At 46.2% G+C, this 288,358-nt stretch overlaps 1 pseudogene; it reads right to left on the reverse strand.

The window, feature by feature from the left end:
* Positions 1-269,703: 269,703 nt before the first annotated feature.
* On the reverse strand, positions 269,704-270,804 carry LOC146810329 (18S ribosomal RNA; annotated as a pseudogene).
* Positions 270,805-288,358: the final 17,554 nt, after the last annotated feature.

The following is a 288,358-nucleotide window of genomic DNA, read 5'->3' on the forward strand; positions in this document are numbered from 1 at the left end:
TATGGCGACCAAAGCGGTACAAAAGGGGGTGGTGATGGACGGAGCATCAGAACCAATCAAACACTCACACCCAGTCAACAGATCTGGGTTTGATCCATCACCGTTCTTTAGCCCACTCTGCCACCCCAGTTCAGACATGGCCATATGCAAATCAGTCTGACCCTGTGCCTCATGGGAACAGTCCAGCCCGAACTGCCAAGCCATGCCTTCCCTGGACCGGAAACAAGCTTCCTAGGACCGGTTTCTGGCATTTCAGCGTCTTCAGCCAGGCTTGCTTGAATTCAGTGGCAAAGTGACCAAGGGACTCACGTCTGAGCATACCCTGCCAACTTATGGCGAACATAGCGGTACAAAAGGGGGTGGTGATGGACGGAGCATCAGAACCAATCAAACACTCACACCCAGTCAACAGATCTGGGTTTGATCCATCACCGTTCTTTAGCCCACTCTGCCACCCCAGTTCAGACATGGCCATATGCAAATCAGTCTGACCCTGTGCCTCATGGGAACAGTCCAGCCCGAACTGCCAAGCCATGCCTTCCCTGGACCGGAAACAAGCTTCCTAGGACCGGTTTCTGGCATTTCAGCCGTCTTCAGCCAGGCTTGCTTGAATCCAGTGGCAAAGTGAGCAAGGGACTCACGTCTGAGCATACCCTGCCAACTTATGGCGAACAAAGCGGTACAAAAGGGGGTGGTGATTGACGGAGCATCAGAACCAATCAAACACTCACACCCAGTCAACAGATCTGGGTTTGATCCATCACCGTTCTTTAGCCCACTCTGCCACCCCAGTTCAGACATGGCCATATGCAAATCAGTCTGACCCTGTGCCTCATGGGAACAGTCCAGCCCGAACTGCCAAGCCATGCCTTCCCTGGACCGGAAACAAGCTTCCTAGGACCGGTTTCTGGCATTTCAGCCGTCTTCAGCCAGGCTTGCTTGAATCCAGTGGCAAAGTGAGCAAGGGACTCACGTCTGAGCATACCCTGCCAACTTATGGCGAACAAAGCGGTACAAAAGGGGGTGGTGATGGACGGAGCATCAGAACCAATCAAACACTCACACCCAGTCAACAGATCTGGGTTTGATCCATCACCGTTCTTTAGCCCACTCTGCCACCCCAGTTCAGACATGGCCATATGCAAATCAGTCTGACCCTGTGCCTCATTGGAACAGTCCAGCCCGAACTGCCAAGCCATGCCTTCCCTGGACCGGAAACAAGCTTCCTAGGACCGGTTTCTGGCATTTCAGCTGTCTTCAGCCAGGCTGGGGGAGAATGTATGCATTGTCAGCATTCCGTCCATCATTTGTTTGTTGTAACGCTTTTCGCCCTAAGTGGGATGGGTATTCCCAGACGTGGGACCCGTGCTCACTACGCCACTGGAGTCAAGCTATCCTGGCTGATGACGGCTGATAGCCAGAAACCTGTCCTAGGATGCTTGATTCCGGTCCAGGGAAGACATGGCTTGGCAGTTCGGGCTGGACTGTTCCCATGAGGCACAGGGTCAAGACTGATTTGCATATGGCCATGTCTAAACTAGGGTGGTGTAGTGGGCAAAAGAACGATGGATTTAACCCAGATCTCTTGACTGGGGGAGAATGTATGCATTGTCAGCATTCCGTCCATCATTTGTTTGTTGTAACGCTTTTCGCCCTAAGTGGGATGGGTATTCCCAGACGTGGGACCCGTGCTCAATACGCCACTGGAGTCAAGCTATCCTGGCTGATGACGGCTGATAGCCAGAAACCGGTCCTAGGATGCTTGATTCCGGTCCAGGGAAGACATGGCTTGGCAGTTCGGGCTGGACTGTTCCCATGAGGCACAGGGTCAAGACTGATTTGCATATGGCCATGTCTAAACTGGGGTGGTGTAGTGGGCAAAAGAACGATGGATTTAACTCAGATCTCTTGACTGGGGGAGAATGTATGCATTGTCAGCATTCCGTCCATCATTTGTTTGTTGTAACGCTTTTCGCCCTAAGTGGGATGGGTATTCCCAGACGTGGGACCCGTGCTCACTACGCCACTGGAGTCAAGCTATCCTGGCTGACGACGGCTGATAGCCAGAAACCGGTCCTAGGATGCTTGATTCCGGTCCAGGGAAGACATGGCTTGGCAGTTCGGGCTGGACTGTTCCCATGAGGCACAGGGTCAAGACTGATTTGCATATGGCCATGTCTAAACTGGGGTGGTGTAGTGGGCAAAAGAACGATGGATTTAACCCAGATATCTTGACTGGGGAGAATGTATGCATTGTCAGCATTCCGTCCATCATTTGTTTGTTGTAACGCTTTTCGCCCTAAGTGGGATGGGTATTCCCAGACGTGGGACCCGTGCTCACTACGCCACTGGAGTCAAGCTATCCTGGCTGATGACGGCTGATAGCCAGAAACCGGTCCTAGGATGCTTGATTCCGGTCCAGGGAAGACATGGCTTGGCAGTTCGGGCTGGACTGTTCCCATGAGGCACAGGGTCAAGACTGATTTGCATATGGCCATGTCTAAACTGGGGTGGTGTAGTGGGCAAAAGAACGATGGATTTAACCCAGATCTCTTGACTGGGGGAGAATGTATGCATTGTCAGCATTCCGTCCATCATTTGTTTGTTGTAACGCTTTTCGCCCTAAGTGGGATGGGTATTCCCAGACGTGGGACCCGTGCTCACTACGCCACTGGAGTCAAGCTATCCTGGCTGATGACGGCTGATAGCCAGAAACCGGTCCTAGGATGCTTGATTCCGGTCCAGGGAAGACATGGCTTGGCAGTTCGGGCTGGACTGTTCCCATGAGGCACAGGGTCAAGACTGATTTGCATATGGCCATGTCTAAACTGGGGTGGTGTAGTGGGCAAAAGAACGATGGATTTAACCCAGATATCTTGACTGGGGGAGAATGTATGCATTGTCAGCATTCCGTCCATCATTTGTTTGTTGTAACGCTTTTCGCCCTAAGTGGGATGGGTATTCCCAGACGTGTGACCCGTGCTCACTACGCCACTGGAGTCAAGCTATCCTGGCTGATGACGGCTGATAGCCAGAAACCGGTCCTAGGATGCTTGATTCCGGTCCAGAGAAGACATGGCTTGGTAGTTCGGGCTGGACTGTTCCCATGAGGCACAGGGTCAAGACTGATTTGCATATGGCCATGTCTAAACTGGGGTGGTGTAGTGGGCAAAAGAACGATGGATTTAACCCAGATCTCTTGACTGGGGGAGAATGTATGCATTGTCAGCATTCCGTCCATCATTTGTTTGTTGTAACGCTGTTCTTGTTGTGGCTGCACACTTATCTGCTGAGTTTCCGCCTGCGTTGATTGTGTACTACTTTGTGATAATGACATTTCAACATCGCTGCTCGTTAGTAGACTAGCTACCTCTGCGACACTCAAGGGCTTGGGCCTTGGTTGGTGGGGTTTGACCGCTGGTGCTGAGGTGCTGCTCCCAGCTTGGTTCCCGGACAGCGCTGCTGCAGACGTAACCTTTTTGGTGCCAAAAAAAACATTGGCCGGCACACCAGTCGTGGTTAATGTCATTTCCTTTTTCTGTTCCTTGTTCTCACCGGCAACTTTCTTGGTACTGGACCTGGTACCTTTCTTTGGGGCCATCTTCTTCAGATGTCAGGCAGGACGCACATGCACAACAAGTTCTGGTCACACGTGGATGTGATGCGCAGCAGGACTTCTGTCTGGCTGGCAGTACAACGGGTGATGATGATGACACCTCCTCCTCTGGCTTTTTGTGCACCTAAAAGCAAATAACCCAGGAGAAGAACATCAGTGAAATGTTGCATTTGTTGTTGTGGTTCAGTTACTTACTACTGTACTAGTGCAAACAAAAGATATAGTCTAGCCATTTCTGAGACTTTGTCAACAAGGGCTATGTTATACTACTGTGTACACACACTACACTCTCAGGAAGGATAGGAAAGATAATAAGAACCACCAAAATAAAAATGTAATGGAAGTGGGGTGGACCCTATTTGCCATTAAATTATTTGAGCATCTCATCATTCATGGAGCTGCTGCTGGCAAAGGGGGTGGATGGATGGAAGCAGGAAGCCAATAGGAAAACCATGCAGGCCTATATGGCAAAAGCAGGACACTCATGACTCCCAACACAAAAAAAAGCCACCAGCCACATGGACACTTACAAATCACAAACAAGCAGGGGGCCTGGGAAACACCAGGAGCTGACAAAAGGCCTATAAAAGCCAGGCAAAGGATGCATGCTAAAGCACACTGCTCTGCCTTTTTAATGCAACAAAATGCAAATACGAAAATTCACAGGCCCCAAAAAGGTCTGCAGGGTGCATGCATTGCACACCAACACACACCAGGCACACACAACAAAGGCATGTCTTTAAGACAACCAACATCAGAAAGCCCTGCCCAAAAAAACACACTTCCCAACTCAATCCAAAGCCATCCATGCCCTAAATGATGTCTAAATTCAACAGACCACACAGAAACACTTGATTAATACAGCTGTGGCTACCTGCTCTGAGCCTACTGGATGAAAGCAGGCCTGTTGGCAGACAACAAGGCCAGACAACAAGCTTGCAGGCCTAGGCTTCAAAATGGCCACCAGCCACATGGCCAGGCCCAACAACATCAGAAAGCCCACCCCAAAAAAACACACTTCCCAACTCAATCCAATGCCATCCATGCCCTAAATGATGTCTAAATTCAACAGACCACACAGAAACACTTGATTAATAAAGCTGTGGCTACCTGCTCTGATCCTACTGGATGAAAGCAGGCCTGTTGGCAGGCAAGGCCAGACAAGCTTGCAGGCCTAGGCTTCAAAATGGCCACCAGCCACATGGGCAGGCCCAACAACATCAGAAAGCCCACCCCAAAAAAACCCACTTCCCAACTCAATCCAATGCCATCCATGCCCTAAATGATGTCTAAATTCAACAGACCACAAAGAAACACTTGATTAATAAAGCTGTGGCTACCTGCTCTGATCCTACTGGATGAAAGCAGGCCTGTTGGCAGACAAGGCCAGACAAGCTTGCAGGCCTAGGCTTCAAAATGGCCACCAGCCACATAGGCAGGCCCAACAACATCAGAAAGCCCACCCCAAAAAAACACACTTCCCAACTCAATCCAATGCCATCCATGCCCTAAATGATGTCTAAATTCAACAGACCAAACAGAAACACTTGATTAATACAGCTTTGGCTACTTGATCTGAGCCTACTAGTTGAAAGCAGGCCTGTTGGCAGACAACAAGGCCAGACAACAAGCTTGCAGGCATAGGCTTCAAAATGGCCACCAGCCACATGGGCAGGCCCAACAACATCAGAAAGCCCACCCCAAAAAAACACACTTCCCAGCTCAATCCAATGCCATCCATGCCCTAAATGATGTCTAAATTCAACAGACCACACAGAAACACTTGATTAATAAAGCTGTGGCTACCTGCTCTGATCCTACTGGATGGAAGCAGGCCTGTTGGCAGACAAGGCCAGACAAGCTTGCAGGCCTAGGCTTCAAAATGGACACCAGCCACATGGCCAGGGCAAGCAACATCAGAAAGCCCACCCCAAAAAAACACACTTCCCAACTCAATCCAATGCCATCCATGCCCTAAATGATGTCTAAATTCAACAGACCACACAGAAACACTTGATTAATACAGCGGTGGCTACTTGATCTGAGCTTACTAGTTGAAATCAGGCCTGTTGGCAGACAACAAGTCCAGACAACAAGCTTGCAGGCATAGGCTTCTAAATGGCCACCAGCCACAAGGCCAGGCCCAACAACAGAAAGCCCACCCCAAAAAAACATTTCCCAACTCAATCCAATGCCATCCAGGCCCTAAATGATGCTTGAAAATGAAATACATTCAAAAAACACCAAAGGAACAGTTGCTTCATCATGCATACACCCATGAGGCCATGACTAGCTCAGACCTACTACTGACTACTACTACCCACAACATTTTAAAAAAAAGGAATGATAGTTACCAAAAATAAATTGTAGTTACAACAACTGCAATGCCCCCAATCAAACAGACACAACAACCACTTACTTGTAAAGTGTCCAATTAAAAAATCCTCAAATCCAATTGCAATGATGCATCAGACAAAAAGAGTGATCTTTCCAGCTCAAAATCCAAAGGCAGAATGAGCAGGAGATGGACAAAAGCACTGGGAGGAGCCTGCTGGACAGAAACAGAAAGTTGGAGATTCTGTGGCACTTCCTCTCTCTCCCCACCTTTTTTAAAAAGGACTCCTTGCACAAAAAAAGGACAGCCAAATGTCAATCTGAGGAGTTGTTTTCATCCAAATCATCATTTCAGGTTTCATGCTGCTAGAGCTGATATTCTTCTCCAAATTGAAAATTTTACATGTTCGAGTTCTCGAGCTTCACATTACTTCTGCCGTATGTCGATGGCGTGTCCAAAATGACTTGATCGCGTTCTCTCGCTCCCGGTCGTGTTGGATATAACGTGTTCGGGGTCTCTTGCTCCTTTTCTCGTTCGTTTTGATGTGCCCGCGTCCTCATGCTCTCGCTCTCGGTGGAGAATGCCGTGTTCGAGATCTCAATCATCTCATACTCTCGCGGTGCACGATCGTGAGAAGAAAGACATGATCGCGCGACGAATGACGTGATCGCATGATGAATGACGTTAATGCGGGCGCGAACTTTCGCGAGACAGCGCAAATGGCTACCAACAATCCAACATCTTGTGGAGAACGCGACCGGATCGGGAAAACTTGTCGGCGAACGCGGGGATTCAGGTAAGGCGATCGCGCGTACGCGAGAATGTATTTCTTTACAGCGCAAGCAAGAAAAAATTCCGGCAAGATGCGGATTGCGGAAATTTTGACATTTTCGCGCTCTCCGCGGAACGTGAAAATTTCAAATTATCGCAATTTCCGCGAGCGGAACGGAATTTTCGCCCAGGCCTACTTATTAGATTTCAGAATCATGGTAACAATACCTTTTTTCCACCCATATATATCTTATTAAATAAAATTTGTAGGGCAGCAAATTTGTAGGGCAGCAGTTACAATATCTATGATACAGAGGAAAACTTCCACAGGGAGACCATCCAATCCAGCTGCCTTTCCCTTAACCATTTTATTACACTGGGCTCTTATCTCCCCCTCCTTGATCTCTCCTTCTAGGACTTTCAATTGCTCGGAAGATAGCCGAGGGAGTGTTGTTTACCCAAGCCACTCCTTTATATCTACTTGACTAGGTGTTATATCCTCTCTATATAGGTCTTTCATATATCTACAAGCCTCCTTACACATATCTGAATTAACATTCAGGAGGTCGCCTGATTTGCCACTAATCAGTTCCCATATTGTGTTTCTTACCCTTTCCGCCTTTGCTTTCCAGGCTAATAATTCTCCACAAAATTGTTGCAGTTTACTCCCCTTCCACCTATCCAGTGATCTTTTATCTATCTTTGCCCGGAATGCGGCTTGTAGGCCCTCTAACTCCTTACTTAAGACATCCACTCTATTTGGGTCCATCATGGATGCCTTCTGTAGCTCCCCTTCTTTATTCTTAATATCTTGGATCCCACTTTGTCTGGTTTCTCCGCTCAATTTTTCCCTACCGTAATAGATTTTAGGGTTCCCCTTAAATAGGCATTGAAAGCATCCCAAACTATATCCTCTTCTGCTGAGCCTTTATTAAAAATAAATAAACTCTCAGATTTTTCCCTCAAATTTTCAACTACCCTCTCATCTAGGAGGATCGCCCTATCCAGAGTCCACCTTCTACACTCCTGTATTTGGTGATACCTTAAAGCTAGTACCACTGCAGAATGATCAGATACTATTGCTAGGATGTGAGTCACCTCAATCACCTCTCCATATAGCTCCTGATCAACTAAAAAATAATCTATGCGGAAGTGGTGCCTATACTTTATACTATAAAAAGTAAATTCTCTCGTATCCTTCCTCATTATACGCCATATATCTACTAAATTAAATTCTCTCATTGAACTTATTAGTCTAGAGAAAGTTTTCGGCGGACTGGTGTATTTTGCTTTCGAAGTCCTATCTAATCCTTTATTAAGAACCAAGTTAAAATCTCCTCCTAAAACAATAGGGGCTGTTGTCTCCAACAAACAGTACTCGTTTTTCCAAAGAATCTGGGTTATCATTGTTCGGCCCATAATATACGGCGCAGACCAAGGGCCTGCCATAGATTTAAAAAGTTGCCACCAACCACCTACCCAAAGAATCTGACTCATATTTAAGTAATCTTTTTTCATGGTTGGTTTTCTCTAATATAGCAACTCCCCTGGTACTCCCTCTCTGGTCGGAGCATACTACCTCCTGTACCCATCTAAACTTTCCAAAACACTGTTTACACTCTATTCTTTCTAGATGGGTTTCTTGTAGTAGTGTTATTTGAGCCACACTATCCTTTAAAAATTCAGCGACCCTTGACACTTTGTTCCTAGATCTTATTCCGTTTACGTTCCATGTTAATATGTTAATTATTTTTGCTTTGTCTATACTCATCTCACAGGATAGGATGAATCTTGAATCCCCTTTGCGTCTTTAGCCCCAGCTGGTTCCTCCCAGAGGAAAAAATCAAAAGCTACATGTAAGATTTGGGGGTCTCTAGTTGGCACAGGTATGCACTTGTGACAAATAGGGACCCTTGCCTCTAGTCAGGGTAAGGGGGTACGCTCCTAAAATAACCCCTGCTCACTCCCTTGGTAGCTTGGCACGAGCAGACAGGCTTATCTCAGAGGCAGTGTGTAAAGCATTTGTGAACACAGTAATCAAGTGACAACACTACAGATGGACGCCACACAGGTTTTATATAAAAAATAAGTATTCTTTACATAGATTTAACACAAGACCATAAATGACACAAATCCACAATACTGTTACTTAAAATGGTAGTATTAGCTTAGTTCTCTTTAGTTCTTAAATGCAACACTTTTTATTCAATGTACCTTTAGATGCGACACACAGGGCAACGAAAGTGTTGCAACAATGGTGATGCGATGAAAGTTCGGTGCAAAGAAATAAAGACGTGAAGATCTTCCTGATGCGGCACGTTTTCTCCGATGTTGCAAGAAGACTCAACTCGATGCGTCAGCTGCAGCGGCGACACCCTTGTTCTGTGATGCGACGACAGCAGCTCCGACGGTGGCACGCTTCTCCGTGGATGCGAGGCGCTTTTCTTGATGCAGTGCAATGCGACAGGTACAGCGGCGACATCCAAGATGCGACAACAGCGGCTGCGACGGCAACACGCTTCTTCCTCGATGCGAGACACTTCTCTCGATGCGGTGCAATGCGACAGCTCCAGCGGCTGCGACTGCGACACACTTCTCCTGTGTTGCAGGACACTTCTCGTGATGCGGTGCAATGCGTCAGCTACAGCGGCGTCACCCTTGTTCCGGGATGCGATGGCAGCGGCTGCGACAGTTACACGCTTCCTCTCCGTGAGTCACACTTTCAGCTCTTTGCGACACGCAGTCCCTCAGAAGGCCCAAAACAGCAGCAGGCCCTTCCAAAGATTTCTGGGGAGCTGGGGGTTGAAGTCTGTTGTCCCCGTGACTTCAGTAGGATGCAAACTCTTTTCAAAGCCCTTGGAGATCCTTCACAAGTTGATCAAAAGTACACACAAAGTTCCTTTCTCCTCTCTTTGGCAGTCAGGTAGCCACTGCAGGCCAATCCCCCAGTCTCAGGGATAGTTTCTCCTCAGCTTCTTCTGGCTCCTCTCCTCAGTGGAGGTTTCTTCTTGTTTCCCAAAGTGATCTAAAATTCTTGGGTTGGGGTCCGAATATTTATACTAAGTTTTCCTTTGTTCTCTGAAGGCAGAGAGGCCTTTGCCTAGTCCAAACCAGTTCTGGTCAGTCCTGGAGCAATTTGTTTACATGACTCCTTCTTTCCTTTCAGACTGCAGGGCAGAGACATCAGACGCACCACAGGAGGTGGAGCCAGCATTGTGGAGGGAATGCACAGCCCTATTCAGGTCCCAGGTGCAACTCCTCCCTCCCATCTAGATGCAGATCTCTCTATTCACCACTGGGCTGCCTCACTCTGTCTCCTGGAATTCCCCAGCCCTGTCACTCCATCTCCAGACAAGGAATGCACAGCCTAGGAGACGCAGGTTTGAATGGTTAGACAAGAAAATGCCTACTTTCTAAAAGTGGCATTTTCAAACACAGAATGTTAAAACCAACTTCACTAAAATATGCATTTTATCATTCTGAGCTCAGGCATACTAAATTTGAATTTCTACCATGTTCCCTGAGTCAGTTAGGATTATAAGATGTGATAATCAAACTGCCCATTCTGGCCTATGGAGAACAGGTAGCCTTGCAATAGTGAAAAACCAAAATGGCTGTAATTCACTATTAGAACATGCCACACACACCAGGGCATGTTCTACCTTGTACTTACAATAAACCCTGCCCTTGGGCCTACCATAGGGGTGTCTGATATGAGGAAAAGGGAAGGTTTAGGGACTGGCAAGTGGGTGCACTTGCTCAGTCAGCATGACAGTACCAGACTGCACGCAGGATCTGCAATGGCAGACCTTAGACACACTTTTACAGGCTGCTTCTGTGGGTGGCATAACCAGTGCTGCAAGCCCACCAGCAGTATTTGGATTACCAGCCCTGGGCACTCCTGGTGCACTCTACTAGGGTCTGACAGGTAAACCAAACCAACCAATCATGGAATCACTAATTCATACATCAATTTACAAAAGGGAGCACTTGCACTGTGGCACTGGACAGCAGTGGCACAGTGCCCAAAGCATCTAACACCAGCAAAAACACATGAGGCAACAGCAATAAAATGGAAGGGAGACCCACGCCAAGGTGCCAGGTCTAACACTACATCAATGAGAACAAATGTATTTGTTTTTTTCTCCCACTGCACCCCACACCCAGTGACCCTCTTCACCCTTTCCCCCAGGAAACCCCCCTTCTACCTCTTGGGCGATACAATCTTCCCTTCGTGAACCCCCTTCCTGAAAGGACAGAGACAAAGGAGGCAGACTCCAAAAAACAAGAGAGAAAAGAAAAAGAACCAATCTATATACTGCTCCTTATAATGATTACCAAGCGCCAGCGTGCAATAGCTCATGTATCCATCTGTTGTATGAATGCCTCAACTTCCTCAGGGTCACTAATATTGTGCATTTTATTCCGCCACATTATTTTCAGCATGGCTGGAAATTTTAATTGGAGCTGAGCACTGTTAGAAATGGGATTTCTGGTTGGCTAGGGCTTGCGCCAAAGCCAGGCAGAAACCACCACTCTAGTCAGGGCTGGGGAATTACACGCCAAAGATAACCCCTGCTCACCCCCTTGGTAGCTTGGCACGAGCAGTCAGGCTTATCTCGAAGGCAATGTGTGAAGCGTTTGCGCGTGCACCCAGCAACAACACCCAAGGCCCACCACAAAAGAAACTCCACACAAGGTATTATATAAAAATAGCCTTTGTATTATACCAAAACACATTAGATAATAATCACATAATTTACACTGTGCCAACTGGCACTGGGCAGAATTTTACAAGGGATATGTACAAGACAGGGCCGCCTGGACCACTGTCAGGAATCAGCACTTTTAGAACTAGCACTTAGAATATCACTTAGAACATAGAATGCAAATCACTGTAGCACGCAACCAGTAACTACTGGTAAATGTTAAGTACCACCTACGCAACCCATACCACCTTAGGAGAATATTGCGCAGGGAACCAGGACCTCACTAGCACCACCTGTACTAGGAGAAAAACAACCACCTAAGTATCACAATACCTGTAGGGGTATAAGCACATTACACATGATGCATCACAACACATTTAGAGGTGTAAACACAAGGCACATGATGCATAAAAACACATTCAGAGGTGCAGGAAAACACAATTGCGTCAAACTCACATAAGTCACCACCTGTGACTGTCCCTAGGCCACCTGGCCTTGTTGGGGCTAGGACGCCCTGTGTCCCAGTGTCAGGGGCCTAAACGGAGCAGCTGCCCACGAAGTGCCGTGCAGCTGGGAAGATGCTGGGGCCAACGTTGGAGCCTTCCAGGGCTCTGAATACACAACACTCGTGGCCCCCTGAGCCCCACTGGGCTCTGAGCAGAAGGTGGGGCAATTACCACGGGTGAGCCTCTCTGGGCTCTCAATCAACAAATGCCCTGAGCCTCTTCGGCTCTAAACAAGGTGACGCCTCGTCGTTGGAGTCCCCCCTCCTCTGGGGACTCGAGATCGTGGAAATGGCCCCCTGAGCCTCGCAGGCTCTGAAACAACTGTGGGGGCCCTGGCGCTTCTCAGGGCGAGTGCACCGGGGCGCAGAGTAGGCTCCTGCCTGCTCCGGTGCTTAAACCAGCCGCGAGTCTTCGGTGGGAGGCGGGGTAGGCTCCCGCCCTCCTACTTCCGGTTCTGGTTGTCCCGGAGGCCCGCCCCCGGCCTGCCTGACTTCCTGGTCGGGCGCCAGAGGGGCGATTTTGCGCGATTTGCGGGCAAATGCCGGGTGGGCACCGGCTCTTTTAAAATACAATAAATCGAGGTGGGCACTCGATATGGGCGGCAATGTCCCTGGCAGGGTGGGCACCCATTTTTATACACCTTTTCCCTTTGTTCTTGGTTCAGGGTGAGGGGGAAAACCAGTCGCAGCTTGTTGGGGAGCACCGTTGATGTGCTCAGCCCCTCACTCTATTCACTGGCAGGGCTAGGGTCATCAGTCGCACCACAGGGGGCGGAGCCATCAATGTGTAGGGAAAGCCCTGCCCTATTCAGGTCCGAGGTGCACTCCTCCCACCCATCTAGCTGCTGATCTCCCCATTCACCACTGGGTGACTCCTCCTGACTCTGGGGATTCCCTAGCCCGTCACATGACCTCAGCCAGCCAATCACCAGACAAGGCACTCATTTCACACTGCACCCAGAAATGCCCACTTCTAGAAGTGGCACTTCCACACTAGGTACATTGACGCCGCACACATCATCACGTAGCATTCAATCACACGAGTCCGCACATACCAAACTCGAGCCTGCACTCCCCACTCATCAGGAACTAACATGGTCACATACATTCCCCAGCCATTCCTATGGGGGGGCAGGCCACTCTCACACACGCACTCAGATAGCGCACGCCCTTTACACTGCGCCGCAGTGCTAAAGTGCGCCAACACCAGAAATCACTCCTACTTGGTCACATACTAAAAGCAAAAAGTTTAGGGGTGAACCTGCCAGAAGGGCCAAGTCCAACAAGCACCCTTCCCTCGAAGTTCACTCATCCTTTCACCTATCTCCCACTCCCTCTGGGCTGTCCTCTTGCTTAAATCTGATCTTATCTGATACGTAAAATCTTCATGCTTTAGGGAACCCTCTTTTAATGCCATTTCCCAGTATCATCTCTTTCACAGTAAAATTCAAGAAGTTTATTAAAAATTTTCTCGGTGTTTTCCTCTCTGAGTTTAACCTAAAGGGATCCGCATGTGCCCTCTGAATCTCTCTCTCCCATTCAATATCTGGTCTGTCAGGCGTATTCTCTCTCAGTAGGGTACAAATGAAAGCGAAAGCTTTAACATCTCCCTTCTCAGCCCCCTCTAGAATTTTTAAAAACCTCAAATTGTTGCGACGAGATTGTGTTTCCAATCTTTCTAAGTCCTCTTGTGACGCTCTATTCTGTTTCTTTAGCCATCCGATGTCTTTAGAATTTTCCGAGGTAGTTACTGACAATGTTTTAAATTCCCCTTCCAAGGTACAAGAACGTTTCACAATGTCATCGAGTTTTTCCTCTAATACCTCACATTTATCATGAATCCCCCTTTCTCAAAAATATCTTGCCTTAAATTCAAAAACAACTTTTCCATGGATTTTTCGTCACCCGCACCTCTTCGGTCAGTTATGCCCTCCTCACAATTCTCCCCATGTGGGGATTCTGAGCTTATATTCACAGAGATAGAGGGGCTAAAGCTGAAACCCTGATTAAGGCTAGTATTAGGACTAGGGCATGTACTAGTGCCTGGGCTAGGAACGACACTAGAACTAATTAGCACCCTATCATTTTGAAACTGTTGCCCATCACCATTAGGAGGTAATCCAGCTAAAGCGGAAAATCTGTTCTCCACAGGGAAAGGAGCAGGTTTCATTTGCATCAAGGGCTTCTTCCCCTTAGTTTGTGAGCTTGCGACGTGTTCCATCATTTGGAAATATGACTTTAAAGAGGAAGGTGGTTTCACTGGAACTCGCACCTCTTTCTGGCCACACTGCCGGGGTGTTCCAGCACCTTTTAAAACTTTCTTTTTAGGGGAGACTGCAGCAACTACGGTAGCTTCCCTGGGTGTGGTGTTCTCCGGCTCCTGCAATTACGATACGGGAAAGCGACCGCCGGGAAGTCGCGACTAGCGGCCTAGGTTCCGACACATAAAAACCCAGGAGACCAGGTATGGTGTTATAAGGTCCGCCGTCGTAGCCCTAGTGGCGTATGTACGTGCGTGACCGTCTTTTAATAATTATGACCACGTGACTTGACGCGTACGCGCTAGGCGTATCGCGTCACTGTCACGACATTACATTCCTCCCCAACAAACATGAAGAAACAAATTAAACAAAACTGCAACCTTCCTCACGTTGGGCTCCCCGCCCAGCATTCACCATTAGCAGAAAAATGCCACATCTCCAACAAACATAAAATGGAACATTCTTACGTGAGGTAGTCCTTTAAACGACAGGACGGCTCAGGATTGTTCCTCAGGCTGTACTGTGACATACCCCGTCGTTGTGAGGCTCCGGTGTCTCCACCTTGCACCTCAACAGGAGTCAAACTCTCTTGAGACGGTAGCCCCGGAATCATCGCTGTACTGGATGATGCTCTCCGCAGATATGACCTGGGAGTCTCAGATTCTCCCGGGTCTTCCCTGGCTGGTTCCATTTCTCCGCCACCAGTTCTGACGTCTTCCACCCGTCTTGTGTTGAAAGTGTCTTCCCCCTGGTTGGGGAGCACTTCGGCTCGCTGTGGGTAATACTTCTTAAAATGCGACACGCTTCTGGTTATTCTCTCTCTCCCGCGAGTGGCGGTGATGCAGGTTCCCCTGACGGACACCACTGTCCAAGGTTCCTTTTAAAAACTCAGGCGAAACTTGCTTCCCTGAACCCGGCTCTTGAGCAGAACAACGTCCCCTCTGTGGACTTTTGGTACAGCGGCCCTCCTGCGGAGACTAACATGAGCGTGTGCTTTCCGGCGCCGGGCGTCAATGATGCTGTCCTCGGGCGTTTCCGGTTGCCATTCAGGGTGATGAGGGATGGTGTCAGTGACTATTCGTCCCATGAGTAGATGTGCCGGAGCCACACCAGTGGTCGTGTGAGGTGTCTGGCGATAGCTCCAGAGAAAATTGAATATATCCAATTCTAAGGATTGAAATTCGTCATGTGCAATGCGTATTACTTTGTTAAGTGTCCGCATAAATCTTTCAGCTTCTCCATTCGCCTGCGGCCAGCGCGGGGTGATCCGGTGATGATGGATGCCTAGCGCTTGCAGGTATGAGGCAAATTCTTGACTTTGGAAAGGGGACCCATTGTCAGATCTTATCTCTTGCATGAGTCCATGGGCAGCCATGATCTTCTCGAGCTTTGGTATGACTTCAGTGGCGCTGAGGGCTGACAGTATTTCCTCTTCGGGATATTTAGAGTGGTCATCGATAGCTACCAGGGTATGACGCCCATCTGGAAGACTGCCAAAGTTTACTCTCACTCGGGACCATGGGACCCTCGGCCGAGGTTCCACAAGGATAGGGGCAGGTCGGGGCACCTCCCCGGTGACCTGGCATGATGGGCAAGCACGGACCGTGGCCTCTACAAGGTCGTCCATTAGTGGAAACCAGACTTTGGTGCGAAGCCGCGACTTAGTTTTGACCATGCCCTGATGTCCTACATGGACAAGGTCTACTACCCTCTGGGTTAGAGATGTCGGGATTACTAGCCTATGCCCTCTTAACAGGCACCCAGTATCATCCTCGGTGAGTTCGTCCCGGACATGGTGCAAGCTGTCCATTATTCTTTGTGCCGTGGCTATTAAACTCTTCCACTCCTCCTTAGCTCTGTGCCAGCCATTGTTCCGGATAGCTCCCTTGGCGCGCTGCACACAGTCATCTTGGTCCGTGGCCTCCCGTAGGCTTGTCATGGAGATGGGTATCGGGCATGATCGAGCGGTGACACACCTAACGTATTCTTCAGTGTCAGGTGGATTCTCGATTTTCTGGACCGTGGCTTTCCGAGGATGGCGGGACAGGTAATCGGCCGGATTTTTGGACCCTGGTTGATACTCTACTTTACAGTTATAGTTCTGAAGTTGGAGCATCCACTTCTCAATCCGTGGCGGCGGCTTGGTCGAGGTTCCTGAAAGGAGTGCCACCAGCGGCTTGTGATCTGTTGGGACTACGAACGGTTTTCCATACAAGTACAAATGGAAGTGGTGGCACCCCCAGTGGATGGCGATGGCTTCCTTTTCTATTTGTGAGTATCTCTGTTCAGTGGCGGTTAGGGACCGGATGGCGAATGCTACGGGGCCCACTCTTCTTGAGGGTTCCTTCTTTGCAGGAGGACAGCTCCTAGTCCGACCGGACCAGCATTCACTGCGACCAGTGTCAGTTTTGTGGGGTCAAAGAACGCCAGGGTGGTGGCTTCGGAGAGAGCCTCCTTGATTTTCTCGAAGGCCTGGGCTTGTTCATAGCCCCACTTCCAGGTGGTGGATTCTTTGGTCAGCTCCCTCAGCGGTGACGTCAGGTTGGCCAAGTCTTGGATAAATCTCCCGCAGTAATTGACCATCCCAAGGAAGCTGCGGACTTCTGTGGCGTTGGTGGGAGCGGCCGCTTCTTTAATGTCCCGAACTTTCTCAGGGTCCGGGTTAACCCCTTCCGTGGAGAAGGTATAGCCAAAGAATTGCAGTTTTTGGCATAGGAACTCGCATTTCTCTCGGTGAAGGGTGAGGCCTGCATCCCGCACCCTGCGTAGCACTTGAAGAAGTCGCTCATTGTGCTCTTGGATGGTTTTCGCGTGTATCATGATGTCATCGCTGACATTGATAACCCCCGGGACTCCTGCGATTAACTCCTGTATCACATTTTGGAATACTTCTGCGGCACTGGATACTCCAAAGCTTAACCTGGTGTACCTCCGGAGTCCCACATGTGTGGAAAACGTGGTGATGTTGCAGGAGGCTTTGTCCAGCACCAGATCTCAGGTCCAGTTTTGAAAATCAACAGGCTCCTGCCATTTCTCTGATGAGATCATCTATCGTGGGGGTGATGTGCCGTTCCCGCTTGATCGCGACGTTAGGAAGTCTCATGTCAATGCAGATTCTCACCGCGCACGGCTGTTTGGGTTTCTGGGCGACGACGATGGGGGACACCCACGGTGTGGGACCGGACACTTTTTCGATTATTCCTGCTGCCTCTAGCTTCTTGAGCTCCTCCTCCACCAGTGGCCTCAGGTGGAACGCTTTTCGCCGATGTCGTAAGGCAACAGGCTGGATCGTTGGGTCAATGTGGAGGTGAATTTCTTTTCCTCAGAACTTCCCGATCCCCTGGAAGACTTCCTCGAACTCGGTCAGGATGTACTGCAGGGACTCCTGGTGCACGCCAAAGGCAAAAGTTACGACTCCCAGGTCCTCGGCCGCTCGGCACCCTAGCTGCATCCCTTGGTCATCCTCTGTGACGTAGACGTTGGTGGTAACCGACTGCGTGCCATGGGAGATTACCGTCCGGAACCGTCCGCGTATTTTCAAAGGAGCCTCCTGGCCATACGCAAACACCGTTATCGTTGAGGGGTGTAGTGCTGGCTTCGGGTTCATGGTGCTGTGTAGGCATGATGTTAATGGTGGCGCCGGTATCTACAACTGTCACAACATTACACCTGGGTGTCGGCTCCCATGTCACCCCTCCTTTTCCCCCTTTGCCTTTTGTTCTCCCGTCCAGGAGCGCTCTCAGCTGGTAGAGGCTCCTTGCTCGTACCTCCGGTTCAGTTGGGACACTTTCTGTTACATACTCCAATGGCCCTTGCACCGGACGCTGCTCATTTAGAGGGGGTTAATAAAGTGAAATTATGTTCTTTTCCCCCATGCCTGTATCCTCTCTGTCTTCTCCCTTCTACTCCTGATAAACTGCCACCATTGGGAGGTTACTTGCACGCCTTGTGTGCCTTGTAATAAAGAAGTAAACTTAGCTTTGTTACCTCTGCTGCCACTGCTGCTCTCTGCCGTGGTCCATGCGTCTTTTCCCTGGTGCGACTTGCGTTGTAGTCTCGCTGTGCTTCCTCTGTCGACCCGACCCGGAAGCCGACCGCCAAGAACACCGCTCTGGTCTTCCGTAGCAGCCCGGCCACTCGAAGCCAGGCTCCGTATCCCATTTCCACTACTGAACTCATATGTACTGGAGCACGGTACGCGGTGTAAATTCGCTCAAAATTGTACATATGTCTTTTAAATCATCTCGCTCTGTTGCTGTGTACTATCCGCGCTGTTTTATCCGCCTCTTTGTCTCTCTGCCTCCTCTCCTCTCCGTCCGGGGAGCTCCCGCAACCGCCGTGTTTCCGCCGGCCTGTTATTTTGAGATGTCAGAATGTTAACAGAATGCAAATCATTATTTAAATCCCAGTTTCCCAGTTTCGGTATTTGGCGTTTCCTCTATCGATAAATTATACCTAATGTCGAATTGATAGAGCCTGGTGCGAGCCGGTCCTTCTATTTTCCCTTTTCCACTCGCCCAAACTGAGGACCCAGTATAGAGCAAACTGGGATTTATGCACAGGCCTTCCCTTAATGATGTCAGTGAAACAGCATTTTAAAACTTTTGGTTTCAGTTAATGGGCCCAAGTGGGCCATTCTCTGTGAAAGTTTAAATGTGTTTGCAGAAATGACACCTAAACGCTTGGCCTTATCACACCAAAGGCTCACCTAAGTGATTAAGAGTTTGGCTTAAACATTTAGCCTAACATCCTGTGATTTTTATAGCATGCCACCCAACCAGTATTTTGGCGCCTCTCTGTGAGCTTTCTTTTATTACATCCAGATTATAACACAACAGTTGACATATACCCATAAAACAATCCAAAACTATTGAAGTTACCAATGCTTCCTAGCTGTTTGAGATATATAAGCAACAACAATGATTTTGTTGTGAATAATTTGAAATGTAAATGTTGAAATTCTGGAAATTTGAGTCTGTGAATTAAATATTACTAAAGCCAGTGAGGAACTTCGATTTTCGATCACGATCAAATCGACCCGCCATTTTGTGACCCGCCGCCATTTTGTGTTGCCATCACTCAGGCAGCACGGTGAACAAAGTCTATTCTGCTTTTTCTGTAGCTCAGTGTCAAAATACGTCCTCGGCCTTTATTTGCGAAGCTGGTGTTAGAACTAGCCGAGTACACTAATCCTTGTCTGGCTTTCCTAATCCCTGTTTCAACTATCTGTAGGCTCACACTATTCTTTCCTGATCATATCTTATCAACTGGCCTTCACTGTCTCCTGCTAGCATTCTCTCGTGTCACGACTGTCCTCTAACACACACAAACGTATCTCACCACCTGAAAGTTAGTTGTAATCTATTAATAAATTAGTTCGGGGGTGGGGTGACAAACACAGTTGGAGGAGAGGTCTCTTCGAGTCATCTGATATTTCTGTTTTCGAACCTTTCTTATTGGTTCCGCTTTGTTTTTCAACTTTCCCTATTGGCTCTTTCCTTATATGCTTGGGGAGTGTGTCTCGTTAATAATTATGTATTGTATAGTATTTAATCTGATGCGCCACAGAGTGAAGTGGCAGTCTCCTGAGAACCTACTTTGTGTACTTCTAGGATAACTGTACTAGCTGCAGCTAAATAAATCCAATCTTCTAACGCCGACAGAGTGTCCTGTGTCTCTGTGTAGCGAAGCAGGTGAACTCCGGAGACAGAGGGCGTACCCTACGCCGCCAGGTCCAAAAGGTTCTGGGTCTTCAATTGGCGCCCAATGTTGGGCGGCTTCAGTGGTACCGGTTCTGCTCGAAGGTCGTGAGGAACCCTGCAAGAAAATTCCGGAGGGTTCGCGAGCCACACTAAGCGACCCCTGTATGTCGAAAGTGGTCTGAAGGTCTTTTGCAGCGCGGTTACTCCTTCCTGACGGCTACTGACGACTGCTGCCCTGACTGCCGTCCTGCTTTGGCCCATTCCTTTGATGATGTATGGTAAGGCGAGACGATAGACGGGACTCTGTTGGTGGAAGAAGACGTCCTTAGTTAAGTATTTTCGTGGGTCGCGCCCACAATTTGGTTCTTTGTTTGATGTCCTTAGGTTTCTTAGATTTAGCATTTGCAAAGGCTAAAGCCGAGGGTAAGTGCATTTGTGCTGCGTAAACTGAGTTTTACTCCCTTGAAGTTTGTGAACAGTCCGGAGACATCTCGAGATGCCTGGTCTGACTAAGTTTGGAAGAATTTGTTGTCTTGGTTGTAATAGGGACTCCCGACTTGAGGACTCTTGTCCGATTCCTTCGGTTGGAACTCCCACATATGAGCTCTATTCAAAACATGGTATCGGCCCCATTGCCTTTAACGAGACATGGACTCGATACACGAAGAAAGATGGTGTTCTCAAATGGCCAGAAAACGGTAGTTTTGACCCTGATGTGCTAGACAATTTGGAAGCAGTTTTATTCAAAAGAAAAGCCCGGCCGGCAATGTTTGACTCTTTCCGCCTTTGGCGTAAGGAAGCCAAACAGAAAGAAATTAAACAAGCAAAACGAGATAGGAAAGCACAGGGTATGACAATTATACAGGCTGCCCAACAGTTCAAAAATGATGAAATTGATAACGCGACTGAAATTTCAGAAAGACAACATCGTATGGCGATAGATAAATGCTATCCGGTGTTGCCTGTTTCTCCTTCTGATAATAAGAAAGATATAGAAGAAGATCCCTTAATGTCTCATCTCATTTATTAAGGTTGCCTCCACCCTATGCGCAAAATGCCTATGTACCTCAGCCGTTACAGCCTGCTCAGCTGCTGGTGGTACCTCCGCCGGTTCCGGCTCTTCAGCATTTGCCTCCTCCAGTATTACCGCCCTTGCCGGTTTTACCATTAGTCTCAACTTCTTTGCCTTCATCTCCTGATCTTAGCTCTCCTTTGCCTTCTGCTCCTCCTGCAATCTCCAGTTCTTCTCCTGTTAGTTCTCCTAATACTCTGTCTCCAGTTCTAATGTCTAATTCACCGTCCGTGCGTAAGCATCTCACAGATTCTGTCACTAGTATTCTATCTCCTTTCTTTGGAGCTTTTAATGTGTCTCCGGCTTTTGCTCGAAGACAATCTCATGGTCAGTTTCCAGATTTTGAGGAACGAGTGAAGCTAGACTCTCTTGCACGAAGATGGATCAAGAAGGGTCCACAATATAGTGTGCCTGATATTATGCCTACCTTTGTGCAATGGAATGCGCCTACGCAGAGATATGTTGTTAATGTAATGTGCGACATTCTCATTAAAGAATGGGAAGATGTGAGTTCGAGTCCGATCTCACAAGATCTGTTAGATGTTCAAGCTGATTTTTAAAAAGGACTTATTGTTGGTTCCAAAGTTGAGGAAGCTGTAAGGACACTTATCTCTTATAGAACCTTATTGTTTTCTCAGATTTTTCTTTATTCCGATCTGTCGGTTAAACTGACATAGAAAAATTACCCTATGAGAGAGGTTCCTCCAGTTTGGAAGGAAGAGGTTGCGGGAGTAGGTGGTAATGCGCCTATTCCTGCTCATTTTCAACGTATATGGGTACATGTCCCTTGGAAGAGATCTGAAGTTTTGGCCCTTAAACAGACTCTACCAGATCCTCGTAAGAACCCTGCAGGTTATTACAAAGAATTATCGCAGACGATCGATGCTTGCATTATGGACCTAGCAGATATTGACATGCTAATGGGTAATGTAGTCCCACAGACAATATGGGCTAAGATTCGTAGAGAGGATCACGCACAGGAACTAGGTGCTACTTGGGATGTTATAGCTGATACAGATAGAGACCAAGTGGGTGGCGCAAAGCCTGATGCTTTGATCTCAGAACTCCCTGGTAGAATCATCACGTTAATGAAAACTATGATGCCTGCACTGAGAGTTAATTGGGATAAGCTAGCAGCATGCAAACAAAAGAAAGATGAAAGTGTCGCTGACTTCTTCACTCGTTTCGAGGAGACATTTATCGACCACAGTGGTCAGGACATGGCTACCGAGGGTGGACATCGATTATTCGTGGATAAATTTGTATTCAATTTGCTTCCCGAGCTTTCACACAAATTAAAAGATTCAGAAAGTTCTTGGGCTGTTTCTTCTTCTGCTCAGATATTGGCTACTACACAATATTATGAGAATAGGGATAAAGAAGAAAGAGAAAAGCAAGAGAAAAAGACGAAAGATTTAAAAACGAAGGTTCTCTTGCAGCAAGCCTATCCGCCACGTTATGTTCAGCCTCAGACTCAGCAGCCACCGCAGTTTCAGAGGTTGTATCAAAAACCTGAGCCATACATTCCGCGACCTTTGTTAGGTCCTAATCAATGTGCCTATTGTAGAGAGGAAGGTCATTTTAGGAGTAGTTGTCCGGTTTTATTGCAGCGCAATGGAGCGTTATCTGCTCCACGAGGTCGTGCTGGTCTCCAGTCAGCAAACAGAGGTAGAGGTCGAGGTGTGTTAACTCAAGAACAGTGTGCCCTTCCTTCTCCCAATTCCATGAACTACTTTGATCAGCAGAATGTGAGATCTACTCAGTATTATAATGAAGACCATTATGTTGAAGGCGAGAATGAGAGTCTTCATGCTAACTAGGACAGCCATGGACAAAGTAGGGCAGTTGTGCCAATCCCAGTAGATCAAAATGGTCCTTATGTTAACGTCACTACAATGGGTGTATCAGAGCCATTTCTTCTAGATACTGGAGCAATGAGAAGTTCTATCATTCATTCTAAACTCCCTGGGGCACCTTTGTCTGGCTTAACGAATGTTTCTGTAGGATTTTCTGGCGCCCCTGTTCGCAATCCGATTTCTTGCCCTTTGCCTATTTCAGTTGGTCCTTATGATTTGGAAGCTCCACTACTGTTGACGAATGGTTGCGGTGAGAATCTGTTGGGTCTAGACCTATTGAAAAGAATGCATGCTACAATATATTGTTCTCCTTCTGGCGTACATCTCACTCTAGGTCAGAAGTTGATCTCCCCAATGTATCTGTCCAAAGATCAGTTTCCTCCTGAGTTGCTTTCTCTTCCAACAGCACTTTGGGCCACAGGTCCGAACGATGTGGGTTGTCTTGAGATACCGCCTTATGTTGTTATCCTCAAGCCCAATGTTGAATTACCACGTATCCCACAATATAGTATTTCTGCTGAAGGTGAAAAAGCGCTTTTGGAAATCATTCATGACTTAATTCGGAAGGATGTGGTTGAAGAAACGAGAGGTAACACATGCAATAGTCCTATTCTTTCTGTTCTCAAACGTACTGATCCTTCTCAGCCTCCTGTGTACCGGTTTGTAATTGATCTGCAAGAATTAAACAAAATTGTGATTCCACAATTTCCTGTTGTTCCAGATATCACTGATTTGTTGACCATGATACCTTCCACAGCGACTTGGTTTTCTGTTATCGATCTAAAGAATGCTTTCTTCAGTATTCCTATTGCAGAAGAGAGTAGGGACATTTTTGGCTTCTCTCTTGGAGGCCGAAGCTTCCGATTTAAGCGCGCACCCCAAGGCTATTGTGAAAGTCCCTCCATTTATAGCCAAGCTCTAAAATATCATCTTGATACTTTTTACTTGCCGATTGGTGCTGCTCTTATTCAATACATGGACGACTTGTTAGTCGCCGCCGATACAAAAGATATCTGCAAAGATGTCACTGTTGCACTGTTACGCCACTTGTTCAAGTTGAATCACAAGGTTTCACCTTCCAAACTACAGTATGTTTGTCAAGAGGTTACCTACTTGGGTCATCTCCTAACAAAAGAGGGACGATGATTGACACCAGAACGAAATCAGGAGATTGCACGAATGTCTGTACCATCCACACAAAGGGAAATACGTGCCTTTCTGGGTATTACTTCTTATTGTAGACAGTGGATCCCTAACTTCTCTTTGATCGCCAAACCTATGTTAACACTCACTTTAAAAGATACGCCTCAGCCCCTTCCTTGGACTGATGAGTGTCAAAGGAGTTTCACTGATTTACGCACTGCTCTCTGTTCTTCTCCTGTATTAGGCACTCCAGATTACACTAAGCCTTTTACACTGTATGTTCACGAGAGAGAAGGTTGTGCATTGTCAGTCTTGACACAGCAATTTGGAGACAGACAGCGGCCATTTGCCTATTTTTCAGCTACATTAGATCCCGTAGCTAAAGCATTGCCCAGTTGTCTCAAAGCAACAGCAGCAGCAGCAATTTCTATCCGACAGTCTGATGGAATGGTGTTAGATAACACTCTCATTGTCATGGTGCCACATGCAGTGGATACTTTGCTAAATAGAACGAAAACACAGCATCTTACGAGTGCACGTTTAACTGGTTACGAGCTGATGCTTTTGGCTAGTCACGTACACATCAAACGATGTAATACCCTGAATCCAGCTACTTTGTTGCCCCTTCCAAATGAGGAGAGTGTTGAGGATCAGCATGATTGTTTCTTCCGTACTGAGGAAGAGACAAAAGGAAGAATTGACCTGAGAGACACACCGCTAGAGAATCCGGATGGGATTCTATGGGTAGATGGTTCTTGTTTCAAAATGCCTAATGGTGATACGGTTTCAGCCTATGCTGTAACCACCTTACATACGATTGTGGAAACTGCACACATTAGACACAATTCAGCGCAAGCAGCAGAGTTGATAGCACTGACGAGAGCTTGTGTATTATCGAAAGGGAAAAGAGTGAACGTGTACACTGACAGCCAATATGCCTTTGGTGTAGCGTTCGGTTTTGGGCGTCTCTGGAAGGAAAGGGGATTCCTAACCTCACATGGCACCAAAATACAGCATGGTCAGTTAGTGACTGATCTCCTTGAGTCACTTGCTTTACCCATCCAAATAGCGATAGTGAAGTGTAGTGCACACAAGAAGATTACGGATGATGTTGGAAGAGGAAATGGATTTGCTGATGAAATAGCAAAGAAAACAGCGAGAGATTCAACGAGTCGAATGTATGTGGCAGGTCCTGCGAATTGGGTCAGAGAGAGAGGAATGTGTGAAAATACAGTGGAAAGCGTGAAAGCGATTCAGAAAGAGGCTTCAGAAAGAGAGTTGAGCAAGTGGAGAGAAAGTACAGGAATGTTAGATGAAATGGGTTGTTGGATAGAATTATCCGAACATCAACGTTGGTTGTTACCGGATGCTTATGTACTCCCAGTGGTTACTATGGCTCATGGTCCAGCTCACCTAAGTGCAAAAGGCATTTGTAAACTTTTGGCTCCAGTGTGGCAAAATGAAAATATCCCAAAATGTGCAGACAATGTAGTAAAGCATTGTATTGTTTGTCTAATGTACAATCCAGGAAAGGGAACCCCAACTCCATCAGGTCACTTTGCTCCTCCGACATACCCATTTGAAGTATTGCAAATCGATTACATTCATATGGATCGATGCAACAACCTCAAATATGTTCTGGTGGTAGTATGTGCCTTTTCAAGGTGGATAGAAGCATACCCTTTGAAAGATAATACAGCTTTCTCTACAGCTAAAATCCTACTAAAAGAGTTCTTTCCCAGGTTTGGTTTGCCGCACATTGTCTGGAGTGACAATGGGAGCGAATTTGTTGGCCAAGTCATGCAGAAAGTTTGTGCAGGTCTTGGAATCAAGCAAAAGTTCCACGCTGCAAATCATCCACAATCAGCGGGTTTAGTAGAATGTTACAATGGAACTTTGAAGTTGAAGTTAGCAAAAGTTCAAGCAAGTACAGGACTCAATTGGTCTGATGCTTTGCCGTTAGCTCTGCTATCCACCAGAACTGCAGTACACTCTAGTTTGGGACTTAGCCCTTACGAAGTGGTATTTGGCCGTCCGGCCAACGTATGGGGAATACCTCGCCCTAAGAAATTCTCAGACTTGCCCTCTCCAATGTTGATTGACTATCTGCATGACCTTACAACTAAATTGCATGTTCTTCATCAACAGGTTCAGAGTGCTCTGCCGGAGGTCTCCACAGACCCAGGTCATTCCATCCGACCAGGTGACTGGGTCTTTGTGAAGAATTTTCAAAAGTCTAATAATCTGCAGCCCAGGTGGCGGGAGCCTCGAGTGGTGTTACTTACCACAAGAACAGCCGTCAAAGTTGAAGGAAAGAAAAATTGGATTCACGGTGTGCATTGCAAGAAAGTACCTTTGCCTTTTGATCAGTGGGTTCGTAGAAGGGTTGGTGACTGTGAAGGCGAAACAGTTCCACGATTTGTACCCTTAAGCGATGCACACCTGAATGGGACACTGTCTGAGAAAGAGGACGACGACATTTTACAAGAAGCAATTCCATCGCATCGTCGCTTGAATACGACTGAACCAAGAACATTGTTTCAAATTCAGAATGTTCCGGGGAAGGAACACTATAACCTTAGGCCCAGACAAAAGAACATTTGAGACTTTCTTCTCCCTTGTGTAGTGTGTAGTGTTCTGTTTCGGTTGCAGGGTCACGGTAGGAGTCTAGGTCACGACCTGAGTAGTGACAATTGGTCTGCAGGATCCTCAGTGTCATAGGACGGTAGAGCATCGTGAATTCAGTGATTGAGGAAGATTGCGTGAGCATCCACTAGTAAAATGGAAACTACACTAAATAATAAAGAAAGAAGAGATGAAGTGAAGAAAGCACCCTGTGAAATATTGTACAGTCGTTATAGTATAACTCTATGTGTTTTTATATCATTATGTATTGCTTTGGCGATTATTGGTTGGATAATTTATGTTTTGCAGCCAAGAAATACCTCCCCTTCTTCCTCTTTGCCTTCTTTTACTATCTCTCCACACCTCTTTCGTACTTTTCCTTCACATGAACTTGTCAGAAGAACTGAGTATTACAACAGTTCCTTTATCCAACTATTACACCAGCATCAATTAGTGGTTAACACAACTGATTGTTGGGTATGTGGTCTTATGCCACATACCACCGAGAAAGGAATGCCATATCTAGTTCTTCCTTTTTCTTATGAGGGTTCTGCTTGGGCATTCTTCGTCATTTTCTCCAATGCTTATCAAGGCAAATTCAGACGGTCTGTTACTTCACAAATTAATTATCCAGATTTTAGTCATAGTTCCTTGATTAAGGGTATGGTAGTTATGGCTAAAATCATGGAGAACAGCAACATTTCCATTGACGAAAGGAAAGCATACACCAACTGGAACGTCACCCAATATATGTCGAGTCTTAACAGTAAAGTGGGAAAGGGAAAATCCTCGCCAATCTGGACTTTACCGCATCAAGGTAACTTCTGTTTACAGATAAACGATCGCTCTTCTGACACTTCACAAAAGAGTAACTGCTCCTACACGTACATTTATTCCTCTCAAAACTCGCCTCCTCTAGTGCCGTCTCAAGGCACCTATTTCATTTGCTATGATAGAGCTTATACTTGGTTACCAATGGGTTTCTCTGGTACTTGCTATATAGCCTTCCTTCTTCCTCCTACTTACACTGCTTCTGCCAATTATCACTGAGTCCGTTTCAGCAGAGGAATTATTGATTCAAAAGACACAGCAGGACAAGAGGGGGGAGATTTCCTTAAAGGTTTTCTTCCCTTCTGGGGTCCAATGGCCAACAGCAGAAATATAAGGCAACTGGTCCGTGTCGTAGAGACTACAATAAACATCACTGTAGGAGCCTTAAGTAATATCACGGCAGAACTACAGGCGGATCGTCTTATGACCTTACAAAACCGAGTTGCCTTAGACTTTATTCTTGCCGATCGTGGTGGAGTATGTAAATTGATCGGGTCAAGCTGCTGTATTTTCATTCCTAATGACGCTCCAACAGTATAACAATCTATCTCCAAGTTGCACATAATCTCCGAGTCTATTCATCAGGACGAAGGAGATTGGTCTTTAACGGAATGGTTTTGGGGACTACTGTCCAAATGGGGTTGGAAAGCATTGACATTCCTTGGAATAATCTTGACCATTGTATTTTCTTGCTGCCTTTGTATGCACTGTGGTCCCGCTATCTGTGATCTTTGTGCTACTATGTGCATCCCAAAACCCAAGCCACAAGTAACGGAAAACATAAGAATGATGTTACAGCAACAGCTCGATGACCTCATGGCTATTGACGTGGACTCAGATTAACATGAGTCTATCTTGCCTGACTTCTGGCAAAAGGAGGGTCTGAGGAACTTCGATTTTCGATCACGATCGAATCGACCCGCCATTTTGTGACCCACCGCCATTTTGTGTTGCCATCACTCAGGCAGCATGGCGAACAAAGTCTATTCTGCTTTTTCTGTAGCTCAGTGTCAAAATACGTCCTCGGCCTTTATTTGCGAAGCTGGTGTTAGAACTAGCCGAGTACACTAATCCTTGTCTGGCTTTCCTAATCCATGTTTCAACTATCTGTAGGCTCACACTATTCTTTCCCGATCATATCTTATCAACTGGCCTTCACTGTCTCCTGCTAGCATTCTCTCGTGTCACGACTGTCCTCTAACACACACAAACGTATCTCACCACCTGCAAGTTAGTTGTAATCTATTAATGAATTAGTTCGGGGGTGGGGTGACAAACACAGTTGGAGGAGAGGTCTCTTCGAGTCATCTGATATTTCTGTTTTCGAACCTTTCTTATTGGTTCCGCTTTGTTTTTCAACTTTCCCTATTGGCTCTTTCCTTATATGCTTGGGGAGTGTGTCTCGTTAATAATTATGTATTGTATAGTATTTAATCTGATGCGCCACAGAGTGAAGTGGCAGTCTCCTGAGAACCTACTTTGTGTACTTCTAGGATAACTGTACTAGCTGCAGCTAAAAAAATCCAATCTTCTAACGCCGACAGAGTGTCCCGTGTCTCTGTGTAGCGAAGCAGGTGAACTCCGGAGACAGAGGGCGTACCCTGCGCCGCCAGGTCCAAAAGGTTCTGCTTCTTCACCAGTGGAAGGGGTAGTGGTCTTCAGATTATCTTCACAGTACTTAACTATGAAGTCCATATAAGACACTTATTCCATTTTCTCTCCCTATATTTGTGACATCCTCCATCTGAATATCTCACACCTCTTCAATACTCTCTTTTCACTCTCAGCAGCAATTACTTTCTTTGCATCTCCTTCATTTCACTGCTCCCTCTGCACAAAATTCACCCATTCACCTGTAAGGACTGCATTTCTTTTTACTTTACCTTTGCCAATACGTCCTTCACACAAATTTGCAAAGAATCATCAGTGCAACTGGCCACATGACCATTGCTCTGTGTGTTCTGTAGAGATGTCAAGAATGGATGACCATGTATTCTGAGCACCTGTTTGATCCACTGACAGACATGGTGAGAAACGCTCCCTGCCTTGAGCCTCAACTCCAGACATCTAATTTGTGGCTCATTCTACACTCCTGAAGCCGACTTGGGGGCATATTATCAAGACAGGTGATAAAATTATCGCCGCTTTAGCGGCAGAAAACTGCCACTAAAACAGCGATAATGGGCTTGATAATATGCTCTATGGAATTCCAATTGAAGCTCAGGTTAGATGTCCTTCAAATCTAACATGGGCTCCAATTAGAATTCCATAGAGCATATTATCAAGCCCATTATTGCCGTTTTAGCGGTAGTTTTCTGCTGCTAAAGCGGCGATAATTTTATCGCCTGTCTTGATAATATGCACCTTAGTTCAAACTATGCCCTATACTAGAATCGTATGCTGCATGGAAAAAAAACCTAGGGAAACACAACATCCCAGAAAAAGTTATCATGCTTAGATAATGTAATTTTAAGTAAAATATGTGAAATACAAATAGGAATGGTGGGGCCAATTCACAGAACTAATCTGAGACAAAATCCTAAACTTACTACTTTTGGTATTCACAGAAGGCATTTAGTAGTAGTAAAGTTAGGATTTTGTCTTAAGTTAGGATTTTGTCTTAAGTTAGGATTTTGTCTTAAGACCAAAACTTAGAACAAACTTAAGTTTAAGTTAAGTTTAACTTAAAACCAACAACTAACTTAAGACAAAATCCTAACTTAAGACAAAATCCTAATTTAAGACAAAATCCTAATTTTACTGCTACAAAATGCCTTCTGTGAATACCAAAAGTAGTACGTTTAGGATTTTGTCTCAGATTAGTTCTGTGAATCGGCCCCTACATCACTGACAGGGATCACCCTAATGTTTTTCCCAGTTTTTGTTCAGAATTCGATTAGTGTTTTTTCTTGTAAATATAATGTTGGACCTGGCCCTTTCTGCAGGGTCATTCCCAAACAGTTTGCCTTCTCTCCATTTTTCCTGAATGTGCTTTTTTTGGCTTTAGGACTCTGGGCACTTTAACACTGCTAACCAATGCTAACGTGCACGTGCTCTCTGCTTTCAACATGGTAACATTGGTTTATACACAATTGACATATTTAATTTACTTGTAAGTTCCTAGTAAAATGTGCTACATGTGCTCAGTACATGTAAATTAAATACTACTAGTGGGCTTGCAGCACTGATTGTCCTACCAACTCAAGTAACCCTCAAAACATGTCTTAGGCCTGCCATTGCAGAGCCTTGGTGAGCAGTTTTGAACTACAGGTTGAATTGTCAAAATAAACTTTATATGAACCAAGGTGTTAGAATCTTTTTGCAAGGCCCAAAACCTCATTTTTAATACATATAAGTCATCCCTAAGGTAGGCCCTGTACAGCCCAAGAGCAAAGTGGGGTGTATTTAAAATATTGGGCATGTGCCCTTAATTTGTACATGTGGTAGTGAAAACCTCCTTAAATTCGTGTTTTACTACTGCAAGGCCTATCTCGCTCACAGGATGACATTGGGGTTACCATATTACATTGTATAATTTCTGAATGGGAATAGATGACTGGTTCCTAATTGGTGTCTCTGGAATTCTGATTTAAAATCCAAACTAATGATAGATTCAGATTTTAAATTACCATTCCTAAAATGCCACTTTTACACAGGTGGCATTTTCTTGCCTTAGCTTTGGAGACTGCAGCCTGTCTCTGGTCACATGACTGGGTGTAGTTGGCAGGCGTGCTCTGCGTATTCCCCATAGACAGCCACACACAATGGGAACTTAGGTGTAACTGACTGGGCCATAACTGGCAGGATGGGAGGTAGGAGCCTCATTTACAACTGAATAGACTGTGTCCTGTCTCCACACAAAGGGTTGCATCCCCTGTAGTTAGTCTGAGGTGATTGCAGGAAAGGCAGGGCATCTGTGCACTTCAAATGTATGCCTCTGGAAGCTTCTCCCCATTTCAAAGGCACAGCTGTGTATATAAAAAGGACCTCAGACACCACCAATTGACTACACTTCTGGACCTGCAAAGACACTGCCAGGAAGATGGACAGTTGTGCTCTTGAAATAACTGCCACTCTGCTGGACTGCTACTCTGCTGGACTCTTGCTTTGCTGTGCTGACCTGCTGCCTGCTGCCCTCTTGTCTGGGTGAGAAGGACCAGGCCTGAATCTCTTGTCTCCAGAGTGACTCCAAAGGCTGGTTGGCTGTCCTCCTGATCTGAAGCCTAGGGTAAATAACAGGCATCCAACCACACTTCACCTGCACCTGGACTCTGCCATCTGTGAGTCTACCCTGCCAAGTGGTAACACCCCACTACTGGACCCTTGAAAGTGAGCCTAAGGTGCTTGCTAGTAGAACACATGCATCTTCTCTGCTGAGTGGCTCATCCCCGAGCAGAACTGATGCATCTCCTGGGCTGAGCGGCTCATCCTTGAGCAGAACTGATGCATCACTGCAACTGCATGGATTAGACCAGGCACAGAAGGACTGCATCACTCTTGTAGTCCTCTGAACCAATGTGTCACCGAAGGTGTGGTGCATTTACGGCACAGGTCCTCGCATCTCTCGTCAGCAGCAGCCCCATCAATGACACCGGACTCTGCATCGCAGCCTCGCACCTCTTCAGAACTGATGCATCACCAGCTGCGCACTGCACCCGGACGATCTGACTTTTCATCGCAAGCCCCATCGATGGAAACCTTGACGACAGTGCAACAGGACCTTGCACTGTAGCATCACCGCATCTTGGAACCAAGACATTGCCTTGGTTTTCCGGCACTTCTTCGACCCAAATCCACTCAATGCTCTGCAACCAGGATTTAAGGTACTTTTTTAGGAGAGACTAACTGAGTCCCTGTAGCCAGCCAGTGTTCCATAGCCGTTGGGCCGAACTTTTGACTTTGTCTTGGTCTGACGCAACCAGATATCTCTCGTTGGTGATTCATGCTTTTTGGTGCTATTTCAATGTAAAACTTTAAAAGTCAATATTTCCGGTTTTACTGATTGGATGTTTGTCAATTTGGTCTTGTTTTATTTATTAAACATCATTCTATGTTTCTATATCAGGTGTGGGATCTTTTTGTGTGGTGTTTTCACTGTTTTACTGTTTGAAGTGCTGCATAAATACTTTACACATTGCCTTCAAGTTGAGCCTGACTGCTCTGTGCCAAGCTACCAGAGGATAAGCACAGGTTAATTTGGGGTTTGCGTGTGCCTTACCCTGACTAGGATTCTGGTTGCTACTTGACCAGGGCTCACGCCCCAGTCAACCAGTAACCCAATTCTAACTTTGGTGGCAGTGGTTGGATAGGACTTGAGTTTGAGCAGTATCATACAGTAATTTAGTGTACACTACCATCCCATATCTGGCACCAGATTGAGTTTAAATTCTCCATGATTGGCCTTTTTGATTTTTACAATTTCATTCTAACTATACCTGAGTATTTGTATTTGTGAACTTATTTGAAAAGATGGAGTTTGAGCTTGTCAACCTAGAGAGTTATACAGTGGCTCAACTCAAAGAGTTTTGCCAGAAGACGGGGCTGCATGCAAAAAGGGGCTCCGAAAAGCCTTGATGGCATGGGCATTTGCCCACCAGTCATCTACGGATGAGGAAGAGGATGATAAAGGATCAGAGCAGGACCCAGAGGAGGGTTTTGGACTGCAACCGGTTGAGGAAGGTGTAATCTATTCCCAGGATTGGAGGCCTCTTGATGAGCAGGAAGCAGTGTGTCCTCCCGCAACCTGTCCTCAGAGGAGCTGGTGAGAGTGAGCACAGGCTGTAAATGGCTAAACTCAAAATGGAGGAAAGGATACTGACCATGGAGGAGTAAATTACCTTGGAGCGTTTGGCTTATGAGAGAAGCCTCAAGGAGCTGGACATCAAGGCCAGATAGGCAGTGAGGGAGGCAGCATTTCTTCTCCCAACGGTCTGGGGCCTGACTTTGTTGTAGGGGACGATTGTGACAAGTGGTTTGAGGCTTATGAGATTGCCTTACAAATTCACAAGATCCCTGAGGAGGATTGAAGGGCTATTCTGAGAAGGCATATCCCTAGCTGTCATACGGTTCCGATTTTCTCAGCAAGACAACATATACGTCAAAACTGAGCGAGACTGAATCCAAGCACACCATCAGGATATGTTGCCTTGACAAGGAGTGGAGATCGAAGGTGAGAACAAACATTGGAGTTCTATAGCGCACAGCTACCCAAAAGAGTATCCTAGCATTTGGCTAGTGTTGAGAGGCCCAATGCAACAAAGCAGCCATCAGCCCAGGTGCAAAGTATAGAGACGGAGCTCTGAAAAGACTGAGTAAAGCAAGGCCTGGAAAAAGAATAAGTCCCACCATGATAACAATGTGGGCACTGAAACACCTAAAGTGAGAAGATAAGTGGATACTCAAACCAAAAGAAATCAAAGAACAAGACAAATAACAGGAAAAAAGAAGGAGAGGAGCCAAATCCTCACCGGTTTGAAGGAGATTCCTTATGACAGAGCAAGACAGCTGAGGGGGGAAAACTAGCGTGAATAGGCCCACAATACACCTGCCAATGTTACGGGACATAAAGCAGAGGCACCTGAGTAGATTGTAAAACATTAGTTATAGCCTACTACAAATGGAGCCAGTGGTAATATAATAGTGTACATGAAATAAAGGAAACGTGATGCAGTAGAAAAGATGGGAGAATTACTTCTTTCAGGGGGATCCCAAAATACAGGATGGTCCTGAGAGAAATGCATAGAAGATGCAGATCCATCCTTAAAAGCAGATTAAAAAACAGTCAAAGTTATCAGAAATGCCATAGAGCAAAAGATGTGGTAGAAATATACGCTAATCTCCTAAGAACAATCTTAAAGAAAGTCTCAGAACCTGAACATCTGGTGGAGAAACACATCTCGCACCTACTCTAATAAGGAATTAAAGGTGGACATCAGTCATTTCAAGGTCATCAACCACCAACTGCATTCCATCTCGGAGGACGCCAAGGTGTGTGTGTGATGCAATACTATTTACCTCATGGGCGTTCCTGAGAAGGCTAAAGCAACATTTTTAGAATGGTTTGCGGAAGCCCTAATTACAGACATCATTAAGTCAGAGAATGTTTACAGCTTCTTTGCAGTTGAAAGAGCTCATTGAGCCCCAAGCTCCTGCAAAGACCAGGTATGCCACTGATTCCCATAATTAGCTGCATCCTCATTTTTCTGTGTTGGGATACAGTCCTTAAAACAGCCACACATAATGGACCCATTCAATTTGAAAAGACAAACATTATGCTGTTCACAAATTATACTCAAACAGTGCAAGCTAAAAGGATATTATTTGGCAGGATGGGAGCAGAACTTCATCAAAGAGAAATAAAGTTCAGGCTGCTATTTCCTGCAAAACTGTCTCTTATACTAAAAAAGAAATCCTGGATCTTTGTGAACAAAGGAGAAGACTGTAAATAGTGTAAAGGCTCTCTGGAGAACAGTAGCTGTGTAGAAGCAGAGGCCATTCTTCAATTCCAGAAGACTCATAGGCCAACTAAGAGAGAGAGGAACAAAAATGGAAGAACTCTGAAGAGGTCAAGGAAGAGAGGAGTGACATACCAGATATACAATGAGATCATAAAGGACATAAAAGGCAATGAAATGGACTCTAGAACCCTACCAGATTCTGCACAACGATGCAAATCTTTGCGTACTGCAGATCAAGTATGAAGGATAGTCCCATCAGAGAAACCCCTGTGGACCTAGCTGCTCCATTTGGGAGCATCAGCATAAAAATACTAGGAAGAAGATAATTTCTCTCAGACCCACAAGAGACACTTCTTGTCCCCCAGAGGAGGCAAGATGCACCTGGACCTGTGTATTTTATTATTGACTCAAAGCTGTCTTCAGTGTCATGAACACACCACTGGGTCAGTTCAGGTGTCAGCACCCTTCCCAAACAATTGATGACATTATTTGTGCTACAGCTCTGTCAGTGTGGGAGAGAGCACATCTTGCTCCATTAAACCATCCTTGACACTGTGGGATAGGAGTTCTGGGATAGGTTCACTCTTCTTTTCCTCTCTTTCATCAGTAACCATGAGCATGCCCATGTCCGTCCTGTCAAACTGGGGGTTCATATGATTAAAATGGATCACTCTGTAGGGGTGCATGGGGTTACCATGGTTCACCAGGTAGGTGACCTCACCCATCTTGTTCACTACATGTAGGGACCACATTATTTGCCCTAGAGTAGCCTAGGAGCCACAGGCTCCACAATGCACAATGCAATGGCTAGAATTCTACAGAGGTTGCTTTTTGGTCATACCAAAGCAAGTTGTTGTTAGCTCTCTTCATATACTATGCCATACGAGAACGGTGGCCCAGCATATAGCCAACAATGTCTGGATTTGGTTCCTTGAGAGGTTTATCCCACCCTTCTGATGCAAGACTTTAAAGAAAATATGTTTTTGACTGTACCAAATACAAAGACAGAAATAAAGTTGAATACATTCACTCAACAAGCACATTTCCACATGCGTAAATAGGATAGTATATTTCAGTCCAACTGGAGAGCCTCTCGTCTGTCAAAACTGGGGGAGCAGAGGGAATGGGAGGGGAAGAGGAGGGAAGGGAGCCACTCAGCAAGTCAATAGGGAGCATAACAATGTAGAGGTGTTATGTGGATGAAGTTAGAGGAGGTCGTCCATACTATCGCCTAACACCTCCATGTGTACAGGGGTTCAGCGGGTCAAATCATCCAGTAGAAGGTCATCAGATGCAAAAGGTTGCTCATTGCTCCTCTCAGCCTGTGTTCTAAAATATGCTTATAAGGGGTACCAGATGTCTTTGGGTTGGGTACACGCCGGCATTGGGTCCCAATAAGCTGACAGCTGTTCTTGGTAGTAAGCTGCATTGCGTAACCACTCTTCCCTCCTAGGGGTGGGTCGTGGGTCCCAATGTTTGCTTTGTTCCCCCTTAGTTGGCAGGGTATGCCCAGACGTGGGTCCCTTCCTCACATTGTAATTGGATTCAGCTAGCCTGGCTGATGAGGGGTGTTACCCCTAAACCGGTCCCAGGATGCTTGTTTCCAGTCCAGGGACGACCTAGCTTGGTAGTTTGGGCTGGACTGTTCCCATGAGGAACGGGGCCAAGACTGATTTGCATATGGCTGGGTCTGAACTGGGGTGGCAAAGTGAGCTAAAGAAACATGATGGATTCAACACAAATCTGTGACTGGGGATGACTGTCTGAAAAGTTTCAGTACTCCGTCCCTAATCTCCTTGCACTTGCTTTGTTCACCCTAAGTTGGCAAGGTATGCCCAGACGTGGGTCCCTTGCTCACTTTGCCACTGGATTCAAGCTAGCCTGGCTGATGAGGGGTGTTACCCTGAAACCAGTCCCAGGATGCTTGTTTCCGGTCCAGGGAAGACCTGGCTTGGCAGTTCGGATTGGACTGTTCCCATCAGGCACAGGGCAAAGATGGATTTGCATATAGCTGGGCATGAACTAGGGTGGCAAAGTGAGCTAAAGAACGATGATGGATTCAACCCAGATCTGTGGCTGGGTGTGAGTGTCTGAAAAGATTCATTATTCTGTCCATCATCTCCTTGTGTTTGCTTCCCAATGCATTGCATTCTGTTGCTTTGCTAATAGTAGCAGCATCACCATTAGTCTGCGTTCCCCGGGGCGGGACATCCTCGACATTACCCAATAGAGCAACATGAGGAGAGCACTCAATCACACATTCTCCAATTTCTTCAATAGTGTTTAAGATCCCTGACCAGAAGTGCTGTATGTCAGGACGGATAACACTAGGTGGAGGAAGTCTGCTGTGGGCACTGAGCATCACAGGCAGTGCAGGTCATCTAGGAGTCCCATTCTATGTAGTGACATCGAAGTGTGGTATATACGATGTATACATTTTAATTGTATAAGACGCAACCTATAATTTGGGGTAAGGGCTGTAGACTAAGCGCAGCGGTATCTCCACTGTTCATCTGTGAAAGCAGTGTTGAACAGTGTTAAGGTCTGTTTCCCATTCATGTCTAGTGCGGTGGGATGCGCACCGGTGAGATCGACTGCATTTCAGCATAGAATCTAGTTACTAAACTACACAAGTTGGAGGAGGTGAGCATTGCTTCCAGGACTTGGAACGTGGGGGCAGGACCCAGGGAAGGAGTCATACAGTGTTCTAAGTGCAGTGTGTAATTAATAATATGTGAATGTGTCCAACAAAGTAGCATTAGGCCCCAGAAAGGCCTGTTTTGGGGTAATAAAAGTGCCCTCCAGAGAAAGCATTTCGATAGTTGTTACTTGCAGGTTTCGTAGCCTGGAATGGGTACCTGAATATTGCATGAGGGATAGTGCAGGATGCCCAACGATGGGGACTGACAGGGTAAGTAGGACACTGTGGCGAGTTTGCCCCCCAAGATGGTTCCATTCCCACACTTTGCAAGCAACGGTATTGATGTGTACAAGGACCATTAGGTTCTAGATAAAGGACTGTCGAGAGAGGGCAGGGAACAGTACGGTCTTGCTCTAGTGCTGTGTGACCCATAAATCTTGTGGTGTGGAGCTGGTGATGTGCAAACTGTGCCTGTGTACAATAGTAGTATAGATCTATATCTGGCACCCCATCCATCCTGCTCAAAGGGAAGTGTCATATATAAGGAAGTGGTTCTGTCGGGAATGTAACAATTTATTTGTTCAATGTAAATATATCCAGAACATTCAGCACCTCCCAATCGATGCAGGGTTGTTTTACCATCCATACGAGTGTTATGAGATTTGAATGAAGTCTTCAATGTCAACGGGAGCAGCAAATTAATGAACATGTAGAGGAACTTGGGTAGTACTATCATCTTAGTGATGGCAAGCCTATCTGTCAAGGATAGCGGCAGTCTGCGCCAGTTCTCCATCCTCTCATCCAGCCATGTCATGAGGAGACCATAGTTATCCCTCCAAAGATCATGTATATTCCTACTGATGCATATTCCCAGATATTTGGCTCACTCTGGCACATCGGAGTGGGTACTCTGAGGGGAATTCCTCAGTTGCATCCATTAAGGGGAATATGGTGAACTTAATCCAGTTTATATTGATGCTCGAAGGTCTCCTAAATCTCTTGAACTCTCATATTAGCGGATCTAAGTTGCCTCGTGGATATCTGGCATAGAGCATCACATCATCCACATACATGGCTATAGTATTCACTGCTGTGTGAATCCCACCCTTGCTGTGAGTGACATTGCTGCAGTCTCACCACAAGCAGCTCCATAGCAATGGAAAATAAAATTGGAAATAGTAGACTGTCTTGGCCGGTGCCCCTGGACACCAGGAAGGGAGGTTTGTCCAGCACAGTTGATGGTGGAACGAGCAGCAGGGCATGTATATAAAAGACATATTAAGCGGGTGAATTTAGGGCTGAGACATACCCGTGACAACAGCAATAAGAGATAGGGCCACTTCAGGGAGTCAAATGCCTGTGTGGCATCCAGGATGACCGCAGCAGCCCTAAGGTCAGGATTAATGTTGTGTACAAACATAAATGAGCCGCTGAATGACCAGACATGAATCATGCTTGATCTGACCTAACAATGAGTAGCAGAAGGGGTAGCAATGTAGAGGAGATTAGCTTAGCAAGGACCTTATTGTCTAGATTGATCATTGAGAAGGGGTGATAAGACTCACATTTTTGAGGATCCTTTTTCAGCTTAAGTATTGTGACTATCAAGGCTTCTCGCAGGGAGGGAGGCAGGATAACAACCCAGAGAGATTCTTCATACATTACGAGGAGAAGAGGAGCAAGAATCTGGGTGTATTCCTTATAGAAGGCCGACGTTAGGCCATCCAAGCCCAGTGCCTTGTCACCTGACAATGCATGGAGGACCTGTATGACCTCCTCCTTAGTGAACGGTTCATGTTTGAGGTCAGTGGAGGTCTCAGTTTGTGTGGTTGTGTACAGGAAAGAGAAGTAAGCGGTCATCTCATTTTATATTTTGATTCCGTGATAAAGTCGCTGGCCCGGGGCTTGAGCAGTAAGTCAGCTAGAGACCTGACCGCTCTATCACCCTCCCCTTACCTATGAGCACATGCTTCCTTTCCCAGATAGGGAGCCTCCTACTGTGCCACTTCCTTGTAGTCTGCAAAAAAACACAACTGATGGACAGAATGCAGAACAATGTTATACATTCACCCCAGTACAGAGATCTGGGCCTAAATCCATCATTTTTTTGATCCCCATGCCATTCCAGTTTGAACCCAGTCATATGCAAATCAGTCTTGACCCTGGGCTCAATGAGAAAAGTCCAGCCCGAACTGCCAGGCCAGGTTCTCCCTGGACTGGAAACAAGCATTCTAGGGCCAGTTTCGGGGTTTCACCCCTCATCAGCCAAGATAGCTTGACTCTAGTGCCATGGAGAACACGGATTTAACCCAGTTCTCTTGACTGGGGGTGAATGTTTTGATTTGTTCTGCATTCCGTCCACCTTTTGTAGGTCTTTCTCTTACTTGTAGTCTGTCAGCTTGTCCCTGATGTCTCCTAACATGGTGGTCAAACAGTTCTCGAAAAATTGGATCTCAAATGTACGGATCTCCACCTCAAGGTGGCTCAGCTCAGCACGCAGCACCTGCAGTACTCCTGCATGCTTAGAAACGCAGAGCCCACAAAGCACCCCTTTGAAAGCTTCCCAGAGTGTGGTGGGGTAAGACTCTGAGCGCTAATTAAACTAAAAATAGTCCACTATGGCACCTCTGACTTCCACCCTAAATACTTGGTTTAGTAAGGCTCCTGAGGGGCATGGCCAAATGAAGGTGAGCCCAGTGAAGTCCGGCAGGCACTGGCACGTGGTCAGACAGCATCCTAGCTAAATGTTCCACCTTTGTTGTTCAAGCATCAATATCACGCATCACCAGCCAGTATTCAATGTGAGACCAAGTGAAGTGTGTTGACATGATGCATGCTCCCTCAATGTCCCCTGCGTGCCTAGAGCACCAGAGGTCTGAAAGGTGAATGTCATCTATGAAGCGATGCAAGTGTGCCACCGCACCTGGGTGGGGACGCCAGGTATCGATAGAGGGGTCAGCTCCAGGATCAAGGACTACATTAAAGTCTCTGCCCCCACAAAACTGTGCCCGGTCCTATGGTGCCCGCCAGTTTCCAAACTTCAGGAAAAATCAGGGGTCATTAACACTGGGGCCATAGATTGATAGCATTCTCAGTGTCCTGCAGTGTGGCAGCCATCAGAATATAATGACCCAAGGGGTCACAGCAGACCAAGCTTTTGGACCAGGGTAGTACCTTTTGGAGCAGTATCGCCACATCTCTCACGTAGCATGAGTAGTAGGCTACATGCTGTTCACCCACCCATCCCACTCACAAGCGTGCTGTAGTATGTTCAGTAAGGTACAGCTCTTGCAAAATGCCCATGTCTATCTGATGATGCTGCAGGTAGGTCAGCACATCTCACACCTTGTGCCTGTTATTTAGGCCTCATACATTCCAGGTTAAATACTTAAGTGGGTGCATAGTGGGAAAGGATTAGGAAATCTGAACACCTGTTGTAACTAATATGAGCTGAACGTTTGAGATTTTGCCATTTGGTGCTGAGTGGCAGGGGAAGGTGAAAGGAATTAAACTTCACACAGCTGAGCAATTGTGAACAACAAGATTACCCCAAATGTCCACCCACCTCCTACTTTGACCCCCCAAATAGGCCCAACCCCCCCATCTCTTCCATCCAGCATTTCCAAGTTAGGGAACAGAGAAAAAAACCAGGAACTTATTCCATGGGGCAAACTAGAGGTCCAACACACCCACAGCCACAAAGTAGCCATGTGGCCGGAGTAGATACCGGTGTATGGCCGAGACTCACCAGGGCAGACCGCCCCCCTAATCCATAGCTAATGTCACCATTACAATGTTCCAGCAGGAATGCAATACCCTGCAGTGAGACCTGGAGCAGGGATGGAGGTTGCATTGCAGTTTTTGTTTTCACTGTCATGATCACTCTTGGAGTTCTCAGCAGCCAGGGGCGGCCACGGGATGGCTCTTGGGATGGTTTTAACAGATTGTGCTGCTGCCTTTGGGTCGGTGAAGTAGTGGGTCTTGCCCAAAATAAATATTTGAAGTTTGGTGGGGTATATGAACAAATGGTTAACATCTGTCTGCATGAGGGCGCGTTTGAACGGTACAACGTCTCTCCAAGCGGCCAGCACCAAGGCGGTGAAATCCGGAAAAATTGAGACCATGTTGCCCATGTAATGTAAGGTCTGTCACTTCCTGGCCAGACACAGGACCATGTGTGTTTGTCTTAGTAATTAAGAAGGTGAGCGATGATTGGCCTTGCAGGTGTGCCGGGGGGGGGGGGGGGTCGGGGGGGGGGAGCCTCTGTCCAATTGATCGATAGGTGCGCTCTATTATGAGTTCATTGGAAAGATAATTTCCGAACAGCTCAGTCAGCATGGATCAACATAGTTCTCCATTCGGCCCATTGATTCTGGAATCCCTATGATTCACATATTGTTCCATCTGGACTGCCAATCCAAATCTTCATTCTTATTGCGGATCATATCCAGGACTTTTTCCATTTGCAACAATCTCTCGCCAGTCGTCTAGTGGGTATCTTTTAACTCTGAGGTGAGTCATTCTAGCTTGTTGATGCGTTAATCATGTTTGTCCACCTTCTCCTTCAGGGGGTCAAACTTGTCCGTTAATAAGTTGATCTTAGCATCAATAGTCGTTTCATTGTGCTTCAGATCAATGAACATAGAGTGGATTCCGGGACTTGTGTGGAGCTATCTATTTGAAATTGCCCTTCCTGATCGCCATCAGTGTCCAGGTCCGCAGCACCTGCCTTGCGGCACTGACAGAAAGAGATTTGGGGTTGTTCATCATCGGTTTTTCTCATCACAGCTTGATACCCCTTCAGGGCAATCCCGGAGGGAGTCTTCAGCCACTCTTCTTGTTGGTGGTCACTGCCAATCCCGAGAACCCACCTCACCCCAGAATAAGGGGAGGCAGGCCCTGTACCTAAAAGAAGTACAGCACCGTTGATGAGCAGACGAATCCCAGGATCTCGATAGGGGAGGGGCCACTGAAAGGCTATCTCCCTGCATGGGGGGGTCCTCCAGAGAGGGGACCATCAACCAATGTTTCAGTGCCAGGGCTTCCTCTCCACCCCCAGTTGAGGGTGGGTAGTTAGAAGGAAGTACAGATCACACCAAACAGCAGCCAGTGAACAGCCTACCAAACAATACGATCCTGTGTCCAAGGGGGGAGCACAGCCAGCCCACAGCTCATCAAAGGATGTCAAAAGTGACTCTGGCAAGAGCCCGCTGCACACTAGGAGTCCACCACGGGGGCCATGAGCAAGCTGACAGGCACAGAGATAGCAGGTGCTGTAGCTGCACCTCCACGAGGCACAAAAGTCCCTCCAGTAACTCCCCACGATGTAGGCAGCAGGAGTGGCAGTGCCAGCAAGGCTTTGGGGGCCCTGGCCAGGTGACCCTTTGTTTTTCTTTGTTTTTGTTTTGTTCATTTGATGGATTTTTCTTCAGGTCCCCATCAGAGGCAGTTTGAAGCTCCCCAGCCCGGGATCATTTGTCTGATCTTCAGTCCTGTGCTGGAGTGGCAGGCAGACACCACGCCCAGAGGTCCTTAGAGGCCAACAGTGCAGCCAGTGGGCCCTCAGCAGCAGTCAGTGGTTGGTCCTGATGAGGCCTTTTGGTCAGGTTAAGGGGTGGGCATGCCCGATCCTCATCAGCCCTCCCCCACACTGAGCCAGCAGGGCCTGCAAACTCCACAGATATCCTGAAAGCTGATGAAGTAACATGGTGCACTTCATGAACCTGGCTCCTCACCTCACCTCCCGGCCACCCGCAAAGCAGGCCCTGGATTTTCGCAGCTTCATGGGCAGGTTGCAGGAGCTGCTGTTCCGCAGCCAGGTTCATGTGTCCCGCAGCAGTTGGCTCCACTCCAGCATACACTACCAGACCTCTTCTGGGGCTGCAATTCTCTCTCCAGAGGCAACCGGGTCACCCGTACGCACCACGAAAGCTTCAGCATGGCTGCACGGCAGTCATGGGGCCCGGGGTACTAGGGCCACCCTATGCACCTAGCGCTGTATAGGCCTCCAATCTCTCGAGGTTGCAAACAGCCTCGCAGATGCTTTATTTCCAAAGCTGCAGGTATATTTTAAAGCAGCTCGGCAATGTGGCAATCTGCAGTCCCCAGCGAACACCAATGTCACTGTATAAATCAGCTTATTTCCAGACACACGGTTCAGGCTGGCAGAGCCTAGCACAATAGCGGCCATGTTGCGATCGGACTCTCTAGCGCCCCCTTCTCGGACAAGACTTAAGGGATCTCTCTTCTGGTGCCCATACAAAAGTTCAAAGGAGCTGAAGCCCAATCCCTTTTATACTACCTCCCTTTCAGCAAATAAAAAGCATGGTAGTAGGACATCACACTCCCTAAAGAGTTTCTCAGCCAACCCCATATTTATACATTATGGTCTCGTTGAATATATCCACAAGCCCATTGTTTTGGAGGAGATAAGGGGTGGTGAACTCATAAGTCACCCCACACTCATCCCTCATAACCTTCAAGTTCACAGACATTTAGCTTTTGCCTCTGTTGCATATTACCTCTTTGGAGCGCACCACTCTGTTAACGATACCAAGTATAGCCATCGCCATCGCTATCACCAGCACAGTTACCGTCCTCAGAGGTATGGTCCACCACCAGCAATATGAATCTGTTAGCAGAAGGAGTTTTAGTTTCTAGGTGACCAACAATGTAAATCCCCGCCCTCTCATAAAGCATTTCAACCGCAGGCACTGGAATTAAGGGAGCCTTGGATTGCCTTGGATTGCCCTCCTGTCTTGCCACTGGCTTCACTGCCATAGAACTCCTTAACCTTTTCAAACATCTAGGGGTAGTAAAACTAGATGACTAACCTATCACAAGTTTTGGTCTACAAAAATGCCTAGCCAAGGGGATATCATGAGCTACGTTTAAGAGGAAGGCTCTGTAATATTGAGTGACCACCAATCTCCAGGTTGCCCCAGGCTTTGCGTCCCTAGACTGCCTGTAGAGAACACATTCTTCCCAGGAGATCCTGTGGTTTGAGCTGTTATCCCCTGCTCCTAGACTTTAGACTGACACAGAATTCATTCAAGGGCTTTGCATGAACTCTGTGCTTGACCGAGTTCATTCCTTGAGGGTCACACTGCCCCATGCAACACACATAATTCTAGCATGTCCCTTAGGCTAGGTTCTTCCACTTTAGGTTCTAAATCCTCTCCTGGGGGTCAGATTCCTCCTGGTCTGTGGACACTTTGAGGCTGGTTTCCCACACCTCTTGCCCTCCCTCTTGGTTGTGGAAAACTGGGCCATTGTTTCAGAATCCAAGTTCCCTTGATTTCCTTGTCTGGCTGCCACATCCTTGTGACCCACACACCCACCGAGGCAGACCCAACATTTCTGAATGAGTCTCCAATTCCACCTCAGCCCAAGGATATATTGTTAGGTAATTCTCTAACAGACACTCTACTGGCATGCCAGAGCAGAGAGCCACCTTCTTTAGACCAGTAACCCCTCCCCATTCACAGTTGACCATTGCCATGGGATGAAACTTCACCTCATTGACATTGTTGATAACCCTATGAAGAGTGTCAGGGAAAATCTGCTCCGGGAAAACCAGCTGGTCCAACACTGTGGTCACACTGGGCCCTGTCGCCCTCAGATTTTCTACCTTTGTCCCATTGATGATTAGCCATTGCCTGTACTTCATCATGCTCTGAGGTAAGGCAGCCAAAGCTTCACCCATTCACTTAATCCTTGTGGATTCAGTCCAACCCCTGGTTTTCCCTGTGCAAACTTCCACTCCAATTTTTACACTTTAAGTCCCCTGGGACCACCCACTTTTTGGGGAATTCTTGGAATAGGCTGAAACTCTCTTCCTTAGTCCTGGCTTGTGACAGTCAAGCACACCATAGCCTTCATGGAGTCAAATAGTTTATTTCCCTTGTACCTTTTCCATTTGAGTTTGAAAAAGGCACATGACTCCCTCTCTTGAGCAGATTTTGGGGCCATTGTGAGAGGTCCTTCTTATTATTTTTGTTACTCTCCTTTTTCGCCTGAGGGGTGTGAACCCCTTTTCTTTGGATCATCTCATGAGACTTTTAGACACCCTAGTGCGCACCCACATGCCAGCTGCCTTACCAAGCTGCCTGGGGTCAGACAACGTGGATTCTACTAGATGAATGATACTTACTCAAGATATGCTCCTTTCGTGGTCAGATGATATATCCTACCATAAGTAGGGATTGTACTGCCTTTTATCCTGCCCTCTAATGCTTTTAGAGAGACATCTACAAAGTCCTCCCAGGATTGCTGTGCTTCTTTGTGTGTTTCCTTGAACTTTTTCCATTACTATTCAGGTGTGAGACCAAATCTCGGTACAAGGGCATCCTTCATGTTAGTGTAGGAGTTAGTAACCCTGTCTTCTAGAACCAGTAGTGTAACCCTCCCCGGTAATAACTCAAAGAGTAAGACTTCCCTCTGCTGGTGACTCTCCCTGAGCATTATAAATTCTCATTCCTAGGAGGCAAATCATTGGCGATGCTGTCCCCCACCATAAAACAAGGCAAAATACTCTTGGACATGAGAGGGGTGACTGAGCTACCTGGGAAACACCATCATTGCAATCGCTATCTTTATTGGACGTCAAGCCCATCCTGGCCTTTTTTTCCAAGGCCAATTCATTTTCTTCTCCTCTAGGGCAATGGATGACAATTTGGTCTGCAACTCCCTTGCTGATTGCACATCTCCGAGTTTCAAGGGGCAGATGACCATTTTGAAAGGTTTATGCTTGCAGAGCCCACTTCACTTCCAGCCCTTAATGGTGCACCAAAACAACCATGTTGGAACAGGTTGGCTCCTTCTACTTCATCCTGTGCAGTTGCCTCTTCCTCTGGGGGCCTTATCAAATCCACCTTCTTGGCATTGTGGCCCACTTTAATTTTTTTTCCTCTGATTGGGGCCTTCATCTTCACCACTGTGAGAGTTCTCAAATTAGCCAGATCCAACTCCATGTTCCCTAAAATGTTTTATTAGGTGCAAGAATTCGAATTAAAAATTATTTAGAAAAATTAAAAGTAACCCAATCAAAGACCAGATGTCAGCTAAAAATCAAAAATCTATTTTTGCTTTCACTTCAATTTAGGGATTTTTATTTTCAATTTGATAGCTGAGTTGTACTGCTAAACACAAGTTGAAGATCCCACTGCTGCCAGCACAATGGGAGAAAGTAGATTATTAATTGGGGTGGATGATAGTCCAACACAAGTAGTAATGTAACTATTCTTGCTTGGTCTAGTAAAGTACCACATAAAAAATAGGCAACATAGTGTAAAAGTGAATATAAGTGAAAAGTTCCTATCTATCCATCCAATGGTGCACTCCCTGAAGAGGGGAAGAAAATGGTATGTGGCCCGTGATATGCCTGTGAAAAGTCGATGGGCCCTTTACTTTCCTCCTGTGAAAAAAGAGAACAAGAGAAATATGGATTAGAATAGAATATACATATACACTATAAAATACTTATGTACACATATAAAATACATCTTTAGACATCATGGAGAAAAGCACAAGTAGGGAACAGAATTCTGTACATCTAATTACTCTTCAATTAAATGTGTTGCTAATTCTTCATCCTGATTGTGTATCTTTGGGTACATGGTCTCGAGATCAAGGATCCACTTTGATTCTCGTTTTCTAAGATTCAGTTCTCTATTACCTCCTCTCGGACCCATCTGTACTTGTTCTATGGCAAAATAGCGTAGTAGTGAGCTATTGGACAGATGGCAGCCGGCAAAGTGCTGTGCCACCGGGTAGTGGGGGACTTTGTTGGTAATTGCTCTGAGATGTTCAAGGACCCTCTTTTTGGCCATAAGGGTTGTACTTCCTACATGCCTTTTCCTCCATGGACATTCCAAAATATAGATGACATACGTAGTACTTCAGGTGAGAAAATGAGCTATAGTTTTGTTTCTATTGTGGTTTGGTGTACTGAACTCCTGTACAATATAGGTGGTACGGCATGCTGTGCAGTGGCCACAGAGATAAAATCCCTTTAGATTGTGTTTGACACGGTCAGCGGGCTCTGTGATTTCACCATGCATTAGTATGTCTTTCAGACTTCGACCTTTACGGTAAGTGATTTTAGGTCCATCACCAATAGTGGGGCCTATTATGTAGTCACTCTTTAGAATATTCCAGTTTTCGTTCAACATTTTCTGTACCATATGTGAGTCCCTATTGTAAGTGAAAATCACTCTTGTTTCAGGGAATTTGTTAGAATTCTCATTTTCTTTAGGTTTTAGGGTACTCTCTCAAGTGATATTTATCATTTTAGATACTGCCCTGTTGAGAACCCAATCCGGATACCCTCGGTCTTTAAATCTGGAAAGCATGACTTTCTCCTCCACATGGTACGTTTTGTCATTGCTGCAGTTTCCTCTTGCTCTCAGTAGCTCCCCATATGGGATACTCCATTTAAGGGTATCTGGGTGGCCACTGGGAGCGTGGAGAAGACTGTTGCCGCCGTGTCCTTTCTGAACAGTCTTGTTTGTAAGGTGCCTTGTGTTGCTTTGACCTTTTTATCCAGGAATTCTATTTTTTCCTTACTCATAGTGTGGGTGAGAACAAAGTTATACATATTCTCATTCAGTAAAGTTATGAAGTTTCTAGCTTCTTGTTCATTCCGCTTCCATATTACGAAACGGTCGTCTATGTAACGTAGCCATATGACGACCTTTTCGAAATCTGCAGCTTATTTGGCATCTTTTCGTATCTCTTCCTCTGACAAGCCCAGGAACAGGTTCGCAATGCTAGGGGCAAAGCAAGTGCCCTTAGCTGTTCCCAGGACTGGCTTGCACAGATCACCACTAAACATAAACATTTTGTTTTTGAGGCACATGTACATCATATAAGTTAGCATGGTGGTGTGTTCAAGATACATTATATGTTTCTCACTCAAGTAGTGCATACATGCTTGAATCCCTTGGTTTTGATCTATAATGGTGTACAGAGAACATACATTCAAGGTGATGAGCATATATCCTTCTTCCCATGCAATGCTCTCTATTTTACACAGTAACTCGTTCATGTCTTTTACATGGGATGGAATTGTTGACACATAGTCCTGCAAAAAGTGGGTCTACATATTTTGAGATGTTCTCAAAAACACTCCCTATAGACGATACAATGGGCCTACCAGGGGGGGCTAACGGGTTCTTATGTATCTTGGGTAGAATCAAGTATGTTATCTGGAGTTTAGGGTAATCTTTTTTGAGAAACAGATATTCCTCCCAAGAGATAACGCCTTGTTGTTGCCACTCAGATAGTTTACCCCAAGTTGAGGTGATACTGTCATTGTAGGTTTTCGTGTTGCATCTGCAATAAAATCTGTCATTCTCCAATTCTCTATATGCCTCAGCGATATACATTTCTTTACTTTGAAGCATAATATTGCCCCCTTTGTCTGCTGGGCGAATTAATATTTCCTTATAAATGGCCAAAGATGCAATTATGTTTTACTGCTTGATTGTTAGGTGAAAGGTTTTAGAACGTCTTTGGCTTTGTTGATGTTTACACTCCAGCAGAGATTTGGTTACCACATCGTGGAACATGTCTATATTATCATGAGGTAAATTCGGATAGAAGGTTGACTTGGGCTTAAATGGGGTAGAGGCTGCTTTATCAGTAATAATGTCCACAATCTCAGTAGTCGTAATTGCATTCCCACTAGATGTGGTCTCGTTGTTAGATTCAAGTTCCTGCAGGGTTATAAGGATTTTGGCATCCCCCACTGTCAAATTAGGCTGAATGATGGTATTGTTGGTGGTACCTTCCCTCATTCTACTACCCTTCAAGCTATGCCACTTAATTAGTTTGAGCTTTCTGACAAACTTGAGCATGTCAATACGAGTGTCTGAATAATTAGACATTTCGGTGGGGCAGAATGAGAGGCCTAATCAAAGAGTTTTCTTTTCCATGAAAGATAGCGGGCGATGTGTTAGGTTAACAATGGTTTTATTTACCATAGTACTGTCCATCATTGTTGTTGCTGCTTCCTGTAGCCACCACGCCTGGTTGCCATGGGCTCTATTTCCTTTTCTTTTCTTAATCCTTTGCTTGCGTCTTGAGCTTCTTTGTTGGCTACGTCCCTGCCTCTTCTTCAGCCTCTTCCTCTTCCCCGTTGTCCTCTTCCTCTCTGTGGTGGTGCCGGTGGAGTGGTTGTTCTTCCTGTTTGCCGCCCCTTCCTCAGCACCCAGAACTTGTCTAAAAAAGTGGCCGGTCTTGTAATGACCTCCACTTCTGATGATGTACTTTATGTGGTACTTGTGGCTATTAGATCGAATTGGTTTTGTGCCACCTGGCACAAGTATTGAGTTACTGCACTATATATGTCTTAGGCCTTGGAATAGTGAGCTTGGTGACCAGGCACATGTAATCTGGTTTCAGGGTCACATATGAGGTTTCACCACACTGTATATAATGAGCACGTACCTCATGGGATTTTGAACACAGTAGATTGGAGAACCCCCTTCCTGACAGTGAGGAGTCTGATTTTTAGGTCTTAGTACAACAAGAGCCACTTGGCGCAAGTATTGTGGGGATCACTATCCAGGCATATGTATGGCATTATAGAATATAGTCAGCTCTATGTGCAATAAGGGGTGCCGGCATTTCATACTGGGGAGCATGTGCCGCAGCATGGACTTTATTTGAAGCCGAGGTAACTTAACCACTATGACAGAACTTGACTTTGACACCCGGTACCTTCAAGATTGCAGGTTGCTGTTGATGTTTAGACAGAATGAAGCTGGGAAACGGTCATGTAAAAATATCGTAAATTCTGTATTGGATAGTATTACTTTATTTGCGATTGGTGAAAGATTAAGAAACCTTCACTTTGATTTCTGTTTCTTTTCCTTTCTTTCTTTTCCTTATAACTTGGCAATATAAATACATTTATGTGAAAATAATGTATTTTTGAAACAAGCTCCATATACAAGCAGGCATATGTGATATCAACATTGCTGGAATGTATGTGTACAATGTTCCAATATGGCCTCCACAGTTGTGATGCAGTATGTGGTGACCTTTACTTTTAGTTCCTTTTCTATGCCAAGTACCAAGTGTTTGTATAGCACCTCATCACAACGCTCAGTGTGTGATCAAGGAAGTTTGACTTTTGAAACGCATAACATTCTGAGAAAATAAAAAAACACTGCTTTCCAACATAATCTGACAGCCCGCAGTAATTGGCTGATCTGTGGAATACTTTTGCCGGTTTGAGCTCTACCAGCTCAGCGCGTCACCAAACAATGTGCGAATCTCCCAGGAGGAGCTTTGCGCATCAGAAAAAAAAAAAAAAAAAAATATATATATATATATGATTAGCTGGCGGTCGCCAGTAGATAGTTATAGTTAGGACCTAGTTTCCATAGGAAACTAATTTTTTGTTTTCCCAATAACTTTGGCGCCGGTTTGACGAATCTTCGTGATATGTTCAAAACTTATAGCCCGTTCCAGTCAGCTCCTATCCTGAAGGTGTGGGAAAAAAGGGGGGCCCCAAAACGTGTTTTCTCCATGTTATTTCCCATAGGAAACTTTAGACACGGCTACAGCCCGAACTGTGAACGTAATTACACCAAATTTTGCAAAAAGGTAGCTCTTGGTTCAGAAAGAGACCTTTTTTGTAAAATGGTGTAAATCCGTTCAGTAGTTCCAGAGTAGTTAAAAAAATAGAGGTCAAAAAATAAATTTCCCATAGGAAACTTTATACACGGTTACAGCCTAAACTGCTGAAAGGAATTACACCAAATTTGGAAAAAAAGGTAGCCCTTGTTTCAGAAAGAGACCTTTTTTTTAAATGGTGTAAATCCATTCAGTAATTGCTGAGAAAATCAAAAAATAAAAGTTTTGATATATAGAGGCACGGTGGATCCGCGCACCCTCCCGATCACGAGCTGCATTCTAATTGGCAGTCAACACTCCAAACCAGGAAGTGTTGCCAAGCCATCTTGTGCCTCGGTAGAACCGAGGCACAAGAAAACAGTAAAACTAGCACATAAAACAAGAAAAGGGGGCAGGGTAGAAACACCCTGAAACCCTAGGACTGCTCAGGGGGTCCCACAAGGACCCCAGGGCCCAAAAAAGTATCTTTTTTTAAAGAAAATCGACCGAATTTGCACTGGGTGCGCGAATCCGGCCGGAAAAAAACCCCCGAAGCTCGGGCTCCCATGCTTCATTTAATGCCGCCCCGGGGACTGCCACCCCCTGGGGCTTTGATAAAATATTTTTGGGGGCACCCCCGCAGCCCCGGGGACCGCCACCCCCGCATTCTTTAATTAGTTGTGGGGGGCGCACTGCCCCCCGCACCCCTGGGGTTTTAAAAAAAAATATATATACCTGTGTGGGGGGGGGGCTCGAGCGACCCCGCATGCCCCGGGGACCACCACCTCCCCGGAGCACTAATATTTAAATGTGGGGTCCATAACAGACCCCCGAGCCCCGGGGCTTTGCCAATAATGGGAGGGGGGCCATGCGGCCCCCCTCCTAGAGCCAGCGATGGCCCTGGGGACCGCCAGCCCCCAGGGCCGGTTTCTGCAGTGTCCCGGTGTACCCACCCCCGGGACACTGCAGTTTGCTATGGCAGGGTGGGAGCCTCGCGGCTCCCGCCCTGTCATAGCAAACTGTGGTTTGGTTTTTGGAAGAGAGAGCAGGGAACCTACTCTCTCTTCCAAAAACCAAACCAGATTGCTTTTTAACACCGGGAGCTGCATGTCAGCACCTCCCCGTGTGGAAAAGCAATGCCGGCTCCCGCAGGAGGCAGGGAGCCGGCGGGACCGTGGGGGAATTGTGGATCCCCCCATGGTCTCCAACGGAAAGGCCAGGCCCCAAGGGATGGGGTATCCGGGGCCAGGCGTGGCCTGGGAAGGGAGCCGCGCGCCCCCCTCTCCAATAAACTGTAAATAAATGTTTTTTCAAAAACGAGGCAGAGCCCTGGGGGATGGGGTACCCGGGGCTAACAGAGGCCTCGGGAAGGGGGGCCACGCAGCCCCCCTTCCCCATAAGAAAATTATTTTTTTAAAACATAGGCAGGCCCCGGGGTAAGAGGTCCCTGGGCTATAAATGACCTGAGGAGGGGGGCCACGCAGCCCCCCTCCAAAGAAATAATAATTAAAAAAATGGCCCTGCCCTGGGGATGGGGTCACCGGGGCTAAATATGGCCTCAGGAGGGGGGCCACATGGCCAGTTCCATTTTTTAAAAAAATAGGGCTCAGGCCCTGAGGGATGGGGTCCCCAGGGCTCATAAAATAGGTAAGGAAGGGACGCCACTCAGCCCCTCTTCTTAAAAACACAGAAACAAAAATAAGACGTGATCGTGCCTGAGGCCCCGCCCCCTCCCAGCAACACTCTGCAAACTTGCCCCGTGGCGCGTTTTAAGTTGGGGAATTAATTCGTCTTCAATCCTGAGGGTCCCTGTGGGCCAACAACCCCACCAGGTACCTCCAGTAAGTGTCACTGCGCTGCATTGCAGAGAGGTGGGCCAGGCCACGCCCCTTTTTACACCTCTCTGCAACGCAGCTCTGTGGCACTTACTGGAGGTACCTGGTGGGCTATTTGGACCCCAGGGACCCTCAGGATTCAAGGGGACTTAATCTCCTAACATAAAACGGCCAGAGGGCGCGTTTGGACACATGTCACCTCAGGCCCCCACCTCCCTTCACCACTGTGCAAACGCGAACCCGTAGCACGTTTTAAGAGGTAGTTTTAATCCCCCTGCCCTATTATGTACTAGGGCCTGACAGAGGAGGTCATGCTAATCACAGGGGTACCCCAATGCATAGTGTTCCCTAGTGTATGTAGGTGTTTTCACTGTATTCTAAGTGTCTTTTAGCATAGCGCTGGCTCTAGGCCTGGTTAGTCAGAGTCAGTTACCACCAGTACCCGTCTGAAAAAGATGTGGGCACAGGAAGATTTTGCAACAAGGCCTCTTTCTGCTCCTCTGTTGGTTCTTTCTGCACATGTCTTGCTTCTTCCTGCACTTTTCTTTGTCTTTGTGGACGTCTGTTGCTTCTTTCTGCATTTCTTTTGCTTCTTTCTGTGCGTTTTTTCTTCTTTCTTCACATGTCGTAGCTCTGTAGGCATAGTTAGAAACAAGCATTTGAAAAACTTTTGAAATTCACTGAAAAAACCATAGGTTTCAGGCACGTTATAGTTAGAAATTAGCATTCATAAAAAACATTGAAATTCACTGAAAAAAACCTAGGTTTCAGTCACGTTTTAGTTAGAAATTAGCATTTTAAAAACCTTAGAAATTCACTGAAAAAGTTTTAGTTAGTTGGATATTTCAGAGAAAACCAGAGAAATTCCCCCGTAATAGTTAGTTCAGCTAACTATAGCTCGCGCCCCCTGCTGATGACGTCACATAATACATCACCCATGACATGGTCAGTGACATCACTGATGACATCACTGATGACATATCAAATGACATCACTGATGGCATCATCCATGTGATCATTTGATGCATCTTCTCACACCCTAATAGTGTCATTTGAGATGTCATCAGTGATGTCACGAGTGATGTCACTGACCATGTCATGAGTGATGTAATATGTGACGTCATCAGCAGTGGATTGCGGGCGCGCGAGTTATAGTTAGCTGAACTAACTATAACGGGGGAATTTCAATGGTTTTGTACGAGTGAAATGTCCAGCTAACTATAACATGTGTGAAACCTATGGTTTTTTCAGTGAATATATGTATATATATATACATATAAAAACAAAAGGTGATGTTACAGTTAGGTGAATACGTCTGTTAATACATAGCATTTTAAATCTAAAAGAACACTGAAAATCACCAGTTGTAGTTAACTGAAGCAACTATATCGTGTGCCCCGCTCAAGCACAATGTTGTTATCATACATATAATTCCAGATGTCATATTGATGTTATAAATGATGCCATAAAACATGCCATGAGTGATGTACTCGTTAAAGTAATAGGTTGTGAATGGTGAGGGCATGAGTTCTTGGTATTTCAGTTAAACACAACTGGTGAACTTCAGTGTTTTTTTGTTTACAATGTGACTTTTTAACTGATATTTTCACCTAACTATAATGTCACTTTAACCTTTGGATTCTTCAGTGAATGTCTAGGTTTTCTAAAAATAGTAATGTAAGATATTATAACCATACCTAATTATAATGTCACTTTAACTTTTAAGTCTGTCAGTGAAGTGCTAGGGTTTTAAGGTAGAGTAATATTTTATTCCCTTACCTAACCTAACTAGGCCTATACTATGCTGTGCACAGCCTTTGGCTGTGAGCAGCAGGTGGTTGGCTGCAGGACCTGCCCACACCCTGTTACTGATGAACCCCATGGGGTTGCAGCATTCCAAGACCCAGCACTTTTTTTCACAGCACCATGTTAACACAGTACTACAGTGGACTTACATGGAGGCTCGCATAGAGTCCCACAGTAGTACCTCTGCCCTGAAGCTGGAGTCAAATTAAGGGAGCAGGGTTGGGATATTCCGACTTCCCGCCCACCCCCACAAGGGCCAGGTGGTCTGGGTACCGCTACCCTACCTCCTTATTCATTTTTTTATTTGTTTTTTACAACAAGGGGACAGAGTCCCCAAGTCATAAAATGGGAGCTGCAACTTTCTCTTCATGTTGCGGACAGCCAATCAGATTGCGTATTTGGACCTTGAACTACCCTGTTATTACCAAGGAAGCACAACTCCAGCCAATCAGGTCCCATATTTTGAGCTTGTGGTATGGCAGTACTCTGCAAATGTTCTACAAATGTATCACATCACTAATTATATCAATTTCCTATGGAAACCCAGTCCTAACTATAACTACATAGTGGCGACTGCAACTGTGTACGATAGTTTGGATTGACTGCCACAGAAGAGGTATTTTTTGCTTTCTTCATAACTATGGCAACGTTACACAAATCTGCATTCAACTTAACAAAGAAAGTTTGCTGTTTCATGGAAAATGTGCCAATCTAATCTCTCAAATGGGGTCCATGAAAAAGTGAGGATACCAAAAGTGTGATTTCCCATTCTAATTCCCATAGGAAAGTTTGCTCTCTGATACAGAAAAATCAGGAAATTGAATGACACAAAAACTAGCACAAAGTGAGAACTTTATTCATAAGGCATGTCTTTTTCTGATTTGGTGTATATCTGTTCAGTCAGTTTTAAGAAATTTCTGTTTAGAGAGGAGCTCGAAATGGGCATGAAAGTGTTAATCCTTAGAAAAAGTTAAAGATCTCTTGTGTACTGTGGAACTATTACAGAACCAATAATTCAACTTTTGATTGGCTGTGAAAGTTTTTACTCCTTTTGAGATTTCAATACCCCATAAAAGTGCTTAAAAGAGCAATTGTCTAAAAAAGCAACAACCAGCCATTAGTCTAACAGCAATGGTTCTATGTAGACAACAAACCATTGCGATTCTGATAATGTGTTATAAGATGGCACAATTGAATAAACTATAAGATCCAACAGAAACTAGCAGATACTTTTTATCCCGATATTTAATTAGATCTCATGCACGGAAGAAGCAGCTACTGACTTTTTAACAAATTTGGAGTGGATAGGCCAAGCTGACTGTAGAAATTTGGCAACTGAAAACACAATGCATGATCCGGTATTCGACCTACACATTCTCAGGGCCAGCTATAGTGGCATATTCCCAAATATCTACACAGAGGAAGGATACAATGCACATGCTGTCTCTCGTATCTAGGGCAGAAAAAAAAGAGATGGCCACCCGTTTCATCAGCTTCCCTACAGACAGGGCAGATAGCACTGTCCTCTTGCCTGAACCTCCAGTTACTAGTAAAGCATGGTAATGGTAGTGTACTGAACCTACAGTTTATGTACAATGTCCTAGAAAATGGTGGTTCAATTTCATTGAGACATTTTTCAAACTTTGGTTTGTACTTGTGGTTTGAGAGGAACTCTATGACCTTGCCACTGATTGTGGGTAGGATAAGCTTTGACCATTCGCTATCCCTGACCCCTAGTTTTACTATGTGGCAGAAGAAGAGGTAATAGACTCAGTGTGGTGCCACAGGCCAGGCAATCCCAATGCATACTGGGACTCTTTTACATACTTCATCCATGGCAGGATGGTAGTACTCCAAGGTAAGCCAAGGATTTCTTTCAGCCCAGTTCTAACGTAATCAAGCTCATGGGGAACTCTAAGCCAGTAGAAGACTGGTCTCAGCCAGACATGAGCAGTAATTGGTTGGAAATCCAGGTCCACTCTAAACAAGACCAGGAGCATACTCTGGGGGAGTTTTAACACAGCCTTCAAAAACCTGTTTTCGGCCACCCCTAGAGCCTCTTCGTTGGCATGGCCTCAGATTAGAGCCATAGGTGGTGGCAGCCAATGCTTTGCCTCTTCATATTTCCAACTGGAGGAACATTTGGTGGAATGTGGTATTTTTTGAAAAGTTCATCATGGTGGCTGATCTGTGTTTCAAAAGAAGCACACTCTTAGTTACATGGCTACATCATGATCTACAGCTAAATATGCAGATACCCAAGTAGTCACAGTCCTCTACTCTTTCTAATTCTTTTCTCCCACCAGCCTCACCATCCCACAAAATCTACAATGAGAGTGAATTTCCACGAATTTAGCTTTGTTGGTGTGAATGACTACTCCATTTTTGCTGCAGAAAAATTAAATCCTTCGAGCAGGGCCTCCAGACCCTTGGGGTTTTTCAAAACCAGAAGGGTGTTGTACATGAACAGCAGTGCAGGCATCTTTATTCCACCCACGACTTGGGAAATAATTGTCACAGTCCACCAGGAGCTCTACACAGTTGTTTATAAACTGCAAGAAAAGTGTTGGGGTTAAGAGGCATCCTTGCCTGACCCCCTTTTCAATTGGTATGTGATCAGTTGTTTCTCTGTTGGGGCCCCCTCTAATTTAGGCATACTTCCTAGTGTGGAGTTGCACTAAAATTTGGAGTAATCTAGGGAGAAAGCCCAGGTCCCTCAGGACTAACCAAAGTCTGTTTCTGGGGATCCAATCATGTGCTGCTTAATGTCAATGAAGGCAAAGTAAAGGCTGGCTCCGTTGAACTCTACAATTTTCCATCTTAGCATTAGGAATCTGAAGACTTGGTCCTCAGTACTCAAGTTACAGCGAAAACATGCATGGAATTAGGACAAAATGGTATTGTCTTCTATCCAAGAATTCAGATGGGCCAGTATCTGTTTACTAAAAAATTTTTGGGTCGCATCAATCAAGCTTATGGGTTGAAAATTGGATCGGTCAGATTTCAAGCCTTTCATATGGACTGGGACTATTTCTGCACCTCGCCTTGAATGGGGAATTGCTGTGCCAGCCAAAATGGCATTTAAAAATCTAATTAGACATGATGCCCAAATATTTGGCTCAGATTTGGACAGGTCCCCAGGAATCTTGTCTGGGTCCTTGCCAGATTTCATCTTGCAGATGTCATGCCGTGTTTCCTCAAGGGTGAGGGAGAGTACGGAGTTGCACAAAGGCCCCATAGGTTCATCTAATTAAGAGCTTGGGTCTGCAGTCAGCTTCTCCCAAACAGTCGAAACAGGCCTAGCGTTAGTGACACTTGCCTCACAATAGAGCGATTGAATATGAGCAACCTAGTTCTTGGGTAGAATATTAGATTCTGGTAGCATTGAGATGGTTTTACCTCCATGACTGAGTATATGTCAGAAAGATACCTGGTTTTATTTCAAAGTGTGTCTAGCATGTCCCTCCAAATAGTAGAATCCTAGGAGATCTTAGCCTGTTTTATGGTCTCTTTAACTTGCCCTAACTTCTTAGATATCGATTTGAAGATCACTTTTGATGTTTTTTAACAAAGCAGACTTAGGTGCTCTGCATTCTCTGTCATACCAAGAGTGGTTATCTCTGGGCCGAGAATTACATCTGGGGCTAGATTTAGTGAAACAATTTTCCCTCAATATCTCAAAACAATTATCATGTAATCTCATAACAGCTAGCGAAGGGAGAGCGGGATCGCTTACTGCAATTAAGACAGGATTTAAGCCATCGAACAATTGGCCAACATGGCATTATTATTAAATATAGTAACCCATTTTGCATTCCTCCTGTCATTGCTGGTGGTCAGTTCCCTATTGGGCAATCTAGAGACAAAGGCAGTAGTGCCTAGACCACCCTGAAGGGTTAGAAGCAAAAAACAATGGTTGCATTCATACCTGGGCTGAATGTCCATGTCAATGAGTTCTGACTATGAATAGAGATCTTGAAGGAAGTCATCAATATTATTCCTGTACTCTCCCCTCCAGGATGTGGGGGTTCTGGTTATATCTGAAGGAGTTTGGCCATCACAGGCTCTCAGACAACATTACAGGGAGAGGTCAATCATTTGTAGTGGGTTCTTAAAGTTATTTGCTATGCAGGGGCCTAGTTACTGGGGGATACTCCATTGCTGGTCGTACTCACTCGCTATGTCCCTAATTAAAGCTGAGGGCTCAAAGCATGTGTTGAAGTTGCCTCCAACTATAATGGCCTTGGATCTGTTGGCCGTCACTAAATGTTCTCTCCGCTGTGCTAGGACCACTGATTCCACACTTTGTGGAGTTCTCCTACAATAGATATTGTACGGGAAACGCTATCTTACCATTCCAGGAACAAAGTTCAACCCCTAGAATGTCATGGGAGTTAGTGTTTAGTTGTTTTTTCTCGCAACATAGTCAGCAGCTAACCCATGTAGCCAGACCCCCTGAGGGTCTGCCTGCAATCAATCCCAATGCTGGTATATGGAAAACTTTGCAATCATTTGTTAGGCCTGGCACCATTGGTGTGGGTCTCTCTTCCATTTCTTTGCCTTTGCCTCCTGTGTTTTTGCTGTGTGTTGGACTTCATTTTGCTGGTCTAGATGCTTTGGGCACTTTGCCACTGCTATTCAGTGCCAAAGTGCAAGTGCCCCCTTTAGAAATTGTTGTTATGGATTAGTGATTCCATGATTGGCATTTTTGATTTACTTGTCAGACCCTAGTATAGTGCACTGTGTGTGCCCAAGGTACCCCTGAGGGCAGGGTGCACTGTATGTGAAAGGTAGGACAGGCCTGGATGTGTGTGGAATGTCCTGATAGTGAATTACAGCCAATTTCATTTTTCACTATTGAGCTACCTTCCCACAGGACAGGATAGGGAGTTTGTTTATAACATCTTATAAACATAACTGGCCCTGGGAACAAGGTAGAGAAATAAAGTTTAGTATGCCTGAACTCACAATGTTAAAGAGCATCTTTTAGTGTGGGTGATTTTTACATTCTGTGTTTGAAAATACCACTTTTAGAAAGTAGGTATTTTCTTGCCTAATCATCCGGTATGCCTCTGCTAGGTTTGTGTATTGCATGTCTGGCTTTTGGATGACAGGGGCTGGAGAGGGGCTGTGCCTCCAGAAGTCTGATGAGTCAGGGCTGTGCTGAATGGACCTGGGCTGCATTTAGAGTAGGGGGAGGAGATTTCCTTTTCACCTGAATGGGCCTGGTCTGCCTTTATCAATGGTGTCTCCACCTCCTGCCAGGAAGCTGCAGCAGTGAGGAAAGAACTGGGTTTGACCAGGTACAGACACTCTCTGCCTTCAGAGAACAGAGGATGTAAAAAAGAGGAGCCCAGACCCCAGACTTTTAGATCACTTCTGGGAATCAAGAGAAACCTTTTGCCATGGAGAATACCCAGAGAAGCTGAGGAAGAAAACTGCCCTTGTACTGTTTGTTGTCTGGGGTTGGCCTGCAGTGGCTACTTGCTGCCAAGGAAAGGAGAAAAAGGACTTTGCTCTTTGATTTGTCATCTACTTGAGGAAGATGATGTCCATGGGCTTGAAACTGAGCTTGCGTCCTGTTCTGAAGTCTCAGGGACACAAAGACTTCATTTCTTCTGTCTCTGCATCTGGAACTGCTGTTTCAGCTGCCACAGAAGGAAATTGCAACACCGATGCCAGCGAGCGATGCCGTAACCTGCATTGAAGCCGTGTGCACCGCTCGTGAAGAGCACAACACACCGCCCGACTTGCGTCGTAGGCCCGACACCTGCTGACGCTCCGCCACATCGACTCCGACGCCGGTGCCTCATCAACCCGGAGCCAATACTCGACGTGGGTGACTCCCAAATCCATCGACACTGCACCGTCGTAAGGACCAGACGGCTTGCCGCTGTGGTGACGTCACCTCCCCGACACAGTAGGAAGCAGACGTCTCACCTCCCCTGCGCCGCAGTAAGGTACAAAGGGTTCACCTCCCCTGGAGTCGTAAGGAACAGACGCCATTCGAAGCCAACGGAGCCTCCCCTGCCAGATGCCGTGTGACGTCTTTACTTTCTTCATGTCCAAGGTACTGTTCTTTGTGGGTCTGTTTGACTCCGTGTCCCATGCCGCGCACCTCGCGGGTGGCTCCGCGCTTTGCGATTTCTATCTGTCACGACGTCGTGATAACTCCCGGTGGAGTTATTTGTTGCTAGAGACCTAAATTAAGAGAATAACAGATTTCTTTTGAATATTTTGATAACTGTATTGTGGATTTTTGTTGTTTCGTCTTGTTTTTGTTTAGATAAAGATTTCTTATTTTTCTAAACTGGTGTGGTGTCCATTTGTAGTGTTTTCACGGTATTACTGTATGTGTTCAAAAATGTTTTACACACTGCCTCTGAGATAACCCTGTCTGCTCGTGCCAAGCTACCAAGGGGGTGAGCAGGGGTTATTTTAGAAGTGTATCCCCCTTACCCTGACTAGAAGCAAGGGTCCCTATGTGGACAAAGTTGCAAACCATTGACAACTAGAGACCCCCATTTCTAGCACCATTCCTCTCAGATGGCACTAGATCCCAGGTCTCTTGAAACATGATTATATGTAGCTTATTGATGTAGTCTCACCAGTCCTCATGGGCCAATTATCTCCTCAGACCCGCTATGTTCCATGTTATTATTGGTAGGTTAGCAGACCCCAGGGGAATAGCAGCAGCCTAGTCAGCCCTGTCACTATGTGGAAGTGTAGATATTGCTGGTGGAATAGTACGATATCTCCCGAGAAGGGGCAGACATATGAAGGGAAACAACCTTTACAACACAGTCATTACAACACATTACCTTTAAAATGCAGTCATTGCGCAACATCCTTTACATCGCATGCCATTACAACACAGCCATTACATCGCATTTCACTACAACGCATGTCATTACAACGTATGTCACTACAATTTCTGCCATTACATTGCATTTTAAGGTAAGTAATGGGGAATGGTAAATTTTACCCCCACACTATCCAACACTTACCCTACTGTTGCACTCACTGGAGTGGGAATGGTAATTTTTACCCCTTCACTATCCAACACCTACCCTACTGTTGCACTCACTGGAGTGGGAATAGTAATTTTTACCCCTACACTATCCAACACTTACCCTACTGTTGCACTTACTGGAGTGAGAATAGTAATTTTTACCCCTACACTATTCAACACTTACCCTACTGTTGCCCTGAAAGTAATATGCATTGTAATGGTATGCATTGTAATTGTATGCATTGTAAATGTAGTTTCTAGAAATGCATTGTCATGGCATGCGATGTAAAATCATGCCTTGTAATGGATGTTGTGATGTAAAAACTGCGTTGTAAAGGCATGCGTTGTAAATGTTTGTGTTGTAACGTCATACATTCACATATGACTTTTACCATTATCCACGATTAGCCTTAAATCAGGGTTGTGGGAATTCGGTGGGCAGGTGTTGGCTGACTCAACCAACCCTTGGATCACCACCCTACATTGATCTTGTTTGTGAATCCACGCCCTGCAGGGTAGTTGGCTCTGGGATGCCACTGCAGCCTGTAGCAAGAAGCCAATTTACCTCAGCTAAAAAGGATAAAGGTGCAAAGCCATTGAAGGTTGAGAGCTCCAGTGGCAGACTTCCATTTTGTCTAGGTAGCTCAGGCCTTGCTAGCCGGGCAGCTGTGTTATAAAAGCAAGAGTGTGTCAAAAGTTGAATCGCTTTTGGCTGAAACTGGCCTCTGATGGCCTGGGATATAAAGACATCCATTTGTTGACGACACTGAAATTTGGCAACAACACAAAATTCCCACCAAAACATTTATGATGTGGCCTCACCCACCCAACCCTGAGGACCATCAAAATATCAGTAAGAGGACAAAGAGAGTGTGTTAGTATGTTCTATTTAGTGTTCATTCAATGAAAAAACGTATTACTTAGTTCAGAGTTTTTTCGTCAGACTCAGAGGGAAGTGCTGAGACATTGTCAATTTATGTTTGTTAAATGTATTTTAAGACATTATTACCATTTGGACCATTATCCTTAACTTTCATCTGACACTATTGAAATGTCCAGTTGTTGCTCAATTCGTGCACTGTTGCTCTCTATCTTGCACTTGCTCTGTGAGTTTCCGGGAAGTTTGAAATGATGCTGCCTTTGAGGTACTTTCTCTGTGTGAAAAAGATGCAGTGAATATTCTACATGTGTACCTAACCAGCATCTATCACACTAGCTCATTATTTTAAACCAACAGTCCACACCCCATGCCCATTCATACATAGGCCTCCTTGCTGAGTCTGCAAATTATTACAACTATGCTGAGAAGTTCCTTCAAAAATAGAAGGAGAGTTTGGTCAAGAGGGAGATAGCGAGGAAGTGGGGAGTGGCAGACAGGCCTTCACTCTGGATGTGGGTCAGGGAATATGATAAATGCATGATTGCGGAAAAAGAGGTGTTCAAAATAGGAGGGTGCCCGAAGAAATGGGATAAAAAGTGGGGCAAGTGGAATGCCCATCAAGGGGAATGCCCATCAAGGGGATCTCTGTGTGTCCCCAACAACAGAACTTGAACTGCAACGGACAGAAAGGAGTTGTTATAATGCACCCTGATAGCAATGACTGTCTTAAATGGTATGATGAAATGTGCCATTTGTCTCTTGGTCGTATACGTGATTTGTTATTGTTCAATTCAATAAAAATATTTTTTTTTAAAAAGAAGGAGAAGCTCTGGAACTTTCATTTTCAAAGTGGAACAACTATGCTCGGAAGTTCAAGTTTTATCTCATTAAAGGCACAGCAGCCTTTTTAGGTCAAGCCTGAGCCAGCGCGCATGCGCTGCTCTGTGAGACTTATTTTAGACAATTAGTAAATAGAAGCCCCTCCCACACTCCACCTATGTTTGCCACTGGCTTGTGTCATTGTCTCCTAAATGCTGGCTTGTGATTCATCAATAGGCTTGTTAGTCTTTCCTTAGTACCGCTTCCTCTTCATTTGTCACCTCCCATGGAGACTTGCCTCTTTACTTCAAGTGTTACACCGTACGTGTTATTTACACTGTCAGCACTATTTTGTTTAATGAGGTTCTCCTACAGCCTTCTTTTCTCCCCCCTCCCTCCTGTTGTCCGTGCCTTCTCCCTCCCTCCCCCACCTGCACTCCCATTGACCGTGCCTTCTCGCCCCCGCCCGCCTGTTGTCCATGCCTTCTCCCCCCTGACCTCCCTCTCATTGTCCGTGATGACTACCATTTGCAATGCAATAGGTCTTGCGTAAATGCGAGGCCTATTGCATTGGAAATGCTTGTTTTATAGTATTGCGAGATAGTCCCAGCGATCCGCGCCTCATCGAGGTGCCATGTGAAGAGAAGGTGCTGCGTATGCCAGTTAGGTTTGAATTTATCTTCTCACCATAATGCACTTGTTTATGCTATTATTAGATTAGCAATATGTGGCTAAATAGATGCCATTTGTGTTCACGTTATGCAACCCACTGAGTTATCCCTGTAACATGTAAGCTTTCGTTAGCCCGTGTGACTCCGTTTTGTATTATTTAATCCGTATTAGACTGTACTTCGTTATTATTTTCTCTCTCGTTCAAGGCTGCTAACCGACTTGCTAACAAACAATTATTCTGCTTCTGCATATCATTCTCAATGTGTAACTCTGCTCCCATGTTAGGAGACGCTGAGACTCGGCACAGTGGCCTTAGACTACTAATAGAATGTACCCATCTGGCAGGTGTTAGCTCATCTCTGTGCCTCCTTTGTCTATGCCCGGCTCAGGCTGGTAGTTTTCCACTAGTGGCGTGGCCGAAGTCCCCAAAAGGAGTTTATCATGTATTAGCAAACATTGGGGAGTCAGTCCCCTTGGCATACATCTTAGGGTGAAGGTCTGATAGGACTCCTCTGCAGAGTATATGCTGAATAAACGTAAGTTTGTATTCTCTACTGGCGGATCGACTCTTCATTTTTGGGAAGGCATAGCAGGTGGTTGTAAGTAACCCGCGTGGCCCTAGAGGGCCCTGTCCTTCACGCCTTCTTTTCTCCCCTCCTGAAGATGCATTAGGGTTCGAAAAGATGGTTAGCGTGTCAGCGAGCAGACAGAAGGCAGAGTCCTCGGTTGATGGTCCTGCTGATTGAGTGCTCAAGGCGAGTCTGGAGATAGAACGAGATTCTGCCCTGCCTAAGAGGATGGCGTCAGGCTCAGACAGAGTTAAAGATGTCTCTGAGAGATCGAGGGGGAAGACCCAGGCCACTCCGATGTCGCAGCAACCTCAAAGATGCAGCGCTGCCCCCACCTCCTCTCCCTCGCAGTGACCATTCCAATGTCCTCCCAATGTCTTAACTGACTTACTAGCCGGGCGGGTCCCTGAATACAGCAGCCCCACCCCTCTCTTCTGGTGTGCCAGCTTTCCAGTGTGCACGACAGCCTCTCCCCTCCCCGTGGAGCCCTCAACCCACACTGACTTCTTTACAGAACCGAGGAGCGAGCTCCTCCTCCAAACCATGTGATGAAGCTGCACTATTAGCAGGTGCACGGTTGCTGCGTACCCGTACATATGCGCCAGCTCTGTTCTCCGTACCCCAGCACGCAGCAAGTTGGGTGACTGGGAACCGTAGCTAGAGCAAGAGCAGGGAAGATGCACTGGGGAGAAGAGAGGTCATGTATCAGATGCAGCATGGGGCCCTCCACAGGGAGAGAAGGAACCCTGTAGGGAGAAAGGGAACAGCCTGCACAAGGGACAGGGAGAGACTGCATAGAACAAGCATTTGCAATGCAATAGGTCTCGCATTTACGCGAGTTTGAGCTATTGGCATGGTAAATGACAATGTCTTTTATATATGTTTTGGTTTTTAAAACATTAAAAAAAGGCATAGTCATTTACAATGCTAATAGCTTAAACTCTCACAATTGCGAGACCTACTGCATTGTAAATGCTTGTTTTAGAAAGTGCAAAATGCAGCACACATAAAAAGAGGAAAAATAAAGATATTTCTCCTCATTACACCTCCCATGGGAAGGCATATCTTTTTGGCACGTTCCCTTTTTTGCAAGCACTAGTAAATCTGTGAATGCATCAAAATCCATGGAAGTTGCGTGGGAACACCCATGGAAACAGCTCTCTGGCATAGAGCAATGCAATGCAATGGATTGTGCTGCGTTACATTACTCAAGATTTATGAAGCCACGAAGGGTCACACAAGATGGCCTTAAGTAGCTTCATAAATCTCATTTATCATTCGCATAAGAGTGATGCACAGGGGCTCATAAATATGCCCCTCAGAATTTACCTCGATGGGCAGGATAAAAAAGGAAAGGTCTAGATTGATGCTATGGTATTTGATAGGTGATTCATTTTATGTGGTGGGAGGGGATTTTAATTCTCATTTTGAGCCACTTCCTGGTCTTTGGGAGGGGTTCTCATCGGAAGAAGAGGCCAGATGGGCAGTCCCCCCAGTGGAAGCTCCCCCCCCGAAGGCTTGGACCCCACTTGCATTACAAATCACAGCTCTAACCCTAAAGTTCGGAATCAGAGCCTGTAACGGGCGAATGAAATCAGATATACCCAGTAAAACCACCTACAACAGACTGGGAAGAGAGTCCCGCCTGGATTATGTCCTGGCCCAAATAGTGAAGTGGCCGACCATTCAGGATTTTAGGGTTATGGAACGGTCAGATAGCGACCATAATGCGCTCGAGCTCGACCTGGTCACCCCTGGCCCTCATGCTCCTGTGACCAATGTAGAAGGGAACAAACCTGCGCTTCTCCTGGAAAATAGTAGGAGCAGAATCAGGTGGGAGCACTTGGTTACAAGTAAGAACAAACTCCCCATGCTCTATGACGGGATAACTCCCATCTTGGAAACTGTGGGGAGTTTGGACAACGAGGCAAGCAATAATGATTCCCTGGCTAAATTGTACAAGGCTCATGAGGACCTTATAAAGGCTGCGGCCCCTCATCTCTCTAGTAGCTCACGAAAACCTAGACAGGGGCGACAAGGCAAAACAACATGGTATAGTCCGGCATGCAGAAGGGCAAAAGCAAAACTCCTCAGACTTATTAAGGAGGGACTAGGGGGGGATAGCCTGAGACAAAGCAGGCGGGCTTACAAGAAACTAGTTACCCACGCTAAGGCCGAGTGGGAGGAAAATCAGTGGGAAGAACTTAGCAAGGCCCTAGCGACCCAAAACCAACGTCTGTTCTGGAGGATAGTGAATGGGGGGTCGGGGCATCTTCAATCGGCAATAGAGCCCAATATTGCCCCAGGGGTGTGGCAGGCTCACTTTCAGTCTCTTTACAGTTCTGAGCCGGGAGAATCTCCTACTGTCACCGAGGTTGGTTGGCCAGGCTATGAAGGAGAGCTGATAACGCTGGGTGAGGTCACCGCTGCCATCTCAGGTCTTGCTTCTGGAAAGGCGCCAGGACTGGATGGCTTACCTGGGGATATGTTCAAACAGGAGCCCATTGTATGGGCCCCATACCTTACTGCCCTTTTCAATGGAGTTCTAAGCGGCATGGAAATCCCTGGTACTTGGCTGGGGGCAGAGGTGGTCCCTATCTTTAAAAAGGGCTCGCCTCTCCTCCCGGCCAACTACAGACCCATCAGCTTAATCGACGTAGCACAGAAGCTGTTTGGCAGGGTTTTGCTGAATCGCCTCCAGGATTGGATGGAAGAGGTGGGTGCCCTTAGTCCCTATCAGGCGGGATTTAGGAAGGGGGTATCCACAGTGGACCAGGCTTTTAGGTTGAATCTCATCTATTGGAGGGCAGCAATATTCGAGGGCGGCAGTCTGTACACAATTTTTGTGGACTTACGGGCCGCCTTCGATCTGGTGCCCAGGGGAAAACTCTGGAGCGTCTTGGCAGAGATGGGCGTCCCCCCGGACATCCTAGTAATCTTACAGAGGCTTCACCATAATAATTATGCCCGAGTGAGGTGTGGGAGGTCGGGGGAATTGACCGATAGATTCCCCGTTGACCGAGGGGTAAGGCAGGGTTGTGTGTTGGCACCGACCCTGTTCTGCCTCTTCGTCAACGGGATAATCGCCCACCTAAATGCCACCGATTATACTGACGCCCCCAAACTTAATGGCAGCAGGGTGCCCGCAATCATGTTTGCGGACGACACCCTGCTGCTATCTAAAACCCCCATGGGGATACAGAGGATCCTTGATTCATTTGTAGCCTTCTGTACGGACAGAGGGCTAGAAATCAATGCGGCCAAAACTAAATTCATGGTTTTAAATCCGAGCCAAAAATTGCGGCCGAATCCGCAATTGGGAGTAGCACGGCTCGAGAGGGTTGTCACCTTTGAATATCTAGGTGTGACTCTCAATGAAACCATGACTTGGGGATCCCACCAGATTAGGGCGAACCTCAAACTTACACAAATTACTGGGGGTATCGCCCGGATGATGATTGGCTCCTCATACCGCCCGCTGGGGGCCATAATTCAGATATACAAGGCCCAGGCCAGGGGAGCGATCATGTATGGGGCGGAACTGTGGGGACACACACCATGCCATAGCCTGTCATTAACAGAAAACAAGTTTATAAGACAGATAACCGCGCTTCCCCCCAGTACCCCGCTCCTCCCCTTGAGGCTTGACCTCGGTCTACGACCATTATCTGATGAAATAAGCCTGAGACCAATAGCCTTCTGGCGTAGGTTGTGGAGCAGTAATGATCTTGCAGCATACAGGGCGGAACTGGCAGAATTATTGAACCACCCAAAAGCGCTCCGTATCCCCTGGGTCAAAAACATCCAATCCACCTGCATGGAACTAGGGCTCCCCGACTTATGGACTGACCCTGCGAATGCCGCACTGAATATCTCTAAAAGGTCGCTGACTAACGTATACCACGAACGCAAATTAGCTAGGACCCGAGTTACCCAGGCAGAAGGGTCTCTATCCTCTGTGTTTTTCCAAAGCAAGGACCTTTATAGGTTTGAGAGGGTATTGGATCCTATCTTTCCGGTACTTGCTAGGAAGCTGTTTCTCCAATGGAGATACGGCTCACTGCCCTTTCGGTCCTTTACAAGTACTTGGTCATCGCCCCCCACTACGACGCAGTGCCCGGCTTGTGATGCCTTGGAGGAAACCGATTTACACGTGGCCTTCTTCTGCCCAGCCTACAGGGCAGCGCGGAAATACTGGCTTCTTCCCTTGATTAGGAATATGGGCGGCAGGGAATATGCCCCAATGTATAGGATTTTAAAATCTGATCTCTCTGGTCCAACTGTCCTCGCATTATCAAAATTTCTTACTAATGTTTGGCATACGCGCAACCGCATTTTAAAGGTGTTGGGTCCCCCTTAAAATTTTAGATGCACAGTTTTTATTGTATTTTTAACATATGTACTTCCAATGTTTTAATGTTTGGATTTATTGTGATTGTATATGTGCATTGTTTTTCTTTTATGGCCAAATGGCCGAAATAAAGATTGGAAAGAAAGGATAGGTCATATGCAATTGCATGTTTTGAATTGTCTGAATCCACCCATAGTTTGATAGACGAAAGTTAAGGGATATAAATGTACTTCTTTACTATTATTTTCTAATTGTTTTAGGACAGGAAAACCTATTACCCCATAAAAATACTGGAACAGTTCATTAGCCTTTCGGATTCCCACGTTATTTTTCACAGAATGTATGTGAAAATGTGCTGTAAAATACACTTTTCAAACTTTTTTCGGAGATGATGTCTCTGGGCCTCAACACCTGGTCGTGCCCCCTCACTTTGCATGCTCAAATCTGCGTCCCAATATTTTTAAAGGTCAACAGCAGCCACTGGCCAACAGAGAAAATGTAAGGACTCTTGATCTAAAGGTGGTGGTGGTGGTGCTTTGGGCAAATTCGGAAAGGAGTTCCACTGCTATTTCTGCAGGTTTACTTACTGCAGGCATTTTTTCCTTCATGTCCACTTGATTGAGTTATCAGTTGTATCTGTGCTCGTTTTGTTGAAGAGGTCAAGTCACTGACACATTGATTTATGAATGTTTTTGTGATTTCTTAATTAAGTGAACAATGGAATGAAAATAAAGACATTCTGAAAAGATTCACAAACTTAAAATGCCTTTCGAAAGAAGCCAGGTAGGTTTCTAAAACAGAACAGGCAACGTCATAGTAAAACATTGAGAGGAATCTTTGGGTAGAGTAACTTCTTTCTTGTGGTATAGGACTTAATACAACGTGTTACTCTTACACCTCTCTTTAAGTCTGCTTCTGCCGCTCTCCATATGCATTGCTTCCCATGGAAAATAGTCTTGCAGCCATGACTTGTTTACAAAATGCCTCTGACAAAGGACCTCCTCCCTGGGGAAACTCTAAACAAGGTCTTGCATTCACGTGATTGTGCGAGAGCCTCACTGTACTTGTTCGGCACGTCCCTTTGTTATCTAGGGCACAGCCGCAGATGATACTTGTGTCTACGTGATCAGCACCGGCCTGGAAGAAACACGATCGTTTTCCAGACCTTTTTGTTCGCGTGTAACAAGAGCCAAGCGGAGCATTTGTCGCCCTGGACGAGTCTGGCGCGGAGATGCAGCTACTGGGAGTTCATTTTCAGAGAGACGAGTTCTTGCACCTGCTGCTGCTGCAAGTGTGTGTGTTCACAAGCAGGCGGCGTCTGACCACGGAAACGGCACACGCTGAAACATTGAAATGTGCTTGTTTGGTTTGATATGCATTGTTATACAGCCAATACCTGTTATTGTCCTATTTACTGCAACGAATGAATGTCTCGTTTAAACAAACATGCCTCTACTACACCTAGTGGCCCTATTGCGCAAAAGTGTACTGTCACGTGACAGATATAAACTTGTAAGTGGGCAGCAGGTGCCAGCCAGCATACGCTGCTGCTACTATTCGCACACAGCTGTGCGACACGTGTTCCTTATGTGCAATGTCATACTCCGCGCACCAGGTGTGAAGCACGCTCTTCCGTCCACACTCATACACGGCGCCATGGATCTAATTCTAATTAAAGTGCTATGTGGCCTTTGCAGGGGTTTGAAGCTCTAAATAAATGGTGGCATACAATAAACATACATGAGAGGTCTGGCACAAATTGATATTGCAAAAGGAGTACGTGTTCCGCCCACACCCAGGCTCTCTGTACATCTCCTTTCTAGTAAACCGTCAAAGGTCTGACTCCTTCACGCATATCAATGTGTAATTACAAATTACGAAGGTCCCTGTAAAAACCAGAAACTGCTGCATCCACGGAGTAATTCCGAAAGAACCAGGAACATTTTTGATTTTCATGAAGGTATCACTTCTAGTGGTAAAGAGTCGCTGCTTGAGGGGTCAGGACGAGACTGCTCACAACGCCCTCCTGTTCAACTCACATATTTAAGGCCTTATTACAATGCCACCGTTTAGGTGTTGGAACCGACCGATCGTAGGTCGGTGGTTCCGACCACCTAATTATAATGTGACTGCACATTGTGCGGTCGCAAACTCCCATTTCTCTACGGGAGCTTGTAATGGGGGTGGTTTCCAAGCTCCCATAGAGAAATAGGGCGCTTGTGTAAATCTGCCACCATGTGGCAGCCACTTCACAGTGCCTGCCACACAGTGCAGGGATTTACATGGGGCATAGGTGCCCCCTGCGTGTGGGCCCCCAAACTCACCTTCCGACAGGCTTTTCATGTCAGAAAGCCCAACATGAAAAGCCTGTCTAAAACCGGCATCGTAATCCCGATGGTGGAAGTGTCGTCCTGAAGAGATTACGTTGTGGTTCCAACTGGCCGACTGGCTCCTTGAGTCCAACCGAAGCCAGTCAGTCTGACTAGCTGGCTTATGTTCCGACTTCCTAAATTGTAACAAGGTGGTCAGACTGTATACTGACGATGTCCGTCGGTGAGCCTCCGACGAGCAGTCGGAGGCTCACTGACCCACATCGTAATGAGGCCCTTTGTGTGGAGGATTCTGCTTCACATTATGTGAGTAGACTTTGAGCAGTTCCTTCTTTCCTGCATCACTTCCACAAAGAATGTCATCGAGCAATTTCATAATCACATACCAGGTGTATACATATTCAGCAGGATATGGCACCTTCAGTGTTAAGCACCACTGTTCGTGAAGTGGTACTTTACGTATTTATATTTAGGGATTTTGTTTTGCCCCCCACGCCATCTCTAAAACTCTTTCTGCTTCAAAATAACAGCATATGAGTTCAATTTAAAATTGATATTTATTAAGTAAAATGGCTCAGAAAAAGCCCCGATGTTAGCGCAGAAACGACTGCCACAGCGCTTGAAAAACCGCTGATGCATAAATTCTATAATCCCACACCGGATGATACATGAATGCTGCTCAAAAGAATATAACACATGCCACACATGATGTGAGCAGAGTTTGAGCAGCTTAGCCTCCCCTTTGCCACTTCCACACAGACTGTCATTGACCATCTGTGTATTAATGCAGCATCTGTATAAATAATCAGCAGGGCTTGGCACATACATGCATAATTACCAATGTTCGTGGAGGGGCACTGCACATCTTCATATCAATTTATTTTTCATCCATCTGACCATCCCTTTTTTATGCAAATACAGACACACAAAATGTATATTACCAAAAACACGCACAACATTTATATGACTTGTGTGACCCTTTACCTATACCTGCCTATATGTTTAATTAGGTGAAAAGGAGGAGGTTTGATGTAGTGATAGGATGTAATGTCTCAGGTTCTATACTTTGGCCTTTAAATTTGAAAAAATGGCTCTTCAATCAGTGAGAAAAGTTTGCTGAGCTTACCAATTGTGCTTATCGTTGCTTAAGGAAGAAACCTTCTTGTAATTTATTTTAGTCATGTAATAAGTGTTTTAGGTAGTATTTCCTTCCACAAACGAAAAACATAGCACATATTTTCTCCCACTCATTGTTTTTGAAAATTTACAAACTTTGTGAGGTTGACAAACAATTTCAATATTTACCATAAACATAAACCTGAGATGGGGTCTTCTCAACTTTGCTCCTTTTTACACACATTTCACACAGTGAAACATGAGTTTGACACCGTTACTCTTTTACTCCGATCTTGGAAAACATAGAAATATATTTTCTTGCCACCATTAAGCAATAAATGTATGTGGTTCGAACAAACACTGTGCTCAGAATAGCTAGAGGAAAAAAGATCAGTAGAGCATGGATTCTTTACTGCTGGCATCCCTGCCTAATGCACTGATGTGATCAATGTTGATAGTTTTGAATGGATTATCATATCACTTACAGTAGCCTGGGATAATTTTCATTTAACATAAGTAACTCTTATTACAGGAATGGTTGGACACCTCTGGCCCAGGTATTCTGGTGAATCATATTGGTTGCTGCAGGAGAGGCAAAACGTTTGGTTGACATCCACTGAAGCCTTTCTGGATTTACCTTGCTATCCTGGAAATCAAAAAGTTCTAAACCATTCTTCAGGTGATGACTGCAACTTTCTCCTGGACCCTCTTTCAGGGGTAGAAATTTTGCATGTGGAGGCATGTTGGTCTTTTCCAGTGCAGCATTGGTCTGCTATGCCTACAAACTCTGAACTGTAAACTGTAAATAATAATAGCCATAATTCATTACATGTTAAGTTAAGTGATTTGTAAAGTGCAAACAATTGCAACAGTAGGGAAAGTGTTGGATAGTGGAGGGTAATAATTTACTATTCCCACTCCAGCAAAATAATAAACATTAATTAACAAATACTTAAATAATAAAAAATAATTTACCTCCCACCAAATCCCCCTATAAATGACACCACCAATACTGTAAAACATGACACAATTAAGATAATTGCTTAACAATTAATTGATTAACTAATAACAATGAACAATCAAATTAAAAACATTTTGTAATAAATTAATTCACACTATTAAGACTTTAAAATAGCAATGACTAAATATTATATAAAAAATATATTACATTTTGATTACGTCCCACAACCCGCTCCTAAAAAATTACAGGATTTAAATATTTACCAATTAATTACTAATAATTAATAACCAGTTAATAATTAATTAATAATAAAGTATTTAACACAAGTAACAATATAAAATATTAAAAACACAAATATAGATTCATAAACTTATTAATTAATTATAATTAAATTACTTCCCACCCTACTTCCCTATAAACCCACAACCCGCTCCTAAAAAAATGACACAATTAACATAGTAACCAATTAATAATTAATAACCAATTAATAAGTAATTAATAACAAATTAATTAACACAATCAACAATATAAATTATTAAATACATAAATAGTATTTAATAGCATTATTAATTAATTAATTATAATTAAATTACTTCCCACCCTACTCCCCCAAAAACTAACAACCCGCTCCTAAAAAGCTGACACAATTAACATATTTACCAATTAATAATTAATAATTAATAACCAATTAATAACTAATTATTAACAAATTAATTAACACAATTAACAATATAAATTATTAAAGACCAAAATATTAATTAATTATTTATATTTAAATTACTTCCCATCCTATTCTCCTATAAGCCCACAACCCGCTACAGAACTAAAATACTAAAAAATTACTTAACATAAAATGAATTACGTCTAAAAATTTAAAACATACATTAGAAAAATAAACTACACTTTTAACACATATACTAAAATACAAAACACTAACATAAATTTTGATATTATTAACAACGATATTTTGACTAATGATATTACTAACTTCGGTATTAACAAAAACGATATTTCTTACCTGCATGTCATTATTCTGGTTGACGCTTTTCTTGCAGGTCGATGTTGTGTCACATCGATATTTAAACATCAATATTATGGTATATCAATATTTAAAACATCGATATTATGACTGTACCACCCGAGAGATGTTGTGGGCTTTGGCCAGCAAAGCCAGCAGCCAAACGTAACCAATGAACAGGGTCGGACTCAATGCAGAGCCCTGGGGAACACCACAGTGTAGGGAATGCGTGTGACAGTGGAAAGGGGGAGGCGGTGACTTGAAAGGACCTGTTGGTAAGAAACTATGTAAACCACGCAAGGGCTTGATGTTTCTTCCACATATTTTAGTTTAGCCTTGTCAAAAAATTGTAATCGAGATGTAGAAACACTTTGAACTCCACTCTCAAAAGTTATTTTCATAAATAATGTTTTATACTTAGAAATGGAGAAGTAATTTGCACTTTAGTAAGAAAGATGGCTCAAATTATTACAAAAATACGCATTTCAATTTAAAATTGCTTCCAACGCAGTACAACCATTCTATTCCTAGCAAGCTTTTCAATTTTAAACTGGAATATGTATTTTAGTAATACATCGTGTGGACTGTTTTTTTTCAATGATAGCAAATAATATGAGTTAATGGTAAATCTGCTTCGAGACATTTAATAACAATAATTTTACAAAAACATGAATGCTAATCTAATACTAATCTAATAGGGTTATCCACATTTGATCTGTGATCCCTTAAGTGTTACAATAGGTTTGGCGTATCCTTGAAAATTCATGGTTGGAAGAATATCAAGTTTTTCAGTTGCAAGATAGTTAAAAGATTGCAATGGTATGTATGTGAAAACTGGTCAGAATTTGGATGGACCTTTGATATTCTTTTGACTGCTAATCACAGTTGAATACCCAAAGGCTCTAAAGTGAGGGCCTAGAAGTGAGCTTGTCAGTAAATACTTTTGGATTATCCGCTGCTCTACTTTTAGGTTTGTGGACTTGAAGTAATTTAACATGCAACAGCTGTGAAACATTTGTATTCACCTAAATGGGATTTCTCTATTAAAAACTTCACATGACACACATTTTTGAGTCATGAGGTTGACAGGTAAACATTTGCAATTGAAAAGATGCCATCTGTCTGGTTCTATGGGCAACCATTTGTAGTTTAGTAAGATACACTGCACACATTCCTCAGATGGGCACAATAGCGTACAACCCTAGAGTTATATTTCCAACACCAATATGCACAATGCAGAAAACACTTCAGGTAACTTTAAATAGTCACACTCAACATTTAATTCTCTCTGTTGGTTTAACAAGGGATCCCATTGTAATGTCACTGTTCTTATAATCCCTTTGAGATTTGATTTGTTTGCAGTACAACCATGGTCACTGTTGAGTCTTCACCCTGAGTGATATTACTCGCAGGCTCATTTATATGAAGGAAAGTGGCAGTGTTTAGGCCCTGAGCCATGACCCCAAATTTAGGCAATTGGTACCACTTGAGGGAAGGGTGCCAACATTTTTTGTAAGTATGGATGCCTAGAGATAGAAAATTTGTGATCGCAAGTCATCACTCTTTGATTTTTGTCTTGGATTAGCAACCACAGGCAAAAAAAACCAAGTAAAGTTAGGAGTCCTAACTTTACTACTCCTAAACTGAGAAGAATCCTAACTTTAAGACTTTCGGTATTCACAGAAGGTATTTAGGAGTCCTAAAGTTAGGAGTTCTAACTTTACTACTCCTAAACTGAGAAAAATCCTAACTTTAAGACTTTCGGTATTCACAGAAGGCATTTAGGAGTCCTAAAGTTAGGACTCCTAACTTCTGTGAATACCGAAATGAGTAAGTGCCTTCTGTGAATACCAAAATGGTAGTAAGTTTAGGATCTTGTCTTAAGTTAGTTCTGTGAATCGGGCCCATAGACTTTCAGGTTGGGCCAATAATTTTCCTTGGTTGTCCAGGAATAAGTGGAGGCTGTCAATTAACTCGGAGTCCAATTTGCCTCTAATATGCTTCATGGTTGATTCGTTCTTTCTCTCTATTACTCTGCGTATCATGAGAGGTTCCAGCCTTACAGTGAGTTATCACACGCATTATTTCTTTGTTAGGAATATATGGAAATTGTTTATCATATGCTTCATTGCTCATATTTTTGGAGTTATCATCAGTTTTAATGCTAGATGCATGATCTTCCTCCTTTGCTTTAACCCTTGATGCATGATAATGGGCTTCTGCAGCCACTATGTCCCTACCAAAAACTGCCAAGATATTTGAATCACAATTAATGGTTGTACACTCTTGAAGCCTTTTGTCAACTTTAAGCTCCATAGCCTTGATTAATATCTCACACGTTGATGTTCCCTTGTAGCATTTAATCTTTCCTCAAAATAAGCATACACATTTGACTTTAATGATTTTCTTCTCTTTAAGCATTTACTCATGCACTCACTCATTCCACCATCATCACTGATGCTTGCTTCAGCTTTTCTTCATAGTAAACAGGCTCCTGCACTTCCTCTGGTAAAATACTTGGGGAACCGTGCTGCTTTCCATACTTCTTGCAATGTCTAACAGTGAAATGTGATTTCTTACTTGAGCTGCCTCTAACAAAGTTTTCCATGATGAGGAGTCCTGTGGGCTTGTCAGCGTAACTCCATGCTTGACATTTGACCATATATGAATTATACACTGGGGATCAGAGGGACAGGATGTGCTTGTTTCAGTCTTCTTCATGATGCTGCACAGTCATTCACCACCAGCTCTGGAAAATGAAACATCTATAAATGTTACTTAGTGTACTTAATATGATAATAATTACTTTTATATTATTATCAATTTATATAATCACATTTACTTGTAATTTCTAATAGTAAAATACACAATCATAAAAATTATGAATACATTTCCATTTACATCAAGGAATATTGGGGGTGGAGGTGTAACTCACAAAAGTTATGACTTTCAATCTCATATTTTCCATCTTTAGGCTTCCACTCTTTGCCAATACATAATATTAGAACATATCCTCCCAAATGGTACGGATAACGTGCTTGGCTCAAGGCCTAATATGGGTAAATGAAACAGCTTGTCAATGGGGGTGTTGGGCTGGTTCTCCTAAAGGAATATTTTCCTGCTACTCTGCGGGTCTGACATTTTGCATAGCAGCCTCGGCAGTGTAACTTAAGACCTTGGAAAGACAGTGACAAAACTCAGTGTATTTGATCGGACCTGTGGCCCATACTCGGCCCATAAGACATCCACATTTTTTGCTGCTTAAAGCACTGGCATTTTCAATTGAAGTAGGGCCTGAATTTGCGGCCCGCTTTTCTTTAGCAGAGTGCTGCATGTTAGCAATTCAAAATCTGTGACAGGTCCAAGTTCCACCAACTTCCCATTATGAACCAGGCAGAGTGGAATCACTGCTTGGTTTCATGCATTAATTCTTCAGAGACTGAATAAAATTGTTCAAACATTTGATAGTAAGATCTGAATATTGAAATGCAATCTGCTACTGTGGATCTGGAGTAAACACCGATAAATTACAAGTGTAGGCATCATCAGTGTGCAGAAAGATTATGGTAAAAATATATGGCAGATAATGAAGCACTTCAGACCAACACCAATTTATCAAAGCACCCCATACATTAAGTTATTAAACCACATGGATGTAAGAGGCTTGAAGATAGGAGGATGGACAGAAATATCATGATTTTACAACATCCCTCAAATAGTTGTAGGTATATGGGCATTAACCAGCACTTAACAAACTGCATAAACCCCACAAAAATGACAATGTTGTAACAAGACATCAGCAGCCAAATATACCACACTCCTGGGATCCACAGCAGTATCCCTAATGGTGGGTCAAGTTTGTCTGTTGGAGTGGCACTGAAGATTCTGACAAATATAACTGCTCATAAGATTTATTTAAGTGAGCACACTAACTCCTTCCCTGGTACTCAGATTATGAACCTCTGCTTTAGCGTGGGACCCCCTAATGGAGTCTCACTTAGTGTAATGCTCAATGCAAAACAGTTTTGAGCTGTAAGCTCCATTGTCTGCTCATTAAAATAAAGTCAGTTTACATGCAGCTTGGGTAATAGGTGCTAAGCAGTTTGATCAAATGAACGTATGCAGGCTGGTATTACTTTATGTACTACAAAATTAAATTCACAAACATCCAACCAGAGATCTCACCACACACAGGTATAGATTTTAGAGGTAAATCTAGGCAGGACAAGGAATAGTAGTGGGGGAATGGAGAATACTTACTAACAAAAAGGTGGAATTTAAGGATATTAAAGGAGGGGTTTAGGGAGAGAAATGCAAATACACAAACATTGAAACAAATGAGTAAGGCAACTTTCATTCACAAAATACAACCCATTTCTTCTGGATTTATCTACTACAGCCAAGCCCTGCAGTAAAAACACCACATATGGCCACGCACTGGAACTGCAACCCACTCCAATATAAATGATAGGAAGCAGGGAGTAACACTAAAACTAACCAAATATTGCAAAAAATGTATAATAAATTAAAATAAATTACATTTTATATTCAATTAATTTTTAAATATGCTCTCCGTTAAAATAATCTTTAAAATAGTGTTTTAAAGTTGAAAACATAATTTTGTAATCATCAAATTACATTTTAGTTTAATTTTATTTAAATGGTAACTTACATTAATAATCAATTTAAGAATAATAATGTAAAACATACCATGCAACCAAGCTTGTAATACATTCAGTACACTTGATAACATAATGATACATTTTACTTTTTAATAAATATCATTTATGATTTTTTTTTTACATATAAAACATGCCCTTAATTTTAGACCTGGTCCACTCTGCAGGGTCACACCCAAACATTCTGCTTTCACCTCTCCTGTTTTCTGAACCATTTTTTGTTGGCATTTAGGACTAACCAGTGCTAAAGGCTTGTGTTCTCTCCTCGAAGCATGATAAAATTGGCTTACATCCAACTGGCCCTATTAAGGTGCCGATTCCGATCCGTTAAAAAATATTTCCGTACGACTCGAATCCGTATTTTTGTCCGTACGAATCGTACAAGTCACGTCCGACCCGTGAAGTACGATTTGTACGGGAAAAAGTACGTACGGATCGGCCAGCTCCGTACGAATCATAGCGGGAAAAGTTGTACGAGACGTACCCGGACACTTTTCCGTACGATTCGTAAAATGACAGTCCGAGCGTGCAAGTACGATCCTGACTGGCTATCCGATTTACGAATCGTACGGAAAATGGCCCGTACACGGGGAATGACTCTACCCGCTAAGAGGCGAAGTTTGTACGACTCGTAGCCCAGGAAAAGTTGTTCCCGGGGTACGAGTCGTACAGGCCCCCCCACCCCGTATGTACGCACCGTACCCCCACCCCCGTATGTACGCACCGTACCCCCACCCCCATATGTACGCACCGTACCCCCACCACCCCCTGTATGTACGCACCGTACCCCCACCCCCGTATGTACGCACCATACCCCCAGCGCGTAGTGCATAGCGCTGGGGGTACGGTGCGTACATACGGGGGGTGGGGGTATGGTGCGTACATATGGGGGGTGGTGGGGGTACGGTGCGTACATATGGGGGTGGGGGTATGGTGTGTACATACGGGGGTGGTGGGGGTACGGTGCATACATACGGGGGGTGGGGGTACGGTGCGTACATACGGGGGTGGTCGTGGTATGGTGCGTACATACGGGGGGTGGGGGTACGGTGCGGACATACGGGGGGTGTGGGTACAGTGCGTACATACGGGGGTGGGGGTATGGTGCGTACATACGGGGGTGGTGGGGGTATGGTGCGTACATACGGGTGGTGGGGGTACGGTGCGTACATACGGGGCTGGGGGTACGATGCGTACATACGGGGGGTGGGGGTACAGTGCGTACATATGGGGGTGGTGGGGGTACAGTGCATACATATGGGGGTGGGGGTACGGTGCGTACATACAGGAGCGTGGGGGTACGGTGCATACATACGGGGGGTGGGGGTGGGGGTACGGTGCGTACATACGGCGGTGGTGGGGGTACGGTGCGTACATATGGGGGTGGGGGTACGGTGCGTACATACGGGGGGTGGGGGTACGGTGCGTACATACGGGGGGTGGGGATGGGGGGGCCTGTACAACTCGTACCCCTGGGGAATCAGCTTTTATGGCTGTTTTTGGCTCAGTAAAAAAAGAGCCGTACGGAGTGCCGTAGGGACGGATCGTACTTGCTGGGCCGTAAAACGCTGCTTACATCCGTTCGGACGGCGCGTACAGGCTGTTCCAGATCTAATTCGTAGTTTTTTTTTACCCGTACGGACTTTTGTACGATTCGTACGGAAATGGGCTTTCTGTACGAATCATACTTCCTAGGTTGTACGGACAGTTTACCGGGTACGAGTCGTACGGAGAAAACACTTCATACGACGATTCGTAGGGCCTTTTTACCGGATCGGAATCGGCACCTAAATTGGTACTACATGTACCCATAGCCTGTAAATTAAAAGCTACCATTAGGCCTGCTGTATAAACAAGCAAGGCTCAGGTCCTGTCACTACCTGGTTTGGACCATAACAATATCATCAAACAAACATGGTGACTAGGTAGGTTGTTATGATTAAATTGAATAGAACCTTAGACAATCAGTTCTAAAGTCTATTAGGCACATGCATCAAAGGAAAAACCAGTCGCAAACGGGCAGATTCTCAGAAATTGCCCCTTTGCGACCGGTATTTTTGCATTTGGGATGCATCATCCCAAATGCAAAAATCGCAAATTAAGGAATCTCTAAATTGCGATTCCTTAAATTGTGATTGCATTTAAGGAATCCCAAATTGAGATTCCTTAAATGCAATGCATTAAAGTTAAAAAATTAGCGATTTCGCTAATAGGGGGATCAAATTACCATGAAGTTGAACTTCATGGTAATTTGCAAAAACTTTGAAAAATGCACTTCTGTGCATTTTTCAAAAGTTTCATGTTGCGCACACACATGCCCTTAGAGCATGTGTGTGTGCAACATATGTGCACAGATAAATTTCAGGGGTGCAATAGGGTGTCATTTTGACACCCTTGCACCCTTGAAATTACATGAGCAATTTGCGAGTACCTACTGGTACTCGCAAATTGCTCATGCAATCTCCAATTCATTCCATTGGGCCTGGAGGCCCATAGGAATGAATGGGACGGCATTCCTTAATTGCGACTCGCAATTTGCGACTCGCAATTAAGGGATTTGTAGGAATCGCTATTTTTATAGCGATTCCTACATGCATAGGCTTTTGCAATTCCTTAATTGCGATTCCTTAAAAATCTCAATTAAGGAATCGCAAAAGTCTTTGTTGATGCATGTGCCAGTATGTGCTTTATTTCACTTTAGCTTGAGACTTTATTTTAGCAAAATTAGCCCAGTCATTTCATGTCATGAGATGGGAAACACATCAGTTGCATACACATTATAAACAACATTTATATAAAAAATACACATGAACACATTAAAACACCAACGAATCAAAACCAAAAATAAACACAAGAGACATTCATGAACAGTACAAATAGCCAGTCCTTATTTGCACACTAGCACTAGGCGGACAACAACAAGTTTGGTACTCAGGTATACACATAGGGGCCGATTCCAATCCGTAAAAAATTTCCCCCATACGAATCGTATTCGGTTTTTTTACCGTACGATTCGTACAAGTTCCGTACTAACTGGCAAGTACGATTCGTATGTGAAAAAATCCATACGAATCGCATTGGGAAAATTCCCCCACACGTCCTCGGGTCGGAAATAGTGTCCGACACGTCCCCGGACAGTTTTACCTACGAATCGGGAAACTGAAGTCCGAGCGCGCAAGTACGATCCGTCCCGTCCGTCTGAATGCACAACCGTATGTAAAAAACACCGTACGGTGCGAACTCCCATAGCAACTATGGAGACATCCAAATATGTGCTCGCATACGCTCCGAACACCCCCCCAGCACACCCCCCACATACGCGCCATACCCCAGCACCCCCCCATGTCCGCGTCGTACCCCCACCCCACCCCGTAGGTACGGAGCGTACCCCCACCCCACCCCGTAGGTACGGAGCGAACCCCACCCCCCCTATGTACGGTACGGACCCCCAGCGTACCGACGGGGGTGGTGGTATGCTCCGTACCTACGGGGGGGGTTCGCTCCGTATCTACGGGGTGGGGTGGGGGTACGCACTGTCCATAGGGGGGGCTGGGGGTACGGCACGTACATACAGGGGGGGGCAGGGTGTACGGCGCGTACATATGGGGGCTGGGGGTACTGCGCATACATACGGGGTGCTGGGGGTATGTTCTGGGGACGGTGCTTACATACGGGGCTGGGGGTACGCACCGTCCATACGGAGGTGGGGGTAGGACGGGGGTGGGGGCACACACCGTACCCCCAGCACCCAGTATGTACGCGCCGTACCCCCAGCCCCCCCATGTACACGTCCTACCCTGGGTTCACGTATGTACGTCATGTACCCCCAGGCCCCACACCCTGCCCGTGCCTGTACACACCCTACCCGAGGCCCCGACACCAGCACCTCACCCAGCCGTGCGCTTGTGCGAGTCGTACCAAGCCATAGCAAATGTGAGCACTGTACAACAACATGGCCGATGTACGCACCGCACAGACGCGAAAAACACATGTACTGAACCAGGACACTGCAAAACACCACAAGGAGAGTCAATTCGAATCGCACAACACCACAAAACACGTCCAACAAGCCCAAAGACACCCAATACACTGACATGCAACAGCCAAACAGGTAAACAGAGGCCCAAAACACAACCACCCCTTATAACACACCCACCCAAAGTTCAAACACAGCCACACCCACAAATGGACCAATAAAAAGGGCCCACACACACAAACCATGAGCCTTTGCAACATACCCACTGCTGCCAGACCCCACAGACAACCCACAGCACCAGACTTGAACCTTTACTACACCTTACACTTGCACACCTTCACACAACCACCTTCACAAACACCCCCTCATCACATTCACACACACACCTTCACAACCACACACACCCACCCACAACCATCCACACCCACACCCCACACCATGCCCACAGACAGGAATCCAAAGTTCACAACAGCGGAGCTGGAGATCCTTGTCAATGAGTCGAGCCACAGCTCTTTGGAACATTGGTCAGACAGACCAGTGTATCAGAAAAATCAGCCATGTGGCAGAGGATCATCGAGAGGGTGAATGCTGTTGCGCCCATCCGAAGGACCAGGCATGAATGCCAAGCCAGGTGGTACGATCTGCAGAGGACGGTCCGCCGCAAAATGACCGACGAACACAACCAGGCCAACATCACTGGAGGTGGGCCGGCCCGCAGACCGGTACACTACCATCCCTGGGAGGAGAAGGTGATGCGCACGCTGCCGCCGGTGGGAGTACACGGACTATAAGGACCCGCCGAGCCTGGTGAGTACACAAAGAAATCACCCCACATGGGGGGAACCGCATCCACAACCCAACTCCCGATAATGCACGCAACTACCCCAGTTTCCATCGCACCTCTGGCCTCCCCTCGGGAGATGGGTTTCAATCAGCCCTCCGGCCTCCCTGAGGGCTGGCTCCACGCCTGCTGGGTGTCTGGGACTCCTCCCGACCCGGCCCTGAAAGGATCAAAGAACAACATGGCAGGAAACTCCAACGAGCGGCCCCCAGGCGCTAAGACCCCTGCCTACACGGACCCCGGACATCAAAGAGGGGTTGACCTATAACAAGGGGTGCTCTGAGACTATCAGGCAGATTCGACTCTGGAACGACGAGAGCCCTGCTGACGTGGTCGCGGCTCCCTTGCAACCTTGGAACCTCTGAGCCCTGCTGAGGGACTCGCGGCTCCCCTGAAGATCGTAAGACCTCCGAACTTGTGCTTGAGCCCTGCTGAGTGACTCGCGGCTCCCCTGAAGATCGTAAGACCTCCGAACTTGTACTTGAGCCCTGCTGAGTGACTCGCGGCTCCCCTGAAGAACGTAAGACCTCCGAACTTGTGCTTGAGCCCTGCTGAGTAACTCGGGGCTCCCCTGAAGATTGTAAGACCTCCGAACTGGTGCTTGAGCCCTGCTGAGTGACTCGCGGCTCCTAACGACTCCCTCGGTCCGGCTGGACCGCAGCGTATCCCCCAGCTCGAGGATTGAGAGCTGTGCGTTGGGTACGCCCCTGCATTGATCCGGATCCCCAAAGAGTGTCCCGCTACCCCCTTTCCCTACCGAGACTCTCTGAGCCCGTGCTCTATTTGTACATATCCACCTTGGTGATCATAAAGATCCGACGAAGTTGAGTAGATCTGTTCCCAAGAACCTACCGTGTGGTGTCTCTTTGTCGTGTGGTGCCGTGTGTGCAATCCTAGATACGAGACTCTTCCCCTGAGGAGTCTCCCGCCAGTGCCCGGCTACGTTACCCCGAGGGTAGGTCTCAGGGTGTTCAGGTAACCTCCCTGTCTCCCCTGGGGTCGCCTTCTAACAGAGGGAGACAGACAGAGGGAGGGAGAGGGAGGGAGACAGAGGGCGACAGAGGGCGACAGAGGGTGACAGACAGACGGAGGGAGAGGGAGAGAGAGGGAGGGAGACAGAGGGAGACAGACAGAGGGAGGCAGATGGAGAGAGAGGGAGGGAGACAGAGGGTGACAGAGGGTGACAGACAGACGGAGGGAGAGGGAGAGAGAGGGAGGGAGACAGAGGGTGACAGAGGGCGACAGACAGAGGGAGGGAGACGGAGGGAGACAGAGGGCGACAGAGGGCGACAGAGGGTGACAGACAGACAGAGGGAGAGGGAGACAGAGGGAGGGAGACAGAGGGCAATAGAGGGTGACAGACAGAGGGAGGGAGAGGGAGAGAGAGGGAGGGAGACAGAGGGCGACAGAGGGCGACAGACAGAGGGAGGGAGAGGGAGAGAGAGGGAGGGAGACAGAGGGAGACAGACAGAGGGAGGGAGAATGAGAGAGAGGGAGTGAGACAGAGGGCGACAGAGGGTGACAGACAGACGGAGGGAGAGGGAGAGAGAGGGAGGGAGACAGAGGGAGACAGAGGGAGGCAGACAGAGGGAGGGAGAGGGAGAGAGAGGGAGGGAGACAGAGGGCAACAGAGGGCGACAGAGGGTGACAGACAGACGGAGGGAGAGGGAGAGAGAGGGAGGGAGACAGAGGGCGACAGACAGAGGGAGGGAGACGGAGGGAGACAGAGGGCGACAGAGGGCAACAGAGGGTGACAGACAGACGGAGGGAGAGGGCGAGAGAGGGAGGGAGACAGAGGGCGACAGAGGGCGACAGACAGAGGGAGGGAGAGGGAGAGAGAGAGAGGGAGGGAGACAGAGGGCGACAGAGGGCGACAGACAGAGGGAGGGAGAGGGAGAGAGAGGGAGGGAGACAGAGGGAGACAGAGGGACACAGACAGAGGGAGGGAGAGAGAGGGAGGGAGACAGAGGGTGACAGAGGGCGACAGAGGGTGACAGACAGATGGAGGGAGAGGGAGAGAGAGGGAGGGAGACAGAGGGAGAGAGACAGAGGGAGGGAGAGGGAAGAGAGGGAGGGAGACAGAGGGCGACAGAGGGCGACAGAGGGTGACAGACAGACGGAGGGAGAGGGAGAGAGAGGGAGGGAGACAGAGGGCGACAGAGGGCAACAGACATAGGGAGGGAGAGAGAGGGCGACAGAGGGCGACAGAGGGCGACAGAGGGCGACAGAGGGCGACAGAGGGTGACAGACAGACAGAGGGAGAGGGAGAGAGAAGGAGGGAGACAGAGGGCGACAGACAGAGGGAGGGAGACGGAGGGAGACAGAGGGCGACAGAGGGCGACAGAGGGTGACAGACAGATGGAGGGAGAGGGAGAGAGAGGGAGGGAGACAGAGGGCGACAGAGGGTGACAGACAGACGGAGGGAGAGGGAGAGAGATGGAGGGAGACAGAGGGCGACAGAGGGCGACAGAGGGTGACAGACAGAGGGAGGGAGAGGGAGAGAGAGTGAGGGAGACAGAGGGCGACAGAGGGTGACAGACAGACGGAGGGAGAGGGAGAGAGAGGGAGGGAGACAGAGGGCGACAGACAGAGGGACGGAGAGGGAGAGAGATGGAGGGAGACAGAGGGCGACAGAGGGCGACAGAGGGTGACAGACAGAGGGAGGGAGAGGGAGAGAGAGTGAGGGAGACAGAGCGCGACAGAGGGTGACAGACAGACGGAGGGAGAGGGAGAGAGAGGGAGGGAGACAGAGGGAGACAGAGGGAGACAGACAGAGGGAGGGAGAGGGAGAGAGAGGGAGGGAGACAGAGGGCGACAGAGGGAGACAGACAGAGGGAGGGAGGAGGGTCACAGTCATGCCAGCAGGCACCGTGAGGGGATAGACACATCACCTAGTAGATCCAATCACAAATCACACCACACCCAACAGCATGCCCGGTCACACACACCACCCCCTGACACAAGTACACACCCCCGGGGCAGCCAACGTGTTGGAAGGGCGATCCCAGGGGGGTTACAGAACACGTTCCTGACCACCCTGTGACCCGCCTCTCCTAGAACCAAGCCAAGCACCGGCGGTGAGGCCCCTTCAGGAAGGGAGGTCTCATACTTGGGCTCGCACGCGCTGAGCTTGCACTACGTGACAAAGAGACACCACACAGTAGGTTTCAGTAGACGGAGATCTTTATCTAAGATTCGTTGGACCTTTATGATCCGCAAGGTAGTCTTTGGTCGGTACAATAAGCTTGGTAATTCTTGCACAGGGGGGTTGAGGTAGCGGGACAGTTCTTGGTTCAGAGTCACTGACGAGTATCCTTCGCACAGCTCTCAATCCTCGAGCCGGGGGACACGGTGCAGTCTCGGGTCCATCCGGCCCACTGTGCTCTTGAGCCGCGACCACGTCCGCAGGGCTCTGGTGGGAAGGAACTGTCGATTTGGTGATCTTCGGGGAGCCGCGATTCACTCGGCAGGCTCAACCGGGCTTGAGTTGGTGGGAACCACGAGTCACTCAGCAGGCTTCGATGGTCTTAGGGTCGGGGGAAGCCACGAGTCTCTCAGCAGGGCTCCAGTGTTCTTGGTGTTCTCGGGAGCCGCGACGGCGTCAGCATCGCTCAGGTGGTTTCCAAGGATCGGGTAGCGTCTTTCCTTCAGGTTCCCTCGAGCCGCCACCAGGTCCGCAGGGCTCTTGTAGTTCCAGGTCTACTCTCCCCCAGTCCCCTCAGCACCCTCTGTTATACGCCTTCTTCCCTTTGAAGTCCAGCGTCCTCACAGAGAGGGGTCTTGGCGTCGGGGGCGGTGTGTTGGGATTTTCTGTCGCTCTGCTCTCTGATCCTTTGAAGTAGGGCCGGGAGGGACTCCAGACACCCAGCATGCAGGGAGCCAGCTCCCTGGGGGCCTGGAGGGCGATCGAAACCCTCCATTGAGAGGAGGTCAGAGGTGTGACAGAGACTACTCCTCCCTGTCTTGCTTGGGGGGGGTTCCCTCTCCCTTGGCCGGGCATGGCGCGTCTAAGGTCTAGGTTTCACTGGGGCCCTGGGTCGGCCATCGGAACATCGGGACATGGTGGCCGGGGGTCTATAACCAGGGATCAGGGGGGGTGGCATGAGTCGGGTTGGAGGGACTAATGGTCAGGAGGGGTCCACGCCACGAGGCCGGTCCCACACAACGCAAATTTGCACTCCCACAATGGATATGTTACACAACAAGACCAATCCATAGCCAACTAAGCATTCCAACACTCATTAGACAGGCCAAATAACCAGGAGTACATTGCAATCAGACCCCCGCAACATACCCATCCACAAGTGCACTGTGAGAGGAATGCTAGACATATCCAACTACCCAGAGCAACTGTGCCAACTTGAATATTTATGAAACATGGATGACGCATGTAACACCATTAACATTGTCTCTCTCTCACACACAGGGCAACGTCGTCGATCTCCCCCAAACACTGGGGGGGAAGACACACAGGACCCGGCTCGGCGTGACGATGATCCCACCGGCAGCGACGACTCTCACCACACCGTGGATGACCCCGACCAACCTGGCCCCTCTGGTGCCCAAGCACCTGCAGCACCTGCGTCAGGTACAACTGTGCCAACCACCACCCCCATTCCTGCCACATCCCAGGATACACACAGGAGCCCTGCTCGCACACAACGCAGCCAGTCTGACCAGGAGGGACGAGGGCTCCCGGGCACCCAGGAGGAGGCAGGCGACCCCGCAAATGCCATCCCTCAGGGGTCCCGGAGACCCGACGTGCCCACAAGGGCAGGCCAGGCTCAAGTGGGCAGGGGTGGTGGGAGTGGAGGACGGCGGAGGCGCAAGCCTGACCAGGCAGCTGAGGACCTGGTATGTCACACGTCTGCAACATCCTGGACACATACCGGTGTGACACCAGAGGCATCGACCAGGTCGTGTCAACACTCTCCGAGATGCAGGGGACCCTCGATGAGGTTAAGAACCTGCAGGTCTAGCATCATGCCAGTCATCAACAACACCAAGGACGGATGGAGGCAAGACTGGCTGAGCTCCTGGCGGTACACAGGGGCGTGAGCCAATCACTCCGTCAGATCGCCCAAAGCCTGGCAAACCCTCCCTGTGACACCAGGCGTAGACCAGCACCAGACAAAGGGAGGGAGGAGGAGGAGGATTCATCTGACGGAGCGTCCCCAGCATCGTCAAGGCCTGCATCTGAGGGTCCCCGGAGGAAGGTGGGTCAACCATGCAAAAGACCGTGAGAGTCAGCGGACCATCACCATCTCCCAGGTCACCTGGCCTGGCACCTGGCCCCCTGGCACAACAGCAGCACCTCATCCTATGACATTCTCTGCCACATGGACTTGCTGGTCACTGTCTGACCAATGTTGACAAAGACTGTGGCATGGACTCTGATGACTTCTAATGGCAAGGATACCATCTCCCCCTGTGAACTTTGGATTCTATACCCCGTTACAGCACCTAATTGCATCCCCCCAAACACGTACCCCACCACCAATAAAAACATTACAAATCACGAGATGATGCCGTCATTTAGCATTATTCCACTACATGTGTGTGTTGGCAAGTCAAACCATGCCTGAGTTTTGAAGTAACTTCAACCATGCATACCCTGGGGTCTGAGTCTGGCACAGGACACACATGGGTCACAATGTATCATCCAATACAGACATGGAGCACCATACTCACCTGTGATGGGCCCAACCAGCTGAGGGGGTGCCTGCACAACTGTGAGGACAGACCTATTTCGAAGAGCAACAGTCATGCGCAGAGGTCAGGGATCATGTGGAGTGTCCTGGGGTGGGAGTCCCAGGTATGTGTAGCCAGGTGGGAGAACTATGTCCTGCAAGCAGGAGTCTGGTGGATGTGGAGAATGGTGGCCAGGCCAAGGTTGGATGCATGGAGATGGCACAATGGGGTCTTGGATGAAAGTGCCACATGGTTGTGTTGGGGGCGTGGTCGTGGGCTGCATCCTGAGTGTGGACGTGGATTGTGAAGGTCCTCCTGCAGATGACAGTGATCCATTGCCGCTATCCCTGTTGGACGGTGATGTGGCTGGGTTGCCGGATGTTGAAGCAGAGCTGTGCAGATGCACCCTGGATGTGGACAAGTGTCATGGGAGTTGTAAGGTATTTCTCCCTAGAGTGCAGGGTAGGATTGGACATGGATGTCGAAGTTGACCTGGGGGATGGTCTGTCTTGCCTTGAGGTGGATCGAACAGTGGACCTTGTGCATAATGCAGAGTGTGCTGAGGCCTGAGGTACAGATGCTGGTCATCAGCATAGCACATATGGGCAAGCTTTCCATGATGCACACCAGCTCTTGTGCGTGGACACTGTGTGCCTGTGCAGGGCCCTTGCGGGTGGGACACAAGCAGTTGACCCAGCTGTAAGGGGACAATCCGCAGATGAACACCTCAGTCGTGTCCAAGTCCAGCATCAGGTGGCCAACGTGCAGCCATCTGCCAATGGATACCATGCATTATTCAATATGGGAACTGGCAAGGACTGTGTCTTTGGGGAGGGTGAGGAGCACCTGCCTGTCAATGGGACACCAGATGATGATGAGATGCAGTGCCCATGTCATGGTGTAGAGGGGTATCCTGGACACATTGTAGACTGACACGCTGAGACATGATACCTGTGCCATGTGTCCCACAACGACAACATACTACATGCAGAGGCCTGGAGTACCACTCCCATGGCCTTGTTGGGGTACAGAGCCGGTGGGGAGTAGGAGGGACATGACCTGGTTGGTGTGACAGGGCCTGGAAGGCGTGCCAGCGCTGTGTAGGCAGTTGGAGTTGCACACTCATTATGCAAAGGTGTTGTGTGGGCGATGAGTGCATGCCTGAGTGCATGCAACAGATGTATTGGATGGACATTGCTTGGTGGTTGGCCTCAACATCATGGTGTAGCATGATGTGGCACATGCAAGGACATGAGGCACATGCAATGTGCATGTAGCATGTGCAGACGGTCCAGCCTTTGCCACCGCAACTGTGTCACACACAAGCAGATTACACCAAAATGAATGGGTGGAGGGAGGAAGGGGGGTGCGTCTTAGAGGCGTGTGTGGGAGGGCAAATCTATAAACTCTGTGTGCCCTTGCTGCAGGGCCTGCAGCAGCAGGTGCCATGTCCGGGAAACCATGCCACAAGTTGCACACTAACGCAAGCATGTCAGAAAGGACTACTGCAAAAGGTGTATGAGAAGGGAGGAGTGTCTGGTTCAACATGGCACACACACAGACAATGGATGCACATGCAGCAAAGTGGCCGTTGTGAGGACTGAGATGGCAAAATACCTACACAGCCATGTACATCGTGCACAATACATATCATAATCCCTGAAAAACAGCTTTCATCTTGCTACTCTACACATAGACTCATATGCACAATCTGTGACAACTATGCCAGACATGCCGCATGCACAGTGGCAAGAGACCTGCATTGACAGAGATGAGGCACCTTGGAGGCTGAGGGACACCTTTATTAGTCATGTTTGCCGGAAGGCAAATGCATCTATATTAACAGATGCACAGGTCATGTGGATGAACATGTGGAACCTACACTGGCACCCCCTTTTGCACCACAGATGCAGGAAACCCATAGAACTGGCACACAAGTGACAGGTTTGAGGCAAACACCCCGTGCTGCTCACGGAGAGGCTGCAATTCACCATTGAACCACTAATGGGGATGTCCCACACTACGTCAAGCCGGTGCATCCCGTATGTGTCCGAGGGCAGTGTTACACACATTGATGCCTTCATCTCAATCCACAATCACATTACAGATGACTGTCACCAAGTGTGACTATCAATTCAGGTGAATCCAGCTCCATGTCATGTGACCCATGGTGATTCTACATGTATGCTAATTAACCAAACATGAACAGGAGCAGTGCACACACATTCCAAACACATAGCACACCCAAAAAGCCGTGGTGCATCCCTTACCCTAAGGTGATTTTTCGACATGTCCGTGCATGTTACGCTGATTCAGCACACGTTGCTGTATTCATGAGGAATAGCAGGAGCACAACAATGCCACCAGCAGACAGCATGCGCAAATACCTGGGAATGAGAGACACACAAGAAGTGAGCCAAAAGAAGCACATCCGCATGCATGGGCATGTACTCGACACGTATAAGGTTGTCAACATGCTAGGTGAAAATAGTGTCTCAGGTAAGACATACAGTCATTACACCATCACTCGAGTGACACATCCAAACACACCTCTGACTCACTTGCCATACATGCAGATGGACCCACACATTGCAACACATGCCACACAAGGCTCAATGCGTGCACACTCAGACACTGCAACTCACCACTTAGCAAAGAAGTTGCGCATGAGCCGACTCCGGATGACCTCTTCCTCTTCCTCCTCAACATCACTTGCCTCGTCACCAAGCCCCTCGTCCTCCACGGGTGGATGTTCCTGCTCATCCGGATCCAGGATGAGTGGCACAGCTTTCTTCACTGCCATGTTGTGCAGCATGCAGCACACGAGGAAGATTTTGCAGACCTTCACCGGTGCATATGGGAGTGCGCCGCCGGTCTTGTCGAGGCACCGGAATCGGCTCTTCAGGAGGCCAAAGGTCCTCTCTATCACTCGCCTGGTCTGCCCATGGGCGTTGTTGTACCGGTGATCGGCAGCCGTTCTGGGGTTGCGGAGAGGTGTGATCAGCCATGGCATGTTGGGATAGCCAGAGTCCCCTACATGGAAACATCATGGACAGAAGTGGGTCTGGAGAAGCAGTAAGACAGAAAGATGACACTAAATACAGGAGTAACAGAGTATACCCACCAACAAGACATGCTCGTTTGTTGCGCAGCTGCAGCATCATTTCAGGCACCCTGCTACGCCTCATGATGTAGGCATCGTGTGCTGATCCTGGAAAACGAGCACAGACATGGGAAATCACCATGTTAGCAAGACACACTACAAGGGCATTAATGGAGTGGTAATGTTTCTTGTTCCTATAGGCTACCTCCTGTGCCTGTGGTGGTACCAAAGCCACATGTGTCCCATCAATAGACCCAATGACATGGGGCATCCCTCCCAGGGCATAGAAGTCACCCTTGACACCTGTCAACTGCTCGGGAGTTGGGAAATGTATAAACTCATCCAGGTGAACAAACATGGCCTCTAAAACATCATGCAGGACACGGCTGAACATGGTTTGGGACAGGCCACCAACATGAGCAATGGAATGTTGGAACGTACCCGTGGCAAAGAAATGTAGGGCTGCCATCACCTTCATCTTGGGTGTCAGTGCAGTAGGATACCTGTGTAGCGGTTGGAGGTGTGGTGCCAGCCTTGCTGTCAAGTTCAGAATCAACCGTTGGGTGAAGCGGTAGCGGCGTATACAGTCACGTTCCCTCAGGGCAGCCAAGTCTGGGATTGGTCGGGGGAGAGGCGGAGCCCTGCAGTAATTTGGAAGGGACAACGAAGAGTGAGTACAGTACAACAACACTGTCAATGTACTGAGCACATGTTGAACAGCCAATACACATATGCTACATGCAGAGTCAGGTCTGTGCAATATATCCTGGACACGTATGCCAGGCAGGTGACACTCCTACCAAGAGCCATCTACAAACGTGGATTCACAAGCTCAACATGACATGGCATGAGACTAGCTGTGGTCCAGTGTAAGTGAACAGGCAGATGCATTACAGGAGTGACAGACATTGACATGTGTGCAGGAGAAGGATGTTTATCATACAGACAGGTTGCGGAACACTAGAGGCACAGGTCACATGTCCCTGAAATAAGGACAGACCACACACCTTGCCATGAAGGGGTACATGTCAAAACTGATCACACATACATTGATACTACGCAGATATGTCCTTGTCTCGCAAGTCCATGTTCGATGCATACATACACACGTTACGTCTGATTCAACATGTGTCCTTGTGTGCATAATAGTGTGCCATGCCCATCCACACACATGCACATATTAGATGCAGCAACTGCAGATGCATTTGACGGAACACCAACAGCAAGCTTATGGGAACACATGACACACACATGACATACTCACATCGTGCAAAGCCGGTAGTCACATGTCAGGTGTCATTATCCGTGTACCTGGCATCAGGGGACAGTTGCGGGTGTTGGCGACTGTGCCATGCCAGTGACGCAGTGCTCAACAAGTCTGTACTACATGCACACATGTCAAAGGTGTGAAGGGGATGTGTGGCACATAGTGCAGCTTGACACGTGACATGTGTACACAGCTCATCACACATCTACTGGGTTCAAACATGAGGAGATTTGTGCCACATCACAGCCTGCCACACCTAGGCCCGAGACATGTAGGACTGCACTGACAATGACTTGATGTCCAGCCTCGGCCAAGTATGACAGCTCAATTCCTTTTCTGTGTGCCGCCTGTCACCAGTGTAAGGTGTGAAACGCACCGTACACACGCTCTGAGGGCGTGTGTAGGGTCCTTATCACTATGATAGTGCAGCCGTATGCGTACGCCATAGGGATACGGTCTGTACACGCGTGTGTAGGGTCCGTACCACTATGGTTGTGTCGCCGTAGGCATACGCCATGGTCATACGGTCTGTACATGCGTGTGTAGGGTCCGTACCACTACGGTTGTGTCGCCGTAGGCGTATGCCATGGTGATACAGTCCGTACACGCGTGTGTAGGGTCCGTACCACTATGGTTGTGTCGCCGTAGGCGTACGCCATGGTGATACGGTCCGTACACGCGTGTGTAGGGTCCGTACCACTATGGTTGTGTCGCCGTAGGCATATGCCATAGTGATACGGTCCGTACACGCATGTGTAGGGTCCGTACCATAATGGTTGTGCTGCCATGGCCCCTCCCACCTTCCCTGTGTGGTCAGCTAGCTGCCCCTGACCCCCTCCCACCTTCCCTCCATGGTCTGTGTGTATGCCATCATAGTCTCATTGTTGCTCTCCATGGTGTGTCTTGTTTCTAGTACCCATCCTGCCTGACCTCCATGGTCATCTTGCTGCTCCTGCCCTGCCCCCTTGCCCCCAGCCCTCTGTTTCCATGTGCAGACCCCTATTCCCTCCCTCCTGGCTTGTCTGTTCCATTGTAATGCCCCTGATCCGTCTCTCCTGCCCTTTATGGTCTGTTATGCTGCAGCTTTCTCTCCTGTCTGTCCATTATGGTCAGCTAGCTACCATTGCCTCTTTCCCCTCTGTTCTCTATTGTCCATGTGCATGGTCCTGTCCCCTCCCTATTGCTTTCTATGGATTGTTGCGCTGCACTCCCGTCCCGCATGCCCTGTGTGGTGTATTGTGCTGCTGCAAACCCTGATGCATGCCCTGTAGGGTCAGTTTGGTGCACGTCTCCATGTCCCTCCTGTCCTCTGTTATCCGAGTCCATGTCCCTACCCCAATTCCTACTGCCTACCATGATCCAATGTACCATACTTGCGAACATTTTGAACTTGGTAAGAGGGAGATTTTGAAAAAAAACTGGGGTATTGATTTTCCCCTTTGAGTTACATTGAAAAATAGGAGATTGTAGACAGGAGACAGATCAAATAAAGCCCATTTGAGCTTAAAAACATTGGACGTTTCCTGGCTGAAACGGGTCTGTTGGCATGTATGGTTGTACTACCACTGCCTCTTCCTTCTGCCCACAATGGTCTATTATATTGCCACAGCCTCTCTTCCCAGTCCTGTATTGTTGGTTTGTTGCCCCTGCCCCCCTTTCCACTGCCCTCCATCGTCTGTTGTGCTGCCATGGCCCTTCCTGCCTGCCCAATGTGGTCAAATTGTTTCCTCTGCACTCTCCTATCTGCCTTCAATTTTCAGAGTCCGTGCCCCTGGCCTCTGCCTCTCAACAGTATCCCAGTGAACAACTAGATTGCTAACATTCTATATATATATTTTTTTTTAAATCTGTTTATTAGATAAAATAAAGTACATTTCACAGTCATCTGTGAGCAGCATACAGAAGAACAAAACGTTATAACAACAGTACAGTTCCGGACAGAGTCATAAATCACAGTGTGCACTTTGGAAACACGGCGCGCGCCCCGCTGCGGGCCCGCCATAATAACAACAGCGCAGCAGTACCCCTATCAATAGACATGACATAACCGCAATCATTCAGCATCAGCCAGCGTTGTCTCAGCAAGGAAATGTCGGAGTGGCCCCCAAATATCTTTCGGTTGGGATGAGGCGGGCAACTCCTCTGCATACAGTTCCAAGTTTTCCCTGCAATATACCATGTCCGACAGCCACTTACTTAATTTTGGTTTGGCCACACTGTCCCACGTAAACAGAGTGCGCCGTTTAGCCAACAGAAGAGCGATCCTCGCAAATCTGCCCACCACACCCTTCAGCTGAGGTACATGAGCCAACAGACACACCGCAGGCACACATGGAAGCAGAGCCCCCGTCATTTTATGAATGTGAGTCAGCACCTCTCCCCAGTACTCAAACACTGGCACACAGCTCCAAGCGAGGTGCAGAAAATCTGCATCTACCTGTCCACGTTGTCTACACTGAGCCGAGTCCCTCAACCCCATTCTGTGCAGTCGGGCCGGGGTATAGTATACTTGATGTAAGAATTTAAAGTGGATACTTCGCAGGTTGCCATTGGGGGTCAGGCGGCCCGTCAGCTGACAAATCCGCTCCCAATCCGCATCCGCGAGCTGGGGATCTAGAATAGCATTCCATTTGGCGAGACTAGCATCGGGGCCGCTAACCGTCTCCTCCTGTACAGCTCTGTACACTTTAGTAAGTAGTTTCTTCTTAGACGGAGCTACCAACAGCAATTGCAGTGCCTTGAGTGTGGGGGGCTCTGCTGGGAAACAGGGGTAGTGAGCTTTCATGGCCTTTTTGAGACGGTGACAAGTATACACAAACAAAGGTGTGGGGTTTTGTATGTAGGCTAGATCATTCTGCTCTAGATAGTGTCCCTGCGGGTACAAGTCTTGCATATGAGTGATACCAGCTTCTTTAAGCAATGTTAGAGGACCCGCCTCCCGTGTGACCGACTCAATGGCAGGGCCGGCGCATACAGCGGCAGCCTCTGCGTCCTACGGCCTATCGCCTGCCAGGCCGCAATTGTCATGTCCAGCATGTTAATTTCAGTGCGTGGCGTGTGTCGGGCAGTGTGCGTGAGCATACCTCGAAGTGGGGTGGGATGGGCGTCCCCATCCTCCACCGCCACATGCGGAATGAAGTTGTGTGGTCCATACCAATAGTACGCATATTGCGCCTGTGCGCAGAGATAATACACGTAGAAGTCTGGCGCCGCAAATCCCCCTCTGTCGTACGACAAGGTCAGTGTTTTCCAGCTAATTCTAGGGTGTCGTCCCCCCCAAATTAGGCGCAGTAGTTGGGCACGCAGCAGTGTGAAAAATTGCTGAGTCAGTTTAATCGGTATATTGCAATATAAGTATAGAAAGCGCGGAAGGACAACCATTTTTATCACAGCGATGCGGTCTGCCAGGGACAAGGGGAGACGCAGCCAGCTGTCCACCTGCCGCACCAGCGTGTCATAAGCCCTACCGTAATTTTCCCTGATCACTACCTCGGGATCACGATGGACCCACACACCGAGATATTTTACTGGGTCTGACGTCCAAATCAAAGGGTATTCCAGGTGGGGCTGGGACGTAATCGTCGTAAGTGGAATGACGACCGACTTGTCCCAGTTTATCGTGAGCCCTGAGTACAGACCAAATTTAATGTATTCCCGGAGGACCGGGGCTAAGTGTGTTTGGGGATGTCTGATGAACAAAACCATATCGTCCACGTACAATGATATTCCAACTGGCCGATGGTTAAAGTTGAGGGCAGACGCCCTGTGACATTGCCGAATCTTTCAAGCCAGTGGTTCAAGAACAAGGGCGAACAATAATGGGGACAGCGGGCACCCCTGCCTCGTACCCCTCGCAATTCGGAACGGCCCAGATGTGTGGTTACCCACGCGCACCACCGCCGATATGTCCGTGTACAAAAGCCGAATCCACTGCAGCATGACCTCCGGGAAACCCATCTTACGTAGTATGTAAAACATATAGTGCCATTCAACGGAGTCAAAGGCTTTAGCCGCGTCCAGCATGACAGCCGGCAACTCAGGATTAAGGATATGGAACATGGAGAAAATAGTCCGCAGATTGTGAGAGGTGGATCGCTCCAGTATAAACCCGGATTGATCGGGGAGCACCAGTCAGGTCATTAGCGGCTGCAGTTTTGTGGCGATAATTTTAGCAAATATTTTTGCGTCCAGATTAATCAGTGATAGGGGATGATAGGAGTCGCAACTGGAGGGCGGCTTATCCTTTTTAAGGAGAGTAATGATCATGGCCTGGCGCAGAGACGGAGGCAAGACGCCAGCCTCATGCGCCTCAGCATAAAGTTCCAGTAGATGTGGGGCAAGTAGGTCGACGTAAGTCTTGTAGAATTCGGCCGACAGGGAAGAGAAATAATAGCTTCTCGGACATCATGTACATCTATTGGCAGTGATAGATATTCCCGATGGGAGTCGCAGAGCCACGCACACGCTATGTCCGACAAGTAGTCCGACAGAGCCGATCCGTCCACCTCCCCCTGCGTCGTGTAAAGTGTCTGATAACAATCCTTAAATTGGTCTACAATGGCCTGCGGCGTGAAATGCTCCATTCCTGCAGCATCCACAATCTTGTCTATTTGTTGATGATGCGCTCGAAATTGTAATTTAGCGGCCAGATTTCTGCCAGGTCGCCCACCCTCTCCATATGCCCTAGCCACATGTCGCTTCCCCTTGTATTTTACTTCTGTGTCCGCCCATTTATCATATTCCACAAGCAGCTCCTGTATACGTGCCAACGTGGCAGTAGACGGCGCCGCGTAATAGTCCCTCTCTAACCCAGCAAGGGCAGTCTCAATTTTAGCAAGTTGCCCCCGTATGTCCTTCAGAATGCCTGCGGTGGTGCCAATGCAGACCCCCCGGATCGTCACTTTGAACGCCTCCCAGAGAGACGCCTGGCTAGCCACGGAGCCCGTGTTTTCAGCAAAATAGTTGACTATGGCCTCCCTAATAGTATCTGCGTATAGCGGTTCCTGCAGTGCCTCCGCGCGAAAGCGCCATGTGAAGGGGCGGTGAGGGCATGCCGGAATCCGCAGGTGCAGATATACAGGGTTGTGATCTGACAGTGTGCGTGGTAGGTTGCGGACATCGAGCATCCATCTGTTAGTCTCCTCTCCCAACAACCAATAATCCAGTCGGGACCAGCTATTGTGGGCCGGTGTGATGTGCGTGCCTATGCATGTCCGTTCATTCCTCAACAGCCAAACATCCACCAATCCCAACTCCCCCATGGCCTCCCGAACACACTGAGCCACTCTAAGCGTGCGAGCACCCGTCGGGTTTGATTTATCAACCTGTGGATTGAGATGTGTGTTGAGGTCTCACTCCCAGAGTATCGCAGCATCCGGCCAGGAGCGCACCGCAGCGAGCATCTGCACAAAGGGGGAGGGATCATCCACCACAGGGCCATACATATTTAGAATCGTAACGTAGGTCATGCCTAGTTTGCCCTGTACCGCCGCCCAGCGCCCTTCTGAGTCAGTAGATGTACGCACAGGTTGGAAAGGGACACCTTTTTTGACCAGTATGACCACCCCTCGCGCATAAGCTGAGTACGAGGAAGCGAGCCGAAACCCCGCCCACCTACACGCCATCGCGGCCTCTGTGTGCTTAGTGAGGTGCGTCTCTTGCAGCAACGCCACCTGGACATTGTGCCTGTCTAAGTAGTGTAGGACCTGTCTGATTTTCTTTGGGGTGTTAAGTCCGCGGACATTCCAGGTTAAGCATCTGTAGTCTTCACCCATTGTCTCCAAATAGTGGTCCCATTGCAACCCCAGCTATCATTCTCCACATCGCATTACCATTCGTACCTCGCCTCATCATCCAAGCCCACGCTCCAGGCTCGTACTCCTCTTGCATCCGGAACTGTATTGAACCCCCGCCCACCACCCACTTCAGCAGCCCAACTTTGCCAAAGATAATCCCTGCCCCTACACAACATAATATAAAAACAAAACCAAAAACAATCCCATTGCACAACAGTGAGAAAGAAAAGTGGGGAGCACCCATTGGGGGAACGTAGCGGCAGCAAACACCTCCCAGTCTTTTGGGGAGGGGGCGGCCGTTCTGTGTCTAATGCTCCCAGTGATTAGCCCACCACCCGGGGCGCCATATGTCCGCCCAGCGTGCGGCTCAGATGCCCCAGCCGCAGTACAACAGCATTGCCACGTGTGTGGCAGTCAACGAGACCCAGTATCGCATCTCGCACCATGATAGCCAAGGGCTGAAAGTACATGCAGGTGACACCTAGCCGGCCCCTGAACCAGCCACGGCCACATGCCTAAGCAACAGTACATAGCAATAGCCGACAGGGAGTCACAGGAGAGATAGCACGAGCGCAGCACAGCAGTGTAGCAAACAGCAGATAGAAGTCAGCAGACATGCGACCCAAGGCAACCACATAGTGTGCAAGCCGAGCAGGCCTCAACGCGGTCCCAGCAGTGGAGAGGTGAAATCTCAGTCAATCATCAATCTCGGAGGTAGGAGCGGAGTGCTGTTGCCTTTTCCTCAGTGATTTAGCATAGTCCATAGCCGACTTTGGGCTAGTGAATATTTTAGCCGCTTCATCAGTGCCTATACGGAGACGCGCCGGATACAGCATCGCATAAGGGACATGATCCTTCATGAGCAGTTTTTTAACCCCTAAGAATTCTTTTCGGGCCGCCTGGACTGCAGCAGTGAAGTCAGGGAAAAAGGAGAGGACATTGCCTTGGTAGTTGATCGTGCCTTTCTGGCGAGTGATACGGAGCAGTGTGTCTCTGTCCCTGAAGTTCAACAGTCTAGCTATGATGGGGCGTGGTGGAGCGCCCGGCGGCGGACGCGCATTCAGGGATCTATGGGCGCGCTCAACGGCAAACATGGCTGAGAGATTCGTGGGCTCACAGACGTCCCGAATCATGGTTTTGATGTAATCCTCAAACCTGCCCACATTTGTAGATTCCGGCAGGCCCAAAATCCGTACGTTGTTGCGCCGAGAACGCGCCTCAATATCCTCGTTCTTGGCCTGTATCACTGCCAGCAGCTTCGCAATGTCCGTGGTCTTGTCGGAAACCTGCCTGAGGCCATCCTCGTTATCCGAGATACGCTGTTCCGCCTCGCCCAAGCGCACCCCCTGCCTGTCCAACTTGGCGAAAATGGAGTCCATGCATCCACTGAGGGCCTCTATCTTGCCATCTATGGATTGCAGGCTGGCCTGAATTGCCGACAGCGTTTTCTCCAAGGCAGTGGGGGCCGGCGTGGTAGACTCCAACTCCGAGTCCGAAGTCAGTGAGTGCGACGACTTGCCTCCCTTGCGCGTCTCAAACGTGAGCCGCGCTTGAGCTTTGTCTGGCTTGCCCATGGTCACCCCCCAGCCCTCACCGGCCCGGGCACGACAGGGGCAGCAGGGCTAACAGGGGAAGGAGGCGCGCCCCCAGGCCAGGACGGAGCAAAACACCAGGCGATGACAGGATCCAATCAGGGGGGAGGGGAGCAGCGTCCGCCGTCCGCGATCGCTCCGGGGGGGGCCCACACGGTATACACCACACAGCGCCAGCAGGCCCCACCAGCTCACACGAGTAGCGCCGCGGGTCCCACCACCGCCAGCAGTGAGCTCGCCACCAGTGGCTCCCCAGAGGTCCCACGACGATCCTGCACCACCTTCCACCACTCAGTCCCCCTGGCAGAGGTCCGCACCACGGTGCGTGTGTTTCCAGCTTCTAGGACAGTCACCCAGGTCTCGGCAGCTAGACACTTGGCAGTTGAATCAGTACCCAGCGGGGGGGGGGGAGGAGGGGATCCGCCGCCGAGCCGACAGCTCGGTGATCCCTCGTTGCAGCACAGTCAGCAATCACGTTCTGCAATCTGCCTCTCTCTCCCCATACCCCCGGAGCCCGCAGTGATCCGCAGTGAGCGTGGGCGTCCAGGCACTTGTAAACCAGCACTGGGCAGTCCGGGTCAGACACGGGGGGGGAGCGCGCCACCGGCCACAGGGCCTACTCACCCGTCCGAAGCCGGCGGCTTGCGTGGGTAACATTCTATATTTATTACAAAAGTGTGGAATGCCTGACGTCATCTTGATGTAATCAAAACTGTAATACCTAGAGCATTTCCTTTAGAAATTACATACATGAGAGGGTCTTATTTGCATCAAAATTATGGTTAGTGCTCTAAAAAACTAAAATGAGGACATATTTTCTGAGTTTTCAAATAGCGACAAAGAACTTTTAAATTATTTGTAATCTATATTTTTTTTTATCTAGTTGACCACTTGATTAAATGTTGCACTTAGAGGAGAGAATGTGGTGTTACTTCTAGAGCTGCAGACTGGGGAACCACGTTGGAGGTTCGGCTTCAGCTCAACAGTCTGTGATTCTGGTCAAATCACTTAATCTCCCCATGTCTACAACCAAAATGAATTTGATCTTGTGTGATGTATCCAATGCTCATGTAAAGCACTCCAATACCTAACAAGCCTGCACTATATAAAACTGCAAATACACAAAAAATAAGTGTTTTGCACACTTCATTCATTGGGCTACATCTGGGTGATATTTGGGCTACATTTGGGCTCTTTTGTCTCTGGTGGCCATCTTGGGAGAGTTATTTGTTATGAAGTTTCCTAATTTCCTCATTTACTACAGTCTCCTCAGTAGGAAATACTTTCAGTTTTTTACTTTGGTTCCATCAAGAAGGCATTCAGATGTGTCACACATTTGCCATACATTCTGAATGTTAGCACTCTAGTTGCTCATTAGATAGATCACTGTAGTAAAGCTACTGCTCACCAGGGAAGTCTGCTGCTGGTATTCAAAGTGCATGTTTCAGTCTGCATGTCAGAATTTTTTTATGAAATAGAAGAGGATTTGAGAAGTCAAAATGTGCCCTAATGTTTCTTTCTGCAGCACTTATCATAATTTCTATGGCAAAATGAACCCCCTCATTTTGTTCCTTTGAAAATTAATTGTTTTAAGTGTTACCACTTTATTCCAATCAAGATGGCTTCAGGTGTGCCATACTTTTGTCATAAGTAAGACTGTTAGCGCTCTAGTTGTTCTTTAGAACACTCTGGGAAGCTGCAGTAGACAAAGGAATCAACTGACAGTCTCTGCCCTTGTTGGATGTACATGTTTTACTGAGAATGTCAGACTTCATTCTCACATGACTGAGAAAGATAATGTGAATTTACAGAAAATATGCTCTCAGTTTAGCTTATAGATCACCTTCCAAACCTCTGTGGGAAAAGCATGAGAAAATAGTTTTCTCTCAAACATGATTCATGATATCACAGCAGAAGGCTTTTTCACATGGTAAAATCACCTTAGAACACAAAACAATTCCTAAAATGAGTATGGTACCATCAACAAATGATTTATAATGTAACTAAAATCTTTAAACCTTCTATTAACTGCAATGCTTTTTAATGAGGTGCTATCATGTATATTGGTCCCAAGATGGCTGCCAACACTTCTTGGATGAAGTACTGACAGCCAATCAGATCTCACAATGAGATGTGTGGTTAGGCTCCGCCCAGATATATCTATCTTTTTAACTCTAATTTTCTCAGGAACTACTGAACAGAATTACACCATTTAAGCAAAAGGCACGAGTCTGAACTGAGGACTACCTCTTTGCCAAATTTGGTGTAATTCCGTTAAGGAGTTCGGGCTGTAGCTGTGTCAACAGGTCCTATTGGAAAATGCATGGGGAAAACGTGTTTTGGGACACCCCTTTTTTCTCGGCCCCCGCTTGACGAATCACCGTGAAATTTTCAGGATAGGAGCGGACCGGAGCTGACCAAAAGTTTAGAAAATTTTGCGAAGATTTGTCAATCGGCGCCAACGTTATTCCAAATAGAATGTTGCGGATTTCCGATGGAAAATAGGTCCTAACTATAACTACCTACTGGCGACTGCCAGTAGGTAATATATTACAACTGTTAAGTTTGTAGTAGCAAATGTGGACTACCGTAAATAGAATTAACTGTCTCCCAGATGTGATATCAGTTGTCATTTTTACTATCCACACATTTGTGTTAACATAATAATCTTGTAATGTTGAATATTGGTTTTTATGGTAATTTAATAATGAATATATGTTGGGTATAAAGTACATTTAAAAACTTTTCTTAATGCTTTCTTGCAATTGTTCAAAAAGCTTTAAAAAAATGAAAATCTTGAACTCAAAAAGTTCTGTAAGAATAAACAAGCTTGTATTTGACAGGCAGCCAAATGTATGTATTTTCAGAAACTATAAAACACTAAAGGGATAATATCAGTGTATTTCCAAATGTTTTTATTTTAGTTATAATCCAAACTGAAGTTTGGGACCTAGCCATTATGATCTGCCTTTGTGACACCAAGGGGCATATCATCAAGGACCGGCGATAATTATCGCTAAGTGCACTTAGCGGTAGGATAATTATCGCCAGCTAACGTGGATTTTTATCTCTGAGATAGCGTGCTTTTAGCAACGCTTATCTCAAAAGCGATAAAAATCCTAGCGCTAACTGCCAAATGTGAGATTATCGCTGGAAACCCAGCGATAATCTCACGAAGTTTGGTGTTAGCTTGATGATAGGGCAAGGCAAACTTAGCCATGATATCCACCTTCCATAGGATATCATGGCTAAGTCAGTCCTGAAGCAGGCATTAGGAAAGTAGCGATAACAGGGGTTATCGCTACTTTTCTTGCCGCTATGCTTCATAGCGTGGGGCTTGATGATAGGAGAAATGTCGCTATGCGACATTTCTCCAATCATGTCAGGGCAGGAACGCCCACTTTGCATCTCATTAGAGATGCAAAGCCGGGCGTTCAGAATTCAGGCACTAATGCAAGGTTTCACGCGATAGCGTGACCTTGCTGATTAGGCGATAAAATTATCGCCGCTTTTCGCTCGAAAACGGACGCAAAAGCGGCGATAACTTTTTTATCGCCTCGTTGCTGATATGCCCCTGAGTAAGTCACATTTACTCACAGAAAAAATCTCTCTAAATCGTGCCCTTTGTGGAATCGATTCAGATAGGCGAGTCACCCAGCGCCAAACACTTAAATCCAGAAAGTAGTCAACCAAGGAGAAAATCTTATACGTATTACTCGTAATCTGGTCAGAAATATAAACATGACGATGTCACCTCTGTGCTTCATGCTAAGCCCTTTAGGAAGAGCAACTTAAATGAAAATTGGGCTTCAAAAACGGATTTGTAAGTTACTGGACTCTTTCTAGAGCGGCGGAATGGGCGAAAAAAGATCGGCTGGAATTTGACAACGAGCAATATCCTGTAGCTGAGAATTTATATAAACATATCACCCATCACCTTTGTATCGTCCTACGAAACCAAACACCTAAATTATCAGACCGGGTTTGTTTTAAAAAACTGAATATTTCGTGTCCAGGAACATCATCAGACTAACGATGGCATCTGTAGCAGCCGAGCACTGACAAATTAATGAACATTACCGTCGCAGGATGCTGTCTTTCCTTCGCTTCCCCATTGCCTTATTGGGTTTTGTAGGACAATCATTTGTGTGCGTGAGTATTTGTAATTGCGACAAACAAAGTAGATTCCCAAGCACAGAGGAGTGCTGGGAGAACAAAGTAGGTGTCTGGGGATAACCTCTGGTGTTTAACTAGCAATTAATGCGCTGTATGTGGTAGTCTCGATGCATGACTGCATCCACAGGTATCTGCAAGGGAAGTAAAAGCGGGATGGCGCATAGATTTTACGCTAGAAATTGCCGAAATGGAACAACCATAGCATTTATCCCAGTGAGTGTTTTTTAATTATTCTAAACCACTTTACATTTTGCCATTCCGTTTATCCTAATAGAGGAAATTATTTGAATTACTTCTAAGTACACCCCTGTTAAACCTTTGTAAGAAACTGGGTTACTGGCTGAGGAGCTTGAATACATACTGAAGCTGCAACCAAAACTCTTGTAAGGGTAAATCACAAGCAAGCCACAAACTAACCTGTTGAGCTCAACCCTCTGGTATCTTGGCACAGAAGCAGTAAGTCTTAACTTAAAGGCAATGTATAATGGAGGTATGCAGCACACAAACAGTAATAAAGACAAGACAAGAAAAAACTCACATCAATTTACAAAAATAGAGCAAAAGTTAATAAAATATTTGATACCAAAACAACAAAAATACACTTAGTAGAACTGGAGTTTTGCAATTTTAAAGGTTTTGTGAAAATCAAGCACTAAGAACCAAAATGCGTCAACTGTGGTTATTTGGTCGTAGTAAACCGGGTCCAAATAACAAGTTCAGGCTAATCGCGATGGAGTGCGGTCCTGATACAGAACTGAGTTCAGTCCACAGAATAAGTATCTTGCGGTTCTAGGCGCTGAGATGCAAAGACCCTGTGTCGAGCTGCACAGGATGGCGTCCAGGCGCCATTGACGAGGAGCTGCAATGCGAGGTTTGGCGTTAAGGTGCGTCATGCAGCAGCAGAGTCAATGACCATCGATGAAGAACTGCTATGCAAGCTCCTGCGTCATCATCGACGAAGCTGGCGGGGCTTGCGGAGACTTGCACTGAGTCAGCGGCAGGCTGCGTTGCACTGTGTTGAGATGCGGGAAGAAGCCTCAAAATCAAAAACACCTGTTATGTCTTTGTGGCTTGAACAGGGGGCCAGCCAACTAACCCTTGTAGAATTCCTGGAGTTCTGGGTCCACACAAGCAGGCTGGAGTCAGCAGGGCAGCTCACAACAGCAGAAGAGTCCTGGTGCATCAACAGCAGACCTTGGGAAGCAAAGCAGTCATTGGTCAGCAAGCAGGTCAGCTGGGCAGTGCTTCTTTGTGGCAGAGTCCACAGGTACAGAAGTGATCTAAACAGTTGTGTCTGGGGGTGCAATATTGATACCTGGGGACACTTTGAAGTGGGAGAAGCTTCCAGAGTCATTCCCTTACAGCAGTGTCTGGAATTTCCCTCCTCCCTTCCCAAGCTCCAGGCTGTCTGTGTGAGTGTTCTGAGGCAGAGCCTTTGTGATGTGCAAGTGTGGTAGGTGACAGCTCCTCCGCCTATCAAATCAGAGATGACCCATCATGCCCACACCTATTCCCCCTTTGTCTCTGTCTGTGTCCAGCTAGATCTAGTCAATTGACCCAGGATACGGGCTACAGGCACCAAGGGGTTAGGACAAGAAAATGCTAACTTTCTAAAAGTGGCATTTTAGAATTGTGAGTTAAAATCCAACTTTACTATTAAACACAGTTTTAACTGAGGGAATGGCCAAGAGCTCAATGGCATAGGACACACTATAGTAGAACCGGGCCAGCGCCACCAGTGCAGTGGTGGCAATGATCAGTTAGTCAAGCACCCGACGCGGAGTTTCTATCCCAGCTTAATCCAGAAGCAGTTAAACAGCTTGGGCCCGATTCACAGAACTAACTTAAGACAAAATCCTAAACTTACTACCATTTTGGTATTCACAGGAGGCACTTACTCATTTTGGTATTCACAGAAGGCACCTACTCATTTCGGTATTCACAGAAGTTAGGAGTCCTAACTTTAGGACTCCTAAATGCTTTCTGTGAATACCGAAAGTTTTAAAATTAGGATTTTTCTCAGTTTAGTAGTAGTATAGTTAGGACTCCTAACTTTAGGACTCCTAAATGCCTTCTGTGAATACCGAAAGTCTTAAAATTAGGATTTTTCTCAATTTAGTAGTAGTAAAGTTAGGACTCCTAACTTTAGGACTCCTAAATGCCTTCTGTGAATACCGAAAGCCTGAAAAGTAGGATTTTTCTCAGTTTAGTAGTAGTATAGTTAGGACTCCTAACTTTAGGACTCCTAAATGCCTTCTGTGAATACCGAAAGTGTTAAAATTAGGATTTTTCTCAATTTAGTAGTAGTGGCGCACAAACAGCTGCCAAGCGCCGACGCAGGCACCCTTGCACCATCGTACAAGGATGACTGCGTCATGGGGATATGGTTTTTGTGCAGGAAAGGGCACCTTCCTGCATGAAAACAATCACTACAGGCATTTTCCTCTTTCAATGCGTGCTGTAGAATGCAGCACACATTGAAAGAGGAAAAAACGAGGAGTAATGAAAACATTTATCCTCGTTGCGCTTCAATACGCCACCCTTAGGGTGGCTTAGCATACTGAGACTGTTGGAAACGGCCCTTTTTGCAGGGTTATCCCCAAACTTTTTGCTTCTTCCTCCTTTATTTTTTCTGACCAGTGGTTGTTGGCAATAGGGCTCTGGGCACTTTACCACTGCTGATCAGTGCTAAAGTGCATATGCTCTCTGTATAAATTGTTATATTGATTGGTTATCCATGATTGGTATATTTGTTTCACCTGTTAGCCCCTAGTAAAGTGCACTGAGTGTGCCAGGGCTGGTGATTCAAATGCTACTAGTGGGCTGCAGCACTGATTGTGCCACCCACAGGAGTAGCGCTAAAATGATGTCTTAGGCCTGCTTGCAGTGCCTATGTGCAGTCCAGGACTGCCATGTCGACCTGGCCAGTGCACCCACTGACCAGGCCTTATCCTTCCCTTTCTGTACATGTCAGGCATCCCTATGGTGGCCCTAGGTACCCCCCTGGGCTGGGTGCAGTGTACCTGAAAGGTAGGGCATGTACTGAGGTGTGTAACATGCCCTGGTAGTGAATTACAGCCATTTTCGTTTTTCACTGCTGAGAGGCTATCTTGCCCATAGGATAGAATAGGGAAGGCTGTTTACATGCCTATCTTCCCATAAGGGCAAGATAGAAAATCCAAGTTTGGTATCTCTGTGTTCAGAATTTAATTATACATCTTTTTAGCAAGATGGTTTTTAAATACACTGTGTTAGAATAGCACTTTTTAGAAAGTAGCTATTCTCCTGTTTAACCTTCCTGTGTGCCTGTGTGCTGGTTGGCTGACTGGTGTCATGTGATGGGCTAGGTGGCTCCAGGAGCCTGGATGAGTCAGCAGCAGGGTGAATAGGGAGATCTGCTTTAGATGGGTGGGAGGAGTAGTCCGTGGGTTTGAATAGGGCTGCCCCTGACAAACACAATGCTGGCTCCACCCCCTGCTGGCCAGGCGGAGGACTCTGCCTCTGCTGGCACAAAGAAGGCTCCACCTCCTGCTGAGCGTCTAACGACCCTGCCCCTCACTCTGAAAGGAACCAGGTGCTCCAGAGCAGAGCACACCCAGGAACCGGTTTGAGCAGGGGAATCCCCCCACTGGAACAAAGAGAGACAAAGGCTTGGAGGGGTATAAGAAGAGGACCCCAGACACCTAAACTTTAGATCACTTTGGAACTAAGAAGAAACCTCTGCCAAGGAGAAAGCTGAAAAGAACTGAAGAGGAGAAGACTGCCTGCTTGCTGTTTTGCTTTGCTGCCAAGGAGAGGGGAAGGACTTTGCTGTGTCCCCTTCTTTTGATTCTGATCGCCAAGGGCCTGAGAAGAGCTGGCTCCCTGTTAAGAAGTCCCAGGAACAAAAGGACTTCACCACCAGCTCCCCTGGAACTCTGCTGAGAGAGTTCTGACCTGCCTTGGAGTGCTTGCCCAGTCTTGGGGCCTCAGGAGGTCGTTTTGCTGTGTTTGGGAGCTGGGAAGCAGAAGCGTGAACAAGAGTGACTGATACCCAACGCATCATCCGATTGCGTGTCGCAAGAACGAGAGTGCGAGGAAAATTTCATCGCGGCACCATCGCAACACGCAGGGTCCCCGCATCGCCGAGTGCGTCGAGCATCGTCCCGAAGCGTGAAGATTCCTGCCATTGCGAGGGTTGTCGCAGAAACAGTTTGCGAGCCGCACCACTGCCGGTGCGTGTAAAGTCTCCAGTCATCGGGTGCGTCGACGCAGAGTCCCGTTCCGTGGCGCATCGAGAGTTGCGGCGCCGGAAGGCAACGCTGCGCCACGCATCGCACCACGTCGAAGAGTGTCGCATCGAACCTGTGCGTGAAGCTTCCCCCTAAGAAACCTACGCAAAGAAGGCCAAAGTCATCGCATCCTCCCCTTACAGATCGGAGCCGGCGCATCCACCTCTGCTGCGTGAAGCAGGGCTGCTGCAAAGCCTCCCCAGGATCTCAGGAGTATCGCATCGCCTTTGCAAGCTTCCTTGTTATAGCTTTTGGGAACCTTATCGCAACTACAGGTACTGTTGGGCACGAAAGTGTCGCATTTTGTGTATTGAGAGTCGCATTGTGCAAGACACTGACTTTTACATCCTGGAGTACTTTCTGCAAACTCTTGAACTATCTTTAAAGTAACCTTTTTGAATTATATGTTGGTTTGTCTGTAGTATTTGGTCTTGTGAAGTTTTTAGTAAAGATACCTTATTTTTCTAAAACTGGTGTGGAGTAAATCTGTGGTGTTTTCACTGTGTTACTGTGAGTGTTGGTACAAATACTTTACACATTGCCTTTGATAGCCTAGACTGCTCAGGCCAAGCTACCTAGAGGGTGAGCAGGGGTTATCTTAACAGTGTATCCCCCTTTCCCTGACTAGAAGCAAGGGTCCCTACTTGGACAGTGGTACCTACCCTGCCAACTAGAGACCCCCAGATCTAACATTGGTGGTCAGCGGTGAGGATTGAACTTGTATTTGTACTTGACCCACAGTAATTGGTGTACATCACTAGTTTAAGTGCAGACCAATAGACAACCACATACTATATTTTTTATTCTATTTTTGAGTAACTCTTCAAGAGCATCATGTCTCAGGTGGCAACAAGTGAGAGGGCAGGATTGGAGTTTTCCATTGAGGATTTGTATTCGTACAAAGTTGAAGAGCTCAAGCAATTCTGCAAAGACCTTGGTTGCCCGGTGAAAAGCGGATCTAGAAAGGGTGCGCTACAAAGATTCTTGAAGGCCTGTTGGGAGGCCCAAGAGGAAGATGATGCAGATGAAGAGAATGGTTTTATTCCCCAAGATCTGCCCGTGGGCAGAACAGTCTCAAGGGCTGGCAGCTCCCATTCCAGTAGGGGGCTCACTCCAGAGGAGTTGGAGGAGAATCAAAGGGTGAGAGACCATGAAATGGAAAAAATGAAAATGGAAATGGCAAAGGAGGAGAGCAAGAAGATGTATGCCTTGGAAGAATTGAAATTGACCTTGGCACATGAATTAAGAATGAGGGAGCTTGATTTGGAGCTCGAGAGGCTTGAGGCCATGAGTGTCTCAGCTGAACAAGAATGGTTAGCTCAAGAAGTGAGCTTTGCTGAGTTGGAGGTGGAGTCCAGCTCAGATGGTGGCAGCAAGATTGTAATATCCAGTGCTGAGGGAGAGGTACAAACACCCAGAGATGTGGCGCCTAACTTGAGGGAGGGGGTTGACATACACCAGGGGGTTCAGGTTTATGATGTAGTTCCAGTGGAGTGCAGTGTCCCTGAAGTGGATTGGGGAACTGGCCCAGGGGACCATATTCCTAGTGGTGGGAGGGACACTCTACTGACCCTAGATGAGAGGTACAGGGAGAGGGGTTCCCCCATGGTAGAAACCTTGGTGTGTGAGTGTGAAGACCGCCCAGAAGAGTGTGAGTTGTGTGACAGAGACAGTCAGGTACTGTCTTGCCAATCTCAGGAGAATGGTGTGGGGTACTTGTGTGAGGCACTGGAGGGTGAGGCAAACGGTAGCTTGGTTAACAACTGTGGGGGGCTGTGTGATTCATTTGTTGGAGAGCATATTTTAAGTCCCTGTTTTCCAGAGCTATGCCAACACCCGGTGGAGTGTGAGTTCTCTGCTTCCAGAGAGCTTGCGTTGGAGGCAGACCTTTGGTTGGATGCCAAAAGGTCTGGAGAGGCATTGGGGAGTGATCCCAAAAGGAGTGGCCCAGATATCTTCCAGACCTGTGAGGTGGAAGAGGTTCAGTGTAGCCCGGTTAGGTCCCAGTGTAGTGGGAGGGGTGTAGGGGCTCACGTCCTGTCTCAGTGGAGAAGGGGTGAGCGTGGGACTGTAGGTCCCAAGGTGCCCGAAACCCAGTCTCAGGGCCTGGAGGGTTCCTTAAGGGAACACCAGGTTGGGGGCCTAGACAGTGCTAGTAGGCCATTTGAGGAGGATCTCCTAGTGTCAGGAGAACCTGGAGCCTCTGTAAACAGAGCTCCAGTGGTTCTGGTGTCTGGCGGTACCGCTCCAGTTGGGAGGGTGCAGAAGTCAGACTGAGGGGTGAGAGGGGGATGTGTTCCCCAGTGGGAGAACCAGTGGGTCAGGGACCAGCCAGAAGGGCTGAGTCCCCATAGGAGTGACCATGGTGACACCACTTCTGTCCTGGGGGATCTTCGCGCACTGTCAGGTGGACAGGGGCCGGGAGATCTGTGCCAGGCAGACTGTCACGAGACACATGAGTCATGTGTCACCCTCGGGGAGATACTGTGTGAGTCCCCAGAAGTCCTGGCATGCCAGGCAGGTGTGCAACCGCAGGGTTTAGTCCCTGGGTTGGGAGGCCAGGTTCAGGATCTGCCTGACCTGGGGGGAAGGACATCTGTAAGCTGTGTCCTGACCGGTTTGGCTTCCAGGGGTACCACTCCAGTGGGGAGGGTGCAGCTCTCTGGAAGGGGGTGCAGAGGGAGAGAGTCCTCGCCTCTGACCCCGGTGCAACCTGAGGGTTTAGACCCTAGGTTGGGAGACCAGTTGCTGGAGAGAGGTCCTGAACTGGAGGGAGGGACATCTGTAAGCAGTGTCTCTACCAGTTTGTCTTTGAGGTGTGCCACTCCGAGTAGGAGGGTGCAGAATTCTGGAAGGGGGTGCAGAGGGAGGGAGTCCTCGCCTCTGACCCCGGTTCACCTGGAGGGTGTAGACCCTAGGTTGGAGGGCCAGGTCCGGGGTGTCCCCCCTGACCTGGGATCCCAGTTGCAGGATAGAACCCCTGAACTGGTGGGCGAATGGTGCGGGACACCTGCCACAGGTGCCCTGACTATTCTAGAAGGGAGTACCGCTCCAGGTGGGAGGGTACAGAGCCCCAAGGAAGAGGAGGACTGGGTATGGAAAAGCCTACCCCAGCCTCCTGTCCAGCCACCGGATACAGGCCCGGGGCTGGTCGGTCAGTGCCAGGTTGTCAGACCCGACCTGACAGGGAAGAGAGTGGACAAAGGGTGCCAAGCACCTGGGGCTACTGCCCCCCACCCTCTGACGCCACAGGGGTTTGAGGGTCCTGAGAGGCATAAGGCCTGGGTCTCATCCCTGACCACTGTCACTGGTCACTGCGGCTTGCTGTCTGTCTGTTGGGACACACCTGTGAGCAAGTTAAGGCTAGGTGCTGCACAGGTGGTGTCCACAGGTGAGGAGAAGGGTTCCACATGGGTTGGCGTGGTGGACCCTGAGAGTATGGCTGGAGAGATCCAACCGGGTTCAGGAAGGCATAGAACAGGAATAGTGCCCTGCTGGTTGGGCCAGTTTCCGTGTTCTATTGCCCTAAGCAGGCAATCCCATCGAGGTATCGCTTGGTCTACCCTGGCTTTAGGCTGGAAGGGGGTTGTGTTGGAAACGCCCCTTTTTGCAGGGTTATCCCCAAACTTTTTGCTTCTTCCTCCTTTATTTTTTCTGACCCGTGGTTGTTGGCAATAGGGCTATGGGCACTTTACCACTGCTGATCAGTGCTAAAGTGCATATGCTCTCTGTATAAATTGTAATATTGATTGGTTATCCATGATTGGTATATTTGTTTCACCTGTTAGCCCCTAGTAAAGTGCACTGAGTGTGCCAGGGCTGGTGATTCAAATGCTACTAGTGGGCTGCAGCACTGATTGTGCCACCCACAGGAGTAGCGCTAAAATGATGTCTTAGGCCTGCTTGCAGTGCCTATGTGCAGTCCAGGACTGCCATGTCGACCTGGCCAGTGCACCCACTGACCAGGCCTTATCCTTCCCTTTCTGTACATGTCAGGCATCCCTATGGTGGCCCTAGGTACCCCCCTGGGCTGGGTGCAGTGTACCTAAAAGGGAGGGCATGTACTGAGGTGTGTAACATGCCCTGGTAGTGAATTACAGCCATTTTCGTTTTTCACTGCTGAGAGGCTATCTTGCCCATAGGATAGAATGGGGAAGGCTGTTTACATGCCTATCTTCCCATAAGGGCAAGATAGAAAATCCAAGTTTGGTATCTCTGTGTTCAGAATTTAATTATACATCTTTTTAGCAAGATGGTTTTTAAATTCACTGTGTGAGAATAGCACTTTTTAGAAAGTAGCTATTCTCCTGTTTAACCTTCCTGTGTGCCTGTGTGCTGGTTGGCTGACTGGTGTCATGTGATGGTCTAGGTGGCTCCAGTAGCCTGGATGAGTCAGCAGCAGGGTGAATAGGGAGATCTGCTTTAGATGAGTGGGAGGAGTAGTCCCTGGGTTTGAATAGGGCTGCCCCTGACAAACACAATGCTGGCTCCACCCCCTGCTGGCCAGGCTGAGAACTCTGCCTCTGCTGGCACAAAGAAGGCTCCACCTCCTGCTGAGCGTCTAACGACCCTGCCCCTCACTCTGAAAGGAACCAGGTGCTCCAGAGCAGAGCACACCCAGGAACCGGTTTGAGCAGGGGAATCCCCCCACTGGAACAAAGAGAGACAAAGGCTTGGAGGGGTATAAGAAGAGGACCCCAGACACCTAAACTTTAGATCACTTTGGAACTAAGAAGAAACCTCTGCCAAGGAGAAAGCTGAAAAGAACTGAAGAGGAGAAGACTGCCTGCTTGCTGTTTTGCTTTGCTGCCAAGGAGAGGGGAAGGACTTTGCTGTGTCCCCTTCTTTTGATTCTGATCTCCAAGGACCTGAGAAGAGCTGGCTCCCTGTTAAGAAGTCCCAGGAACAAAAGGACTTCACCACCAGCTCCCCTGGAACTCTGCTGAGAGAGTTCTGACCTGCCTTGGAGTGCTTGCCCAGTCTTGGGGCCTCAGGAGGTCGTTTTGCTGTGTTTGGGAGCTGGGAAGCAGAAGCGTGAACAAGAGTGACTGGTACCCAACGCATCATCCGATTGCGTGTCGCAAGAACGAGAGTGCGAGGAAAATTTCATCGCGGCACCATCGCAACACGCAGGGTCCCCGCATCGCCGAGTGCGTCGAGCATCGTCCCGAAGCGTGAAGATTCCTGCCATTGCGAGGGTTGTCGCAGAACCAGTTTGCGAGCCGCACCACTGCCGGTGCGTGAAAAGTCTCCAGTCATCGGGTGCGTCGACGCAGAGTCCCGTTCCGTGGCGCATCGAGAGTTGAGGCGCCGGAAGGCAACGCTGCGCCACGCATCGCACCACGTCGAAGAGTGTCGCATCGAACCTGTGCGTGAAGCTTCCCCCTAAGAAACCTACGCAACGAAGGCCAAAGTCATCGCATCCCCCCCTTACAGATCGGAGCCGGCGCATCCACCTCTGCTGCGTGAAGCAGGGCTGCTGCAAAGCCTCCCCAGGATCTCAGGAGTATCGCATCGCCTTTGCAAGCTTCCTTGTTATAGCTTTTGGGAACCTTATCGCAACTACAGGTACTGTTGGGCACGAAAGTGTCGCATTTTGTGCATTGAGAGTCGCATTGTGCAAGACACTGCCTTTTACATCCTGGAGTACTTTCTGCAAACTCTTGAACTATCTTTAAAGTAACCTTTTTGAATTATATGTTGGTTTGTCTGTAGTATTTGGTCTTGTGAAGTTTTTAGTAAAGATACCTTATTTTTCTAAAACTGGTGTGGAGTAAATCTGTGGTGTTTTCACTGTGTTACTGTGAGTGTTGGTACAAATACTTTGCACATTGCCTTTGATAGCCTAGACTGCTCAGGCCAAGCTACCTAGAGGGTGAGCAGAGGTTATCTTAACAGTGTATCCCCCTTTCCCTGACTAGAAGCAAGGGTCCCTACTTGGACAGTGGTACCTACCCTGCCAACTAGAGACCCCCAGATCTAACAGAGACATTTCCAGATTTACGAGTCCTCGTCAAACTGAAAATGTGTCTGGTTCCATGGGTGTTGTGTGGGAACACTCATAGCAACACCCATTGAATGCCCCTTTCACGCAAAGTGCTGCGTGTAAAGGGGCCATATTTCCAAGGACAGGAAAAGCCATGCAGGGTGGATTTTCCTGTCATTGTAAATATGGAGCAGAGAAATGCGCTGCCAGTGCATCACAGTGCATCACAAAAAGTGACGTACTTGCAGCGCAAGGGGCTTGTAAATCTGCCCCATGGTACTTTGTCAGCCCCTCACCTGCCCAGCTGTAAGAGACAAACCAACACTGGAAAGTTCACCCATGCAGTCCAGGAACTTTGTAGATCAGTGAAGTATAGTACTGGGAGGTGGGAGCAAAGAGGAGGTTGTACATTGTGATTCACTCCGTTAATCTTTAAGTTGGAAAGGGGCAGAGCAGTTCAATGGTGGCTCACAATTTGCATCAAAATCATGTCATCTGGCAGGAAGGACAAGAGAAGACAAATCTTTTAACACAATTTTGGCATAATACTGGGAGATGGCCCATTTTCCCTGTTTTTGTCCTTTCAGTTTGTAGTGAAAACGGGTACAAAGCCCATGGTGGATCTTTGGGAGCTTTACATTTATGAAAACTAGATAAAATTCTGAATTCAGCATGGGGTCATTTGTGTAGCTCCTTCGAGGTATAGAAAAAATATATAAATAATTAATAGGAAAAAATGACCATTTGTGACAATGTTTTCATCTATAACTTCTCGTCATGGTGGCCATAAAGGAGTAACTAACCAATTGCTGGCCAGTGATCACGGGGTAATGGTACAGACATTTTGACTAAGGATGCACCTATTTTATGTGCCACTTTGGAGTCAATTGGAAAAGTACTATACAATAAATCACATGAACTTGATGTACAGGTGGAGCTTTTACAAATTCATCCATCAAATTCGTCTTTTTATTCTTTTATAGACAGCAGATTAGTTGAATTTTGCATCGTGTGACTTATTAGGGAGTAATCAAGTTTGGCCGCCCCCACGTGTCTCTGGTCTCCTCTCATTGACTTTTAATGAAGTCAGGAAGTATTAACTTAAACCGGAGGCAAAAAAGAGAGCAAACTTATGTTTTGCACTGAACCACTTTCAAATAATTCTTATGGATATTTCAGGTGATCAGTATGTCTGACAAAAGTTCACAAATAATCTGTTTTGCTTCCTTAAAAATCAATAAAAACTAGCGCCTTCCTTATGAGTGAATACGGATGATGACTATTCAGAACGCATCATGGAGCACCATGTATCACAGACATTGAATGTGAAGGCAAAATAATTTCTCCCAACAGTTAAGTGATTCTTTTTGCAGTGCTTAATTTGTTAAAGGGAAAATGCTGGTGCCCAAAGCTCTACAAAGATTCTGGCGGTCAGTGCAATAAAATGTTGACACACCAAATACCAAGGATGGTAGTCTTTAATCCACTAACAGGCACTCCCATCCCCTTTTTCTCACTCTTCCAGGTTCCTGCTTTTTCCTTTTTGGACGGTCTTCCTCGTCTTTCTGATCTGTATGTTTTTCTCTCTCTTGCACATGGTAAGAATCTGACGTGGGAAATGAGTGTCCGTCTCCAAAAATAAGTGCCAGAGGCCCCCACCTGCAACCACCAGCTCAAATTAGGCACTGCTCATTCAAAGTCCAGACTGCAGTGAAGTGCAAGGTTAGCACGCCCTGCAGATATATGTCCAGCTACATGAATCTGCTCTAAAGTATACTTATCTTAACACCAAAGGTTAAAGGACCACAGGATATTTTCAATAGGGAGAATCTGCTTAAACTATTGGACTCTCACTCAATGCTATGACATGGATTCTGTCGAATTTCTGAAACCTCAGACAATTCTACTTGTGAGGCTACGAAAGTTAGGGATATATGTACAAGAAAATGGCCCAGCACTGTGCTGCAGCAGATTTTGCAGTACCGCACTGCGCCATCTCCAAAACACATGGAGGCACCATATTTCAAAAATACGGCACAACCCCTTTATTTTCCCTAGCGCTGGTGTTAGAAATAGCTGCCTAGAGGCAACACAGCAACCCTTGCGCAGGGTGCCTACGTTTCAAGGATGATTGTTTCTGTGCAGGAAGGTGTCCCTTCCTGCACGTAAACAATAAATAATGGAGATGCTACTTCTATCTGTGCAAATACTGCAGCACCCATAGAAGTAGCAAATAACCATTATTTAATGATTGTTTTTGTGCAGGGACACCTTCCTGCACACAAAAAATCATTAATGTTTTTGGCTCTTTCCATGTGTGCTGCAGAATGCAGCATAAATAGAAAAAGCAACAACGAGGAGAAATAAAAGTATTTCTCCTCATTGCGCCAATGCCTGCTTTTTCATGGCATTCATTTTTGGCGCCGCTTCAGATTTACAGATCTTTGTAAATCTGAGGCAACCTCAAAAAGCAATGGGTGTTGTGGTGGAATGCCCATAGCAACACCCATGACATGGCCCTTTCATGCAGATACCTGCATGAAAGGCTACCATATTTACAAAGCGGCTTTAAGCCACAAAATGCCACTTTGTAAATATGAAGCAGGGAATTGCGACACCGGAAGGTTGGCAAAAGTGATGTTCCAGTGGCTCAATCCCCTCGTACATATGCCCTTTAGTTGGGAAACTAGGGCAGCTGCTGATTATGAGAGGATCACTAGAAATGTATTGCACTCTCAGGAATTACTATGGAGAACGTTCTACAGGTTCATCACTAAAAGCAATGCCTGGTGCAGGAAAGCAGTGCTTAATTTGAGCCAGTGTTTTCTGGTGCTCAGCACCGGCACTTAATTGGTTTCCGGTGCTCAGTACCGGCACCTAAATGTCAACACCATACTTAGAACAGTCCACTACATGGTGGCGCTGCTCATCTAATTAAGAGATAAGCAGAACAACGGTAGTTTAGGACTACAATATATTTTTAAATTGCTAATACCTGCCTCCCCTGCCACCGGCTGCTGCTGATCACTAGCAATCATTTCCAATGAATACAGTGGCACTCATCAGTGATGGTAAATCGGCCCCAGCAGGCCTCTGCCTTGAGAAGCAAAGGGGAAGAAGCACCAGATAGTTTATCCATGTTGAATTTGAGAGTTAACTGTTACAGGTCTGAGGAAAGTAATTTTAATTGTCTAAAACCATCATTTGAAACATCCCGCTCTAATTAGAAGCTGAATTGAAACATTTTATTTCTCCATTAGGGCGATGTCTCCTTTATGGCAGAAAAGATGCCCTCTCAAAAACCTCTAAGGAAATGCACAACGTTTAAAAAAAAAATATTGGTATAAAGCAGGGCTAAAGTGATTTCTAATAAGGGGTGACAATATGTGTGAGCTGCTGCTTGCAAGAAACATGGACTCTCGAGTAATACGTCTCAGTAGCAAAAGAGAGAACATGTGGTAAACCTACAGTGCAGTTACTCTACTTTAAGAGTTCTATCCGAAAAGATGGCCCTCTGCTATTCTTATTTTCACCTGCTATGCCTATTTAGATGGAATGGAAAGGTTTAGAAGGCTTGGATACTGACGTGCAACTAAATGTGCAGATACTATTTGTTAGACCTGGCACCTTGGCGTGAGTTTCCCTTCCACTTTTTGCTGATGTGCCTCCTTGTGTTTTGTTGGTGTTAGCTGCTCAGGGCACTGTGCCACTGCTAATCAGTGCCACAGTGCAAGTGCTCCCTTTGAAAAGTATATACATTGATTGGTGTCCATGATTGGTTCATTTGGTTTACTGTCAGCCCCTAGTAAAGTGCACCAGGAGTGCCAGGGCTTGTAAATACAAATACCACTGGTGGGCTTGCAGCACTGGTTGTGCCACCCACAGAAGCGGCCTAGTAAAATGTGTCTAGGGTCTGCCACTGCAGAACCTGCATGCAGTCTGGTACTGTCGCGCTGACTGCGCAAGTGCACCCACTTGCCAGTCCCTAAACCTTCCCTTAACTACATATTAGTCACCCCTCTGGTAGGCCCAAGGGCAGGGTGCATTGTAGGCATAAGGTAGGACATGCCCTAATGTGTGTGGCATGTCTTAATAGTGAATTACAGCCATTTTCGTTTTTCACTATTGAAGGCTACCTGCTCTCCATAGGCCAGAATGGGCTGCTAGAGTCACTACACGCTGTGACCCCAGTGGACTCATAGAGCATGGTAGAATGTCAAGTTTAGTATGCCTGAACTCAGAATAATAAAATACTTCTTTTAGTAAAGTTTATTTTAATATCCTGCGTTTGTAAATACTACTTTTAGAAAGTTAGTATTTACTGACCTGGCCATTTCAGTCCGCCTCTGCTGTGTGTGTGTGTTCTGCCTAGCAACAGTAAGGAGCAGGGCTGGGGAATTCCAGCAGACAGGCTGGCTGCCAGGTGGTGGGTAGAGAGATTACACAAGGATGGGTGGGAGGAGTACACTTTTGACTCTGAATAGACCTGTGCTCTGCCTCCATAAAGCCGGCTCCGCCCCCTGTGGAGTGGCTGATGTCTCTGCCGGTTCCATGATGGAATATCGTTAACATAAATTTCGTCAGAAATGAATATCGTCACTAAAATATCGCTTACATTAATATCGTCATCCTATACTTAAACAAGAATTCACACAAATATCGTTTTTTTTTTATCGACAACCCTAATATCGTTCACACTAATATCTACAACATAAATATCGACTACTACATTATCGACTTTATTTTAAATATCATTACCTTAGACATTTATATCGACTACACTAACATCGACGACCTATCTGCTTATAGAAATATACAAAAAATATCGTCTTTTTATTACCAACTCGATATGCACGATTCTTTTATTTTACTCACTTGTTTTTACTATTTTACTTTACAAAACTATTCACACATATAATTATTTAGTTTTCCTATTACTTATTGATATAAAAATATATAATATATGTTAAAAAAAATTACATTTACTGATACTATCATACACTCCGATGGCCTAAATGTGAAACACATTTCATTATTTTCTACATATAAACTATTTACATATAAAACAAAAAAGCACATATAAAACTTTTTACAATGTACTTTAACAAACAAATAGTGATGCAACAAACTCTTACGAAAATAACGGTTTTCTAATTCGAAATTACGTTCTCGACCAATGATTTTGAAATTTCACTAATTGAACCAATCAAAAGCTACCATTAATTAACTCACTAATATAAAAACAATTATACACTTAACGTAATTTACCATTTTTGGCACAAACTTGGAGAAAAACGGTTACCTTGCTGAGAGAAGAGAATACAAACCTACGACTACAACTACAAAACGTCATACTACACTTCAAGTAAGTAAAATCCCATTGCTTTTTCATTCGAACTTAGCAAAAAGTAGATAAACTCCCTAATTTAAAAACTGTTCTTCTTTAGAGTGAAAACAAAACATGTTGAACTTATCAACAACGACCAAAAAATTAGACGTAAAAACATTTATAAACTACCTTATCCATGTCTACTTAGATAGCTGATAAAAATTATTTAAACTTGCTAAGTAAATGTACTATTTACTTCATATGTTAACAACTACTATCATCCACCTACTATATGTAACACAATGATTATTTTTTCCACAGACTCTACAAAATTATTTACTTATCTACAACTACACTACCAACATGTTCTACTACATCAAGTAAGTATAGTCACTGTATGTATAACAATTCTGAAAGTAAAATCAAACACCTATAACACTAAATCGTGTCTTTCAATTATTCTTTAACACTACTACAGAACTTAAAAATAAGTCAGGGAAAGTGCTGGATTGTAAACCATAATAATTTACTATTCTAACTCCAATCCAACATAAGTCAGGGAAAGTGCTGGATTGTAAACCATAATAATTTACTATTCTAACTCCAATCCAACATAAGTCAGGGAAAATGCTGGATAGTAAACCATAATAAATTACTATTCTAACTCCAAACATAACATAACTCAGGGAAAGTGCTGGATAGTAAACCATAATAAATTACTATTCTAACTCCAATCCAACATAAGTCAGGGAAAGTGCTGGATAGTAAACCATAATAAATTACTATTCTAACTCCAAACATAACATAAGTCAGGGAGAGTGCTGGATAGTAAACCATAATAAATTACTATTCTAACTCCAATCCAACATAAGTCAGGGAAAGTGCTGGATTGTAAACCATAATAATTTACTATTCTAACTCCAATCCAACATAAATCAGGGAAAGTGCTGGATTGTAAACCATAATAATTTACTATTCAAAGTCCAATCCAACATAAGTCAGGGAAAGTGCTGGATAGTAAACCATAATAAATTACTATTCTAACTCCAAACATAACATAAGTCAGGGAAAGTGCTGGATAGTAAACCATAATAAATTACTATTCTAACTCCAAACATAACATAACTCAGGGAAAGTGCTGGATAGTAAACCATAATAAATTACTATTCAAACTCCAATCCAACATAAGTCAGAGAGAGTGCTGGATAGTAAACCATAATAAATTACTATTCAAACTCCAATCCAACATAAGTCAGGGAAAGTGCTGGATTGTAAACCATAATAATTTACTATTCTAACTCCAATCCAACATAAGTCAGGGAAAATGCTGGATAGTAAACCATAATAAATTACTATTCTAACTCCAATCCAACATAAATCAGGGAAAGTGCTGGATTGTGAACCATAATAATTTACTATTCAAAGTCCAATCCAACATAAGTCAGGGAAAGTGTTGGATAGTAAACCATAATAAATTACTATTGTAACTCCAAACATAACATAAGTCAGGGAAAGTGCTGGATAGTAAACCATAATAAATTACTATTCTAACTCCAAACATAACATAACTCAGGGAAAGTGCTGGATAGTAAACCATAAAAAATTACTATTCTAACTCCAAACATAACATAAGTCAGGGAGAGTGCTGGATAGTAAACCATAATAAATTACTATTCTAACTCCAAACATAACATAAGTCAGGGAGAGTGCTGGATAGTAAACCATAATAAATTACTATTCTAATTCCAATCCAACATAAGTCAGGGAAAGTGCTGGATAGTAAACCATAACAAATTACTATTCTAACTCCAATCCAACATAAGTCAGGAAATGTGCAGGTTAGTAAACAATATACATTTTTCTATCTAAATTATTTTTTATACCCTATTACCCTATAATACCAAAATAACGCTTCTTCAATATTAATTTAATATTTTTTATTAATATTAAAAAATAAATTTCATGTAAAATTTAAAATTTCGAAGTTAAATTTTGATTTCATGATAAATTTCTAATTTATTAATATTTTCTACACTTTTAAAACACGACATTTTTAAATTACTACCCACCCTAATCCCCTATAATACCAAAAACCCGCTCCTAAAATTTTTTTGGGGAAGTTTAAAATTTAATTACAAATTTAATTTGGTGAACAATTCGAAATTTCTAATTAAAATTTCGATTTCTTAATTATTTTCTAATATTTTTATATTTTAGAAATTTTGTAAAAAACAAATTTTAAATTACTACCCACCCTTATCCCCTATAATACCAATAACCCGCTCCTAAAAATTTTTGGGGAATTTTAAAATTTAATTACAAATTTAATTTCATGAACAAATCGAAATTTCTAATTAAAATTTCGATTTCTTAATTATTTTCTAATATTTTTATATTTTAGAAATTTTGTAAAAACCTAATTTTAAATTACTACCCACCCTTATCCCCTATAATACCAATAACCCGCTACTAAAATTTTAACAATTCTTTTGTAGAAAATATTTTTTAACACATATTATTACTAGTAGGAGTTTTGTAAGTTTTTTAAAAACATAATACATATTTTTTTATAAATTTTATAACAACTTATATTTTTCTGTCGATATTATATGAAACGACATTTTGATCAACGATATTCTGTTCATCGATATTTTTTCTTGACGATATTTTTGTCATTCTCAAGAAACGATATTTTTTACAAAGATATTTTCTATTACGATATTTTTCACAGTCGATATTCTTACCACGATATTAATGCTAGTCGATATTTTCCCGTCGATATTCTATCTTTATACCGTCTCTGCCCTGCTGCTGAAAGGAAAGAGCAGAGTCACCACAAGAAAGTGCTCCAAAACTGGACTGAGCCAGGCCCAGGCCCCTGGGCGACAAAGAACAAAGGATTTGTGCTTTAAAAGAGGGAGCCCTGCTCCTAAGAAATCAGATCCTGTTTACGCAACGACGAACCTCTGCCTGAAGGAGAAGGACCTGGAGAAGCTGAAGGAGGAATACTGTCTCTCTGCCTGAGAGACTGGCCTGCAGTGGGTGCCTGTCTGCTGGAAGGAGAGGAAAAGACTACAGAAAAAGACTTTGAATCAACTTGTGCTAAACAATCTCCAAGGGCTTGCTTGTGAACTTGCCCCCTGATCAAGGTGATCAGTATGTCTGACAAAAGTTCACAAATAATCTGTTTTGCTTCCTTAAAAATCAATAAAAACTAGCACCTTCCTTATGAGTGAATACGGATGATGACTATTCAGAACGCATCACGGAGCACCATGTATCACAGACATTGAATGTGAAGGCAAAATAATTTCTCCCAACAGTTAAGTGATTCTTTTTGTAGTGCTTAATTTGTTAAAGGGAAAATGCGGGTGCCCAAAGCTCTACAAAGATACTGGCGGTCAGTGCAATAAAATGTTGACACACCAAATACCAAGGATGGTAGTCTTTAATCCACTAACAGGCACTCCCTCCCTTTTTCTCACTCTTCCAGGCTCCTGCTTTTTCCTTTTTGGACGGTCTTCCTCGTCTTTCTGATCTGTATGTTTTTCTCTCTCTTGCACTTGGCAAGAATCTGACGTGGGAAATGAGTGTCCGTCTCCAAAAATAAGTGCCAGAGGCCCCCACCCGCAACCACCAGCTCAAATTAGGCACTGCTCGTTCAAAGTCCAGACTGCAGTGAAGTGCAAGGTTAGCACGCCCTGCAGATATATGTCCAGCTACATGAATCTGCTCTAAAGTATACTTATCTTAACACCAAAGGTTAAAGGATATTTTCAATAGGGAGAATCTGCTTAAACTATTGGACTCTCACTCAATGCTATGACATGGATTCTGTCGAATTTCTGAAACCTCAGACAATTCTACTTGTGAGGCTACGAAAGTTAGGGATATATGTACAAGAAAATGGCCCAGCACTGTGCTGCAGCAGATTTTGCAGTACCGCACTGCGCCATCTCCAAAACACATGGAGGCACCATATTTCAAAAATACGGCACAACCCCTTTATTTTCCCTAGCGCTGGTGTTAGAAATAGCTGCCTAGAGGCAACACAGCAACCCTTGCGCAGGGTGCCTACGTTTCAAGGATGATTGTTTCTGTGCAGGAAGGTGTCCCTTCCTGCACATAAACAATAAATAATGGAGATGCTACTTCTATCTGTGCAAATACTGCAGCACACATAGAAGTAGCAAATAGCCCAGGAACAGTGGGCGCAACCTATCCGCCAGAAGAGGAGAAGTAGCTGGACGCAATCCCGTGACGCTGATCCCCAGAGAACCTGTGTACCTCTCCCCCTTTCTCTACACCGCGACCTCTGCCACCTGGGACTACCAAGAGCACCGCAAGGACCTGCCTACCTGGTCCAAGTACCGCAAGAACCAGCCCCTCCGAGCCGTAGCTCGCAACGCGGAGAAAGGCACCTGAAGGCCTGCGCACCGAGCCTTGGCGACCCTGTGCTGTCGAGATCACCGCGAGGCCCTGTGCACCCTTGTGATCAACTGAGAAGCCGATCGCGCTGCAACGCGCTGAGAATTGCCCCAGAGCTGCTCTCCCCTCCTCTGCCCTTGGTCGTGTGGCTGAGACCTTCTTCGGGTGCCCCACGAAGCACCGCCGCCCTCTGACTGCGAGGGACGACACCGCGACGTGGGACACCGCTCAGAGGAAACCAGAGGCCGCCGTGACCATCCCCGTGCAGAGCAAAGGTATTTGTGGCTTTGCGTGCTAAAGTACGGCCCGTACTGACCTTCGTACGAGCCGTACCTGCATTGGAAGTATTTGGGGATTGTGGTGCACCTTTTACGAGCCGTACCTGCCTTTGCCATATTTAAGACTGGTGCCCCGTGGTACGAACTGTACCCGCCGTAGCTGGAACCGTACTGCCTCTGAAGCATCCTAGTTTGAGCCGTACCTGCATTTCAACTACTTTAGTCTGGTGCGTAGTTCGACCCGCACTGCCTCTGAAGCATCCTAGTTGGAGCCGTACCTGCCTTTCAAATACTTGTGTCTGGGGCGTAGTTCGAACCGCACTGCCATTGTTCGCACCGTACGGGTGCTGCCGCCTGTGTACAGCGCGTCTCCTTCACTGTACGGACCGTACAGTATTGAAAAGCCTTGCCGGCGCTCACGCGGGAAGCGTGGGACTTGGCAAGCGAAGCTTGTTCGACGCGGACCTACGTAGGTACGGCCCGTCTGGTTCGAGGCCGGTAGACGCGTACCTAACGCGAGAAGCGTGAGAAACGGCACGACGTACTAGAAAAGCGGTACGAAGCGTACCTGAGGCGCTACGAAGCGCACAACCCCCCCAAAGGAGCTGATTTTTAATAGAAAAGTGCCATTTTAAGAACTGTGGACTGCCTTTAAGCCCTTAAAGAGTAACTGGATTAGTATTCACCAAGAGAACTGTATTTGTGCAACCTGCCTGCAAGAAACCTTTTATATAAAGACTTCTATTTTTGATAAATACAGCCTTGTGTCCTTATGTGGTGGGGTGGTGATTATTGTGTGGGACAACTTGAACGCTTCACCTAATGCCCTCTGGAAATCTAGCCTGACTGCTCGCGCCACGTTACCTAGAGGGTGAGCAGGGGTTATTTTTAAAGAGGTAATCCTACGCCCTGACTTAGAGGAAAGGGTCCCTGCTTGTCGCAAGTGCATACCTGCGCCAACCAGAGACCCCGGATTCTAATATTGGTGGCAGCGGTGAGGATTTACGGATTTGCGTTCTTGGTGTCTGCGCAGTGATTACTAACCATTGCACAGTAGACTGTCCAGTAGCTTGAACCACAGAACTTTTTAAACTTTAATTTCGCTTGCCAAAGTTAAGAAGATCCCTTGCGTTTGAAGCCATGCCGGGCTCAAACAGCACAGAAAATACAGCATCTGAAGCCTCTGGAATGGAACTGGAATGGGATGAGTCGAAAGTGGACAAATACACCAAAGACCAACTCATACACTTCTGCAAGAAGTTGAAGGTTCCACGCAGAGGATGCACGAACAAAACAGATTTCAAAATGGCACTGAGAGCCTGGATGGAATCAAGGGGTGGAGCTGAGGATATTGTACCTGAGGAAGTTGACCTAGTGGAGCCAGCGGAGAGCATCCACAGTGCTGGCCGAGATCTGTCACCAAGGGAGCTGGCAGACAGACAGGCCACCAGGGATCATGAAATGAAATTGGCAGAGCTGAAGCTAAAAGGACAATTGGAGTTAGAGAGCAAGAAGATGGCTCTTGAAGAAAGAAAGATCCAAATGGAGCACGACGCCAGAATGAGGGAACTGGCGATAAAAGAGAAAAGTTTGGAGAACACTCTCTCTGGTGGCAGCGCAACGCCGGTGCAGGTAGAGTCAAGGGTGTACATACCAAAAGATGTAGTTAAAGAGTTCTTCAGGAATGATGACAAAGGGCAATGGTTCCGGGCCTATGAGGTAGCCATGTCCTCCCACCGGGTCCCTGAGAGAGATTGGGGAGCGGGGTTGTGGGGACGGTTCCTCAGTGAGGGGCGGGACACACTTTTAGATTTGCCCCTTGACATGCAGACTTCTTACCCCCACATGAAAGAAGCTTTAATGACCAGATATGGGCTAACTCCTGAATTGTATAGACAGAGGTTCAGGGGGTGCACCAAGATTGCGGGGAGTACGTATGTGGAGTATGTGACCTTTTTCTGCAGAGCACTGGATGGCTGGGTGAAGGGTAGCAAAGTTGATGATTACCAAGGTCTCTTTGATTTAATTGCATGGGAGCACTTGTCGATTAATTGTTTTCCTGAGCTACGCCAACACCTGATAGACTGCAAGCTGACTAACCCTAGGAAGCTTGCAGAGGAGGTGGACCGCTGGGTCAGCACCAGGGTCCACAAGGGTCACATGGGAGACTCCGCCAAGGGTGGACAGGGTCCCCAGCAGAAGAGTGGGGGGGACAGGGGAAAACAGAAGGGGTTTCCAAAAGGCCCCCAAAGTAATACCCAAGGGAACCAGCAGAAAGGTTCTCAGCCTCCCCCCCCCCGAAGCAGACAGGGGCCCCGACAGGTAAAACTGTTCCCAAGGGCCCCCCTCAGTGTTATAAATGTGGTGAGCTGGGTCACTTTGCCAGTGATCCCAAGTGTCGCCAGAATGTGAAACCCGCACCCACTGGTGCTCCACCCAGGCAAGTGGCTACAGTAGCCTTTGGGGAGGAGGTAGAAGTCCAAGGTGGGTGGGACCCCGTCCAGATGACCTTAGTCTCACTAGGAGACAGTGAGATGGTCCCCCAAGCCAACTTGCCCTCTAACACTAAGAAATATGGGCAAGTGGTGACCGTCAATGGGAAGAAGGTAGAGGCTCTTAGAGACACAGGAGCCAGCGTGACTGCAGTGCGGCAGCACCTGGTATCTCAAGAGAAGGTCATACCCCATGCTTATTGTCGGGTTGTCAATGCTGACAACACAGAGAGTCATTGTCCAATGGCTCAAGTTCCCTTTGAGTGGGGGGGTGGTCTCTGGTACTCTGCAAGTTGCTGTGAGAACTGCCATGCCTGTAGACTGTCTCCTAGGGAATGACTTGGAGAGCTCCCCTTGGGAAAAGGTGGAGAAGACAGCCCATCTGCGGATGGTGGGTTTACCTGATTGGGCGTGCGTGACCACCCGGTCAATGGCAGCCGGTAGGGGTGTTGAAGGGACCCTGGAGCCTGAGGGAGAGGCCCAGGAACCGGCCTTAAGGAGAGGGCAAGGGAGGCACGGGAAACCGGCTCCGGAAGTTCCCACAGCCCAGGAGGAAGCAGACTTTGAGGGGGATGCCGTGGAGCTTACCGGGGAACAGATAGCCAAACTGGGGGACCTGTCTGAGCTGACTCATTGGCAGCAAGAAGGAGGCCCCTCCAGGGAGGAATTCTGCAGGTAGCAGAAAGAGTGCCCCTCTCTAGAGGGTATGCGGCAGCAGGCTGCAGCCCAGGCCAATGGTGATCAGTCCGGAACTCACTTAATCTACTGGGAGAACGACCTCCTGTACTCAAAGCCTAAGGTTGCTGAACCTGGGTCAGCCCGTGCGCTGGTGGAACCCCAGAAGTTCAGGGCCTTCCTACTGGGGCTGGCTCACGACGTTCCATTAGCAGGACATTTGGGGCAGGACAAGACCTTTGAGAGGCTTGCGCAGGAGTTCTGACACTCACTGCAGGACATGCCAGACTTGCCAGGGAAGTGGCAAGAGTGGAAGGAAGCTGAAAGCTCCACTCCATCCTTTCCCTGTGGTCAGTACCCGATTCCAGCGAGTGGGGATTGACATTGTGGGGCCACTGGACCCCAAGACAGCCATGGGCAACAGGTTTATCCTGATCTTGGTGGACCATGCCACCCGGTACCCTGAAGCCCTCTGAGGACAGTGACGGCCCCCGTGGTGGGACGGGCACTGATGGGAATTTTCTCACGAGTAGGATTCCCTCTAGAGGTGGTGTCTGACAGGGGGACCAATTTCATATTGAAATATATGAAATCCCTTTGGCAAGAGTGTGGTGTGACATACAAGTTCACCACCCCTTACCATCCCCAAGGAAACGGGTTGGTTGAGCGCTTCAACCGAACCCTAAAAGGCATGATTATGGGTCTTGAGGAACCCATGAGGCGTAAGTGGGACGTCCTCTCACCATGCCTTCTCTTTGCGTACCGTGAGGTGCCACAAAAGTCTCTGGGGTTCAGTCCCTTTGAGCTTTTGTATGGCCACCCAGTACGAGGACCTCTTAGTCTGGTCAAGGAAGGCTGGGAGCAATCTCCCAGGAAACCTCCCCAGAATGTATTTAGTTACATGCTGGCCTTCAGGAACCAGACTAGGCTTTTAAGGCAACTTGCTGAGGCAAATCTGGAAGCCAGCCAGGAGGAAATGGAGCGGTGGTACGACCATAATGCCACTCTGGTTGAGCTTCAACCTGGTCAAAAGGTATGGGTCCTGGCCCCTGTGGAGCCTTGTGCACTCCAGGACAAGTGGACAGGACCCTTTGAGATTGTGGAGCGCAAGAGTTCTGTCACCTACTTGGTGAACTTGCAGTCTCCTAGGAACCCCTTAAGGGTCCTACATGTCAATCGCCTCACGCCCCACTTGGAGAGGTCCGAAGTGGGCATGCTCTTGGCCACCGATGATGGGACGGAGGAGGAGTCTGAGCCTCTTCCTGACCTCTTGGTAGCCTCAGAGCAAGACGGGTCAGTGGATGGAGTTAACCTCTCACCCACCCTGACCCCTGAGCAACAGAATGACTGCTGCCAGCTGCTGGGGCAGTTTCCTGACTTGTTCTCCCTTGTTCCTGGTATCACAGATTGGTGCGTCCATGATGTGGATACAGGAGACAGCTTACCGGTGAAGCACAAAGCTTACAGGGTAACTGACAGGGTCAGAGCCTGCATCAAAGAGGAGGTCTCAAAGATGCTTGCTCTTGGGGTGCTTGAGTCCTCCAGCAGTATTTGGGCCAGCCCAGTGGTCTTGGTCCCAAAGGCTGCAGCGCCGGGTGTCACACCTGAACTCCGGTTCTGTGTGGACTACCGAGGACTCAATTCAGTCAAGAAGACTGACGTGCACCCCATCCCCAGAGCTGTTGAGCTCATCGATCGGTTAGGGGCTGCATGGTACCTCAGCACGTTTGATCTAACGTCTGGGTACTGGCAGATCGCCTTAACTGATGGGGCCAAAGAGAGGTCCGCATTCTCCACACCAGAGGGGCATTTCCAGTTCCGGGTTATGCCATTTGGGATGAAGAATGCCCCTGCCACCTTCCAGAGGTTGGTCAACCAGGTGTTGGCTGGACTGACCGAGTTCAGCGCAGTATACCTGGATGACATCGCAGTGTTCAGTGTCACATGGAAAGAACACCTGCAACATCTCTGGGAAGTGTTGATGGCACTGCGCAGGGCAGTCCTCACGATCAAGGCAAGCAAGTTTCAGATCGGGCAGGGGTCCGTGGTGTACTTGGGACACCAGGTGGGGAGCGGCCAGGTGGCGCCCCTACAACCCAAGATAGAAACCATCTTGGCTTGGGAGCCCCCAAAGACCCAGAAGGAGGTGAGGGCCTTTTTAGGACTCACGGGTACTACAGGAGGTTTGTCAAGGGGTATGGCAGCATCGTTGCCCCCTTGACAGAGCTGACTTCAAAGAAGCAGCCCAGAAAAGTGATATGGACTGACACCTGTCAGAAGGCCTTTGACACCCTGAAAACTGCCATGTGCACGGCGCCCGTGCTCTTGGCTCCTGACTTCTCCAAAGAATTCCTAGTGCAGACAGACGTATCAGAGCATGGTGTAGGGGCTGTTCTCTCACAGATTACTGAAGAGAGCTGGGACCAACCTGTAGCCTTCATAAGTAGGAGGTTACTTCCACGGGAACAAAGGTGGAGTGCGATAGAGCGAGAAGCATTTACTGTGGTCTGGGCACTGAAGAAGCTGAGGCCCTACTTGTTTGGGGCTCAATTCCGGGTTCAGACCGACCACATGCCCCTCAGATAGTTGATGCAAATGAGAGGTGAGAACCCAAAACTGTTGAGGTAGTCCATCTCCCTACAGGGTATGGACTTTACGGTGGAGCATCGCCCTGGCACAGATCACGCCAATGCTGACGGTCTGTCCAGGTTTTTCCGCCTTAGTGATGAGGAACTCCCTGGGGTAGGGTAGTTCCCCCCACATTTCAGCTGGAGGGGACACGTGTTAGACCTGGCACCTTGGCGTGAGTTTCCCTTCCACTTTTTGCTGATGTGCCTCCTTGTGTTTTGTTGGTGTTAGCTGCTCAGGGCACTGTGCCACTGCTAATCAGTGCCACAGTGCAAGTGCTCCCTTTGAAAAGTATATACATTGATTGGTGTCCATGATTGGTTCATTTGGTTTACTGTCAGCCCCTAGTAAAGTGCACCAGGAGTGCCAGGGCTTGTAAATACAAATACCGCTGGTGGGCTTGCAGCACTGGTTGTGCCACCCACAGAAGCGGCCTAGTAAAAGGTGTCTAGGGTCTGCCACTGCAGAACCTGCGTGCAGTCTGGTACTGTCATGCTGACTGCGCAAGTGCTCCCACTTGCCGGTCCCTAAACCTTCCCTTAACTACATATTAGTCACCCCTCTGGTAGGCCCAAGGGCAGGGTGCATTGTAGGCATAAGGTAGGACATGCCCTGATGTGTGTGGCATGTCTTAATAGTGAATTACAGCCATTTTCGTTTTTCACTATTGAAGGCTACCTGCTCTCCATAGGCCAGAATGGGCTGCTGGAGTCACTACACGCTGTGACCCCAGTGGACTCATAGAGCATGGTAGAATGTCAAGTTTAGTATGCCTGAACTCAGAATAATAAAATACTTCTTTTAGTAAAGTTTATTTTAATATCCTGCGTTGTAAATACTACTTTTAGAAAATTCGTATTTACTGACCTGGCCATTTCAGTCCGCCTCTGCTGTGTGTGTGTGTTCTGCCTAGCAACAGTAAGGAGCAGGGATGGGGAATTCCAGGAGACAGGCTGGCTGCCAGGTGGTGGGTAGAGAGATTACACCAGGATGGGTGGGAGGAGTACACCTTTGACTCTGAATAGACCTGTGCTCTGCCTCCACAAAGCCGGCTCCACCCCCTGTGGAGCGGCTGATGTCTCTGCCCTGCTGCTGAAAGGAAAGAGCAGAGTCACCACAACAAAGTGCTCTAAAACTGGACTGAGCCATGCCCAGGCCCCCTGGCGATAAAGAACAAAGGATTTGTGCTTTAAAAGAGGGAGCCCTGCTCCTAAGAAATCAGATCCTGTTTACGCAACGACGAACCTCTGCCTGAAGGAGAAGGACCTGGAGAAGCTGAAGAAGGAATACTGTCTCTCTGCCTGAGAGACTGGCCTGCAGTGGGTGCCTGTCTGCTGGAAGGAGAGGAAAAGACTACAGAAAAAGACTTTGAATCAACTGGTGCTAAACAATCTCCAAGGGCTTGCTTGTGAACTTGCCCCCTGATCTGCGCCCCAGGAACAGTGGGGGCAACCTATCCCCCAGAAGAGGAGAAGTAACTGGACGCAATCCCGTGATGCTGAACCCCTGTGTGCCTGGAAATCTAGCCTGACTGCTCGCGCCACGTTACCTACTGGGTGAGCAGGGGTTATTTTTAAAGAGGTAATCCTACGCCCTGACTTAGAGGAAAGGGTCCCTGCTTGTCGCAAGTGCATACCTGCGCCAACCAGAGACCCCGGATTCTAACACTATTTAAGGAAGCCAAATATGTAGCATTTCTTAACTCAGCCATAGAGGTATTCATAAACAATATACAAATTTAAACAGTATTGAATGTAGATCCTGGTCTCACTAATAGCATATTTCGCTGGCTGCAAACTTCTCAATAAGCTGCATGTTGTAAATCCAAGAATGTTTATTTGGGACGCCCCATCAGATGCCCCATACATACATTCCCCTCTTTTGTTGTGATAGTATACCCCCTAAATTTTAAAGCTAGAATCTCCAAATAAAATATTGAAGGCAAAATATAAAATCCAAAATGATATATATTCACATATCTATCTATCTATCTATCTATCTATCTATCTATCTATCTATCTATCTATCTATCTATCTATCTATCTATCTATCTAGTTATATCTATAACATATCTATCTATCTATCTATCTATCAATCTATCTATCTATCTATCTATCTATCTATCTATCTATTGTCTGTCTATCTGTCTGTCTGTCTATCTATCTATCTATCGAACTCTCTCTCTCTCTCTCTCTCTCTCTCTATATATATATATATATATATATATATATATATATATATATATATATATATATATATCCGATAAAGACACACGCTGCGAACAACGCAAGAAACAGTTGCACTCAGGATATATTCAGCAAAAAAATTATTTATTGACTTTGACGCGTTTCGACATACCGTCTTTGTCAAAAAGTCATACAGTAGATCACGGGCAGCCATGTCTTTTTAAAGAAGCATTTCCGGGTTACAAGCATAAACATAGAAGACATATCCAAAACTATGCAAGTGTATCTTGAACATTTGTTGGAAGAAAGACTGAATTATTCAAACGACAAAACTTTATCGCTCATGATTGTCAATTATTTTCTAAATAATATGAGTGAAAATTCATAAATAAATTGATAATTATTGTTAAGTTGACACCAAGAACAAATTAAAATACGTAAATACATAAGATTCACGAAAATGCCAAGTGGCATATGTCCACTAGATCTATAGAGATATAGAACAAATGGGCCAGTGCCCATATATGCGAGTTCAAGATGTGAGATTACAAAAGGAATGCAACTGAATCAAAGATCTACATTCAAAGACATGCCCATGATCAGTTTTGAATTGAAAATATATTCAATCAGTATCGGAATGGCTTAGAAGCATGAGCCGGGGCAATAAAGAACAACACAACTGGGAAAAGGAAATATAAGCCTATATTAGGCAAAATCAGCCCTGGTGTCTTGAATGCATGTGCATAATATTGACGAGTCAGGGTCTCACAAGCGTGAGAGGTTAACGCAGTAACGTCCTAATGTCTCATATAATAACAGGTAGCACTAATTCCAGAAATTCAAAAGAGGAGAGAGGGACAACGGGGATTTTCAACCTAGGTGGACATGGAGATCTTCCTCATGGTTGAGGCCTCCTGGGATCTTGCTTTGTAGCTTTATTATATATTCTAATTCCAGGCGTCGCAAATGACGTTCCCGGTCTCCTCCTCTCGTGGATGGCAACACCCTGTCAATACCAAAAAATGAAATTGTAGTGCTAATATCTTTGACACTAGGATGTAGCTGATCACAATGTTTGGCTATAGCATAAGACATATCGCCATTTTTGATCGCGTGCAAATGTTCTAGAACACGTTTTTTCACTGGGAAGATTGTACTTCCCACATAACGTAGGCCACAAATACATACCAAAACACAGACAACAAAGTCTGTGTTGCAGTTTATAAAACAGCTGATTTTACCTGTATTCCCATTAGCCATAATGAAAGTCTTAACATTTGTACTGCTAGTGCACGCTTTACATCTCCCACATTTGTGGAAACCTGGAAGTTCTTTTAACCAGGTAACACTTGTATATATACATATATTCACCTTTTGGGGTTTCTTTTGGGTTTTAGGATTGGGTTTGTGGTTGGATTTTTGGACGGTTTCTCTCTGGTGTGACATGGCGATCCCAAGTTATTTAGTGATGCATTAGCATGTATAGCGTTTTACATTTCATTTAGTAATTGGGCAGTTGATACATCATATATATTGCACCCTTCTTATGCTGCTAGATTTCTAGATGCTGCGTACTGTGTTTCTCTGATCTATTATATGTTACTATGAATTTGAACATTATCTGTCCCTGGTGTTTGTCTGTTCTATTGGTTAGGAATTTCTACACACATTTTGCACTTATATTATAGATCATGACCCACTAGGGTTTTATTCCAACTGCTGCTTATGAAGATACTGGCCTAAGCACTTGCACTTTGATGCAATTTTGTTCTATTGTGTAGTTCTAATATGATGAAATGACTCTGTTTTTATAATAGCTCTTTTGTTTTTTATGCACTGCTCGTATTAATCTATATATATGTATATATATATGTTATATATTCTGCACTTGCACTTTTATAGCCATTATCAATTGTGGCATTTGCAACAGTGAGGCTAATTAGGCCACATTGAGAGTGTGTGTGTTTTTAACAAAGAGCCATAGCAGATTTCTTTTCTAGATTTGTCTTATCAATTGACTATACTATAGTTACTATGGCCTGTTTCAATAGCATCTTAGTGTGCATTTTAACAATTTCTTTGGCAATAATATTGTACATGAGTGTTGGGAATCAGCTACAGCTTCCTTTTGATATGTTCACATATATTGAATTTGTACCTATTGGCCAAGTATATGAATGGTCGCGAGATTAGAGATTCCTTTTCCGTCTCCGATAATTAAAAAGGTAATTTTACACGCTTTACCCCTTTTTCTATACATATACATTGGTCACACTCTATTAGCACTAGCACTGTGGTTTTTATTCAACCTCCCGTACAGCTATTAACAATTTTAGACGATGATTTTATGAGCAGGACCCTTTTAAGAATGTTCTTTGTTTAATTATCAGATATTATGTATATAGTATACACATTATCAGTCTGTTTTTGGGGGATTTTAACATTTCATTTATGTCTATGAATTTGGGTGCTCCTGGTCATTGTAGTGTGCTGATTAGCTTCATCACGTATTGTTATTGGCTGTTCTAGGAGGAGGGTACTTGGTGAAAGCATTTAAAAAGAAAGACTTGATTATAGCGTGTCATGTGATCAAGGTTGTGTTCAAGCGACCGAAACGCGTCATGTCAGGGTGCATGGAATAAAGTCTGCACTGCTCATTTAATTTCGGCAGTACGTTGTGGTCTGTACCTGTGTATGTTCCTGGAGACTATGGTGAACGGGACGGTGAACTTTTTCATATATATATCAAATAAATATTTTTCGCTGATTTTGGAATCCTGAGAGCGACTTTTTCTTATGCTGCAGGAGCGTAAGGTGATTATGATATATATACATATATATATATAGTCTTCGTTGGAGCAGGATGTGTTTACTCATATATATATCTATATGTTATGTGTATATATATGTATATATATATATATAATTCACTTAAAAAACCATAGGTTTCACACATGTTATAGTTAGCTGAACATTTCACTCGTAAAAAACCAGTGAAATTCCACGTTATAGTTAGATCAGGTAACTATAACTTGCGCGCCCACAATAAACTGCTGATGACGTCACATATTACATCACTCATGACATGGTCAGTGACATCACTCATGACATCAATGATGACATCTGAAATTACACATTGTGGATTGCGGTCGCGCAAGTTATAGTTACCTGATCTAACTATAACGTGGAATTTCATTGGTTTTTTACGAGTGAAATGTACAGCTAACTATAACATGTGTGAAACCTATGGTTTTTTAAGTGAATTTGCAAGGTTTTGTAAATGATAATTCCTAACTATAACGTGTGTGAAACCTATGGTTTTTTCAGTGAATTTGTACGGTTTTTTAAATGCTAAGTTATGTATTTATTTATTTATTTTTTTTCTGGTTTTTCACTGTGCGCACACCCTCCGCGCACGGTGTGCTTCGCGCACTGTGCGCACGCTGTGGGCGCTCGGTGCGCTTCGCGCACCGAGCGCCCACGTTGCGCAGTCCATGCCGTGCGCGCCTCCCCTTTTTTTACACAGTAACATTTGTTTTTTTCTCCCTTGTGGGTCCTTTAATTTATTTAATAAATGTGATTGTTACTTCTTTATTTTTTTTTTTATATTTTTTTCCCGTGCGCGTACGGTAAGCTTACCGTACGCGCACTCCGCGATTTTTTTTAAAAATTATTAAATGTATTTTTCGTACTTTTGGGTCCTTCTTGGGCCCCCTGACAAACACTAGGGGGTCTGCAACTCTCTTCGTTGCCCCCTTTTCACGTTCCCCACCTTTGTTTCTCAGTGCGAGAGACAGAAAATGGCGGCCGACACTTCCTGATTTCGACCGATTCGAATGTTTACAGTCATTTAACCACCAATCAGAATTGAGCTCGCGCACGGCACCGTACGCGTACGGTAAGCTTACGGTAAGCGCACGGAGCACACTTACAGATATATATATTGATTTAAATGCTATTTTCTCAGGACCTACTGAACAGATTTACACCAGACCTACAAAAGGAACATCCTTGACCTGAGGACTACCTCTCTGCCAAGTTTCAAGTAATTCTGTTCAGCCGTTCGGGCTGTAGCTCGGACTAAAGGTCCTATGGGAAAATGCATGGGGAAAACGCGTTTTGGGACGCCCCTTTTTTCTCAGCCCCCGCTTGACGAATCCCCCCGAGACTTTCAGGGTAGGAGCGGAGCGTAGCGCCCCATTAGTTTTGAAAATTTCGCGAGGAATCGTCGACCGGCGCCAAAGTTATTCCAAATAGAATGTTGTGGATTTCCTATGGAAACACGGTCCTAACTATAACTATCTACTGGCGACCGCCAGTAGATAATGTATATATATATATATATATATATATACATATATATATATATATATATATATATATATATATATATATATATATAAATTCACTGGAAAAAAACAAAGGTTACAGAGACATTATAGTTAGGGTCAGATTTCACTCTTACAAAACCAGAGAAATTCAGCAGTTATAGTTAGCTGAGCTAACTATAACTTACGGCCCCACAACGCATTGTTTACACCTCACATATTAAATCACTGATGATATGGTCAGTGACATCACTGATGACATCACTGATGCCATCTCAAATAACATCAGTGATGACATCACTGATGACTTCATCCACAGAACCACGCACACACTCATACCCATACAACCTCTCGTACTTCCACTCACACATCCACACAGCCATTCGCATACTTATTCATAAACCCATTCAACGACTCACACAGACCCACTTCTCACTCATACAGCACCCAACATAGCAAAGTCACCCACCCATAGAACCACTTACACACCCACTCACTCACCCATGAATCCACTCACACATCCACTCATCCATCCATACAGCCACTCAGCATTCACTCATCCATATAGCTATTCACAGAGCAACACACTTCCTAATGCAGCTATACACACAACCATTCATTTACCCACACAACACCTCACACGAGCATTCACTCACCCATACAGCTACTCACATATCCATTCACTAATTCAGTTAACCACTTACATACCCATTCACACATCCATACAAGCAGTCACACATCCACTCACTCACCTATACAGCCAGTCACACTGACACTTACTGTGCAATACAGCTGCTCACACACACTCACTTACCCATATATCCATACAAACAGCCACTAACTTACCCATACAGCTGCTAATACCCACTAACCCACACATAGAGCCACTCACACAGCCACCTAGTCACAAAAACACACTCCCCCACCTATATAGCCACTAAGGCAGACAGTCACTCATGTATACAGCCAATCACACTCAATCAGCAATACAGCCGCTCACACAGTCATTCACACACCCATACAGGTACTTACACTCACCCTTATTGACCTATACATCTACCTATACATCCACTCACATGCCTACTCACACACATACAGCACTCAGACACCCACTCCGACACTGATACAGACAGTCACACAGCCACTCGGATGAAATATATTAGAAACAGTATCACTTAGTAGTAGAGAAAGAACAGTAATTCAACTTATGCACTAGATTAGTATATATCTCTAAGTCCCAGAAATATTTACGAAACACTTACACTCACTAGATGATATTATCGGTGATGTCATCAGTGATGTCACTGACCATGTCATGAGTGATGTAATATGTGACATCATAAGCAGTGCACTGCGGGGGCGTAAGTTATAGTTAGCTCAGCTAACAATAACTGCTGAATTTCCATGAGGCACAGGGTCAGACTGATTTGCATATGGCCATGTCTGAACTGAGGTGGCAGAGTGAGCTAAAGAATGATGATAGACCCAGATCAGTTGACTGGGGGTGTCTGCTTGCAGTGTCCAACACTCTGTCCATCATCCTCTTTGGTTTTGCTTTGTTCGCCCTAAGTTGGCAGGGTATGCCCAGACGTGGGTCCCTTGCTCACTTTGCCACTGGATTCAAGGTGGCCTGGCTGATTATCCAGAAACCGGTCCCAGGATGCTTGTTTCCGGTCCAGGGAAGACATGGCTTGGCAGTTCGGGCTGGACTGTTCCCATGAGGCACAGGGTCAGACTGATTTGCATATGACCATGTCTGAACTGGGGTGGCAGAGTGGGCTAAAGAACGGTGATGGATTAAACCCAGATCAGTTGACTGGGGGTGAGTGCTTGCAATGTTCAACACTCTGTCCATCATTTCCTTTGGTTTTTGCTTTGTCCTCCATAAGTTGGCAGGGTATGCTCAGACGTGAGTCCCTTGCTCACTTTGCCACTGGATTCAAGCAAGCCTGCCTGAAGACGGCTGAAATGCCAGAAACCGGTCCTAGGAAGCTTGTTTCCGGTCCAGGGAAGACATGGCTTGGCAGTTCGGGCTGGACTGTTCCCATGAGGCACAGGGTCAGACTGATTTGCATATGGCCATGTCTGAACTGGGGTGGCAGAGTGGGCTAAAGAACGGTGATGGATTAAACCCAGATCAGTTGACTGGGGGTGAGTGCTTGCAATGTTCAACACTCCGTCCATCACTTCCTTTGGTTTTTGCTTTTTAAAGTTGGATTTTAAATCACAATTTTGAAAATGACACTTTTAGAAAATTGCCATTTTCTTGTCCCAACAAACGGTTGGGACAAGAAAATGAAAATTTTCTAAAAGTGTCATTCAAGTGCCTGCAGCCTATCTGCTTCGTCTCATAACTAGTTGAACTGGAAGCTGTCCTTAGTGTATTGCTCCCAGAGAGTAAATAAAAGGGAAAATAGGTGTTGACAGGATGGGCCATCTCTGACTTGAAAGAGAGCAGAGCTGTCACATTACAGACTCTGCTTCAGCACTCTCACAAATGGTTTCCCACTAGTCTTTTGTGCTCTCAGACAGGATAGAGGCAGGGCAGGGAGGACATTTCAAACACTTCTGGGAGTGGAACCCTCTAGAAAGTTCTCCTACTTCAAATCTGGCACCAAGGATAAATAGTAGCCCCCTCAGACCCAACTCTTCAGTGTACCTTTAGACCTGTGGAAGACTTGGAAGGACTACTGTGCTGCTCTGCTTCAAGAAGGACTGCTACTCTGCTGCCCTACTACTCTGTTGCACTGCTACCTGAATGAGAAGGACTGGACCTGCATCTTGAACCCAGGACCACCAGAGTGCCACTAAGGACTAGTTGGCTGGCTTACTGATCAGAGTCACCATGACGGCAAAGGCTATAACCGCCTTGAACCCTTCACCTAAATTCTACCTGCTGTGAGTCCTATCCCCAAGTGGTGCCACCCCAGTACTGGACCATTGGAAGTGGGCCTGAATGTGATCTGTGAGACCAGCTGTGATCCTTTGCAAAGAATCGTTGCAACACGATGCATCTCCTCTCAGCTTCGCATTGAAACCACAGCTTTGCAATGTATAACCAACACAGGACCCCGCAGTCTAATCCACAATGCAGGACCTTGCATCACAGAGCTGCCACTCCTTGAAACCACTGCTGCTTAATGCATCCATGCCACAGGACCTCACATCGCATCCCAGCAGCTCCTCAGAGTCACAGCACAACGCATCCTCCATGCCGGTCCTTGCATCGCCAACCTATCGCTCAATAGAACCGGCCCTGAGCTACACTTCCTCAAAGCAGGATCTTGCAATGCTCCACAACCAGGATTTAAGTACTTTGTTCAGACTGGCTTCTTGTTCTCTATATGGCCCACACTTGATTGAATAGCAGAGGTGTCTAATGGGCTGATGAACATTCAGGTGGCAAGTCCGCAGTTGTGTAGGGCCTTGTATGCATGGGTCAGGAGGTTGAACTATCATCTTTTTGTGTAGGCAACCACAAGAGTTCCCTGAGGTAGGGGGTGATGTGGGTTCATCTAGGTAGATCCAGGATGAGTCTGGGTGCGGCATTCTGTATGGTCTGTAGTCCTCGGAGGAGGTGAACTATGATCCCTGCTTACAGAGCATTGTCGTTTCCCAGTCAGCTAGAGATAGGGGCCCAGGCGATGGTGTATCTTGAGCTTTGGGGTAGCCATTTGGATATCTTACCAAGCATGCGGATGACAAAGAAGCAGGAGGAGGAGACAGAGCTGAGCTGAGCTGAGTCATCATGGTTAGCTTGTTGTCCAGAATGATGCCTAGGTTCCTAGTGTGGTCAGTGGGGGTAGGAGTAGGTCCGGGGGCCACCATGATGCATCACATGTGGAGCTTTTGTTTCCAAAAATCAGTACCTCTGTCTCTCCCTTTTTGAGCTTCAGGCAGTTGTCCTTCATCCACTTAGCGACATCTGTCATATAGTCATGGAATTGGTCCTGGTGTTGGTGGTGTCTTCGGAGAGGGAGACGATGGGTTGTGTGTCTTCAACATACAATATGATGTTGAGTCCGGGGTATTTGACGATGCTGTCCAGAGATGTCATATAATTGCTTAAGAAGGGTGGGGCTTAGCGAGAATCCTTGGGATACTCCACAGATGATTTCTCTGGGTTCGGAAGTGAAGGTGGACTTTTTGCATTCTTCCAGTTAGGAAAGAGGCGATCTAACTGAGAGCCTATGTTGGGTAGCCTTGTGATGAGTGTGTGGTGGGAAACCGTATCGAAGGCTGCTGAGAGGAGGATCAGAGTTCCGATGGTGTCGGCAGCAACATTGAGGGCTGTCTCAGTGATGTGTTTGCTGTGGAATCTGGATTGGGAGGAGTTGAGTAGGAGATTCTGTTTCAGATGTGAGGAGAGCTGTGTGTTGATGTCTTTTTCTAATACTTTGGCGGGGGTCGGGAGCAGGGAGATCGGACAGTATCTGATGAATTCACTGGGGTCTGTCAATGACTTCTTTAGTAGGCATTCAATTACGCAATCAATAAATCAATCAATCAATCAATAAAATTTTATTCGAATCTTTGTTGGATTCATAAAAGTACACACAGTTTAAAAATTATATTCACATTTATATAAATATACAATGATCTTTGATTAAGAACTTCATCAGGCCACATCATTAAGTAATCCCACTTAATCATGTGGTACATTATACCCAGAGCCATCCTTCATTTAGTTTCATAAACAAGTTGGTCTAAAGATTTTAAGGATTTCCTTCTTTGTATGGCCCGAGTTATAAAACCAACAACAGCACTACAGATTAATTAATTTTCAAGGGTACATATAAATTTCATTGCATCCTTATAGAAAAATGTTTTCTGTAAGATAAAAATTGGACGTAAAAATAGTTTTCTAATATCTTGATAAAACTTACAAAACAGCATAAAATGTATCGTTGTTTGGTTGGCTTTTCCCTCACATAGGCATTTATGTTCTATTTTTTGCCATTTATTCAGTTTTGGGAAAGCCACCAATTCATGGACTATACCCAGCCGCATTCGTATCAAATAAAATCTATCCTGCATGTTTGTGACTTTTACCAAATAGTTTGGGAGGCCAAGTGACTCATTGTTATCTTAATAAGCTAACTTTTTCTTCCTCTCTCCCGGCTCTTACTTGGCTTACTCTCTCCAATACAGTTTATTCACATAATTCTTGCCAAATTGTAGTATGACTGTGGGGTTTTTCAACGATAAGTCTCTGTTAATGCTCTTCAGCAGGCTGTCCATATATGCTAGCCAAGATATCTTGTTTGTGTTGTCTAGAGCTAGACAGTCCGTGATAACATCCCTAGAAAATTTTAAACCTTCCTTGCACCAGGTGTTATGCCATGCACAAAGCGCTCTTACTTGGATTAGATCAGTGACATATAATGCGTTTGATTATTTGTGCATGGTATATGTTGACGTAGACCGTGGGGCAGCCAGCATACGGCATAGGAAGTAGTTTTCACAGGTTTGCAGTCCATTACAATTGGCATTACCCCATACTAAAGAACCGTAGGTAGCTACAGGTAAAGGTTGGCTACCGTGTACTTTTAACAGATCCTGAATGGGTTTACTGCATATCTTATTGCTAAATATAAAAACTGCCTCTATAGTTCTAATCAATTTGAGTCTAGTCTGGTCTAGATGGGGGGTCCAGTTACAATTGAAGGTGAATAGAACACCCAAGTAAGAATTTTTTTTAACTTCAGTTAGCTTATGTTTCCTGACATAATGGTCTTTTTCTTGACCCTACCTTTACCACATGTCATCACAAACGTTTTGGTGAGGTTTAATTTTAAGTCCCTCTGCTCCATGTATGAATCAAACACTTCAATCAGCTTTTGCAGTCTATTTGCAGTTCTCAACATTAGGACTGCAACGTCTGCATACAGGAGCAGAGGGATCTGTCTCGCACCTATTTTCGGGGCATCTGTGTTGAGGTTCTGAAGGGTTTTATTGACTCCATTTATATATTATGAAAGTGGAGCAATGACACACCCTTGACGTATTCCCCTTGATACCTTAAAGTTTGTGGTGCATCCTCCTCCCCTTCCATATCTCACTCTAGATGTCAGCCTTGAGTATAGTTGTGAGAGAAATGATATAATATCGGCAGAGGTGCCCATCTCTGTCATGACTTCCCATAATTTTACATGATTTACACAATCAAATGCAGAAATCAAGCCTGCGAAGCATAGATGGATGTTTTCTTCCTTTGCCATAGTGTATTTATTTATAATTAGGTGTAAATGTAAGATTTGCTCTACCGTCCCCATATCTCCCCTGAAACCATATTGAGTTTCAGTCAAAATGTTATTATCGTTTACCCAATTCTCCAATCTTTCCAATACTATACGCCCCATGATCTTAACAGATGAGTCCAGAAGGGATATGGGGCAGTAGCATCTTGCATCACATCGGTTCCCCTTTTTAAAGATTGGGATGAAAACAATATCTGTCCAGGTCTTAGGAACGTGGCCGTTAGCAGCAGCGTTACAGACCTGGGTTAAAATGGGTGCCCACTGCTCTAGATTGTTTTTATATGCATCAGCTGGGACCCCATCGGGTCCAGGTGCCTTTCCCTGCTTCATCCTATTTATTGCCATGGTGACCTCCTCCAATCTAATTTGTCCAAGAGGTGTCACAGCAATAGGGGAGGGCTGTTCTATATTGTTAATAGATGCATTAAAAAGTTTGGAGCAATCACTGTTTCGACAATAGGATCTTGATCGTCTTACCACAGAGGTGAGTTTATCACCTTCCAAAATAAGGTGGAATCCCTGGTTTCTGCTGCTTTATTTAGATTCGACCAGGCCTCCTCTTGCACCTCACTCTTCATGTTTTTTAATGCTTGTTTAAATAGAAGTCTGAGTCACTTACTTTCATCCCTATCACGCAGTATTTTATTTAGGGTTTTAACCAAGTCCTGTTTTGCCCATGTACAATCATGTTACTTCCTTTCTTAAGTTATTAGATATTACCACTGTGATTTTCTCATAAGCGGTTATAATTTCTTCAGGCAAGGAATCAGCATCAGTGCAAATAGAAAAGCATTCTATATTGTCATTTACAACCCTATTTAACATTATATCCTCGTCAATACCCGCCCATTTGTTGGTAACAGTATTTTTCCTGGCTGCCACTACGTGTGGCAGCATTTACTTATCCACAGGCTCGAATATGGTGACATATAAGTTCAAGGTCAGTGAGGCATGATCACTAAATCTGCTACATTCGGTAGTTAGCAAGACAAAAGAGGCAAGGCCGGCATTGGACACCATCAAGTGATCAATACATGATGCATTTCCACTGCCGTGGAAGGTAGCGTAAACTATTGCTCTATCTTCTCCCCTTGGAGCCGATGACTCCAGGCTGTACATACAGAGGACTTCATTTAGAGCTTCCCCATAGCAATCATGTGGGAAGTTCTGTAAATTGTTCCGAGTAATATTTTGGAAACCACATGCATTTGTTCCAGAGAGAGAGCATTTACTAATATTGAGAACCCCCATCCAAATACATATATATTCAGGATATACCCCCTTTGTAAAAGTGGCCAGTGCTATTTCTAATTCCTTCACTGCTTTATAGCAGGTAGTATTACAAATATTATTATAGAAATCAACCATTACAAATGGGTGGTTCTTCCCCATTATCAATAAGGCTACTTGGAAAAAGGGGGACCAATTATACAGCTTTTTAAATTCTATAGGTGCTGTAGTTGAAATAAAGATTGCCAAGCCCCCCTCTGCTCGTCCAGAGGCTGACGGTATCGATGGTGTTCAGATCAGTAGCGGCAAGTGGAGGGAGTTCCGTGGGTTGGTGAAGTGGGGCCGGGGAGGTGCAGGGTGGGGGGGCAGTATACACCAGAATATGGATGAACGGAGGTAAGTAAACAATTAAATAAATTAAACGAATTTCGTTGCACGCCCTGCATCGCATTTTGCAATGCAGCGCACGCAACGAAATTTTTCTCTGTTAGTTGCCTCTCTGTATGGTTAAGGGTGTTTTCCAATGCCTTACATCTATCTTTAATTTCGGCAAACTCCCCTATAAATCGATGCTCTACTTTCTCCAGTTTAGCATATAGTTTATTGAGAAGACATTCAAGGCTGCCTAAATTGTTTGTTTCTTTTCCTTTAGCCACCCTTTGCTTTTTTGGTATTGGTTTCTTCCCAAGGGCACAAACATATTGTGTGGCTTCCAGGGGATACGGTAATCATGTCCCCTGGTTGTTTACTTTTCTTAGTCGGTGGCGGGCTTATGCTTTGAGAGCTAGATAGCTCTAATAGCTCTAGGGATTTATGAGAGACATATGGTAGTTCCTCACTCTGGGGACATTCCTTCCCTGTCTTAGAGGCATCAGAGCAGGTAACTTCCCTAGGTTGTGTCACTCTACTCACAGACTGTTTAGTGGCTGCTAACCTTTATTCCACATTACTTATTTCAGTTTCAATTAGTCCCACTGCGTTCGTTAAATACTTAGGGATGGCATTTGAAGTTTTTGGTCGCGCTTTTCCCTGTGGAACTTCCTTCTTTTTCCCATTTTTCCATCCAAAAGAACACTTTTACTCAATTTCTAGCTTCACAGATAAAAATGCAGCAGCAAAGCTTTAGAAAAGTCCTTTGTGAGAAGTTGGCCTGGAATATGCTGGTCACTAGTTAAAGTGGCCACCTTGCACCAGTACAATTCGACTCTTATGGTAGATAGGTTAAAGACAACCTTTTAAAGAAAGGTATCTTAGTGGTAGCTGTGGAGAGCAGCCTTCAGGCTAAGGGGCAGATTTATATTCCCTGGCGCATCCCTGCAAATCAGCATGGATGCGCCAGAGAAGATGCGTCACGAAAGTTTACCCTTGCGCCACAATAGATGCGCCGCATTTACAATGCAGCGCATCGTGGCGCAAGGATAAACAGATGCGTGACGCATCTGATGGCGGAGGGTTGGCGCATTGCTGGAGTTGCGTCGCAAGCGCGACGCAACTCCAGCAAGGCTCGGGGGTGCCCTATCGTTACAATGCTGCGTCAGTCCTTACGCCTGCTTCAAGCAGGCGCAGGGTTTTGACGCAGCAAGCCCGGAAAAGTGACTGAGTGAAATCTTGTAGATTTCACTCAGCCACTTTTCTGCGCCGGAACACCCCCCCCCCTGTGCAGGTACGCCCACATGTGGCGCAGGCTTTAGAATGTGACGCATCTCCCTAGATGCGTCACGTTGTAAATGGGGCGTAACATGGCGCAGGGTTTACGCCGCCGCTGCGTCACAAAAGTGACGCAATGGCGGCGTCAAAGTGGCGCAAGTCCGTTATAAATCTGCCCCATAGTCTTTAGAGGAATGTAAAGCTGCTTTTTTACCTTATAATCACTTGAATTACTAAATGAAAGGACACCACACGTATATATATATATATTCACTGAAAAAACCATAGGTTTCACACATGTTATAGTTAGCGGAAATTTTACTGATAAAAAACCAATGAAATGCCCCCGTTATAGTTAGTGCAGGCAACTATAACTCACGCGACCGCAATCCTCTGCTGATGCTAATACTGTATTTAGACACTTATTTGCCCATGTCTTCTTCCATACATTTTTAGCTATACATATATTACAAATATTTTTTTTTCATAAAGACACATATGTCATCAGCAGAAGATTGCGGTCGCGTGAGTTATAGTTGCCTGCACTAACTATAACGGGGGAATTTCATTGGTTTTTTATCAGTAAAATTTCCGCTAACTATAACATGTGTGAAACCTATGGTTTTTTCAGTGAATTTGCAAGGTTTTTTAAATGCTAATTCCTAACTATAACGTGTGTGAAACCTATGGTTTTTTCAGTGAATTTGTACGGTTTTTTAAATGCTAAGTTACTTTACGCCATTCGTGGCGTGCGCGGCCACTTAACGCAGTTTGTTCCGTGCGCGCACGGTGCGCTTCGCGCACCGTGCGCGCACAGTGAGCACACGGTGCGCTTCGCGCACCGCGCGCCCACTTTACGCAGTTAGTGCCGTGCACGCACGGTGGGCACGCGGTGCGCTATGCGCACCGCATGCCCACGTTACGCTAGATGGGCCATGTACGCACGATGCGCTTCGCGCACCGTGCGCACATGGAGGACATATGATGCACTTCGTTTTGAAAGGTAATATTTTAATTTTTCGTATATGTTATAAGCCATGCACAAATGGTGCCCTTCGGGCACCATTTGCACACGGGGTGGAGAGAGTGTGGATAATTTTTTTTTTTATTATTTTTTTTTAAATATTTTAGTTTAACTCATCTTTAATAAGCCATGCACAATTGGTGCCCGTCGGGCAACAATTGCACACGGGGTGGGGAGAGTGTGGATAATTTTATTTTTTTTATAATTTTTTACCGTACGCGTACGGTAAGCGTAATCGGCGAAATTAGCGAAAAAATAACAATTCCGTTTTTGGCCTTGGGGGATCTTTGGGGACTCCCTCAACATTGCTATGTGTGTGGGAGCTGTCTAAACAGCCCCTTTACATGTTTTTGTGCTTTATATTTTAAACATCACTCTCAGTGCGAGAGAGAAAATGGCGGCCACCGCTTCCTGGTTTCGTCCGATTCGAATGTTTACTAAGATCTAAGAGCCAATCAGAATCGCGCTCGCGCACGCCACCGTACGCGTACGGTAAGCGTACCGTAAGCGCACCGTAAGCTGGCTCAGATATATATATTGATTTAAAGGCTATTTTCTCAGAATCTACTGAACAGATTTACACCAAACCTACAAAAGGCACTTCCTTGACCTGAGGACTACCTCTCTGCCAAATTTCTAGTAATTCTGTTCAGCCGTTCGGGCTGTAGCCCTGTCTAAAGGTCCTATGGAAAAATGCATGGGAAAAACGCGTTTTGGGACCCCCCTTTTATCTCAGCCCCCGCTTGACGAATCCCCCCGAGACTTTCAGGGAAGGAGCGGAGCGTAGCGCCCCACCTATTTTGAAAAATTCGCGAGGATTCGTCGACCGGCGCCAAAGTTATTCAAAATAGAATGTTGCGGATTTCCTATGGAAACGTGGTCCTAACTATAACTACCTACTGGCGACCGCCAGTAGGTAATAATATATATGTATTTATTACTAACAACTCTCTGCTAATCTCTTTATGAGATTAGAAGTCAGGAACATATGCACAAATCAACATTTCACAACAAGTTAAGCACAACTATGGCTGGGGCCCTCGGGGCGTACCAGACCATATACTAAATAAGAGACTTAAGAATAACGACTTGAGAAGGGACAAGGCCTAGGGCCTTCAGAAGCGCTGGGGCCTCACTAATCCGCCCAAGGCAGGTAAGTAAAGGGAGACGCATGCAGTGTGAGAACACAGCCGCGGATCCCAATTGACTTCAATGGAGCAAGTCGCGATTGGAACTTTAGAGTTTAAGGATACTTCGGGAGAGTCTACAAGCAAGTCACTTACAGAGTAAGTAGTTCTAGAGCCAACACCCACAGGAGCACTGTAGTGCTGGAGTTACCTCACACAGGGAAGCCGGGTGCATAGGTGTCTTTTGGTGTCGGGACGCGGCGTCGTTTTCAATGGGAGCCAAAGAAGACTTGCTGCTTGTGAAGACAGGAGAAGTGTCCAGTGGAATCCAAGGCTGGATTCAGAAGAAGGAAGACCTGAAAGCATAGGGGACAGTGTTCAAAGTCACTTGGCAGTGACCCGGGGCAAGGAAGATGGATGCCCACAGTCGTTGGGTGATTTCAGGTGATCCACGGGTGTCTTGACTCTTCAGCCACGAGGTCCAGGAGGCGTCAACGACAACCAGGAGCTGGATTCGGCGTGTCCCACAAAGTCTGCAGCTTACTGTGGTGTTGTCAACCAGATTGGAGCCAACAAGCCTTGGCAACAGCAAGTCTTGTGGAAAGTGTAAAAAGTCAGAGGTGCAGACCAGCGAGGTCTGAAGGACTCACCCAGCAAAGGAAAGTCAGGGCAGGACTGGAGCAACCAGGGGAGCTCTTTGGAATTGTAGAATAGTCTTCAGGGGACCCACAAGCCAACCGGCAAGGGATTGCGGAGACGCCTCGGGAGGATTCACTCACCAGGAGCCCACAGTCACTCGGGATGAGGTAGGCCTGTGATCTTCAGAGGAAATCCTGCTGGAGGCTTGGACCATATGTGGCCCAATGCACAAGTTTGTAGAACGTCGTGAAGGGTATGCACTCGAAAATAGTGTAAAGTACCCAGGTATTGCGGTCCCTCGTCACTCGTGGGGTCCACTTGCCTCAGCGTCGCTGGGGACTCAGGATGGCCTTGGAGAAGTCAGGAAATCCACTTCCGGGGCTGCAGGGACTTCGGACTCAGGCGGGAGAGGGAAAGTTTGCGACCGTTGATTGAAAGATTGGGTGCCTGCCAAGCAGGGGAGTCACTCCTTGACTCCAAGGGAGATTCTTCAGTCTTCCAGAGGTAGTGGAACGTCGAAGGTCCAGGATTCTTCTTCAGAGCATCGTCCAGGGATATCTAGTTTGCAATGACAAGGGTTCCCTAACTTATACTGCAAGGAAGGGAGGGACTAGCTCTATGACACAACCTACGGGAGGGTCAAGGGAGTGGGTGGCTACATCCACTTCCTTTTGTCCAGTTTCACGCCAGAGCAGGGGCAGGTAGGCCCTGAGCAGGTTTGTACTGGTGTATGCATAGTGGAGCCTACTGCTCCCCCAGTGCAGGACTTCAAAGCACTCTAGGAGTGCACCCACCCAGCCCAATACACTAAACTCTGTCTGGGAGGTGGTTACACCTCCCTGTGACAGGATGCCTATTGTTGGGCTTCCTCCACTGCGAGTTTCGGTCAGCAGCAGGAGGGCAGCCCAGTGTCTGTGACTGGTGGCATCCATTTTGTGATGCCAGGGCTATTCAGGATTCTACCGTGTTTCCACAGTGGGTACATGTCTATCCCTCTAGGAGGGTGGGATCATACTCCCACACCAGTTACTGGTGTGGGGGTATGATTCCAAAGTGTTTGACACCAAACACGACATGTTTTGATGCAGCCATCCCAGAGTTAGCATTTACCGCGAAGTTATAATGCACTTAAGAGTGTATGGTTTGACCGCATTCACAAACAGCCCCAGAGAATGGACTCTGAGTGCTGCAAAGGGGCCCTGCTCAGGCAGAGGCACCCCCTGACATGGAAACCAAGCACCTGCCCTCAGGATTGATAGGGCCTGCCTTAGGGGTGACTGATAGGTTTATATGTGTGTGCAGGTAGAGATATAGTGAACCTATATCTCAGTGAGGAGTGCTAACACTACCTCACATAGGCTGCAGTAGCAGGCCTGTGGTGTCAGATTTAGTCTGCTTCCCAGGGGTGGCATACTACATGCTTCAGCCCCTGGTAGGCCTGTGAAGTACCTATGCCCTTGGTACCTAAGGTACCATATACTAGGGGCTCATAAGGTACCACAATATCCAATCACTAGTGTATCTAATATGCACTCCATGTTGTTTAGAGAGAACAGAGAGGCTGGGGCCCTGATTAGCAGGGTCCCAGCCAGACTATAGCCAGAAACCAGTGTTAACATCAGAATAAAAGTGTGGGCAACATAAGAGGCAGATCCTACTCTCCTACATCCTTAGACTAATAACTTCTTAGGGCACAACAGCAAAAATGGCATAAAGTTGTTTTTATAAAAGACATCAGCTTCACCACATATAAATTAGAACTTTAGTCTTTACTGGTTGCGGACTATAAGGAAGCAGTCAACAAGTCAGCATGTCTCTCAGGCATAGGTTAGATGTGGTATAGATGGCCAATATAAAGAGGGGTGTGCAGAGCAACTCCTTTTTCCGAGCCACTCACCCCTTTTCCGTTGGAGGCAAGATATTCTAACACCCAAGAGGGGTCGCCCGGCCCGGCCTCATCCGGTTTCGGACAGGTGCACAAGGGCCTGCCCTTGGCCCCGACTTTGCCCGGGGCTCTTACCCGGGCACGCCCACGTGCGGCCCGCGCTGCGGGAGCCCACAAATGAATTTAAAGCACCTCCAGGCGCTTTCCAGTGACGTTGGCGGGACCGCATTGGAGACTGGAGCTGGTCCTAGTGCCCCTCTCCCCATTTGTACTGCAGCAGTAGGTGTTCACTTTTGCATTTTTTCAGTCATCGGGGAAGGTGGCCATGGCAATTGAGATGTTGAACATGGTAGTGAGTACATGGCTGATGCTGGCTTCACCTAGGTTGAAGATGTGGTGACGGCATGGGTCGGTTATGGCCCCTGAGGTGACCTAGTTGATGATGGAAGTGGTGTCCTGTGGGGCAAGCTGGCTCCATTTGGTAAGTCAGACGTCTGTGGTGGTAGCAGGGTTGTTGTGTTGTTTGAAGAAGTCATGGCCTTGGGATGGAATTTGAAATTTCTGTAGGTGTTGGCTATCTTGTTGTGGGAAAGTTTGCAAGATTGTCGCAGAGTTCATGTAAGGGGTATTGTTGTTTGTTGCAGCTGAAGCTTGGAGAAGTCTGTGACAATGTTGAAGAGTTCCTTGCTGTTAATAAAGCTTTATTCTATCCATGAGGCTAAGGCCTTTTTGTTCGATGCTCTCCACTGCCTGTGATAAAGGTTGAGAGCTGTCTTGAAGGCGGTCTTGTTGGTCATGTCCTTGCTGGTGCACCATCTTTTTTCCAGTTATTTACAGTGTCATTTAGCAGTTCTGAGGTTTACAGTGTACCCACTAGCCTGCTTGGTGGACCTTCTGTAAGTGTTGTTGTCTATGGGAGCGACACTGTCGGCACAGTTGCTTATCTAATTATTGAAGTTTCTGATGTTCTGCTTTACGTTGTTGGGGAGATGGGGTGAGTGGAGTTGAGCGCTTTGATCCATGTGTCCTTTGAGACTTTGCTCCAGCTGTGGTGGGAGGTGTTGGCTGGACTGGGGCAGAGATCCATGAGCTGGTGTTGTTTAAGTGGAAGATGGAGAAGCAGGTCCTTGGTGAAACTGTACCTGATGCGGCCGCTGGAGGTCAACTTTAACTCCTAGGTACTTCTGTTCATATTTTAGGTTGAAACGTCTTTGTTGAATCATTTTAGATTTAGCTGACCAAATTAATTTAGCTAGGAAGAAAGTTTCCAGATAAAATGTCATGGTTAATTATTGATTCTATCAGGAGACAGTGGAGTGATTTCGATCTCAATATCATATGGGTTTGTTTCCTGGGGATGATTATTAGGGTGACACCCTGATTTCTTTCTCTATGCAATCTGTCCATGAGCTTCTTTGGAAAGTCAGAGTTTATAATCCACGTTTCATGTAAAAATGGAACTAGTAGTTACCTATTTAAATAGGATCATGTTCAAGTAGAACTATGATGGCGATAAAAACAAGCATTATTGTATGCTACTTTTCATCTTACTTGTGGATGAAGCCATAAATCCAGTTTGTATTGGTTGGCGGCGATCTCATAGGAAGGATTGAATCCATTTCAAGGCAGTGTCTGTTACATCCGTCCTCTTTTAAATATGTTTTACTAGAGTGGGGTTGCCCATCATACCGTATGCTTTTGAGAGATCAAGGAGTATGAAAACAGCTGTTTTCCCTTCATGTAGTTTGATGGATGTCCTTGTCACAGGTTAGCAGGAGATGTTCCATTTTGTGTTTTATAACTGAACCAGCACTGCTAATCAGGATGGATGATGTTTTTGGTCACCGTATTCCTGAAGATGTTTTGTGACAGAGGTCTGGAAAAGTTAGAATTGGATTTGTCGTTTGACAGTTAAAAGCATATTTACTAATGTTTCATTCAACACTGGCCATCAACCAAAGCTGCTGCTTTTAATGAAATAGAGAGAGTAGAAATGCACCATACCTACTAAAATTTGGTGCTTTTCTGCTCCCTCCTAGCGCTGGTACACTGTGTAAATACCGTTTACCACAAACCCAGGCACTCTTGCACCATGCTGCAAGGGGGCCTGTGTTACAGCCAGGATTGTTTTTGTGCAGAAGGCATTCTTTCCTGCACAGACCAATACTAAGGGCCAGATTGCAATGTGTTTAGGAAGGACTCCTGAAGGAATTTGCTCTGTTCCAACCAACCGAGTACGATGTGAGTTGGGCGTTAGAAATATCCTAATCCGAACCCGACGGCATTTGGAATGATCGAGCCATACAGAAATATCCTAATCCTAACCCGACGGCATTTGGAATGATCGAGCCATACAGAGCAGAATCGTACATCTCTATGGGCCGCATTTCCAAACGATCGAGTATGATGCTGGATTTGGACAGCATTTCTGAATAGTGTTGTCCGACTTAAATTGGCAATCGGAATCAGACCTTGGAGACCGATAGCGGGCCCCCGTGCACCTGGAGCCTTCCCAACCAGGCCCGTGGGGGTACCCATGGGTCTCCCCTTACCAGCCATGCACAGTGTGGCAGGCACCAGGTGGTGGCTGCCACAGAGTGCCCAATTTTCCGCAGTCACCTCTTTCTTCAATGGAAGCCCTTTCATTTGGTCGGAACATAGGCTCCAATTGAAGTCAAAGGGAGTCCAAACAAATCGTATCTGGAGGTATCCGGATGCATCATACTTGGTCTATCCAAGTCAGTCGGAAACCATTCACAAACCGATTTGGTGGAAATGCTTTCCTAACCGCATCGTAATCGGGTCAATTCAATCTTTCCATGTGTGCTGCAGATCACAGCAATCATTAAAAGAGGAAACAAACATATTTCTCCATGTTATGCCATGGTCGATGCGGTGTACCATTTTGACACAATCTCATGTTTACTAACTTCAGTAAATTTGGGATTGTGTCCATGGGTGGATGCATGAGAACGACAATGCTCCACTCATGGAATGTCTACCACTATGAAATGCGATGCAGCTCAAACTGCTGAGTTGTGTTACATTTCTTTAAAAAGTCACGCAAGACGGTGCAAATTCCCCCTTGTGTGGATTTGGAAATCTTACTGAATCCTTTGTGTGGAAAAAACAAAGGTTTAGTAATTAATTTCTGAGTCAAAATGTAGGTCTGCCACTGCTTTCTTCAAAAGTACAAATGCACCAAAAGCACCCATGGAATCGTGTCTGTTCAGTGCAATGAGTTAATTATGTTTTTGATATCAGAAGCCAGCTATGAAAGAAATATTTTTAAATAAGATGCCGATCATAATTTCACTAGCGGATGGCTAAAACTGTATTTTATTTTGTGTTTGAGATGAAGGGCATACCCCATATTAATGAGGACTTAGTGGTATTCGATAATTTGTTGGTGGAGTGATGGGGATATGATGAAATCTCTGTCTCTGGTTACTTAAGCAGCGCATACCGCAGTTTCAGTGCTTGGTATAAAAAAGAATGTTGGGAGGAGGGTCATTAGTGAGTTAGTACAAGATAAATAATCTGTTATGAACCATTCTACAAGGTGATGTCGGTAGAGAAGTGACAGGAGTACCAATTGGTTTAGAGCATGAACCACAATGTACTTACTGTAAAGTGTTTTCAGATCCAATGACCCTTCAGAAGAAGTGACCACCCCCACTAGCCACCAGCTTTTAAAGTGCCCACTGTTGCAGAATCCATGCCCATACACTGTTCTTCTGTCCTCCGCGGATCCCAGACCGCGGCGGTCTGTAAGGATCTGCCTGTCTGGAAGTTAGAGCCTATAATCCACTAAGTGTATAATTTTCAGTTGCGACCTTATAAATTAAACTGCAGTTGGTAGCAAATGCGAACCCGATCTGCTCCCAGAGAAGCATCATTAGAAAAAATCAATTATGTTTTCCGTTCGCCCAACCAGTGCCGAGGTTGAATTGAAAGGAAAAAAAAAGACCTCTGTGGCTCTATTGTGCGGGGAAGATAAAACCGCCACTGCAGTATTGAGTAGCCCGCTTAATAGGAGTCTGTTACAGCAGGGAGAAAGGAGATACAAGTAGTTAGTGTTACATTTTGTAAATTAATAAATTGTTTATGAGTGACACCGGGGAACAAGCCAGATGCATGTTTCCTTTGGAGTTAACAGTCTACGAATGCATTATTTTTTAAAGAAAAAAAATGTCTTTTTTTGTTTGAGTTCCTTTTGTGTTGTTTTGTATTTTTTGTTTTTTTCCCCTCAGTATGCAAACCCCAAAGTAATGTTGCGAGGGTGTACCATATGTGGAACACCAAGTATCGTTCTTGCATACATAGGCTTAGATTTGCTAAGTGTTGCATGGGTGTTCGAGTGTCAATTTTTGAATTCACAATTTTTATATTGTAATTTTATTTTATTTCTAGCAAAAACATCTCGCAGAAATACATAATAAAACTCAAAAATTATATTTGGAACAATTTTTCAATACCAGATTCTTGTATCACAAACTTTAACTATCACAACATTTGAATTTCCACATTATGCAGCATACAAATATTTATGGAAAGTTTCTACGCAAATCACAAATTTATTATGAAAATCAGAATTATGATTACACCACATTTTTCATAAAGATTTCCTGTTATCTTTTTTTGCCTCTTACTAGCATTGTTTGACAAACTTGGCACATTTTGCATAGTCAAGCTAATGCAATTCTGACGTTTATGGAATACTATTCAAAGAGTTCATAGTTCAAAAGGCTATTTCCGAATTCCTATTTTATCTCAGGGTCTTAGCATGGGCATAGCATGAGTGAACGAGTGGGTGAAAACAATTATAGTAAAAGGAGGATAGGTTCTAGCAAATTCGAAAAGGAAGGGAGCGGCACAAAGGCATGGCTAGAGAGAGAGTGCATCCCGAGCCATGATAGTGTAAGCAGAAAACCTGGGCCCTGCTTTACCAAACTTTCATGCAACGTAAGGCAGCAAGGCACTTTCCTGCACTGTGCGAAAGGGAGAGGGTAGGAATGCACTATATTTAACATTATAAGGCACATTGCTGCGCTTTCCTTGCACTGAAGCACAATATGCTTCCTTGTGCCAATGCGCGTTGCAGTCAGGATTGCTTTTGTGTAGGAAAGAGTACCTTGCTACATAAAAACAAACCTCTGAGGCATATTCCTTTTTCTACATATGCTGCAGAATACACACCCATAGAAAGAGAGAAAACAAGGAGAAATAAAGATATTTCTCCTCATTACACCTTCGCTGAAATGGCGCAGCATTTTGCCGCATTGCCAGGTCTACCACTTATGGTAGACCTGGGAATGTGCCAAAATCCATGGGTGGCTGCATGGGAACACCCACAGAACGCCTCCTAGGGCAGAGTAACGCAAGGCAGCAACTTGTGCTGCCTCTCCTTACTCCCTGTCTACCAAGCACTGCAGGGCCATGCAAGGCGACCTTGCGTTGCTTGGGAAATCTGACTGTAGTGTTGTGTTGCCCTGGCATTACCCTGCATGACGCAAGGGTAATGCAAGGCTATGATAAATATGGCCCCCGGTATGTGCTGTTCACACCCATGGTAAATAGATCCTCATGCGTAATGTTAGACAACACCGCCCTCATATTATGCATGAATAAATCACTTTCCAGTGCACGTTTGCGTTTTGTAAATTTCAAAGACGAAATAACTCTCAGAAATAAAGCCATGTGCGTGTGTAAATATAAATGTAGAACAATGTGATCCTTGTAACAAGAACTGTGAGCTCAAGCTTTTTCTCAAAATAAACGCATTGGGAGAGGCTTTTAATAACCGGCATCTTCAGAGGTTCCCAATTCCTGCTTTATAGTGCACAGTTCATCTTAGTTCCTCCCGATCACTGGAGAATGTTTTACGTGCTACACAGTAGCGGTCCGTGGAGGGAGTTCCGTGGGGCGGTGAGGCGGGGCGGGGGATGGGCAGGGTGGGGAAATGTAAACACCGGAATATGGATGAACGGAGGAAAGTACACATTTAAATTAATAAAACAAACTCCTTTGCGCGCGCTCCATCGCAAAATGCGATGCAGCGCGCGCAACGAAATTCGTTTTATTTATTTAAATGTGTACTTACCTCCGTTCATCCATATTCCGGTGTTTACATTTCCCCGCCCCGTCTCACCGCCCCACGGACCTCCCTCCACGGACCGCTACTGGTGCTACACCATAATGAAACTATGCCAAATTGTTGCTTTTTGGCTCAGTGAAAAAGAAAAAACACAACTGCACGTATCACACGTTTGTGGGCCCTAATCAACAAAGTGCTGGATCCTAAACCATTTTTAAATACACGACGCCTACTTCCTGTAACAGGTCTAGTACTTGTGACAGTGAGTGCATTCATTGAAATATCCACTCTAAATATGTAACCTGACACCTGTGATGAAGTTGGAGTCTTAATACATGAATAATTTAAACAGTTTTGAAGTGACAAAATTCAACTTTTAAATGAAATACTCTTATAAGTGTGTAGTGAAAAGCCAGGCAGGGGCAGCTTGTTGAACGAAGTTTATTCGTTAAATCTACACAGCGGAGGCAACAGACCAGACAAGAAACATCCACCTCGATAAAACGTCTCCGCAGTATTCAAAACATAGAACACTCTGACAGAGCGTCACCCAGCAACACCATGAACATTCCTCATCAAGCCTTGCTACATAGGCTTACATCGTGAACAGTAACAGTGAGATATAACATATCCCCCTTTCTCATTTTCAAAAAAAAACAAAAAAGGAAAAAAAACACATAGCAGTTGAAAAGAATATAGAAGCTAAACAAAACATAAACACAGGAAAGCATATAAACTGGCACACTAATTCAATCACAAAAACGTTTGGGAGTTCTTCTCGTCCTAGTGCTCCTTCTTAGAGAAGAACGAATATCAGCAGTTTTACGAGAAGAAAAATGAGCATCCGCAGTTTTACGAGAAGAAGACTCAATGCATTTACCACCAATCCCGGTGTCACCAGAAGTTTCTCTAACCTTAACAATCTTACCTACATTCCACCAATTTCCCCCTTCAACTTGAACAGCATTTTTACCAATATGGGTGACACGGACAGGTGGTCCAAACCTACTCTCCCCTTTTTTTACATGAGTAGAAGATTTGATTCTAATAAAATCCCCCACATGCACTTCTACCAACTTAGTAGAATTCTTCTCATCATACCACTGCTTTTGCCTAAATTGAGCATCATGAACATTTTTCTTCCCTATATCCATAAGGCTATTCATGTCATGTATCGATTTGGTCCATTTGTTCATCCATCCTGGTCTAAAGCATGTATTAGCCTTGCGTCCCCTTAAAAGCCCAAAAGGAGAAATCTTAGCCGTGGAGTGGGGAGTCGTTCTATAAAACCAAAGCATACTCTCGATGGAACCTTGTATGTTAACATTTGAACATTTTGCCCATCTAACACATTCTCCCATCCTCGTCGCCAATCAAATTGTAGTGAAAAGCCAGGCAGGGGCAGCTTGTTGAAGTTTATTCGTTAAATCTACACAGCGGAGGCAACAGACCAGACAAGAAACATCCACCTCGATAAAACGTCTCCGCAGTATTCAAAACATAGAACACTCTGACAGAGCGTCACCCAGCAACACCATGAACATTCCTCATCAAGCCTTGCTACATAGGCTTACATCGTGAACAGTAACAGTGAGATATAACATAGTGTAAAGAATGAAGAGATAAAAGCGCAGTGCATACCAAAAAGAAATGGTGTCGTCAAATACAACCTGTAAATTAATTCTTACACTAATGTATGGTAAGCAACTGATATTTTTGAAAACTAAACATTCTACAAAACATGTTCCAAGATAAAAATTCTACAAACGATGTAGTTCAAATGCATGGTTATGCATTCTTGAATAATTATAACAGGTGCACCCTTCTTACAAGAATATTCAAACAGTGAATCAGATGCAAATAGGGACAATAATGTAACCAAATCAACCACGGGAACAACAGTTTGAGAGGAAATAAAGTTAAAATCAAGAATTAGTCAGTCTCTGGAGAGACAAAAATATTGCAATATAGAAGATAACTAAAGGCATTATAAGAAACGATTAAAAGACAAACACTTGATGAGTTACATGTAAAAGTATCTCCACTTACTTGGTTTCCTCACAGAGCCAACAAGATGATCACATTTGACAGCAGCAGTTCATTTATTTTATTTATTTATTATTATTTTATTTTATTAAGGAGTTTTATATAGCGTTGGCTGGACCCAAGGGTATCAGAGTGCTTTACAACAGTTTTAATGCAAGAGTCACACAATAGAGCAGTAGTATACATATTGGTTCGGAAGTCCCAGTGTGCTGTGCAACATTAAGGTAAGGAAGTCCTGAGGTAACCTCGTTGAGTCCCCGCTGTCTTGGGTTGAACCTCTTTCAGGGAGGGAGGAACAAGGCAAGGGTCGGGGAGCGAGGAGGAGTTAGGTCTTAATGATGCAGTGTCAGGGTGCTGCGGAGTGCAGGTTTGTGCGCTTTGGCGGCGGCTATCGGTTCAGGAGGGAGCGGTTGAGGAAGAGGTCTCCTAGGTGTTTTTTTAATTTTGCAAAGGACGGGATAGTCCTGATATCAGCTGGGATGGAGGTACAGATTTTGGGCGCGTTTCCGGAGAAGGACTGTGCAGTGTTTTTTTTGTTTGCGTGTTTTCGTAGAGATGAGTAGTAGGGTATTCAAGCTCTTGAGGTTCCTTGTCTGACCGGCCCTCTTGAGTTTGGGGGCCAGGTAGTCAGATTTCCCTGTGTGCAGGGCTTTGTGTGTGAGGCAGGCAGTTCTGAAGCTGGCACGCACGTCAACTGGGATCCATTTTAGTTCTCTGAGTGCGGGTGAGATGTGATCGTATTTCTTAACTCCGGTGACCATTCTGGCTGCTGCCTTGAGAGTTATTTTGAGGGGAGCTAGGTCGGATTTTGCTGTACCAGTGAGGACTGCATTCCCATAGTCGAGCCTGGATAGCACCAGTGATTGAGTGGCTTGTTTGAGGTCCTTGGGCAGGATGAAGGGTTTTATTGTGTTAAGTAGCTTCAGATTGAGGAAAGGCGCTCTTTGTGGAGTTCTTAATGTGTTTGGCCATGTCAAGTTTTGGGTCTAGGGTGATTCCTAATGATTTTACAGAGTTAGCCAGCATGAGATTGCCATTGAGAGCGTCAATTGCTTTTAGCCATTCTTCGATATGAGGGTTGTTGGAGGTGAGGAGGATTTCTGTTTTGTCTTGGTTGAGTTTCAGGTGGTTTAGTGAAAGCCAGTGTTGACCTTCTCTTAGAGTGTCGTTGAGTCTCTGAATGTCATCAATGGAGGAGGCTTTCAGATAGATCTGGGTGTCATCTGCATATAGGTGGAAGGGGATGTTAGCTTTTTTGAGTATGGTGGTGAGGGGTTCCATGTAAATGTTGAACAGTTGTAAGGAGAACACCGAACCTTGGAGGACACCTTGGAGTGTAGGTTGGACATAAAGTTTTAGATTTTTATCATTTGGGAGCGGTTGTGTAAGAAGGAGGAGAACCAGTGTAGGACCACCTCTTTCTTGAAGAGCCTTGATGAGTAGATGGTGATCAACCGTGTCAAAGGCTGCTGATAGGTCCAGAAGAGTGAGGAGGCAACATTGGTCGGTATCTAGAGATTTGTGGATATCGTCCACGATGTTAAGGATCGCAGGCTTGGTGCTATAGCTTTTTCTGAAGCCCGATTGGTGGGGATCTAGAAGGTTGATGCTGTCCATGTGCTGAGTCAGTTGTAGGAGAACGCACCTTTCGAGGAGTTTGGATAGGAGGGGGAGATTGGAAACGGGTCTGAAGTTGTTCAGATCATTGGTGTCAAGGCCTGGTTTTTTCAGCAATGGCGTGGCTTGGTCGACTTTGAGGCATTCAGGTATGACGCCAGTTCTCAAGGAGCTGTTTATGATCTTGCACCAGAACGGAGCTATGGAGAGTTTCAGCTTTTTGGTCAATTCATTCTTTCCCAGATTATCCTGACATCCTAAACAGCTTTCAGCACCTTCATCCTCATACAGGCATTCAACAGTGTTGCTGAGCTAAGCTGAGAATCACTCTGTCCTTCACCATTTAACAAGGCGCTGTGCTTCTTCTCACAGAAACAATCTTAAAAGGCTCAGAAAGAAAAAAAAGACTGTTCACGACTATTAGAGAATTCTCCACATATGATTTTTTTTTTCATAACCCAATTTTTTTAATTTAATTTAAACAAGGCAGAACAAATCAATCTTTTCCTCTCACCAGACACCTCTCTCTCCCCTCCTCTCTGAGCAGTCCCTTACGGATCTTCCAGTACATGCACAAGAGAATCAGCATTGCTTGTCAGCCCATAGTATTCCCACCACTTCCCCTACACATGGATGTGTTTCCTAGGGTAACCTCTGGCCTTGTGAATCGATTCTTCCTACTTCACGCACCAGTCCATTGCTAATCACCATTCTGCAATCGTAGGTGGGTTTGGGGATTTCCATTTACTCAATGTCTTGTTTGACCAACACATTTGTCATACCCATCTGCATGCCTTGCACTCTTTTTCCCTCCTATATCATCCAAGATCCCCCCGAAGCACAACTCTGGGGTTAAGTCTGCTTGTCTGCCCAACACCTTTGAGAGCATTCTAGCAGCCATGTTCCAGTATGGCGCAATGCTGGGGCATAAACAAGTCATAAGAAAAAGATTTACATTCTGGTGAGCACATCAAAAGCACAGGAGTGCGAGGATCCAAACAGTGTGCCAGAAGCAGCATGGTGTGATGTATGTTGCGTAATAATAACGCAGTTTGATGAGTCATATCCTAAAGGATTTCACAATTTCCCAGGGGGACATGCATGTCTCCTTCCAGTCCGAGTCGTTAAGGGTACCTACCCATTATTCCCTATTGTGCCCCAAACTTATTTGGTGCACTGTTTATAACAGAGTAATATATCTTAGACCAGCTGCGGCTGCTGCAGGTAAGAGCGGTGGGGCCAGGTGAGGGGGGAGTTTGAGAGATGACCATGAGGGAAAATTAAATAAATAATTAATTTCCCCTCATGGTCGTCTCTTGAAATCCCCCCTCACCTGGCCCCACCGCTCTTACCTGCAGCGGTCGCGGCTGTCTTGCACACTCAGCCACAGCCCTGGCTGCCCATCAACAGCTGTGCCTACAGGGTGTTGTCTTCTGGCATATAGTAAAGAGAAGTGTCTGGCCAGTAAATTCCTTATTTGCAGGTACTTGCGGAAATGGGTGTGTCATAACTGAAAGTGAGTTTGTAGTTCAGAGAAAGGTTTTATGTGTGCTCTGCTCCACACATCCCCAAGGGTCATGATCTCTAATCTATTCCAGTGGTCACATCTCTCTAACTGAGACACATGACTCAGCCAGTGGTCATTCCATAGCTGTGTTTGTCGTGTCAACCCCTTTCCCACCCTGTAAATCAAAATGTGGTACGCAAACACAAGTATACCACCTTTGTAATCTTCAGAGTGTGGGCAGGGATGGGACATTGTCCATACCCAGTATGGCCGGCTCTGTGCAATACGCTGCCTCACTCCAGTCATCCAATCATTGACGACCAGGAGCTGTAGGGCCCAGTAATATAACTGCACTTCCGCCAACCTTCGATCATAAGTCAAATATGTGCATTCACCCCAAACCAATGCGAAGGGAATCAACCTCTCAAGACGAAAGTACAAATTAGTGCGTTGATTTAGGTAAACTACACATTGAGGATTGGGAGTTTTGCAGTGTGTATAAGTATCTTGGGAGTACCATCATTTTAAATCCAGCTACCCTTCCCAATATGTTTAGCGGATGTTTGGCCCAGTTCTGTAAATAGTTTTTTCATCTGTAAGCAGGGGAGTGAGGTTAAAGCTAAGAGTGAGTTCCAGCACTGTCGATATAAGGAGCCCCAGGTATTTAAAGCTTAAATGCTATGTAGGGGTAGTATTCTGCCAATTCACTGCTTCTACGTCACCTTTCAGTGTAACAAATAGAGAGTCACAATAATTTGCATGGAGGCCAGAGGTTTCATCGAAGACCTGCAGAATATGAAAGACTCGGAGACCTGACGTTTGCGGGTGAGCTAGAAAAAAGAGTGTCATCAGACTATAAGGCTATCCTGTCCTCAGTTCCCTCCTGCCATTGGCAACCATGCACCTGAGCATCGCAGGAATTCAATCTGGCCAGGGGTTTGATCACCAGCAAGCAGAGGAGGAGGTAGAGTGGGCAGCCCTGTTTTGCTCCCCTTTGGGCTGGAGTTGTGGCTAGAGAGGGCACCTTTGACTAGGACATGGGCAGAGGGCTTCTAATATAAGCGTTGAACATATCAGCGGTAGGTCGGGCCAAATCCCATGCAATGAAGGGCCTGGTCTAGGTAAGATCAATCCACTGTGTCAAACGTTTTCTCAAAGTCATCTAAGGGAAGCGCACAAGGATCAGTCATGTCCCAATGGCGAGGCAATGCCACATTAACACGTCTGATACAATGGTGAGTATAACAGTTGAGCATAAAGCCACATTCGTCGGTGTGAATAAGTGCCTCTAGAACTCACTGAAACCTTTTTGGCAGGTATTTGGCAAAAATCTTCAGCTTTGTGTTAATCGTTGAAATGGACCTGTAGAAGGTGCTGTTATTTGCAACCTGACCCATTTTGGGAAGAACCACTATGATGGCCACATCTAACTCTGTGGGAAAGGAGCCCATTTATGCTGCTTCAAAGTAGAGTTTCAACAGGTGATGTGTAAGCATGCTTTGACAGATGCAATATTGTTCTAGTGGAATCCCATCAGATCCTGGGGTCTCACATTCAGGTCATGTATGGGCTTCCTTTTTGATGAAATTTTCAAGGTCAGTTCTTTGGAGGTTTGTGATCTGGGATAAAAGTATTTCCATGAGTAGGGGGCTGACTCATTCTCATTCTAACCGGGGTGAGAATTGTATAGCTCCTGATAATAAGTGGCAAATGATTCTGATATTTCCTCAGCAGTGGTGACATAGCACCCTGCCAAAATTGTGATGCCAGGTATTATCTGGACCCCATCTTTCTAGCAGTTATCCAGTAGAGGAGCGTCCCATTTTTATCCCCATGCTTGTGTACACATTTTGTGGAAGCTCTCCAACACTGGTGGGCCTCATCTAGTGCCAAGTGTTATAGCGAGGCTCTATCTACCTCAAGTTGTCAAGGCAGGCGCTGAGGAGTCCCTGTAGGGCACTGTTTCTCTAGCCTTGGTATTTGAGTTTCCAGTTTAGTGATCTGACTATACTTGGTCTTCTCTTCCTGTTGAAGGTATGACTTGGCAATTACCCTAATCATGGCCCTGCTAGCTGTCTGAAGTAAGCCTTCTGAAGTGATCGAGCTGGAGGTCATCTCGAAGTGCAATTGGAGTTCTCTATGAATGTGTTCCAGTAATTGTATGTCCATGGCTCACCATGCATTAAGCTGTCATATCTGACACCTAGATAGATTGACTGCCTAAAGATGGAGGACTACCCGGGCATGATCAGAAATACCTCTGGGGAGTCTGCTAGCCACTATCGTATGGTGCATATTGTTAGCTGGCACATTAGATCTATGCATGAGAGGGTCTCGGCTGATGCAGAAATGTGTGTGTATTCCCTGCCCTCCACATGCCTGAACCTCCATGTATCGTACAGGCCCAGGGAGTCCATCAAGGACTCAAGATGCTGTGCTCCCTGCAGCCGGTGTCCTGCAGGCGGGGCTCAAAAGTCCACCTCAGGATGAGGTGATGCATTAATGTTCCTTCCTATGATTGTGGTCACATGAGGGAAGCCCATAAGAATGCCTGTGAGCACCCCAAGAATTTGTGTGAGTAGCTGAGGCAGTAAAGACTAGACACTCAGGAGATTGCGTTGTTTCACCTCCATCATGCCCTTGATCACCACATAGCAGCCCTAGGGATCCAGGCAGCTCTTTGTTACCACTAGGGGGAAATTATTATGGAAGAGGATGGCTACCCCTCTAGATCCTCTGGTGTAGCCCATGTGGAAGGCTGAGTAATAGCCACATCTTCCCAGGAAAGAACATTGGGTTCCCAGTACATCTCTTGCAGTAATAATACAGTCAGGTGGGTTTCCTTGGCATAGTGGAGAATTGCTATTTCCTTGATCCAGTCCAGAAGACCGTTGACATTCCATGTCATTACCTAAAATGTTGCCTTTAGGGTCTGGGTTGGGTGTGTGTCAGAAGCCTCGGTGGGGAGTAGAGGAGCCGCCCAGTGTTGCAGACGTGACTGCAGTGTGACTGTGGAAGAGTGTACAGCCTAATGTGTATAGAGACAGGGACAAAACAAGAACAATAAACCATTTCATTTAGCTCAACTACCCCCTTTCCCATACTTCCACGCCAAAAGCATCTTTTGTGCCCAAATACCCCAGTGAACATAACTGAAACTCTTGATCAGGCATTAAATGTAGATCTCAACCTAGTTAGGATCGTCTGCCAAGATTTCCAAGGGCACCGCCCTCAGAAACACCAGTGAACATCTCCGTTTGCTGGTCGATGGAATCTTATCCACCCAGAAACGTGTTTATGTGAACAGCCATGTCCATTCAGAGTGACACTTAACAGAGACAGCCCTATCTCTCTTTCTGTCCTGGGAGGCCGCCTGGAAGTCCTCCTGATGTCACCACCACTCTGGGGAGCTCCACACTCCATTCCAGATGAGTCAGGAGATTTTCTGTGTCTACCCCTATGTCTATGGAATATCAGCATTTTCTTGGAGGTGGTCGATCAAAGTTGCTTAGGCACCGGGGTTTGCTGATCCTCTCACCTGAAGGTAGGGGTTTGTGACTTTGGAGGACCCTTCTCTCATATGCCCTCTCCCATGCTTTCCGAGGGCTACCAAAGAAGTGGGTCATGGAGTTGTAGTCCACTTTCAGTTTCCCCAGATACAGCAGCATATATGACAGGGAATTTCATGCTGTTTCAGCTTGACTGTGTCAAAAGAATTTTGCTGTTTCTGAACCAGCTTGGTGTAGTCCAAGAATATTATTATAAGGGTCAATTGAAAATGCAGACTTACTTTTTTACGTGCTTCTCTCAGGAAGGTGTTCCAGTTCTGATGATTGAGTATGAAAGCAATCATGGGTCTTGGAGGTGCTCCAGATGGAGGCCGCAGGGCCAAGGCTTTTTGCACACATTCTATTATGAACCATTGCACTCTTGTGACATTCGGGATCCATGACCTGAGCCACATGTCTAAGAACAGTTCTGTGGTTGTAGTTTCAGCCCCTTCTGGGAACCCCACAAAACTTAACATTTTCAGACAAGAATGGTTTTCAGCATCTCCTGCTCTAGCTTTGAGAATGTGGGTAGTTGCAATCAACTTGGCAACCATCTTTTTAAGGTCCGTTACTTCATCCACCAACTGGGAGATTCTACTTTCAGCCTCTGTCATCCTTCCCATGATGTTCCGCAGGTCCTGCCGAAGAAGGGCCACACCCATTCCTACTTCCACTGTATTCATTTCTACAACCTACTTGAGGTCTGGATGGCCTGCAGGATGGTAACGACGTCAGTAGCCTTTTGATGTAATGTTCCCGTGGCCTCACCAGGCAGCCTAAACAGTTCCAGAGTGGGAGTGGTGAGTTTGTCAATGCATGGCTGTGCATGCCGCTGTGCCCCTTTGTCTTTCACCATCCTGTCCAAAGGTCCGGGTCCCGTGTGGCATGAGAAAGGTTGATGAGCCGTCAGGTGGGTTTATAGCCCTGCTCAGTAGCTGATGCTTCTCTATGATCAGTGACAGGTGATTTGTCTGGCATGCTCAAGATTAGCCTCTCAAGTGCTTTCACACTTGCCTTTCAGTGGGTCTCAGCTTTACCATGCCACCAGCCTGTGGAAATTGTCCTCCCAGCCTATTTGCCTCAGTGTCCAACCAGAGGTCTGCTACTTCTGTGTCCATCAAATGGCTGTCTTAACCAGTGTCTGTCCTGGGTTACTTGGCATGCCCACCCTCACACTATTGACAGCATCAGCCCTTTAATGGTTTCTGAAGAGGAGGGTTTACTATAATTCAGGCCCCCTCCCACAAACTCCCTCTCCAGTAACAGCCAACCGAACCAGGGATAGTCATCAGGCAGAGGTACACCAAGCCTGCTTACCCCAATTACTTTCTTTGAGGCAGGATGGGCAACGGGGCAGGACACCCAGCAATTGGCCTGAGCCATTCAAGCAGGCTGCTGCCATCTTGAGTGCTCGCTGAGTCCCGGGACAGCCATCCTACGCCGGTACACTCGTGGGACACTATTCCACTCCCAGTTTTCTCCAGGGGGTCCAAGGGAATATCATAGCATACAGTCACCCCAGATGGTGCTTTTGGGCCGCAGTATGAGTCTGGATGTTGGAGGAGGTCTGGAATGCTTCTAAAAATCACCTGCCATGTTGGGCTCCCTGGGCACACCCCTGTGTGATCTTCTGATCAAATTTACGCTTGTGCTTCATCTGCTAACTCTGCAGCCTAAAGGCAGCCCTTTCACTTTTCTCTCCATCCATTTCTTACAACTATTCAGGTGACAGTTCAGTGGATGCTGGCCTTCTTCTCAAACATTTAAATGGTGATCTACCCAGACAGTGCCTATGAGCCCTGATCAAATCCTTTACTACCTTACATACATTTTCGTTGCACTATTAGCTATCTGCAAACCCCCTTCCAACACCCTGTCCATTCTTTCTAACAACCTGTTTGCATGTGGTAATTAGAACGCAGGCATGTGAGGTGTAACATTCAAACTTCACAGTCAGCTATCAAAGTTTCTGCCACACTTTCATCCAAATAATCCTCTTTCAAAACTGTGTGCTCACTGCACTGACACCTACTCCAAACCCATTTAAAAGTGTAGTTTATCTGATACAAAATATACATTTCATTCACAAGAATATTCACAAAAGGTTCCTATATATCAAATCGCGGTTAAGTCCAATGGATTTCTAGGATACTGACAGCTGATAAAGCTGGTTTTAGACAATCTTTGATTTATCAATGGCAACACGAAGGAGGCAACGCCTCATTACTTTCTCCACCTAGTGATTCAGAGAGGGCCACCATTACATCACCCTAATTCTTCCCTTAGTTAAGCTGCCACCAAAGTGACGCTCATGAGCCTAAGTGGGCAATTTGTCTCCAAACCCACAAATGGGACTATTTTCTCCCCTATCTGCAATTTTAAGCACATTTTTAAATACAATTAAATTCCTCCCTTTCATGCTGAAATCCTTTGACCTCGTCTTCACTACAGCTTCTGCCTGGCCACGATTGGAGTGCATGCCCATAAACTTTACTTGAAACATTGTGAGTGCCTTTAGCAAGATTCAGACCATTCTGGCTACTCGCCTCTTACAGAATCCACATAACAGTAGATTCCAAAAACTGTTCCTTAAAGTCGGAAGACACAAGCGACAAACAGGTGCCTTTTCCCTCAGCTAAAGCCGATGATCAGTTGCTAATTTAAAATCACACATGCCTACTAACCACCTTGAGATATTAGCCAGCACTCGTTCAAAGCCCCTGAAAGAAATAAAAGCCTGTGATCTGTTCTGACCTTTTTATTTTAAAACCTGCATTTATCATTTTTTCCAACAAAGAACAAACAACATTGATCCGTTCTGACCTTAAATGGTATGCTCAATAATTATTGAAGGACATCAGCATCCAACGGCAATATAGGAATTATCTTTCAACACTAAATATTATGTTCCACTTCTCTCAATGCCCTAGAAGTAAAGGCTGTAGACACGTATTCATCATCAACAATTTGAGACAAAACTGCCCCGAACCCTTTGAAACTTGTATCAGCACACCTGCGCTTTTACAGTTGTGTCTATCAAATCAATTTTGAGTTTGATCTTTCTCCAAAAATGATATGACTCAGATAATTCACATTCCCAACTCCGAACTGAAATTCCTCTTTCTTCAGTTTGTTTTAGCTCCCTCCAGAGTGTGAGCCAGATCATCCAGATACTTTATAAGGACCAATATGTAATTTTGGAAGAACATCATAATTTGCATTCACCTGAAAACAGTCCTAATTACTCTACAAAGCACCACCAGAGCCAAAAGTTGCCCAAACAGCCTGCAGACAAATGAAGAAGTCAAACGCCAAGAGCTCATGTAGAGTTCCCTGATGCAAAGCAGGCAAAATATCTGTAACACAGAACACTTTGCAGTGTATTAGAAGGCTAACTCTTCAGCAACACTGGCCATGGGTTCACAGTTTACCCATGTGTACTTAGTCAGGACCCTGTGATCCACACTCATGTGGACACTGATCCTGCTTGCTTTGGGTGCAAATACACTAGGAAAACTACCCAGAAGATTCTATTTGCTTGATAACATCATTCTTAAAAAGAATATCTAGTTCTGTTTATAAAGAGCCCTCATCCTATTTAGGACATGTCTGACTTTGTGCAGCACCAATAGTGCCCCTTTCTAGCTTTCAAGATGTTATCAAATTGTCTGACAATATGAACTTAGCTGATAGATTGTTATACTAGCCTGAGCTGTTCCACAGCGTTGGGTCCAGTCTCCTACCCAATTCTCTCTGGTTTCTCCATGCCAACACATTTTCCTTAACCTTCACTACAATATGTTCCCCATTTCATTTGCATCTTTAAACTGTATTCCATGGGTGCCATGCCAATAAATTAATTCTTTTTTCTTCGTTTAACTAATGGGATTAATGAAAGCCGTCACACGTTCTTGTTTCTCTCCTCACAGAGTTCACTGAAAAAGATCTTCATCAATGAAACTAAAGAGGGAGCCGCAATCAGCTAATAATATTACATTCACACACCCAAAACTGCTCACATTCCCGCTTCTGAATAGTATTGCCATCAGCATCCCCAATCTTTACTTTCAAATGTACTTTTGTTTATGACTCTTCACTCACATCTTTAGCAAGTTCATATTTAGCTTTTCTGTACCTGTGGCCATAACATACTAAGCATCCACAATTCCTACAGTCCGCATAACATTTGATCCTACTGACCACTATTGCTACATTTATAACATCTTAGTATCCTTCCAGTGTGGATTTGTTCTTCTCCTCATCACAGTTTGCACACTTAAAAAAATCATTACTTTTCCTTGAATATACTGCCATCATTATTGCCCACTTACCACCCATGTCTTTGACACAGACAGCAGTGAGCTTTACTATCACTTCATGTTCCATCAGGATGGGGTTCTTCACTGATTTTTCTCAGAAAGTCTGGTTGGTAGTGTTTCTTAGAATTTTTTCTTTATAAGAGATCCTGAAAAACGCAACATAATTCTGAATTTCATTATGCTGTATGAAAAATCACATTTCAAAATAAATTGTCATTTAGGGCCATATGTAGGTAAATTACATTTACCGATTCTTAAATACCGAATTTTACCGATTTGGTATTTATGAATCGGTAAATGTAATGTAGGTAAATTATTACCGATTCGGTAAATGTCGGTATTTTAGAATCGGTATTTACCGAATCGATAATGGCAACTGGCTTCCCATTCATTCCTATGGGCCTGGAGGCCCATAGGAATGAATGGGAAGCCAGTTGCCATTACCAATTCGGTAAATACCGAATCGGTAATGGGGGAGGCATCATCACGTGTGGCAGGGTGTCACATTGACACCCTGTTGCACCCCTGATTCGTCCATGTGTGCACATGTGGCGCACATACATGCCCTGTATGTCTGCCACATTGCACACTTCAAATTGCACAAAAATGCTTTTTTACAGGTATTCGTCATTTACCATCAACTTTTAGTTGGTGGTAAATAACAAATCCCCACACCAACGAGACACTCCCCCTACATACCATTTCAGGATTCGGTATTTACCGATTCGGTAAAATTAGCGAATCGGTAATTTTACCGATTCGGTAAATTACCGGATCCTGAAATATGCCCCCTACATAGCATAAGCCTAAATACCGGTCGGTAACGGGATATTTACCGAAAATCGGCCATTACCGACCGGTATTTGGCTTCCTACAAATGGCCCTAAATCTTCTAAAAATCAGGTACCTGCAAGAGCATGTGTTCTATCCAATTTACCTAGCTGCACTCTGTAATCATTGCATTACTGGTAAGCTGACACCGACATTCCAAATAGAAAAAGAGGTTCAAAAGAAACAGTCAGGTTGTTGGAAAAGGATAGTAAAAGTGGGCAAAACAGGGCATAAATACCGAAGAAGAGAAGGTTCTTAATTGCTCACTAAACCTTTTCTGTATGTTGTTTCAATCAAGCCAGTGTTCTTTAAATGCATGGTGTAAGAAATTGGTTTGATTGTTGACTGGGGTGGGAGCCCTGGTCAAGCAGTAAACACAATCATTGTCTTGGTGAGGCACAAGACATCTCTAAAAATAACCTGTTGTCAACGCTCTGGTAGCTTGACCTAGACCAGTCAGGCTAAACTTAGAGGTAATGTGTAAAGTATTTGTGCAACAGTTGAAACAGTAATAAAGTGAAAAACACCACACGAAAATAATCCCACACCAATTAAGGAAAATTATTTTTAATTAAAAAAAGACCAAAATAACAAAAACCCATCACTAGAACCGGAAATATACAATTTTAAAAGATTTCAGTGCAAAAAGAGACATAAAGCACAAAGTGCCAACTGCGGATATCTGGACATGCCAGACCTGGACAAAGCCGCAAGTTCCAGCTGACCACAATGGTGCATGGGCCGGCTACATTGACCTAGTTAGATCTGCAGAAGAAAGTACCCTAAATCCTGGTTTGTGAAGTATTACGAGGAAACATTTCAAAGATGTGTTGTGCAGCCGAAGCAATGCACCGGTTCTGAGTTGCAGCAAGGCTGCAGTGCGAGGTCATGAGTCATTGTCAGAGATCCCATAGGTGGGGGCTTATGATGGAGAATCCAGTGTTGAGGATGCGGCGTGCTGTTGGGGCGATGCGTCGTCAGTTCAGAGGACCCAAGAGGCTGTTATGCAGAGTCTGGGGTCATTGTTGAGGCAGGCATCGAAGATGGTTGTGAAGGCTTGCATCGAGGATGTGTCATGCAGGGGCAGTTCTGAACAGGTTGCTGGCAGCAGCAGCAAGGCTGGTCTTTGGGACGGGTCAAATCCATGCAGAAGTGGCAATGCGCCGGTTCTGCTCAGGGTTGCGTTGCACAGGAGAAGATGATGTGTGGATTCTGCTGGATCCACAGCAGTCTGCAGAGCACCTTAAGCCCACTTTGAAGGGATTAGGACTTGGGTGGCACAACTTGGCAGGATAGACTTGCAGATGGTAGAGTCCAGGTGCAGGTGCAAGGTTGTTGGAAGCCTGTTGTGTCCCTAAGGCTTCAAAATAGGAGGCCAACCAACTAGACTTGGAGTCACTATCTGTGGTCACAATAGCCTAGTAACAAGCCCTTTGTGAAAGTGCTGAGGTCTTTGTGATATGCAATAATCTGCCAGCAGTAAAATAAGATTATTGTCAAAGATTTTAAAATGTCACTGCTGCTCCCCCTTGTTAACTCAGAGTGGACCGTCCTGCCAACACCTATCTTCTTTTTGTTTCACTGTATAAGAGCAATACACAAAGACCAACTGACAGCTTTACCTAGTCATGTGACTCAGGATCAGGCTACAGGCACGTTATGGTTAGGACAAGAAAATGGAAACTTTCTAAAAGTGGCATTTTCATAACTGTGAATAAAAATCAGACTTTACCATTAAAAAGTTCTTTAAATTAAAATTCTTAATGCTACCAAGCTCGACCTGGCTGCCTGGTCCCAATTTGAAGTCACAGCTTATTAAATGCAATAAGGTAACTTCAATATTATCCTATGTGAGAGGCTGGCCTTGCAATAGTGCACAATGAAGGTAAGAGTTCTTCACGACCAGGAAAATTAAACCTTTAAACCTTAAAAGTACATGTCTAGCTTTTTAAATACATAGCATCTTGCCCTGTGGGCTGTTTGGGGCCTACCATCGGGGCGACCTATATGTATTGAAAAAAAGTTTTGGGCCTGGTAAAAAGGATTATTTTGAAAGGTCGAAATGGCAGGTTAAATTGCACACACAGGCTGCAATGGCAGGTGGCCTGAGGCATGTTTAAAAGTGCTTCTTAAGTTGTCGGTGCAACTAGTGCTGCAGGCCCACTAATAGCATTTAATTCACAGGCCCAAAACAGCAGTTTTTCCATGCAACTCCTAATGCTGATTTGACCGGATACTCTCTGACGTTGTAATGGGTGTTGTTGTAGTTATTGAAATGTGCTTACCAGTTTATTTGTAATACCTCATCTGTAGAATGTAGATCTTGGAACATGTGTGTAGACTATGTTGTTTTAAGCCTACTCTGACCTCCTGGGTGCCACTTGCTTTCAGGTTTCCACTTTGACAGAGTAGTTTTTAAGGTGGTTATGCAAACTTAAATAAACTGTGTACTTCCCAAACTATCATAGAACTTGGTTTTGCATTACTACAATCATGACAAGTAGCTTGCACATCAACCTTGTGTGCAGTGCAGGTGAGAGCAGTGCAGCATCAACCCATGTTTGAACCTGGCCATATTATTAAAGGAAAAAGACATTTCAAAGGTACTGTATTTATTTACATCCCCGTGGATACTGGCTCAAGCAATGTCCATTATTTGATAGGAGCAGCTTCTCATTCTGCTTATCAACAAGAGGTGTGTGTGTGTGTGTGTGTGTGTAGTAAAGCCTTGCATGAGGTTATTTGCTTTAAATCTGCAGGAGTTTTAATGGTCTTACGGTTATTGTCCTATGACTTGAGTGGCACATTGTATCAGCCACTTGACACACAGAGCCTGATTCACAAAGCTTCTCTCATTTGTGGCAGAGGCCCCACAGTCATAGGGGATGTGAGAAGGTGGCCTGATATATGCTGTCCACTAGTTCTAGTGGGCACCTTGTATCAGTCCAAACAACCCCTTATGGTGATAGGTTAAAGACAACCTTTATTGAAAGCTATCCCAGTGGTAGCTATGGAGAGCAGCCTTCAGGCTAAGTCTTGAAGGAATGTAAAGCAGCTTGTTTTACCAGTCTATAATCTCTTGAATGATCAAATGAAAAGACAACCACACCCGGTATATATTTAAAATATATGTATTTCGTATACAAGACACCCCTCTAGTCTCTTTATGAGACTGGAGTTCGAAGTACTTTGTTTACAAGTTAGCAATTATCAGTAATAGCACAAATATACGTTTGGGCCCCAGGAGCGTACCAAACCATATACCAAAAAAGTGGTGTAAGAACCACTACTGGAATAGACACTAGGCCTATAGCCTCTAGAATCGCTGGGACCGCAAGGAACCACCCAAGGTAGTGACACAGGGGACCCACCGGGACTGTATGCCGTGTGTAAACACAACAGCGGGTTTCCGTTATCCTCTATGGTTGGAAATTTAAAGATTAGGGACACTTCTTATCGAGTCAGGACCAAATCCTTTTGGACTTAAGAAGTTCTAGGGCTAGCACCAATGAGAGCACTGGAGTACTCGAGTTACCTCACCCAGGGAAGTCAGGTGCATAGGTGTCTTTTGGTTTTGGGTTGCGTCATCGATTTCAATGGGAGCCTGCAAAGAACTGCTGCTGCCGTGAAGAGGAGAAGTGTCCGTGGAGATCCAAGCCTGGATCTGGGATGGAAGGAACCTGAAAGCAGAGGGGACAGAGTCTGGGTCACTAGCCAGTGACCACGGGCAGGATGGACCAATGCCCAAAGATGTAGGGTGCTTCAGGTGAGTTGAGGGGTGTCTTGACTCTTCAGCCACGAGGTCCAGGAGGTGTCGACGAAGTCCATGAGCCGTATTCGAGCTGTCACACAAAGTCTGTTGACTGCTGCGGTGTTGGTGACCAGAATGGACCCAACAAGCCTTGGCAACGGCAAGTCACTGGAATTTAGAGAAAGGACTGCAGTTCAGACCAGCAAGGTCTGAGGGACTCACCCAGCAAGGGTAAGTCAGGGCACGTCTGGAGCAACCAGGAAAGCCCAAGCAGAAAAGGAGTTGCCTTCGTGGGGACCTGCTAGCCAATGGGCTAATGATTGCGAAGGAGCCTCAAGCGGTTGCACTTGAAGCTGGCCCACGGGTTACTCGTGGAGTGGAGCCCAACATTCTTCGGTGCAGGAGGTGCTCAAGGCTGGGGCTACTAAAAGCCCAAAGGACAACTTCAAGGAGGACCAGGAAGATAGTGTTGCTGCAAAAGTTCACGGTGTCCAGGAGTCACGGTTCCACGTCATCCATGATAGCCAAGGGCGTCAGCTTTACTGGGGACTCAGGGTAGCCTTGGGGAAGTCTGGAAATCTACCTCTAGTGATGTAAAGACTTCGGTGTCCGGCGGGAGCTTCAGTGATGCAGACCGGTCAGTTGCTTCTTTGTAGCCTGCCAAGCAGGGGAGTCACTCCTTGACCCTAAGGGAGATTTCTTCAGTCTTTTAGTTAAAGTAGAACGTTGAAGGTCCAGGATATATGTGGCAGAGTTTCATCCAGGGCAATCTAAAGTCCTAGGGACTGGATTCCTATAATTATAGTGAATTTAGGGGATGGACTAACTCTAAGGCCCAACCTATGGGTGGGCTTGGAAAGAGGGGTGGTTACACCCATTTCCTTTGTCCAGTTTAACACAAGAGCAGGGGCAGGTAGCCCCTGCAACCGGTTTGAACTGGGCTATGCAAAGGAACAGCAAACGTGCCCCCAGTGCAGGACTTCAAAGCACCAGAGAGTGCTCCCGCCCAGCCCCAATACACATCTGCCTGTCTGGGGCGGTGGTCACACCTCCCTTTGACAGGAAACCTACTGTCCAGGCCTCCCCTGCCGGAGTTTTGGTCAGCAGCAGGAGGCCAGACCCGTGTCTGTGGCAGAGGCATCCATTTTGTGATGCCATGGTTCAGGAAAGTCCTACCGGGTTTAGCCAGTGTGAACAATTCTATCCCTCTAGTAGGGTGGAATGCTACCCCCGCTGACAGAACTGGTGGGGGGGAAGTATTCCAAAGCGTTTGACACCAAACACGACATGTTTTGATGCAGCCATTCCAAAGTTAGCATTTACCACGAGGTTATAATGCACTTAAGAGTATATGTTATGGCTGTATCACAGAACATCCATAAGAAAGTATTTCCGAAAGCTGCAGAGGGGCTCAGCTCATGCTTGGGCACCCTCTCACATAAAACCAAGCACTCTGCCTTCAGGATTGTCAAGGCCTGCCATAGGAGTGGGCTTATAGGTTTATAGGTTTATATGTGTCTGTATATATGTGTGGATATAGGTAGCCTATACCACTGTAAGGGGTGCAAGCACACCCTTACCCAGGCTGCAGTAGCAGACCTGTGGTGCCATTTTGCAGTGCTTCCCAGGGGTGGCATAATATATGCTGAAGCCCCTGGTAGGCCTCTGAGGTACCTATGCCCTAGGTATATAGTATACCATATACTAGGGGCTTATAAGGCACTCCAGAATCCAATTAGATATGTACCTAATGTACATGGAAACCATTTTAGAGAGGAAGCAGCTAGGCTGTGGTCCTGATTAGCAGGGCCACAGCCAGACTAAGGTCGAAAAACAGTGATGAAACACCAGCAAAAAGTGGGGGTACCCATGTGAAGCAGATCCTACTCTCCTACAGGGGAGCCTCCAGACTCGTGGAGGAAGCCTTGCACTAGTGGGGGAGTCGCTGCACTCGGAGCGGAAAGAATCCAACCCAAGTGCGGATACTACTTAGCAGCAGTGAGCACCGATAAAGTCTTCCACTCGGCATAGGCAGAATTTTGCCAAATGTTGTGCTCCAAGCAGAGTGCGAAGTGGCTTAAACTCTGTGACCACCGTAGTCTACCGCCCAGGGCTCCTGCAGGGCCAGTGGTTTTCTACAATGGTATAAAGTCATGTAGTTTTGGCAGCACTCTAATAATCTGCCAGCAGTGAAATAAGATTATTGTGAAAGATGTTTTAATTGGTCTTTAATTCACAAAACTCGGCTGAGAGGCTCACACTGTATATGTCCCTATACTATTTTGGAAAATAAAACAATAATGTAATTTTTCGAGAAAGTGAGATGTGGTTGTTTACCAGGCAATGCTGTTCCACTAAGAAAGAATACAAGGGAAGAATAATAGCATAGAGCAACTTGTAAACTTCATCGTAGATTCCATTCTTGCATATTTTTGGGAACTAGTTAATTACATTCCATCCTTCATCCAAGTGGATGGGGCAAACAGGATCTCTTGCTTTACAGCGTAGAGCACTGAGCAATTAAAATTCTCCGTATTCTCCTCCAGAGATTCTTCTTTTAACAAGAAAGTGCTGCAAAAGAGAAAGCAACCATGTTCTCTCTTGGCACCAGTCCCGCAGAAGATTATTTTTGTCATGGGATCCATGTTCACAAAGCTTGGACTTTGCGCCTCATTAGAGACTCTCAACTATTTTAACAGGGGGCATCGTCATCATTTGGATGGCTAAGCCTTGATGTACAGTGCACGCGTTCTCAAAGCCTTTTAATAGGTTACATGCATTTGTTTTTGTGAGTGACAGAGAGTCTCAAAGTGCATGTGAAAAGGAGACAAAATGTGATAGAGAGAATGCTAGCTACGAGAGAAAAGGGTTTGAGAGAAGAAGAACAAAAACGTTGTATGAGAAAAGGGCGAGTAAGCAGATAGTTTTAAAGGGAAATCAGGATGTGATGGGACGGAGTAAAAAATGAATGGGAGTACTTGTATAGTGAAACGGCTAACCACAACCTCATTGCGGCCCTGAGTAAGTAGGGAAGGGCAAATATATATATCTATATATATTATGCAGATCTAAAATGCCATGTTTTCAATTGTTAGTAAGAGGTGAGAATGTCTTGGAGGGCGTTGAGAGCTTGTGTGTTAGAAGTAAAAGGAGAGAGAATGATAACGAATAAGAGGAGTTAAAGAGAGTTTATGGTTTTGATAGACATGATTGCTTGGACATATTTGTAGAAGGAAATACTAGGAACATATCTGTTAGAACTGGGGGTCTCTAGTTGGTTGAGGGAGGTACCTTAGGCCAAATAGGGACCCTTGCTTCCACGTCAGAGAAAGGAAGGACACCTTCTCAGATAGCCCCTGCTCACCTCCTCGGTAGCTTGGCACGAGCAGCCAGGCTTATCTTCAAGGCAAGTTTATAAAGTATTTGCAACCACGCTCTCAGTAACCCAATGATGACACCACAAATGGACTCCACACGAGTTTCATAAAAACAAGTATATATATAAAAAGATAGACGATGAAACCACACAATGTAAATCCAACATAAGCGTATTTGTCATTTTCCTCCTGGCCGGTTATTAGGCCAGCCAGCCCTTGTAGGTTATGATGATATTAATGAACAATTCTAGATGATCCAATGCAGTCTTAATGCAATGCTATGCAGTTCGTAATGCAAGAATCAGCACTTCGCAATGTAAAAATAATGCAGTTCGTTATGCAACAATCAAGCAGTTCATAATGCTAAAATAATGCAATGCGTAACGCAACAATCAGGCAGTTCATTATGCAAACAAATGCAATGTGTAATGCAACAATCAGGTAGTTTGTTATGCAAAATAATGCAATGCCTAATGCAACAATCAGGTAGTTCGTAATGCAGAAATAAATGCAATGCGTAATACAACAAGCAGGTTGTTCGTAATGCAGAAATAATGCTATGCGTAATACACTCCAGCACCGATCACGGTGCTTTAGACAGTGTCTCCGCCACTCGTACTGACTCGCGGTCAGCTTCTGCCAACATATGCCCCCTACACGGGTATGGTGTAAACCAAAGTGCAGCTCTGCACTCCGGCCCCGGTACTGCCACTCCTCGGCAAGAACGGGCCGTTATACCAGCTGAAGCAGAGGCTCGCGCTCAAGAATGGGACAGGCCGAGAGCATCTCTCTCCCAGCCCACACCCTGCCCTAGGTGGCGACACATGTTACCTGGGGGGGTGGGACCTCACTCTCCTCTCCTGTTCTCACGACTTGGGCCTCCGATGCGACTTTGTGGATTCCAGGCATTGGCGATAACGAAGATCTCAGGCTGCAACATGGCACACGCACACAGCGTCGCTGAGACTCCCTTGAGCTTTGTGTGTGCACAATCACAAGGGTAATCCTCACGACGGTCTCAGGCTGCAGGAAGCACACACACACATCGTCGCTGAGACTCACTTGAGTTCCGGGTGCACATGATCACAGGGCAATCCTCACGATGGTCTCAGGCTGCAAGAAACACACGCACACAGCGTCGCTGAGACTCACTTGAGTTCCGGGTGCACGCTATCACAGGGCAATCCTCACGAAGATCTCAGGCTGCACAAAGCACACAGCATCGCTGAGACTCACTTGGACTCCAGGTGTGCACGATCACAGGGCAATCCTCACTAAGATCTTAGGCTGCAGGAAGCACACGCACACAGCATCGCTGAGACTCACTTAGACTCCGGGTGCACAGGATCACAGGACAATCCTCACAAAGGGCTCAGGCTGCACGAAGCACACGCACACAGCCTCGCTGAGACTCGCTTGGACTCCAGGTGCAATTCTTACGAGGGTCTCAGGCTGCAAAAAGCACATGCACACAGCATCGCTGAGACACACCTGGAAACTTTTGTGTTACTGAGTTTCCACAACAGGGGGCCAGCTCACCTCGGGCCCTTGGGGACAAGTTACATCAGGACACAGCACACAGCAAAGTCCTTTCAAGCAGGGGGACACAGCACACAGCAAAGTCCCTTAGCCTCTCCTTGGTTAAATCAGCAAACGGCAGGCCAGCCCCATTCTGTCCTATGGGCAAGATGGCCTTTCAACAGTGAAAAACGAAATGGAGAGTATTTCACTGTCAGGACATGGTACACACCTCAGCACATGTCCTACCTTTCACATACACTGCACCCTGCCTAGGGGGTACTTTGGACCTACAATAGGGGTGTCTTATTTGCATAGAAAGGAAAGGGTAAGGCCTGGCAAGTAGGTGCACGTGTCAGGACAACATGGTAGTTTAACAAACTGCGTGCAGGCACTGCAGTGACAGGCCTGAGTTCTCTCTTTATCCCCTTCGCCGTGGGGGTAATTTACCCCACGGTGCGGGGGGAGGGGGAGGCGCGGGCACCGCTGTGCTCGTGACGAGCCCAGCTCATCATGAGTCACAGTGGAGCTGTGCTCATGATGAGCTGGGCTCATCACGAATCCGCCCACTGATTTATTCGCCCACACAGGCGGGGAGTCAATCACACGTGGGCAGACCGCGGCCGGTATGACGAGCCCAGCTCATCATGAGCACGGCTCCACTGTGACTCATGATGTGCTGGGCTCGTCATAAGCATGGAAGGAGTTTAGGCTACTTGTGTGGGTGGCACAATAAGTGTGGCAGGCCCACTAGTAGCATTTGCATTACCAGCCCTGGCACACATAGTGCACTTTACTAGGGATTTTAATAGTAAGGCAAACATACCAATCATAGACAACCAATTACCTTTACACTTTACACAGGGAGCACTTGCACTTTGACACTAATCAACAGTGGCAAAGTGCCCAAAGCATCTAAGTTGGCAACACTATGTCAGAAAAAAGGTCTAGGGGGAAAGCAAAAAGTTTAGGGAACTTTAGCCAAAAAGGGCCAAGTCCAACAATATCGATGGTACCCTTAGCAGGAAATGTCATAGTACGCCAACAAGCATACATGTAGTACCGTTGCCAGATTGGATGGAGGAGAAAAATGCCTTTTTGCAAAGGTTAACAAAAATAGTACAACCTGCTGAGAAGTTGTAAAGGGGGTTGTAGCATCCTCCCTTCCTCATTGTGGCACATAATATATGGTATTCTCCAAGTCATAAATTTAGTCATAATGTAGGGCCTGATTTAGAGTTCCACTGATGTTTTTTTCTGTCATAAACACAACGGATATCCCATTCACCTTATTACAAGTTCTATGGGATATCAAACACAGACAGGATAGCCATTACCTTTGTGACGGAGTAGCCTGTCCGACAAAATCAAAATCAGGGCCGTAGTCTCTTTATTGGTACTAACTAATGTTCTGTTTCAGTTCACCACTTCTGACATGTGCTCCTTACATAAAATCTTACCTATTTCTTGGACAGAGCTACTTAATTTCACTGGTGAACAGCTGGTGTTTCTCCTGTAATTGCCCCAAAATGGTATTGTTTTTTCAGTAACTATATATACAAACATATATATATAGTTAAAGTTAATATATCAATCAATCAATCAACTCAATTTGTATAGCGCGCTACTCACCCGTAAGGGTCTCAAGGCGCTGAGGGGGGGGACGCTACTGCTCGAACAGCCAGGTCTGTAGTTGTAGTTAGGCATAGAAAATGTATTTGTACTTACGTGTTTGACCGTCCCCTTTTCTCGGGCCCGCTTGACAGATTACCTCATTCCTTTCAGAATTGGACATACCCTGCCCGTTTTGCATGACGATTTATCAAACGATGCTAAAGTTATAAGCACACCAAAAAATGCTTTCCCTATGCAAGCTAGGTTCTAACTACACATACATACTGGCAACAGCCAGTAGGTAATATTATATATATATATATATATATCTATATTACCTACTGGCGGTCGCCAGTAGGTAGTTATAGTTAGGACCCCTTTTCCATAGGAAATCCGCAACATTCTATTTTGAATAACTTTGGCGCCGGTCGATGAATCCTCGCGAATTTCTCAAAATAGGTGGGGCGCTACGCTCCGCTCCTACCCTGAAAGTCTCGGGGGGATTCGTCAAGCGGGGGCTGAGATAAAAGGGGGGTCCCAAAACGCGTTTTTCCCATGCATTTTTCCATAGGACCTTTAGAACGAGCTACAGCCCAAACGGCTGAACAGAATTACTAGAACTTTGGCAGAGAGGTAGCCATAAGGTCAAGGAAGTGCCTTTTGCAGGTCTGGTGTAAATCTGTTCAGTATTTCCTGAGTAAATAGCATTTAAAAGCATATATATATGTGGGCGGAGCCTAACCACACATCTCATCCTGAGATCTGATTGGCTGTCAGCACTTCATCCAAGAAGTGTTGGCAGCCATCTTGGGACAAATATACATGATAGCACCTCATTAAAAAGCATTGCAGTTAATAGAAGGTTTTAAGACTTTAGTTACATTATAAATCATTTGTTGATGGTACCATACTCATTTTAGGAATTGTGGTATGTTCTAAGGTGATTTCACCATGTGAAAAAGCCTTCTGCTGGGATATCATGATTGAGAGAAAAATATTTTCTCATGCTTTTGCCACAGAGGTTTGGAAGGTGATCTATAGGCTAAACTGAGAGCTTATTTTTTGTAAATTCACATTATCTTTCTCAGTCATGTGAGAATGAAGTCTGATATTCTCAGTAAAACATGTACATCCAACAAGGGCAGAGACTGTCAGTTGATTCCTTTGTGTTCTACTGCAGCTTCCCAGAGTGTTCCAAAGAACTACTAGAGCGCTAACAGTCCTACTTATGATAAACGTATGGCACACCTGAAGCCATCTTGCTTGGATTAAAGTGGTAACTCTTAAAACATTTAATTTAAAAAGGAACAAAATGAGGGGGTTCATTTTTCCATAAAAAGTATGATTAGTGCTGCAGAAAGAAAAATTAGGGCACATTTTGAGTGACTTCTCAAATCCTCTTCTATTTCATTAAAAAATTCTGACATGCAGACTGAAACATGCACTTTCAATACCAGCAGCAGTTTTCCCTGGTGAGCAGTAGCTTTACTACAGTGATCTAATGAGCAAAAAGAGTGCTAACATTCTGAATTTATGGCAAATGTGTGACACATCTGAATGCCTTCTTGATGGAATCAAAGTAAAAAACTGAAAGTATTTCCTACTGAGGAGACTGCAGTAAATGAGGAAATTAGGAAACTTCATAACAAATAAGTCTCCCAAGATGGCCACCAGAGACAAAAGAGCCCAAATGTAGCCCAAATATCACCCAGATGTAGCCCAAGTATAGCCCAATGACAGAATGTCCCAGAATGTTCTTAAAAACAACTAGAGCGCTTACTGTCTTCATTATGACAAAAGTATGGCACACCTGAAGCCATCTTGATTGGAATAAACTGGTAACACTTAAAACATTTAATTTAAAAAGGAACACAATGAGGAGGTTCATTTTGCCATAGAAATTATGATTAATACTGAAGAAAGAAAATGAGGGCACAGTTTGAGTGACTTCTCAAATCCTCTTCTATTTCATTAAAAAATTCTGACATGCAGACTGAAACATGCACTTTTAATACCAGGAGCAGACTTCCATGGTGGAGTAGTTTTACTACAGTGATCTAATGAGCAACTAGAGTGCTAACATTCAGAATTTATGGCAAATGTGTGACATATCTGAATACCTTCATGATGGAATCAAAGTAAAAAACTGAAAGCATTTCCTACTGAGGAGACTGCAGTACATGAGGAAATTAGGAAACTTCATAACAAATAAATCTCCCAAGATGGCCACCGGAGACAAAAGAGCCCAAATGTAGCCCAAAATCAACCAGATGTAGCCCAAATATAGCCCAATGACAGAAGTGTGCAAAACACTTATTATTTTGTGTTTTTGCAGTGTTATATAGTGCAGACTTGTCAGGTATTGGAGTGCTTTACATGAGCATTGGTTACATCACACAAGAACAAATTCATTTTGGTTGTAGACATGGGGAGACTAAGTGATTTGACCAGAATCACAGAATGTCGAGCTGAAGCAGAAACTTCAACCTGGTTCCCCAGTTGCAAAGTCTGCAGTTCTGGAAGTAACACCACATCCTCTCCCCTAAGTGCAACATTTAATCAAGTGGTCAACTGGATAAAAAAACATAAAGATAACAAATAATTTAAAAGTGCTTTGTCGCTATTTGAAAACTCAGAAAATATGTCCTTATTTTAGTCTTTTAGAGCACTAACCATAATTTTGATGCCAATAAGACCCTCTCATATATGTAATTTCTAAAGGAAATGCTCTAGGTATTACAGTTTTGATTACATCAAGATGATGTCAGGCGTTCCACACTTTTGTAATAAATATAGAATGTTAGCAATCTAGTTGTTCATTAGGATACTGTTGAGAGGCAGAGGCCAGGGGCACGGACTCTGAAAATTGAAGGCAGGTAGGAGGGTGCAAAGGCAACAATTTAACCACACTGAGCAGGCAGGAAGGGCCGTGGAAGCACAACAGACTATGGAGGGCAGTGGAAAGGGGGGCAGGGGCAACAAACCAACAATACAGGACTTGCAAGAGAGGCTGTTGGAGGGAAGATCTATTACGGGTCAAGGAAGCTAGGGGCGGTCCCCAGATCCCCGGGAGCCACCACAGAACTGAGCAGGAGAGTGAGTCAGGGACAAAAGGGGCACCTTAATTTGAGCCGGGGTGCCTAGAAACGCTTGCTCCAAAAATGAAGAAAACAGACATATGAGACATGGAATTGGAGGCAGAATACAATGGCAGTTTAATGAGAAGATGCAACTTCAAAGAAACCGCAGAATAGAGACATAAAGTACAAAAAACAGAATCCAGATAATCATACAGCTGTCATAATATTCTCTGTATCTCAATTAATGTACTGACAGAGAGAGAGAGAAAACACATCTATAAATGCATCATGAGAAACAAGTTACACCAAGGAAAATGTTACCTAGGAACACTCACGTTTACTCTTAGAGCAAGCATTCCTGCAATTACAATACAAAATCTTTTAAATGCAAAAGTAAAGAGAACAATGGTTAAACATAACATGACATTTCATATAGGTAAAATAGAATAAGATACTTCAAGCAAAGCAGAGCAAGACATTTTAAGCAAAGGAAGACAAGAGCTCCCAGCTCTTGGGGAAAACCTGCACTGCCTGTTAACCTACATACAGACGGCGAGGTAGTCCGTCGATATCTGTGGGTGCTCCCTTTTTATATCATTTTGTGGGCTCCTTTGCACGCTACATCTACCTACGTATGCTACCCAAAAGCTTCGACTGCAGATTTTACCAGACATTTCGTCATTTACCCACTTAATGCTGACAATGGACTGGGTGAAAAGGTCAGTCTCTCAGGCCAATCGCTTATCGTAAGTTCCATAGAGCAAGCAGAAAATAATGGGTATTGTACGGGAATTCAATATATTCATGTATAAAATCTCCTCAGTTCTCCTAACTTGACGCTCTGCGGTTGCCACTTCCTTAAAAGCGGGAAACCTGCCCAGGAAGCAAGTACCAGTCCAGGATGCAGCCTACTGTATGTCGACAGCTTCAGGGGGATGTTGAACTTTGATACCGAGCACGGAGCACTCGGGTAGGGTGGGGGCTACTAGTTTGGATCAGAAGGCCTCGCAGACCTGCCTTCAGACTGCTATACACTAAAATTGCAGAGCTATGGTCAATTTAACAAAGAGGCCTACATATTGAACAGAAGGGCCTACACAGGGGTTTTATGCTGGCTGAGTGGTAAGGATGTCTCAGGATAATTATATAGCAATACAGGACCCGCTGGTCAATTTAATACGGCCTACAAATGCAGCTGGCAGGGCAAGGACAAGGGTCTCATACTTCAGGTGTGGACAGAACGGGCCAGGGGCCCCCTGTGATACAAAATCTACCCTCCTTCAAGGCTGTGGCAATGTAATAGACCATTGTGGGCAGAAGGAAGAGGCAATGGTAGTACAACCATACATGCCAACAGACCCGATTCAACCAGGAAACGTCCAATGTTTTTAAGCTCAAATGGGCTTTATTTGATCTGTCTCCTGTCTACAATATCCTCTTTTTCAATGTAACTCAAAGGGGAAAATCAATACCCCAGTTTTTTTTCAAAATCTCCCTCTTACCAAGTTCAAAATGTTCGCAAGTATGGTACATTGGATCATGGAAGGAAATGGGATAGGGACATGGACTTGGATAACAGAGGACAGGAGGGACATGGAGAGGTGCACCAAACTGACCCTGCAGGGCAGGCATCAGGGTTTGCAGCAGCACAATACACCACACAGGGCATGCAGGACGGGAGTGCAGCACAACAATCCTTAGAAAGCAAGAGGGAGGGGACAGGACCATGCACATGGACAACAGAGAACAGAGGGGCAAGAGGCAATGGTAGCTAGCTGACCATAATGGACAGACAGGAGAGAAAGCTGCAGCATAACAGACCATAAAGGGCAGGAGGGACGGATCAGGGGCATTACAATGGAACAGACAAGCCAGGAGGGAGGGAGTAGGGCTGGGGGCAAGGGGGCAGGGCAGGAGCAGCAAGATAGCCATGGAGGTCAGGCAGGATGGGCACTAGAAGCAAGACACACCATGAAGAGCAACAGTGAGACTGTGATGGCATACACACAGACCATGGAGGGAAGGTGGGAGGGGGTCAGGGGCAGCTAACTGACCACACAGGGAAGGTGGGAGGGGCCATGGCAGCACAGAAGACCATGCATGGCAAGTGGGAGGGTTAGTGGCAGCACAATGGCTATGATGGGCAAGAAGGAGGGTGGAGGGGCATGCACAAAGGACAATGGAGGATAGAAGGGAGGGTCAGGACCTGTGCACAGACAAGAAAGTTCAGGGGAAGGGACCTCACAACAGACCACACGGGGCAGGCAGGAGGAGCAGTTGCAGCACAACAGACCAGGGAGGGCAGAAGGGTGTGGCAGTACAATGGACCATGTAGGACAGGAGGAAGAGGATAGGGGCATGGCATGTGGACAGGCAGGGTGGAGGTGGCAGGGACAGGTTACAGTCATCTGACAATGCTAGGCAGGTGGGAGGGGAGTGGCAGCTCAACAGAACACTCAGAGTAGATAGGAGTGGCAGGTCCATGGGACATGGTGGGCAAAAAGGATGGAGCAGGGGCATGCACAAAGACATCGGAGGGCAGGGGGAAGGAGAATAGGGGCAGCAAGCTAAGCACAGAGTTTAAGCAGGAGGTCAATGATGGGGCATAGAATTGGGCAATGGAGGGCAGGAGGACTGGACTGGTACATCATACTAAATTGAGGGCAGTGTCAGCACATCAGACCATGCATGGCAGGAGGGAGGAGGCTAGTCCATGGATTCACACAACAGAGGATAGGGAGGAAGGGGATGGGGCAGCAAGCTAACTGTTCAGAGAAGGCGGGTATTAGGAACTTTATTGTTTTTAAAACATTGTGTCTGTGCGAACTACTTAAAATATGAACAAGTATGCAGCATAATCTCACTTTTATTCAGGAAGAAGAGGACGTTTGTGACTGTGACTCCGGGCTCACTTGGCAGAAACACCCCCTGACCCTCCACCCCCTATCGCAAAATGTAATGCCCGTGAAAAGGGTAGGTGAACACAGTGTTATATAGAACATAGTCCTGAGAGCACGATTGAAAATGAAAACTAGATATAGTGTATGGTATAAACTATGCACCAAAAAGTGTGATATAAGATGAACCGGGCGTGAAATATAATTTGCAATACATTGTGCGCAATGACAGATTCATTGGAGAGCGCGAGATAGCACAGGCACTAGCGCGTGCTATGCGATATGCGCCTTGGAGTGTAATATGCACAGGGCAGTGTTGTGTAACCTAACTAGTCTCTAAAGTTGTAATATAAAATATGTGCTGGGGAGTGTAACGTTGCATATGCACTGTGACAAATATATGGATCCCAGATTGTAATATGTATGGCATAGCACTGTGCGTTATAACATAGGCATCGAGAAAGGCACGTTAGATGGGGCAATATAACCCGTGCGAAGACAAGTGTGGCATGACATATTCACGGGGTGGTGTTACAGTGCACATGGGCTAGAGAGTGTCATAGCATATGCACTAGCTAGTGGAATACAACACAGAGGTGTGTGGCACTCGGCAGGCAATGGTGGGTGTAACACAGCATTGGGCTCTGTCAGGAGCACGCTGTGACTCTCAAGTGATGTTCGTCCCCTTTCCAGAGAGTAAAATAAAAAGTATTACACATCCGGCAGTGGATGTGTGTTTTATTAACCGTGAGGGGGGTTTCTTGCATAGTTTTGGTCGAATTTTTGTCGAATCCCCTTTGAATGGCTTGGTGTGCATGTGTATTAAATGTGCCCGTCAATAGCTACCCATGTTTGTATAAATAAACGACACGGGTGTCTACCAGGATTAGGCACGGTAGGGCATCAGACATGTCAGAGCTTCACTAGTGGTGTAAATACATTCCACGTGGATTCATTGCATGCATAGTCGCCTTTTAATGAATATCACGCAAATCATCATGGTGATAGGTACGTACGGTTTGTCCAGCATGTCCTAGGTGTGTCTATAAATATATATTTTTTAAAAATAATAAAAAACAGTGGCCGGCCCTGGGGATTGGGGTCAAAAAAATATAATTAGGAGACTGGCCCTGGGGGATGGGGTCATCAGAGCCAATAAATTAGAATAAGAAGGGGAACCAAACAGCCCCCCTTCTTAAAAAACTAAAATAAATAAAAGACTGGCATCGTGCCGGAGGCCATGCCCCCTCCGTGCAGCACTCTGCAAACGCGCCCCCAACAGGCATCTCCAGTATGCGCCAGGGAGCTGCGCTGCAGCCAGGTGTTCTGAGGCCAAGCCCCTTTTTACACCTCTCTGCAACGCAGCTCTGTGGCGCTTACTGGAGGTACCTAGTGGTCTAGTTTGACCCTAGGGACCCTTAGGATTCAGGGGGACTCTCAACTTAGAACAGCCACAGGGCGCGTTTACACAGTGGTGAAGGGAGGGGACAGGGCCTGAGGTGACGTGTGCAAACACGCACTATGGCATGTTTTAAATTGGGGATATAATTTCCCTTCAATACTGAGGGCCCCTGGGGGCTAACTAGCCCACCAAGTGCTTCCAGTAAGCGCCACTGAGCTGCATTGCAGAGAGGTGGTCCAGGCCGTGCCACTTTTTACACCTCTCTGCAACGCAGCTCTGTGGCACTTACTGGAGGTACCTAGTGGGCTAGTTGGACCCTAGGGACCCTCAGGATTCAAATGAACTTAATCTCCCAACTAAAAATGGACACAGGGCGTGTTTACACAGTGGTGAAGGGAGGGGACGGGGCCTGAGTTAATGTGTGCAAAAACGCCCTGTGGCCTGTTTTAAGAGGTAGATTTAATCCCCATGCCCTATTATACACTAGGGGCTTACAGAGGAGGTCATGCTAATCACAGGGGGACCCCAACGCATAATGTTCCCTAGTGTATGTAGGTGTTTTCACTGTATTCTAAGTGTCTTTTAACATAGCACTGGCTCTAGGACTGGTTAGTCAGACTCAGTTACCACCAGTATCCGTCTGAAAAAGTTGAGGGTACAGGATGATTTTGCAACAAGGCTTCTTTCTGCTCTTCTTTTTGTTCTTTCTGCACGTTATCCTTCTTCCTGCACTTATCTTCGTATTTGAGGACTTCTGTTGCTTCTTTCTGCACTTCTTTTGTTTCTTTCTGTGCATTTTTTCTTCTTTCTTCACATGTCCTATCTCTGTAGGCATAGTTAGAAATTAGCATTTAAAAAACCTTTGAAATTCACTGAAAAAACCATGGGTTTCACACACGTTATAGTTAGGAATTAGCATTTAAAAAACCTTAGAAATTCAATGAAAAAACCAAAGGTTTCACACATGTTATAGTTAGCTGGACATTTCACTCGTAAAAAACCATTGAAATTCCCCCGTTATAGTTAGTTCAGCTAACTATAACTCGCGCGCCCGCAATGCACTACTGATGACGTCACATATTACATCACTCATGACATGGTCACTGACATCACTCATGACATCACTGATGACATCTCAAATGACATCACTGATTACATCACTGATGACATCATCCAGTGATTGTGTGTTTTTATGAAAATTATATATTTTTTATATTTATGTATATCTCAAGGTCAAAGGAAGAATAAATGGGTATATAAGTGTCTAAATGGATACTTTTTTGGGGAATTTTTTTTGTGTAACTGACTGTTTAAGTGTATCATAGTGAATACATGGCTTACTGAGTAATCTTTAAATATTTAAATATCTGTATCAGTTTCTTACTTTGTGTATAAGTGGCTGCATGGGTTGGTGAGTAGCTACATGAGTGTCTATATAGGTTATTAGTTGGTTTTTTATCACTATGAGTGTCTGAGTTTCTGTATGGTTCGGTGGGGGGTATTACTTAGTGCATAGGTGCATGAATGAGTGACTCACTGTTTGTATGTGTTGAATACAGCATGTGTGCAGGACTGTATGGGTGGATGAGTGTGTGCATGGGTGTGTTAGTGAGTGAATGACTGTCTCAATAGTGTCTTTATGAGTAACTACATATGTTTTAAACTAGTATATATGACTATTGGTGTATATAAGTGAGTATATGTGAGAGTGAGAGATTGGAAGAGTTCCTGTATGAATAAGTATGTGTTTCTATAAGTGATTGTTTAAAAGAGTAAGTATATGTAAGTTTCTGTAGAAGTAAGTGTGGTGGTGTGTGTATAACTGTATATGCAAGTAAATGGATGATTGATTCTTTATTAGCATGAGTGACTATGTGTGTGAGTTACTCTATGGATGAGTGGCATTGTGTAACGGGATGTACAGGTGTATGAGTACATATGATGAGTGAGTACATGTATGAGTGACTGTAGAGGACTGTTGGTGAATTACTGTATGTGTATGTGGTTCTTAGAATTACTGAATAGGTTGTTGTAACTGATATTGATATGTTCATTATTTTGAACATTTTAGTTTCTATTTTTGAATGTGTGTTTCAATGGTTATATTAGGGGGAGAGGAGGTCTGCCACTCTATCACAAGGATGATGTCATCAGTGATGTCATCAGTGATGTCATTTGAGATGTCATCAGTGATGTCATGAGTGATGTCAGTGACCATGTCATGAGTGATGTAATATGTGACGTCATCAGTAGTGCATTGCGGGCGCGCGAGTTATAGTTAGCTGAACTAACTATAACGGGGGAATTTCAATGGTTTTTTACGAGTGAAATGTCCAGCTAACTATAACATGTGTGAAACCTTTGGTTTTTTCATTGAATTTCTAAGGTTTTTTAAATGCTAATTCCTAACTATAACGTGTGTGAAACCCATGGTTTTTTCAGTGAATATATATATATTTATATATATATTTATATATACCTATGTTGCCAGAAGGTAGTTATAGTTGGGACCTTGTTTCCATACAGAAAGTATTTGTTTTGCTAATAACCTTGACACCATTTGACAAATCTTAACAACATTTTTAAAACTAGTTTGCCACTCACTTCAGCTGCTGTCTTGAAACTTTTGCATAGATCCCTCAAGCAGGGACCGAGGAAAAAGGGGGTACCATAAAGCGTTTTCCCCCATGTAATTTCCTAATGGGACTTTAGACACCACTACAGCCTGAACCACTGTATGGAGTTACACCAAATTTGGTTGAAACTAGCTCTTGCTCCAGAAAGAGCCCTGTAGTGATTTGATGTAGATTTGTTTGGTAGTTTTGGAGTTAAAAAAGAGAAAACAAATATGTTTATCTAGGGATGTGAATCCTCCACAGATCTGATCAATTTCATGCTGAGATCTAATTGGCTGCCACCACTTTGAACTAGGAGGTGATGACAGCCATCTCGGGACTGCAAGAACAAAAATAAAAAAAAGAACGGTCAGTTTTTCCAATACACGGAGGGGGGCCAGGCGGTTCCCCTCCTAGTCTGAATTCTGCCATGAGGACCCCATACTCCAGGGCCCTCTGATTTTTAATACAGGGAGGGGGCAACATGGCCCCCCTTCCAGGCTGCTTTTGGCCTAAGGGCCTGTCCTACACTAATGGGCCGATTACAATGTTGTCCAGAAACTCTTCTGACCGAATCGGTTTCGGAATCGTTTCCGACCGAATCGAGTTCTGTGAGTCCAACCGGACGATTACGATGCCTCCAGCCATCGTTCGGTTGGACTCGCATTGACATTAATGGGAGCCTATGTTCCGTACGAGAACACAGGCTCCCATTGACAAAAGGGGGGGTTGAGGGAAACCTTGCACCCTGTGATGGGCACCCCATGGTGCCTGCCACACTGTGCATGCATGTGAAGGGGGACTGATGGGTCCCCCACTAGCCCAATTTGGAGGGCCCCGGGTGAAGGGTGGCTTGCTTCAGACTCCCAGATACCGACAGCCGATTTGTGTCGGAAGAACTGGCTTGGAAACACTGTCCAAATCTGACATTCTAATCACTCAGCTTGAAATGTGGTCCATAGACCACTACGGTTTGGCTCCGACCAACTCAAGCCATCGTAATCTTCATTAAGGAAAGTGTTTGAGTCGGTTGGAACGACTGGCTCTGAATTGGATTTGGACAAATCGAATGCCGTTTGGTGCCTTTCAAAAAGACATCGTAATCTACCCCTAAATTAGAAAAGGGCTAAGCGGCCCCCCTTCCTGGGCAGTGTTTGGCTCCTGGGACCCAGTGGATTAGATAAACTGAGAGGGGGGACAGCTCCAGGGACCCCATCCACTATGACCAGGCCAAATAGGAATTCAGGGAGGGGGGCGACGTGGCCCCCAACTCAGGCCAAATTCTGCACTGGGGTATCTATCCCCTGGGTCCTGGATGATTTTTAAAACAGGGGGCCATGCGGTCTCCCCAAGGCTGATTTCAGCCCTAAGCACCCCATCTCCTGGGGCCCACTCTAAAACAAAATTGAAAAGAGGGGCCCCATGACCTCACTTCATGAGCCACGTTCAGTCCCAGAGACCCCATCCCTCAGAGCTTGTCTGTTGATAGGAAAGAGAGTGGTACCCCATCCCCCATCCCCCAGGGCCATACTCCTGCTATGTTCTGGGGCGCCCACCCCCAGGACTTAGTGTATGTGGTCCCACTTGGCGGGAGCAATTTTAAAGCTCCCACCAAATGAGAGCAAACACTAAGTGACTAATTAAGACTATGGTGGTCTGATAGACCGCCATAGCCATGGTAGCAGTGCGGGAACTACCGGTCCAACCACCGTATTACAAGTTGGGCTGTGAGACCCCCTTGGGATCATTACAACAGTGCTGTGGCGATGCTGCTGCAGCACCACAAGCATATCACGAGTTTCCTCTCAGCCACAGCTTTCATGGAAGTGAGCCCGCCATGAAAACTGTGGTAAAGAGGAAACATGTGTTGCCCCGGGCTATGGGGGGCATGTGCCTCCTTGTGTGCATGCACCCCAGTTCCTGCATGGTATTGACTGCACCCATCCATGCCGTGCACAAACTGCCTTTTGCACTCTCATTGCGGTGTCTTTTTCATAAGCACTGCCAAGAGACCATCAAAGAACCTGCCCACCAGAGACTAGAAAAGTCCTAATCTGGTTGGCGGTGTCAGTATGACTTTGGAGGTCTTAGTGCGGGGCAGCACTGGAGCCCAGCTCCAAAACTGCCAAAGTCATAATTAGGCCCTACGTCGGGACAATGTAAAATGCTCCCACCCTCTGGGAGTGGACTTAGGGCCTAATTACGACTATGGTGGTCTGATGGACTCCAGTTTTGATCCTTTTAATTAACTTGTGGAATGTCCAAACCGTCCCCCCTTCTTATTATTCCGTTTCTGGGTGTTCTTTTGTGATTATCATGGCAATTTATATGACCAGCTGTCATTATATTTCTCAGGCGCTTCCTCCTCCGTCTCCCACTGTTTTTGCACCCTGAGGAAGGTGTGACCCATCATCAGGGTCAAACACCGAAACGCGCATCGGTGCTAGAGTTCTTTGCTTCTCATGTTTCCCCTGAGAGTTACGATTTAAGATATCAACTAAATTGTACAAATGAATTGCACTGACATGTTTTGTCAAGCAATGAAATTATATTGTGTTGATGCTATTATTTTATCATCCTGCATATTGTGTATATTCTAGTGCTGTCAATTGTCCAGAGGGGGGGTTGTTACAATATGCTATTTTGTGAGACTGTTGGTATATGTATGAATTTTGTGGTAGGTGTGAATGAATGAGTATGCATTGGGTATGATTGAGTGAGTGATGTGGTTGCGCCTGGGCCTTTTGCTATATGTTATGTTATCTATTTTATATCATCAGGCCTCTTTGTGATTTTGATATAATAAATTCAATGTGATTTATCTCCAAAATATTATCTGTTAAGTCTTTTCCAACATCCACGTGTCCCTTTTGGGGTGCTTATGGGACTCTTGTTGTGTTTGTGTTTTTGTACACCAGGGATGATTAGCCATTATTTATCAGTTGTTAGACAGTGGGGTTCTCCCTTTGAGTATTATGATGGACCGCCATAGCCACGGTGGCAGTGCCGGCACGCCACATCAGCGGTCTGTCAAGGCTATTACAAGTTGGGCGGAGAGACCACCATGGGACCACCTCAACCTCCAGAGATCCCTGTTGGTGTTTTTGCGGTCTTGAAGCCGCTATATACTTGGTGGTGCCCCTATTGCACCACCAAGCATATTACGAGTTTTCTCTCCACAATAGCTTTCATGGCAGTAAGCTCGCCATGAAAACTGTGGTTGAGAGGAAATAAAGGGGGTCCTACAGGGCCCCTGTTGCCTCAGGGCCATGGGTTCATGCAGGGAGGCACATGTTGTGCCTCCCGTGTGCATGCACACCAGTTCCGGCACATCATGGACTGCACTAGTCCATGCCATGCAGGCCCTGCCTTTGACACTCCCATTGCTGTGCCTTTCTCATATGCACTGCTGTGGGACCTGACAAAGAACCTCCTGCGAGAGGCTACAAAAGTCGTAATCTGGTGGGCAGTGTCAGTACGGCTTTGGCAGTCTTGCAGAAGGGCGGCAGCACTGGGGCCCAGCTCCAAAACTGCCAAAGTCGTAATTAGGCCCTTAGTATGTTTAGCTGCTCCCTGCACGCAGGAGCAATGCTGGCAATGCTGTCTCCTGCTGGAGGCAGGGAGCCAGCTGGGTCCACAGAGTCATTGGGGCTTCCCCCTTGGCCTCCATCAAAAAGAAAGTGGGTGCCCTGGGAGGGCTACAAGGCACCCACCCATTACTTGCCACGACCCAGGGGATGGGGTACCTTGGGCCAACATTGTGCCAGGGGGGGGGCTGCATGCTCCCCTACCAATTGCCATTGTGGCCCGGCCCTGGAAGATGGAGTCCCCGGGCTGATATCGGCATTGGGAGGAGGTCCACGCTCCCCCTCCCCAAATTTTAATTGCATTGGCCGCAGTCAATAGGGTCCTGGGGCCACTTTTCGCCTAGGGATTGTGTCGCTACGCCCCCTCTCCATTCTTCATGTGGCAGGGCCCCTCCAAATGGGGCACCCGGGCTAAAATCGGCGTGTGACGGAGGGCCATCCAGCCTGCTCCCCAATTATAAATTGCATTGGCCTCGGGGAATAGGGTCTCTGATGCCACTATTGACCCAGGGAGGTGGGCTGTGTGCCCTCTTCCCCATCAAAGAATGGCCAGGCCCAAAGAGATGTGGTCCCCAGGGCCGAAATTCGTCTTGGGGGGCATTGCCACCCTCCCCAATTAATTAAAGATGAGGCCTCAGGGATGGGATCATCGAAGCAAGAATTGGCATGGACAGGGGCTTTGCATGCCCCCTCCCCATTTACAATAAGGCCGGGCACCGCTAAATGGGGTTCCCAAGGGCCAAAATACAACCCAAAGAGGGGGCAACATGGGGGCGTGGCTAATCGCCAAACATAGTGGTCGCATTGTGAGTGAGCTCTGCGCCCGAACCAAAGAAATCCTGTTAATTCACACCTGATCGGTTACCATTGGCCCTACACACCCCTGTGGAGCCCCTGCATGGGGGTTATAAATCGACTGTCTGTGCTTTGGCCACCGAAGCCTGACCAACCAGATTGCTAGGCGAGGTGAACTGTCAGAGGTGCGGAGGCCGTATGAGCTGTGGCCCGATCTGCTAAAACTGCAGGCAAAGGACTGATACTTTTACATACCGCAGAACAGCGCTGAGTGCTGTGGTACTGGGGGTCTATCCCTTCAGTCGCCAACGTCTGGACACACTTGCGACTGGCTGGTGCGGATCCTGGGTGGTGAGTGGAGCCCACGAGAGGAGACTGCCTGGGGCCTGTGCTGCAGGATGTGGGCCGTGGATCCCCCGGCGAACTGTGGCTCTCACTGGGCCGGCGGCGCATCGCTGGGGCATGCCTGCCGCCCTGTCTGTGTGACCCCCGGCCAGGGGGGTGAGCGTGCCTGGACGGTGGCGAAGCCATGGGGGCCGTGGCACCTGATGTGGAGGTGAGAGATGGGGATCGGTGGTGTCCACCTACCTTGCACTTGCAGCTGCACAGTGGGGCCGTGATTGTAGCTCCCGACTGCGCTCCCTGCGGTCGATTGCTGTTGGCTGCATGGACCCGGCCTGGCTGGGCTGGCGCTGTTGGCGGCTAATCAGACTGCACCCTACTAAGTGGGGCCCGCTGGTCAGCCCTGCCGTCTGTCCTCCTTCCCCGCCATCAGCGCCACTGGAACGTCCTGTGTCCCTCGGCTGGCGCTCGCTGTGTGCAGCCCCTGGGAATTGAAGAGAGCCCGCTTTGGACTGCTGGAAGATCAGCCTGGATGAGAGGAGAACGCCCACACAAGGTGAAAGACCGCCAGGCTGGGGAAAGGACACCATCTGCATACGGTGGCAGCCTTGACCGGCCTGACTGGAGTTCCTGCCATACCGGATGCCCTGTGCCCCGCTGGGGTGCCTGGTGACGAGTGCCTGAGCAGTGGTGTGAGGCTGTGGCTGCCTGAGAGTGGGACTTATCCTGGTGGGACCTGCGAGCGCCGGTGGTGGTGCTGCTGTGGCTATTGGTGGGGCCTACTGGGACGGCTTGATCTTACTGCGGTAGGCAGCTAGACGACGTACAGCCCACTGAATACAGCCCGATCGCTGGGGTCCCTGAGCAGTCTTGGGCCTCCGCCGGGAGACCCCATGGTGCCGCTGGAGAGAAGGGGGCCTACACTGAGCTCCATCATGTCTCTTGCTCCTACGTTGCAGTGGATGTGCGAGGGGGTGGCGTGGTGGCCCTAGGGAACACCCATAACAGTCACACATATATGAGGGTGCCCAGTGTTGAGGTTGTTGGCCATGCTGAGGGGTCAATCTGCCTGCCGGGACACAGGTCGGAGCGCAGCCGGGACTTGCTTAATGGACATTGCTGCAGGGGCACATCTGCCCCTGGGGAGTACTGGTGTTACATGCCCGGCCACCCTAGCGGGGGACCTTGCCCGGGGAGAGCTGGCATGGGGTGCTGGACCAGACCTGGCCACAACATTTTACACACTTGCGAGAACAGGTCTGATCCTGCAGACAATGCTGGGGCTCCTCAACTTATACCAGTGGGGTTGCATCTGGGCCTATTACCGCCACCACAAGCAGCACACCACCTGAAAAGGACGGCCGCTGCCCCCATTGCTAGCCCTGCCTGGGCCACTCCCACTTGGCCTTGACGGACGGACACGGGAACGCCGCTGCAACTCGGTGCACTTTGCGAGCCCCCCAATCGGACTGCGCGGGACCACTCTCTAGAATGGGGTGACCCAAAGGCAAGACACTGGACACTAACACCACGGATAACCACACCACAGAGGATAAGGACTCCTCCACACAAACGACGAACAGTATTCCTCCTACTAATGTGGAGTCTCCCCCAGATCAATTGGATCTCATTCTACAGGAGGTGCGGGACTCACAAAAGTCCATCGAGCAACAAATCGGCTCCCTGACCATGGAGTTTACCCTCCTAAAGGCTGACCACGCTAAACTTGCTGACACCGTTAAGGACAATACCCTTACGCTAGCGGAAATGTTGCCACAACATAAAGACCATGGGGAACAAATTGCACAACTTTAACGGCAAGTAAATGGGCTCCAGGATAGAGTGGACGACGCAGAAGGGAAAGCCCGACGCAATCCCATTTGAGTCTTTGGCCTGCCGGAACGCTGCAAGGGGTCACAGGTCACCAAATTTATGGGAATAATGGTTCAGGGAGTATATGGCACCGGAGGGTCTCTCAGATTTTTTCTGTGTAGAAAGAGCGCACAGAATACCCACCGGCAGACCGATGGCGGAGGCCCAACCCCAGCCCCTGATCATAAAGATCTAGAATTTCAGAAAGTGGGACATACTGTTACAGAAGGCGAGGGAGCTGCCCCAAATCCAGTATGAAAATCAGCGTGTGTCGCTATACTCAGATTACTCCATACTGGTACAACGTAAACGCTCCCTCTATCAGGACGCAAAAAAAAAACTCAGGGCACTGAACGTCAAGTATGCACTACTATTCCCAGCCAGATCAAAGGTAATCCACGGCCAAAAAATGCTGTTTTTTGACACGCCTGAGGAGGCGGAAGAATGGCTCGAAATCATGTTCCCTCCATCGGGGTCCGGACCTTCTTCACAGGGCGTCATGGGTTCTTCGAAACCTAAGCGGAGCCGGAGGTCCCAGTGCCATACGCAGGGCATCACATCCCTGACCAAGAAGCCCATGCTGGAGCAGGCCCTGCAGGGTCGCACGGAGGCGCTGGTGGCTGCAAGCATGATCCAGGATGGAGCCCACCACATATATTCAGACTCTTCCAAGGACAATACGGTCCACTCTGACTCAGAGAATAGCCTGGCATTATTTACTACTATCACGCCTCAAACTGCGGAAGGCTTCCCGGGATAATGCTCCTATTGCAGTAAGGTGTCACGAACTCCAGATAAGATGGGCTGTAATTTTATATTTCTGTATCCACAGCGCATAATCCTTACAGATGTCCCGATTTTGAGATGATTATTGACATGGTTGGCCCGGGCTGGATTGAGCTCGCACTGTGTTCTCATCTCAATAGTTTGCCTAACACAATGCACCCCCCCTAAGGCGAATGCAACGAATACACTGTTAAATGGTAGCACCTTTGTGTACACAGTTTGGACTAGCACAGTTCGACTGCTGGACCGAGTATTACATGTTATAGTTCAAGAGCTCTTAAATTCTGGCCCACCCACGACACTACCCAGCACGCCATCTGCCCTCTCATATTTGTTAGAGACACCGCACAGATATGGCTCACACACAGACGCAGGATAGTTACAAAATAATCACCTGGAATGTAAGGGGCCTGGGGTCCATACATAAAAGGCATAGAATCCATTTGCAGTTAAAAAGGCGACATGCACATATAGTCTTCCTACAGGAATATCACCTCACCACAGAAGAGTCAGTCAAATTGCTCAAGAAATGGAGAGCGCAGGTTCACTCCACTTCATTCTCTGCTATCGCCCAAGGTGCGACTATTTGGATTAGGAATGGGGTCCCCTTCAAGCAACTGGAGCCACGCACAGACCCTCTAGGGAGATATATTTTGGTGAGAGGTGCATTAGACGACACACCAGTAGTTCTAGGGAGCATCTATGCCCCTAACTTTGAGCAGGAAAAATTTGTCTGAATCCTATACTAGCGAATTGGGCGGCATAACGCAGGCGGGGACTACAATGCAGTAATGGATGTGAGCAGGGATAGCTCAAAGCCCCCCTCCAAGGTGCTGGTACTATTTGGCAGGCTGAGGCACTATGCAAATGGGCAGAAGGCTGGTCACTGCGAGATGCCTGCGTTGGAGGAATCCAAACAGTAGAGAATACTCCTTCTTTTCAAACCACCACCAACTACACACCAGAATAGACAGGATATTTTGCTCTGCTCACACCACCACTCAGATAACGCACGCTACATACCTTGGCAAGACATTCTCAGACCACAATCCTTTGGAGATCACCCTCACCTGGGGCAGAATCCCCACCCCAGTCCCTACCTGGAAACTGTGGCCTCAAATGCTTGAGGACTCGATCTTCCGTAGTGCGTTATCAGCGGGTATTACCAATTACTTTGCAGAAAACACTAACACTGCATCCATGTCGCAGGTGGAGTGGGACGCTTTCAAGACAGTAATCAGGGGGATAGCCATTAACACCACAGCAGGGGCCAGGCATGAAACGCACAACCACCTCAAGGATGTTGAAAACTCCTTGAGCGAATTGGAACAGGCAGCTGCAGTAGACCCTACTAAGAGTACCCGTTTACAGGAAACCCGTATAAAACACGCAGAACTACTAGAAACGCTGAGGCAAATTGATTATACTGCATACACGCACACCAAACATGCTGAAGCTGATAAGGCTGGCCCCCTTTTGGTGCGCATACTAAGGGATGACCCCCACACACCCCAGTACATGAGGTAATCACGATGGGCGGGTTCACTGTGGACACCCAATGAGAAATCAATAAAGCCTTCTGTGAATACTACCAAACACTTTACCAATCGCCCCCACCACTGGCAGAAGACTTGCTACACACATTTCTAGCTGACTTACCATTCCCCAAACTAAACAAAGCAGCGCAGGACAACCTCTCCGGCCCCATCACCCGGGCAGAAATCAAAGACGCAATCCGAAACCTCCCCCGTAATAAAGCCCCTGGTCTTGATGGCCTACTGGCTGAATTCTTTGCCACATTCTCAGATGCCCTAGTGCCGCAGTTAGAGCGTTTATACAAAGCTGCTATAGACACAGGAATGTTGCCTCACACCACAATGCAGGCAATAGTAGTGTCCCTCCCCAAACCAGGTCGCTCTGCAACTGACATCTCCGGTAACAGGCCTCTGTCACGGCTCACAACTGAGTATAAAATACTAAGTAAAGTCCTCTCATGCCGTTTACTCCCGTATTTGCATAAACTAATCCACTCAGACCAATGAGGCTTTGAACCTGCACAATGCACCTCGCTCAACATTAGGAGGCTATATCACGTCATGGAATCGACTATCCCGGACAGCCACAATGCAAGATGTATTACCCTGGACCTGCGGCAAGCATTCAATACTCTTAGATTTGATTACATGCTCCAGGTACTTGGACAATTTGGCATACCCCCAGACTATCTGAAATGGGTTCAATTACTGTACTCTGCCCCCACCGCGAGGGCTCGCACTGGCAGACACATTTCGCATGAATATCGGATTGGTAGTAGGCCTGGGCAAAAAGTTCGTTCCGTTCGCGGAAATTGCGATAATTTGACATTTTCGCGTTACGCGGAGAGCGCGAAAATGTCACAAATTCCGGTTTCCGCAGCTTGGCGATAATTTGTTTCTTGCTCACGCTGTAAAATAATACATTCTCACGCGCGCGCGATCGCCTTACCTGCATCCCTGCGTTCGCCGACAAGTTTTCTTGATCCGGTCGCGTTCTCCATGAGATGTTGTATTGTTTTTAGCCATTTGCGCTGTCTCGCGACAGTTCGCGCCCGCAGTGACGTCATGCGTCGCGCGATCACGTCTTTCTTCTCGCGATCATGCACTGCGAGACAACTCAAAACAAGATGGCCGCAACCGCAAGCAACCACATGGGTAAGTTGGCGACCCGCAACCATGCAGAAAATCTCGCGAACATGCCAGAAAAAACTTCCGCATCTTCGCGATATTTCCGCTTGTTTGCGATAATTTTAAACATTTTCGCGATAATTTGCGAAAGTTAATTTTGCAAATTCCGCCCACCCCTAATTGGTAGGGGCACCTGACAGGGCTTCCCCCTATCTCCCTTATTATTTGTATTAGCTCTAGGACTTCTAGCCCTCAAGCTCCGGCTGCCGGCAGAACAGAAAGGCATACGCCTAGGTACCACAACACACATGATGTCTGCTTATGCTGATGACATTATACTATATGCAAATGACCTGCTCACAGACCTAACACCGACACTGGAGATTTTTGCCCAATTTGCACAACTCTCAGGACTCACCATAAACGAGTCTAAGTCGCACGCCTTTTTTTTCCACCCCGTGGAATGTCCAGCGGCGATTCCGTTCGGGCAGTTATCCCTGTCGTTTGCTTCCCACACGCTCAAATACCTAGGGGTACAAATCTACAGAACTGCAACTGACATCATTGGGGGAAACCTGAACAAAACTATCCGAGCGCTACGGTCACAGATCGCATTTTGGACCTCGCTGCCACTCTCAGTAATGGGCCGAGTGGCAATCTAAAAAATGGTGGTTCTGCCTTGCCTACTATACTTCTTTACTAACCTGCCGGTGGTGATCCCGACTCCCATACTTATCTCACTGAACCAGTTACTGACTGACCTGATATGGGGTAACAGCCGCAGTAGGGTGGAACTGCCTAAATTACAACTAAGCATCAAAGCACACACTGGAATCCCCCTGATGGACTTACGCAATAAATGGTCCATGGATCTTGACAAAGAGCTCACTGACAGGGAATGGGGTATGATTCTAGAATACCCCCCAAAAATTCTGCCTAACGCCAAATTTAAATTCATCCAGTACATGGTGTTACACAGGGCATATCTCACTCCGCATCGCTTACAACACATGTTCCCAGCCACGCAACTCCACCGACCCAGATGTAAATTGGAGGAAGTGGACCTGATTCACATGCTATGGTTATGCCCGGTGATTGCTGAATACTGGTCAGAAGTGCTCACAAGAATTAACTCGACAATGGGCATCCCTGTGCCGAGTACAGCAGGTAGCTGTCTGTTAGGTCTGACTCCAAAACTCATAAGGTACAGCTGTGCTTTGTTGATCTGGCCCTCTTGATGGCCAAACTCTCCATCACCATGTGGTGGAAGTCGGACAAACCCCCCTCCGCTCCATGAATGGCATGGAGAGGCAGTGAGGTGGAGTGGCACAGACAGTGCAGCAATTAGACATGAGGGAGCCCCCGGTCTGCGTTAAAATGTAATTTCCATGGGCTGGGATGTTATTCTGGAAGCTTTCAAGACGCTTACACTGGCACCAGTCCCTGTAGTGCTCGATCAGTAGAAGCCCTCTTTTAACTCAGGCCCCCTCAGCGCATAATATGCAGCCCCACGTGTAGCCTGGCGATTGAACTCTATTAAGTGTCCATATTCGGAACTCAATCCGTTAAGAGACAGAGGAAGCAACAGCTGGAGTGGGTTGCTTAGATGGTGTGACAGGGTAGGGCCAGATGAGTTGGGGGAAGGGGAGGGGGGGTTTAGTTTATTTGCTCCATTTCAATTATTCTTTTCCTCATCCCTTCATGTGTTTCTACATCACCATTAAAACAGGACATCTGATGATTGTAAGTAAACTGTTGTTTAACAGAACTGTTCAACATGATTGCATACTGATGTACATAATGCACTATGACTATATCCGGAACTTACAATGGCCTACATGTACCCGACTGCCTTGAGAAGCCTGAGGCCTCTTCGCCAAATGTCTGTTGCTCTATTTGATGTAAACTGTTAAAAGTAAAACGTAATAAAATGTGTTTTAAATAAAAAGAAGGGGCAACATTTCCTCTCTCATAAAAAATGTGGTGAGCCTAGGAGGATGGGGCTCCCAGGGCCAAAATTGGCCAGGTAGGGGGGAGCGAGTTACAGTTACCTCAGGGCATGAGTTACAGTTTCTTGAGCTAACTGTAACTATAATTGCTGAATTTCTATAGTTTTGTGTGTGTAAATCCTGAAAGGTGGTTACTAAAAATATTATAAAAATAGAAAATAATTGAAAAAACAAGTAACAAAATAAATTACAAAAACCAAATAATAATAATAGATATATTTAAACAATATTTTAAAAAAGTATTGAAGTCTGGGAATGATAGATGTACTAATCCCACTCCAGTTTATTGAATAGTAGGAAAATAGGGAAAGCGTTGGACTTCGGAGGGATAAGAGTTACTATTCACACTCCAGTCTGTGCAACATTGGGAAAGTATTGGAATTCGGAGGAGTAAGATCTACTATTCTTACTCCATTCAGCACACCAGTAGGGAAAGTGTTAGATTTTGGGGTGATTAAATGTTCTATTCCCACTCCAGTCCGTGTGACAGTAGGGAAAGTGTTGAGCTTTTGAGGGGTAATATTTACTATTTCCACTTTAGACTGTGCAATGGTAGGAAAAGCTATGGTCTTCGGAGGGATCAAATTTACTATTCCCACTCCAGTCTGTGCAACAGAGGGGAAAGCATTGGATTTCAGAAGGGTATGATTTACTATTCCCACTTTAGACTGTGAAATGGTAGGGAAACCATTGAACTTCATAGAGGGAAGAATTACTATTCGCAATCCAGTCTGTGCAGCAGAAGGGAAAGCGTTGGACTTTGAAGGAGTTAAACTTACTATTCCCAACCCAGTCTATGCAACAGTAGGGAAAGAATCTCACTTTGAACACATTATATATTTGAATATCCCTATTAATTTAAAACAAATATAAAACTTTTAATATGAGCATTAATTACCCAACATATATGTGTGTGTATATATATATATCTATATATATAGCTATATATATATACATATATTCACTGAAAAAACCATAGGTTTCATGCGCGTTATAGTTAGGAATTGGCATTTAAAAAACCTTTGAAATTCACTGAAAAAATCAAAGGTTTCAGGGGCATTATAGTTAGGAATTGGCATTTAAAAAACTTTAGAAATTCACTAAAAAAACCATAGGTTTCAGGGGTGTTATAGTTAGCTGAACATTTCCATCGTACAAAACCCTAGAAATTCCCCTGTTATAGTTAGTTCAGCTAACTATAACTCGTGCCCCCGCAATGCACTGCTGATGACGTCACATATTACATCACTCATGACATGGTCAGTTTCTTTAGTGCAGTGCATTGATTCTGTGTCACACTGTTCAAGGCGTGGGCTTTGCATCGGAATCACTGCTACTTCGTAAAAAGTATGATGTTGAAAAATGTAATGCAGATTGCATGGCCAGGGGCCATAGTTTTCACTGCTGTATTCACTTAGTATTAGTTTGCATATTGTGTAATTTCTTCTTTGGTATCAACTATATATTACCGGTAACATGGGAGATGAACCAGTAATTGATGCAAGTGTGGATGTCATGGATGTAATGTGTGAACCCTCCCCTCGTGCTGGATATAGCTCTCTACCTATATCTACCAAGTGCAATTGTAAGGATATATCTGCAATGGCCTTAGCGGAAGCAGAAGGGGGCCTGGGAGGGCCCTTTGAGCGATCAAGCACTGGATCTAAGACACAGTTATAGTGCCCCCCCAAACCATCGGCAATTGTTCACAGTCTCTGAGAAGTGCGAACATGGACATGTAGAACTGTAGGTCATCATAATTTGGACCGTAAGAGTTAACAATGAGAAAATTCAGACCTTTGCCATAACATCTGGATATAACATATCTGCCAGCTTGGTCAGTCTCACAATGTTCCAGTTGGAGCCCCAATTTAGGATGGATCCATGTCATCACCCCCCTAGAGTGTGAAGTAAATCCTGCAGCATGGGAGAGGTCTGTCAACCTATTACTCACCAGCAACGCACTACCAGGGAGCAAATTAGTCTCCCGGAGAAGCGAAATATCGACTTCCTTCTGCTCAAGTACGCTAGAATCTTACACACCTTCCTATGGTCATTGAGGCCCCTGACATTCCATGTCATGAGGCTCAACTGCTTAATATGTCCCAGTCCCGAGCGGTGTTGCGACATCTAAAGAATTCGTGCAATTGTGGTTGCTACCCTTTGAACTCCTGTGCGGAGCCCCCAACAGCATGTAAGCAATAAAGCATGTGATCATCAAAGGAAAACAAAACGGAACCCCACCAATCCCTCACCGCACCCATGCCTCGCACTCCCCAACTCTGCAAAGGCGAACATCAACCCTCCCTGTCACCAAAAAATCAAAGGAAGGAGTAGCAGATCCCCTCACACTAATACAACCAAAAAAAAACAAAAGTATAGGGAAGTACAGCGTGTAACGCATTGGGGCGGACGTTACCTAGGAACACCAAAGTGTTCCATCACCCCGCCAAGCCACCTAATAGCAAAGTACCTTTACAGTTACATAAGTGTAGCAGGTATTTAAAAACAAAAAAAAACTCTGTTCCTGAGTCAGATAACCATCCCATACCAGAGCCCCAAGTGGGCAGCCCCTCACCCCGCAGATCACCCAACATAAAGAGGACTCCCAATGAAGAACATGTTAGAAGGAAAAGACACCAATAAAACAGCACAGTATAATATCAAACCCCCCCACATCAAAGGCATCGCATCTCTCAAACATCATACTAGCGTAAATGGAACCAATAAGTCAGGAGAAACCCAGTCCGGGTCAACATCACCACCTGCTGATCAATCATTGTCATCAAGCCTGCCGTCGCACCATCCGCGCTAGAGCTGGCCTTCTGACCCTTTCCACCCCTGCCAACCTTGTCCCAGTTTTTGCAAGCAGCCTGAAGCGATTGCGGGTCAGAAAAGATTCTGGCCTTCCCATCAAACATTACTAGGAGCCGTGCAGGATACAGCATAGCGTATTCAATGCTCTGATCACGAAGTTTACATTTCAGGGGTGCAAATTTCCATCTGGCCTCCTGGACCCTTAGAGTAAAGTCTGGGAACGAAGAAATCGATGAGCCCTCATATTGCAAGTTTCCCAGTTCTCTCGCCTTCCACAATGCTGCATCCCTGTCACAATAGTTCAAGAGTTTAGCAATAATGGGCCACGGGGGTGTCACCAGGCTGGGGCCTAGGACCCAGCGAGCTGTGTGCCCTCTCCATGACAAATATAGGGGAGAAAATTTCAGCCCCCAGAAATGTTGTGAGCAACTTTTCGATAAAGGTCTCCATGTTGCCTGTCACTGTGGATTCCGCTAGGTCCGTGAATTTACAAGTTCATGCACCGCGACCTTGCTTCCAAGTCTTCAGCTTTGTCTTGCAAGGCCACCAGGGATTTCTCCACACATTTGTGGGTACTGTGGGAGTCAGTCTGGGCTTCCTCAGTTTCCATGATACTCCGCTCTGCCATGTCGCGCTCTGAGTGCTTATCAACTCGCTTGAACATCTTGTCCATTCTACAGGCTAATGTATCAATTTTAGCGTTAATCGCCGTCAGCCCTTGCTGCATGGACGTTATTATCTGCTTAAAGTCCTCAACAGTATCTTCCACTGGGTTGTCAGGCTCCGACATCGTGGACTCCGCCGCGTCTTCGCAATGCGTGGATTTGTGCTGTTCAATGTTTATCTTGGGCTGCGACTTGTCTGGTTTGCCCATTGTCACACTCACCACCCCTTGGCTGTTGGCTAATATTGCACAGCAATCAGTCTGCAAGCCCCCCTACTTCAGCACTCAGGCGTGTTGTCCAGGCTGTCCCAAGGCAGGTCAGGGGCTCCCCAATGTAGGAACAATGAAGACACCAGCAGTGTTACAGCACCCATAGCAACTCACAACGCCCGTCTAGTCTGGTCCTCTCAACTCCGCCACTGAACAGATAGGGCAGAGCAGGCCGATGCAAGGGCTTCACCCTGAGGAACAGTAAGGAGGGGGTCACCCTGACGCTGATGACATACTATTTCAGGGGAGACCCAGACTGTCAGGAAAAGGGCACCATAGAGAGCGCAGCCCCAGGACGAATCGGCAACGTGCACAACGCACCAGCAGTACCTCTATCCGAGCACGTAGAGTGCCACCAGCAGCCCAGGCAGCCCTCTTCTTCCAGGCAAATGGAGCTGAGAGCTCACCCCATATCAGGCTCCCATCATGCTCCTGCACTGCAGTCCTAAGCACTCAAAGCTCTCTGGTCGGGCCACACGCAAGACGGGCCTCCCGGTAACAGCAGGCGTATCTCAATGTACACACCAGGTCCAGGCCGCCGGAAACGCTATCCACGCCAGCCACGCCACCAGGCCGCAAGCCGGTGCAGGGCGCCTTGGGGTGAAACTCAGGATTCGCCGGGGCAGTCCTCAACCCGACCCGGCATTCCATGGGCCACGCTGCCGGCTGCACTTGCCTGGCACTCCGGACGGGAAACTCGATCTGGGATGCTGCTAAATTCTGCCGGATAATGTCGGTAGCCTGCATGAATTTTATGGCAAGGCCTGGAGGCCAATATTATGCATAACACCTTTATTGCTCCTCAAACACAGCAGCATCATCACTTAGAATTAGAATACAACAACACTCTAGAACGCAGAATATGCTTATAATCCCAGAACAGGCAGCCATCTTCCTCTTTTGTTGCTGCTCAAGCACAAGATAAGTACATACATTATATTGTCTTGATATAATTTTAAGGAATATATTGCAATCATTTTTGGTATGGATATAATGTTAAAATGGGAATGATAAGTGTGCTTTGAAAATTATATTTTAAAGAAAGGGGTTTTATATTTAATTTAGAAAGAAATATATTTTAATGTTTTTAAATTGAATTTGAAAGATAGGTTTTAGAAAAAAAGGATTATTTAGAGAAAGTGTTGCGCCTTGCTAGGGTAAATATTTCAGATTTAAGGAGGATTTTAATTTTTTTGCCGTTGTTTGATGCACGTTTGAATGCTAAGCACGTGAAGGTTTACTTACGAGTAAGGAGCATGGCGGTAATGGAGTTTAGATCTTCGGAGCTCGAGCGCATGACTTGGCGCGCTCGAGCGAAAATTTTCAAATGTAAGCATGTTAGTAGAGCATGAGTGCATTGTTGTCAGCACTCGAGCGGATTGTATTCTGCGCTCGAGCGCTTTGTGTTTGTTCTTGTAGCGCTCGAGCGATTCACTTCTGTGCTCGAGTGCATTGGTCAATTAAATTGGAATAAATGAGCCGCCGTACTCACGCAACATACGGCAGCCATTTTAATGGTCTGGGAAAGCTTCATTTAAAGGATATGGATTATTAGGCGGCCATATTTTGGGAAACGGAAGTACCTGACAGAACTAGTCAGTTTCTGTCGGACTTCAGGCGTTTTTTGTCGGAAGGTCAGATTTCGGTCAGGGAGTGAAGTAGTGTATTATTATTTGGATGTTGTGAGGAAATATTATTTAAAGGTAAGAAAGATATTGATTTGAAAGGAAAGGATTATATTTTTATATTGGAAGTGTTTGATAGAAAGAATTTTAAAATGGAAAACATTGAGGCTAGTTTGGAAGAAAAGACGAAATCTTATATGGATAAAATGTTTGGGGATTTGTCTACCTCAATTGACAAACAGATCGAAAATACTTTCGAAAAAAGTATTAAGGAAAAAGAGAGTAGACAAAAGTCTTGTGAAGAAGACAACTTCTGGACTACCGAGGAGGTTGAAGTAGTGGCAGGAGTGTCTGGACAAGGAAATAAAAATAAAGAGATAAGGAGGCATGTTTTAAGAGGAAAACAATCAAGGGAAAATGAACGTAAGGTTCAAAAAGGGATGGCTACAAGGCCAAAGATAGCGCTATGAAGGCGCATAAGAGAAAACATAGTGCGGTGGCATGTGACTCGAGTTCAACCAGTGGGGATGTTGAGTTGACGTGTAGTTCAAGTCTGGAGGACTCGGATGTGGAAGAGGTTTCTAATAAGAGGAGGAAGTTAGATGAAAAAGAGTTGGAGGTTGGTGACTTCATAGATCCTCAAGGGGAGGGTATGTTCGAGCCATTATTGATTCAACATCCTTTGTCACCGCAATGGACACCGGCTGAACATGTAGCCAGATATATAAGGTATTGGATAAGAAGGGAGATCCCTAAAGATGTGAGAACAAGACTAAGGTCGGAGTGTCCAAGACCTAGTCTAAACAGTAAGGTGGCTTACACACCGGAACTGGATCAAAAAATGTTGGCATTCCTAAATAAAAGTGGCAAGGACCCTAGAAGAGGGTTAGCAAAAGGGTTAAAATGTTGCCAAGACAGGTTATTGGACGTTTTGGGACCTCTAACAAAATTTTTTGATATGTGTAAAAAAGCACACAGTAACAATACTGGTGTGGATGTCGTAGAGATGCGCCAGTGGGTGCAAAGAGCGATATGTCTCCTTGATAATTCAAATGCGGCATTATGTATGGAGAGAAGGAAGAGTATTCTGTTCAAAATAGATCCAAAACTTGCTGAGCTGGCAAGTAAGGAATTAGGTGAACAGAGCGAAGGTCTTCTTTTTGGAGATGATTTCCTCAAGGATATGGCGAGATATGTTGGAACCTTTAACAGTTTGCAAAAGGCACAAAAAGATATCAGAAAGGTTTTTGGGACGGCTGGGCGAACAGGGGGTCAGTTCCCCGGCCGAGGTCAAGGATTTACCAGAAGCAATTTTGGTAGGGGAACTAGACCCTATGGCGCGAGTTCTGGAGGAGGATATGGTTTTCCAAGATCCGACCAGGGAAGTTTTTTCCCACAAAGGCAAAGAGGCAGAGCAAGGGGCTTGCGTGCTGAGAGGAGACCTAGGGGAGTTTCAGGTAAGACATTTAACAGACCCTTCTTTTACTCAAATAAAATTGGGCGGCAGACTAGCCCAGTTTGTTTCGAGATGGGAGGAAATTACTCAAGATCCATGGGTGTTGGAAACAGTAACTGGTTACAGGATAGATTTTATCAGTATTCGAGTTCATGAGAGGGTTCCAGAGATTTTAAGATTTACAAAAGAGATGGAATTATTAGTGACGAAAGAGGAAAAAGGTGCAATAGAGGCTGCAAGAGAAGTTCCAGGTTGTTTCATAAGCAATCTGTTTTTAGTGGAGAAAAAAGACAAAGGAATGAGACCAGTAATAAATCTAAGAGAATTAAACGATTGGGTTGGTTACCATTACTTAAAAATGGAAGGGATCCACATGCTAAGGGACCTATTGAGGAAAGGAGATTGGTTAACTGGGTTAGATTTTAAGGATGCATATCTGACGATTCCTATGTGTCAGGAACAGAGGGACTACCTGGAATTCAGGTGGAAGGGAAAGCGTTGGAGGTTCAAGAGTCTTCCATTCGGTCTAACAATGGCTCCATGGTGCTTCACAAAAGTGATGAGACCTGTGGCAGCTTGGTTGAGGTCCAGAGGAATTCGTCTGATTGTTTATCTGGACGATATTCTGATTATGGCAGAGGAGGAAATTTTAGCAAAAGAGCAGGCAGATTTTGCAGTAAAAGTTATAGAGGATCTAGGATTTGTGGTAAACAAGGAGAAGTCTTGTGTAGAACCGAGGCAGGAAATGACATTTTTAGGTTTTCAGATATTGACATTGGATTGTGTATTGAAATTGCCAATGGAGAAAGTGAAGAAGATCAGGAAGGAGGTGAAAAGAGTCAGGAGTGCAGAGTGGATCACGCTGAGACAATTGGCTTGTTTACTGGGTCTTCTTACATCATCGATTCAGGCGATTTTCCCGGCACCCCTTCATTATCGTGCTTTACAGAGATAGAAGGCATGTCATTTAAGGAAGGATGCAAGATATTCTCAGTAAGTGAGAATGAATCAGGGAGCTCTGGAGGAATTAGATTGGTGGATGATGAGTTTTGAGGCATGGAATGGAAGGGTGATCTTTTGAGAAATGCCAGAGATGGAGATAGAGTCGGATGCGAGTATGCATGGGTGGGGTGCAAGGTGTGGAATGGTTGCAACAGGGGGGCAATGGTCGAAAGAAGAAGGACAGATGCACATAAATTGTTTGGAGCTCCTGGCAGGGTCTTTTGCGATAAAGAGTTTTGTGAGGGATCAAGTGAAGTGTTGTGTACTTTTGAAAATGGACAATTTATCGGCAGTTCGCTATGTGAATAAGATGGGAGGTGCTCGGTCAAGGGGATTGGCGGAGCTGGCCAAGGAATTTTGGAAGTTTTGCTTGGAAAGGGAGATAAAGGTTCAAGCTCAGTATATACCAGGGTTGATCAACGTAGAAGCGGATTGGTATTCAAGATACCTAAGGGATGTGAGCAATTGGAGATTGAAGAGGGAAGTTTTTCTGAATCTGGAAAGGATGTGGGGACCATTGAAGGTGGATCTTTTTGCAGACAGACTGAATGCTCAGTTGAAAGATTTTTACAGTTGGAGACCAGACCCGGAGGCGATGGGAATAGACGCATTCCTTCAGATGTGGAAGGAGGGGAGGAATTATGCATTCCCTCCGTTCTCAATGATCCAAAGAGTTTTGAACAAGGTCAGAAGGGAGCAAGCGGAATTATTTCTGATAACCCCATTTTGGAAAGCTTAGGTGTGGTTTCCACATTAAATTAATCTTTTAGTGGAGGATCCAGTAATTTTGCCGAATGTCAGTGAAATTCTGCTGGATTTTCAAGGGAACGTTCACGATCTAGTGGTGTCGGGCCAGTTAAGGTTAATAGCTAGGTTGATTTCAGGAGAGTATGGCAAATGCATGGATTATCAAAAAAAGCTGAGGAACTCATATCTTAATCTTGGTCAAGAGGAACATCTAAGGCTTATGGATCTGCATGGAGAAAGAGGAATGGTTGGTGTTTTGAGAGGGGTTTGGATCCCATATCGGCACCTGTGGTAGAAGTTGCAAATTATTTGTCAGAACAATTTAATGGAGGATAGGCGTATAGTACAGTAAATTCTAGTAGGTCAACAATTTCTGCAGGACATGTTTTAGTTGATGGGATTCCAGTTGGTCTACACGTTTTGATTAAAAGATTAGTGAAAAGTGTACGTGTGGTGCTGCCCCCAAGAGCGAAATATAATTCTCTATGGGATGTTTCAATGGTCTTGAGAGAATTGGAAAGTTGGGGAGCGAATTCAAATTTAGATATAAACTTGTTATCTTGGAAATTAGCTATGCTTTTGTGTCTAGTTTCATTTAGGAGGGTTTCAGATATAAGAGCCTTAGAGGTTAATTCAAGGTTTTTTCAGCCAGAAGGGGTATGTTTTGAAATAAGGAAAAGCACAAAGACTATGTCTAGAACAATTTTTTACCCATTTTTGGAGGGTGATAATGTTTTATGTGTGGTAAATTGTCTGAAAGAGTATGAGAAAAGAACTTTAGGCTTGAGAATGGATAATTGTACACAATTGTTAATTTCTTATGTGAAACCATATAAAGCAGTTTCAGCACCCACCTTAGCAAGATGGATAAAGGGTGTAATGATTAAGGCTGGTGTTGATGTTAGTGTTTTGGGGCACATTCAGTAAGAGGTGCAATGGCTAGTAAAGCTTTCATGAAAGGTTTTAGTTTGAATGGGATTATGAAAGCTGCAGATTGGTCTAATGATAATACCATTAGAAGGTTTTACTTTAAACCTGTGGAAAATGTGTTGGAAAGAGTTATGGGTGAACTTTGAACATGCATAATATTGGCCTCCGGGCCTTGCCATAAAATGCAGATTTTCCACATTTTTAATGTATAGAAAATCATGATTTTATTAAAGGCATGGAGGCTAATATTATCCCTCCGCTGTACCCGCCCATTTGCTAATTATTTATTTGTTTTGTATTATAGGTTAAAGAAGAAGAAGAAGAGCATTGGAGATATATGAAGAATACAGAGCATTGAAGACAGAAAGATGAATTTTTATTTTGGGACTTGTTCTTTTTTGCAGCTACAAAGAGGAAGATGGCTGCCTGTTCTGGGATTAGAAGCATGTTCTGCGTTCTAGAGTGTTGTTGTATTCTAATTCTAAGTGATGTTGCTGTTGTGTTTGAGGAGAAATAAAGGTGTTATGCATAATATTAGACTCCGTGCCTTTAAAAAAATCATGATTTTCTATACATTAAACCTGTGGAAAATCTGCATCACGGCGCGGCCATCTGTAGGCCAGGCAAGCTCTGCCCCCCACCACAGCGAAAACTACGCAGCTTTCAAAAGCAAACAAATTCCAAAGCCAAAGGAACACCATGAACGAGACCCTGACATGCTTATGTTTCATTTCAGGTGAAAAAAGTTTCGGACAGTTTGGGCTCCATTTCCCAAAGCATTTCAATGTTGTAAACGTTAAAGCCAAGTAAGTAAATAATGGCACCATCCAACATTTAACTTCAACAGGATTGCTCGGTCTATGTAATCAAAATCCTGTTTTGTTCACAGGAACGTTTTCAAAATTTCTTTTTCTTAATAAAATCGGAAGGATAACAAGGACACAAAACGAAAGTGAAGTGAGTTAATTTTTATGAACATGCAGAATAATTGCTGCTTTAACAAACAAGCGTTCCATATCAAAAATATGATTTCATTTCCTCTTCAGATCTTTTCAAGAAAACCCTTAAGGAGAAGCAGTGTCCCGGCAACAAGTTTGGCACGTTTAAACACAGAACTAAGTGAGTATGCTTCCAAATGCGTAGAAATAAAACACTGACTTCATTTTTAGAAAAATAATTCTTAGTTCTTAGTTCTTTTACTTCTGTGCCCCTTTCATAAAGCTAAGGAGTTCAAGAAACCAAATGCAAGTTTCTGCCTTCATCAACCTGCCACATGACAACTGAAGTCACAAGTTCATGCGGCTTTGTGCATAATTAAGTATGTATTGTTCAGTGACTAAACCATCAGTTTAAACACCCACTGAATTTTAAAAATGTTTTTAATTTGTCTGAATCAAAATTTTTTTCCAGCTTCAAAATCACCTCTACAATAATCCAGAATCCTTTATTCTCGAACAATTGCACAGGTAACCAAAACGTAACAAATGTCTTTAAAATCAGAAACAATTAACTTTGGAGAAGGGGAAACATAAAATTATCTCAAAATTTTAATTTGCAGATTACACCATGTCACCAGCCCTGAGGACGATCCCCTTAAAAGTTTGGGATCAGAAACGCGTCGGCATATTTCATATATTTCCTGAGGGTGATGAACTCAGCCTGAATAGCATTATAGAGACCTAAATGAATGAAAATCCCATAATGCTCTGGGCATTCACCCCATGTACACAGGAACCCAATAAAAAGAGTAAATAGGTTGCATCCACGAGTTCCTATTAACTGTCGGTTTGACGAAAGTTGGTGTAACCCAGTAAAGTATTTGTGATTCTTGGGATTTTTGTACTTACGAAAATTTCTGTTAATTAGTTTGGTGTAACAATGTAAAGTATTTGTGATTATTAGCACTTTTTACATCTCCAGTCAAAATTTGTTTCAGCTTTGTTGTATTCATGACTATTTTTGCATACTATTTGATTTATGTATATTGTGTGTATCTTTTCATGTACAGCCAAACAGATAACAAGATGTATATTAATTGCAAAAATTAAGGCAAATGAAAGCCAGGACCAGTGAAAATAGGTCTGGATTGGTCCTTTTTCTGCAAAAATAAAAAGCAGATAATAAATAAGGTGGTCAGATTCTGTATTTTTCTTAAACTTTTAGAAAGTTGGCATTTCCTTACTTGAACCATTCTGTGCCTCTGCCTGTCTCTGAATACACGTCTGGGTTTGGTGACAGCCTTGCTTTGTGCATTCCCTCTTGACAGTCACACAAAGGGAGCTGAGGCATGACATTTGCATCCTGATGGCCCATCAGCAGGTTTACAGGCCTTCCTGAAGTAGATTGGGGGAGGAGCTGGCACATGCACCTACATAGGGCTGTGTATGTCCCCACACAAAGAGCTACAGACTCACCTGTAGTGAGTCTGGAGTCAGGGCAGAAAAAATAGGGACCTTGATCTTCAAAGGCCTCCTTGAAGTCTCTTCCACATCAAAGGAACATTTGGGTACAAGTGCTGGACTCCTGACACCATCAAATCAGAACTTTTATCGAATCAAAGACATTTTTCCTGTAAGAAGAGCTGCTGTGCTGTAGGTGGGACTGCCCATTAGCAAACTGTATTGCTGTGTTTATCTGCTGCATGCTGATTGCTGTGCTGTAGGAAGGACTACCACTTTGCTACCTGCTCTGCTGTGTTGGCCTGCTGCTTCTTGCCTGGGAATGAGAAGGACTGGAACTGTTTTCTACATCCTTGAACCAAAGTTCCTCCACGAGCTTTCTGGCTTGCCTCCTCTTTTCTGAAGTCTCGGGGTCATCAAAAAATTCTTGCAATTCTGCTGGTGCTGCTGGATTCTGCCATCTGTGAGACCTCCCTTGCCTGAAGTGCCCCCTCCAGTCTTCGGCCTCAAAAGTGGGTTCTGAAGCTGTTTTGCTCTAAAACTGATGCATCATCACCACTGCACCAATCAAAACTGATGCAGTGCCCTTCGATGTTGATGCAGTGCTTGATGATGACACAACACTTATCCGAAGATACCGCTACGAAGCTCGACTTTGATGCATTGACCTGACTGCTTGAATTGTAACCGATACGTTGAGTCTTCCACACTGACGCTTGCTCCATCCAGGGTACCTTTCAGCGGGCACTGCGTGAGTCCTGCAGCTGACCTGCCCTCCATTGCTGTCAGCCTGGAACTTTGATTTTACCCCAGTCTAGAGTGAGCTCAAGTAAACTTTTAGGGCTATTGTGTTCTAAGCACTGTTTTAGGATTTAATCTTTAACCCCTTCGACGCTTATGACGGAACGGTTCCGTCATGCACGTCGGTTGGGCTGTGCTTATGACGGATCCGTTCCGTCATGGCCCCGTCCGCGCTCAGAACCTTCAGCACTGCGCGGAAATCCGCGCAGCGCTGAAGGGGTTAAAACACATAACTCAAGTTTTATTTATTGGATCATTGTTGGTATGGACTTGTTTTACTCAGATAAGAATTCTCTAAATTTCTAAACGGGCAAGGAGACTTTTTCTGGTGTTTTTACTGTGTTACTCTAATTCAAGTGTTGCGCAAATACTTTACACATTTTCTCCTAAATTTAGTATGACTGCTCTGTGCCGAGATACCAGAGGTTAATTTAGGCTGTGTATCTGACTTACCCTGACTAGGAATGTGGTCTCTTTTAAGACAGGGTGCATACCTCTGCTAACTAGAGACCCAATTTTAAAATACTAATACTGTATCCCTGGAATGCAAGCAGCAAGAAAATAGTTTAACCACTATTTACAATATCTATTACAATTCCAACTCAATGGTGTAGCTGAATTTTTGAAAAATATTAAAGAAAAGTTTATTTTACAAAGTTACTTTTTCCTACCCTAAAGGTTAATTTGTATTTGCTCTCTAGCTTCTCCCAGCCAATATTTAGTATTGAATAGTCATGAATAGGTGCAAAATGCCTCCCGAAGCAACACAATAGGCTGACCCGAATGGGCAGAAATGACTTCTCTGAACCTCAAAAAACATGCAGGGTTGGGAAGTGGGCATCCTTTTTTTACTCTTCAGTGTCAAATACTGTTTAAGTGTCAAAAACTGCTTGACAGGTCTGTTGGATGAATATATAAACTTTGGGACTCACTTGAAAGGATAGAGACTAGGATGACAAGACAATTCTTGTTGATCCACTGTCTGCTTTCTAAAGGGCTCGTCTCAGCCGCGGTCCATGCAGGTAACAGCAGTAGGACTGTGGTGCTGGGTAAGGGGAAATTTCGGGGGGCGATGCAGAGGGAAAATTAATTAATTATTTATTTTTCCCTTGACATCTTCGCTCGAAATCCCCCCTTAACTGGCCCAACCACCCCGCCGCTGTTACCCGCATGGACCAAGGATGACTCTACTTTTGTTCTACCAAATGTCTGTCTCTGGGTTTGTTGTGGGAACAGTTCCTGTTCCAAACAGGATTTTTATTGTTAGATGTGGGAGGACATTAGGATTACCATAGCACACTCCCCACACACACTCCAGCCCTCTGAGCCAGAGTTTAGTGGGTAGAGTTGACCCGGAGGACTCTTACGCCATTGGTGAGGGTGGGCGCAGGAGTCATTCACAACCATTAGCTAGTGCCAGGCATAAATGTGGCACCTTCAAGTAACTACTCCAGAACTCTTTCTGGACATGAAGATGTAGAAAAGATGACTGGACCTGCTGCCAGTCACCTAACAAGAGTCTTAAAGGGTTAGACCTGCTACCTTTTGTATCCAAAGACAAAAACGTGAGCTCTAAGGGTCATAAGACTGATCTCTTGGTCAAGTTACAGGAATGTAACAAGATATGAGAGGGATTTTCTTGGAAATCCTCAGCTAAGCAGTGGCAACTGGATATGAACTGACCCCTATTGTTGGCCTCTGCCTGACACCCTGTGAATCTCTAGGGGCCTCTGAGTACCTAGAGGGTTTAGATGTGTAATCCTGTGGTAGATTAGGATTTGAAAGATTTAGGGCCTGATTTATTATGATAAGTCCATCATATCCTATGACACTTGAAATATGGCGGAGGAGATTTCTGCCATATTAAAAACAATTCTATAATGGGCTTATCACGTTTGAAAATCAGTATCCCATCTGCCAAACTCAAAATCAGGCCTCAAGTCAGAAGGTAAAATCTTTGACCAGTACGTACCTGTTTTTCGTATTCAACCTTTGCTCTATTCGGGTCAGCCTGAAATAGCACCTACATCCTGACTATCATTGGTGCTTTGTGATTGTGGTGCTAGTTTTGTGTAAAACCATAAAAAAACATATATCAAGTTCGCTGTATAGATTTTTTGTTGTTGATTTTTTTAAAATTATTTATGTTGATTAAACTTTAAACTATTTTTCCAATTCGTTTTAGGATTTTTATTGTTTTTTATTACTGTTTTAGTACTGCTTAAATACTTACACATTGCCCTAAATTGCACCTGTTTGTTCTGTGGCAAAACTATTGGGGAGGGAGGGGGTGAGCTCAGCATAATTTAGCGGCTTTGAGGGATCACCCTTCAAGAGTAATTTTCAGATTGAACAGTAAAAGTTCACCGCTGCTAACTTTAGAAACTCTGGCTGTACATTACATCTGTGTTCCTTGCATTTCACTTAATTTCTAAATTATTTGCACAGGTCCTATTTCCCCGGTCACACAGTCTCTATATTTTCTTGCAGACGAACATGTGGGGATGTACATGCATCCTAGAGGACTTTACAGAGCATGTCTCCATATGAACAACATTGATTCTAGTCCTACTTTGTTAGCTGTGCCACAACTCCCTATGCTAGTGTGTAAAGATCTGTCCTGGCCCTGCCCTAATAATGTGATGAATAAACCAATTATTGCTGCACCAGGAAAAACCTTGCCCTGTTCCTTTTAAGTTGAGCTTCCCTCATAGGCTGTGTAGAGCATTCCTGTGCCCACTTGCCCACTTCATTCTTTTGTGGTTGCAGCAGTAGGGATGACTGGCCCAGAAGAGAATGACAGCGTTGTGTGATGGGCAGATATAGCAGCCGGACTGCCATGGCAAATCATGAGCCTGAGTTACAACTCTGAAAGGAGAGCTCACAATGACAGAGGGAAGTGTGTTATTGTTCTGCATTGGAAGCTTACACTGCTGTTGCTTGATATGTAACTGTTCCAAGAAGGAGGAAGTCTTCCACTATTAGTGTTCTACCAGTTCTGTGCCTGTCACAGACTCTTACCCTGTTGCTTCTGATCTTGTTACAATAACATCTACTTATGCCTTCATGCTATAGTGATAGTAAATATTTTCATTATTTATTAGTCAAAGCAAATGGTGTTGTCATTGCTTATTTTCAGTCATGGTGTAAATGAAATAGTTCTCTTCCATATAATCAGTCGACTGTGTTCTTATTTGATTTTACATGCAAAAGAAGTACTAAAAGTGGACTGGAGCATTTCGTAGAATTGAGAAACATTTGTGATTCTTTCAAGTAGCCCTGCATTTTTAGCCAGCAACACTTTGCAAGTTTGGATGTTCCTGCCCTTTCTTATAATACAATGTTGTCTGAAGAGCCACTGGACAAAATACCGTTTCAGCTTGAGATATTCTGCCGCTATTCTTGAAGGCAATCATTGGTCATTCAAATGCGTGGTGACATTCTTACTGCTCACCACAATGAGATCCCATCTGGGTGTTGGTCCCATCACATTCACCACCTCTGCATCCACCTTCTCTTTTGTGGTCATGCTGTCCAGCAGCAGCAGTTAAAGCAGTAGAAAGTGTCGGGAGGAGGGGAAAAGAAAACCTCCGAGCTGGCCAATCTATTCCAAGGAGAGCCCTGTCTTTGTGACACTTTCATGTGCCACCAGGGTTACCTCTGCAAATGTAGAGCCTTGCAGGTGAAATATTCTTGGAGCCCGAGCCTTATAGCCCCACAAAAGCTGGCAACCATGCCTCTTGCAGGGAAGAAGAACCTCAGAGCCCATTTTCACCTGTGACACTTAGAATCAATGGGCCCAATTAAAAAACAAAACGAGTATAAGTGCTTGTGGAGATTAACATCTCCGTTTGAACATGGTTTTTGATTTTTTGAAATTCAAAAACATTCACAGTAGACCACCTCTAAATCTGTGCCAAGGGCAGGTTTCGAGGCACTTTCCTGAGAATTTCATGTGACATATTCTCCGAGCTCCCACTTTCCCAAAACATGACCATACATAGTGTACTGTTACACACTAGAATGCAGCCTGATTGTGCAAATGCACCCATTTTTTTTCTTTCTTTCCTCTCCCATTCCATCCCTTTCTAGTTTGGAGGAGATCGTTTCTAGTTCCCATCCTGGAAGGAAAATTAATTCAGCCCTTGGTAAACCTCCCATTTCCGATGTTAGAAAGTAATGAATCAGAGTTTGTTCACGGCCACAAACTTCAATGGCTGGCCATGCCTTTTCTGCTCACTCCTCACCTCTTGCATGGATTTACTGGTGTGCAATTTTACTCACATGTGGCAGAGAACAACGATGTAGTAAAACCATTTATGCCCGTCAGAATCCCTTCTGTGAATTCATGACAGGTGTAGCTGAAAACAGTTTAAGGCATAAACATAGGTCTATAGCCAAAACGCGTATTCCGATCGGGTCCAGTCACAGTGTACCTTAAACGCTCATGTGCAGATCGCTGTCCATAGGCCTGAATATGCTGTCTGATGCGACACTGTTCGCCTGCAAGGGCTGAGAATACAGTTGAGCTAATGTCCTGTACCCAGTCAATGGTTCTCATGGTTATCAACATCTGTACAGCTCACGGTAACAGCACCTTCCTTATGTGCCAATGTGTGCTATGCACATCGACCCCCCTCGGCTATACTTTCACCTCTTCCACTACTTCTTCGGCCATTTCCATAAATTCGGATGACCCATTATGCAATAGATAAATATAAGCATTCTGAAAATGTTGGCTCTAATGCTCTTCCCAATTATGCATAAGTATAATCAGAGTCTTTTCTAGGCCACAAAGTACATCCCTGTCACTAACAAATCCTACATCAGTGAGTTGTTTTATACAGCATATCCATATACTATCCCTATGACACTAAGGAGCATGTTTACTAGTAAAGTGACAAAGCATGTAGTTAAGCCAAGAAGGCTAACGACATGCTGCGTCTCTTTAGAAATACAGGGCTGCACCATATTTACAAGAACATGGTGCAGCCTTGCTTTTCCCCCTGCGCTGACGCTAAATTTAGCTGTCTAGCGCCAATGCAGGCACCAGTGCACCATACTGCAAGGCTGTCTGCGTTGCAGGGGAAGATTGTTTATGTGCAGTAAGGTGTCCCTTTCTGCACATAAACAATCTTTGAATGGCGTTTTGTAACTTCTATGTGTGCTCCATATAAGTTGCAAAACGTCATGTTTTTTTAAATGATTGTTTATGTGCTGGAAGGGACACCTTCCTGCACATAATCAATAATTGGCGTTTTGCTGTTTCCATGTGTGCTGCACAATTCAGTAAACTTGGAAACACCAAAAACGAGGAGAAATAAAAAATGTCTTCTTGTTTTTCCAGGATAAGACCAGGTTTTCCCTGGTCTTAATTTTAGCACTGCCACATATTTACACCACCCTGAAAAATATGGAAAGGCGTCAAAATCAATGTGTGCTGTGGGGGAATGCCCGCAGCAACACACACTGCCCTCCCCTTTCAAGCTAAGTATAACGTGAGAGGTTGGCTTATTTACAAGGCAGCGTTAAGCCACGTTAAATGGCTTAACGCTGCCTTGCAAATAAGGTGAAGCCTGTATCGCCACCACAACATCTTTAAAAGGGACGGTGTGGTGGAGATACGGATATTTAAAAATGCCCTTACCTATATTCTATCACATTAACGACCTGTAACTCATCAGAGTTGCGTATCCACTGTTGCAAAACCTCACAGGGGCATATTTACAAGCCGAGGAGCACGAGTGCACTTAGGTTCCAGCAGAGAAGGACCTTTGATGAATGTGTGACTACAAGGACTCCCTCCTGCGCTCCCTTGAGAATCATTACCCAGAGTTGTTGGGGTAATTCCTCATCCAGACCAGTGGCAAGTATTAGGCTCGTTCCATTTTTTTAACATTTGAAATGCACTTGGCAAATAGCATATGTGCACTCACATCTATGGGGGAAGTAACCGCATTACATCCCACCCTGATGAAAGCCAGGACTTATTGAGGCCAGTTAAGAGGCTGAAACATGTTGGTGCTGATCATAGGGTTGTAGGACCATCACATCCTAAACACCCGTTTGTATATATTTTAACCTTCCCTCCCACTCCACTATTAAAGTTTTCTTTAGGAGTGGGTGAGGAATTTTATCTTTATCTCTAAGTGCTCCCTGAAAAATGGTTGAGCCCACCCCGACCTGTAGGAGTAGGGATGGCCCAATGATGAAGCAGGTTACTACTAGAGTGAGTGACGGCAATTAAAAGAAAAGGTTCTCTTTCCCTTCCCACCCGCAGCAGCGGGGTGGTTTCATATTTGATCTTCTCAGTGACATTGTACTTTTGAAAAAATTACCATTACACACATAGAAATCCGCCACCCATGTTTTTCTTCTTTTGGTTGTTCCTCCATCACTGGTGGTGTAAACACAAAAAGAGACCGCGAGAAGGACATTTTTTTTGGTTGATAGCATATTCACAAGCCCCTACCGCCACCACAAGGTCACTTTAAAGATGTTGTGGGGCGATGCAGGCTCCACTTTATTTACAAGGCAGTGTTGCCTTGTAAATAAGGCTCCCTTTCACTCTGTACTTAGCATGAAAGGGGTGGGCAATGGGTATTGTTGTGGGTGTTCCACCACAACACCCATTGATTTTGACGCTGCCCCTTTTTTACAAGGGTGGCGTAAATGTGTCAGCACCAAAATTAAGACCAGGGAAAACCTGGTCTTACCCTGGCAAAACGAGGAGAGATATTTAATTTCTCCTCATTTTTGCTGTTTCCATGTGTGCTGCGTTGTGGCATTTTGAGAATTATAGTAAAATGTGTGACCTAGAAATATGTCCTTTGGTAATGCGGCTGCTGGAAGAAACAGAAAGCTCTGGGTAAACTGCAGGGAGAATGGGAACTAGTATGCCCGTTATCATTTGCTCCGGGGTTGCTAAATTAGCTACACCGACAGCAGGCCACATTAGTGTGTTCATCTCTGATGTGGGTAATTAGAGGAATGTATCCATACTATGCTTCATCATCACAAACAAACTCATATTCTGACATCCTCTTTCGAAATATTTGGATTCTTTTGTACTCATCTTTTTATTCTTTTTGACAATGTAGAAAGTAGAGGTGGTTTATTTTACAACTTTGTAGTCATGCATATTTACAGTTATTTCCATGAGAAATATGTGTTTTACATAGTGCTGGCGTGAAAAGGTGATGCGAGATGCTAACTCAATATATTGACCATTCAGTTTGTACGGTTACAGGATGAGCGTGGGTGGCACAGCTCAGGCAACTGTGGCAAACATACAATTTCAAAGTTCCCACAAAAAGTTTTGTGCTCAAAGCAAATCTCCCATGAGCAGAACTTTAGTGAACTGCGTCAGCAAAAGCAAAAATAATTACCCAAACTATGGAGCCCTGTTATAGATGTTCTCAAGATTACACTTGCCTAATGAACAAAATTAAATAGTCTTATTAGTGGCTTAGATTACTCCAAAATAGGCCACTAATAGTTATGGGAGATGTGAGTTAGTGACTTTTGTCCTGAAGTGCCTGGGTTCCGATCCTGACTGTAACATCCTGGGATGTACTCTGACCTCAAGATTGTAAATGTGTGTATGGCAATAATGTCAAAAAGGTTGTGCAGAGTTCAGTCTAGTAATGTCAAATTACTTTTTCCACCCTCTCCTTTTCATCAAATTCTATTTTCTGTAAGGCAGTCTCAATGAAACCCAAGGGGAGTGATGCTTGTGTACAGTATGCTTTGTTCAAAGTGCCAATGCTATATTAAAATGTTTTCTGCGAAGCTGCTTACTGCTCTTCAGAGATACATAAGCTTGTGGTATTTCACGCAAGAAATAGCAGGTAACTTGTATATGCAATTTGACTACAGAAAGATAGGTTGGCGCTGTGCTTTTAAAATAATGGCGCGCATTACAGCAGTGCAATCGATAGCAGGTTTTTGGGTGTAATCTGCACCTTTCTGAACTCCAAACGATTTTAAATGATGTTCTGAATTCCTAAATCCTCTCTTGACCTATCACCCATGACGTCTATATGTGTAAGTCTTTTTGCCTAAAGCTATCGTACAATTCTTTGATTTGCCGAATATTTTGTTAGACTTTGCCTCGCTCAAAAGATAATGTAGATTTTCGCTAAAAGTAGCTTATTTTAAGTCATTCGAAGTGATCTGTATGATCATTAGACGAACGACTTTATGGACCCAAATCCCTGCACATCCGGCAGCTCTGCTATGCAAGCCATGTTTACCCGTTTAGCAACAGAGGGGCACAAGCCCCTATCACCACCACAACGTCACGAGATGTGATGTCGATAGGGGCCTCGCCTTATTTACAAGGCAGTGTTAAGCCACTTAATGTTTAGCGTGAAAGGGGGGGGGGGGGGGAGATGGCTGTTGAGGTGGGCGTTCCACTGTAACACCCATTGATTTTGACGCTTCCCCTATTTACAAGGGTGGTGTAAATAGGAGACAGCACCAAAATTAAGACCAGGGAAAACTTGGTCTTAAACAGGCAAAACAAGGAGAAATTATTTAGTTCTCCTTGTTCTTGCTGTTTCCATGTGTGCTGCCTTGTGCTGCACACATAGAAACAGCAAATTGGCTATGATTGTTTATGTGCAGGAAGGTACCCCTTCCTGCACATAAACAATATATATATTTTTTTTTTAACGTTTTGCAACTTCTATGTGTGCTGCATTACGCAGCACACATAGAAGTTACAAACCGGCAAATGAAGATTGTTTATGTGCAGGAAGGGGGACCTTTATGCACATAACAATCTTCCCCTTAGCACAGGCACCCTTGCACTATGGTGCAAGGGTTTCTGTGTTGGCGCTAAGCAGCCTAATTCAGTACCAGCGCAGGGATAACACAGAGCTGCACCATATTCTAGTACATATGGTGCAGCCCTGCATTTCTAAAGTCCCGAAGCGCGTTTTTAGCCTTCTTGGCTTAACAACACGCTTCACCACTTTATGGTAAATATGCCCTAATTTGTGTCATTCCTGATTATGAAGATCCCTAAAACTACAAAGTGGTCCTCCTGGGGTAAGGGAAAATATATGAGAGGAGAGACCCTCTCTGCTTAATTTGTAGCGGTGGTTGAGGGTGGTGAATGCAGCACTCATTTTTGGTGCACAGAACATATTGTTTTTCACCAGATGTTGACCCAGATTGAGAGGTGAAAGGCAGAAAAGAGGGAAAGATAGGAAAAGTAGTAACGAAATAAGAATGTGGGGTTGAAAAAGAACCTGGTATAGAATGATAAAGAAACAGAATTTGCAATTTTTAGGTTAGTGTAAGAAAAAGGTAAGATATTGAATTAAGACTTGGAAGCCTTAATGTTCTTCAACCCCCAATATTCAGGAGGAAAAGCAACGAGTCCCAAGAAGAACCTTGCATCCTTGCACTTATTTTTTTTGTTTGTGTTTTTTTGTTTTTGTTTACATATGAAACAATAGAAAACCTAAATTGGTCTCCCCTCTGTACAATATCAAGGGTGTTACCCTTGTTTCTGGGATTTCTTGTAGCAGATAGGGGAGTTACCTACCGTCCTCCTCATGTCCTTTAACGTTGAGAGGCTTGGGTCAAACAAAGACCCCTTTGTATAAAAAGTTTATGAGTCAATAAAAAAGCTTCTTAACAGTGCAAGCAGGAATGCTTTTGCAAACTTTGTGACCAGAAGAGCACATGCATATCGCAAATGCTTATCGAAGGCAACAGGTTCAGCTGTCACTTATGTTGGCATTTACTAACATATATGTAAAGGTAAGAATGTCTTTTGCAAGATGGAGAATGTTTGCGCCCCACAAAGAGCATTCTTTCCCACTTTTCTTGAACCCTATCTTTGGGTTTTTTAGGGTCTGTGGAAGGGAATCAACACAGTCTTCCCTCACAACCGCCACATCGAAGAAGTATCCAGATCTCATGAATTAGCACCTTTCTGGGCAGCCAGGCATCCAGCTTTAGACAAACTTTTTCAATCTGGTGTGAGCTCTATGGGGCATATTTACAAGCCCCTACTGCCACAGGAGTGTCACTTTTTCAGACGCTACGGTGGCATAGCGGCATTCTCCATATTTACAAGGTAGCACTAAGCCACCTAGGGGCATATGTATCGAACCCTGATCCCGTTCGCAAACGGGCCGATTCTCAGAATCGGCCCGTTTGCGAACGGGAAAAGGCCTTTTGGGATGTATCATCCCAAAAGGGCATCGTAAATTAGAGATTAGCAAAATTTGCGATTCTCTATTTTGCGATTGCATTTAAGGAATCGCAAATTGCGATTCCTTAAATGCAATGTATGAAGCCTAGAAAAATTGCAATTTGCGATTTCATTGAAAAATGCACTGTTGGAAATGGCCCTTTTTGCAGGGTTATCCCCAAACTTTTTGCTTCTTCCTCCTTTATTTTTTCTGACCCGTGGTTGTTGGCAATAGGACTCTGGGCACTTTACCGCTGCTGATCAGTGCTAAAGTGCATATGCTCTCTGTATAAATTGTTATATTGATTGGTTATCCATGATCGGTATATTTGTTTCACCTGTTAGCCCCTAGTAAAGTGCACTGAGTGTGCCAGGGCTGGTGATTCAAATGCTACTAGTGGGCTGCAGCACTGATTGTGCCACCCACAGGAGTAGCCCTAAAATGATGTCTTAGGCCTACTTGCAGTGCCTATGTGCAGTCCAGGACTGCCATGTCGACCTGGCCAGTGCAACCACTGACCAGGCCTTATCCTTCCCTTTCTGTACATGTCAGGCATCCCTATGGTGGCCCTAGGTACCCCCCCCCCCCCGGGGCTGGGTGCAGTGTATCTGAAAGGTAGGGCATGTACTGAGGTGTGTAACATGCCCTGGTAGTGAATTACAGCCATTTTCGTTTTTCACTCCTGAGAGGCAATCTTGCCCATAGGACAGAATGGGGGAGGCTGTTTACATGCCTATCTTCCCATAAGGGCAAGATGGAAAATCCAAGTTTGGTATCTTTGTGTTCAGAATTTAATTATATATCTTGTTAGCAAGATGGTTTTTAAATTCACTGTGTGAGAATAGCACTTTTTAGAAAGTAGCTATTCTCCTGTTTAACCTTCCTGTGTGCCTGTGTGCTGGTTGGCTGACTGGTGTCATGTGATGGGCTAGGTGGCTCCAGGAGTCTGGATGAGTCAGCAGCAGGGTGAATAGGGAGATCTGCTTTAGATGGGTGGGAGGAGTAGCCCCTGGGTTTGAGTAGGGCTGCCTCTGCCAGTACAATGCTGGCTCCACCCCCTGCTGGCCAGGCTGAGGACTCTGCCTCTGCCAGCACAAAGAAGGCTCCACCTCCTGCTGAGCGTCTAACGACCCTGCCCCTCACTCTGAAAGGAACCAGGTGCTCCAGGGCAGAGCACACCCAGGAACCGGTTTGAGCAGGGGAATCCCCCCACTGAAACAAAGAGAGACAAAGACTTGGAGGGGTATAAGAAGAGGACCCCAGACACCTAAACTTTAGATCACTTTGGAACTAGGAAGGAACCTCTGCCAAGGAGAAAGCTGAAAGGACTGAAGAGGAGAAGACTGTCTGCTTGCTGTTTTGCTTTGCTGCCAAGGAGAGGGGAAGGACTTTGCTGTGTCCCCTTCTTTTGATTCTGATCTCCAAGGGCCTGAGAAGAGCTGGCTCCCTGTTAAGAAGTTCCAGGAACAAAAGGACTTCACCTCCAGCTCCCCTGGAACTCTGCTGAAGGAGTTCTGACCTGCCTTGGAGTGCTTGCCCAGTCTTGGGGCCTCAGGAGGTCGTTTTGCTGTGTTTGGGAGCTGGGAAGCAGAAGCGTGAAAAAGAGTAACTGGTACCCAACGCATCATCCAATTGCGTGTCGCTACAACGAGAGTGCGAGGAGAATTTCATCGCGGCGTCATCGCAGCACCCGGAGTCCCCGCATCGCCGAGTGCGTCGAGCATCGTCCCGGTGCGAAAAGATTCCTGACGCTGCGAGGGTCGTCGCAGAACCAGTTTGCGGGCCGCACCACTGCCGGTGCGTGAAAGTATCCAGTTGCTGCGTGTGTCGACGCAGAGTCCCGTCCCGTGACGCATCGAGGGTTGCGGCGCCAGAAGTCTGCGCTGCGCCACGCACTGCACCGCACCGAAGATCGTCGCATCGTACCTGTGCGTGAAGCTTCCCCCTAAGAAACCTACGCAACGAAAGCCAAAGTCATCGCATCCTCCCCCTACAGATCGGAGCCGGCGCATCCACCTCTGCTGCATGAAGCAGGGCTGCTGCAAAGCCTCCCCAAGATCTCAGGAGTATCGCATCGCCTTTGCCATCTTCCTTGTTATAGCTTTTGGGAACCTTAACCCCTTCGGTGCTCATGACGGAACGGTTCCGTCATGAGCCACGGTTGAGCTGTGCTCATGACGGAACCGTTCCGTCATGACCACGCCCGCGCAAGATTCCGTCAGCACAGCGGCGGAATCTGCGCAGCATCGAAGGGGTTAACGCAACTACAGGTACTGTTGGGCACGAGAGTGTCGCATTTTGTGCATTGAGAGTCGCATTGTGCAGGACACTGACTTTTACATCCTGGTGTACTTTCTGCAAACTCTTGAACTATCTTTAAAGTAACCTTTTTAATTGTATGTTGGTTTTTCTGTAGTATTTGGTCTTGTGAAGTTTTTAGTAAAGATACCTTATTTTTCTAAAACTGGTGTGGAGTAAATCTGTGGTGTTTTCACTGTGTTACTGTGAGTGTTGGTACAAATACTTTACACATTGCCTTTGATAGCCTAGACTGCTCAGGCCAAGCTACCTAGAGGGTGAGCAGGGGTTATCTTAACAGTGTATCCCCCTTTCCCTGACTAGAAGCAAGGGTCCCTACTTGGACAGTGGTACCTACCCTGCCAACTAGAGACCCCCAGATCTAACATTGGTGGTCAGCGGTGAGGATTTGAACTTGTATTTGTACTTGACCCACAGTAATTGATGTACATCACTAGTTTAAGTGCAGACCACTACGCAACCACATACCGTGTTTTTTTTTGGTTATATTTTTGATCTGATCCTTGAGTCATCCAGGCATCATGTCTCAGAAGGGTAAAGCAGCAAGTGATGTTGCAGAACTGGAGTTTGATATTGAAATGTTAAGTGATTACAAAGTAGGTCAACTCAAGCAGTTCTGCAGGATCTTTGGATGTCCCATGGAGAGCAGCTCCAGGAAGGAGGAGCTACGGAAGGCCTTAAGGGCCTGGTGGGAAGCCAAAAAGGCTGGGGAGACAGGTGATGCAGAGGTGGATGAGGACGCACAAGCGGATGGTTTCAGGTCACAGGATCTGCCTGTGTCCAGAGCAGCCTCCAGGGCTGGCAGCAACCATTCAGCTAGAAGTTTTTCCCCAGAGGAGTTGGAGGAAAACCAAAGGGTTAGAGATCATGAGTTAGAAGTCATGAGGCTTGAGTTGAAGCTGATGGAAATAGAGACCCAGAACAAAGTAGAAGAGAGCAAGAAGATGTATGCCTTGGAAGAGTTTAAATTGACCTTGGCACATGAACTAAGGATGAGGGAGTTTGATTTGGAGCTCGAGAGGCTTGAGGCCATGAGTGTCTCAGCTGAAGAAGAAAAATGGGTAGCTCAAGAAGTGAGCTTTGCTGAGTAGGAGGTGGAGTCCAGCTCAGATGGTGGCAGCAAGATTGTAGTTTCTAGTGCTGAGAGAAAGGTACAAACACCCAGAGATGTGGCACCTGACTTGAAGGAGGGGGTTGACATACACCAGGGGGTTCAGGTTTATGATGTAGTTCCAGTGGAGTGCAGTGTCCCTGAATTAGATTGGGGAACTGGCACAGGGGACCATATTCCTAGTGGTGGGAGGGACACTCTACTGACCCTAGATGAGAGGTACAGGGAGAGGGGTTCCCCCATGGTAGAAACCTTGGTGTGTGAGTGTGAAGACCACCCAGAAGAGTGTGAGTTGTGTGACAGAGACAGTCAGATACTGTCTTGCCAATCTCAGGAGAGTGGTGTGGGGTACTTGTGTGAGGCACTGGAGGGTGAGGCAAACGGTAGCTTGGTTAACAACTGTGGGGGTCTGTGTGATTCATTTGTTGGAGAGCATATTTTAAGTCCCTGTTTTCCAGAGCTATGCCAACACCCGGTGGAGAGTGAGTTCTCTGGTTCCAGGGAGCTTGCGTTGGAGGCAGACCTTTGGTTGGATGCCAGAGGGTCTGAAGAGGCATTGGGGAGTGATCCCAAAAGGAGTGGCACAGATATCTTCCAGACCTGTGAGGTGGAAGAGGTTCAGTGTAGCCCAGTTAGGTCCCAGTGTAGTGGGAGGGGTGTAGGGGCTCACGTCCTGTCTCAGTGGAGAAGGGGTGAGTGTGGGACTGTGGGTCCCAAGGTGCCCAAAACCCAGTCTCAGGGCCTGGTGGGTTCCTTAAGGGAACACCAGGTTGGGGGCCTAGACAGTGCTAGTAGGCCATTTGAGGAGGATCTCCTAGTGTCAGGAGAACCTGGAGCCTCTGTAAACAGAGCTCCAGTGGTTCTGGTGTCTGGCGGTACCGCTCCAGTTGGGAGGGTGCAGAAGTCCAGACTGAGGGGTAAGAGGGGGATGTGTTCCCCAGAGGGAGAACCAGTGGGTCAGGGACCAGCCAGAAGGGCTGAGTCCCCTAGGAGTGACCATGGTGACACCACTTCTGTCCTGGGGGATCTTCGCGCACTGTCAGGTGGACAGGGGCCCGGAGATCTGCGCCAGGCAGACTGTCACGAGACACATGAGTCATGTGTCACCCTCGGGGAGATACTGTGTGAGTCCCCAGAAGCCCTGGCATGCCAGGCAGGTGTGCAACCACAGGGTTTAGTCCCTGGGTTGGGAGGCCAGGTTCAGGATCTGCCTGACCTGGAGGGAAGGACATCTGTAAGCTGTGTCCTGACCGGTTTGGCTTCCAGGGGTACCACTCCAGTGGGGAGGGTGCAGCACTCTGGAAGGGGGTGCAGAGGGAGACAGTCCTCGCCTCTGACCCCGGTGCAACCTGAGGGTTTAGACCCTAGGTTGGGAGACCAGTTGCTGGAGAGAGGTCCTGAACTGGTGGGTGAGTTGTGTTCTGAGGGTGACTCTCCAGGGAGGAGAGGGCAGGACCCCAGAAGGAGAGGTAGGGGGAGGAGAGCCTCGCCCGTGACCTCTGGTCAGCCTGAGGGTACAGACCCTGGGCTGGCGGGCCAGTGTCAGGATGCCCTAACTGACTTGGCAGGAGGGAGAGTGGAGGAAAGGTGCCAGGCACCTGGGGCTACTGCCCCCCACTTTCTGACGCCACAGAGGTTAGAGAGGCCTGACAGGCATGAGGCCTGGCTCTCATCACTGACAGTTGTCAGTGGCCCCTGTGGCTGCTTGTCCTGGTGGACAGGGTTGCCCCTGGAAGGGGGGCCGGAGTCACACCCTGGGGGTGGACTGGGCCACACCCTTGTGTTGGCCAGGTGGGTACTGTCTACTAGTATGGACACATCTGTGATGGAAGTCCTGGTGCGCCAGGCAAGTGTTCAACCGCAGGGGTTGGTCCCTGGGTTGGGAAGCCAGGTGCAGGTGTTGCCTGACCTGTGGGGAGGGACATCGGTAAGCAGTGTCTCTACCAGTTTGTCTTTGAGGTGTACCACTCCGAGTGGGAGGATGCAGACTTCTGGAAGGGGGTGCAGAGGGAGGGAGTCCTCGCCTCTAACCCCGTTTCACTTGAAGGGTTTAGACCCTAGGTTAGAGGGCCAGGTCCGGGGTGTCCCCCCTGACCTGGAATCCCAGTTGCTGGATAGAACCCCTGAACTGGTGGGCGAATGGTGCAGGACACCTGCCACAGGTGCCCTGACTATTCTAGAAGGGGGTACCGCTCCAGGTGGGAGGGTACAGAGCCCCAAGGAAGAGGAGGAACGGGTATGGAACAGCCCACCCCAGCCTCCTGTCCAGCCACCGGATACAGGCCCGGGGCTGGTGGGTCAGTGCCAGGTTGTCAGACCCGACCTGACAGGGAAGGGAGTGGACAAAGGGTGCCAAGCACCTGGGGCTACTGCCCCCCACCTTCTGACGCCACAGGGGTTTGAGGGCCCTGAGAGGAATAAGGCCTGGGTCTCATCCCTGACCACTGTCGGTGGTCACTGCGGCTTGCTGTCTGTCTGTTGGGGCACACCTGTGAGCAAGTTAATGCTAGGTACTGCACAGGTGGTGTCCACAGGTGAGGAGAAGGGTTACACATGGGTTGGCTTGGTGGACCCTGAGATTATGGATGGAGGGATCCAACCGGGTTCAGGAAGGCGTAGAACAGGAATAGTGCCCTGCTGTTTGGGCCAGTTTCCGTGTTCTATCGCCCTAAGCAGGGAATCCCATTGAGGTATCGCTTGGTCTACCCTGGCTTTAGGCTGGAATGGGGTTGTGTTGGAAATGGCCCTTTTTGCAGGGTTATCCCCAAACTTTTTGCTTCTTCCTCCTTTATTTTTCTGACCCGTGGTTGTTGGCAATAGGACTCTGGGCACTTTACCGCTGCTGATCAGTGCTAAAGTGCATATGCTCTCTGTATAAATTGTTATATTGATTGGTTATCCATGATTGGTATATTTGTTTCACCTGTTAGCCCCTAGTAAAGTGCACTGAGTGTGCCAGGGCTGGTGATTCAAATGCTACTAGTGGGCTGCAGCACTGATTGTGCCACCCACAGGAGTAGCCCTAAAATGATGTCTTAGGCCTACTTGCAGTGCCTATGTGCAATCCAGGACTGCCATGTCGACCTGGCCAGTGCAACCACTGACCAGGCCTTATCCTTCCCTTTCTGTACATGTCAGGCATCCCTATGGTGGCCCTAGGTACCCCCCTGGGCTGGGTGCAGTGTATCTGAAAGGTAGGGCATGTACTGAGGTGTGTAACATGCCCTGGTAGTGAATTACAGCCATTTTCATTTTTCACTGCTGAGAGGCTATCTTGCCCATAGGACAGAATGGGGGAGGCTGTTTAAATGCCTATCTTCCCATAAGGGCAAGATGGAAAATCCAAGTTTGGTATCTTTGTGCTCAGAATTTAATTATACATCTTTTTAGCAAGATGGTTTTTAAATTCACTGTGTGAGAATAGCACTTTTTAGAAAGTAGCTATTCTCCTGTTTAACCTTCCTGTGTGCCTGTGTGCTGGTTGGCTGACTGGTGTCATGTGATGGGCTAGGTGGCTCCAGGAGTCTGGATGAGTCAGCAGCAGGGTGAATAGGGAGATCTGCTTTTGATGGGTGGGAGGAGTAGCCCCTGGGTTTGAGTAGGGCTGCCTCTGCCAGCACAATGCTGGCTCCACCCCCTGCTGGCCAGGCTGAGGACTCTGCCTCTGCCAGCACAAAGAAAGCTCCACCTCCTGCTGAGCGTCTAACAACCCTGCCCCTCACTCTGAAAGGAACCAGGTGCTCCAGGGCAGAGCACACCCTGGAACCGGTTTGAGCAGGGGAATCCCCCCACTGAAACAAAGAGAGACAAAGACTTGGAGGGGTATAAGAAGAGGACCCCAGACACCTAAACTTTAGATCACTTTGGAACTAGGAAGGAACCTCTGCCAAGGAGAAAGCTGAAAAGAACTGAAGAGGAGAAGACTGCCTGCTTGCTGTTTTGCTTTGCTGCCAAGGAGAGGGGAAGGACTTTGCTCTGTCCCCTTCTTTTGATTCTGATCTCCAAGGGCCTGAGAAGAGCTGGCTCCCTGTTAAGAAGTCCCAGGAACAAAAGGATTTCACCACCAGCTCCCCTGGAACTCTGCTGAAGGAGTTCTGACCTGCCTTGGAGCGCTTGCCCAGTCTTGGGGCCTCAGGAGGTCGTTTTGCTGTGCTTGGGAGCTGGGAAGCAGAAGCGTGAAAAAGAGTAACTGGTACCCAACGCATCATCCAATTGCATGTCGCAAGAACGAGAGTGCGAGGAGAATTTCATTGCGGCGTCATCGCAGCACCCGGAGTCCCCGCATCGCCGAGTGCGTCGAGCATCGTCCCGGTGCGAGAAGATTCCTGACGCTGCGAGGGTCGTCGCAGAACCAGTTTGCGGGCCGCACCACTGCCGGTGCGTGAAAGTATCCAGTCGCTGCGTGTGTCGACGCAGAGTCCCGTCCCGTGACGCATCGAGGGTTGCGGCGCCAGAAGTCCGCGCTGCGTCGCGCACCGCGCCGCACCGAAGATCGTCGCATCGTACCTGTGTGTGAAGCTTCCCCCTAAGAAACCTACGCAACGAAAGCCAAAGTCATCGCATCCTCCCCCTACAGTTTGGAGCCGGCGCATCCACCTCTGCTGCGTGAAGCAGGGCTGCTGCAAAGCCTCCCCAAGATCTCAGGAGTATCGCATCGCCTTTGCCATCTTCCTTGTTATAGCTTTTGGGAACCTTAACGCAACTACAGGTACTGTTGGGCACGAGAGTGTCGCATTTTGTGCATTGAGAGTCGCATTGTGCAGGACACTGACTTTTACATCCTGGGGTACTTTCTGCAAACTCTTGAACTATCTTTAAAGTAACCTTTTTAATTGTATGTTGGTTTTTCTGTAGTATTTGGTCTTGTGAAGTTTTTAGTAAAGATACCTTATTTTTCGAAAACTGGTGTGGAGTAAATCTGTGGTGTTTTCACTGTGTTACTGTGAGTGTTGGTACAAATACTTTACACATTGCCTTTGATAGTCTAGACTGCTCAGGCCAAGCTACCTAGAGGGTGAGCAGGGGTTATCTTAACAGTGTATCCCCCTTTACCTGACTAGAAGCAAGGGTCCCTACTTGGACAGTGGTACCTACCCTGCCAACTAGAGACCCCCAAATCTAACATGCACTTTTTGGCATTTTTCAAAGTGCCATGTGACGCACAGACATGCCCTTAGGGCATGTATGTGCGCCACATGTGCATACATACATATTTCAGGGGTGCAACAGGGTGTCCTTTTGACACCCTAGCACCCTTGGAATTGCATTCTCATTTTGCGATTCTCAAATTGCGAATCGCAAAATGAGAATGTCTTCCCATTCATTCCTATGGGCCTCCTAGCCCATAGGAATGAATGGGAAGGTTTTCCTTAATTGCGATTAGCAATTTGCTAATCGCAATTAAGGAATGCCAAGGAATCGCAAAACATTTGCGAATTTTTTATTACATCCTGTTTTGCAATTCTCAAATAGCGATTCCCTAAAAATCGCTATTTGAGAATTGCAAAAACGGAACTTGATACATATGCCCCCTAATGTGGCTTAACACCACCTTGTAAATATGCCAAAATCCCCCCAGTGCTCTGTATCGAAGGGGCTTGCAATAGGTGTTGCAGCGGACGTTCCACCATTCTCTTTTTGACGCTGCCTCAGATTTACAAGGCTGGGGCAGTGCCAAAAACTAGGGCCAGGGAATCCATGGTCTTAGAATGGCAATTCTCCTCATGTTTTGATATTTCCCTCTGTGCTGCAGCATAGGAAGAGAAAATCCTGATAATTTATTATGTGCATGAAGGTTCCCCTTCCTGCCCATAAACAATCACCCCTGCAGCGCAGGCACCCTTGCAACACGGCGGCACGGTGCCTGCGCAGGCGCTAGGCAGCTTCTTAGCACTAGGGGAAATGCAGGGTACGCCATATTTTTGTAAATATGGAGCATCAGTGCATTTTGAAAATGTCAGAGTGCTGCGTTGCCATATTTAGCGTAGCACAGCGCTTTGACATTTTCTTGTACATATGCCACTCTTTGTCTTTGAGTTTGCACACCCTTTGTCAACCTTAACTTTAAACTAGGCTGCTGGAGTGGCAAACTGTCTTCTATACCTACACACAAACCCCAATACATTGCTTCCTTCCTTTGTGGACATCAGGTACATTGTAAAATGGTTTCTGTTGCTTTTATGTATTTCTTTGTTGTTTAGAGGTTAAAATACCTTTTGGGACAGATTTACATGAAACTTATACATCCGTAGATATGTGTCAGTTTTCCTGCGTCAGCCTGCAATACCCTTTCACCACCATGTTTGTGCCATGTTTACAATACGGTGCACCTTGGCTCAAAGATTGACAGATGCGCCACAAATTCTGAAGCTTCTGTTGGCCCAAAAGTCATGCATTGCTGGAGTTGTGTTGCAAGCACGACGTGACTCCAGCAATGCATGTTGCGGCCTATACTTATTGTACTGGTCAGTCCTTACAGCTGCTTCAAGCAGGCGTAAGGTTTTGACACAACGGCGTCCTAGAAATGGCGCAGTGAAATCTTGTAGATTTCATTGCGTCACTTTTACTAGGCTATCCTGCGTGGGAACGCCCACCCTGCATACATTATACCTGACAAAGGTATATGTGACTCAGGGCTTTACAACGTGACACATCTCCCTAGATGCGTCACTTTGTAAATTGGCTGCATTGTTTATGCCGCCGCTGTGTCAAAAAAGTGATGCAACAGGGGCGCAAAAGTGTTGCAAAGAGCTTGTAAATCTACCCCTTAGTTTTGAATTTAACCCCTTCCCAGCTCATGACGGAACCACTCCGTCATGAGCCATGGTTGCGCTGTGCTCATGACGGAGTGGTTCCGTCATGCTGCGGCCGTTGGCCGCCGCTCCGCCCACGCGGCGCTAATTCCCCGCCTGTGCGGGCGATTAGCGCAGTGGGCGGAGACGTGACGGAACCACTCCGTCATGAGCACAGCTCAACCGTGGCTCGTGACGGAGCGGTTCCGTCATGAGCACAGCGCCACCGCGCTGGCCCCAAACCCCCCCCAGCGCCGCGGCGGAATTCCTGCCGCGGCGAAGGGGTTAAGGATTGAAAACTTGCAACAAATTAACCATTTTGGTTAGAAGATGACAATGTTGTGTCTGCTTCAGTCTTCTTTAACAGCATTAGTTGTTTCAAACATCGTGGGACAATATTGCAGTTTCTTTAGTGCAGTGCATTGATTCTGTGTCACACTGTTCAAGGCGTGGGCTTTGCATCGGAATCACTGCTACTTCGTAAAAAGTATGATGTTGAAAAATGTAATGCAGATTGTATGGCCAGGGGCCATAGTTTTCATTGCTGTATTCACTTAGTATTAGTTTGCATATTGTGTAATGTCTTCTTTGGTATCAACTATTTATTACCGGTAACATGTAATTAACGTAATGTGATATTACACATGTCTCCCCGGGGCATTCAAATACTTATTGCAAATGTGAACTGGGACTTGACAGTAAAAAGTAATTCCTTCAAGCATTAATGAAGTATGCAGTCACAGTTTATTTGTCTGTCACTGATTCCCTGCTGCCACAAAAAACTACTTCCTTCACGCAGTAATGAGGGATGAAATCACAGTTTACTAAACAAGTGATAGATACTACACCCGTAAAGGACCAGCCTGCAATTACCACTCACCCACCACATTCCACTCCCTCTGACTGTATCCAAACCCTCCTTTCGACATTCTATATATCATGCCTTAATGCGAACACAAATACTACACACTGCTTGGCCATCAACCTGGAGAGTCAAGGATGCTAGGGATGGCCAAAACCCCACTGCGGGTACAGAATTTGGAGCACTGGACGCTAGGGCTCATCACCCTTTCCATGTTCGAAGGGCTTAGGAGCCCCTTCATCTATGTATCCCGGAGACTAAGTTTGACAGCAACAAAATCTTGCTGAAGACATAGAACCTGCCGATGGACTGTAAATCCAATGATCTAATAATCAAGCATTTTAGCGTTAAAATGCATTCATTTCGTTCCTATAATTTGAACGATCACAAAGTACATTGCCAAATCGGACTGGACTCTCCCGATCCTAAGTTCTAACCAACAACCAGCTAGCTCCAAAAAGGTCAGTGTGGCTATCAATGATTGGTTGATTTATATACATTAGTTACTTATAAAGCACTGACAACCAATGCAAGTTTACTGGAGCTGCCAGAGTCATCTATTGCATGATCACTATTTGAACACTCTAGCCACCAAAGCCTCTGGTCCCCCCGGAGGGTTGGGGGGTGGGGGGTTGTAATGATATGCCGTAGGACAGAAAGTGACACAATACGTGGAGGTGGAGCAGGTTAACATAATTTTACATTCATATTAAAGCATGAGGTACTGAAAATGTGGAAGCAGTGGCCAATTAAAAGTTTGGCTTAATCTGTGATTGCGGAAAGAGGGTCTGTGAACTGGTATCTTAACAAGGGCGTGGACACACTGTAAAAGTGGTGAGGAAGATGTTTCTAATGTTTTATGTAAACCCTAACCACTTTATTTCAATTTTTGTGTTCCAGTTTGACATGTATGACAATGATACAGAATCTCTGTTGCAGAGGAACAACAATGTGCGCAGAATGGCAACCCAGCCAAAGCTAATATTCTAGAATTTGGGGAAAGGATGGAGGCATTATGTTATGCCCAAGGTAAGGGTGGTCAACAAACCGTAAGGAAATGAAACCTCACATTTCTACAGAATATGGGCATTGCCCCTTTGCAGTGTATCAAGTTCAGAACCTCAGTATCTTTATCTATGCTTGCTTATCTAATTCACACTTTTTTACTAATCTTGGCCTAATCATGACCTAACTGGCATGGAGTGGCCACTACTGCCAAACATGATATTTATGCTTCAACTAATTGTTATATCATCACATTTTCAATGGTTAAACATTATTATATAGAGTGCATGATAAATATCTTTCTAACTACCAAACTGCAATACAGAGTAAATCCCTCAAACGTACATTTGAAGGAGGGCCACTTACTTATGATAATGATATATAAAAAATGATTAGCCAGGCACTCATTCCACACAACAATGGATAACTTGTCAGTCTTCGGAATAATACAGTACATAAAATAAGAATACAATTATTGTAATTGAAAAATCATTATTAATAAAAAGACTAAATAAAGTAAAATTATATGTATAAACAAATACGCATTTTATTATTTCAGACCTTAAGTACAACTGATTTACATGTTGTTAAACCTGAGACACCTGAGGTATAGTTTCCCTAAACCTTTTGCCTGTTTGCCCGGGATTTTGCAGATTCTCTTTTAGTGGCCTTAGGGCTCTAGACAATTTCCCACTGTAAATGCAGTGTGAAAGTGCATGCACTCTCCATACACACGTTAAGAAGTGGTGCTTACATGACATTTTTAAACGTGTCTCAAGCCTGCCATTGCAGGTCTGTGTGTGTGAACAATTGTACTTATGCTCAGGTTAGCCTCTCTAAACCACTGGCCAAGCCTGAGGGGAGCTTTCACTACAACCAGGACACTCCTGGGGTAAGTCTTAAGCAGTGAAGCGAGTTGTAGGTGAAAGGCAGGGCAGGTACACATGTGTGTTCCCTGTCTAGGTGTGAAGAATACCACTGTGTGTTTTCACTATCTATGAGATTTTCTCTTCCCACAAGTTAACATGGGGGAATGGTTGAAATTACTTCAAGCTTCAAGTGGAGCAGCCTCATTTTTCCTATCATTAGATTCACAATAACAAACCCTCTCCTGTGGCAAAGAGGTATTTGTCATTAATAGATTAGAAATACCACTTCTAGAAGTTCAGCTTTTCTCTGTTCTAAAACTCTTTGGAGCCGATTAGAATGTCGGGCGGACACCATCTTGTAAACAGGACCGACCGACCTCCGGTCAGCGGTCCCGACCGTCTGATTAGGAGGCGACTGAACACTGTTCGGGCGCATTCCAACATTTCCCCATGGGAACATGAGTTACAGCCATAAACCAGCAGTAGTACATGTTCCAATAGGGAAATGGGAGGTGGTGTTAATCCCTGCACCCCGTGGCAGGCACCTCAAGGTGCCTGCCACGGGGTGCAGGAATTAACAGGGGGGCACCATAGTTACCCCCCTTGGCCCCCAATCAGAGAGGACCCTGCTAAGGGCCCACAAACACACTTTCTGACAGGGTTGACAAGTCAGAAAGGCTGGCATAGAAACCCTGCCAGAAACCATGCATCGCAATCCCAAAGGTGGAAAGGCGGCTCTTTGGGATTAGGGGCCGGCATCTGACTGGCTGACGGGCTCCTTGCGTTCATCAGAAGCCAGCCAGAATGACCAGCCAGTTTCAATTCTGAATGGCTGATTTCATATTCAGCTGGTCGAAATTGAAACCGACGGTGGTTGTAAAGCCTTCGACCAAAGGTTGGAGGCTTACCGACCCGCCATCGTAATAAGCCCCATTGTGTGCATTTTAGTTTGACTAAAGTCCACAATGGAGGCTGGGGGAGCATATCAGTGCTTTCCCCAGATACAGCTATAAACATTGGAAAGGGAACTGGAACAACAGACCTCTGCCATTTGAGTGGCTCACTGGATAGATTGGAGGAAGAGGTTTTAAAACTTGGCCGCTGGAAAGCCAGGTCATGGCCCCACTAAAGATTAAGATCAGCATTGCACAGCCCCATGGCAGACAGGACAGAAATTTAGGAGAGACGTCTGTGGTTCAAAGGGAAGTTCTCTGAACCACCCCAACGTCAAAGGTACACTACAGTATAACTACTGGTGCCATATTTCAGAAAGTAGGAATACACTTGTGTTGTTGTGGGTCCAGAGATCTTGGAACTGAATGGTGCACACTGCTGAGGAATCTGTTGTGCACAAGGATGATTGTTGCCTTTGGAAGGGACTGTGTATGGTTCCTGAATAGTGGCTGGCCTGGGCTGGCTAACAGCTGCTGTGTGGCACCCTAAAGTCTACTCTCCAAGAGCTTGTTGGCTTGCCCCTGTTCTCTTGTGGAGGCCTCGGGGACATCAAATACCTCCCACAAGGGACCCACACCATCTACTAGTGACAGCTGGAGAGAGGTGCCCTCTTAAATGCCTACATTGTCTGCTGGATCCCAACTGGTAGCGCAGCATGAGCGTGGAACTAAGGATTGTGCCTGGAGACCAGATTGCCTTGTGTGGAGCCCCAAAAGTACTCAAGTCAAATGGGGCTACTGCTCCTGAAAGAAAGAAACAAGAGAGAGATATCTAGGTTCTAGATGGGACACTAAGGGCAGTCCTCAGGACTGTCTCTTGTTGCCCTCATGCACCCCTAGGGATGTCATGCTTCATCATCGGGTGGGTGCTCCTCATTGGGCTGGTGCTGCAATGCCCTACAGGTCCCTCAAAGGGTCACTTTAGTAGAGAGCTTTTATTTTTACCACTGTCTGATGAGTGCAAGGGTGTCTAGGTGGGCTGGCTGTGGTGTGTGAGATGAAGTTAGTTAAAACTGACTAGGGGATGTCAAATCGGCCTTTAATATACAGACTCACCTGCCAGGTTAAGTTAATGCTACTTAGGGGTTATGATGTAACCAAGTACCACATTCTGTGTAAGTGAAGCAAAAATCGGGTCAACATGTTTTACGCCTCTTTGGTCTCTGAATGATCCATGGCTCTTCTTTAGGACTAGAAGGGTAATATGCCTACCCACACTTAAATCATTACGAGAGGTCCCCTTCTAAAATGGAGGTACCTTCTTGTTCGTAATTAAAATGATCGTCCAACCCAGTGAATGGATCGGATAATGCCTCAATGGTCAATGCGAACGTGGCGCACAGCTGCAGGGTTTTATGTGTGGGTACTGTGCGACAGACCTATCCTCCTCCTCTGCTTGCCTGGGGCTCCCACAAATGTACTGCCCACATCCAAGGAGTGTGGCCCCTGCATCGTGGGGCCTCAACACACATAAGTGTCTTGCTAGTGGTGAGTGGATTCAGCGGTTGTGGGACACCACATTGCCCGCTTTGGCAATCATGCTGCATCTCTCTCATGAGACACACCAACTGCATGTTCATTGGGTTGGGACCCTCGGAGGTCAGGGTGTACCCATGGTAGTGCCTAATTCTACCTCATGCTGCGCTGCTGAACTTGCACCTATGTGTGTGACCGGAATTGTCTGGTGCATCCCGTATCAACGCGCACCAGATGTTGTTCCTCATTTCCAGGGAGGTATGGAATTCGCAACTCTTCATTGTGTGTGTGACCTCGATTTTCTGATGTGACTTAGATCAGCGGGCACCAGATGCTGTGCCTCATTTCCAGGAAGGTACTGACTTTGCAACTCTTCATTGTGTGTGACTGGAACTGTCTGGTGTGAATCGTATCCAGACATTGTGCCTCATTTCCATGGAGGTTCAGAGGTGTGTATTCATGTTCAATTGTGCCCGATTGCCTGGGTGCTACTGTGATCAATGTTTTTCTGACAGGGTGCATCCTTCTTCCGAGAGGCTCCCCCGCTTCATCCCCCCATTCATCAATTGTTCCATTTGTACCCTCAGTGTGGCAAACCAACTGCCATCGACTCTCCCAGCCCTGCATGTTGATTCCCTGCCAAAATAATACTACGTTTGACATTGGATTATACCAGTGCGGCCTTGGCCCATGGTGCTGTTTAAAAATATTGTAATTATCTGTGTGTACACATTTCTGATATTGTTGTGATCTGTGGTGTACCCTATAACTGTGTGGTGTTGAATTATAATATTTGCTGTGGTGGGCCTCATTCTGACAAAGTTTTGTACCGCATAAAGGCGTTGGGGGGTAAGGTAGGATCTTTCCCAAGTGTGCATATTATTGATGTCATTTTAACACTGTTGGGCCCAGTACTGCTAGTGATATTTCCAAATGTGATTTATGCCCAGGAACACATGATGTTCATGTTGTGTTAATTAATGTGGTTGTTGAATACAAACTTTATTTACATACACCACATGTGAAGTCTTTTATGTGATGCTCAGTGTATTTATTGTGTGAGAGTGCTGTGCAAATGCTTTACACATTGCCTCTGTGATAAGACCGACTGCTTAGTGCCAAGCTACCCAAGGGTGAGTGCAGGTTATACAGTGAGTGTAATCATCCACCCCTAACAGGAGTGGTAGGTTCTGCCTGGCTTGGGGCTTGCCTCAGCCGACCAGAACGTGCAAGTTTCAAAACAATTCCTATAATCAACATATTCTTTTGATGTGTGACTTGAATGGTGGTCTAGAGTTAAGATTTTGTTAAATGAGTGCATTTTATCAGACTCAATGAATAATTAATTTCTACTTAAAAACCAAGACAAATGTTCTTATTGATCTGTCTGACATTCAACCTCCTAAAATCTGGGTTTCATGGTTTCATGAATTAGTTCTGGACCGATGCATATCAGATGAGAGGTTGTTTCTTCACTCACCCTTCAGAGACACCAACATTGAGAGTTTTGTAGAAAATCATTAATTCAGCCACCTATGATTTCAGCTACTAATAAAAGCAGTCGGAATCTCCAAAACGTAGCTCTATTTTTTAAGGATTGTGGTTCGCACAAGTACAACTGTAGGACAAGTGATGTATATGTACTTATGTGACAAAAGGATGTTCTAACCCCTTAGCTGGAAGGCCTACCCCTGTGCTAAGCTTTCTTTTGGCCATTTGGGGAAGTTCGCGCTTAGGATCCAATACGTTTAGTACACATAAGGTATCCATGCCAAATTTGCATCCTTTTTTTCCATCATCTGGGGGATTCAAAATGTAACCAACGTTTGTGGATTCCCCTGGAGGGGACCGAGAAATTAGCCAAAATACACCTATATTTTGAGATTTTGGGGAAACAAGTACTTCAAAAGAAAGTGTCTGTTTTTTTCTCCCGTAAATGGCACCAACAAAGGGTTTGCAGTGCTAAAATCATCATCTTCCCAGTTTTCAGGAACAGGCAGACTTGAATACAAAACCAACATTTTGAGCACAGTTTTGATATTTTACTGAGACATAGCTCATTTTTCCAAATGTTTGTGCTTTCAACCTCCTTCCAGTTAGTGGTAGAAGTGGGTGTGAAACTCATGGTGGGTCCAAGAAAGCTATACATTTCTGAAAAGTAGACAAAATTCTAAATTTAGCAAGGGGTCATATGTGTAGATCCTTCAAGGTTTTTCTATAAAAAGTAACAGTTGAAATAAACAAATATTGAAAGTGAGTTGAAAAAAACAATCATATGTGTCTCTGTTTTCATCTGTAACTTCTTCTAACTATGGCAGATTTTTTAAAGCAATATACTGTAATGTCCTCTGGACCCTTCTGGCTGTGGGTATATGGGGGCATATTATCATGACAGGTGATAAAATTATCGCTGCTTTAGCGGCAGAAAACAGCAGCTAAAACGGCGATAATGGGCTTGATAATATGCTCTATGGAATTCCAATTGAAGCCCATGTTAGATGTGAAGGACATCTAACCTGAGCTTCAATTGGAATTCCATAGAGCATATTATCAAGCCCATTATCGCCGTTTTAGCGGCAGTTTTCTGCCGCTAAAGCGGCGATAATTTTATTTCCTGTCTTGATAATGTGCCCCACAGTGCTTGTAGGTTCTCCAAGAACCCGAGGAATCCAGAGCCAATACCTGAGCTGCACCTTGCAATGGTTTTTTCATTGTGTACCAGGTATAAAGCAATTAATTTGATAAAATATAAAAAGTGAAAAATAGGCATCAAGAAAAACTATGTAATTCCGAAATGGGCTCAAGAGACAGAATTTATTCAAGTTACTTGACTTACAGTTCTAATATCATTTTTATGATTTTTCGAGGCCTTTAGAGAACAGATCCCAAGGCGGGAGCACCTGCCCAGAGCTTCTGAATCTGGCCATGCAAGGGAAGCCTGCCCGGGCCTGTGGGACCCCGTCCCGGATGCTTGGACACTTGGTCAGCTGCAGGATGGGGGCTCCCACACCATGGCCTACCCGAGGCCTGGTCTGTGGTTCTGAACCCAGTCAAGCAGTGAAAGCCTACTGGACACCTGTCATGGGTCCCTTGCAACGTGGCAGGTTAGAGGATGGAGCCCTGGACTGGGGTACCCACCCCATTCCCCAGCCAGGGAACCATTCATATCCTCTGAACCCGGCCACGCTGGGGCAGCATGTCTTTTATGATACCACGAGCCAGGAAAGGGAGCCCAGTGCCTGGGTAGACTTGCAGAACCAGGCTTGATGACTTCCCTTCCTATCCTCTCTGTGGCTCAGAAGCCCTGCACAGGGCCACAGTTGGGTGTTTCCTACCAAGAAGCCCACAGTCGCCAAATAGACCCGACTATGCCCCATTGACCAGAGTCTGGTCTGGACTGTCCCTGGGCAGGCCACCCTGTTTGTGACACTGGATCCCATTTCCCCCCATGGTGCACTTGGTGGCACGGACGGCCAGCGTATGGAGCCCGGGCACTGCCAGAGATCTGACTGAGGGCGCGATCATGGCCTCCTTCCCTGCCAGCGAAGGGGGAGAGAGCTTCCTTGGCCTGCAGCTTCCCCTTTGCCAGGTCTGTTCGTTCTTTGCAGAAAGGTAAGCCATGTGCCCGGCCTGTCTACCGTACCTCCTGGGTGGTCTAGTCATTGACAGTTGCTGCCATTCTAGACTTTCCCCAGGCATCTACTGAGGGCTTCTCTGGGCCCTCATGGACTTGTGTTCCAGCTCGGCGCCCTGGAGGACTGGGACTTCATGCAGGGCGGGTCCCTGCTCTTTACCCCAAATCCAGTGGGGGGGGGGGTCAAGAGAGCCACTGTGCCCTAGGTACTGACTTGTCACCTCTATACCATGGGCTCTGGGTGCTGCCTTGGGTGTGTGCCTTCCTGGAGCCAGGGCCTGGGGAGCCAAGGAGGGATAAGCCCTGCCCACCCCATTCTCTCTCCCCACAGGCCTGCCCGGGAAGCCATTTTCCTTGATTATTAAGCCCCCATGAAGAGAGGGGCTAATGAACCTCTGGGGGGAGACTAAAGTCAGAGTTAGCCCTGCAAGCTGTCCCACAGACCATCTGGTTGGTCAGCCCACCGGGCCTTCTGATCAGCCAGCCCGGTGACCAGATGGCCCGGAACGACCCAGCAACCAAATAGGGATGACCATAAAATCCTGGTCCCCATGCTCCACACAGCGGTTTGCTGACAACAAGAGTGTCTGTTCACTCTGAGGCCAGCTCCGGCCATCTAGTTACCCTGCTGACCTGCATGGGATTGTGCCCCCGACCCTGCACCCAGCGAGCAGGGTGGGAGGGACAGGCACGCGCTGGGTGGCACTTGGTGGAGGCGGCCTCCCCTGGGCCCACAAACCTTCCATGTCTCTCCTGCCGGCCTGGCAGTGGAGGAAGCCCCTGGTGTGGTGGAGCGGCGGAAACCCAATGAAAGAGACAAAAGCTTTGCTCAGAGGATGACTTTCAATAGATCGTAGCAAGGTAGCTGCTTTGCTACTTATGAAACCCTGACCCAGAATCAGATTGTCTATAAATGATTTAGCACCAGGTGCCCCATGAATTAAGGTGATGAAGGCGGCCATCTTAAATCCCCGCTCCTGTCCCCAAGCTAGCCGCTTTACAGTTACACACAGGCCCAAGAGGCTGGCTATCCAAAGTCAACCAAGGCTCTACAGCCCTGTGGTATCGTTATAGTTTAGGGGACATTCTGACTTAGAGGCATCCAACAAATCTGACACTGTGCTCAACCAGGGTTGGATTGGGAACAAAAATTGGCCCGGGAGCACAAAAAAAAGTGGCCCACGTTTACATATTGCCCTTCCTCAAAACACTGCTTCGGCAACATTTTATAAAAAAAAGGGGGGGGGGGGTTAAAAAAAATGCAGGGATTAGTTTTACACTGGTGAAACACACCTGAAAACAAGTCAGGCCCCGCTCAGTATGCACACATTAATGGACCAGCCCAGTGAGAGAAAGGGAGTGACACCTCTGCCTGTTGCTAAACGGCAGGTAATGAGCAACCATCTGCCGCCAGAAAGGCCATTCAGACACCCACTGGGCCGCTGGCGGCATCTGAACAACAGAGACATCTCCCAAATCGGCCCCCCAGACTACTCAAAAAAGCAGCCCACAGCTGGAATTCGGGCACCAGCCCCTCAGGCATTGCCCGAGTGCCCTAGTTACAAATCTGATGCTATGCTCAACCCTTCCAGCGTAGGGAGACTCTGGCTTGGGTGGCAGCCCGAGCAATGCCATGGGCTGGGTGGTAGCCCACCTCTTGACCTGGTCAGAGGTGCCGGAAGGGAAGAGCTGAGTGGCTCCCCCATTCCCCCGCTGAGAGTAGCCAGGGGTCCTCTTGCGGCCCTTGTTCCTTCTCATCCAGGCTGCCCTGCTACATGAGAGAGGCCTCTCCTCGGTCACCCGATAGCCGGTTGGGCCAAGATTGGGCGCAAGAGAGCCTGTGGTGGAAGGGTCATTGTGGGTGGTCCCAGCCCAGGGAGGCACTGCCATTCGGTTCCCCATGTGGAGTCATGCTGGGGGAGCATGAGTTCCATTTTAGGAGGGCATTCCATTGTGCCACTCTCGGAGGAGCAAGGGCTCCCTCTGTTCACATGCATGGGTCGGGTCATCATGGGTGGAGGAGCCCGCCTTGTACCCTGTCCTTGCCTAAGTGCCCCGGAGGCCGCAGACAATTGAGTGCGAGAAGTGTATGGGCCCTCTGCCTGCAGTGTGTTTTCCATCTTGGAGGTGGCTGAGGGTTTCGGGCTGGCACCGTCAGTCGCTTGGGCTGCTCCGCTGTTTATGATCCTTCTGCAGGTTCACCTACAGAAACCTTGTCACCACTTTTGCTTCCTTTAGATAGTCAAGTTTGGTTTTCTTCGCGGTGCTCCACCAAGTCCTTTGCCAACCCCGGAAGAGTCGATCTGATGACCTCACTAAACCATCTAATCAGTAGTAGCAATGTGCGGTGTGTACAAAGAGCAGGGACTTAATCAGTATGAGCATATGACCTCCACTTACTGGAAATTCCTCGTTCATGGGAAATAATTGCAATCCCCAATCCCTATCACGAATGGGGTTCAGCGGGTTACCTGCATCTGTCAGCGAAGGGTTGCATGCATGCAGCACCGGACATCTTAGGGCATCACAGACCTGTTATTGCTCAATCTCGTGTGACTGAACGCCACTTGTCCCTCTAAAAAGTTAGATGCTGACTGCTGGGAGTCGAGTAGCTAGTTATCACAGAGAAGTCTCGTTTGTTATCGAAATTAACCAGACAAATTGTTCCACCATCTTAGAACGGCCATGCACCACCACCCACAGAATTGAGAAAGAGCTATCAATCTGTCAATCATTTCTCTGTCCTGGCCGGGTTAGGAGGTCCAGTATTTTTTTTTTTAAATTGTTTTTATTATTATTAAAGTTAGGGCAGAACACAATCACATAAATGTCTATACAATTGCAGTTTGTTGGTACATTGGCTTACGTCAACGCTCATATCACTGTTACATCATAATACTGGTCAGATCCCACCTACGGACCCATAGATATCGCCTCACCCCCTCCCCATTTCAGATGGAGATATCCTCATTCGGCAACTCCGGTGGTTCACAGATAAAGCCCCTGTATTTGTTCCAGGCACCCCATACCTTTCCCCATTTCTGTGGACAACCTCGGTTAACATATGTAGTCTTCTCTGCTACCATGACTTCATCCATGTCCTTACACCATGCCTTGACCATTGGCGGGCGTCCGGAGCCCCACAACCTGGCTATATTCCGTTTGGCGACCATCATTCCCAATGTTGCCCAGTCCTGTGCCGGATGGTTTAGATCATTTGGCTCCCATATATTTAGCAAACATCTTTTAGGTTCTGGCGTTACCGATACCCCCTCCACTTGTGATATGGTCCGCATCACTGCCACCCAGTATGCCATAATCCTTGGACATTGCCATATAGTATGGTAAAAAAGTTCCCTCTTCTCCGCATTCCCGCAGACAATACGGGTGTGTGGTATTCCCTATTTTGTGTAAGGTTAATCTAGTGAAGTATACATGGTGTAGTATCTTCAATTGTATGAGCCTCAATCTAGAGGGTATTGCAACTTCCCGCAGTGACGAGAGGCCATCTGCCAGTCCGTGTCATCCATGTCCCCAAGGTCTGCAGAACATTTGACCTTCAGTGCCTGTGTCGGGTCAGGTAGGTTATTAACTAATTTACGGTAAGTGAAAGAGGTGGCATGTAGTCAGTGAGGAGTCTGTCCTCTAAGGGAGAGGCCTCCGGCAGGACGGTGTTCGGTGGTATGGCTGCCTGCAGTGCATGCCTAATCTGTATGTACCTGAATTGTTCAGAAGAAGCTAGCTCGTATTGTTCCTGCAGGTGTTCGAACGCTACCACCCCACCCTTAACCCACAGGTCTCCTACCGTAGAGATGCCTATGGCGCCCCAGTTATTGAATCCTTTACTATTTCTAAGCTTTCCCAGCCTTCCTGTATCCCAGAGCGGAGTAAGCTGTGTGATAACCCCCTGCCATCCCAGTTTTTTTTGCGCCGTATACCATATGCCAATTGTATGTGCGGTCGGACCAATCAGGGGGTTAGGTCGTTTTTTATTGTCTTGTGGAAATATGGATTTTTCTGGTCAGTTATGTCCCCTATCTTGGACCCCAACGGTTCTATGTGCATGTTACAAGTACATGTATGTTCCCTCCAGTTCCAGTTATGAAGACGCAAATACATGTGCGTCCACCGTTAACATGTCCTCTGTTGATCCGCCATGAATGGGCCGGATATTCCATTCCTAAGTACGAAAGGCCACCGCCTTTATATGGTTCACTTATGCCATTTTACAGTCCAGGCAAGTAGGCCCTGATTCTGTCATCAAGCTTTTCTTGCCTTCTGCCTCTGAAAGCTCCAGTCCGAGCCTGCATCTGTGACCATGAACTTTGTCTCATTCTCTGCGCGGCTCACAAAGCCTGACATCAGCTTGCTGCCTGCCAAAGAACTGTATTTCACCTTCGAAATTATCTGCTCCGTTCCCTGCCCGATGCATTCCTGTCTAGTAGTTTAAGTAAACATTCTTCCAGCTACCGAGCAAAGGCTCGGCTTCTCTGTCTTTATGCAAGTAATTCATAGCCCTGTTACTATGGAAAATTCCTGCCCTCGCATCTAGTGAAGACACTTAGACGCTTGTGCACGCACACACAGTCAGTATAGAATAGATTTTGTCCAAGAGTCCTTCCTTTGTGGATAACATAGTTCTTTAAACATAGGATGTTAGATATGATTTGGGGATTAGGTTGACTTGACCCCCCAGACTTCTTGTCTCCACATGTAGAGCTAAATGTCAAGTCCCCCTCACCCCCTAGTTGCACGTCAATCACACGTCATACTGCTGCGCGCGCATCTATGCCAAGTATAATCTTATGGATCCACCTATATGTGACATCATAACCAATTATGTTCCTTTTTACTCCTCATTACACCCATTTTCGGTTACGCATGTGAATCGTCACCTTCCTTATCAATTGTTACGCCTCCCGCATCTATTTCATTGTAATGTATGTTCTATAAAAGTCATTTCTTGTCAATAATGTATGTACTTCACTTCCTGAACCTCCGTGGTGATGGAACTTGGAGCAACCGATTATAATCGATCATTGGAATAAAGCCCATTCCGAACCTCTAATACCACGGATTCTGCCTCTTATTTACTGAGCTATTTTATTATGTTTCCGTATCAAATTAAGTCCCGGTAATTAAATTATTTACCACATGAATGGCGCCCGAACAGGGACACTTTCTCATCTCACGCGCCGGCGGTGAGTTGCAGGCCCGGTCTCCTGCCACAGCTGGACGGACAATTACGCGTACCAGCAGGATTTCCTGTGTCTCCCTCCGGTCAAGCGGGGGCGACTGAGGCTGCGATCAACACCCAGACGAGGCGGTGAGAAGTGCGAAGTATCCCGACCAGAGCCTAGCTGAGAGAGCAAGATCCGAGGTATACAGAGGCCCACCAGTTTCCGAAGTCCCAAGTCGAGTCCAGTGTCCGAAGCGTTCGAGTCGAGTCCAGTCCGGTTCAAGTTCAGTCCAGTTTCTGAGGCCTTCCGTTTCCGAGCTACCCGGTGAGTACCATTACTGGGGAGGCATTCTGACGTGCACATAGGTTGTGCCGGTCAAGACGGGTTTGGGTACACAAATCCGGTCTGCACTGTTTCAGCAGTGTATCTGTACTGTTTAGCAGTATATCAAGTATATAATTCAGAATGATTCAGTTAATGTCGAGTATTATGTTTAGTGATTTAAGTTCTCCTTAGATCGTCATCATTGTTCATTGTTCAGGTAAATGTTAAATGTTAAATGTTTTAAGTACGTTCTGCATATTGTGGTATGAATGACTGTTCATTATTGTGATTACTGTATTAAGTTTGTTCAAGATCAAGTATCAGATCAGTTCTCAATATGCCGCTCTTTTCGAAACTAAGACAGATCACAACTAGAAAAGGGGTACTCGAAGAAGCTGTTCCCATTCCTCCTAGGGACACTCCAGGTTACTTCATGTATCATAAACATGGCCTAGACGCCATATTATTTCTTGATTTATGGGTAGACTACACTAAGGAATTACCAGAAAGTCAGAGGTGGCCCGCAGCGGGGACCTGGGATGCAGAGTGCATCGTGAAAGTAGAGGAAGAATTATGGAAAAAGAAAGCTAGACAATCACAGAAAGACGCCATTGAATTATGGCGTAAAGAATCACATAGACGAACAGAAAAAGCACGTAGACAGGAAGAGAAGAGTAAAGAGAATTCTAATGAAGTCCGAGAAAATCTATTAATTAAAGAAGGTGCACGAGTGAAATCAGAACAAGTAGACAGACAAAGAAATGCCCTTATGAATGGTATGTATCCCCTTCTGGCCGAAGGATTGCCTAAGGCTACTTCAGAGATACCAAAAGACTTGCCAACCCCATTGTTTCCAATAAAGGTACATCCTAAGGGGCATCCTAGAACCGCAGAAGATGTTTTTCTTTCCTCATATTTAGATGACGCAGCTCCCGAGTATGCAAATTCCGCCCCACATAGACCGCCTGCCAGGGAGGTTCAACGCCAAGATCCAGTACCCGTATCGTTACAGCAACAAGTTCTGACACAAGTTCCGGCAAGCACATCTGTTTCTGCATCTGTTCCTACAGCTACTTCTATAGCTGTATCCACGCCTATAGTTGCTGTATCACGTTCAACGAATCCTTTCACACCCGATACCCCAGATGGGGCTACCGGAGGTGCTACCAATATCTTTTCTACACCACCTAGAATAAATAAACTTACTTTTCAAGAGTCAGCACATTCACGTACCCCCAAACTCATAAATGCCCGTACGCTTAAGGAACTTCTTATAGATTGTAGATATGACCCTGTGCCCGGAAAAGAGGACGAAATGACCCTAGCATCATTACGTATCAGACTAGCCGCAGTGTATTTAGGGAAATTACCAGGAATGACTGCACATCTAGATAATATATATCATTTTGTCCAAACCGGGCGAGATTCTGAATGTATTAACAGAGCTATGGAATACCAGAAAGTGGAAATACAGGGGGAACTGTTGCGTTTCCTCATAAATTGTGTGATCAGAAATCAAGACCGACCGGGGGTAGACCCGGAAGCAATGCAGATTCTTACCAGATGGAGCCAGAATATATCAGAAGGGAGACATGATAAGCAAAACTGTATAATAGCCATGTGCCGAAAGATCCGTAAAGAAATAGAACGCCTACACGAAGAAAGATTAGCGGTAGACCAGTTCGAACGAAGCGAGGAAGAAGCATCAGGACTGCCCACAGGACAGTCAGAAACTATAGCCTATGTAGGTAGAAGAAGATCTTGTAATAGTACTAGATGTCTTACTGATCCGATACGTCCGATGTGTCTAGAAAATAACAGGAAATTTCAAACACCAATAATAAATATAAGGTCTAACGAGCATTCATTCCAAGCAGCAGATAAATTACTCCGAGAACGAAGGGGTTATCATTTTCTCGATTCTATGGATGAACAAGAATTAGCCAGGTCAGCTGTTCACTGGGTTGACAGTCCCGGGAAGTATAGTGATGACACAGTAGCTCACACATTTTTGAATCTCACCCCAGATGAACAACGTTTAGCTGGGATTTATATGATTCAACAACTTCTTATACTATATAAAAGCCAACATTCAGATCCTGGTCCCTTATCTGATATATTGACCGAATTACTCACGAATAGATGGAGAGGTTCAGGTACTAAGCTAATTAAAGAAATACTAGAATCAAGAAAGCAGTACATTCTTTTTATATGCCCAGAACATGTCTCACTGCCCATCAAGGAAAGAACCATGTATTACATGGACAGACAGAATCCCTTACGAGAAGTGCACCCAATAAAGGGCGAGGACAATGAGTTTAAACGTGTATATGTGTATACGCCCATATCGAAAATAGAATTGTTGGAAATGAAGAAAGTGGTACCTAGTCATGACAAAGACCCAGCGGGTTTCCACCGAGAAATTAAAGACATGTTACTCATGGGAGAGTATACCTATCCCGACATTATGACAATATTAAAGGTATTGATGCCTGCTGGCATTTATGAAAAACTCAAGGAAAAAGAGTGGGAGGTAGGAGACCAAAAGATAGAATGGTCAGCTTTAGAAGCAGAAGAGAGGGCCCGAACTGCAGGAGCAGGGCTTGGGGACAAAACTAAAGCACTACCAGGTTTACTAGTACAGGTACTGCCACGTTTATTAACCACGAAAAAGGAAGACTGGGGTGCAATTTCAGCCTGTAAACAAAAGCAAGATGAAGACACTAGTGATTTCTATGCACGATTTGAAAAATGTTTTGGTATAAATAGTGGTATAAAAGCGAGTAGCGAATCATACCCACATCTGTTTGTGACAAAATTAGTTGAAAATTCCTTGCCCCAAGTGAAGAATAGAGTATTAAAATTCGAGAGTACCTGGCAAGGTAACACTCCATCACAAATGTTACAAATGTTACAGTATCATCACAATAGAATTAGAGAGGAACAAGATCATGAACAAAGACGCATGAAAGACACGAAAATGAAAATGCTAGTCTCTCAGACAGTTCCAGCTGAAGGACATAAAAAGGGTGTGACACATTCCGGTGATTTCGCAGGACCTATAAAAGGGACATGCAATTATTGTAAAAAGCCAGGTCATTACGTACACGATTGTCCAGTTTTGAAACATAATATCGCCATAGGTAATACAAAAGAAAGACCACGGCCACCTAGACAGGATCAGAATGAACAAGGAGCCCCGCAACATGCACAGTCCATGCCAGCTCCACCACAGTCTGTACAGTTTGTGCCAGCTGCACCAGCGCTGCCTGTTGCTGCCACACAAACCACGACACGACAACTGTACCAGACCGCACAGTATGACTATCCTGATTATCAACGATATGCATGAACCAGCCTAGAGAGGGAAGTTGACTTACCCCTTATCGAGATCCCGGTAGACCAAGAAGGACCTTATGTACATAGTGAATTATTAGGCCAAGATAGAAAATTTTTACTCGATACCGGGGCAAGTCGAACAACCATAAAACGTAGTGAAGTTCCAGGGGCACCCCTCTCAGGCTCACAGAATATTTCCCTTGGTTTTTCAGGAAAACCTATTGTTAATGAAGTGTCACAACCTCTTCCACTTACGATAGGACCTTTGACCCGAACTACAGATTTATTGCTTACTAAATCATGTCCAGAAAACCTGTTAGGAATAAAAACACTGAAGGCTCTAGGAGCTATAATATGTTGTTCTCCGGAAGGAGTAAGATTGTTTTTACGTGATTTTAAAGGTCATTATGTGTCTAGAGACATGGATCCCCGATTGCAGACTTTACCTACACATCTATGGGCACAAGGCCCTACTGATGTTGGTTGCATGAATATTACACCATATCGAGTCACACTAAAGGCAGGAGTGGTACTACCACGAATGCGACAATACAAGTTACCACCAGATGCTGTAGTGGCTTTACTGCAGATCATTGACGAGCTCATTGCCCAAGGAGTAGTTGTGGAAACAGACTCCAATGTATGTAATTCACCGATAATTCCGATTCTTAAACGAACAGATCTGAAGGCCCCACCAGTATATCGATTGGTTATTGATCTGCGCGAATTAAACAAGTGCATTGTGCCGCAATTCCCTGTGGTCCCCGATATCTCATCATTACTGACAGCTATTGATTCCGAAGCAACATTCTTTACTGTAATTGATCTCAAAAATGCCTTTTTCAGCGTCCCAATAGATCCGGAAAGCCAATATTTGTTCGGATTTAGTTTAAATGGACGTAGCTTCAAATTCTCACGCGCACCTCAAGGATTTACAGAAAGCCCCAGCATCTATAGCCAAGCACTGAAACGAGAACTTGACAGTATCCACATGCCAGTTAACACTGCCTTGCTTCAATATGTCGATGATCTGTTGATCACCGCTAGAAGCGAACCCGAATGTGAGAAAGCATCACTGACAGTTTTACTATTTCTAGCTGAAAAGGGTCACAAGGTGTCCCCTTCTAAGCTGCAATTCTGTGTCCAGCGAGTTATTTACCTTGGTCACTCGCTGTCCAAGGAGGGAAGGCAGCTTACACCAGACCGCATTCAGTTAATAGCTAACATGCCAATACCCAAGACACAAAAGGAGGTGCGGGCTTTCATAGGCCTCACTTCATATTGTAGACAGTGGATCCCTCAGTATGCATTTTTAGCAAAACCACTCATTCAGTTGACAACACAGGAGGCAGCCACATCGACTGTTCTCCCTTGGACTCAAGAACATACACAAGCTTTTGAAAGCCTAAAGAAAGCTTTATGTCAAGCACCTGTTTTAGCAACACCATGTTACAGAAAACAGTTTACACTCTTTGTTACAGAACGCGAAGGTACTGCCTTGTCAGTACTCACACAGGAACAAGCAGGAGCACACAAACCATGTGCTTATTTTTCTAGTACATTAGATCCCGTAGCTCAGGCTCTGCCTGCGTGCCTGAAATCAGTGGCAGCAACAGCTTTAGCAATTAGACAAAGCGATGCCATAGTGTTAGGACATCCATTGACAGAACAAGTACCACATGCAGTGGAGGTTCTTGTGAATCGAACGCAAACACAACATTTGACTATAGCAAGACTTACAGGGTATGAACTAACACTGTTTCAGCCACATATAGAAATCAGACGTTGTAACACATTGAATCCTGCCACACTTTTACCTGTAAATGGAACAGACCCACTAGCCCATGACTGTATTGATGTTATTACAATCACGACGAAACCCAGACAAGACTTGACAGATGTCCCATTGTCAGACCCAGACCTGACGTTGTATGTAGATGGTTCATGTATGAGAACAAGTACAGGAGAGTTAGTGGCCGCTTACGCAGTCACAACAGATACTGAAGTCATTGAAACCAATCGTATAAATACTTTGTCAGCTCAAGCCGCAGAGCTCATCGCTCTGACACAAGCCTGTATTCGAGCCACAAATAAAAAAGTCAACATATACACTGATTCACGTTATGCATTCGGAGTCGTACATGACTTCGGCGTGCTGTGGCGAGAGAGAGGTTATTTAACTTCTCACGGTGCCCACATTCAGCACGGACCCCTCATTCATGCCTTATTAGATGCAATACATTTACCCATTGCAATATCGATTATGAAATGCAAAGCACATACGAAAGTTACTGATATCATTTCTCAAGGCAATGATCTAGCTGATAGAACAGCTAAACAGACTGCTCAAACTCAAACATCCGAGATGACAAAGACAATAGTCCAGACGCCAACACATTGTATGACGGTTAAAGATCCTACTCTTGACGTAATTGACATCCAAGCGGATCAAGGATGGATGATGAAGGAAAAGTCTGTGTGGTTCCTTCCTGATTCAATGGTCCAAGTCATTATTAACACTATCCATAGTCCAGCGCATCTAGGAGAGAAAGCTATGCTAGACAGCATTCAACATATTTGGTTCAACAAACATTTACGAGCTGCAGCCAAACAAAAGGTCCGTACCTGTCTGATCTGTTGCCAGTTCAACCCAGGAAAAAGCGTTCCCGTAGAACAGGGTGGATTTCATCCTCCTGATCACCCTTTTGAAGTCCTCCAGATGGATTATATCCAGATGGAACGATGTCGAGGATTCAAATATGTTCTCGTAGTTGTGTGTGCTCTTTCCCGTTGGACGGAGGCATACCCGGTTTCAGATTACACTGCCCCGACTACTGCCAAACAGTTGGTTCGAGAATTCTTCCCACGATACGGTTTACCACGTGTTGTTCACTCAGATAACGGCCAGCCGTTCTCATCCGAATTAATGAAACACGTTTCACTTTTGTTAGGCTATCAGTGGAAATTCCACTGTGACCGACACCCTGAGGCAGCAGGTCTCGTAGAAAGACATAATCAGACTCTGAAAATAAGATTATCCAAAATATGCAGAGAAAAAGGTGTCGACTGGGTAGTAGCATTACCAGTTGCACTCTTTTACACAAGAATGGTAGCACACTCTCGAACAGGGCTATCCCCGTATGAAGTGATCTTCGGCAGACCACCAAATATGTGGGGGACGCCTATGCCACGAAAAATAACTGATATTGACTGTAATATGCTGACAGATTACTTGGCTTCCTTGATGTCTGCACTACAATCTTGTCGTTCACAGGTAGCTGCAGCCTTTCCCGACAACACTGAGGTGAAACCCCTTGACGTAGTTCCGGGGGACCTTGTTCTTGTGAGGAATTTCGACCGAAAGACTCAGCTGGAGCCCAGGTGGAAAGCACCCAAATTGGTCCTGCTCACCACAAGGACAGCCGTGAAGATCGAAGGCAGAAAAGGATGGATTCATTCAAGTCATATCAAGAAATTTCATGGACTTCCTTCGGATGTGAATAGCCCACCTCGTGTGTCTTCACCCATTGACTCAAAACTACCTTTGGCTGAGGCCAACAGTCAGGAACTTTATAAATTAAAGCTCAGGCCCAATCAGTCGAGCAATTTGATTGTTTAAGTCCTCTCCAAGGTGAAGCGGTTGAATTGTCTCTGACATGTATCCCTTGGACCTGAATAGAGAAAACACCCGAAAAATGTTGAAACGACAGGCGTACTGTAAATCACTGCGTAGCCATTGCATAATGACGTTATTAATTTTGTTTTTCTTGAGTCTTTTAATAATTACTGCAAGTATATTGTTGCACATATATTATCCTGTTTCTAGACATGTTTACAATGTTACTGCTGAACATTCTTTTAGTGAATTACCTCCGCTTGAATTGTCATACAGATTTGCGCTGCGCAATAACACTTTTATTAGTATGTTACATCATTCCCATCAGGTTAGCAATACTACAAATTGTTGGATATGTGGTCGACTCCCTCCCTATCAGAATTATAAAGGAATTTTACCTCTTTTTCCATACCCGTTCACACACAACGGCTCCTGTGGAGCATGGTTTAGCCTAATTAATTCTCTGGATTCGAATTCTGCAGTTTATCAAGATAACTGGGTATGGGGACATTTGAATTTAGTTTTGCTTAAGGTCTGCTACCCCAACAAGGAGGGACTTCCCCAGAGAACAGGAACTGATCTAGAAAATGAAGTATATGGATTAGGTAACTTTACGCTTAATCTTATGATCCTAAATGTCGAATCCGAAGCTACTCCAATTTTGCCCGCTATGTCAATATTTCCAGTAAAAGGTGAATTATGTGTAAGAAAGAATGGTTCCATTCATATGGGCCATAGTAGATGCACCACTGTAGTAGAATTTAGTGATCAAGGCAAGTCCACATTTAGAGCTTCCCGCCATTCCTATTTCATATGTGGTCAGACGGCATATGTACGTTTGCCTCTAGATTGGGATGGTACTTGCTACATTGGATTCCTTTTGCCACCTGTTTTTCTAGCTCCCCCTGATTATCACAGAAACACTCATTTAGTAAATAATAGAGTAAGGAGAGATCTCTCGATAATCGATTACACTGAAACTGCATGGGAAAAATACACAGATTTCAATAAAGGTCTCTTTCCCTATATAGGTACTGTTACTAATAGTAAGCTGATACGTAGATTAACTAGAACCCTTGAAGCAGTAGTGAATGAAACTATTTCCGCTTTAGGCAATTTAACAGAAGAGCAGTCTGCTATGCGGATTGTTGTGCTTCAAAATCGTCTTGTCCTTGACGTCATTCTGGCCGATAGGGGCGGAGCTTGTAGGGTCATCGGATCAAGCTGTTGCATTTTCATACCAGAAAATTCGCCATCTGTATATAAGGCCATAACCCGCCTTCATAAGATTGTAAGCCAGATACACCAGAATCCAGGCACCTGGACTTGGTCCGGTTGGTTTTGGAGCGTGATATCAGCCTGGGGATGGAGAGTTCTATCCTTCCTAGGTATTGGCCTTCTCATATTATTCAGTTGCTGCTTATGCCTGCAATGTGGACCAGCGATTTGTGGTCTGTGTGCCACATCGTGCATTCCACATCAAGATTTTCATTCAAGATCCCGGAAGAAGAAAGAAGAACAAATGATGCTATATGAACAGATCAATGGATTAATGAAGATTGATATCTCTTGACGGGCAAGTAGGGGACAAGGAGGGAATGTGGAAATATGGATTTTTCTGGTCAGTTATGTCCCCTATCTTGGACCCCAACGGTTCTATGTGCATGTTACAAGTACATGTATGTTCCCTCCAGTTCCAGTTATGAAGACGCAAATACATGTGCGTCCACCGTTAACATGTCCTCTGTTGATCCGCCATGAATGGGCCGGATATTCCATTCCTAAGTACGAAAGGCCACCGCCTTTATATGGTTCACTTATGCCATTTTACAGTCCAGGCAAGTAGGCCCTGATTCTGTCATCAAGCTTTTCTTGCCTTCTGCCTCTGAAAGCTCCAGTCCGAGCCTGCATCTGTGACCATGAACTTTGTCTCATTCTCTGCGCGGCTCACGAAGCCTGACATCAGCTTGCTGCCTGCCAAAGAACTGTATTTCACCTTCGAAATTATCTGCTCCGTTCCCTGCCCGATGCATTCCTGTCTAGTAGTTTAAGTAAACATTCTTCCAGCTACCGAGCAAAGGCTCGGCTTCTCTGTCTTTATGCAAGTAATTCATAGCCCTGTTACTATGGAAAATTCCTGCCCTCGCATCTAGTGAAGACACTTAGACGCTTGTGCACGCACACACAGTCAGTATAGAATAGATTTTGTCCAAGAGTCCTTCCTTTGTGGATAACATAGTTCTTTAAACATAGGATGTTAGATATGATTTGGGGATTAGGTTGACTTGACCCCCCAGACTTCTTGTCTCCACATGTAGAGCTAAATGTCAAGTCCCCCTCACCCCCTAGTTGCACGTCAATCACACGTCATACTGCTGCGCGCGCATCTATGCCAAGTATAATCTTATGGATCCACCTATATGTGACATCATAACCAATTATGTTCCTTTTTACTCCTCATTACACCCATTTTCGGTTACGCATGTGAATCGTCACCTTCCTTATCAATTGTTACGCCTCCCGCATCTATTTCATTGTAATGTATGTTCTATAAAAGTCATTTCTTGTCAATAATGTATGTACTTCACTTCCTGAACCTCCGTGGTGATGGAACTTGGAGCAACCGATTATAATCGATCATTGGAATAAAGCCCATTCCGAACCTCTAATACCACGGATTCTGCCTCTTATTTACTGAGCTATTTTATTATGTTTCCGTATCAAATTAAGTCCCGGTAATTAAATTATTTACCACAGTCTAAGGCTGCCACGACTCCTCCATCTCCTAATATATATCTGTCCGCCTGGAACGCAGGGTCGGACTGCGGGGCGTGGATCCATTGATTGATTATTTTCAACTGCGCAGCCCAATAGTACAGCTGTATGTTTGGTAGCGCTATCCCCCATCATACGAACCCCTAACCAGCTTTTCCGTTGCAATTCGCACCGGCTTGTTTCCCCACAGTAAACTAGAGACCTCTGTGGCTATTGCTTTAAAATAGCTCGCTGGCACTGGGAATGGAGTATTTTCAAGAGCATACAGAAACCGGGGGAGTGCCATCATTTTAAAGAGTGCTGCTTTCCCAAGCAGCATCAGGGGTAATGCGTGCCAATGCGTGGTATCCCGTTTTAGACGGTCCAAGGGGGGCAGTGAATTTTTGGTAATAAAGTCTTCCGGCTTAGGTGTCACATAGATCCCTAAATACTTAAAGCAGTCTGTCGTGATTAGGAGACCACACCCTTTAGGCATAGTATAAATAAGACCGACTTAGACCAATTTATGCTGTAACCCGATACCCTCCCATAGTTTTCACAAACGTTTAGCAGCACCATAATGGAACGTCTGGGGGAGGCCAAGTATAGTAAGATATCATCTGCATATAACGATATGCGGTCCTCCCACCCCACCGCCCACTTGAGTCCCCTGATGGTTGGTTCCCACCTGATCAGGGCTGCCAATGGTTCCAGAACCATGGCAAACAGCAAGGGGGATAACGGGCAGCCCTGGCGAGTTACGCGTCCCAGCGGGAAGTCCTCTGACATGTGCCCATTGGCTGTGACATGCGCAAGTGGCTTCGCGTATAGCAGGCGTACCCATGCACAGAATTTAGGGCCAAAGCCCAGATGCCAAAGGACCGCAAACAAGAAGGGCCACTCCACCATGTCGAACGCCATACGGGCATCTAAGGAGAGAATAACAGCCGGTTCTTGAATATAGGGCGTACGGGCCAACACCCCATGGAGCCGTCTCAGGTTAAGAGCCGTATTGCGACCTGGCATGAAACCTGACTGGTCCGGGTGTATGAGGGTCGTCATATGCGGAGTTAATCGAGTTGCCAAAAGTTTTGCGAGTATTTTAGTTTCAGCATTAAGTAACGATATTGGGCGATATGAGGTGTATTCCTCGAGAGGCTTCCCAGGTTTCGGAATTGCCACAATGGTTGCTATCCTTTGGTCCCTCTGGAGTTCTTCCGCTTCTAGACTTTCGGTATACATGTTTAAGAGGTGAGGGGAGAGCATACCCGCCATCTTCTTATAATATTCAATGGGTATTCCGTTAGGCCCTATCGCCTTCCCTGACTGTAGGAACTCAATTGCTGACTTCAATTCATCCGCCGTGAGGTCAGCTTCCAGTGTGGCTGCCGCCTCCGGTGTTATTGTGGGCATTTTTATGTCTTGGAGGTAAGCTAGCGCCTCCTCCACCGTGTTGGTCGACGTAGGCGCATATACCTGGGCGAAGTACGTGGCTAAGCCATTTACAATTTCTTGAGGGTCGGAGACCACCACTCCCTCCCGAGTGTTAATCTGCGCTATCCAGCTCCTTGCTCGTTCTTTCTTGTCCAGCGAAGCCAGAAGCCTACCTGCCTTATCTCCAATTTCATATATCTTATGTTGTGTACTCTTTAACTTGGACTTCGTAATCTCTTTTAAGTGTTCTCTGTATTCCTGTTGTTTAACACAGAGGGATTGTGACATTTCTAGTGTCGGGTGCTGTGTATGGCGGTCTTCAGCCTGATGCAAACTCGATTCTATGTCCGCTAACTCCCGCCGCTTTTCGCGTTTATAACCGACTATGGATGTAATGGCTTGCCCACAGATAACAGTTTTGTAGGCCTCCCAAAGTGTGACTGAAGATGAGGTTGATAGTGTATTTTCTGTAAAGTAGTGGTGCGTTGCAGTGTTGAGGTCGGCAACAGATTTGGGATTATTTAAATACCCTGGGTGTATTGGGTAAATGCGTCGCCTAACTATGTGGTGACACGCGTATGCAAATTCGGGAATGATCCGATATCCCTCTTGGTCGGATCTCTATGTCCACTACGTTCTGTAGGCTGTCCGCCAATGTCAAGAAGTAATCTATCCTGGAGAGACTATTATGGACTCCCGATTGGTAAGTGAACTGTCGTGTCGTGGGGTGACGGCATCTCCAGGCATCTAGGAGATCAAGGGCTTCTAGAAAACTCGCTATGTGGGATATTTTACTGGTGTGGGGTTTGGAAGGATGCCGGTCAGTAGTCCCGCTGATTGTCGCATTGAGATCTCCCCCAATTATCATTTCTCCCTCTGGGAGAGCGAGTAGGAATTTACTGAGCGCTGGCAGGGCCACAGCGTGGAGCGCTGGAGGGATGTAGACGGACACCAAATTAAAGGATCTGCCCTCCCACTGACAAGCTATAGCCGCGAAGCGGCCCTGATCATCTGTCCATGATTGATGGATAATCAGTGGGGATTGCTTTCGTACCAGGATGCCTACTCCCCGTGATCCGGAAGAGAACTCAGAGTGCACAATCATTTTAAAACCAAATCTGTCCAGCGCTTTACATTTTGTTCCTGTTAAGTGTGTTTCCTGTAAGAGAGCTATCGCTGGTGCACATCGTTTCAAGTATTGCAAGACTAGACCTCTCTTAATCTTATCCCCTAGCCCACGGACATTCCATGTAACCAATGATAACAGAACAATTGGGCCCAGCTGTGACTGCAGTGCCTCAGCCTTTAAGTGATCCTGAGCCATCATTTCTATCCTGTTTGAAGCTTACAGTCAGTGCCATTGAGCGTCTGCATTCTCTCTAACCAGTGTCTGTGTACCAAGTTGCATCCAATGCCCTTAAAAAAACAACAACAACTAGTAGCATCCAATATTGTGCTAACAGCCCTAACCCCCCCTCCCGCCTCCCTGCCTCCCTGCTTGACGGACCCAAAACTACCCGCCACCCCAACAGTGCAGAGTGCCTAATACCCTTCCCCGATACCATTACTTGGGGGCGAGAGCAATCGCCCGCTGTCCTCGGAGACCCATTGTTCTGGTCGCAGTAGGTACTCCCTCGAACCCTTGTGCGAGGAAGTCTCGGCGGTATCACAGCAAAGTCAGTGAGAATCTATATTTCAGCCGTTTGTGCAGTTAGGGCATGACCGCCTTGGCAGTGCCGTTTATTCCTTCGTACTGCAGTAATGAATGTCACCTTCTCCTGCAGTCATTTACATTAAGTCTTCTCGCTCTTCAGTTTCCTCACGGTGAGTGTGACCTCCTTTTCGGTGCTCTGAACGTGGGGTTGTACGCCAGCCCTCCAGCCATTCCTGTGCTTCTTCCGGCGACAGGAAGAACCATGCTTTACCGTCGGCTTCTACCCTCAACTTCACAGGGAACAGCATCGAATATTTGAGTCCACGTTCACGGAGCAGTTTTTTAACTTCAAGAAATCCGCGGTGCTGCTTCGTAACTGCAGCAGTGTAGTCTGAGAAGATGGTGATATTGGCGTTATCAAGTCTCAGAGGGGGGGCGACACGCGCAGCCTGCAGTATCGCGTCTCTATCCCGGTAGTTGAAAATGCGAGCTAGGATAGGGCGCGGAGGGGCCCCGGGCTTGGGCTTACCCCCTGGTACTCTGTGTGCCCATTCCACAGAGAAGTAATTGGATAGGCCCCGGGGACGGAGATGATTTGTGATAAGATCTTCAACAAACAGGTCAATGGCAGGGCCCCCTGTCTGTTCCGGCACCCCAATAAGGCGTATGTTATTCCGTCTGGAACGCCCTACCTGGTCCTCCAGCTTAGCCGCTAACAGTTTATTGTCTGCTGCGAGCTGCTGCATTTGCTGCTTAAGAGTGGCCGTGTCGGTGGTGAGAGTTGTTGCCGTCACTTCCACCTCCGTTACCCTGGTGGACATTTTGTTAAGGTCCGCCTGGATTAGGGAGAGTTCTGCCGAAAGGGATCCAATGCGTGCATCTAGTGACGTGTGCACTTTATTCAGTGTGGCCATAATGTCTTGTGGCGTCACTTCTTTGGCATCCCCCGTGGTCGCTCCCGGTCCCGGCCCTGCCTCGTGACTCGCAGGCTCCAGTTGCGATTTCGTGTATGCGTACTTTTCTAGCTTCGCCTGGTTCGGCCCCTTCGCATTTCTGCCTCTCATTGTCGCGCTGGGGGTATGCTCGCACTGGTAAGATGTGCAGGAGTGGTAATCACCGCCGCCTGCCAAAGGGCGGACTCCGCCCGAGTGGCCTGTCGGGTTTCCCACACTGCTTCGCTAGTTTAGTGCTGCGCGACGTGCCGTCGGTCTGGCCCTCCGGATCAGGACTTCTGCTCTGGGCCAGTTTGGTGTCGTATACCGCGCTGTGGTGCCTTCTGCAACTGTGGTCACACTCTACATTCAGATTCGCCCCCTCACTTGTGCTTCACCCTTGGGCCGCTGCCTGAAGACGACGTACGCCGGGACCTAGCGTGGTCTGGTCCTTCTGGCGCTATCCGCAACATAGGCAGAGGAGCCCTATGAGTATGTTCAATGTTCAGGCTAAAGAGGGCCTCCTCCGTAGCCACCCTATAAGTCACTGAGGCGCTGCTCGCTTTAGTGGGCCTGTAGAGCAGCGGGATGTCGCTTGCTGCCTGAGAACAATTGGCATGTGCTGTATAGCGCCACAGTACCTGGGCAGTCCCTCGACGCCTCTCATGAACGCCGCTGTCTCACCCTCGACGGGCTGCGGGGTCGCAGCTGTGGTATGTTGGTCAGCCTGTGTGCGAGCGCTGCAAACTTTCTGTTATGACAGCGGTGGGGGACGCGTCTCGTCCCCGGGGCGGCAGTCCGCCCACCCCGCCGTTTGTGCCGGTGTTATACTTGCCGCTGTCTCGCTGGCTCAGAGGCGCCTCCTCTAATACACCGCCAGTGGGGGGGCCCTCCCCCGGCCGTCTCCAGGCCGTCGCACACTGCGCACTCCTGCGTGGCGCACCTCGCGTCTCCGTGGTCCTCTCCGTCGGAACTTTACTCCCCGGCTCTCCTCGCCGGGAGTAGGCCCCTCGCCGATGCCGCGCTGTCTACGGCGTCTGCCCCCTCCGCTCAGCCTCGGACCGGGTAGATCGGGCGCCCATGGATCTCTGCCACCACCAGCCGAGGTATGTGCATCAGAGAACCGCCGGATAAATGATCGGATGGTTAAGGAGGGTTCCTCGGATTACGGAGCCTCTCTAGGCTGCGGCCATTTTCCACGGCCGTTAGCCACGCCCCCCCCCTAGGAGGTCCATTTTGAATCTCCACTCCTGGTGGTGTTCTTCAATCAAATTCCTTTAAGTTTCAGCTTAGCAACCATACTCCCTGTTAGAAATGGGGTTCTCTAGTTGGCCATGGCTGGCACCAATGTCCAAATAGGGACCCTTCTTCCTAAGTCAGGGCAAGTGGGCTAACCCCTTTGATAAACCCTGCTCAACCCTGTGGTAACATAGCACAAGCAGTTAGGCCTATCTTAGAGGCAGTGTGTGAAGCATTTATGGCCACGTACAATAAGGTAGTAATGAAACCACAAAAGGACACAACTCAGGTAGATGTAGAAAAATAATATCTTTATCCAACAGTATAACTCAAAGACTCTCAAAGTGTTTCAACAACTACAATTCACGTCAACCCGTAGAGACTAAAGGAGAAAACAACGTATCCACCCAAAGCGGGACATGGACTGAGTTCAGGACCGGGGCCTACGCGACCCCTTGTGCACCAGGTACCCGTCATTGGAAGGGACTACAGCCCGCAGCTTCTGGAAGAAGTGGAGACGGTGACAGGCGGACTCCCAGCGACCACAGGTCTTGGAGGCTGAGGTTCGCAGCGAGCACTCACAGTGGTTCGGGCACTCTGGGGCAGGCGGGCGTTCAGTGGCTGCAGTGCGTGGCTGTGGCGGCACTGGTTGGTGGTGGCAATGACTCTCATCGTGCAGCTCCGTGGTGGGCTCACAGCGGCAGCAGCCCTCTCTTAGCTGCGGTGTCCCACAGAACAAATCCCAAGAATGCAAAGTTGTCAATGGTGCGGGCGCTCAGAGGCAGCAGCTCTCTCTTAGCTGCGGCAGCCCACAGAACAAATCCCAAAAATGCAAAGTTGTCAATGGTGCGGGCGCTCAGCGGCCATAGCACTCTATTAGCTTTGACGGCCCGCGGGGCAAATTACGAAGAAGAAAAATAGCACAAGGGGTGGGCACTCAGTGGCTACAGCTCTCTCCTGGCTGCGGCGGCCCACGGGACAAATCACGATGGTGCACAGTAGCAAAGGGTGAGGGCACTCAGTGGCAGCAGCTCTCTTTTGGCTGCAGTGGCCCACGGGACGAATCACAATGGTGCACAGTAGCAAAGGTTGCAGGCACTCAGCGTCAGCAGCACTCTTGGCTGCGGTGGCCCAAGGGACGAATCACGATGGTGCACAGTAGCAAAGGGTGCGGGCACTCAGCTGTAGCAGCTCTCTTGGCTGTGGCGGCACACAGGACGAATCACGATGGTGCACAGTAGCAAAGGGTGCGGGCATTCAGCGACAGCAGCTCTCTTTTGGCTTCGGCGGCCCACGGTACGAATGACGATGGCGCACAGTAGCAAACGGTGCAGGCACTCAGCGGCAGCAGCTCTCTCTTGGCTGCAGCGGCCCACGGGATGAATCATGATGGTGCACAGTAGCAAAGGGTGCGGGCACTCAGCTGTAGCAGCTCTCTCTTGGCTGCAGCGGCACACGGGACGAATCACGATGGTGCACAGTAGCAAAGGGTGCGGGCACTCAGCGGCAGCAGCTCTCTCTTGGCTGCGGAGGCCCATGGGACAGATCAGGATGGTGCACCGTAGCAGAGGGTGTGGGCACTCAGCGACAGCGGCTCTCTTAGCTGTGGCAGCCCACGGAACAATTTAGCATCTCGACCAGGCAGGTACCATGGTGGACGCTCAGTGGCCACAGCGCTCTCTTGACTGCAGCGGTCCATGCAAATTCAGCGGAAGGTCCGAAGGTGCCGATTCAGGCGGGCTCTCAGCGGCAGCAGCTCTCTCTTAGCTGCAGCAGCCCACACAGATCCAGCGAAAGGTTTGAAGATACAGATTTAGGTGGGCTCTCAGCGGCGGCGGCTCTCTCTTAGCTGCAGCGGCCCACACAGGTTTAGCAAGAAGGTTCAAAGGTTCAGAGACAGGCAGGCACTCAGCGGCGGCAGCTCTCTCTTAGCTGCAGCAGCCTGCACAGATTTAGCAAAAGTTCATAAGTGCCCAGTCACCTGTCCTCAAAGTAGAACTAGAGGCTCCGGATTACTTGATGGAGGCCTCACCTGCAAGCAGAACTCCTCGCACAGGAATTCCGACGGCGGACGGGGTGAAGTCTAATGTCCCAGGAGGCGCTCTCAATTTAGGCCCTCTGGTAGTTTCTTCGGCAAGCTTGATGAAAGTTGCAAAGTCCTTTCCTCTGTTCACTCGGACAGAGTTTTGTCTTGACATCCAGAAGGAACACACTTGGCCAAAGTTCCAGCACAGCATTTTATAGCTAATAAAGTCTTTGTTCTCTAAGGTTGCAAATCACTGACTCCGGTCAGAACCAGTTTGGTGGGGTCGAGGAGCACTTGGTTTACGAGGCAACATACTGCCCTTTCAGAATGAGGGGGTCTGCTATCAGACACCCAGTGGGAGGTGGAGCCATCATTCACCTTGCCAGGCACGGCCCTGCTCGGATCAAGGAGTCATCCCTCCCCATGCTCTGAATAACGATCTCTCTCTTCAGCCAGGTCTGACGCTGCTGGCCCTGCTGCTCCGAAACCAGATGCCCAATACACATACGCACAACAGCCTACAGTAAAGCTTAGGCAAGGAACTACCACGTTTTCAGGATAGGTATTTCAACGCATGCAGTATATAAACGGTCCTTACTAAAAGGGTGCCCCTCAATGTCCTGAGCATATACATATCAAACTCGAGGGTCCTATCCAGTTCCTAGGGCCCGATAGAATGATAGAAAGCAATCTTTAACCGGCCCATCCTGGCCTATGAGAATTGATTGTTTCGCAGTAGCGGCAGTGAAATGGAAGGTAACTCACTATTGAAACAGGCTACACCGATGTAGCTATTATAGTTATCCTTATTCATACAGTCATTTATATACAGGGAGCATTAGCGCTGTGGCACTGAGTAGCAGTGGCACGGTGCCCAGAACATCTAAATCCAGCCAATATAAAAGATAGGGAGAGTAGAGAGGAAGGGAGACCCACGCCAATGATGCCAGGTCTAACACTCCCCATAAACCTAAAGACTTTGCTTTCTTGGAAGTTGCTTAGCAGATAATAGGAATAACACCACCAGATCACTAGTCAGCATCGTTATGGTCGGAATTATGATAGTATCTGATCATCTTTGAACCTCTGACTTTCGTTTGATGATTAATGAAAACATTCTTGGCAAAGGATTTTGCTTTGGTTTGTCTTGTGCTGGCCCAAGAATTTCTCCTCTAGTGGCTCAATACAAATGCCTCTGGCCGTCCCTCTTAATTATAATCTCAGTTCGGAAAGCCAACAAAATAGAACCGGAGTCCTATTCCATTATTCCTGCCTGAAGTATTCAGGCAACTGGCTTACTCTGAACATTCACATTTTTTCAAAGTACACGCTCAGTCAAAAGCATCAAGCGGCTGTCAAGGGGCAGGGGGTAGGACAGGTTGTAATTCCCCTCGTGGTGGACCACCAGCTCGATCCCAAGATCCAACAACAAGCTTTTTAAACTCATCCACTTTAATATACTCTATTGGAGCTGCAATTACAACAGCTGCTGGTACCAGATTTGTCCTCCATTGGATCCTTGTTAAAGGATTTTAAGTGTACTAATTCAAAAGAGTCCTGTATTGTTATTTTTTGTCACTCCCTCAATGAGTCAGGAGTGGGGAATTTACCCACCTGCTGTCTTCCTTGGATGTGGTAGCCATTTTTCAATCTCCCTCTCTGGAATTGAACCCTCATTCCCCGTTGCTGGTGGTCACCATGGTAGGCACGGAAACTACAAGTGAATGTTGTTTGGGCAGACATCCAAATATGTTGTCGCCGTCACTGAGACAGGCGATCGGCTCAACTTATCTAGAGTCACCAAAGCGGCTAGGTGAGCCCAGATCGGTCTTGGTCTGATAAATGCATGCATCCCAGGAGGTCAGGCATGTTTTAGCTCTAGAATTGAGACAGTTATCCAAGTATGGATGGAGTGATCAAAGGAACCATAGCTGATTTAATGAGCCATTTGCAGTGTCACTGTACTGGCCGTGTAAACTAGCATGTGCATGGCTTAATCTTTGAGACAATCATATGCTACTGGCTGGATCAACCAGGTAGCTGCAGCTCCTAGCCGGGTTGCTTGAAGCCGCGTGCCCGTCCCGGACTGACCTTCACACCCCTTGTGAGCCTGCTGGGGAAGCCCATCCATCTGGGAGGTGGGGGGCTTGCAGGGGGAGAGGTGCAGTCGCACAGGCACCGGCTGGCCCTGCCTCCACAGAAGGGAGAGGCTGGCCTGAGCGAGATGCAGGTGTGCTGGCCTGGGCAGTGGGGACACTCCATGGAAAATTGTTCCATGCTGCTGCGAAAATGCACTAGGCGGAGGAGAGCGACAGAGTGGCACACTGGGCCCAGACCACCAGATAGCATCCGGGACCTGGTGCCACCCAACCCATTCCACTCAGGTCAGAGCACTGACCTTAACTCTGCAGGATATGGGACGAGCCTCCACGAACATCAGGACCTCAAGTCAGATGGTCCCTGGAGGGATGAAAGCTCTTTGCTTGAAACAGCAGCCGAGGCTGGCCAAGCAGTCCATCCCTAAATGGACCAACTGTGCCCAATCAATTGTAATATATGAGGTGCTCCGGACCCTCCCCAGGCATACCGCCCTGCGCAGGGAGGTCGCTTCCCTGACAGCTCTTAGGGAAGGCAGGCACGAAGAATAGATCCATAAGGCAGGGCTAGGAGGCAGATGTGGACCCAGGCCCTTGGAGGCCCCATCGGGCCAATCTGCACCATGGCATCACCTGGTTGAAAACCGCTGGACCACAAGGAAGTCCAGAGTACTTTACCTCTAATAATCCAGAGGAAGGCTATCCCCCTTTCTTGTAATCTGTGCACACCGAGTTACAGAGGCGACCACCAGTGCTAATGCACACAACCTCCTGGAGCCCTGCTTGGGCTCGAGGAAGCAAATGAGCCCTCGGCTGGACTTCTAGGTCAACTCAGCCATCTGGACACTGCTTGGAAAGCATGGCGTGTGACCAGATGGCTGAACTTTGAGGACGGCCATCTGGTCGCGCTGTGCTTTAATGAAAGGGCTTCTGCTTATCCTTGGAGGTGACAGAGACCCTGCGGTCCTGGTGCTCGGAGACCCAGCTGTGCCTCACTCATTGGGCTGCGAGGCTGGCCCTGACGGAGCTCTGACTCTGGGCCTGTGGGTAACTTAATATGCAGGTGAAGTGGGGGAGGCCTCTTGGGGCCCAATGGAACCCTGTCCCAGGCCCTTGGTGCTGCAACAGGCTGGAGGATGGAGCATAGGGTGGGAGAGCCCACCCCAGTGCCAGGCGGGGCCCAGGCCTGATTGGGGCTCCTTTACCTGGCTGCGCAGGTGAGTCCTCCCCGGACTTGTGGGACCCCGTCCAGATTGCTTTCTTTGCCACACAGCGATACCAAAGGGAATGATGGACAGAGCGTTTGAGCAAATCAAACACTCACCCACAGTCAATTGATCTGGGTTTAATCCATGATCATTCTCTAGCTCACTCCACCACCCCAGTTCAGACATGGCCATATGAAAATCAGTCTGACCCTGTGCCTCATGGGAACAGTCCAGCCCGTACTGCTAAGCCATGTCTTCCCTGGACCGGAAACAAGCATCCTGGGACCGGTTTCGGGTTCATAACCCTCATCAGCCAGGCTATCTTGAATCCAGTGGCAAAGTGAGCAGCGGACCCACGTCTGGGCATACCCTGCCAACTTAGGGCGAACAAAGCGATTCGAAAGGGTATGATGGACGGAGCGTTTGAGCAAATCAAACACTCACCCCCAGTCAACTGATCTGGGTTTAATCCATCATCATTCTTTAGCTCACTCCACCACCCCAGTTCAGACATAGCCATATGCAAATCAGTCTGACCCTGTGCCTCATGGGAACAGTCCAGCCCGAACTGCCAAGCTATGTCTTCCCTGGACCGGAAACAAGCATCCTGGGACTGGTTTCGATACCAAAGGGGATGAAGGGTATGCCCAGACGTGGGTCCCTTGCTCTCCATGCCACTGGAATCAAGCTATCCTGGCTGAAGAGGGGTGAAACCCCGAAACCCATCCTAGGATGTTTGTTTCCAGTCCAGGGAGGACCTGGCTTGGGAGCACGGGCTGGACTGTTCCCATGAGGCACAGGGTCAAGACTGATTTGCATAGGGCTGGGTTCAAACTAGAACGGCATGGTGAGCAAAAAAACGATGGATTTAGGCCCATATCTCTGTACTGGGGTTAATGTATGACATTGTTCTGCATTCTGTCCATCAACTGTTGTTTTTTCTTTGCCACACGGCATGCCTGAAGACGGATCCCAAGATGGGAACCCCCACTCCGGGGCTCGATCAAAGCTTCTGAACCCAGCCAAGCAGGAGAAACCTCCCAATGCCTGATGGTCTCCCGTCCCTGGCCCTTGGCGATGCAGCAGACTGGAGGATAGAGCAGAAGATAGGAGCACCCGATCAGAGCTCCTAAACCTGGTCGCACAGAGGAGGCCTTCCCGTCGGTGCTTCTGAACCCCGGTCATGCAGGGAAGACCTTCCTGGGCCAGAAGGACCCTGTCCTGGGGGCTTGGCCATGCCACGGATTAAAGGATAGAGCCTAGGATGGGAATTTCCATCCCAGGGCCAGCCGGAGGGACAGTCAGAGCTTCTGAACCCAGCCAAAAAGGGATAGCCTCACCGAGCCCAATGGATAACTGTCCTCTGGTAGCAGAGACAGCTTTTCCCCTGCTCCTGAGCTGAAGGAAAAAGGAAATCCCTCACCTGTAAACAGAAGAGGGATTTCCTGGACGTGTACAGAGGACAGAATGGTTCCATCCTCCACATACGCCCACTGTGACGGAGAACTGATTCATTCTGTCCCCTGCAAGGAAGGGGTTAAGAGTCCTAAACTTTTATCTCTTATATAAGTTTTTAAAGTCCTGGTGGTAATAACATGGTTCCACATTGGTGCAGATTAACAGTGCACAATTATACCGTTCAAGAATGAGTGCCAGGGTTTCGCCTGGGCTCCTACTAGCTCTCACCAAAGCTTCAAGTGCTGTGTTCTAAGCAAACTCGGGAGGAAGCATACTTTTGATTTTCAAGTAATGTAATGAGCCTTCTAAATCTACTCTGCTTGTTTATCTTTGTGTACTCCAAAATATTTGTAGGAGCCACTATGTTCAATTTTCATACCGTGTTATGACCAGCTAAACTGATTCTTTATTTCATCATCCACAATAAAGTTGGTCTTGTCAACATTAACCATTAATGCAATTGAGATCAGAGAGATGGCAAATAATAAACACCGTAGCCCCATTGGTGTATTGTACAAAATCACAGTACCATTAGCATATCAAGGATGTGGGAAGTTTCCACCTTTTACGATTGTACAGACAGCAATGACTGTATATGAATTAAATAATTGCGGGGCACGCACACACCACACTTTCAAATGTTGGTTGATTGGATTGTTTTAGTTACACTTCAGCCATCACTCCCTCTGATTACTTCCATTTCTTCCTATATAACTGCTGAAAAATGCTTATCAATTAAGGAGCATGAATGTTCAATTTGAATAGCGGAGGACTTCAAAAGGTGCAAAGCTGTGTGTCTGTATCCTAAACTATAAAATGCTTGCATCATGTTATCAGGAAGAGTCAGTGAATTTGCTTGTATGGTTCAGTTATGATTTCATCCCCTTTTTTACTTTCTTATAATCTTTTTGGTAGGTGGCTTGCGCCTACTGGGCTTCTCCATCAGACTCCCAATGAATATAGACAGTGGCATAAAATCACCCCACAATCCTTCCAGGATTCCTTCATCCCTCCCCATTATGAAGAATCGGATAGTACAGAGGAAAGACTAGCGTCCTTAACTACCAATCTTCTCGACACTATTAATCACTTAGACCCTCTAAAGTCACAATCGAATCCCCTTAAACGCACTCAGGCCCCTTGGTATTCTCCCATCCTCAGAACAGAAAAATGCCTTTGTAAAAAACTAGAACTTACATTGCGCCTCTCACACAACCCAGCAGATAAAAATCAATTCAAAAGTACTCTTGCGGCTTATCACAAAAATGTTAAACTTGCTCGCAAATCACACATTGCCTTACAGATCAATAAAGCAGAAAATTCCTCCTGTATGTTGTTCCAAATACTAAACACTTTTACTAATCCCAGAGCTCGCAATACTGAAGAAGCTCCTTCACAAAATCTCTGTGACAATATTGCGAATCACCTTTCCCAGAAAATTGAAAAAATATACCAAAAAATGACCTCTATTTCCGTCCGTCAGTCAGACCCTCATGTAGAATTACCTCCCGCTGAGACAGATCTATATACCCTAGATGCCATCCCAGCCCTCACCATCACCTAAGTTGACTCTCTCTTAAAAAACGCCAAATCAGGTTCACCATTAGACCCTCTGCCGGCCAAAATCGCCGCCATCTTGTCCGCCACTCTGGCCAGGCCTATATGTTCAATTCTTAAAATGTCCTTGGACGAAGGTATCATCACAGCCGAATGGAAAGCAGCTCAGATTATTCCCATAAGGAAAAATCCAAAGATACCACCAGAGGATATCACTAACTAACGACCCATTTCTCTACTCCCCTTATATAGTAAACTTCTTGAAAAACATATAAATAAACACCTCTCTGAGTTTATTGAATCCACCCATCGCCTCGATCAATCACAGTCCGTCTTCCGCTCAAAGCATAGCACAGAGTCAACATTAGTGGAGATTACTGATAACATCCGAATGGCAGCTGACAATGGTCGGGCAGTACTGTTAGTGCTGCTCGACCTGTCGTCAGCCTTCGACACCATATCCCATCAGGTTCTGATCACACGCCTTAAGGATATATGTGTCAGGGGTAAAGCCCTGAGCTGGCTAACTGATTTTCTAACTAACAGGACACAAACTATCAATCTTGGCCCATATCGCTCACAGACCACCACCATCAACAAGGGAGTCCCACAGGGCTCCTGCCTGAGCCCTACATTATTCAATATCTACGTCACCCCCTTGGCAGGACTTTTAAGAGGACTAGGATTCACCCCCATTTCTTACGCCGATGATACGCAACTTCTTCTGTCCTTTGATAAATCAAATATACACATTCAAGATATCTTTTCAGAAGGAATGAAAAGTATTGCACAATGGATGAGGGATAATTTTCTACAGCTCAATACGGATAAATCAGAAATCATGTTATTCGGTGATGCAAAATTAAGATGGTCCCCCAATTGGTGGCCAGAGGAATTGGGATCGGCCCCGTCCCCAAAGAATATAGTAAAGAATCTAGGAGTCCGAATCGATCAGGATTTAACACTAGAGGAACACGTAAATATCACAGCTAGGACCTGTTTTCACACTCTCAGCACTCTCGGGAGGGTTTTTCCTCTATTTCCACCTACAAACCGTAAAACTCTAACCCAGGCTCTGATTATCAATCGCCTGAATTATTGTAACGCCCTACTGATCTCAGCAAAAGAAAAATCTTTAAATAAACTTCAGATAGTTCAGAATACAGCGCCACGCCTCGTAAGCAACGCACCTCCTAAAACTCCCTCAACTCCTCTTCTTCGCAAACTTCACTGGCTCCCAATAAAAAAGAGAGTCAAGTTTAAGATTTGCTGTATGGTATACAAATCCTTACACAACATGGGCCCCAGCTATCTTTCCCAAAAATGTGTCAGATAGACACCGACCAGACCAATAAGATCTAGTCATCAAGCACTTCTTTGCACCCCCCGTATTAAACTGGCGCGGATGGGAGGAAAAGCTTTCTCTCACCTGGCCCCTCGGTACTGGAATCTTCTCCCTATACAGATTTGTCAGTGTACAAATATTCCAGCCTTCAGAAAACTTCTGAAAACGGAACTATTCTAATCCTCTCTGGAATGGCCACAGGTAGTCCCAGCGCAGAGATACCCCTCACGGGGTGATTCAGGCGCTATACAAGACACATAAATAAATAAATGAGACTTCTTTTTAGGTCAAGCGTGAGCCAGCGCGCAAGCATGAGCTAGCGCGCAAGCACTGCTCTGCGAAGATCTGTGGTAGTTCAGTACGAAGAGAAGCTTCCCCCACTTCCACCCTTAATTTTCATTGGCTTGTGTGTTTGTCCATTGTAAATGCTGATTTCTGATTCATTATGAGGCTTATTAGTGCCTCCTTAGTACAGCCATGTCGTTATTTGTAACCTCCCATGGCTACTGGTCCCTTTCTTGGTTGTTAAACGGTATGTGTTCTATTTTATTTAATGATTTTCTTCTACTGCAAGCACGATGATGTGCTTTGCTTACATTCAGAGCACCGGGACTATGGCTGCCACTTTGAATCCAGTGCTGTAGGTCTCGCATTTTTTTTTTTTGCTTTCCATGTTTCATTTGTCAGTTGCTCATCTCTTTGAATGTGTGTTGTTCATGTCTAAAGTTGACATATCCGCGCTGTTTCCATTTAGTGTCAATTCACCTTCCCATGTTATCATTCTCTTCTTGAAGAGCCAGGAAAACAAAAACAAAACATTGGCCAGCATTTTCATGTGCCTTCCTCCGTGAGACGTTTGGGCCCCTTGTCCGTGCAGCTCGGTCTACCATGAATAGGGAAGGAGAGATCCATCAGGATGAGACATATAGGCGGGCAAAGAAGTAAGCAGAGCACATTGCCAGCGATTCCAGGAAGTGCTTGTGAGGCGGAGAAGAGCGGGCAGTGGTGTATGCTGAGCAAATAGGAGCGGGCAGTGGCGTGTGCTGAGCGCGCTGCCCGTGAGGAGCTGGACATAGGAGCGGGCAGCGGCGTGTGCTGAGCGTGCTGCCAGGGCCGGCGCTAGGGCGGTGTGATCGGTGCCATTGCACCGGGCGCTGTCTTGGGGTGGGGGCGCCATGTTCATTGTTTAAAAGCACCTGGTGCTGTGATTCTAGTTCCATAATATAAATGCAACAATATCTCAGTCGGATTCATTCAAATTAATTGAATATGTATATCCAAGATATTACAAAAAAAGAAGAAGAAAAGAACGCAAGGCTTCAAAAATGATTATTCAATGTGCCCGTGGGCATCATGTATTTATAGGAAGACCAAAAAGTATTATATAGTATACAAAACAGTTATAACAGCACTGTTAGACATAAATGTCAGGGCAACCCTAAAGGACAGTGTACATTGTGCTCGTGGTACAAGAGTGACGGCGCAAGTGACAACATGAAAGAACAACAACAGCCAAAGGCGCAAAGGATAACACAAATATGTACAGGATAAAAAGGTTCATACAAAGATTGATTTCGATACATAAATTGCCATTTCCAATTTTTTGAGGAGAACCAAAGCTCAAGAAGCGCCAAGGGCATATGTAAGCTGATGTACAGGGGTCGACGACGTTTCGATCCTGTTAATTTCGGATCATCATCAGGACCTGGGTGGCCTAATTGGAAGAGTGCTGTAAAAATAAAGGAAAAATTATGAGAACGGCTAAGGGAAAAGAAACAGCAGAAGGAAGGGAACTGGAGAGAGAAAAAGTGGTGAGGTTTAAAAAAGGAAAAGGCATACCTGTGTCGCATGTAGAATAATATTAGTGCAAGGTATTGGAAAAACCACTATCTTAATTAGTTGGTTTGATTAATTTTGTCGCAAGCTTGAGAGTCCAAAGGAATCTGCAATAAGGTGAAAGTCTTATCAACGTGTGCAAGACACAAAAAAGGAACAGTTAAAAAAAGAGGGGAAGAACAGAAAAGGAGAAGGTGGAGGAAAAGGCTATGTGGGGGGGAAGAAAAAGTAACGTGAATTGGAAGAGAACTAATGATGGAAGGTGAGGGACCGGGGAAAGAAAAAGGAAAATGAGAGAAGGACAAAACTAGTCAAACCACCACAAACCAATGAGTGCAGCAACTAACTTGGCGAGCGGTGGGGCGGACAAAATCAAAATAAGGGACAGGAACTCACCGGCCGATGATGGCGGCCGAGCAAATGCTCGGAACAATTATAGGGAATCAACCAATGCCAGTTCTTGAATGCAAGGCCAATCTAATCAAAACAGGGGAGTAACATGAACTAGCGATTAGTACGCGTCTGTATAACGACAGCGTGTATCAAAAAAAGGGGGAACGTTCTCAAAGCAGAAAGCGCTTACCTGATAAAGCGGGGAAAATTAAAGAGAACTGGAATTAATCCACAGTGAATGCACCCACGGAATGCCTCAAAGGTGTGCAAGTATCCGCCGGTATACTAAGCGCAACGTAAAGCGGAAACGCTTTATGACGGAAAATCGGAGTGCCGGGGATTGGAAACCACAAAGCACTGATTGGTTCCAAGGACATGGGGCGGGAGGTAACTAAGGACGCTGCAAGCGTGCACGGGGTAGAAGAAATAACGAAAATATTCAAAAAAAGCGGAAAGATAACGGGAATCTGAAGGGATAACCCATAATACTTAGCCGAAGGAGTAGAAGCTAATAGTTCAATGTACAAATGAATCGTAAATTGAAACAAAGAATGTAACAAGTTCTCAGACAGGTGACTAATTTAAAAAGTTGCAAATGGTAAATTAGAAACCCTCTCGAAATATATAAGATACAGTTTGTAAAATAATACCACATAATGTAACAAGTACAAAGTCGGGCAACAAAATTATAACTTAACAAATGGCTTAATGTAAATTAGACACCATGTCAAAATATATAATACATAATTTGTAGAATAATACCACATAATGTAAAGGCCACAATCAAGTCACATAATAAATCAGTTCAGGGTTAAGGGAAGGAAGAAGAGAGAAAGAGTTTAACAGGAAAAAAGGACAAGAACTTCAAGACAATGCAAGGGAAAAACAAAAGACAGGAGCCATCGAATGTCAGTAGACAGATGAATGGTACTATTCCACTCATCAATGGTGTTCAAACTCTGGTTTACCGAATTGCAAAGTGTGATCCATTTGCACTCACTTTTATTCAGTAAAGCCTGTAAATTGCCACCACGTAGTGGAAGGCGGGGTTGATCAATTACTTGCCACCTGATGTCAAGTTCATCGTGATTCTGTTCAAGGTAATGAGTGACCAGGGGTGCCGTCAGAACTTTACAATGAATCCTGCTTTTATGCTGAATGATTCTTTGTTTAACCATCTGTGTTGTCTGACCAATGTAGACCAGTTTACACGGGCATTCAATGGCGTAGATCACATTCTGAGATCGACAGTTGGTAAACGTTTTTAGAATATGTGATTTGTCGCCATATCTGAATTCCTTAGTGTTACAGGTAAGTTCGCAGACACTACATGTCTGGCATTTGTGATGTCCCACTATAGGTGGCAAACCCCAAGCAGCAGTGATGGTATTAGGTTTGCCCAAGTTGGTAGGCCAAGTAATAGCATGGACTAGGTGGTTGGACAAATTATCACCTCGCATAAAAGAAAAGAGCGGTGGCTCTTGAAAGGATTCAATGGTCCTCAGCACTGTCCAGTTTTTTTAAATGATTTTCTTCACTTGATTACTACATGGACTAAATTTGGATACAAAAGAATCTGGGAATTTGTTTTCTTAGGTTGAGGAGTGAGTAGGAGTTCACGGTGGCAGTACCAAGCTCTTTTTCGTGCACGTGTGATCAATCTACGTGGGTATCCTCTGGCAGTCAGTTTTTTGAGTAGGACATCAGATTCGTTGAAGTAGCCCTTGCGCCACTTACAATTCCTGCGAATGCACAGGAATTGGCCATAGGGTAATCCATCTTTGAGTCCACGAGGATGGTAACTCGAGTAATGTAATAGACTATTATGCTCAGTGGGTTTTCGATAAAGCAATGTACCGATTTTACCTTCTTCTGCATGGATAGTCAAATCTAAGAACGGTAGATCATTAGTTCTATACTCGAAAGTGAATTTCAAATGAGATTGAGAATTATTTAAACAGTGGACAAAAGATGTTAAGGAGTCAGCGTCACCCTTCCATAATAGGAGGACATTGTCTATATAACGGCGCCACAAAGAAATTTGGAGATTGAATGGATTATTGGATGTAAGTATGAGACATTTTTCCAATTTATGGACAAAAAGAATAGCAAAATTTGGAGCAAAACAAGCACCCATAGAAACTCCCTTGATTTGTAAATAAAACTCATCTTGATAGAGAAAATAATTATTCTCTAAGGTGATATGCAAAAGATCCATGATGTAATCTGTGGGAATACGGTTGGGTCTTGGTCTGCTTTCAAGAAATTCAAAAATGGCCAAGAGACCCTCGTCATGAGGAATGTTAGTATAGAGAGATTCTATATCTAGGCTTGCCATATGTTCTGTCTCGATGTCATAGGGTCTGTCTTCAATAGTCTTAATCAAATCCATACTGTTGCATATGAAAGTGTCTGTAAGGGGAACAAATTCCTTAATCACTGCGTCTATGTATTTTCCCAGGGGTTCTAAAACAGAACCACACCCGGAAACAATAGGTCTACCAGGAGGGTTAGTACTGTCCTTATGAATTGTTGGTAGGACATAGATCACTGGTGTACGGGGATGTTGATTATTGAGAAAGGTGAATTCTTTAATGGAGATGATATTTCTAGTCTGTGCCTGCTTTGTTATACATTGAATTTTATTTTTCAATTCTGGAAGCGGATCATGGGTCAGTTTACAATAATGTGTGGTATTTGAAAGTTGTCTTTTAATCTCTTGATCATATTTGTCATTTTCCATGACTACGATCCACCCACCCTTATCTGCTGGTTTGATAATTAAATCAGATCTTGTTTTAAGGTTAAGTAATGCTTGTTTTTCTGTAAGAGGTAAATTGTATGGCACATATTCAAATTGTTTTTGGACCTCTGCAATCTCACTTAGGACAATACGTTCTAAAGAAAGTATTTCCGGAGGCATACTATGTGAAGGTGGATTAAAGGTGGATGGGGGATGAAAGCATATAGTTTTAGAATAGGGCAAACTCGGTTTGTTTGCAAAAAAGTGACAAAGTCTGATTCGTCGGAAGAACTGCAATAAATGTGTGTGAAGTTCAAAATAATTACTACGTTCAGTAGGTACAAAACTTAAACCTCTACTAAGGAGTCTAGTTTCATCATCAGAAAGATTGTGTTTGGAGAGATTAAATATAGGTATCAACTCAGTGTTGGTATTCATAGCCGTGGTGTTAGATTCCAAATCCCTAGTGATACTAGTGACAGGGGCAATAGTGGAGATTATTGTTGGGGGCCCCATCGATAAAACTTGTTTCTTGTTTGTCTCTCTCCGTAGTATTGATTTTGGTAGTTGTTGCGTATTCGTGGGCGGTTCTGACCGCGTCCGCGGCCTTGTTCTAAAAAACCAGTAGGTAGCAACGGTGGAGGTCTATTGGTATTTTTGGAAGTACTGGGGTTATCGTTTGAATCAGAGTCTTCAATTGAAGTATTGGAAGAATCAGAAAAAGTGATATGCTGGTTGTTTCGGAATCTACCCCAATTGCGTGTTCTAGGTGGATTATAAGGGGTATTATCAAACTCGTCTTTGAGATAGGGATAGGTTTTCTCAATATTGTAGTACTTGATATCTCTTTGAATTTTGGTGATTTTTGTATTATGTTCGAATGTATTAAATGTGGCTATAGTGGAATGAACCTTATCAAGCAAATTCTTTGCTTCTGGAATGGAACTATCCTCTAGAATAAGTTTCTCAATTTCAGCAATCTCTTCCAATTCTTTCTGGCTATGTTCAATAGCTGTATCAACACCCAGTACCATCCAATGACGGGAACACGTTGTAGCCAAATGACTAAAACCTGTTCGGAACTTAGGGTCCTGAGTGAAAATAGCTGGCACGTTACGTATTTGTAGACCAAGTGGAATAATCCCTGATTTAAAATACTCCGTAAGCATACAGGCATGAAGGGTTGTGCGAATTTGTTTCTTTTTAAGTTTTTCTAGTCTATCAAGCAAAATCTTAGAGGTACTTGTAGCAGGAGTAGTGGCAGAAGTAGAAGGAACAGGATTAGAAAGGAGAGAGGGGCCGCTCAAAATCCGTTGAATGTAGTCTTCTGTATAGTTGGGAGCCTCTCTAGACATGTTTGAATCAGGAAAAAGAATACTGACTGAAAAACTAACTCAATTAGTTAGAGATAAAAGGCTAAACACAGAGCCTACTCTCACAGCTCAGCAGAGATTCTAGTTCCATCACTAAAAATGTCAAGATAACTCAAGTTCAGAGGATTAATATGCCTGCTGCAAAGAACATGTCCCACCACTTAGATCACAAAGATCACATAATATAAATTGGTCAATGGGTTACCGCTTTTGTGTCTGAGAGATCCTTTTGTTACTTGCAGTTTATAAGTTAACATCCTAATATATTGTCATCAAAGAGCTGCATGCAAACTGCAAGGAATGTACTAGAGCTGTGTATTTATTTGCCCAGTCTTTCGTTATCATAATATTGCAAAAAGGGTGCATTTAGGTAGGAATACATTCTTTTTATTAAAGAAAAACCCTAACATTGGTGTAACATTTTAAATTCTGAATGTGTGTTTTCTAGACCAAGGACTCTTAAACTATACTGCCTACCAGAATGGATGACATTTGACTCCGAACACCCTGTTTTCCTCTGTTTTATGTAATTCTATACACTCATTTACACATTATGGTTCTCTCTGTACAACACTGTGTGATGTAAAGTGTTCTGACACCTAAAACTGGTATAAGTAGTGCTATAAAACAAAATGAATCTAAGTGACAGTGGCTATGGAGACCTGTGGGGCACTATCAAATGGTGGTAGTGAGGGAATCTGTGGCGGAGGTGGTCATTGGGGGGGCGCCCCAAAACTTTGTCGCACAGGGCGCCACCAGTGCTAAAGCCCATGGGGAGAGCTGGACATAGGGGCGGCCAGCGGCGTGTGCTGAGCACGCTGCCTGTGGGTAGCTGGACATAGGAGCGTGCGGCAGCATGCTGAGTGCGCTGCCCGTGGGGAGCTGGACATAGAAGTGGGCAGTGGCGTGTGCTGAGCTCGCTGCCCGTGGGAGCTGGAAATTGGAGCGGGCATCGGCGTTGATGCAAACCCGCTGACCCTGGCAGGGAAGATGCGACTGGGACGGCGGGCAACCTGGAGAATGGCAGTGCTCAGAAAAAGATGGCGGAAGGCTTAACAGGGGCACATGGAGCCAAACGGCAGATGGCCAGCCGCCGCAATGTGGGTCGGTGTGGGTGGTGGTGCCCACGAACCGGTTGATGACCTCATGGAGGTAAGCATACATGCCAACACTCCCGATTCAGACGTGAGACTACCGATTTGAAGGCTAGTCTCCCGCCTCCCGATTCCTGCAAGCAAAAACCCGATTCCTCTGGGTTTCAGCTGACAGGGCTTGGTAATGTGTAACGTGGTAATTCTTCCAGCAATAGTCAGAATGGCGATGCAGGGGCTCTAGAAGGGGTGAAAAACCAACAAAGCCCCATTAACAACCGAATGGTCTTTTAAACACCTGTGAAGTACTGGGGGGGGGCTGTGTGTGTGCCCGGAGGCTGTTTCAGCCCAGGCTGACGGGGGAGGGAGGGGGGGTGTATGCACTGACCGCAACCTGCCAGGCCAGTGCATAACTCTTGCATCCCCCTCTTTCTCTGCCTGCCATTGCGCTCCATGCTTCTGAAAGGTGATAAAAAAAACACGTGAATTTGCTTTCAAATGTCCGATCCTGCGCAGCACACTTCCAAAGTCCATACATGACAGAAACCCGATTGAAGGCCCCATTCTCCCGATTTTTTTGTTTTTGTTTTTTTAAATCTCCCACTTTGCTCTTCTGAAATGTTGGCATGTATGGATAAGTGCGATAAGCAACGCTCCAGTTAGAGAGAAGGACGCGGTGGTGCAGCATAGCCTTGGGTTCGCAGGGGTTAGGTTGCTGTTTAAATCAACTTTTTTTGGAAGATGAAAGTTTTCGTAGAAAAACATACGACTCGCATATATTATTTTCTCGTGGCGTATTTCTGTGATCTTATACGTATTTTCTACATGCTGTGGTATGAGAAGGCGAGGGTTCACGGGAGAGCAGTAGACCTCGAAGCTGGGTAACCGGGTTCGCGGCTCGGCAACGACGCTCACATGCTAATGATTCTGGGCACATCGGGTAATCTCCCTATGCCTAACAAAAATGTAGCTAAACTGGTGCTAATGTAAAGCGCTCTGAAACTAGGGATATGTTCTGGTTGAGTCAGCGCTTAAACGAGGGACAACGGATGCCAGAAAAACTGAGCAGCAGGAGAACATTCCATCCTTCGGAAGCAGAGAGCACGTTTGAGAGGACCTCGGGCTGCATCATTTGTCTGAATCATGGCTCTGCACCTTGGTTCAGCACACACCGCGAAGATGGCACGGTAATAAATGACCGCGGTATTCTTTCCTGTTTTTTTTTATCTGCCACCTCTCCTTCGTCAGCTCCATCTTTCTGACCTCTTCTGAATCTTCAGAAGGGACGGGCGGTCGTTTGTTTTCCACTAGGTTACCACTCTGTCTATAGTTTTTGCACTAAAGGGTACAAAATCAATTCATTCTACTGACATAGAGGGACTGTGACAGTACCTGTTCTTTGTCTAAGATAAAACAAACAAGCATTGAAAATGCAATAGGTCTCGCCCTCGTTTAAGTTAAAGGAATTCTGTTTGTAATTAGGTGGCTTTTTAGCTTTGCTTTTATTAGTGTTTTTCAAACTTTCATGTACATAACATGCATATGTATATGTATGCATGCATTTATATTTGTATTTATATAGATATATGGATGTGTGTATATATATGTGTTTATATATGTATGTATATATATACATCAATATATATAAATGCATATATATATATATATATATGTACGCGTAGAGAGGTAGAGACAGGTAGAGAGGTAGAGGTAGAGAGGTAGAGGTAGAGAGTGGTAGAGAGGTAGGGAGTGGTAGAGAGGTAGAGAGTAGAGAGTAGTAGAGAGATGCAGAGAGAGAGGTAGAGTAGAGAGTAGAGAGTGAGTAGTAGAGAGAGAGTAGTAGAGAGTAGTAGAGAGTAGTAGAGAGTAGAGAGTGAGTAGTAGAAAGTGAGTAGTAGAGAGTGAGTAGTGAAGAGTGAGTAGTAGAGAGTGAGTAGTAGAGAGTAGTAGAGAGTGAGTAGTAGAGAATAGTAGAGAGAGTAGAGAGTAGTAGAGTGAGTAGTAGAGAGTAGTAGAGAGTGAGTAGTACAGACTAGCCCTGGGCGTAGTTTGTGTAGTAGCGCTACGCGTAGCTACGCAAAGTGCACTTCGCACTACGCGAGATATGCGTAGCACTACGCGAACTGCGTAGTATGCTGTTCGCGATGATTGCACAGTGCCGGATGCTTCTCCGCACTGTGCAATCATTGCAAACGGCATCTTGCACAGTGCAAGCGGTCGTTTTCTGCCGCTCAAGTAGATTTTTACTTGAGCGGCAGCTTTCTCAACACGGACTGGTAGTTTCTCATCAGGAGCAGTTGCGAGCTTACGTGACCACTCGCAATGAGAAACCTGACCTCCCCGCGTTGAGAATCTCGCCAGGAGGTTAATTTTCCACGCTCGCGATCTGCAACTTGATGTTGTTGATCGCGAATGAGGAAAAAGTCCCTCCGGGATGTCATTTTGCTCGCTCGGGGTCGCCACCTTGACTTTGAGGACCGAGAGCGAGCAAAAAATGCCAACTATGCTACGCTACGCGATTTTGCACTGTGCTACGTGAATTCACGTAGCGCCAATAAGCACAAACTATGCAAACCTTGCGAGTGTAGCATAGTTGCCCGCCCAGGGTTAGTGGAGAGTAGAAGAGAGTTGTAGAGAGTAGTAGAGAGTGAGTAGGACTACTGAGGGCGCTACGCTGAATCGTAGGCTACCTTTCTGCTTAACTACTGTTAGGGTTTTAATTTAAGCTGCCATTAAAATTGTTTTATTGCTTGCTTGTTCGCCGCGCATTTGCTGACACACCATTGGAAAGAGGCTTACCAGCACTCATTACTCCTCCCATACATCGCGCTGCTCCTTTGCCCGGCACTCCAATTCCGGGCTCGACGGGTTGCCGATCCCGGTAGAGGGACGCGGCTCCTCCCCCTCTCCTCACTTCCACTTCCTGGGGGCTGTTTTAAATTCGCCATAGGTGCCCGGCTGCGCATTGGACTCGCGCAGCGGGCACGCCAAAGGCAAGCCCGTCTGCGCCCGTCCGCGCCGGTCTGTCGCCGGACGTGGGACATGCTATCAGTTTGCCTAGACTTAGGTATGCTTACTCCCAGTCCGAGCTGTTTGCAAGTATGTAGCGAAGTGCTCCCAACCTCGGCCGGTCTGTCTCGAAGGCCCGTTTGGGTGCTTGCGCTGCCGCTTTTCCTCCTTAATCTTGGGTAAACCTAGCAACTCCTTTTCCCGTTCCTCTGTGTTGGTCTGTTCGCTGAACTGTCACTCGCTTGTTAAACATTTTACTGATGTTCACTGCCTCTTGGAGGACAGGTCTCCTGATGTTTTGTTTCTTACTGAGACCTGGCTCTCAGAGGACACAGTGACGGAGCAGATACTCGCTCTTCCTGAAGACTATATGATGTATACCCTTAATAGACCTAGGAGAGGAGGTGGCATTGCAGTTATTCTTAAAACTAAGTTTCCTTGCCATTTTATTAAACAGACTGTTGCTGATTGTGAGTGCGCTTCTTTCAAAATAACCTTTAATTGTAACTATACAATGTCAGGACTATTGATTTACCGCCCTCCGGGTCCGTACGCAGAGTTCCGAGCTGTCCTACTGGAGATAGTTAGCACTTTAGCAGTCAATGCTTCTAACTTTTCTATCATAGGCAATTTCAATCTGCACCTAGAAAATGATTCTGACCCTACTGTATTATCTTTTCTGGCTGACCTCATGGCTTGTCACTCGTGCAACGGGTCCCCGGCCCCACTCATGTGGCTGGGCACCTACTTGATCCCATTTTCACTAACATACCGTCTTCTGATGTCCTAGTTCCAGATCCTATAGATTAGTCTGACCACTATTTAGTCACTATGGTGGTCTATGATATTCGGCCAACATGTAAACTAGTCAGTAACTCATCTGTTAAGCGCCCTTGGCATAAACTGAGCTGGGAACACTTTCAAAATCATCTTGCAGCCACTTTTCCGTTCATTCCGGCTGACCCTAATGAGGCCTACTCTATCTTTTCTGATTGGATCTTGCAGCTGTTGAATGTTTTTATACCTGCTAGGTTGTCCAGGAATCGGGTCAATAAACCCAACCCATGGTACAATGCAAAACTGGCTGACCTGCGCAAGCTGTGCAAGAAGTTGGAGAGAGTCTGGCAACGGGATTTTGATCCATCTTCTAAGGTTCTCTATCGCGCTGCTATAAAGCACTATCATAGGGCTCTCCATGTTGAGCGTGCTGCCTTCTACGCTGAGCAGATCAGGGTTAGTTCTAGTTCTAGTTCAAGACCATCTTCTCCATAGTGACGGGGCTTAAAACTCAGAAGGATGTTGTAGGTTCAGGGATTACTTCTGACTCGCAGTGCGAAGAATTTGCCAATTTCTTCATTAAGAAAGTCGAGGATATTTATAAAAACTCTCCTATGGTTCCTACAGGCCTTTGTGAGACCTCTGGTAAATCTAACTTGAAACTTTTCCTCCCATAACACGAGAACTGTTGTTGACACTCTGCGCCA

The sequence above is a fragment of the Triturus cristatus genome, chromosome 7 (genome assembly GCF_964204655.1).
Source record: "Triturus cristatus chromosome 7, aTriCri1.1, whole genome shotgun sequence".
Lineage (NCBI taxonomy): Eukaryota > Metazoa > Chordata > Amphibia > Caudata > Salamandridae > Triturus > Triturus cristatus.